Source organism: Emydura macquarii, unplaced genomic scaffold (assembly GCF_026122565.2).
Source record: "Emydura macquarii macquarii isolate MOO-44397 ecotype Brisbane River unplaced genomic scaffold, CSIRO-AGI_Emac_v2 contig_2205, whole genome shotgun sequence".
Lineage (NCBI taxonomy): Eukaryota > Metazoa > Chordata > Testudines > Chelidae > Emydura > Emydura macquarii.
In genome coordinates, this window is record NW_027132342.1 from 17,650,613 (window position 1) to 17,874,193 (window position 223,581).

General features: G+C 42.6%; 1 protein-coding gene across 13 annotated transcripts; it reads left to right on the forward strand.

Annotated features, from left to right (window-relative positions):
* Positions 1-18,897: 18,897 nt before the first annotated feature.
* Positions 18,898-222,358, forward strand: TNRC6B (trinucleotide repeat containing adaptor 6B). Of its 13 annotated transcripts, XM_067559543.1 has the most exons (26): positions 18,898-18,978; positions 41,957-42,029; positions 45,605-45,692; positions 76,734-76,801; positions 151,947-152,034; positions 156,894-156,915; positions 160,481-160,822; positions 166,889-169,207; positions 170,297-170,455; positions 178,597-178,775; positions 180,005-180,079; positions 181,383-181,428; positions 192,887-193,035; positions 194,213-194,383; positions 202,283-202,408; positions 210,326-210,457; positions 211,025-211,132; positions 211,370-211,541; positions 212,748-212,885; positions 213,250-213,426; positions 214,305-214,451; positions 214,711-214,806; positions 216,993-217,217; positions 217,745-217,815; positions 219,496-219,635; positions 221,636-222,358. In XM_067559543.1, exons 1-26 carry the CDS (start codon positions 18,912-18,914, stop codon positions 222,021-222,023), a joined length of 5,766 nt encoding a protein of 1,921 aa, XP_067415644.1. In that variant the 5' UTR covers positions 18,898-18,911; the 3' UTR covers positions 222,024-222,358. The 13 variants fall into 13 exon arrangements, with proteins under 13 accessions (XP_067415644.1, XP_067415633.1, XP_067415635.1 ...); XM_067559532.1 differs by lacking the exon at positions 194,213-194,383 and having other exon boundaries at positions 160,481-160,852; positions 216,993-217,331; XM_067559534.1 differs by lacking the exon at positions 194,213-194,383 and having other exon boundaries at positions 160,481-160,852.
* The last annotated feature ends 1,223 nt before the right edge of the window (positions 222,359-223,581 follow it).

Sequence of the window (223,581 nt, forward strand, 5' to 3'; positions counted from 1 at the left end):
AGGCATGTTCTGCCAGAGGGCTGTATAGTATTACTGAATGCAGATTTAGAGGCAGGGGTGGTAATTACCTATTCTAGACTGAATGGATGTTGCTCTAATTCTTTCCCTATCAAAATTGAGTGCCTATTACAGAAAGGATATAATCTCCTGCAGTCAATTTAATAGCCATGACTGAGGGAGGGCTAACATCATGGTTCTATTTCTCCTTGTCCTGCCAGGGGCCTAGTACCCACTGGTTATAAACTGGTCAGACCAGCACTCCCACTAGCAGGGCAGAATGAGAGACTCAGCTTGGAATAATTCAAGTTACACTAGGCCATATGGATGAATGTTCTTTTGGAACAATCCATATCAGAAAGTCCTCTTATGCTGTGATCCAGAATACATATTGACTGGTTGGGTAATGTGTCCTAGTTAGGATGATCAGATGTCCTGTTTTTATAGGGACAGTCCCAATATTCAAGGACACCTATTACTCCCCACTTCCTGTCCCAATTTTTCAAACTTGCTGTCTGGTCACCCTAGTCCTAGTTCATTTCTTCCCCCAAATACTGCAAATAAATAATGCCTATTTCTCATAGAGCATTTCTCCACAATAGGTCTCACCGTGCTTCACAATCTCTTAATGTAGTTATCCTCCAACAGCCCTATTAGTAGGGAAGCATTATTATCCCCATTTTACAGATGGTGGCACAAAAGCTAATAAATGATTTTGCCAAAAGTCACAAAGGAAGTCCCCAGCAAGCAGGAAATCAAAGCTAGGTCTCCCATGTCCTAGGCCAGTGCATTAACCACTGAACTAGCCTTTCTCCAGAGGAGTGAAAGCTCCAACATACAGGACAGAAGGCAACTTGTCACATGTAGGAGCCAGCCCCAACACTAAGCAAAAATAATTAAGGAGGCAGGTGTACCAAAAAGGGGTGTGGGATAAATACATGAACTGCTTGGGTCAGCAGAGTTGGCAGCATCCTGAGTCAGACACTGTTCATTTAGCAAACTTCAGAAAACAAACCCTATGCAAGGGTGTTATTTGTGGCTGGATTAAGTTGGTGGTATCTGAGATTCCTACAGGACAAGTTAAAAGGTCTAGTATAAATGTCTAAGCTAACTTCAGTAGGGCAGAACCATGGAATCCCCTTTCTATGTTAGGTTGGGTTCTGTTTAAAAAATGCAGACCTAAGTAAACAGTAAGAGCTATTTTCATTATTATACCCTCCTCTTTTTTGCTTCACTGGGAAAGAACGGACTGAGGAGCACCTGTCAGAGCCACATGGAGGACCCTTCCAGAGAGAGAGAGATTTAAAAGGAAAAGCCACCCCCCTAAAGGACAAGACTTTTGGTGAAATGGCTTGAAGTGCATATGTTAGATATCCTTAGGAAAGGGCTTTTACTACTTCAAGCATTTGAGAAGAAAGACTACTTACATTTTTAAAGAACTATTCATTTTACTGTTGCAATATTTGATTTTCTTTATAGAATTCAGATGCAACCATTGCCTTAGTTATCCCTAATCTTCCACCAGAAATCCTCTCTGGCAGCTCCCCCATGCTGACTACTTGCTATAAAGAAGCAGAAAATAAGGCTAAACAAAATGTGATCATTTTTAGCCAGCTTGCTAAGTGCAGAACATTGCTGTAGAAGGATCAGGTGCTGGGATTTAGCATGGTCATTAGTCATAGTGTGCTGCTATCGACAGAAAGGAAATTTAGTGCACTGAGGGATAACTTGTTTGAATGATAGAAATTAGAGATGGAAAAGCTCACTGGGTCATTTTGTCTACCGCCCTAGCTTGCCACAAGATTATCCCCTGCACTACATTTTCTAGTGGTTTATAAATGACTCCACCACTTGCTTTGAGAGTCTATTCCTACAGACTAATGCATCTTGTGGTCAGGAAGTTATAAAATAACACTTCAGTAGAAGTACAATAGGTAGAGGCTCTGATAGGCACTTCAGTGAAATAATGACCTTTCCTCTGACATATTAAAGCATTTGCTGTTGTCATTTCAAGACAGAGATACATTAATAAATACAGAGTAAATAAAGTGAATATCTGAAGAGCATGTTAATAAATCAAAAGATTTCTGAGAGACAAATTCAGTTCAGATGCTGCTAGTTTCTCACTAACTTCTAACCTACTATAAAAGTATTAATTTCTGCTACATGCCCATATCATGCTAATTTACACCAATGTAAATCCAGACTAACTGCACTGCAGCCAGTGGGGCTAGTCTGAATTTACACTGGTGTTACTGAGAGTAGAATCTGACACTCCCCACCCTCCCATTTTCTATTTGCATCCAAGGAGACAGACACACAAAGACAGAGACAGAGATGCAAGTAGGAGCCGGTTGCAGAGGGTATGCCCTGCAGCCAGTCGGAGGGTTCTGGCAGGCTCAATCTTGCTTTGGAATCTCTTACTTGAGGGGAGTTTGATGTAAAATAGGAGGGGAATTTACCCCTGTATACAGCCACTCTGTGATGGCTAAACCCATGTAAAAGGGCTGTTCCTGGGAATATCTCTGCTGCATGAGGTGCTCTGCAGGAGTCACAGAGCTAGTTCTATGCTCCCCTAAGACTAGGCCAGGGCCTGGTGTACTGGTGTTCTACGGCAGGCCTTGCAGCCTGATGATTCTGTGCTCTACCACTGGCCCAGAGAGGCCACTGAAGCAGGGCCACCAGTTAGGGTAGTTGCCAGGGCTGCCCTAGTTTGGTCTGGGGGCCAATCTTTCAGCAGCACAAGTCAGTAGGTGGGCTATGCCCTGACAAAACAGCTGCTGAGGGATGTTGGGAGTGGACATGCTATTTTCTGCAACAACCAATGAGAGCTGCAGGTCCTTATCTATTCCCGTGGCAGCAGCCTTCAGACGAAAAGGACCATCTCCTCCACTGCTGCACTGAAAAAAAAGGATCTGTTGACATTCTTTGAGGACTGTGGAGCAGCTTAGCATAGGATTGGGGGGAAAGCACATTTCCTGTTTCCTCAAAGTGAGAGAGGGAGAGACAACTATATGTAGTTATTAGTGCTGCTCAGAGCCGGAATACACCAACCCTAGGTATAGAAGCTTAAACAGTTACAGTTCATAGTGAGCAACAGTGGTTATTGTTTGGGCTGGGGAGGAGGGAGACAGTCCAATTGACAGTTAGGGCTCTTCAGTCCCAGTCTAGTCTTTATTCTAGCAAATGGGAATGTGCAGGTTTCCAGGCCCGGCTCAGTGGTACCTCTCTCATTGAGGCACCTCTGCTTGGCTATCTACCCTGCTGCTGCTGCTGCTCTCCCATACAGACCTGCACCCAGCTGTAATGTCTGGCATTCACAGCCTGTTCCACATGTGGCTCTGTACACAGTCCCTGGGGATTTGTCATTGCATTCAGCTTCTCTGCAGTTCTAGGCTGGGTCATCATGCAGCTGCTGCTGCCCCAAGGTGCTGAATCACTTCCTGGTTCAGGACCCCTTCTCCTATCTGGCCAGGGGAAAGGGATGTACACTGGGGAGGGGGTTCATCACATGTGATACGAGAAGGGGTATTTGTGCAAGTCTCCCCATCACCCACTGGAAGCTGGGGCACTCCTGGAATAGGGAGAGAGACCTTTTCCCACCTCCAAAAAAAAAAAAGGGCAGCTAGGGGCTCTCTGAGTGGAGTAGTGCATGGGTGAAGTCCACTGGACCAGTTCCTGATCCAGCACCTCAGCACTAAGCTTCCTGCTCCTGCCTGAGATCTGTCAACAGCCTCACAGTGTTTCCCAGTAGGAGGAAGTGGAGAGAAGATGGGACCTTTAAATAGCCCTGTTGTCCCAGGACCTCTGTTTGTGGGCTTCCCCTGCTCTCAGTGAAACCCTGGTTGGGGGGGGAGGAGTCCAACCATCTCCTCTCCTCTGCTTCCTAGCTGTAGGTCAAATGACAGCCAGGAGGGGAGCTGCTGTCAGCTCCCAGTCACGCAGGAAGTGCAGGGAGCTCAGCAATGGAACTGGGCTTGGTTTCACTGCCAACAGTCCCTGGATGCTGGCCAAGACAGCACAATGAGTGAGTCACAAGTTTGTGCATGGTGTGACTCAGGTAAGAAAGAAAAAACAAAGTAAACTCCAAGAGCTTTGCTTTTACTGCTTCCAGTACCATTGTGCCAGTACAAATGGAGGTGTACATCACAGGAACAGCTTCAGTCAGCTACCTCAGGGCTGGCCAACCATCAGGCAGCTTGGCTGATGCCACACACGCGGCAGCTCCATCTTGCTTACTCATATTCCCTGCAACTACTTACACATCCAGTGTGGGGTAGAATCAGGGTTCTCTCTGCAGTTCCCTTTCCTAATGCCGGTAACCCAGTCCCCAATCTGTCTCTTCCTCCTCTGTCTTGTCATGGCTTCTCCTGCGGTCCCCCAGCCAGGAAGTATGAACAGTTAAGAAGAGCTGGGGGGAAGAGTGAGTGAGTCAGCAACAGAGGGGCTGGTGCTGGCCAGGGCACAAGGGACACGTGACAGAAAAAATTATGGCCCCAGGACACTGCAGACATTCCCCCAGGCTGCTCCCTCCCTCTAACACTCCTTGCCCCAGGCTGCCTTTTCTCCCCCCATAACCTCCTCTCTAGGGTTCTCCCACTCCCACTCCTTCCTGGGTCTCTACTGTTTTTGGAAATGCCCCTCAGTCATCACAGGCATTCCCCAAATCCCAGTCCCTTGCTGTCTCCCAATTTGTTTCCCACTCTTTTCTCTCCAGCTGTGAGTGCACACCCATATACACACTCATATCTCACCTCCGTGGGGGATCTGCCCTGACCTTTCTTTTCTACCCACACCCACTCCCTGTGCTATTGTGGGGATAGGGAAAATAAATTGACTAGAAATAGCACATGTGGAACCGCACAAAATTTGACACCTTAGCAAAGCCATAAATGCAGGGGATTGGACTAGATGACCTCTCGAGGTCCCTTCCAGTCCTACAATTTTAGGAAACTCCAGTGTTCATCTGAATCTGCAGTTTTTCTTTTGATGTTTGGTAGAAGGAAAGTATTGTACAGACTAGGCTATGTCTACACTGCAGCACTAATTTGAATTAGCTTAATTTGAATTACAGAAAGCGATTTATAGAAAGTGCTGCAGACTATCCACACTACAGTGTTTGTGCTGGTTTCTTGCGTCCACACTGGCCAGCCTTAATTCGAATTAGAAAGCAGTGCAATGTGGGAAGCTATCCCACAGTGCAACTAACCAAAGAGACTGTTGTGACGAGTGTCATCATCCCAGGATGCAGCGCTGCTTCCCCCACCCTCTTCCCCCACCCCCAAACAAACAGGAAAAGGATTTTCATGCCATTTTTTTTACTCCCCCGATCGCCATTGCTGCAGGCACATGGAGCCAGCTGAACTATGCTCTCATTTTGACCATGACAAATACATCACATCTTATCCTCGATTACTTTAGAACTGTAGCTGTTTGTCTTTTATGCTCCCCTCACCACCCCCTGGATATTGCTTGCCTTTGATTTTTCCCTTCACCAAACAACCCCCCCACCTGTATACTGTTTGCCTTTTATGCTCCCCCCACCACCCCCTGTATATTGCTTGCCTTTGATTTTTCCCTTCACCAAACAACCCCCCCACCTGTATACTGTTTGCCTTTTATGCTCCCCCTATCATCCCCTGTATATTGCTTGCCTTTGATTTTGATTCTACAGGTGTCTGTAGAATGAAAGATAAATAACAACGGAGTCAGTCAGTATATTAATAGTGATACAAATGTTTCCATTTCACTGATGGAAAGCATGATATAATGTATCCACATGTAGCACTGTGAATAAACTCTTAAAGTATCAATTTCCATGATTGGCCACTGAAACAATGTAGCAAAGAATTTCCTCTGGCTGCAGGCAGTTAAAAGGCATTCACCACGTGGGGGGGGAGGGGTGGGTGGGTGGTGAAATCTTTCAAAGGGACAAACTGCAAAGAGCTTGCTGGGCAGTTAAAACGCATTCACCACGCATGGAGTGGGGTGGTGAAATCTTTCAAACCCTTAAAGAGACAAACTGCAAAGGTCTTGTTGCGTGTGTGCGGGGGGGCTCACAGCTTGGATTTTAAACCCATTCACCACAGGAAATGAAGATTTAAATCTTCCCAGGGCTGCTTTGGGGGAGGGTACTGAAATGGGACATCACGGGATACAGTCTGGAGGCCAATTAATTCAAATTAAGTCCCATTGCGTCCACACTCACACTAATGCGAATTAACTGATGCACTTCATGTGCTAATCCACTTGCAGAGGTGGTTTTATTAATTCGATTTTAAAGGCTCCTTAATTCGAATTAACAATGCGCAAGAGTAGACATGGGAGTAATTAATTCAAATTAAGGGACTTTAAGTCAAATTAAGCCACCAGTGTAGAGCAGGCCTGAGCTAGGGTGACTGCTACAGTCACTAACAATGGACTCATAGGAGAGTGGGGAAAGAGAGACTTTTATTTTTATATATCCATTCTTACTAGTCTTCATTTGTACTTAGCTAGGGTTGCTTCAGAAACTGCCATAGTAGATCCAGCTGTTGGTGGTGAGCAGGACTTTGATGGGAGGTGCAGGGCCTGAGGCAAACCACATTGTGTGGGCCCCCCGCCTGGCTCCAGTGGCATACCCTGGGTCTCCGGAGCCCAAGTGCAAAGCCTGCATTTCCCCCTCTCTTCCCCTCAGGCATCATGCGTGCCCCCCTGCACAGGGCAGGAGAGATCCCCAGCTCCCACAAGACAGCGCCACCCTCCAGCTGCCCTGGGGACAGGGAGTCTATACCTGTGGGGGGAAATAGGCTGCTTACCTCCCCCTATGTGGGGCGGCGGATCCCGGCTCTGCCCCATGCCTCCTCCGCCACATGGCGCCTTCCTCTCCCACTCCAGCCCCACAGCCCAGCACAGGCTGACAGGGCAGCCTCACCCCTGGCTCGGGGTGGGGCACTGGGCCGGGCCTTCACAGCATGCAGGGCCCCTCAGAGTCTCCAGTGCCCCCTGCTGCACGTTGTGAAAGTCCGGCCTGGTGCTCCCCCACAGGTCGGTGCTCAGGAGCCTGGCTTCTTCGGTATGCCACTGATCACCAGGTCTGGCACGCAGCCAGGAGGCAGGCTGCAGCCACCCGCCTCCCGCCTGGTCCCAGTCAGGAAGGCTGCAGCTGCCCGCCTCCCGCCCCGTCTGGAGCAGAGACCCACAAAGGGCAGGGCCCAGGGAGGCTGCCCTATCTGCCCTACCCTAGGGATGGCTCTGGGTGGGATTGAGGTATTATAAGGTTAGTAAAAACTTGTACAAGATGTCATCTGTCCTTTAACTCCCTGAAAAACTGCAAAGGACTATTGTTCCAGCTATCCTGCCCCTTGCAAATAAATCCATAGAAATTAACTGATTTATTTTCAGGCCTGAAAGTTCAACATAAATGGCACTCTATTTTAAACATCCCAATAGAAAACAGCAAAGAAAGAGTACTAGGTTAAAGGAATACAAAATTGTTCATAATATTTTCTTAGTTATCCTTTTTCCTTTTAAAAAAACCACACTGATGTTGTTTTGCTGAAAAATTAAATACCATAATGATGGTATGAAATTAAAAATGGCTTAACAATAGCATCTGAATGAAGTATTGTCTTAATTTTGTTTCTGAAAAATTGTCCATTTATATGCTTTTTAAAAGTGTGTGTTTATTTAAGAGTAATTGCTGTCTTAACAGTATTTTTTTTTTCTTTTGGTTATGGGCTGGTAATAACCTTGTGCTTTTCACCCTCGCCTTCTCACTGCATTAAGTGTACACAACAGCTTACTTCTAGTAAAGCCATCACAATGCTCTTCATATCAAACATGTTGTTTGTTTGCAGAGGAAGGTCATGCACTGTTCTTTACTCATATGGCACACTAAAATTGGCAGAATTAAAAAAAACAAAAAAACAAAAAAAAAAAACCTTTTCATATTAGAAATAGCCATACACCTAACATGCTGGGTAGAGACATAAAGCCCAGGTCTGCATAGTTGTGGTTATTAAAAACACTGCACGTTTTTTGAAAGTGTAGAAATATTAACATCAGTGACATGGCAAGTTCCAATTTGAAAAATTAAATTTGACATTATCTCCCTAATTTCCTCCTGTTTCATGTGGATACACTATTCTTCCCTTTTTTCCCCTAAATGGCTATTTTGTGTTGCTTTGTGATCTGAAAAGGAAAAATAATTCGGTATAAGCTTCTTTTTTCTCTTTCTTTATCATGAATAAAGAAGGCCTGAAAGATGTTTTTTTTTTTCTTTAAAGAAAAAAATGTATTTTGCTTTTCCCCCATCCCGATTCTTACAATGCTCAGAGATGATAAATCTTGTCTTCTCTTTTTTTGCTTGAAGTCTTCTTAGCAGACCTAGAGAACCGGTCTGAGAGCTTTCTCAGCCCTTAAGTGAAGACATGAGAGCACTGCTGAATCTTTAACAAAGATATTTTATTTCACCTAATTCTTCAGCTAAACAGATTTTAACAAAAAACCCAAAGTTTTAATTGGCCTCCAAATAATTCCCAATTATTCAGTTTTACTTCCTTGGTACATGTGATGTCATAATCCTACTAGGTCTTCAGTTGTTTATAAAGTCTTCCATGAAAAAGAATGGTAGGTAAGAAGTGAATTTCCATTATTAAGAAGCAAATTTCCAATTTTAAGACAGAATCATGGATAAAGCACATCAGGCTGTCTTTATACATAATAACTGTCATGTTCTTTGCTAGCACTGATGCATTTCAGGAACAAGAACAAGAAGCAATGGGCTAAAATTATAGCAAGGGTGGTTTAGGTTGGCCATTAGGAAAAACTTCCTAATTATCAGGGGGGTTAAGCACTTGAATAAATTGCTTAGGGAGGTTGTGAAATCTCCATCATTGGAGATTTTTAAGTGCAGGTTAGACAAACACCTGTCAGGGATGGTCTAGATAATACTTAATCCTGTCATACGTGCAGGGGACTGGACTAGCTGACCTCTTCAGATCCCTTCCAGTCCTATGATTCTATGAAAGGTGCCATTTATATATAAGACAAAGCATCAGTAAAAGAACAGCAATATAGACTGCATATGGTAGATATGCAAAATGTAATCCGTCCCTACTGGGAATGCGAATACCTAATAGACTAATTTTCAGCTCACACACTAGATTTACTGCTGTTCAGTGCAGCTGGAGTAGGGGAAAGACTCTTTACCCCATGAGAGCAAAGAGTATGTTCAAAGTGAATAGATTGCATTTTACTAATCAACGAGCTCCACTGAGTTTATCCAGGTAAAGTAATAAAAAGCCGAGCAAATCTACAAAAATGATCAATACCTTATAACAACAAGGTCATAAGATAAGATCATATTGCAAATCTAGTAAAAATGACCTTCAACTCCTAAACATCAAGGCTACTCCCAATACTCTGACCCCCCACCCCATCAGAATCCCCATGTGAGAGAAGATGTCCCTGTTTTATGTATATTTCTGTGTATAGCCCTCACTTCGAGGGGCTTGACTTTTGAACCATATATATCTGTCAGCTACTGTGTTATTATTTGTTCATGTGACATTAAAAATAAAATTTAATTAAAAAATCAGAAGCAAACTGGTGAAAGATGAGGATACGTGTATTATATAATAAGGTGAAAAGATACATGGCAGTAGTCAGAATGACACAAAGTGGGTCACAAAGACTAAAGGGTCTCTCTGGATCTATCCTCTGGCTCTGGTCCTTCTGAGGCTTTACTTGATTGGATGTTAAGCTTTGGGGACCTATCCTGCTTCTATAAAAGACAACAGATATTTTGCCTTTGACTTCAGTGAAAATAGGATCAGATCCCTGGTGGTTTCCCATTGGGCGTGTTTCTTCAGTCTTCCTTCAAAAGTTTTGTTCTCATATAAAATCTTGCAGTGAATTCATCAGACTTTAGAGATCCCCAAAGTGTTCACGTGTGAGTTCACCTTCCTTTCAAAATTCTTATTCACCAGGAACAACACCTCCAACTCTCTGACTGACCATATGCCTGAGTGGTGGCATAAGAGTGACACTCTGTGGCTAAAGATGAGAAATGCAGTTTCTTCATCCAACTTGATCCCATTTTTGGGCAGGTGAGTGAAAAAGAGCAGGAATGTTCTGTGTGGAGTTCATGTGATGCAGCAGCTAGTCTGAGGGCTAGCACTCTCAAAATCCACTCGGGAGCCTTTCTGAGAACATGGAGACAACCCAACAAAAAGCCCATTTGTTTTATGTAATTCAAAACTGTCTTACAGAATGGAACTAGAAAGGCAAAACAACTGGGTCTCTTTTACTGTGCCAAAAGGAATGAAATATACAGTCATAGAGTTTAAGGACACAAGGGACCATCAGAACATCTAGTCTGACCTGCTGTATATCACAGGCCATCAATACCACCCAGCACTTGCATACTAAACCCAACAACTGAATTTAGACCAAAGTATACAGGCCACAGGAAAGAAGAATATTATGTGACACATGCAGAAATTAGAAGAGAGTGAGGTGCACTGGTGCCTGAAGCCCACACAGTGTCAGAGAAACAATTATATAAGATATACTCAGATAATCCTGGCAAGTGACCTGCACCCACACGCTGCAGAGCAGAGTGAAAACCCCACCCACACCCCGTCAATCTGACCTGGGGAAATTGCTTCCCAACCCCACATATGGCGATCAGTTAGGACATGACATGTGCCAGAACCAGCCAGTCAAGCACCTTAAACAGAATGCTTGGTACTACCTCAGACCCTTGGCCCACCCCATCCAATGTCCCATCTCCAGCCACAACCATCCCTGATGCTTCAGAGGAAGGAGAGCAAAAGGATTCTAATACATGTGTGATCCCTTCTCATTGCCCCTCCCCTTCCCCCTGATAGCACCCACAAAAAAAACAGAGAAAACCATACAAAGAAAAAACCTGCAAAGATTTATACTAAATTTAATATTGGGACAGAGGGCAGTATAATGGTATCCTCTTTCTCAGGCATAGCAGCTCTGTGGGTAGCTTTGCTTCATCATTTTTCTCTCACACACACTCCCTGCATACAGCCTATTGACACCATATTAGCAACCTTTGGTTATACAGTAAACTGGGTAGAATGCACTGGGGAAAAGAGAGCATGTGCTTCCTGTTCAGTGAATGAACACTGGTAAACAGAGAGAGGGTCTTAATTTTTATGTTCCCCCAACTTATTTTATATATTGATTTATATAGTGTCTTCAGTATGACTGGCAACTTGTTACAGAATTGCAAGTGTATTTACACTCCACTTAATCGGGGTGTCCCTTGGAGACCTGATTTAAGTCTAATCCTTCTATGGCAATGACTGCTGCTTACTGCTGGAGAAATCTCCATATGGGTTAGTGGTGCTTACCGTTTTGTATGTCTAAAGCCATGTCTACAGTACAAACTTTAGTAGATGCAGGCTATATCAGCATAAAGCCACCACAGTTAATATATTGCTTGTGCAACTGCATACTTGGCTCCTTGCATCGGCACTGCATGTACTCACTATGTTGATGCATAGTACAGTGGGAAATCATTTTGGAGTTGGAAAATCCATTGTGGGGACCATAGTCATGCAAGTTTGCAGGGCCATTGTCTCCTGCTGTGCAGGACTGTGCCTCTCATCAATGTGCAGGACATAGTGGCTGGATTTGCAGCAATGGAGTTACCGAATGGCAGTCTGTTGCTCCACTGCAATTTGGGAACCCCATTACTGCCTTATTGAAGGTGCAGGAACAAACCATCCTGATGTGCAGAAAGTATAGCAAATAGGAAGCTGATTGTGAACAGTCAGCATGGATTCACCAAGGGCAAGTCATGCCTGACCAACCTGATTGCCTTCTATGATGAGCTGACTGACTCTGTGGATGTGGGGAAAGTGGTGGACGTGATATATCTTGACTTTAGCAAAGCTTTTGATACGGTCTCCAACAGTATTCTTGCCAGCAAGAAACAAAAGTATGGGTTGGATGAATGGACTATAAGGTGGATAGAAAGCTGGCCAGATCATTGGGCTCAACAGGTAGTGATCAATGGCTCGAAATCTAGTTGGCAGCCAGTCACAAACGGAGTGCCCCAGGGGTCGGTCCTGGGGCCAGTTTTGTTCAACATCTTCATTAATGATCTGGAGCAGGGGTCCCCAAACTTTCAGCTGCCAAGGCCACATCACTCAGTCTTGCTCTTATAGTGGACTGGAGTGGCCCCTCCTGGCCAGGGCACTGGGCCACATCACATGGGAGAGCGGTGGGGAGAAGAGGCAGGGCCGGGAGGTGGGGAGCAGACTCAACGGGCCAAACAAAATGTGTCGGCAGACTGGATGTGGCCTGTGGGCCATAGTTTGGGGACCCCGGATCTGGAGGATGGGGTGGATTGTACCTCAGCAAGTTTACAGATGACACTAAGCTGGGGGGAGTGGTAGATATGCTAGAGTGTAGGGATAGGATACAGAGTGACCTAGACAAATTAGAGGATTGGGTCAAAAGAAATCTGATGAGATTCAACAAGGACAAGTGCAGAGTCCTGCATTTAGGATGAAAGAATCCCATGCACTGCTACAGACTGGGGAGGCAGCAGTTCTGCAGAAAAGGACTTGTGGATTACAGTGAACAAGAAGCTGGATATGAGTCAACAGTGTGTCCTTATTGCCAAGAAAGCTAACGGAATATTGGGCTGCATTCATAGGAGCATTGCCAGCAGATCAAGGAAAGTGATTATTCCCCTCTATTTGGCACTGTTAAGGCCACATTTGAAGTATCGTGTTCAGTTTTGGGCCCCCCACTACAGGAAGAATGTGGACAAATTGGAGAGAGCCCAGCGGAGGGCAATGAAAATGATTAAGGGGCTGGAGCTCATGACTTATGAGGAGAGGTTGAGGGAACTGGAATTGTTTAGTCTGCAGAAGAAAAGGGTGAGGAGGGATTTGATAGTGGCCTTCAACTACCTGAAGGAGGGGTTCCAGGGAGGATGGAGCTAAGCTGTTCTCAGTGGTGGCAGATGACAGAAGGAGCAATGGTCTCAAGCTGCAGTGGGGGGGCGGTTCAAGTTATATATTAGGAAAAGCTTTTTCACTAGGAAGGTGGGGAAGCAATGGAATGGGTTACACAGGGAGGTGGTGGAATCTCCATCCTTAGAGGTTTTTAAGGCCCGGCTTGACAAAACCCTGGCAGGGATGATTTAGTTGGGGTTGGTCCTGCTTTGAGAAGGGGGTTTGTCTAGATGACCTCCTGAGATCCCTTCCATCCCTAAACTGCTATGATTCTCAATCCAGTCACTATGTCTTGCACATCACTGTTCATGCCAGTGGCCTGTGATTCAGAGATATTAACTGTGGTGTGCGGGGTTGAAGAAGGGTTTCCACTAAGTATGACGGTTGGCCTCCCTAGCCTTCTGGTATGCCTGACACACTTCCTTCACTTTCATGCTGCACTGCTGTAGGTCCTTTTTGTACCCTTTTTCCTGCATCCCCCATGCTATCTTCTTGTAGATATCCGTATTTCTACAGCTGGTCCACAGCTGTGCTTGCATAGCCTCTTCTCTCCACAGGCCTAGTGGATCCAATATCTCCTGTCTATTCCAAGCTGGAACATGTCTGGAGCACATCACCAGCATGGTCCACTGGGCAGTTGTACACAGCAATGAAGAACTGCTGGGTGTGCTCGCCAAGCTGGAAAATCAGGAAAAGGCATTTAAAAAATGTACAGAACCTTAAAGGGGATGTGGGGCTTCTGATTTCCATGACCCTGGGCAGTGGAGTACACAACTGTGACCAGAGCTGTCAGTGTCAGGCATTGTGAGCCAGATGCTGGAGGAATATTAGGGTCGACATGAGTAATGCAGGGTCTATACTCATGCAGTGTCAACCTCTGTACATTGCCCAGGGCTCAACACTGGTTGGGGAAGTGGTGTTACTGTGTTGCTGTAATGGGGCACTTACATCAATGTGAGACAAATTTAAGTGTAGACACATACACAATTAGGTTGACACATGGTGGTTTACATCAACCTTATCTTGTAGTGTAGACCAGGCCTAAGCCTCATGCTGCTTCTCTCTGTTTGGCTATGGCTACACTAGAGAGCGCAGCTGTGTCATAGTAAAGTAAACTTCCTGTGTAGCCGCTCTAAGCGGATGGGAGAGCTCTCTTAATTAAGACTTAATTAACACACCCACAATAAGTGGCAGCAACTATGTCGGTGGAAGACATAGCGCTGTCCACACTCAGGGGGCAGCTAATTCACACCCCTGGGCGACAAATTTATGACAATTTAAGCTATACTGTAGCCATAGGCTCAGTTCCACTAATAGCTGTTTTCAGTTCTTTGGTGGTTATGGTGGAGGCAGAATATGCATGAAGCCTATCACCACTGCCTGTTTTTTATGTGCTTTCTCCATGCCAGATACATATGCTGGACCCCTATACTGGGTGTCTGTGAGTGCATTATCAATAGCACCCTGATCATTGACATTGCTGCAGCCTGAAGAAGGCTGCAGCCCAGATGGAGGCATTTAGCTTTTCTATTGGGGGATTATGAGCAACTGGGTGGTAATCACTGGGCTAATGATGTAATTGGGAGGATATAAATGGAACAAACAGGCAGCAACAGCTCAGAAAGAAAGCCCAGTGAGTGAATATGGGCTGAGAAGTGTGGGAGTCTCCTTTTTCTGTAAGTCTACATCACACTGTTACTTTGGAAGAAAAGAATAAATATGCATGTTGGTAAAAGGATAACAAGTTGGTTTGTGTGAGACTATGTGAACTGGCTAGGCAGTGAAGTACCCTGGCTAGTGACAAAGATTCCCTGTGACAGTTGCTCACAGCTATTCCTATTGGGGATGACTGACTGGCAGGCAAAGGGCTCTCTTGTTCTAGCAAGGCAGATAGTGCCTTTTCCTATCTGTGCAGGCTTCTTCAGTAAATATGACAGGCAGTTCATGTTGATGCAGTTCCCTGGCCGGCACTAGAATATTTGTGTCTCTGGCTGACTAGAAATTCCATTCAGTCAGGATGGTAAGGGTCTCTATTGGAGAATCCCAATAAAAGGATTCCACTATATACAGCCCATGGGTTTGGGTAGAAGGTGACTGAGGCTGGGAGCAGGGCTGTGGTAGCTGGGGGACCAAGACTAGGAGTGGGGCCAGGGCAACTGAGACTGTGAGTGGGGGAGCCAGCAGGGAATAATATCTCTGGGCCATAGCTGGAAGCCGAGGCCAGAGCAGAGCTTAGGGCAGAGTGGGGTGGCGCTCTCTCTCTCTCTCTCTCTGCCCCTCCCTCGTTCCCCATGGGGGCTGACCTGGGCCCTGCCACACATCCCCTATCATTTTTTCGCCTCTCCCTAGGAAAGCACACCCCACAGTTTGGGGACCTCTGTCTTAAACGAAAGCTATAGTCACACTGATCTTTAATACCACTGTGAAATATATGTACAGATACAATGTAAGGAGTTATGTCTATATACTGAAAATATGTTTTAAAGTCTGTATCAAGGCAGAGCTGACAAACAGATTTTCTTTCAAATGAGATGCTTATTCCCCTTTCTGTTGAGATGTAAATTAAGCTTGTAAGTTAACATAAAGCATTTACATCACCCATTTAAGTTGAATGCAAATGAAGGACTGTAAGAATTGTAGGAAGGAATTAACAGGTAGACAGAGCAGGGGGAGAGAACCTTATCCTGAGATACAACTTCAAAGGTTGGCTGGACTATATTTGCAGAACAAAGAAGACATCCCATCATCTTGCAGCTAGGAAGTAAAAGGACAGTGTGTTTATATTCATGAAAATGGGATCACAACCAGTGTTGGTTGGAAATGCTGGAGAAGACTAGGTGAAATATGACTTTTTCTGTATGCTGTTCCCTGGGGGACAGCAGACCCGGTATTTGTGTGTTCAGTAGATAAGGGTCTGGATGCTACACTGAATGCTTTAAAGGGGCTAAGGGTCTAGGGTGCACCTGTTTTTAACTGGTGAAGCACAATAAGGGCTAGTGGGCCAGAGGACAGTGCTTGGGTGGGTAAAAGGTTGGTGATGTCAGGGAGCTGACAACCAGCTCAGGACAAGCAAGTCTCTCTCATGCTGGAGAAAGGAGGGTAACATGGTGATTCACAGTTCTGGGTATGCCTAGAACCATCACATTATCCCTGGCCTCTGCATACAATCCCATATATGTCTCAGTTGGTGCCAAGCACCCCTTTAAATGCCCTCTCTCGCTCTCTCTCCCTCCCTATTTCTATAGTCCTCTATGCCACCCCCTCATGCTCCATGAGGCCCCTGTGCCTTTTTGCTCCAGTAGAGTCTGCAGGCCTTCATATATCCCCTTGAAAGAGTTAAGTGTTAAAAGAAATAAAATAGTTGTAGGTATAGAAAAGTAATACTTTTGCTATATGCATATATTAACTTAGAAAGTTATTTAATCAGCTTCAAGCCTAAGAAATGCTTGAGAAAGAAGGGAGAAGGGGGGGGACTAATAGATAAAGAAGAAGTTGAAGGCCAAGCAGACATCAAGTGCCTGGATACAGATAAAGGGCAAACCATAAGATGAAGAAACTAAGGTCTACCCCCTTCCTGCTTTTGCTAAAGTTATGTGCCAACTTAGCTAATTAACGGGCCCAGTAGTTGGGAGTTGCCTTTCTGGAATAAAAACTCCTGATTAGACAATCCTGTTAAAAGGAGGTCAAAAAGGCACCCTAAAAGACGCATGCGTAATAAGGTATTAGAATATTATCGCACACCCTGCATAGAAAATTGGTTCATTAGCATGAACATGTGAAGATGTTTGTATAAAAAAACCCATGTATGTAGTAGGCGGTCGGGAAAGGTGTAAACCTTTTAGTACCCAGCCAATGGGGAACGAAGGGAGGGATTCTTTCGGCCGGGATAGGAAATATATACTGCTGAATAATAATGGAGGGGCGCGCTCCTTTCAGATATTTTTTTTCTGGAGTTGTGCCCAGCTTTGCAAACCTGTTAAAGAAATAAAAAGTACTTTTCTTGTTTTACTCTTTTATTCTTGTTTTGTTCTTTTATTTTAAAACCTTTTTAGTCAAAGGTATTTCTTACACCCTCTTCCTTCTTTCCATTCTGAGACCAGGAAGCACAGCTCTGACACCGCATATGCCTTCCTCTTCCCAGCCCCATATGTTTCCTCTGGTCCTCTGCCCATCACGGCATAATCTCTTCCAGGCAGACTCCTGCCCCTCTGCATTTTGTTTTGATCCTCTACTCTATCTATATACTCCTCCTGGCTCAGCCCAGCAGCTGGAGTCAGAGGATCCATTTTTATTTATAAACTATACTTATAAATTATGCTGATCATACACTTGAAAACCACTCTCTCTATTTTGTCACCCCACTAATAGCTCCTCAAAGACGTTTACCAGCAGGGTTTACAGAACACAACAGAGCTAGAATTTCTGGATCCAGCTGTTCAGAAAATTGTTCAAAAAGTAAATGGCAGCGAAGATTTCAAAACACTGAGGAGGAAATCCGGGCTCCACTGAAGCCCAGGTGAAAACTCCCATTGACTTCAGTGTAGCCAGGATTTCATCCTTTACGTTTTAAAAAAACCGGCTGGCAGGAAGGAAGGGCAGGGCAGGCACAGGCTGCAGCGACACAGAGGACGGGAGAGGTTTGCTACCCTGTTTCCATCCCTAGTTCCTGTTCATATAATAAAGGGCTTGTCTCGAAACCAGGCTCCTGGGCAGCAGGCTACACAACACAGAAGTCTCTGTGACCCGTGGTACGTTGGGACTGCAGGACGCCACCACTGAGAGCTGTGTCAGAGTAACTCGCCTTCGCACCAAGGCTGCACCCACGGCTTTGCCGGGACCGGTAGTTGGCCCGGCCACTGCGATGCGGCCTTGCTGAGACTGGGGTGGAGGCGGGGCCTTGGTACGGCTACACGCCTCTGCCTGGGACTCAGGCCGCAAGCATGGCAACGCCACGTGCAGCCACCAACCGCAGCACTGCGGCTGCGGAGTGCGCCACTCACGTGACGTCACGGGACCTGGGCCGTTGCCCCCCTTTGCTGAGCGGAGGGTGGGTGAGCTAGTGCCGCTCAACGGCGCAGGGCTATTGTCCAGTCAGAGGCGCGGTTAGATGGTAGCCACCCTGTTAAGTCATCAATAGCTATGGTTCATGCGACCAATACCATTGCTTGTTGTTGCCAATGCCAACGGCTGAAGGTGGTGGGCGGAGTATTCCTAACTGCTTCCGCCAATGACTTGCGAGCTTCACTAAGATTGACACCTCCCGTGCCAAATAGCGTCTCAATCTCGCTGGCGTCTGTAGGGGGCGGTGCAAGCGGGAAATAAATAGCATCATCGGGATTCGCGAGCCTTGTGGTGTGCTGAGCCTGGGGGGCGGCGTTGCCCGTCTGACGTTAACTAGTCGAAGGCAGGAGGCGCGCCGCGTCTCTGAGTGTTTACATTGTAGCTCTATTAGTAACAGACACTCGTCACAGTCCCTGCTTCTTGCTGGACCCGCACGGACGGGGGTGGATGTGTCTAAGGGGCATTGACATAGTTTTTCACCTGAGATTGGGAAGACTGGGTGCGCAGCCGTGAAGCACAAGAGCTATAGTTCGGTGGGCGGGACACTTTTGTGATGGGCACAGCATTCATCCAATGGGTCGGAGAGACTAAAAATACGGCCCAATGAACGGTCTGGAAGGCGGGAGAAGTGGGCGTATTCTCATCCAATGGGTTGGGCTTGTAGCCAATGGGGAGGGGGAAGAGGCGGCTCCAGCCAATTAATTATGTGGAGGGGCATGTGTCAACATATGACTGTCAGTGAATTTAGCCAATAGGTGGGGAGGTGAGGTCGACGCAGCCCAATTGGAGATGCGGGAGGATATGATAGGCAAGGCGCTACCTAATTAACATCAGGAAGGAGTGAAAACGGATGATGGGCAGGGAATGAGGCCAATAGGCGGAGCGGTCATCGCAACACTGTCCAATGAGCGGCGCGGGGGGCGGTACGGAGGTGTGTCTCGGTGTGTTTGGGTTCGTGCTCCTCGAGGGAGGGAGACGGCGAGGAAAGTTTTGATTTTTTTAAATTTTATTTTGTTTTTTGGTTCTGGGGTTCGCGCTTCCCCAGTGGGTGAAGCGGGCGGGAAGGGAGGAGCCGCTGAGAAGAAGCGAAAGGGGCTAAGCGCACCACGGCGGTGGCGGCTCATTGGCGGTGAGTGTGGGACAGGCCCCCGGGCACAGGCAGCGCGGCGGGGCCTCCGCCAGTCTCTTCCGCGCACTCCCTCGGGCCTCGCGGTGTCACTTTCCCGCGGGCTGGGCACTGTCTGGGCAGGCCCCGCCCCAGCGGCAGCGGGGATCTGGCTGGAGACCGGCCCCGGCCGGCATGGCCCCCAGCTCGGCCAGGGGTGTCCGTGGGCCGCTCGCTGCTGGTCTCTGACGGGTGGTCCCGCTGGCGGCCAGGCCGGCTGGGGACTGCTGCTGAGGCGCCGCCCTTGGCGTGCGCGGGGACAGGGCAGGGTGAGGAGCCGCTCAGCGCGGGGGAGGGGAGGCGAGGAATCCAGGTCGGGGGTTTAACTGGTGCCCGAGCCCCGCCCCGCGCGGAGGGAGGAGCTGCACCACTCCTGGAGCAGCAGCGCCCGGCTCCGCCAGGGGGAGGGGAAACGGGCTCGGGGCCCGCGCGCGGTCTCTCTCTCTCTCTCTCTCTCTCAGACCGGAGTGGGCGGGAGTCAGGTGTGAGGCCGAGGGCCGCGCTCCTGGCGGGCGGTTGAGGTTGAGGCCCTGTCGGCGCGAGGCCGCCCCCTAAAGCCAGGCGGTGTCTGCAGCGCTGTTGCTTGTCCGCGGCGCGCGAGCCTCAGCAGCCTCCTGGGCAGCGCGTGCGAGGCCAGAAGAGACCCGCAGAGCCTCCCCTCGCGCCTGACCCCCGGGCAAAGCTCAGGCCGCCAGCGTCCAGTTCCGCCTAACAGCGGCAACCAGAGCAGAGCCTGGCAGCCCGCGGGAGGCTAAAGTGTTACGTGCACCCACCGGGGCGAGACGAGACGAGGAGCCTCTCTTAGCGGAAAAGATTTGATTTGGTTCCCTGCCGCCCCCGAAAAGAGCTGCTAAGAAACCCTGGGTGGCTGAGATTAGCCTGCTTCGCTGAGTGTGGTGGATAAACTCCCGAGATTCTTCTGATAGCGCTACAAACCGCCCTGGGCTTGTTTAACATGGTGCGTGCTGCTAGTTAAAATGTGTGCGTGTAGGAGGAGGCGGGAGGAGTGACCGAAATTAAGACGGGGTGTCCCAAGCAAAAGCCAGTTCTGTCTGTTTATAGGAAAATGTGAGAAGACAACTTGCCAGGGCTGTGTAACATTGACTGCAGGATAGTGCCTTGCAAACTCTCAGGTGCCTGTTTTGTGATGCTCTGTATGTTAATATATGTGACTGACTAAGAATAGGATGTAACCGAGGTCATCTAGGTTTATGGATTTTTTTTAACTAAATCAGGCATGAAGGGTCATGCTGAGGCCCCGGGTGCATGGGCAGTCAGACATGCTTAGTATGACCCATTGAATTTACTGTCCCAGTTTAATTCCTATAAAGAGGGTTTTTTAATGTCAAAAGTATATCTTGCTTTTTACATTTTTGGTTTTAATATACAGATTATTTCAAGCAGTCTGCTATTTGCAGAGTATTATCAGCATCAAGTTCCTCTAGTCACATATGTTTATATTTATGAAAGGTGTTTTATCTTTTAATATAAAATCTTGTATGACTAGCTAAGAATCATGAGTATCTTGCCTTTGCATTTAGTAAGACTCTATATTTTCTTGAAAGATGCTGCAAAAATGCTAATGGTTCTTAGTGACTTGTATAATTCCTTGATTTGGAAGATCTGCATGGCATTACAGTTGTAGACTAATGCACAAGAACAGATGGGCATTTTCATGTACCTCAGAATAAGACAGAGCTGTTGAGCTCATAACAGTTTAATTGGATTCTAACATCTGGAATTGGCTGTCTCATCAAGGGAATAGGCCACAGCTCTAGTTAGTGCAACTCATCAACTGGTAAAACACTCATTCTGTGGAGTAATACAATCACTCTGTGCAGCTGGCATGTTGTTTCACAGTGTGCTTTCTCTCACTCGAGCTAGGCAAACTGGAGCAGAATTTACTATGTAGTGAAGACATAGCCTTACAGCAGTGGTTCTCAACCTGTGGCCCAATAAGCACATAGCTGCGGCCCATGAGACATCACACTGGAGTATTGGGAATAATTTGTTGTGCCTAAGGGTAAACCAAAAAGGATGGCACAAAATAGAAAGCTGCAATAAAATCAATTCAAATATATATAAAAGGAACCTGTTTTAACATTCTTGTTCTAGTGAAATTAGAATTGCTGTTCACATTTGTAAAAGGGTTGGGTTTGTAATTAATCTGTGTCAAATCAAGCTCATAAAATAATTCTTTAGCACAGGTCCTCTTCAACGTCTTTATAATAAAGAAAATTCTTTGCATTTTCTAATGAGGTGGTTGAGAGTATTTTAAATGCTAAGGGTTTGTTTACACAGTGGAGTAATGTGCACTAGCACATTAATTGGGCCATGTAGGCCCTGCTCATGTGCACTGAAGTTTTCCTAGGATGCAGCCCTGAGTCTGTTTTTTTTTTTTTTTTTTTTTTTTTTTTTTTAAAACAGTTCAGCTACTTCATTCTCCAATTCCTGTAGAACTCATGGATGCACACCTTCCGAGTGTGATGATTTGTTGCTGTTTAAACTCTTTGTTTCATCAGTACTTGTGTTTATACATCATGCTGATCATACCTACTGTTTTATTACCTGGAAAGTGTAGGTGTTGCTCTGATTTCTTCTGTGATGAAGTCTGATGTAAAGAAATCATTTAACTTCTCTGCAGTGCCTTTTATCCTCAGTTGCTTGTTGTACTCCTTTGTAGACCGACAGATCAGTCAAGACTTCTGCAGGTTTTACAGCTATTTATTTTTGCCTGATTTCTTAACTTTACTCTTTAGCATTTTCTCTACGTTTTTTATTTCTGAGTTCAGAATCAATATTGCTATCTTTATTTGTGGTGCACCCGCATTGTCCATCTTCATAGTGATACTTTAAGAATAATATTACAACAAATGCTGCAGAGGTAATATGAAGTATCTGACACCACCAAATGTCATTTTGTCCCAATGCTGGCTATTTTTAAAAACCTCTAGATTCTAGAACATCTTTTCCTCCACCTTATGACAATTGTTAAGGTCACTTTTTATGCCTAAATGGTCAGTTGACATTCTTTTGTAATGATTCTAGTATTTTCAGAAATATTGGTATAATATACTGTCACGGGAATCACAAGAAAATAAGCATTCTCTAGTTCTAATAGTCTTCTAAACATAAACACATGGGTTATAGGCTGTTTAATAAAACATACATCCAGTGATTGTCCCACTGAAGTACAATGTGATGTGTAATAGAGCCTGCAGCTCAAGATCTCCTGGAAAAAACAGTATCTGTTGTGGGACTTCTGGCTACATTGCTGATAGACTTTGCCAGTCTAACCCGTATTGTATCTCTTCTTCTTTGTTCTGTTCTTTTCCTCTGCTTAAGCTAATAGGAAAAAATATTCTATAGTTCATCTCCTGAGCTGTGTATGTTGGTAAACAAAATGAATACTGCTTTTTGTAGGACTTGACACTAAATCTTTTTGTTACAGCCTGGCTAATAGATATAGGGAAGCTTTTAGTGCTCTAGGCAGCTGTTACTGTCAGACAGATGAAGCTGCCAGTAGATATTTTGGTTTAGGCCTTGATTGGTTCAGTAGAAGTCAGAAATTCTCTGATGTCTCCCCTCCCTTCTATTTCAATGTGTAATAAAAAGTGCTCTCCTGATACCAAAAATAGTAAAGAAGATAACTTTTAGACAGGTCTGTTCTCTGTACCCACCAGACAAATAGTGAAAACATTCTTACATATGTGATCTAGAGAGCAGCAGATATACTTGCAAGTATTTGGTGGCTCATTCCTTTTGTGAGGCAATGGACAGTAATAAGAATATACAGCATTTAGACAATGTTTTGTGTTTTTGAAACAATCTTCACATACCCCTCTTGCAGTAGCATATTGTGTGCAAGGATACTGCTAACTTTGTCCAATTGCTTGAACATTGTGGTATACGGTTCTGAAGCTTTTATGTTTTCATGGGTGCAGGGGTTGTAATCTCATCTTGGATAAACTTTGTTTACAGTGTATTGAACTATGGAGATGACCTTTACTAGTTTCACCAAGTCCATATGGATTGAATTTCTAGGGATTGGTGGGCTCTCTAGTTCAGAAATCAAATAAACCAGGAAATACATTTTAAATTATTTTGTGTAGATGAGTGAAAATGTGATGGATTATTTATGCAAGATGTGGAAAGAATACTTTTTACCTGAGTTTGTTTCACTGTTTAAAATAAATAAACTTTATATATCTAAATGACTACAATTAGAAACTGAAAAAGCCTCTCTTAATCAGTGTCTTTTTTGGACTGTGGGAAAAATATATAATCAGAATTAGAGAAGAGAAACAGGAGGTACTATAAAACATAATGGAAGATGAATGTCATGAGAGGGAGTTGTCAAAAAGAAAGCGTAAAGTGGTAGACACCAACAGAATCAAAATACAGGCAGAGAAGGAGAGGATCAAAGGCCAAAAAGCTAATTAGTGGATCAAAAGATAAGAAGTCAAACAGAAAAATAAAGGTGTGTTTTTTTTGTTTTTGTTTTGTTTTTTTTGTTTTTGTTTTTTAAGGCAGATTTACAGAGGATTAGGAAAGAGGCGATACAATAATAGCATGTTGCTTGAAAGAGCAACTAAATAACAATTATGAAGGAAGGTAAGAGTCACTTACTCTTTTATTTAAATTTACTTTTAAAAATTCCATTTCATAACTCCTCACTGTCAGCATTATTAAGAAGCATGTAATGGGAGGAAAAAAAACCTGAGGAGATTTCTAGTAGAGTCCTGAGCTGCTTGGAGGGTGAAGACTGATCTACTACGGAAGTCCTGATAATGAGAAATCAGTTCCCTGATGCTAGTGGATCCAACAGTACTCTACAAAAAAGATCTTGTAGCTGTAGAGAGATTCATCCTCTGTCTAGCTGACAAATTCCAGGTTCTACCTTCTGTCTTAATAGTCACACATAAGGAAACCCTTGCTAAATGACTGTCTTTCTAGTCTTGCCTTACATATCTTATTTCTACTTCAAGACAGCGAGAACAGAGTGCATGTTAAGTCAGCCTTCTGAGGCCTGGTCTACACTTACGGCAAATTCGGCAGTAATTGGCGGGAGTTATGCAAGCTACATAGAGTAGCTTGTGTAATTTACGTCAACTTCCTAAATTCTGTTCTGCGCCCCGTCTACACTACGCTGCGCTGACGGGAAATGCGTACCCATTGATGCAGCATTACTTTTTCTGGAGGTGGTTTTCTTAAATCAACTTTCAGATTGATTGAGCAGGTCTTCACTTCCGCTCAATTGAACCAGATAAATCGATCTGATGGTGGTGAATTTGCTGCCGACAGTGTAGACATAGCCTGAGATTAGATGCTGTGTCCTGCAGTTCTTGGAATTGAGTGTAGATTTAAACCTTTATGTGAGCAAGTAACTAAAAGCCTGTCTCTAAATCCGTTAAGTTAAACTGGCAGAAAACCTCGTGTGGATGCCCTTGTTTTAAGAGTGGCTTATACTTATTTAGCTTGAATAATAAAATAAAGAGCATCTGTAGTGTTTTGTACAGATTTAACTGAATTGGTTTAAAGACATGCCTTTAAACAGTGAAAGTTTTGGTATAGATGCCCTGAGTTTCATACGATTAGAACATGCTTGCCTAATGCATCTGCATGTGGACTAGTTACTATAAAGCTTTTATTCTAAGCAAAACACTAATGCCTGATCTAGGCACAGGTTTTTGAACCAGTATTACTAATTTGGTTAGGCATGTGATTTTTTTTTTAAACCAATATTATTTGTATTACCATAGTGCCACGGAACCCCAGTCATGGACCAGTATCCCATTATGGTATGTGCTGTACAAACACATAACTAAAAGGCAATGTTTGCCCCAAGGAGTTTACAATCCAAGATTAAGACAAGAGACAACAGATGGATATAGACAGTCGGGGGAATACATGGAAACAGTGAGGTTGGCAAGCTTTGAGAATTATCCGCACCTCAGTGATGATCCAGCATGTTACATTTGTTTTTATTCCTTTGCTAGAAGGTGTCACCAATTGATAGGTGTAGTTGTGTAAACTTCCTTCACAAGATAGTTCACTGAGTGTGTTTGAAAACCTTTTATTTCATTTCTACCCTGGCATTGATCCTAAAACTTTTGCAGTCTGATTGCTCCTGGAGAATCTTGGTTTAACTTAGAGCACTTTTTATTTTCTCATTTCTTCATGCAGCCTTCTGTAGAATCTGCTTCAGTACTCAACAATTTGACACTTCTGTGATTTGGAAGCCTTCATAATGATACTTTACTTAATCCCGTTCTTTGCGATGGAAAGAAAACAGGGATTTGACCTTCTTTAGCTGTACAGTGGAAACATTTCAGATGGCTGGGTTCATACTACTCACAAAACAATTCCATAATAAAGATATCCAAAAGTTAACATAGTAGGTAAAAACACTCACTAGCTATAGCAGAGTCTTGTGTAATCTTTATGATCCTTAACGGAAAATAGTGTAGCTTTGAACTTCTGATTAAGGGCTGAAATTAGCCCTCTCTTTTTCTTCACTCCCAAATGAATCTCAGTGCATTCTTGAATTTTAAGCAACTGAAAATTATTTCTAGTAAGGTAGCCATTATATGTGTCTCATGAGATAGTAGCTTCAGGAAACTGCCCCCTATTCTTTTTTTAATAGTTTTTAATTTATGTTCATTTATAACATTTGAGGGCTTGTCTACACAATACATTTGTTTTTCTCCAGTTATCCTGATACAGTATCAATTATAGTGATTTGGGTGTAACTCTCCCATGTGGACATGCTTATTCTAGAATAAGAGTGGCTTTTTTTCATTTTAGTTTAAACCACTTACAAAATGACATGTTAACTGGAAAAAGGCACCGTTATCCCGGAATGAGTGTGTCTACATGGGGAGTTATACCTGTATACTATAGCAGCTTAAATTCACAGCCCTTCCTGTATAGACAAGCCATTTATCAGAAAATAAAATTCTCTGTCAGTTTTGCCCTTTTCCATTTAGTATATGCTTAATTTTCCACTTGTTTCTTATGGAGCTTGAAATTAACATACCTTTTTATAATGGCTCTTATAGTATTTCCACATGTCTCCTGGTGGGTCCATAAGGTCATTATTTCCATTTCTGATAGCTCACCATTCTGGAGAGGAAATGTTGTAAATAAACATTTTAAAAATTCTCAGTTAAAGTTTGATTATAAAGTGTAAGTCTGGAGTTTTGGATGCAGTCTTCTAGCTATTAGCATATATCCCTTAATGACAAATTATTCCTGCTTGACTGTCTTAAATCTCATTGTTGAGTCATTTAAAAAAACAAACCAAATAACAAACCCTCAAAACAGAGAGCATGCAACAAATGTCTTCACAAACATATCATGTGGCTTTTAGATAAAGTACAATCGGGGGTGATAAAATTAACCATACAACAGAGGAAACAAAAAGAGAAGCTTGAAAAAATAGACCTCTTCTTCTACCATTGGCATAAGCATAGAAACGTCATATGGATTAGCACAAAGGGCCTTTAATTGTGTGTCAAGAATATATTTTTTAATTATCTTTTCAAGATTCACCTGAAAAAAAATCTCCAAAGAAGAATACAAATGTACATAATAGACAGTGATGCTTTGTTTAATGTATATTTACACAGTAGACTGTAATGGCTCAACCACTAGAGAAATGTGTTTTAAAACATAGATTACAGGGACTTGGAAGCTAGCCATGAAAGGCATTCTCCATGTTTTTAGGAATATTTACGTCATCAAAATAAACCTGTAATAAACTTAGTTATATTTTAATCATTATGCAGACTGTCTGCTTTTGGATGGATATGTATGTTTAACTTACTTTGTGTATGTATCAATATTAGTTGCATAAGGTGGTATTTCTTTATGCATTGCGTTTGTGTGCGTGCATGTATGCCTTGTTTGCTGTTTTGGTCAAAGGATAGGCATTGTGCTAAATGTAGATGAATCTTTTTTGTTGTGAGGAGGGTGGGCGCAAAAGAAGTATCTGACGGTATCTGGGAAATCATGTATCAAGGCACATGTGAATTGTCACTGGAGTCACAAATATAAATGAGGAAGAAAATTTTTGTGTTTCAAATCTTTCTGCATTGGAGAAGTCTCTTTCTTTAAAGAAGGTAGCTTTTCCTTTGCTATCTTGCCCATCATACGCCTCTCAATGTTAGGTCCATGTGTTTGGGTTATGATTTTTAAAAAAGTGAGAGTTATAGCTACACTTAACAATACCAGATGTTTGTATGATATTACATAAGCCCTTGAGAACAGGATGTGATGCTGTGATTTAAAAATGAAATTTAGAGGGGAAAAAAAATGGTGCTGTCCTTTAAGGATCAAACTTTGGTATTGGGCCATTTCTTAAGCTGCTCATCCACCTTCTGTTGATGGTATAATGGCAATGTGCAGGATAAGGGCAATTATCTCAGAAATGTCTTTTTTTAAAAGTAAGAGTAAAGAATTTCTTTGTATTTCTCTTGATGGTGATATTTTTTCTGAATGAGACTTGAGTAGAAATTTGTGTTACAAATCCCATCTTTCTCCATATATTAGAAAAATAGATTTCCTCTAGTGCTAGTTGATAATTAGTCACAAGAATGTCTTTAAAAAAGCTTAAACAGAAGTTCATCTTAATATAATAGACTAATTTGGAAGGAGAAATGTGTAAATTTGGTGGAAAAGAAATATACTGAATTTTCTAACATTCTAGCTTCCACCATGTGGAAAATATTGGTAAAAATTATTTTCTTCTGATGTATTAACTCAGTGGTTCTCAACCCGCAGGCCACTTGCAGCCCAGTTAGCACTCAGCTGCGGCCCAGCAATTTAAAAAAAAAAAAAAAGTCAGTTTGCTATTCTTCTTGCAATCTCTGCTAATCCCCCCACCCCTCACCCCCCACCCCCCGCCTTCCCTGCACTTTGCTACAGGTCTCTAATGCCCTCTGCGTCTGTTTCATGCAACTTTCACCTACACACAGTTGCTCATTTTCATACACATGCACACCCACTCAGTCACACCTCTATAGACCAATGTGTTAACAGAAAAAAACTTTTATTTCAATAAACAGATTAGCCCAAAAGAAGCCCAGTTTTTAAGTGACTTACAGTGATATTAAGTGATGTACAGGTAGTATTTATTATATATTGTGTGGATGCATCCCACGTAACGGAGAGCTACATATGTTGCCTACTACAGTAAATAGGTTGAAGACCACTATATTAACTGTATACTGGAGCCTAAGAAGTATTGCCAATTCCAGAAGTTCAACTTTCATGAATGTGGCCCCTCCGAATCATAAGGCTATATTGAAAATCATGAGATTAAAAACAAAAAAACAAACAAAAAAAATTTGAATCTTCTTCTTTGCCTTCTTGTTTTCTGGCATTTAGTGTGTACCCTTGCTTTATATATTAAATCTTTTTTCTTCCCCTCATTGTTGTAGAGAAACCTTTTTTTCTTTTTTTTTTTTTTTTTAAGTGAAAGCTGAGTTTGTCATGCAGTAGCATGATTCTAGCATCTGGCATTTGAGGAAAAAACACATCACAGTGTGTTAGTTGTAGTAATATCCAAAAAGTTGGCAACACTGAATATTCCATATCATGGATTAATTTTTTTTTGTTTCCTCTTAGTTTTCCTTGCATATGATTTAGTGTCTTAGCTCTCTCTCATTGGCTGTGGCTGCCTCCTTTTGTCAACAGCATTTGAAGAGGTTGATGGAAGTGGAAAATATTTTTCTTCCTCCTTTGGTGACTCCTCCTGTTTTTCATCTCCCCCAGTTGGCTGTTGCCCCTTCTAGTCCTTTCTCACCCGTTTGTTGGCTGCCTGATTCCTCTATTCCACCTGCACCCCCCTGATCCCTGGGATAATGGATTGAAATTAAGAAAAGAATTCCTAAGGGTGAGAAAGAAGTTGGTTAGGGTTTGCAGAAGTGTCTCAAGAAAGAGGTGGAAGTCCCATTGTCTGAAACATTTTTAAAATTAGATAACAAAGCTTTGGAAAACATACTATAGGGAACAATCTGATGATAGCCCTAAGACATGAATAAAATGACATAGTAGGTCTCGTCTGTTTCTAAATTCTACCTTGTTGAGTATTGGGTAAGCATTCTGGCTGATTGACAAGGTTAACTATTTCACTGCTAATATTTTAAGCAAAGACAATGTCTAAATTGTTAACACCTCACTGAGATGAATGACATAGATTAAGGCCTTGTCTACACTACAGAGTTTTGTCGTCACAAGTTATGCTGGTATACAGCCACCGCTGTAAAAGTCACTGTTGCATGTCCTCACTATGCTTGTGTCAGTGGAGTGCATTCACAATAGCAGTCTTTGCATCAAAATGGAGCAGTGTACTGTGGGTAGCTATCCCACTCTGCAACTGCATGCAGGGTGCTTTAGGAAAGGTTTGCAGTGCCTCATGGGGAAGGCAGGCACAGCATCACATGATGGTTTCTGAGCCCCATCATTCCATGGGCATCCTACTAGATTGTCAGCCACTTTTCAACTGCCCTATCAGCAAAACTGACATTGCTGAACACAAACACAAGAAGCCCACAGAAGGGTAAGGGGAGGGGGAGGGAGTGTGTGAGACAGGGAGTGAATGTTTGTGTGAGAGGGAGAGACAGCGCCAGAGTGTGGGAGACAATAAGTGTCTCTTCATGCTGTCTCTTTAAGTTCAGACAGCAGCTGGAAGCAACCAATTTTGAGACAGAAGCTGGTGCACGGACAGCTGATATCCCCCTCTTTCCTCACCCCACCTCAGGGAGACTTGTAAACTGGTAGGGGGAGGGGACACCCTGACATTGCTCCATCTCCCTCCCTGCCTGGCTCTGCACCATACAACAGGAGGCTCAACCATGAGATTGACCAGGCTGCCCAACTTCCAGTTGGGAAGCAGGCAGAGAAGTCGCCTGGGTCTTCTCACGTCCCTCCCCGCTGAGAGCTGGGGGAAGCCACCTGGAGTGTTTCACCCTTCTAGCCAGGAGTTGGGGGGAAGCTGCTCAGCTCTCCAGCGAAGTGGGGGGCAGCTGGGCTTTTCTAGATGCCTGGCTTTCTTCAGCTGTGAAATTGACAAGAATGACTGACAGCCAACAGTTGATGTCAGTGTAGACCTGTGTTCCTTACACTGCCTTTTCCTAACTACACCAGCATAAGCCTGTGGCCAACACCTCTCGTTGAGGTGGTTTTATTATGTCGGCATAGCAGGGGAGTTGTTGATGGAAGGAGCATTTCAGTCATACACTTCTGCTATTTTGTCGACAAATGTCAGCTTTTGTTAACAAAACTCTGTAGTGTAGACGAGCCCTAAGTCAAGTCTTTCTCTGGTTTAAACTGGTATAAGCAGGATAGAGCAGTTTAAGTCTTGATGACTTAAATCAGTGTTTCTCAATCTTTTAAGTAGCAAGTACCCCCTAATTTCTGAAAATTTTAATAAGTACCCCAACACTCAATTTTCCACTCTGAGAAATACAATCTTTTTCCCCTTTACCGCTGGATGACTGTATTTCTCGTAAAGCAGGAGAGTTCTGAGTTCTGCAACGCTGTGACAGATCACAAACCCCCCTGCTGTTTCTCCCCTCTTTCTTTCTCCCCTTCCTCCATAAAGAAGCAAAGGTCAACGCCAGCCAATCACTACGGCCTGATGGCAGGGTTATGTGGTGTTCTCCTCACACAGGCAGGAACTTGTGAGGTATAGCAGAGTGGATAGCTACACTCCCCGTGACCATCCCTGGGGGCGGGGGCGGGCTTGGGGCAGTTCACACTGTGTGGGCCCCTCTTAAGATTTTTATGCTGGTAAAATCTAGGGCTGTCAGTTGTCAATTTCATTGCTCAGCTAGAGCAGTGAAATTGATAAGTAAGCTTGCGGGTAGAGCCCAGCTTCAGGACTGGGCAAGCCGCTGGGCTCTCCATGTGGCTTTCTGGGCGCTGGGCTTTGAGCCAGGGAGTGGACCTGCCACCTGGGCAAGTTGAAGGTGGCTGCCACTGCGGCTGCCAGCCCAGGAGGTGGGTGACTGCCACCTGCTCTGAGCTGGGGCGGAGGAGGCTTCTGTGCAGGCTGGGACCCAGGGATGTAGGCAGGCAGCAGCAGCTGCTGCCCATCTTTAAGCCAGGGTGTGGGAGGCTGTCTCTTGGCTCAGAGTCAAGGCACGGGTGGCAGCCATCCAGCTGTGAGCCCAGCTCGCAGGGTGCAGGAGGCTGCCGCCGGGCTCCCAGCTGGGACTGGGCAGGCTGCAGGCGGCTGCCGCCCAGCATACCAAAAAGCTGGTGGCTGCCGCCCAATTTCCCAGGACTGGGGCGCCTGCCATCTACCTATCAGCTAGGAGGTGGGACCAGGGAGGAAACCGGTGCCTGCCGGCAGCTGCCACCTGCCTCCCAGCTGGGACTGGGCAGGAAGCAGGTGGCTGCCGCCTGGCTTCCCCAGAAGTCGGCAGATGCTGCCCGTCTCCCTTCACTGGGTTTTTTGCCGCGTACCCCCTGCCTGTGTCTCATGTACCCATAGGTTGAGAAACTGACTTAAATAATGGTTTTGAAGGACTTGATTCTTAAACAGTGTTAGTTTTACAAAGCCTCAACTTGAAAATTTGTGCTATCTCAGCTTTAGATTAAAATTCATAATGAACTAGGGCCACGGTTTTCAAAAGTGACCAGCAGTTTTGGGTGCCTCAGTTTTTAGGTTCTAATTTTAGATTTCTTAAAGGAGCCTGATTTTTCAGAAAGTACTTAGCACCCACCCTCTGAAAATTCTGACCCCTTTAAAAATATCTCTGTTTAGGTACCCAGAATTTAAGCACTAAAAATAATTATTCATTTTTGAATATCTTGGTCTAAATAATAAATACTGGCTTTTTTACATGCCACTGTTGGTATGGTTTTTACAAAGCTGCTATAGGAAAAAGATAGAAAATTAAGGTTCTGATCCTGCAAGCACTTATGCAGGTATGAAACTTTACACGCACACAAGCCGTTCAATGGGACTGCTTGTGGTTAAAGTTAAGCTTGTGTATCAGTGTTTGCAGTATCAAAGGCTAAAATTGTATTTTTATTAAAAACTTTTCTCTGTGCCACAGTCTGTCACTTCAAAGCAGAGTGGATTGATTTAAATCACCAAGAGAAAATAATTGATTTAAATCAAGTTTCCCACTGATACAACTTCACATATTTCTAAACAGTGGTGCAAGTCATACTTAAAAAGGGGGGAGACCTTCACCCATTCTGGATCTGTGGGTGTTGAACTGATTTATCCAGAAATTCCGAGTCTGCATGGTTACTCTTCCCTGGACAATAGACCTACGTTATGCTTTTCCTCCCATCCCGCTTCTCCTGGAAGTATTCCCCAAGGTGAAGCAGGACCAGGCAACCCTCATACTCATAGCCCCCTTCTGGCCCTGCCAATACTGGTTCACAGAGCTTCTTCGCCTTTCTATCTGCCCACCAGTACGCCTTCCTCCTCTCCTGAATCTTCTCACTCACCAAGGGAGCCAGATCTGCCACCCCATCCCATAGCCTCTTCACTTCATGGCCTGGTATTTGGATGGGGCTCGGTGGTAGAATGGAGGTGCTCTACACGGCTGAGGGACGTACTTAACCACAGTTGCCGCTCCTCCACCAGGCCATGTTACCAAGCCAAATGGCGCTGCTTCGTGGAGTGGACAGCACCCAGCTATCACACCCTGAACACAGTATGCATTCCAACGATCCTAGAATACCTTCTTACCCTGTGCTGTTCTGGCCTCGCTCACTCCTCAGTCCAGACACACCTGGCAGCAATCAGTGATTTCCTTCCAGCAGTGGATGGGGTCTTGGTCTTTGCCCATCCAGCCACGGCTTACTTCCTCCACAGCCTCCTCAACACCTTTCCCTTGATAAGAAAACCTACTCCCCTGTGGGACCTTAATCTTGTCTTCTCAATATTCACCAAGCAGCCCTTTGAGCCTCTAGCCACATGTTCACTCACGGACCTATCAATGAAGGTGATTTTTTTTAATAGCCATCACGTCCGCCAGACGAGTCAGTGAACTGGCAGCCATGATGGCAGACCCACTGTCCACAATATTCCATAGGGGTAAGGTCTCCCTATGATGCCACCCCAATTTCCTCCCCAAGGTGGCTTCACAGTTCCACCTCAATCAAGTCCTCCATCTTCCAACCTTCTACCCTAAGCAACATACTTCCACCAGGGCACATTCGCTCAACATCTGCCATGCACTAGCCTACTACCTACAATGTACCTGCGCTTTCCGAGTCTAACCCAGGCTCTTTATTGCTATAGCAGAACACTGCAGAAGCCGCACTCTGTCTTCCCAGCGCATCTCTAAATGGATCTCCCACTGCATCACAGAGTGTTACTCCCTTTCACGAGCCTCTCCACCACCGGGCATCACTATCCACTCTACAAGGGCACAGGATACCACGTCAGCCTTACTCTCAGACATCCCATGGCAGGACATCTATAAAGCAGCAATGTGGTCCTCCATCCACACATTGACTGCTCATTAGGCCCTCTCCCTCTTGGCAGTGGCAAATGTGGCAGTGGGCTGAGCAATACTACAAACTCTTACTTCTACTGAGCCCTCGCTCCCACCACCAAATTGGATACTGTTTGCTATGCTACCCACGTATGGTATTCACATAGGGGCCAGCACTTGAAGAAAGGGAGGTTGCTTACTGTAACTGATGGTGCTTTGAGAGGTGTGGTCACTATCTGGATTCTAATCCTGCTCTCCCTCCCCCCCCAATCCCTTCTGCTATGGGCTTGCAGCCTGCCAATAAGAGGGAATTGAGGGGGTGGCGACCTGTGTGGCCTCATAAGACCTCAGATGCAACCATGTAGACCACGCACAGTGTGCGGCTCAGCAGAGACTACTACAAACAGTTCCCGCTCTGGTGCATGGTGTGCATACACATCCATGTATGGAATCCAGATAGGGACCATGCCTCTCGAAGAACCATCAGTTACAGTAAGTAACCTCCTTTTTATTGAGCTGGTAGCATTGTAGTTTCTGTTTAGCAAAGTGAGGTTAAAGTCCTCGGCAGTGTTTTTCTCTGTAATATGAACTGGCAGTACCATTTTCATTTTGGCAGTGACTGATGTAAATCGCTCCAAGACACATGATCTGAGGGTCAATATCTTGTGTGTGTGGAGTAATGACACAGTTTTTTATGTAGTCTTTTCCTGCTTTGTGCCTTGAGAGATCTTTCAGTATTATTAATAATACTGAATGTCTGAAGCCCTATCTAGCCTAGAAAATCAATTTCTACATCACCGTTGAAAATAGTTTTGTCTCATCTACATTAGCAGTTAGATCATTTTCAGTACTAGTTCAGGAAGCATGATTGAGAATTGGTGGATGTTCATATTGAATGAAATACACTGTAAACCAGTTTAAAAAAAACAAACCAAATATTTTTCTAGGCTTTTTATTCTGTCAAAATTAAATTTGCTGCAGTGTGTAGTGGTGATGGTTTATAGAAATAAGTAGAATATAATTCTTCTCTCCTGGGTGCTGGGAGGGGTGGTGGATTTTTACCATCCCTTACTCTTTCTTTCTATTTGAAAGGTGGTGCTTCCTTTCCTTCTGGCAGCTGGAGCTGGGAATCCTGCTCCTCTGCCGCTAACTAATGAGAAGAGAGGGAGTTTGCTGTATTGGGTGGAGATGAGGGATTCTAACTCTTCTGGCAACTGGCAGATGTACTTTCCCTCTTCTTCCTTAGTCCTTCTTATTCATCAGAAGTTCCATTTCTCTGTTCAGCCTTGTGAAAGCCAAGCCAAACAAAGCAAAGAAGCACTTCCGTGACCAGGGGATTGATTCTACAGTAAACTCTGTAAATGTTGAATCAGGCCAAACAGGACCTGGACTATAGCTGAGAAAACATAAGGTTTCTTGTGTTATCATTTTAAAATCATAAATGACTTTGTCACCTTTAGAATATCCTAACCATGGAAATGAGATTTTTCTGTGGCTATGATAACAGTTGCTTTCTGTGACATGTCTTTAGGCAGTCTGAGGCCTATTGAGTATAGAGCAAGCTTATAGTTGCTTTGTTGGAATCGTTCCGGCACATGAGTCACGACTGGGATTCAAACTAAACTCCCTGCTGTCAAGCATTTACCCATTTAGCAGTAAGATATTTGAGCCATGATGGCAGCAAAGACCCCTTTTTTTGTCTCCCAATGGAGTGCTCCTAGCCAGAGATTGTTTGTATGAAAACCACATTCAGAATGCTTTTAGTTAATGCCAGAAGCTGAGAAGAAAACATTTCAGTTTGACAGCTAGTTCCATGACAAGAATGGTTTGTCACTTCACCATGTTGCTCATTAACTATAAGCTGTAGCCAGCCAACATAACTGAATTTTAAAAACCTGCGACCTGTTCAATTTTACCTTTTGTAATAAACTTTTTTTTTTTTGTATAGTGCTTGAACTACTGCAACTGGAACAATTTCACTAAATTGTACAGAGCTGTTCAGGTTGCCTGTGTTGCTATTAGCTGCCTGTTTTAGAACACTTTTGCTTAGAGATGGTTCATATTTTCATGCCAGTCATGTGGTGTGCGGTGCCCTGAAATCTGAATTATTTGAAATGGAATTTGACACTGCCCAGCTTAGTGATGATGGTGTAATACTGTTCCTCCTTCAGCTTAGGATAAATACCCAAAATGCAATCCAAGGGTCCATCCTCACCATGGAGGAATAGCTCACATTACGAGTTTTTTAGCCTGTAGAGTTTCCTACTCACTTTTGTGTGTGCATGTGATTTACTGCCCCAGACCCTGTAGAGCAGTGGTTCCGAACCTTTTCGGCTCGAGGACCACAGATATAATTTTTACAACCCTGAAAGGCCGCCAGCCTCTGCCAGCCCCCCCACTTTCCCACCCGCCACCACTGCAGCCAGATGGAAGGATGATTTCCTCCTCACTGATCTCCTGTTCCCCTGGTTGCAGCAGGGAAACTGCACATGTCCTGTAACCCTGTGCGCGCCACCTGGGTCCCTGGGCAGTGGCTCCCTTCTGCTGCCAGGGGGATGGGAGATCAGTGCTCCCCTCCCTCTGGCTCCAGTAGGGACCCCACCGCCTAGGGACCCAGGTGGAGCACTTTTCCATGCTCCTTGCTACAGCCAGGGGGAGGAGAGGTGCTGATCTCCCATCCCCCTGGCTGCAGCAAGGAGGCTGCACTGGTCTTATAGCCCCGTGGCAGTGCTCTGCCTGGGTCTTTAGGCAATGGCTCCCTTCTGCAGCCAGCAGGAGAGGAGTGGTGGGCCACTTTCAAAGACCCCATGGGCCATGACTTGGGAACCACTTCTGTAGAAGAAGCCATTTCTTCTTCTACTTTCACAGAGAAGCTGTACTTTCAGGAGTTGCTGTTGCCATGAAATCCTCTGTAAAGGGTATTCCATAGTCTAGAGAGAAATACAGCCATATGTTGAATAAATCTGTGCTATTTTCCTTGATAGTTTGTTGTTTAGAGGTGGAGGGGAGGAAAGGATCTTAGAGGAACCCAGCTTCCCCTCTAATCATGGACTGCTCCTTTCAGTTCTGCAAGCTGGAAACTCATAGGGTTTCCTGCACAGGGATTTCAGATTACATTATAGAGGCACACATTAGTCCATTGGTACAAGACCTGACTTCTTTATGTCCACTATGAGTTGTTACTGAATGGTTTCTAAATATTAGTGTTAGTTGACACTCTCTGAATCTGATTTTTTGCTTGTGATTGGACATTGAGAGCACTGGGAACGTACTTTTGTTGTGGTTCACTCACATAAATAAAAGAGCAAGTGGCTAGGGCCCATGTATTTTCTGTTTTCCTTTCATTCTATTAAAGAAGTGACATTTGGGTCATTTTGCTTCTTTCTTTCTCTTGCTTGTTTCTGGGATGGTATCAGTAGATTCCAAGGCCAAAGGAGTCCATTGTGATCATCTAGTCTTGCCTTCTGTATAACACAGGCCATAAACGTCCCAAAATAATTCCTAAAACATATCCTTTAGAAAAACATCCAATCTTGATTTAAAAATTGTCAGTGATGGAAAGTCCATCATGACGCTGAGTAAATTGTTCCAGTGGTTAATTACCCTCACTGTAAAAGATTTACACCTTAGAACAAATTCAGACTGGAAATAGCTTCAACTTCCAGTCATTGGATCATGTTATACCTTTCTCTTCCAGATTGAAGGGCCCATTATCAAGTATTTATTCCCCATGTAGATACTTATGGACTATAACCAAGTCACCCCTTCTTTTCTTTAAGTTAAATAGATTGAGGTCCTTGAGTATGTCACTAGATAAGGTAGTGGCTCTCAACCTTTCCAGACTACTGTACTCTTTTCAGGAGTCTGATTTGCCTTGTGTACCCCCAAGTTTCATCTCACTTAAAAACTACTTGATTACAAAATTAAACATAAAAATACAAAAGTGTCACAGCACACTATTACTGAAAAATTGCTTACTTTCTCATATTTGTCATATAATTATAAATCAATTGGAATATAAATATTGTACTTACAGTTCAGTGTATAGTATATAGAGCAGTATAAACAAGTCATTGTATGAAGTTTGTCTATTGACTTTGCTAGTGCTTTTTATGTAACCTGTTGTAAAACTAGGCAAACACCTAGATGAGTTGATGTACCCCCTTGAAGACCTCTGCATACTCCCAAGGTTACATGTACCCCTCGTTGAGAACCACTGATATAAGGCATGTTTTCTAATCCTTTAATCATACTAGTTGCTCTTCTCTGAACCCTCTCCAATTTATAACATCCTTCTTGAATTGTGGACACTAGAACTGGATACACTATTCCAACAGTGGTCTCACTAGTGCGAAATTCAGCGGTGAAATAACCTATCTACTCTTACTTGAGATTCCCCTGTTCATGCCTCCTAGAACTTTTGGCTGCAGCATCACATTGGGAGCTCATGTTCAGCTGATTATCCACCACGACCCCTCCACTTCCAAATCTTTATCCTGGGAAGCAGTGATTCTGAAAGAGTCCCCTGTCCAGTAACTATGGCCTACATTCTTTGTTCCTAGATATATACATTGACATTTAGCTATATTAAAACACACATTATTTGCTTGTGCCCAGCTCACCAAGTAATCTAGATCATGGTCTCAGTTACCCATCCTCTGCATTATTTACCACTCCCCCAGTTTTTGTCATCTACAACCTTTACCAGTGGTGATTTTGTTTTCTTCCAAATCATTCATAAAAATGTTAAATAGCATAGGAGGCCCAGAACTGATCTCTGTGGGACAGCACTGGAAATACACCCACTTGATGATTCCCAATTTACAGTTACATTTTGAGACCTACCAGCAGGCCAGTTTTTCATCCATTAATGTGTGCCATGTTAATTTTATATCATTCTAGTTTTTAATGAAAATGTGTGGTACCAAGTCAAAGTATATTGCATCATCTATTACCTTTATCAATCAAACTTGCAATGTCATTATATAAAAAAAGATATCAAGTTAGTTTGACAGGATCTATTTTCCATAAACCAGTGTTGATCTGCATTTATTACATTACCCTCTTAATTTTTGATTGATCGAGTCCTGTATCAGCTGTTCCATTATCTTGCCTGGGATTGGTGTCAGGTTGATAGGCCTATTATTGCTTGGATCATCCTGTTAACCCTTTTTAAAACTTGGCACAACATTAGCTTTCTTCCAGTCCTCTGGAACTTTCCAAGTGTTCCAGGACTTATTGGAAGTCAACATTAATGGTCCAATGAGCTCCTCAGCCAGTTCTTTTAAAACGCTTGGCTACAAGTTATCTGGGCTTGCTGATTCAAAAATGTATAACTTTAGTTGCTTCTCTTTAATATCCTCCAGATTCAGCAGTCATATCCATTCCACTAGATCTTGGTAAAATTCCTACTTATTCAGGTAGATCTTTTAAGTCCCAATTAGAACATGGTTGGCAGAAATGGATGCTTAATCTGAAGGATTGCATCATAAGGGTGTGTGTTTTTTGTTTTGTTTTTGTTTTTATTCCTAGGTCATAGCTATGATAGAAACTAAGACTTTACTTCTGTGCCATGGTATCTATGAAGTCCATCTCAGCAGAATTGCTCTACTTGGTGGTTTGTCTGATTAATCCAGTCTGCCTTCATTAGGTTTTAGTCTTTTAAACTACTTGACACCATTGGTCACATTCAGGACAGTCTCTAGTTCTGTGTAGCACTATCAAAACAGGAGGGAGCAAATGAATATCCTGTCTTCCCTGATTTTCATTCAATGGTAGATAGTAGATACACTGTTAAAAACCAGCAGGGCATGCAGGGCAGAGTATTGTGGAGATTAATTCATGCATCCATGAGGAGAGCGCTGCTAGCAACCCATAACATGCTGTGGTCTGGCCCTAGCTCAAAACACAATCACTTGACATAGCACGCAGAGCTTATCTACAAGAACTTCTAGTTTGTGGCAAGCTGGGGTGGGAATCTGCCATGTACTAACCTGCTGTGGACTAACTGTCCATGTGGATCCTGTTGCAGTGCAGTAACAGTTCATTAACACGTTTTGATCTAGTCCTCTTTGAAGTAGGACTAGGGTCAACGTGCATTAACAACTGTTAATGCACATCAGCAGGGTCCACATGGATGGTTAGTTCGCAGCAGGATAGCACATGGTAGAGCCACACTCCTGCATGCCACAAACTAATTGTTCTTGTAGACAAGCCCTTAATATCCAGCCTCTAACATTACCATTTTGGGAAGGGCCATTGGAAAGGTGATCTTGGGCGAATTCTGGTAGCATCTGATGTCCTCCAACTTTGGATCCCATTCAATCAAGCTTTTAAACTTAGGTATGACCCTAAAATTGCGTTAGTCTTGTTGGTAGGTTGAAAGCATCATTGGACAGTGAATAGAAGTCAGGCATGCATACCGATGCTTTTAGGTCTATCAGTAGCCTTTAATATTTATCATTGTGTGCTGCTGCCAGTGTTGCTTTGAAGTGCCTCCACATGTTCCTTTCTGTGAAATCCCTGGGAGTTGTGCAATGTGGTGGCTTTATTTTCTGATCACTTTCAGTGGAGGCACTCCAGAAGATTCCGTTTTCACTTGTCCGAAGTGTATGTAAAGTCCCTGGGGGAGATTGTGAAACATGATGGGCTACCGAGTGGATGACCCTCTCGCCTCTATGGATCCTTTTCATTAGGTCCAGATGGAACCATTTCCCTGTTATCCTAATGTCTGGCTGAAACAAAGCGGCCTGGATGAAAGTCACTTGGCTTAGATTTAGTCCAGACACGACGATGGTAGTGTTTGTTGGCAAGGAGAAACATTAAGTAGGAAATACTGACCTTTTTCTCAGCTGAGGGTATTTACTTACTTATTGCAGAGGTGTTTCACGATGTTTTACTAGACTCTGCTCTGGGTTCCCACAGAGTAGCCATAGTTCAAAACTCCTTTTATACTTGGCTAACAAAAGTATTCTGTCTCGGGGTGGACTTTGGTTATTGATGCCTTTGTCCCCTCAGTGTTATAGAACTGGAATGTACTTTACCTGGGTTTACCCCTGGGGACTGCTCAGAAGCTGCAAGGAAGATTGATATAAGCATGTTACACATTTATGCTCTGGTATTTGCCGTGGCTGCTAGTTCACTTCTGGGTGAAAACTGAGATGCTGTTTATGGTCTCTACAACCCTTTGTCAGTCTTGCAAAACTGTCATGAAAATGTGGTTTCACAGACTCAAAATCCACTTTTACTTGCCCTTTGCCTGGGTGATTGATGATAATGAAAAAAAGATATTTTACTCACCTGTTACAAAAAAATTATTCATCCTAGGCAAATGGACAAGTACAAATTTGTGAGACCTGCCCTAAATGGTCCCAGTAATTTCGATCAGCTTTTCCTTATGTACTGTTATGATATCAGCTCTTCACAAAACACAATTAGCTATCTTTCCTAAAGGTGGAGTTTTCAGGAACTGGTTGACTTCTGTGGCAGATCCACACTTCTGAAATATATTGCCTGAAGTGGTTCTGAGTTTGCCTTCTTATGCAGCAGCTGTAAGATGCATAATTGTTCAGGTTTTCCATTAGTGTCAGGCTGTGAAATCCCTGACGTTTATTGTACTGGCCAGTTCTCCTAGTCAAGAGGAGTGGGGTGTATGTAAGTGAGAAAGAAAAGATTAAATGCTGTGGGAGGAGGAGGAGGTCTTAAAAAGTAGGAGTTCTCCAGTTTTGGGGAAGTATTCATGGTTCTTGACCTAAAAATCTATTAAGTCCACCCAGACGCTGTGGTGATGGATGCCTTATAAACGTGTGTAACAGTAAATAATCTAGTATTATAACATCAGTATTTTCTTAAGTCTACCTGCTTTTATAGCCTGCATCTCCAGTCATACTCCAACTCCTGTTCCGTGAAAGTCCATTGTGGTACTCTTACCATCATGAAACATACTTTTTTGTAGCATGCAAAATTATTGGCTTGGAAGAGCAATTTGCTTGGGGTAAAGGAGCATAATGATGAGGGAGCAAAGGGGGGACGAGAGGTTTATTCCATTACTTAGCAGACAAAACTCAGAATAGAGTAAAAAGAGCTCACCCCACCTCCTTTTACAGTCGTGAGTTTTTACCTGTGCAGTTGTTTTCCCTTGTAATGTGAGTAAACTTTTTAAAAATCATTTTGGAAGTGAGGGGTTGCTTATCTTCAGAACGAAGTTTGCCTTTCGCTTGTACGTATTTTGATCTAGTGATAACCACAGCTGATTATATATTTTTCTTTTCTTTCAGGGTTTTGTTTTTGCACTGAATGTAGCCAGGACGGATCCTTGTGGGCTTTAGCAGCCCTAGGAAACTGTCAAAGGTAAAATCATCCAAACAGCAATAGATACTTGGAATTTGAGGGGGGTGGAGAGGAGAATTAACCTATGCTAACCTTTAGTTGACTGGCATATTCCCTCTCTCTTATTTCTTGTGGGTTTGGGTGTAAGACCAATTGTAATTGCTTAATGTTTTTAATTCTTGTTGGAGAAAGATGTGTACTGTGGTATTTTTGGCAGTGAATTCAGTTGCAATAAGAACATCGACCTTTTAGAAATAGTGAATACATAATCCCATCTGATGATGCAGGTATACTTCAGGTTTTTATATTTCCAGGCACTTCTTCCATTTTTCTAAAAAACCATCAACTCCATCTTTAAAATGGAGAAATAGATGTCTTTTTCATATATAAAATAAAGTTTTGAGACTCTGCCCTTCAGAATGGTAAAATTATAGCAGTCTATTATGACACAACAATTTGATCCTATTTACATGGACAAAACCAAATATTAAGGGAATAAAATGGATGAAAAATCAACTTTAACTGTTACAGCGTGATTTGGACACAACTGTGTTGTAACTAGTTAACTACACACAGTTTTATTTATAAAATGACAGGACCATGGACTTGGAACTCACTTCTCTTCTTTGAGTATGTTTCAGTATGGATCCCACTGTAGGTATACACATGCTTTGTATGTGAGATTGGAGTCTTTTGAATAGCAGTATATTTTGGGGTCACGCATGTGCCTTGTACTGCCTTGTGCTTCTGTGCGAGGACATTAAAGGTGAAGTGGCTGTGACCCTCCCTCAGTTCCCTCTTACCACCTGTAGTAGCAAGACAGAACTTGGTGAGCATCTGACCTGCTACTCTTTCAGCTTCACAACCTTTGTATTTTTCCTCAGCTCTCCTGTAAAGAACATTGTTCTTCTCCTTAATCTATATCTAATTGTTGTTGGCATGTGCAGTCAGATTAGTTTTGGGAGGAAAAAATTTAATGCCATTTACTGCCCCTTCTTGGTACAGTGGGATGAGTGTCTTTGTTCCAACAGCTGCCTGCTCAGTGGACACCAAGCTGTCTGGATTAAAAATCTGTCCATTTTATGATGACCACCTCATCCCCTAGACTGATGGGCACATTAGATGCCTCTTCTGCCTGGAGTAAAGTCACAATTCAGACAGATGCTTGGTTTGTTGGTCTTTCTCCTCGAGGACCCATATGTCAGAGAGACCCTTCTCATGATACACCTACTGGACCAATCCACAAGGGTCACTTTGGACTCAGAAGAGACAGTGACCACAAAAACAGAAGTAAAAAAGTCATCTAGCACCACTGCAAGCAGGCAATGTACTCCATGATCTGGCAGTGAAAAGGAGTGAGCAGTCATTGACAAACTTGATGCTGACAGCCTCGACTCTGGTGACCTCTGTACTGACAGCCTCAGTACTGATGACCTCCGCACCAGGAGAGAAGTTACACTTTGTGGATATTTTGGGGGTTTTACTGTATTACATTGGCTGGATCAAGACCATTCATACTATTTTGTTTGTGGCATTATTCCAAAGGTCAGGCCATCTCATCAGAGGATATCAAAGTGCACCATGCAATCATTGCTGCTGGCTGGTGTGTGTCTCCCACTGAACATCAAGGTTTATTATACGAAAGTTCAAGCAAATCCCCTGCCTGCTTCAGAAAGGTACCCATATCTAAAATCTTCAAGGCAGCAACATGGAGTAACCGACTGTATCAAACAGTATGCATTGGACTTCATTACTAGGTCAGATGCCAAGTTCAGAGAGCAATACTGCAGTTTCAGCTCTGTTAGTTGAACAGTAACTCCTTAGTCCCAGAATCCAGAGGATACTTCTTGCCTGTAAACTACACTGAGATGGACACCAACACAGAGCAAAGGAGAAAGGATACTTATTCTATAATAAGGGTGTTTTTGAGCTGTTCTAGTCAGTGTGGATCCCACAACCTGCTCTCCATCTCCTCTTTTTGGAGTCCTCAGCAAACATGGGCTTTCAATTGTGTGGGAACTGAGGGAGAGTCATGATTGCTGTAACCTTTATGCTCTTGTATAGGAGGCATGTGTGCCCCAGCAAATACAGCTGTTCAAAAGACTGATCTTGGGTGCATTAGGTGCATTTGCATCTACAGTGGGACATCTCAAAGAACCACAGTTACTGTAGGTTAAATAACTGGTCTTTTTTTTTTTTTTTTTTTTTCCTATTGTGAAAAAAGTTGCGCCTCCCACTTGTGTGGAACAGTGGCCAGTGAACAGTAGCCTTTGTAGAAGTACATACACTTGCTTAGCATTTGTGGAAATAGGTTCTCAGGCCGTAGAACTAAAGTTTCCTTAACAGTTGTCCCTTTCTTCTTTTCAAATTGTATCATTGCCCATGTTGTGGTGGAGGGAGAAAGGTAGGACAATGTTCTTCCACTTCATCCCTATCCCTTTTTCTCCCAAAAGGGGGAAAAAAAACTATCCCGTAAATCCTAGTAAGAAACAATCTAGTGCATCTGTTGTATGAGTGTGCTAACACTAAACTTTTTGTCAGTTTCTTGGCTGTGAAATTCAGTGAATTGTATGTGACATTTTTCAGCCCCAGGACCTTTTTGTTTTTTTTAATGTGCCTTTAATTTTGTGTGTGATTTTAGAGTTCATGAATGTTGTCGGATATCTACAAACTGCATACACAATTGCTAGTGGCAGTGCAAGCTTCCCAGCACTGCCCTACTAATATACCTCAGCTTGACCTAGGAGGACTGCCTCAAAGGGTCAGAGGGATAGCTCACTCTCCATGCCCATGCAGTCCCTGACCTCTGAGTCTGCTATCAATAGGGCCAGTTTCTGTCAATTATAGAGGGAGGTTTTGTGATGCGGACACTTGTCTGGGGGAACTGCATGGAGACCATCAAACTGATTACAAAAAAATCTATATAGCTGTTGGGTGCTTGAAACATAGGACTCTACTGTCCTAGGCTGGATTTGAAACAGTGACCTAGAGGTGAACGGTTTTGTATCAATCCCCATAGCCATCTAGGCCCTCAAATCTTTTTTTTTTTTTTTTTTAAATATTATTATTATTACAGGGACAAATTCCCTAAGGTAAGAATTTGTAAGGTAAGATGGAAAAGAAACTGATGGGGTTTTTTGTTTAGCCTGGTAACCAGGGTAATATTCCTCTATACTGTATTTGTGAAGCTGGTTTTTGGTATTTGTACTTGGATTATTTTCTAGTGAGAGATTTGTTGACTTACAGTCTGTGTAATTATACCTTGCTGAGCACAGCTTTTTTTATAAATGAGTGAATACAACGATTATGTAAATTCTCAACTGTTTCTTTCTGACACTTTTAAATTGAAAACCAATAGTAATGTGCTCCTGCTGGATATATTGCTCTATTTAGAAAGCAAAATTGGTTATCTTCTTGTCCTGAATGCAAGTCATTGACTGAGGTCTGGCCTGTTGTATATAGTATGTTGTCTGATTAAAGGCCAAGACTTTCAGTATTTGTGGTGTCGTATGAGATTCCAGCAAAAACGTTGAAGATGGCAAACCCTTCTTTTTGTATTTTTTAAAATGTTTTTTCCTTCCTTTTATTTCTTATAGGCACTATTTTGCATTTCTGCAGTTTTGCACAGATTCTGTTCCCATGCAAACCGATGAGGGAGAAATACTGGAGGAAAGCAGTCCCAAGGTCAGTGTGATACTGCAGCTGGACGTTGCTTGAGCAGGAGCTTTCTTGGCTGAGACAGGGAATAGACCTGGTGAACACTAACTTCTGAGTTGATTATATTTAAAAAGTAGACTTGAACAAAACTAGTATTAATACAGTATGTATATGTCATCTGCATGCACAGTATAGGAATGTCTGGTGGGGGAGGGGGAAGAGGACACTCTTTAAAAGAAACACTGAGCTTCTCAATGATCTTATTCCTTTTACTGGAACTGGAAGAATTAGTATGCGGATTCTTTGCCCCTACTCCAGCCTGAAAAACATTAGACAATTGGGCCCTCAGGTCCCAAAGTCATTGTATATGTGTTACAAGCTGATCCATATGCAGGTGTTTGAGTCTTAAATATTCCTTTACTTAACGTCTCTCACCTTTATCTCTGTGGATTTTTTCCACAAAAGTCACACCCTCGCTCCTTGGTAGTAGTTGATTCCAGAGATGCACCATTGCACAAGAAGCCCTTCAGTGAGAATTTGAATGTTGCCAGAACAGTGGTGCGTGTAATGTAGTGTAGTGGTGTAATTGACCCAGGCAGGTGAATACTGTGCTCAGAGGGATTTTGCTAGTTTAGAAAGTGCACTGGGTAGATATGAAGAAAGAGAGGATGGTGCCTTTTCTCTTTAAAGAGCTACGTCCTTTAGCCCAAGATGCAGGTGTTCCAATTTCACAAATGACCTTGGCTTTTCTGTGTAATGGAATGGTACACTGACTATCATACTGTTACATAGGCGTCCAGCTATATTTTATTGTCCTAAAAATTATAATCTGTGCAAGCTAATTTAATATTCACTTTGCTACAAGTATGTGTAAATTGTTTTGCATTCGATTTTAAATGTCAGCCACAACCAAATTCATATTTGCTTGTTTGTGCTAGATTTTTAGATACCTTCTGACTAAGTCTGAATAAGACAACCCTATTGAGGATTGGAAAAACAGTCTAACTTTTGCAGGTTTTATTGTTTCACTGAGATACATTTTTGTTTTTTTTCACATCTGCATACCTTAACAGAATGACAAAAGATCTGAGCTGTACATCTACCTCTAGGTGATTGTCTGTTAGTATAAAGAGAGCTGCTATGGTGATTCTATGGAATTTCTTGGAAAATGCTTGGGACAAAGGGCTTTTAAATGGTTTTGGGAGGAGGGATTGCTAAACTGCAGAGTTAGTCAATGAATACTGTAGCATGTTACAAACTGTGGCCAGAACAGTGGTGCATGTAATTGACCCAGGCAGCTGAATACCTTGCTCAGAGGGATTTTGCTAGTTCAGAAAGTTCATTGGGGAGATGTGAAGGGAAACAGGATGGTGAAATCAGCTACTAATTCTAGAAGCACTCTAGCTTTCTGTTTGAGCACAATCAATGCTTATTTTTCAACAAAGCAAAAGAATGTATCTTTTGTGTACACATGAGGAGGCTGACTGTGAAAGAGCTACCTAGTTTGAAAAGTGTCTTTGCCTACTATGAAATCAAGCTTTTCTGTAGTACATTTAATTGTGGTAGTGGGGTTGGTAATGACTGCTTCCTCTCTGCACCCCCAAATATCTTTTAAAAGCCTCTAAAAATTAAATGGAGTCAGATTTTAAAAGGAGTGTTTGTATTTCTAGAGAGATTCTGTATCGCTGAACATGTACGTTGCTGGCTGAATCAACTGGTTACCATTTAAAGAAACTAGGAGATTTGTTAATGTGCATCTGAAGTCTGATTTTTGTTGTTCAGAGAGCCATTCAGTACTGGCATATATCAGAAATGGGAAAAAGCCCATTAGAACATTTAGACCCTTTTCCCATCACACACAGGGCAGGAGTGTTTACTAAAATAGATTTTTTTCTAGTGCTTTGACTAGTCTCATTTTAAATGATTGTAGGTATGAGGCTTTCTTCCCTTCAATTGGGGGACTATTTTTTTAACCATTCATTTGAATTTGATCTAAATTTTCCTCTTGATTTCAGTCTGTCGTCCTCCCATTTGTATCATCTTTGTATCATATTAAATTTGTCTTTGGTATCTACAAATATTTGAATGCTAGTTATTTTCTCTCACCCCTATTTTGTATTCTAAGTGAGCCCTATGTATTGTTTAGTTACATGTGTTCAGATGTAAAGGAACAGGGTTGTTTATCATAGGAAAAAAATTCCACTTCCAAGAAAAATAAGAGAATCCTTGTGGAACAAAGTGGATTGTATGGCTCTTTGTTCATTATTGCTTCAGTCTTGTGCTAGGCTCATTCTCAGTGTTCTGGAGAAGTGTCTTTGTGGTATGGAAATAACTTCTTCCAAAATCATGACATTTAGAGTATCTATCTATATATTGGTCTACATTTGCTCTGGATTGTCTCTGCCCTCCCTGCCGCCGTTGGCCCCCCCTTCCCCTCCAAGCATTCAGTTTTAAATAAAGGCTAATATTGTAACACTTATGGGGACTTGTAGTTCTGGACAATGGCTTTGAGTACTTTTTTTCTTCTTCACTGCTTTGGTGGGTCCTATGTATCCATGTCTGGAATCTTTAGAATCCTTCCATTTCCCCCCACCATTCTCAAAGTCCCACATTGCAACCATCCTCCTGACGTTAAAAAAAAATCTCTTTTGAGCCCATGAATAAAGGTTCTTAATTTCCAGAGTGGTCACAGTCTCCTGCCACACTCCCTCTCCCATATGCTTGGAGAAAGGATTGTGAGTCATATGTGATAGTGGAGAGCGTGTTTCGTGGATTGATTCTTTCTTTAAAACTACAATACTAACGTATTGTAATGCTCTCTTATCTGAGTTGTTGCTGGGCCTTAGTGTCTCATGGGTCTTCTCTGTTAATTCATTCGGTGATTTAAGACTCTGCTCTTCTCCTTGGTCACACACTATCAGAAAATTATCTTTTTGTTGACTTGATATCCGGATCAGGAGGACAGCCAATATCTGCAGTTTTCCAATGCTAGTGCCATACAGAGAGAAAAAAGCCAATGTACAAATCAAGGTTTCTAAATGAACCCAATACTTGAGAACACTGGAAAACAGCTCTTAGGGTTATAAAACTATTTCTGCTCTAGTTTTAAGGTAATATGTTTATGCCATTAAATGGATACTCAGAAGCTTTCCATTAGAAGCCTCGGTTTATTTAAAAAAGAAAATCAAACAAGTATTGGACTAGATGTTTACAGTTGATCTTTAGACTATTTTTAGTCCAGCTGTTCAGGATTACTGTGTAGACAACACTTCTGTTCTGTAGTTCTCAATTGTTCCTTTGCCATAATGCTTCACAGGAGGAAACTAAAATTTCCAATTCAAATAGTAGTATCTTTAGAGTATTTCCAGCATTGGCAGAAGATTTTTTGTTTGTACTACAAATCTGTTGAGCAACAGAGTTTAAACTGTTTTATGATAACTGCTGTAACCTTTTTCATGCTTATAAATGTTGTTTTTATCATTTAAAACAAATTCATAAGAGTTTGAGATTTCTAAGGGGAGCAGGACACTTTTTGATTTTTATGAGATACAAATAGTCCTGTGATGTGTAGCAGTGCGTTTCTGGATTGCGTTGCTCATTTGGGATTGTGGGAAAAGGGGGGAAAAATGCAAGTTCAACCTACTTGTTGATTCTTTTTGGCTAAAATTGAAGTGCAGGGCCTTCTAGGATCTGTAAACAAAGTGTCAGCTCAGTGTTTGTTATAGTGGTATGATACTTCTGCTGAGGATAGGAAAGGGAGGAGAGAATGGTATGTCTATTGGCAGTTGTATGAATGTCTCATGATTCAGAGTTTTGCCATACGTATTTACAAAATAGCATTTCAGCTGAAGACATAAAGAGAGGTGCTAACTGAAACTGTGATGACTCGGCAGCTTTTCAATGCCCTTTACAGTTGCCATTTCAAGGCAGATGAAAGTGAGTATTAACCAAAAAAAATTAAGCTGGAAATATTGACTTGCCCTTATTCTTCTTTTGTTTTACCCTACAATACTGCACATTAAGTTCTTTTGAGAAACTTTCCTGTAAATCTTTCTGCTGCTGCTTTATTTCCTCTCCAGTTAACCACCTGTTCTCTCATTTGTCACTTTCCTGTCCTTACCCCTTGTTTCACTCCAGTTTTGCTACCCTTCTAGTATCCGGTTGACTGGGTCACCTTGATTTTTTTTTTTTTTTAAAGTACTGGTCAGGATTCTTTTTGATTTAAGTCAAGAACCATTTACATCCCCTTTAATATGTTGGAACTGAAAAAATACATGCACCCATATTTAGATTTTTTTCTCAAATGGCTAAGTCACTGTGGTCAGTTCATGTTAAAGGACATATAGAAGGTTAGCTTGTTAGCAGCTGTAATTTTTTTCATCTGAGAAATTGAAAATTATGACGTTTGTAAGCAAAAGTGTAAACATTTTTTTGGGAAGGGGGTCTAAGAAAACAGAGTTTTGCTACTTGGCTGAGCTGGTGTTTAGGAAGAAGGGGAATGAACTAACAAGATTGAGATATGCTATGGCGTTATCAATAATAAATGCAAAAAAGGCACAAGTATTCAATAAATATTTCTGTTCTGTATTTGGGGAAAAAAACAGATGATGCGGTCTCATCATATGGTGATGAAACACTCTTTCCAGTACACTAGTATCTCTGGAGGATGTTAAACAGAAGCTACTATAGTTAGACCTTTTAAAATCATCAGGTCCCAATAATTTGCATCCAAGAGTTTTAAAAGAGCTTGCTGAACTGTCAGTGTCGATTTTCAATAAGATTTAGAGCACTGGAAAAGTTCCAGAAGATTGGAAGAAAGCTAATCTTGTGCCAAGTTTTAAAAAGGGGAAATGGAATGGCCCAGGTATTACAGGCCTGTCAGTCTGACATTGATTCCAAGGAAGATAATGGAGTGGCTGATACGGCACTCAGTTAATAAAGAATTAAAGGAGGGTAATGTAATTAATGCCAGTCAACACAGATTTATAGAAAATAGATCCTGTCAAGTTAACTTTAATTCTTTTTTTTTAATGAGATGACAAGTTTGATTGATAAGGGTAATATATTTAGACATATGTAAGGCCTTTGACTTGGAGCTGCATGATGTTTTTCATTTAAAAAAAATAGAATGGTGTAAAACAGTGTTTCTCAACCAGGGGTACATGTACTCATCTAGATGTTTGCCTATTTTTACAATAAGCTATATAAAAAGCACTAGCGAAGTCAGTACAAACTAAAATTCTTCTTCGAGTGCTTGCTCATGTCCAGTCCATTAGAGGTGTGTGCACGCCTCCATGCACAATTACCGGAACTTTTTTCCCCATAGCAGACCCCATAGGGCTGGCTTCGGCACCCCCTGGAGGCCCATGCACATGTTGCGGTATATGAGGTACTGCCGGCCCTACACCCCCTCAGTTCCTTCTTTCCACCTGTGATGGTTGCTGGAACTGTTCCTGCTTGCATCGCAAGTGATCAATTCCCCTTAATCTCAACTTTAATCGTTTGTTGTTGTGTTAGTTAGGTAGATAGGACTTTAAGTACTGTTAATAGTGGTAGTTAGCACTTAGGATAGTCCCGGCTGGGATTTTGCCGGGAGTGGGGCATGCCCCGGTCACCGGGCTTCAAACCATGTGCCTCCTGTGGGAAGGCCTTCCTGCTGAGTCATCCCACGATAGCGGCCTGCAGTATCTGGGGGAAACTCATCGAAAGGTTAAGTGCAAGATTTGCAAGACTTTCAGGCCCCAGACTCAAAAAGACAGAGAAATCCGCCTAAAAGCCTTACTCATGGAGGCAGCACTTAGACTGGCCTCCAGACCAGCCTGCTCCGTCTCCGTATCGAGCATGGCATCAGTGCAGAGTACACCGTCGGCACCAGGCCCACCTCGGCACTGGACTGCATCTCTGGTACCAAAGAAGAAGCAGCGCGCGGAACGCGGACACTCCCCCCACACTGTCTAAGCAGGCAGGGTCGAGCACTGAAGCTTGCGTCTCCAGCCAGAAAGCCTCCCCTGACTCCTGGGAGTGGGGGGGCCCCTCTGCACCTACCGGCGCTGTCGACACCGTAGGCCTTTCAGGTGGCAAGAGCCTTGCTGGCCTTGACCCCACCATCCCTGCCCTGTCCTCCGACTAGAGAGAAGGGGCCAGTGTCACAGGGGAAGCCCGCGCTAGGACCCCCTGAGTGGCTCAGGAGATCCCCAGTGGGGGAGGGAAGTCTCCAATGAGCCAGTTGCCTAGGGTGGAGCAGTCGGCACGGCACCGTTCCCCTAGAAATTGCTCCAGGTCCCAGTTGCCGGAGCGCTCTGCATTGACGCAGGGAACGAGGTCGCTCTCCCAACGCCAGTCATGATCCCCGGCACCAGGAGAAGTCCACCCCAGAAGGTGGCGCCTGTCCGGGCACCATTCCCCAGATGGAACTCAACACTATTCCCACTCCCCGGTACTGAAGAGGTCGCCCACACCGAGACGGTGTCAAACCCAGTCACCAGAGACTGACTTGAAAATAAGAGGCAAGCGGCACCGCAAGTCCTTGGTACCCAGACGGTGCTCCAGATGTTCCAGAACATCAGAGTACGATACTGCGCACCGGTCGCGGCACAGGCGCTGGCACCGGATTTCGTCATCTTCGAGCTCATCAACGTTGAGAGGCTGCTTTCCAGAGTGATGGAGCACCCATGGATTGGGTCATTGTTCTGCCCTGCCTTGGTACCGCATAGCGGGAGCCTCCCAGGTACCCCCACTGTGGTCTTCGGATAGTGCTTCGGTGTCCTCCTGGGTGGCAGCCGCCAGGCGAGGCAGCATAGCCCCTGGATCACCTCAAGGGCAGTGGTCTCCCCAATAGCCGTATTGTGGACCCTGGGGATTTCCAGTGGGGCCTGGACTGCAGTCCTTCAAGTACTCAGGTGTGCCGACAATGCCACCAGCATCGGAGAAGGGCCAGCATTTGCCCTCAGAGGACAAATCGAACCCACAGGAAGGGACTTCTCTGGGGACCTCTTGTCGGTGGGAAGGGTTGCCACCTCCCGCCGCGCCCCTCCAGTCCTCCTCCCCCTCCCCAGATGAAGCGGTCTCCCATGGTCACTCGGTGCCCCTGGATGGTTTTAGGGCACACTGGGAGCTGCTCGAAAGGGTGGCCTCCAACTTGGGGCTGGAGGTGGAGGAGCTAAAAGAGGCATCGGACAGTTTGTTTAATGTCCTGGCAGCGGCCGCTCCAGCTTGGGTAGCTCTCCCTGTGCATGAAGGGGTTCTGAAAATAGTGAAGGCCTTGTGGCAGACCCCTTCATCGGTTGCCCCAACATCTAAAGGGGCCGAGGAAAAAATATGTCCCAGCCAGGGGGTTTGAGTACCTGTTTACCCACCTCTCCCCTGGGACCCTGGTGGACAGGGGCAGCCTGGTTCTACACCAAAAAATAAGGATAACAAAAAGCTAGACCTATTTGGGAGAGAGGCTTATTCAATAGCAAGCCTACAGTTAAGGATTGCCAATCAGCAGGCTCTCCTGGGCAGGTACAATTTTAACCTGTGGGATTCACTGAAGCACTTGGCAGACACACTGCCCTAGGACCAGGCACTGGACTTTAACACTATTGTGGAAGAGGGTGTCCTCGGCCGCGGCTGATTCAGTGGGCAGAACCATGGCCTCTGCCATCTGCATGTGCAGGTGCTTGTGGCTTCAATCCTTGGGGGTGTCTCAGGAGGTCCAACAGTCCATCCAGGACCTCCCCATCGATGGGTCAGTCTTGTTCTCAGACCAGATGGATGCGAAGTTGCATGGTCTGAAGGACTCGAGGGCCATGCTCTGCTCCCTAGGCCTGAGACCCCTAGGCATCAATCATGTCCTCAAAGCCAGCAACAACAGAGGTATCAGCCACGGCTGTTCATGCCCTATAGACAGAGGGACAGAAATAGGGGGTCTAGGAGACGCCATCCCCTTCCAGGTTCCGCCTCAGCCCCCCAGGAGGGTCATTTAGGCGGTCAGACAACCAAAGGAGGCCATTTTGATGGTGCGCCCAAGGGTGGAGTCCCAGCCTGTTTTCTGGATCCCTCCTGCCACTTTTTAGACCGCCTAGCCCCTTTCTGCTCTGAATGGGACAAAATTAACTTGGACCGCTGGGTCCTTGGCATAGTCTTGGCAGGCTATGCCTTCCAGTTTACGTCTACTTTTCCCAACAACCCTACCTCCCCGTCCTTCTTCAGGAACCCCTCTCACGAGCAACTCCTCATGCAAGAGGTAGAGACCCTCCTCAGCCTGTGTCCCACTGGATGTGACGGAAAGAGGCTTTTACTCAAGATGCTTCCTCATTCCCAAAGCAAAAGGGGGTTTAAGACCCCTATTAGACCTGCGTCGTCTCAACAAATATCTCAAGAGAGTTATCTTAATCTCACTGGTCTGACCGCGTTAGCACTGGTTCAGCATGCTGCTGGACCTATCTATTGCCCTTCCTCTGGAACTTCCAAGATGGCACAATCTCCTGTCCCAGGATCACGGTTGCCTGCTGCACCCAGACCTGGACTCTCTACATCTCACAGCATGGAGGCTTTGTGGCTGAGCATGGACGAGTGGGCCTGTTTGGCGCAAGTCCAGCAAATCTTGCTAGGTAGCAGGAAGCCTTCCACGCAGGTCGTGCTAGGCTAAATGGAAGTGGTTTACCTGCTGGGCAGAGTCCCAGGGTATCCTGCCTAGTCTCTCGCCAGTACAGGCAATCCTGGAGTATTTGCTACAGCTAAAGCTCCAGGGACTGGCTGTGGCCTTCCTGAAGGTTCACCTAACGGCTATATCAGTTTTCCACCAGCCTTTGGAGAGGAGATCACTTTTCTCCCACCCAATGACGATTAGGTTCCTGAAAGGGGTGGAGAGGCTCTATCTGCAGGTCTGTGACCTGGTGCCTCCCTGGGACCTCAACCTGGTCCTCTCACGATTCATGGGGCACCCTTTTGAATCTATGGCTTCATGCCCTCGGCTCCTGCTTTCTTGGAAGGTGGTCTTCCTGGAGGCCATTACCTCGGCAAGAAAGATCTCTGAGATTAGGGCGCTGACCTTGGAGTCCCCCCTACTGTATTCTATAAAGATAAAATTCAGTTGAGGCCTCACCCGGTCTTCCTGCCCAACATGGTGTCCCAATTTCATTATCACCAAGATATTTTTCTCCCTGTGTTTTTCCCCAAACCGCAGGGGTCGGAGGAGGAGGCACTTGCTAGAGGTAAGATGGGCTCTGGCATTCTACATCAAGTGCACAAGACCATTCCGGAGATTGACACAGTTCTTCATTGTGGTGGCTAATTGGATGAAAGGCTTACCTGTCTCCGTCCAGTGCATCTCATCGTGGATAACTTCCTGCCTCAAGCTCTGCTATGAGCAAGTGAAAGGTGCTGCTTCTGGGAATCATCACAGCACACTCAACCAGAGCTCAAGCTTCATCTACAGCCTTCCTTCCTAGCGAGAGTGCCCATGCAGGACATGTGCAGAGCTGCCACATGATAGTCAGGACATATCTTCACATCCTACTATGCCATCGTCCAGCAGGCTTGGGAAGATGCAGGCTTTGGCAGAGCAGTACTGCAGGCAGCTCATCTGTAACTCTGGCCCACCTCCAAGGTATTGTTTGTGAGGCATCTATAATAGAATGGATATGAGCAAGCACTCGAAGAAGAAAAGACTGTTACTTACCTTGTAACTGCTGCTGTTCGAGATTCATTGCTCATGTCCATTCCATGACACACACATATATACACACACACACATATACCCATCCCCGCTGCCGGAATCAGCGGAAAGGGACTGAGGGGGCGTAGGGCCGGCAGAGCCTCATATACTGCGGCATGTGTGTGAGGCTCTAGGGGGCGCTGAAGCCGGCCCTACAGGATCTGCTAAGGAGAAAAAAGTTCTGGTAACCATGCACGGAGGTGTGCACACACTTATAGTGAAATGGGCATGAGACACACATCTTGAAGAACAGCAGTTACAAGGTAAGTAACTGTCTTTTTCATACAATGACTTGTTTATATTGCTCTATGTACTATACAGTGAAATGTAAATACAATATTTATATTCCAGTTGATTTTATAATTATATAGTAAAAATGAGAAAGTAAGCAATTTTTCAGTAACAGGGTGCTGTGACACTTCTGTACGTTTGTCTGATTTTGTAAGCAAGTAGTTAAGTGAAGCAAAACTTGGGGTACGCAAGACAAATCAGACACCTGAAATGGGTACAGTAGTTCTCTCTTCGAGTGATTGCTCATATGCATTCCAATTTAGGTGTGTGCGTGCCCCGTGCACAGATTCCCGGAACCTTTTTCCCTTAGCCTGCCCGCAGGGCCAGCTCAGGCGCCACCTGGAGTGCCGCGCTCATGTCGCGGTATAAAGGGCGCTGCTGGCCCCGCGGGTCCCCAGTTCCTTCTTTCTGCTCGGAGAGCAGCACCGCAAAGAGAAATGCAAAATCTGCAAGTCCTTCAAGCCCCGCACCCAAAAAGAAAGGGACGCCAGGCTGAAGGTCTTGCTCATGGAGTCTGTGCTCCGTCCAGCCTCCGAGCCATCAAGATCACCGGCACCGAGCGGACACTCGGTGCAGAGCGCACTGCCGGCACCGACAACGGCACCGAAGCCTTCGGTGCCAAAGAAATCAAAGTGGTCCGGTACCGCCTCCATGGACTCCTCCCTGCGACCAACGAAGCAGGGAGAAGCTCAGGAGCTACCCCAGCCACGTGCTGTGGAGGTTCCTCCAGCACCGGTGTCTCCTCGCAGGGAGCCTCCCCCGACTCCTGGAAGTGGGGGAGTGCCCTTGCAAGGGCCGTTGACGCCGGAGGCGTTCGTCGCGGCAAAGGCCCTCTTGGCCTTGCCTACATCTCCGTCCCCCCCTTGGCCGAGGGGCGCGGGACTAGCGTCTCGGGGCAAACCTACGCTGGGTAGCCCTGATGGGTGGAGGAAACATCGCTCCCCATCCTCACCCAGACGGCCAAGGAGGGTGGAGAGCGCATCCCCTCCAAGCTCAGACTCCAAGTCGTCGAGCGCCTCAGCACCGAGGGCGGTCAGGAGGCACCAAGAGCCGGCGCAGAAGTGTCAGCGCCAACTCTGACACCACCCACAGCTTGAGCTCGAGCTCTCCGGTGCAGGGGAGGTCACGGCATCGCTCTCCGAGCAAAACCCGGGCGGCACCGAGTAATGTCGACCCCGAGGTCCCCTCAGCCCCGGCAGCGGCGGCACCATCTCTTCTGGCACCGACTGCGGCACAGACGATGTTGGGACCAATTACGACGCCGGCCCTGTCAGCAGCGTCACACGTCTCCCTGGCGTGGTCCACCTTAATGGGCCAGTCCACGGTACCTCCAGGGCTACCAGCATCGGGGGGTGCGGTACCGCCGGCACCGATGTTTGCGGCTCCGCCATCGGCATGTGCGCCAGCGATGGCACCGACCTACGCGGCACCGCTGACTTCGGCACCGGGAAAACCAGTGCGTTCCCGTTCCGCCTCGACGGCACGCAGCCGAAGGAGCCGTCACTCCCGGTCCCGTAGTGGGAAGCGCCGCTACAAACGGTCGGGACGCAGACGCAGGAGGTCCACCAGTTCCTCCAGCCGATCCTCCTCAAGGAGACACCGTAGGCGTCGGCACCGGTCCTCTTCCTCTTCCCAGAGCCGTTCCCCGCTGAAAGGTCGCAAGAGACGGTCTGGCGGCTCAAGCCACAAGAGACAATATGTGGACACCCAGCAGCCACCTATGTCAGGGTAGCCGCAAAGGCCATGGCAGTGGCCATATTGGGGACCTTGGACTGCTCAGCCTGGTCAGGTTGCTGAGTCGCTGCACTCTGGGGTGGTACAGCCCCAACCTCTCTCGACACAGCTGCCTCCACAACTCCCTTCTGATAGGGAGTCAGACCTGGAGGAAGGTCCCTCCACAGGGCCCGTCCCCCGTTCTCTTCTTCATCCCCGGATGAAGGGACGTCCAGGGACCATAAAGCGCCCCTTTTCGATTTCTGGGCACACCAAGACCTCCTTAAGCGGGTAGCCTCCAATTTGGGGCTACCGCTTAAGGAGATGTCAGAGGAGGATGACCCCCTCTTTGGCCCTTCGGGGTCCTCAGGCCCCTCTCGAGTGTCCCTCCCAGTACATGAGAGGGTAATGAAAATTGTGAAGGCCCTTTGGCAAACACCTTCCTCTGTTCCCCCAACATCGAAGGGAACGGAAAGGAAGTACTATGTGCCGAAGGAAAACTTAGAGTTCCTGTACAATCATCCCCTCCCAGGGACTCTAGTTGTGGATTCGGCAAACCAAAGAGATCACCAGGGAGGTCAGGGAAGTACCCCCAAAGATAAGGAGGGGAAGAAGTTAGATCTCTTCGGCCGCAAGGTTTATTCCACGGCCGCTTTACAACTAAGAGTGGCGAACCATCAGGCCCTCTTGGGAAAATATAATCAGAACCCGTGGGTATCAATGCAGCGTCTGATCTCAGCGCTTCCTGCTGATCAAGCTGCAGACCTGGCCACCCTGGCACAGGAGGGTGAGGCAGTGGCCAAGCAGCTCTGCAATCCGCCAGTGATGCGGCAGATACCGCAGGTAGGGCAATGGCCTCTGCCATAGTAATGTGCCGATGTTCCTGGCTGCAGGCATTAGGGTTGTTGGTAGAGGTCCAGCAAGCCATCCAGGACCTCCCATTTGAAGGTTCCGCCCTCTTCTCAGAGAGGACGGATGATAATTACATGCCTTAAAGATTCTAGGGCTACCCTGAGGTCCTTAGGGCTATACACCCCTCAGGCGTCCAGGCGCCAGTCTCGCCCCCAGCACAAAGGCAATCACCTCCCCCGCCAAGACAAGCCCCCAGGGCTGCTCAGCAGAGACGGGGGCGGGAGCGCTTCAGAGGGCCTAACTGCCGTGGTCGGCAGGGCTCTTCGGCGCGGGCGCAGCATGGCGCAAAAACCGGGAGTGGCAACGGTAATAAACGCTTTTGACAGCGACTATGAGGGTGGCGCTCTTCCTTTTCCCCGGGAGCTTGACCCACCCTTTGAAAATAGGCTTCGGCCTTACTATCAGGCTTGGGAATCGATTACTACGGACCGTTGGGTCCTTGGGGTGGTCCTCAAGGGTTACGCCCTTCAGCTTATGTCTTTTCCCCCGGACTCCCCTCCCATTCTATCCCCTATCAGGGACCCCACTCATAAGCAACTACTCATTCAGGAAGTCCATTCGCTCCTGAGCCTAGGTGCGATTGAGGAGGTCCTGGGGGGGGGCAAAGGGAAAGGGATTTTATTCCAGATACTTCCTGATCCCCAAGGCCAAGGGCGGCCTAACACCGATCCTGGACCTCCGCCATCTGAATAGATATATCAGACGTATCAAGTTCTGTATGGTTTCCCTAGCCTCCATAATTCTGGCATTAGACCCAGGGGATTGGTACACGGCCCTTGATTTAAAGGATGCCTATTTCACATCTCCATTTTGCCAGGGCATAGGAGATTCTTGAGATTCACAATAGAAGGAGGTCACTGTCAATTTGCGGCCCTCCCATTTGGCCTGTCTTCAGCCCCGAGGGTTTTCACAAAGTGTATGGCTGTAGTGGCGGACTACTTACACCGTAGGGGGGTTCAGAATTTCCCCTACCTGGATGACTGGCTCATTAAGGGCAGATCCAGGTCTCACGTGCAAAACAGCCTGGAGATGGTCGGCGCCACATGCACCAGACTGGGGCTTCTCATCAATGAGCAAAAGTCCACACTTACCCCGGTGCAGCGCATTGACTTTATTGGGGCTACTCTGGATGCTGTTCAGGCCAGAGCCTTCCTGCCACGACCGCGTTTCGAGGCAATGGGTTCCATTATCGCAGAGCTGCATAGGTCCCCCATGATGACAGCTAGGCGCTGCCTACAGCTGTTGGGACATATGGCAGCCTCCACCTACGTGGTAAGGCTAGCTCGCCTCAAGCTAAGACCCTTGCAGGTCTGGTTAGCTTCGGTTTATGTTCCCTCTACACATGTACTGACCAAAGTGGTCACAATTCCCCCACAGGTGCTGTCCTTCCTCCGTTGGTGGATGAACCCGAGGGAGGTGCTCAAAGGAGTCCCGTTCAGAGATCTGGCTCCGTCTGTAACCCTTATCACGGATGCCTCGGATGTGGGATGGGGAGCCCATATCAGCGGCAATCTGGGCACCCAAGGGTTATGGTCACCGATGGAGAGAGCCCTACACATCAACAGCCGCGAGCTCAGGGCGGTCCGTTTAGCCTGCAGAACCTTCCTCAGATTCCTGAAGGGCAGGGCGGTACGGGTCCTCACGGACAATACAGCAGCCATGTTCTATATGAACAGGCAGGGGGGAGCACGTTCCTTGGCCCTGTGCCAGGAGGCCACGCGTCTCTGGGAATTCGCAGTGAGGCACAACTTTCATTTGTTTGCCTATCACCTCCCGGGGAACAGGAACGACGAGGCGGACCGCCTCAGTCAGTCGTTCTCACCCAGGCACGAGTGGTCGCTGCACCAGGAGGTGGCAGCTTTAATCTTCCGAGAGTGGGGAGTTCCCCAACTGGACCTGTTCGCGTCGTCTTGGAACAGGAAGTGCCCCACATACTGCTTGCTTCAAGGTCGCGAGCCGGGCTCCCTATCCGACGCGTTCCTAGTGGAATGGGGAGGGGCCCTGATGTATGCATTTCCCCCCATTCCGCTCCTCCCTCAGGTCCTTCTCAAGATCAAGAGGGACAAAGCGCATGTCATACTGATCGCCCCAGCGTGGCCAAGACAGTACTGGTACAGTACACTGCTCCACCTATCTATCGCCACACCGATTACACTCCCCAGGCGATACGACCTGCTCTCCCAGGACCAGGGTCGCCTTCTGCACCCGGACCTGGATTCCCTCCATCTAACAGCCTGGAGACTCTCTGGCTGACGGAGAGTGAAAGGACCTGTTCCTTACAGGTCCAACAGATTCTGCTTGGTAGCAGAAAATCCTCCACACAGGTTACATACCGAGCTAAGTGGAGGCGCTTTACGGGTTGGGCAGAAGCCAGGGGTATCACACCAATCTGCTCACCTATACAGGTGATTCTGGAGTACCTTCTACACCTTAAAACCCAGGGCCTAGCCTTGGCATCCCTGAAGGTACACTTGGCGGCTATTTCGGCTTTTCACCAGCCGCTGCAAGGGCGGTCGCTGTTCTCCCACCCCATGTTGGTTAGATTTATGAAAGGGGTGGAGAGGGTGTTTCCTCAGGTTCGAGATCCAATCCCCCCCTGGGATTTAAACCTGGTCCTCACCATGTTGACAGGACCCCCCTTTGAACCTATGGCTACATGCTCCCTGCTACTTCTCTCTTGGAAGGTAGCATTCCTGGTGGCCATCACTTCGGCCAGGAGGGTCTCTGAGATAAGAGCCTTAACTTCGGAGCCCCCCTACACAGTCTTTTACAAGGATAAGGTCAGGTTGAGGCCCCAGCCGGCCTTCCTTCCCAAGGTGGTGTCCCAATTCCACTGTAACCAAGATATTTTCCTCCCTGTGTTTTTCCCAAAACCCCATGGTTCGGAAGAGGAATGGAGATGGCATTCGCTGGATGTCAGGCGGGCCCTGGCACACTACGTGGAGAGGACCAGGCCCTTCCGTAAATCGTCACAGCTGTTCATAGCAGTGGCAGACAGGATGAAGGGCTCTCCCGTCTCCACCCAGCGGATCTCTTCTTGGATCACGTCTTGCATTAAGGCGTGTTACGAGCAAGCGAAAGTGCCTTTGCCAGGAACGGTGACGGCACATTCGACTAAGGCTCAGGCCTCATCGGCAGCCTTCCTGGAGAACGTGCCACTGCAGGACATCTGCAGGGCAGCCACCTGGTCGTCCGTTCACACTTTCACGACCCATTATGCCATTGTTCAACAGGCGAGAGACGATGCAGCGGTTGGCAGAGCCGTACTGAGTAGAGCTGCTCGTCAGTGACTCCTACCCGCCTCCATGGGTATGGCTACTCAATCACCTAAATTGGAATGCATATGAGCAATCACTCGAAGAGAGAAAACTAGGTTACTTACCAGTAACTGTTGTTCTTCGAGATGTGTTGCTCATATCCATTCCAAACCCACCCCCGTCCCCACTGTCGGAGTCGGCAGAAAGAAGGGACTGGGGACCCGTGGGGCCAGCAGCGCCCTTTATACCGCGACATGAGCGTGGCACTCCAGGGGGCGCCTGAGCTGGCCCTGCGGGCAGGCTAAGGGAAAAAGGTTCCAGGAATCTGTGCACGGGGCGTGCACACACCTAAATTGGAATGGATATGAGCAACACATCTCAAAGAACAACAGTTACTGGTAAGTAACCTTGTTTTTGGAAAGGTAGAGAACTAGTGGTGTAAAATGAACAAGGCACACGCTAAATTAATTAAAAACTGACTGATAGGAACCACCGATTGCCACAACTGCCTTCATAAATCTAGTAACCTCCCCAAATACACCAAGAAATTTGTTATTTACAGCCAGGCACTCAGATACTACAACAGAATATGCTCTGAGGAGAAAGTCTCTGGGAAGTACACCTTAACACATTCAAAAGCGCCTTCACCAAACAAGGACACTCCCTTGGAGAAATAGATTACATCATATTCTGAGAACCTGCTTCAATACAGAAATAAAACCCACTCTAAATGTACACTCCTATTTGTCACCTACCAACCCACATGGGGTATCATCAAATAGTTACAACCCATGCTCTGTGGGGACCCTATTTTGAAAGAAATCTTTCCTGAACCCCTCTTCTAACTTTCAAATAACCCCCCCAACCTCTCCAAGCTCTTTATCATCAGAAGCAAGCTCCCTACAGACCAGGACATACCAACCCAAAGCGGCGCCAAACCCTGCCAGAACAACAGATGGAAAACCTGCAGACATATCTCTACTGCTACAATGATCATCACCCCCCACAACACACTTTTCAAGATCCATGGGTCCTACACATTCCTATTGCAACATATGGTGTACTTCATCCAGTACATTAAATGCCTCAATAGCAACTATGTGGGCGAAATCAGGAACTCACGCAGGAAAATGATAAAGGACAGAAACACCATGTCACCTGTGGGTGAAAACTTTTCACAAAGCAATCCCTGTCTCTATATATCACTCTATATCTATATATATCCTCAAAGGAAACTGCACAACACTTTCAAAAGACAAGCCTGGGAGCTTAAATTCATAACTTTGCTAGATATTAAAAATTATGGATTGAGTAGAAATATGATTTAAGGCTTATTATAACAATTTGGAACCCACTAACATCCCTCTCCTCCTTTCCTCCCCTAGGATTTGGAGGCATGTTAACAGGCCACTTCACCTTGTTTGGTCCCTTGAAATATGTTAACTACTTATGACAAACTATCTGTTTCACTGTATATTTAGCTGTGACACTGAGTACGTTTCCCAGACCTGAAGAAGAGTTCTGGGTAAGCTTGAAAGCTTGTCTCTCTCACCAACAGAAATTGATCCAACAAAAGATACTCTCTCTCCCACCTTGTCTCTCTAATATCCTGGATCCAACACATCTACAACAACACTGCATAGGTCTCAAAATGCAGCTGTAAACTGGGAATTGTCATCAAGTAGGTGTGTTTTCAGTGGAGTCCCTCAAGGATCAGTTCTTGGTCCTATGCTTTATGACATCTTTATCAGCAACGTGGAAGAAAACCTAAAGTCATCAGTGATAACTTTTGCAGATGACAGAAAAATTGGGGGAGTGGTAAATAAGAAATGGACAGGCCACTGATTCAGAATGATCTAGATCACTTGGTAAAATGGGCACAAGGCAACAATATACATTTTTAGTATGGCTAAATGTAAATGTACGCATCTGAGAACAAAGCCATACTTACAGGATGCGGACTATAGCCTGGGAAGCAGTGACTTTGAAAAAGATTTGGTGGTCATAGCTGGTAATCAGCTGAACACGAGCTTCTCAATAGGTTGCTGTGGCCAAAAGATCAGATGTGATCATTAGATGCATAGACAGAGGAATCTCAAGTAGGAGTCGAGAGGTTTTTACCTCTGTATTTCACACCAGTGAGAAATACTGTCTAGTTCTGGTGTCGACAGTTGAAGAATTTTGATTAGTTGGAGAGAGTTCAGAGAAGTCATGAGACTGATTAAAGGATTAGAAAACATGCTTTATGCTGGTAGACTCGGAGGTCCATCTATTTTAATTTAACAAAGACAAGGTTGGGGGTTACTTGATTACAGTCTATAAGTATCTACATCGGAAACAAATATTTAATAATGGACTCTTCGTCTAGTAGAAAAAGGTATAACATGATCCAATAGCTGGTAGTTGAAGCTAGACAAATCCAGACGGGAAATAAAGTATACATTTTTAGTGGTGAGAGTAATTAACCATTGGAACAATTTACTAAGGGTTGTGGTGGGTTCTCCAGCATGGACAATTTTTAAATCAGGATTGGGTATCTTTCTAAAAGATCTGATCTAGGAATTATTTTTGGGAAGTTCTGTGGCCTGTGCTATGCAGGAGGTCAGACTAGATGACTACAACGTTCCCTTCTGGCTTTAGAGTTTATGAATCTGTGCTCAGCACTTGTGAGACTGAATATCATTTGATAAAGAAAATATCAAAATCTGGTGCTTTCATTAATCTAGCCAATCACTAGATAGGGCTTTAAAAAGATAGACTACTGAGGCAGGAAAGGGGAGAGTCTCTGATATTCCTACCATATGAAAAGATTCTTGTGGTTTGAGATGATAAAATTGTTATAAAATGAAGTGGGGTACTGCCAGGATACATTTGAGGAAAAATTTTGAAAGGGCTGCTGTAAATGTCTAGCTTTGTCTAGCAACAACTAAACTGAAATGTAACTTGAAGGGTCTGTAAACAGGTTGCAAAAATTGTTTAGAATGGTAGAAAAGTGCCATAAAAATTAATGGAGTTAAATTAAGCAAACAAAATATAGGCTGAGTATCAGTGGCTGTTTCTTAGTGGTGCCATCTATTAGGCTGGGAAATAGTCTCCCAAGTGGAGTGGTGGAAATCATAAAATGTGGGTCATTTAAAACTGGAGTAGATGGAGCACTAGGAAATATACTGTGGGAAACAATCTTACATTGAGTATATAGGTAGATGTTTCCTAGATGACACAGCAGGGCTTTTCATTTCTAATGTCTGATACTTCCATGTGTGGACATTGCACCAGAGTGCAGTGAAATGGTTGCTTTAGGAGACAGTCATATATGGAGAACCTCTCAATTTGGAGAGGGAGGGTATGTCTATACTGCAGAGTGAAGTTGATTTATGTAAAATTGACTTTCACCTGCCAATTTTTAGAAGTCGCTGGAGCATGTCCACACCACGCTTTTTGTGCCGGGCTCGTGCGTCCACACTCGCCACACTTGTGTTGACATTCAAAGCAGTGCACTGTGGGTTGCTATTCCACAGTGCAACTAGCCACGGTGCAATGCTCCTTCCCCCTCCCTTCTTCCCCCAAACAAACAGGAAACCAGTTTTTGTGCCATTTGTTTGTGCCGTGCACTCACCATTGCTGCAGAGATATGGAGCCAGCTCAACTCTGCGCTATTATTGTGAATGTCACAAATACATCACAGCTTATCCTTGAGTATTTTCAAAGGCGAGCGAAAACCCAAAGCTGCCCTGCTACAAGACCTTGATCGTAACAGTTCATGATTGCTGCAGGCTGCAACACATCTGCAGTCGGTGGAGCACTGGTTCTGGTCCCAGGAAACAAGCACAGACTGATGGGACCGCATCGTTATGCAGCTGTGGGACGATGACCAGTGGCTGTAGAACAGTCATATACGAAAGGCCACTTTCCTTGGACTTTGCACGGAGCTGACCCCTTTCCTGAAGCGCGTGAATACTCACTTGAGACAAGCTCTGACAGTGGAGAAGTGAGTGGCCATGACTCTGTGGAAGCTGGCAACCCCTGACTGTTACCAGGGGAATCAGTTCGGAGTCGGTAAATCTACAACAGGAGCTGCCGTGATTCAAGTGTGCAGGGCCATCAATAGACTTCTGCTACGAAGTGTAGTGACTTTGGGAAATGTGCAGGACATAGTGGACGGGTTTGCCGCGACATGGTTCCCAAACTGTGGGGGCGCCATTGATGGCACGCACATCCCTATCTTAACTCCTGCCCACCTAGCAACAGAGTACATAAACTGCAAGGAGTACTTTTCCATGGTATTGCAGGCCCTTGTGGATCACGGGTCATTTTACTGACATCTGTATGGGGTGGTCTGGAAAGGTGCATGACGTGTGCATATTTAGGAACTTCAGGTTGTTCTCTAACCTGAAGGCGGGCACTTTTTTCCCAGACCAAAAAATTAACATTGGTGATGTGGAAATGCCAACATTGATCCTGGGGGTTTCTGTTTATCCCTTGCTCCCTTAGCTAATGAAGCTTATACACCGGGCACCTTGACAGCGACAAGGAGCATTTTAATAACAGGCTAAGCACTTGCAGAATGGTGGTGGAATGTGCATTTGGGTGTTTAAAGGCCAGATGGAGATGTCTCCTTACTAGACTGGACATGAGTGAAAAGAACATGCCATCAGTTATATCTGTGTGCTGTGGTGTTCATAATGTGTATGAAGCGAAGGGGGAAAGGTTCCCCCACGGTTGGGCTGTGGAGGCAGAAAGACTGGCCACCAATTTTGAGCAGCCAGATGTCAGCAATATGCTCAGAGCTAATGGCGGAGCGCTTCGCCTTTGGGAAGCATTGAAAACCAGGTTTTGCAATGAGATGCAGTAATGATTTCTGTTTATGTATGTTTTGTGCCTTTGCTTACCATCCCCCTACCATTGATATCAGTACCCTCCAAAGCCCTCCCAAAACAAGCAATGAATTAATAGAGACGTATTGAAATGATACAAACTTTTATTTATGAACATTCAAGTCGCTAGTCGTGGGGGGTTGAGTGTTCATTCACAGTCTCAAAGGGTAGCATGGTTGCTTGCAGGACAGCTGTCAGCGTGGCTGCTGCTGCTTTCTGCTTTCCTCGACCAGGGTGGAGTGCACCACGTACTGCAACCTGGCCATCCCTCTCCGAGACTGCTTGGGGTGGTGGAGCGGGAGGGTAGCAAAGCCGGAGGGGGAGGAGCGTTCTGGGGGGGCTGCCACTCCTTCTGAAGCTCCACAAGTCACCTGAGCATGTCTGCCTCATCACACATGATTCACAGCATCTCCTCGGTGGTCCTGCGCTCATGCTCCTGCATTGCTCTTTGATTCTCCCTGTCCACGTCCATGTTCTGGGACGAGGTCAGCCGCCACGCTTGGAGCTCTGTCTCAGCGGTCGCAGAGGCATTCATGAGCTCACCAAACATGTTGTCCTGTGATTTCCCCCCCTCCCCCCCCCATCTTTCTGATCTGCGATAGTCTTTCTGCAGCAGTTCCGGTGGGGGCAAGGCCGAGGTGTCTACAGAACAAAAAGAAATACACAACGTTGCCATTGCTAGCAGACCTAGGAAAATGAAGCAACTGCAACAATGTATAAAATACTTCCCTTAGTATGCACAAGGCTAAGCTAGACCCGCATTCCTCCCAGATTCCTGCCTGGTGCTGCTGTTGCTAATGCAAGTTCATCAGTGGGATAATTTAGATGGTCTGTGTGAATTGTGCAGCTGGAAAAGTCTGTCGTGTCTGACATGAGGCATTATGTTTGACCACACCCTTTCCATGGAAAGCCAAGATTTGTAACCTGACTTCTTATTTCCAAGTGAATGCCTTCAGTAAATAAGCACATGAAGAGAGAACATCCTCCATTGTGAGAGTTTCTTTATCCTCTCGCAAGACTTCTATTTTCTTGAGTTTGAAGATGTGATAGCTCTGACATCCAGCTGGTTTATAGTTCATGCTTATTTATTTAAGTACTTAGTGCCTAAAAAGCATTTCAATATATTACTTAATGGTGGGGGTAATCGACAGTTGTCTCTCCCACAATGTTCATCATCTACATAGATACAGTGCAGGTGAAGGAGAATGCAGAGGTAAGCAACATAAAAATGATCTAGATGATATTTTGCATACATCTAGATAGTTCCACCCTTCTGGGTTTTCTGTTTAATATAAAATTATTTTTCTTCCATTTTGATTCTGACCCTACTGTTCCTCTTTGCTAGTACTACCCTCCTCCTCCTCTGCACTCTCTTTTGCCCCACCTTGCCAAACAGACATAGACCTTTATCTTCAGGAACTAGAATAAAGTGTCAGAATGATAGAAATTATAGTGTTCTAGCCAAGAAACCACAGACATTCAGAAACACGTGGAATAGGATAGATTATTGAGGGATGCTATATATCCAGTCCTTCGGTGATGACAAATAATTATTTGCCACTATCACTGACTTATTATTGTAGTGTAGGTAAGATTTGAACCCTGGAAGGCAGATTCCAGCTACACCAGCTATATCTACTAGTCACCAGAGCAACAATTCATGGTCCATGCTATCAAAAGCAGCTGAAAGGCTCAGCATAACCCATATTGGCCAACTGTCCCCAATCTAAACCAGTAGGAGTTCATGTATAAATTCTAAAAGAGGACTGGAATGTATGCAGAATGATGAATATGTCCGGGCACACCTGGAATTGAGAAGCTACCACATTTTCAATCACCTTTCCCAGGAAGGTTTGATACTCTCAGTAATTGATGATCATTGCATTGTCAGGCAGTGATTTCTTGAGATGACAGCAAGCCGCTGCATGCTGATCCTCTCCACTTTCAATCAAGGCTTTGACAATACACATCATTATGGTGTCTCAGACACTTCACTTGCTTTAAGTAACCAAGATGGCAATGGACAGAAGCACAGTTGGTGGGAACCCAGAAAATCCTGTAGATCTGCATTAGAAACAGTCTTGCGCAAGCCAGCCTATCGGGAATGCTTATTCCTCTGTCCAGAGACCGGGTGACCTCATATGTGGGAAGATTCTTCGTATCTGCAAAGAATTTAACATAAACTCATCAGAGCCATCAACTAAAAGGACTGACAGCTGAGAGAGAGTTACTATTAATTAGAACTTTGAGAACTCCCTCAGGTAAAATAGCGGTTGGCAAATTGGTCATCCTGGTTGGGGGGGGAAGTCTATGGTCATGCAGAAATAGATTCTAATAATGATGTAACTGTGACATCACTCTGCATTAAAATGCACAGAGCAGTGTTTAGACTACCCAAAATGGGTGACTTGAGTATCTGAAATAGTCAAACAAGACTCTCACATTACATTGAAGCATATGATCTACCCTGTGTGATCTCGTCTCTCCTCTTTATGAAATTCTTAATCCATTGCTCACAAGAAAACACATGGCAGTCTATCCAAGCTTGACTTGTACATCCATGTTAAAATGCTAGAGGACAATAATCTATAAAGACTCCAATAGAATGACCAACTCCAGTTTGGAGGAGGATGCTGTGAAATTTCCTTTAGAACCTAATGGTGTGTACACTGGTAGAACTCTCAACTTTGGTCCCACCACAATGGCACATGAAATGGCCATGTTGAATTGACTTAACTCTTCATTTGGTTGTCTTGTAATTACAAGAATGATAAATGATATACACTATTTTATACAACTCTTGGTTTTACACAAGGTTGTTGAATCACTGACTAGCTAATGAGACTCATTCCAAAACTGGCCCTAGAGCATCATCTCACCAGATCTCAGTAAATACATATCTGGTCCAGGTGCCACTTCATGATATAATCGTTAAAAGTGTTGATCTTAGTCACAACAGTTTTGGCATTATCCAAAGAAAAACTCATTCAGGGTGAATCTGAAAGAGCTCTCCCATGTAGGCTGAGTTTGAACAAGGTTTGAAAAATTTGATGCCTACTACTGAGAATTAAACCTATTAACTAAGGTAAAAATACTATTGCTGCCTTTACTCCAGCAGTGTAAAGGGAAAAAAAAAAGATGTTTGCTATATTGAATTGTAACATTCAGTCAAGTTTCTGTTAAATCACTTAAAATAACTTTTTACATCTATCTAGTAGTTATACCTCATTTCTAGACTTAAAAGTATTAGATTTTTATCAGTAATTGCTGGTAAACATCAATTTCACCATACTCTCACAAATTTATGGAAAAATATTTCCATCAATAATACTTGAAACTTACGGATAGGCAAAGTAAGAAAATGCTGCTGGAGAACTTACTACAAATGGATTTAAGGATATTTACTTCGTATATATTTTGACATTTGATGTTCGCAATTTGTTTTTTAATGGTTAAAAAGTTTAAATTTTTAAAATTTCATGGTCATTAAATAACTGTCTGACCTCCCGCATAACTTCCTGCAACTGTAAAAATTTAAATAAAGATAAAAATGCATAAAAATAAACATCAATATTATCCATTGAAAATGTTTTTAATTGAATTCTTTTCTCTTCCTGGCTTCGGTTCACTTTTTTTAATAGAGGATCAATACTTCTTTTCCTGTGTTGTATTCAGTGTCTGTCTCCTCTAATTCTGCTCTCTCATCCACCCTTTGTCTCATTCTCTACCTCTTCCCCTATATTTTCTCTTTCCATTCTTCTCCATTTTCATTTTATTTATATATTTATATATATATATATATATATATATATAACCCCAGATGATTCCATACAAAAATCTACATTAAAAGAACATTGTGTTAAGGTTGCAAAGTCAAGGACTCAGAAATTGGGGAAAGTCAGAGTTAAGATTGCCTATGGAACCTTAAGTCTACCCCCTTTGCTTATTTGGTGCCCAGGTTGGATGGGGAATGAGATAAGGTTTTATAATGAATGAGGCTACAGGAAGAGGAAAAAATTGTCTTGTGATTAAAGAACTGCACTGGGACCTGTGTGAACTGGGTTATAGCCCTGACTTAGTCACAGTCTTCCCATATGATGTTAGTCTGAGTGATTTGCCCAACATTTTTAGATGTGGCCATTGGTTCAGTGTTCCTCATATTCTGGATGTCCACTTGCTGAGATGCCTGAAAATCACAACTGCCCACAGACTACTCAGTAGCATCTATGAAAACTTGGTAAGACTGATCTGCTTTCATTCTCTTGCAGCTTAGTAAAACTGACCAGCAATAGAGGCACTGGAACTGTATCTCTGCAGACTTAAGGATGCAACAGTACATCATTTAACCTTCTAAACATTAATTGACATAACCTTCACAACTTTAAAGCTGAGAAATGTGTGTGTGTTCATTAAAATTTTATTCATTTTTCATCCTCAATGAGAACTAATGAATTTGAATATTTTTAGCAAGTGTAGGGAGTTTAAAGTTTCATATGAAATAACCTTTTGGAAAAACATCATCGGGCTCTAGCAAGCAAGCAAGTAAGTTTTTGTTAAATCTTTAGCTCAGCACTGATAGCTGAACTTTATATTTTAAAAAAAATAGTTTCATCATGACAATATCATTGAAGTAAGCAGGATGCTAGAATTGAAAGCAGGTTATTAATATCTTGCCTCAGCTGCCCGAGGTCTTATCTCCTTGGCTACCAGCATCTTCAAGCCTGCACCCATACCTCTTACCAGGAAGGACAGGTGATGAATGTGCTGTCTTCAGATTCCTGATCTTAGAATCAATGATTCTCACTGCAGACCTGTTAAGAGAAACTCCATGCTTCAGCCAGCTCCTGTGCCTTTCCTGCTTCTCCTCACTCAGCTGGGGGATGGAGTGGATACTGCTCTGCTGTTACATGAGCTGCATTTGCAAAATCTTCAGTTCTATTCTTTCTCCCCTGCTCCTTCCCCCCAATTCCCCCATGCACTCTCCATCTTTGAAAGTGGCACTTGTTACATTAAGGTCAAGAAAGAGAAAAGATAACTGAATCTGTGATTTCTGGAAACTCCAAGACAATTTTCCTTTCTTGTCTATCATGCAAGATGTAAGAGACAGAGGACTTAGAATACCCTATATGTATGGATTCAAATGGTGGGTGTGTTGCTGTCATGAACCACAGAATACCATGGAAGCTCACCAAGGAGGCTGGGCTCTAGCTTCCTTAAAAGGAGAGGGCAAGAGCACTGGTCTTGAGGCATTGCCAGGGCACAGTAAAAGGACATTGAGAGGCTGGCTAGGGAGTAAAAGGAGGCCGAATGAGTGGGGACACTTGGGAGCTTGGGTGGGATTGGGAGGCTTGGAGGGAAGAGTCTCAAAGTCTGCCCCCAGCCACTTGTAACCCAACGAAATGTCCTACCTGTGCATCCATCATTCTCCTTTCCATTCATTCTTGGGTTTACCCTTTTAGTGATAGAAGGCAAGCACCATGTCCACATTCACACCACAGAAGATATAACTATTTGGTGCTAGGATACATGACCCAACTTCCTTCCCTTGATCATGTATAGTCTATGGAATTAAAAAACTTCACCAGCTGAACTAGTTGGGTTGCAGGAATTGTATAGTGAAAACAAAACTTAAAGCTTTCATAGATCTGTATTTCAAAATACTTTGTAAAACAGGAAATTCACTGACAAAGCTTTGTTAAAATAGAATGAATATATCTGTCCTGTGTGTATTGAGAATCCTGTTGGTCTGCTTTAGTGACATATTTTACTACTGTCAGCCCTGCAGAAACAGCCCAGCTATAAGGACATGAACTAGAGTCTCTCTTGGCTTTGTGCATAACTAAAGTTCCAACGTTGTCATCAAATTATGTGCTCAGTTAGCCTTGTGCAAATCCCACTTGAAGGCAGGTATAATGGAGGGCAGCATGTGCCTGCCAGAATTACTAGCAGCCATAAAGATACAGTGAATAGGCTAGAGAAAAACATTTTACTTATTGAATAAATTTTATATGGAATTGTTAGAATACCACAAATTTAGAATCCCATAATGCCTAATTTTTTAACTAAATCACTTTGAGTAGAATCAAATTTCAAGGTTACAAATACATAAAATGTTATTTCAAAAAGCAATTACCAAATGCTAAAAAATTTGGAGCCAAGATTCTGCAAACTATGTAGGAACATAAAATTGCCAGAACAAATCAGACCTGTGGTCTGTCTAGTCCAGTATTTTGTATCCAACAATTGCCGGTACCAAATGCTTTGGAGGAAAATGCAAGAAACCACCTACTAGATAACTCTGAAATGACCAGTTCATAGAACTTTCTTTCTAGCCTCTATCAAAGGTTTGCTTATGCTGTGAAGCATGGGAGATATTTCTTCTATTTTTTTAATCCTCTCTAAAGTATCTGTGATTGTTCTCATCCATATAAATATATAACTTTTAAAAATCCTTCTAAGCAAGTGGCCTCGAAATATTGTGGTAGTAAATGCCACAAATTACTTTTTACACCATGTATAATTTCCTTCTCTATTTTAAATGGGTGTTTTTTCAGTATAATTGAATGTCGCCTTTTGCTGAGAAGTGGTAAAAGGTGGCACCCATTTTAATTCCTCTATGTCATTTATTGTTCTCTATCTCATGTCTGATGTGTTTTGAGAGAAGACAAAACAGACTGAAAACACTAGGACTTTCTTCATCTGGAAGCTTTCACATACTTCTAAACATTTACATTGGGTCTCTAAACCCCAACTACTCCAGCCATGTTTTTTTTTTGTTTTTTTTTTTGTTTGAGTAACCAGAACTAAATATAGTATTCCAGAAGAGGGCATACTGTTGATTTACATAATGTTACAGTAATATCAGTATTACTTTCCAAACTATTCTTTATGCAGCCTAATATTTGTCTTGCTTTTTTGATGATACAGCATGCAGAGTAGATATTTTCACTGAGCTTTTTACATTGAAGTGGAAGTTCTCTTTCTGACCAGTTAATTTAGAATGCAGTAATGTATTCCTTCCTGTGTGTACTACTTTGTATTTGTCAGCATTGCCCACTCACACAGCTTTGTTAGGTCCCTCTGAAGTTCCCCCTAGTTTTCTCTAGTCTTGACTAACCTAAGTAAATGTCTTCTCCAAACTTTATTACCTCATTATTCACTCCCTTTTCCAGATGATTGATATTCAATTTATATCAAAGAAGCCCTATCCTTGTACAGATTTTTCGGTAATACTACTCTTAACCTTTTGTTATATTATTTACCATTTATTCCTATTTTGTTTTGTCTCTTAGCTAGTTTCTCATCTGTGCTGGTACTTTTATCTCTTACTCCATGACTGCTTAATTTCTCTAATTAACTCCTGTGAGAAATTTTGCATAAGGATTTTTTTAAATCCAAATAAATTGTCAGGCACTTCTTCCTCCACTATCGTGTGGATGTTCTCAGAGAATTTTAATGTATCAAAAAGGCCTGAACGTTTTTCCTTTAGAGAAATGGTGCTGACTTCTTCCTATCATATTGTGCTCCTCTAGGTATTTTATAATCCTATTTTAAATTATAATTTCAAATAATTTTCCTGCTACCTGAAGTAAGGCTCACTGGTTGCAAGTCACTCCTAATCTCTTTTAAAGGTTAATGACAACATTTACTACCTTCGACACTTCAGATTTCATTTTTAAATTCTTTCAGGACGTTCAGGTCCTGGTGACTTGTTGCTGTTTAGTTTAAGAATTTGTTTAAATTCCTCTTCTTTTTCTGGAATGTCAGTTTCTGACTGTCATCTTTCTCATCTTTATTACCTGGAAAGAGTAAGTCTGAGAAAGGGATTCCAACATTCCTTTGGTTAAAAACTAATGCAAATAAATCATTTTGCTTCCTTTATCCTTCCTTTAATTGCTCATTTTACTCCTTGTCCTTTCTCAGGCTTCCTGCATCTCATATATTTAAAGAATTTCTTGTTTTGTCTTTATTTGCTCTTCAAATCCCCCCCCCTTTTTTTATTCCTAATTTCAACTTATATTTTACCTGCCATAGTTTGATCCTTTCTGTTGACCTCAATAGAACTAAATTTGTATTTTATGAAATATGTCAGTTTAGCTTCACTCTGACATTGTATAAATAACTGTCCTGTGTATCCAGTCCTTCTCTCTAAACCACTATACACTTATTTCCTAGACAACAAACCCTCCCTTCATTTGCTATACATACAGATCTCAGACTTGCCTCATGTTGGCAACAGACCTGTCCTAGTCCACTGAATAGAATAGCAAAGCATACTAAAATCTCTCCTTTTGTTTCTGTATTGTATATGAATGACCTCTTCTTTCGTGTGCCATTACATTGTGCCAGAGAACTTCACTGCTGCTGTATAAACTAGAAACTCTACTGTATCTATGGCTACATTTACACTGACAGCAGCAAAATCGCCGCCGCCAGATTGATCTTTCAGGATCGATTGAGCGGTCAGTGAGACCCGCTCAATCGATCAGGAAGTCGACTGAGTAAGTCCACCCCCTCAAGTAGCGTAGCGTTGAGTGAATGGGAACGCTGTTCCCGTCGGCTCATCACAGTGTGAACAGCACACAGAAGGGAAGCTGAGCAGTCGATGTCAGTTACGCAAACTACACTACGTAGTTTGCGTAACTCCCGTTGACTGCCGCCGAATCACGGGGTCAGTGTGAACCAGCCCTATGTCCTCCATCCTCCCCATAGGTCTTTTAAGACCCCAAACTCCATAAACAGTCCTGATGGTGCACTTTTACCTTGTCCAGCTTCACAAATTGGTTCAGATGTCAGAGTGCCATTATAGCAAAAATATACTGGGAGAGATTTGAGTAGTGTTTTGTTTTAATTTCTAGCCAATGATATGGGAATACATGGATGGAAATTATGCTTGTTTGCAAACTTGTAGTGCTGCATTTCCTGGTTTTCAAACATTTTTAAAAAAACTGATGTTTTGATAACGTTTTAAATAGTCACTGTTGTAAATATGTATTGATCTTAAACATGTTTCATTTGGGAATATGTTTATTGAACATCAGTGAACTATAAGAAAACAGTGATCTTTTACAGTGCATCTGTGGTCTTGTTCAGGAGTACTTATCTACCCAGATAATGGATTGCATCTCTTGTCCCTGTAAAATGTCACCTTTGAGCATTCAGACAACCTTGCATAAGTGACTTTTTTGGTCACTGCTCAACAGTATTGAGGTACAAATTGGGGGGGTACTTAGTGTTTCTTCAAAAACCACCAAAGTAGGTTCCCCTACCTCCTATATTAATGCTCCTCCTCCCCCTCCTGGTTTCAAAGAGTGGATCACAGGTTTCTTTTCTGAGTATCATTCAGTTGATTTTAACTGTCATCTCTGGCTATGGTGTCTATATCAAGTATTGCAATGTGGCTAGTTCAGTTCATATGGTATGCAGGGTTGCTAAATGTGCATGTTTTGGTGTTACATATGATAAGTTCATGTGTGGTTTTTATATAAAGGGGAAATATTCTCCTACCTGTGCAGGAAATTCTAACTAAGGGAGGTAATTGAATGATGATTGTTTCACTGATAGTGATTAGATGTAGTGTTTGGGTGCTCTGATTTCCTTGCCTAAGAAATGGTTTAAAATAGGAATTGTGGAGATGTGTAAGATAATTAAACAGAAAACTTCCTTACTGCCTCTTGAATCTTCTATCATGAGAGCCAGAGGAAATGCCTGCCTTATGCTATCATTGGAACAGCATTTGTTTAAAGGCTCACTTAGGCTTTTTCTTCTACTAGCTACAGTATGTGGTGCTGTACATATAGGCAAGTGTCATTTTTTTATACAAAATTTATTTTTCACAAAATATATTCTGTGCTTTTACAGCACCTTCCATTTCTGGATCCCAGAGTCCTTTAAAAATGTTAATCCTTAAAGATGTTGTGAGGTAGGTAAGTATTTTTATTTCCAGTTTACATGTAGGGAAGCTGAAGTAGAAAGATGAAGTGCTTGGTCAAGGCAACACAGGAAGTCTGTGACAGAGCCAGGTACAGAATCCAGATCTCCTGACTACTGCTCTTTTGCTTTAGTCATTAAACCATCCTTCCTCTCTTGGAAGCTCTTATTCTTTTATGCACGCAGGCATTCTGGAAATTGTGCTGTAGAATATCACCACAATAAAGAGAATGAAGGTGTGCGTTCATTGTTTAGAAACTACATGGTCTGTTCTGGACTGGTCACTGAAATAAAGTGGCTACATTAGGTTGTGATATGTGGAAAAAGGCCACATTAGGGTCACATGCACTTTGCTCCATCGATTTCTGACCTGCAATGCTTGCCTTTGCAGATGGAACATGAGGATTTTGTAATGGAAGGGCATGGCAAGACTCCACCTCCTGGTGAAGAAAACAAACAGTGAGTCACACGTTTACTTAAAAAGGGCCTTACCATAGTAAATGGTGGGAAGCACTCTTGTTTAAACGTGCTGGAAGCATTGGTTGTTCTTAGGGTGCTCGCCCTTGGTTTCTTAAATACCCATATTTCATAGTGGCTAGTGGCGAAAAGTCCAGTGTGTTGACTTGTCTTAAATTCTGAAGCACAAAACTCTGTTTTGTATGTTCTGCAGTGGGTTAATCAGAATTTGTAGTTAAAGGATTAACGGCTCTAGGAAGTTGGACCTGAGATAGTGAACTCACTTTACCAGTGGAAACATGTACATGAAGCTTCACATGTCCCTTGTTCGGTGAAGCCATTGTAAAATCCACCAAAACCAGAGTTTGCCCATTGTCAACCCTTGGTATGCATCTGGTAGATTGGTGCTCCCTGAAATGTGAACATTTTTTAATTTAAAATAAACTTCCAGAAAGGAACTTGAATTGCAAACAAAATGTTCTTTTCAGGATGGACCATTTAGATTCTGTTTTTTTATGGTTTACGAAAAGAGGAAATGTGATCAAAGAAGAAAGTGATCGAAGAAAATGTGTGTCTAAGTAATTTTTGGTAGAAATCTAGAAACCTTTCATTGGTTGAGGTAGGGCAAAGCCCTCTGCTGATGGTACTGTAATGACAGATGTCTTAGGTATAACCTAGATAATTCCTTTGTTTGAGCCAGTGCCAACACTGTGGTGATTATCCTTTTCTCGACTTACCTCTTTGTAGAGGGTAGGAAGATCTTGGATGTTTGGCAAAGCCAGACCATAAAAACATTTTTTTTAACATACAATTACCATACCATTTTGTCATTTAAAGGAGGTGAGTGATCTTACCCACCCCATTACACCCCCTTCTAGCTAATTCAGGGAACTGTGTTATTTCATTGGTTCTGGTCTTACACTTTTAGTAGGCTAGCAATACAGCTGCTACCTCTGTGACAGAAGTTGTTTCTTAGATAGCTAAGATGAACTCGGGGAGGTTCTAGTGCTGAGCAGATGCATTCTTTTCCATAGTGGAAATGAGCCAAGCTTTTCAAAATAATTATTGCCATTTCTTTCTGTTCATACTGGTATCATAGTAAATTGAAGAAGAGTTGCAAACTTGTGGTGATTGAAACATACAGAAAGTTTCTGAAATGAAGCACATAAAGTTTTTAAAAAAAAAAAAAAAATGGAAGTTAACTTCCTGATTTATTGAAGTTTCTCAGAGACCTAATGGTGAAACTAAGTAGGTGATTGCAGAGAATAACCTGGAGGGATATTATATTGGACTCATCAAAGTAGTGTGGTCTGCCTTTTATTGCTGCCTTTGTTTACTATGAATAAAATCCAGAATTCTTTCATAGTTGATCTGATTTATAGCTGCAGCTTTTCTGGTGACTTACAACATTATATTCCACCTTTCAAGAACAATTTTGACTGGAGAGAACATTCAAAACTTGCAGTGGGTAGATTTCCCCACCAAATTATTTGTATTACAGTACAGTGGTATCCAGAGGTCCCAATCAGGATCCAGGACTCATTGGTAGGTAGTGTACAAATACAGAATAAAATGACAGACCTAAAGCACTTTCAGTCTTAATTAGGTTACTAATAAAATTTGTAGAAGTCTAAAGCTACAATTTTGATACCTCCGCTAAAATACAAGGATATTATTATTCAGCTGTACTATAATCACAGTTATAGTTTGTTGGGGACATTGCTTTTTGTTTCGTTAGTCATCTAGATTTATTTTTCCCTACAATCTTAATTTTTTTATTTAAGTGAATATACTGTAGGTTACAGTAAAAATTTGGCTCTTGTTGCTAATGCTTTGGCGACAACTGGAATTAAAAATTGATAATAGTCGCAAGACATTTTGTTTGTGGGACCAATAGGTTTTATTCTTATAGTAGGTGAAATTGGGACAACATTTTTTTGAACTATGTTCACATCTTGAATGAACATTTTAAACCACTTATTTGGAGTTATTAGTACTAGGATGAGGCATAGGTAGACTTTACTGTGGTCCTCCCAGTTAGTATCAAATGAAATTGGGGCTAGTTACTGAAGAGTAGTAGATTGCGTTTTGGAGTATAAGGGACTCAAATGTGAATGTGTAATAGGTAAATAAGGTTTGTTAGTGGATAAAGGGAGAATGGAAATAGAAACATGCATTTATTTTGAAAGATATCAATAGGTGCAGTAGTTCTTGCATGGTACTGGTTAGCATGTGAAGTTTCCTTCAGTAGAGATTACAGTGTACATAATGGGATACATTAGCAGGTTTCTGTAACTGTCAGTTGACCTGAAGACTTTATTTTTGTAGTGGGCTGGAATCACATAGTTCAGTTTATTTTATCAGTGGATACAAACTCATTGAGAAACACCTTCATTAGAGTGTCTTTGGAGGGTCTAGTATTAAAAGAATACTGTCAAGATTGTTGAGGCATAGGACTGACTTACCTTGGTCTGTGATTCCATCTGAAAGGGTCTTTATTTCAGGAATTAAATGCTCTTGCTCTCTCAAAAATATTTTTTTTTTCTTCTAACCAATCCGTGCTGCATCTGGACATTTCAGAAAACAAAAGGCAATGTTTAGAAAACATCTTATTGGCACTCATGCACAGATTTCGTTACTCTTAGGAAATAGGCTATGATAGTACTTGTTGCCGATGTGCTTTTGAAATATCACACAATAAAAAAAAGACTGAGCCTATCACACAGTTACTGCATTAAAGAAAAGCTGTAATTGCATAGTGTATAATACACAAGTACATTGAAAGGCCATTACAGTTCTTAAGGAGTGTGGGAGGAGGACTTGCTTGTTAAACTGTTTGACCTTGGTTATTGAATATGTATAAAATGTGCCTCTCTTAGAAATCTGCCACTAGCCGTTCAGATAGATGTGACTGATTTTAATTGAAGTAAATGTTTTAAAAAGAAAAACTAGGACTTCATTTATGCCAATGACTTTAGAAATATCTGATTGAGCTCAATATCAACCTCTAATTGCAAACTGACCCCTGGGGTTGGGGGTGGTGATCGTTTTTACTGTTCGTGTTCTGACATCCATTGGTAAGAGGTTGAGCTCGATTGGTGCACTCAAGGAATAGGGAAGAGACCTGTATTCTTCAATAAATGTTTATTTGTATTTTAAATCTGCTAATCACTTTCCATTGCCATTTTTCATCTTTTTCCCTCCCCCGACACACTCTGTACTATAGGGCATTCCTCCTCTTCCTGCTCATTGGGGGCAGAGCAACGATTGTCAGCCAGTCTGGGGCCAGAACAGCCCCTCTTTGGAGAACCCCAGAATTTTCTGCTTCCATTTTTGTGTAGATGGTAGACCAGGAGTCATCTCTTTTTGTAGCAGAGACTTTCTGGATAGGACTAAAAAAATCTGAATTTGACTGATTGGAGACCCCTAAAACTAAATGTAGAAGACTGGAAGGTGCTCACTTCTTTTGGCCAGGGGTTTCTAAGCTAGTTTTGCCTCAGACCCTCTCCTTGGTGGTGTGTAGAGTGATTACTGCCAGAACAGGCCTGTTTCCCCCTTTTCTCTTGGGTCATGAGAGGTAAGGAGAGGGAAAAAGAGTCCCCCAAATCTTGCTCTTTATCTAGGGGCCTTAATACTGAAGTGTCCCAGAAGCAGAGAGGAGCTTGCAGACATACCAAAGGGCAAACTGAAGGTGCTGAGGGAACCAAGTCCCCCTGTAGTCCTCTAGAAATGGGACCTAACTCTTGTGGCTGGTGCAATGGCTTGGGCAGGGAATTGGGCCAGCGAGAACCCCCAACCCAGGGGCATGCAAAAGGTGGGTGTAGGCAGGTTCCATAATGGCACCTCAGCCTCCCAAGGGAGCAGCAATCGCAGTAGCAGTAGCCACCACCACTGCAGCTATGCAGCAGCCTTGTCTCAGTCTCAGCCAATGGGCAGTTTAACTCCTTCATCCCTGGTGCAGACATTTCAGGGGGTAAGTGACCATCGTCCCCCACTAGTAGGTTCATGGGGATCATCACCCCCCCTCAACCTCAGGAATGCCACTGGAAATAATGAAGTGACTCTACTTCAGTGTAGTCAGACAGGTTTGCTCCATGCGTGCGTGACAAAGGAAGCAGAAAAAATCCCTCTTGCACTTCCCAAAGGTCTGTCATGTTGGGAGAAATTCAGTGGGACACTTCTGAAGGTCCCTCCACCTCAGAAACAAGTTTGAGACATGACTTAGCCCCAGCCTTTTGTTCTCTCCTTCCTCTTCTCCCTCCAAAATGTTAAAAGGCTAAAGAGGACCTCAAAAGGAAGAAACCAGCAGCTAACACTAGCATAGATTAAAGGAATATATGTTTAAGAATAAAAAAACCTGCAGATTAAAAGTGCTCTGCAATTCAGACTATGGCCTAGGTTCCACCCTGCCAAGTGAGGGCAAAAGTGCTCCTTCAGGGACAGCAGCATTCAGAAAAAAGGAAATTCAATGAAGAATCTCTTTTACATTCTCTTCTGATTCCTTCGCAGTAAGAAACACTAAGGGTCATAAAGCTAAAAAAGGGAAGAAATCAAAGAATGAGAAAAGTAAACGTCATCTTCATCCAGTTCAATCTCCTTGTTCAGTCTAGTTCAAACTGTGCAGAGCTAGAGAAGTATTTGAGAGAGGTTCTCCCCACCCACCCCCTGCCACCAAGATATAAGATAGTACCTTCCAAAACATACAAACTCATGGAGATGATCCTTGAGACATTTCAGGAGCCACCAACCGAAGAAAGCCTCTCAGAAATATTTTCCAGGTAAAACAAAGAGAATTGTTTCACTACACCCATTGTTTGAAGAAGTAATCAAGGCAGATGATTCTATGATTCTATGATTCTATGATTCAGAGTGGGAGTTCCCTAGCAAAGCCAAGCATCTCAAAAGACAATTCTAGAGGTTCTGCTCCTTACCAAGAACAAGAAAGATTTGGTCACTCTGCAAAAGGTAGATGACGCAACTGCTGCCTTGGTCAAAGACACTCTGATTCCTTCCAAGGTCGAGGCTTTTGCCAAAAGAGCCAATAGACAAAAATCTGACTCATTTCTAGGAAAGAACTTTGAGGCCTTGCCAAATACTCAGAGGACAAACTGTTTGGTGAGGACATGGACAAAGCAGTATCTGAAGCAAGTGAATAGAGAAACTCTTCTATTTTATCAACTTAAAAAAAAAACTATAGACTTCCTTTTTGCTACACTTCATCTTTTCATGGTACCAGCCAACAAGAAATCCACAAAAACTTGAGTTTTGAAAGAGGTAGATGATCCAATTTTGATAGATTGGGAAACTTCAGGGCTCCTCAAGAATACTCCCAAATAAGGAATCATCTACCTGACTTACAGTACCTTATGTCAAAAGACCTCTTATCTCTGGAGAGAGGGACTTTCAGAAATTTGCCCACATATGGGAGACATCTGTCTCAGACAGATGAGTACTAGAGACAGTTCCATGGGCTTATGCCATCAAACTGACCAAATCCCTCAGAAACAAGTTTATAGTCTCCCACAGATCAAATAATCTTATCAAACACCAGAAAGTAAAAAGTGATCAACCACCTTCTCTTCATTGAAGCTGCAGAGCTGATACCAACCAGACAGATTTTGTAGAGCGTACTTGATATTCTTTGTGGCTCCAATGAAGAATGGGGACATAAGAGCCATCTTAGATTGCAAGTCTCTCAACAAATGCACCAGGTCTGTGAGGTTCTGGATGGAAACCTGAATGTCAGTCATCACATCATCACCCTCAGATTTTATGACTTCAGTAGACCTCAGTAAGTCCTACTTTGGCATGCCAGTCTGGGAGAGCCACTGAAAATTTCTGTGCTTATTATGGCAGGAAGTATTTTCAGTACAGGGCTCTCTCATTCAGACTTGTGACAGTCCCATGAGTCTTTCCAAAGATTCTGGTGATCTTAGTGGCCGATCGCAGAGAGGGGGGATATACACTTATCCCTACTTAGGACCTGGGCCTGATGAGGAGATGGTATATCAGATGGCACTTCAGGATCTAGAGGATACTGTAACCTTTCTACAGGATCATAGGTTTCTAGTAAACATAGAGAAGAGTCATCTCCCAGCTGACTCAGTGACTACTGCATTTAGGAATAATCCTAGACATTAAGAAGGACAAGGTGTTCATAACAGAGGAGAAACAACAGAAGATCTCTTTGTTATTCACCAGTTGTTGTCTGATTATCAGACATTCCTAAAAATCCTGGCACAACTCCTCAGCATGCTAGTTTCATGTGTGGACAGTTTACAATGGGCCAGATTTTGGATGAGGATGCCCCAAAACTCCCCTTGATATATTGGGGGAAATTGTAACAAATCTGGATCTAAGAATCACTTCCGCAGTTAGTCACTTCCTCCCTAAAGTGGTAGACTTATCTTTTGAGATTTCAACAGGGGTATCTTATGTTAGAACTGCTGAGACTTGTGATCACCAACTATGATGGCCTTCATGGGTGGGGAGCACACTCCATCTCTAAAGTAACTCGGGACATGTTCCAATTTGGAAGAAAGGAGAATAAACTGGATGAAGGTAAGGACCAACAGACTAGCCCCCCTCCATTTTCAACAATCAGTCGATCAGAATTGTACAAATCTACAGAGACACCACAATCACAATGGTATACATCAGCCAACAAAGGGGAATGAAATCTTCCTTCCTCCACAAGGAAGTGATTCATCTACTGACTTGGTGAGAGCGTCATCTCCTCTCCCTGAAGACCACCCACAAAAGGGGAAGGAGAACACAGTAGTGGACGGGCTCAGCAGGAGGGTCTTGGACCAAAGGAAATAGTCTGAGTCCTTTAATGTTTCAGGAGATGTTGAAAAAGTTCACAGTTACAGTCATATATCCCTTTGCTTCAAGGGAAAATTGAAAGACAGAGGTTATTCACAAGGAGATGAGATCCCAAAGAGGAAGTAGTTGATGTGCGCGTGCGTGCGCGCTCTCTCAAAGGTGGCCTACATGATTTACTTTGCCTTTCCCCATACCTCTACTGGCAAGGCCAGAAAAAAATAATCTTGGGTGAATGGGTCACAGTCATCCGGACTTGCCCCGTGCTGGTCCTGCAGACTGATTCTTGAACTTAGTGAGAGGCAGACCCACTCTGAAATTACTAACCTGGGAAGGAATTCGGACCCAAGGGACTGATTTGCGTTCCAAAGCCAAGTTTGCTAACACTAATCGTATGGAAGTTGAAAGGAGAAAACTGAGATCTCTGGGATATGCTGAGTTATGGACCCTCTTGTGACATGATGAAAAGCTTCTGCTAACAAGATATATGGGATCACTTGAATAAATTCTAGTTCTGGTGCTATGAAAAGTATATTAATACCAAAAATGCTAATGTAAATTATGTTTTAAGAGTTCCTACAAGAAGGGCTAGCCAAGGGTCTAAAGTCCAGTACTTTGGGTAGACAAATTGATTCCATAGCATGTATCTTGAATTATAAGAGACTAAAGAAGATTTTTAGTCATCACACCCAATTCCTTAGAGCAGCAACTCATATTAGTATTCCCATAGTACACATGTTCCTTTTTTGGAGCTTGAATTTGGTGCTAGGAGCCTTAACAAAATAACCACTTGAACCATTACGCTCTGTTGGTCTGCTTTAACTCTCAAAGTGACTTTCTTAATGCCAGTTACCTCAGATAAGAGGGTATCGGAACTTGGACCATTGTTTATGGAGCCTCATCTCTTTATTTTCTGTAAGGAGAAAGTGATTCTTCAGATACACCCGTCATTTATTCCAGACATAAAGATTGTTTTACACAGTTAACAAGAAGTGGCTTTACCTTTTGCTCTAATCCAAAGTATCCCAAGGAGACTGAATGGCATAGATTGGATGCCAATGGAGCACTTAAAATCTTTCTCAATCTCACAGAGCTTTATTGGAAGTCTACAGCTCTTTTCATCTTGTGTATATCCCTTCAGTTAAAGGGAAGAAGGCTTCTAAATCCTCTATTGCAAGATGGATCAAGGCATGTATTGCTAAAAACCTATAGTTTATCTAGAGTAAATCCAGCAGATAGACTGCCATGTTATCTCAGTGGTTCAGGAACCTCTTGGGTAGAGAGATCTTGCACTTTCTATGCAGAAATCTGTAAGACAGATTGGTGGACATCAGTGCGTAATACACTCACAAAGCACTACAAAATTGATATCCTTTCTTCCTCAGATTCAGCTTCAGGACAAGGATACTTCAGAATGTGCATGCCCCAACAGTAATAATGATGTCAGTCCCCATGTATATAGTTTTGAATCCTCCCCCCATTCTAGGAGTGAATACTACTTTGCACATCCCCCAGTATAGACTGTCTGACATGGCTGGGAGATGAGAGAGGAAAATTTCCTTCTCACCTGTGAATTTTTTTTAGTATCCTTGATGTCCAATGTCTCAATCCAAATGATTGGTTCTCTCCTCTCTCTTCACAGATTAGAAGGTAAAACACATGTTCTTCTTCAAGTGCTTGCTCATGTCCATTCCACTATAGGTGAGTGCACGCCTCCGTGCACGGTTCTTGGAACTTTTTCCCCTTAGCAGATCCCTCTGGAGCCCTGCGCACATGCCGCGGTATATCAGGCACTGCCAGCCCTATGCCCCCTCAGTTCCTTCTTTCCATCCGTGATGGTTGCTGGAACTAGTGTTGCTCTCAGCAAGTACTATTCCCCTTCTTTGAACTTGTTTGTTATTCTAAGTAGTTTAGTTAGTTAAGTAGTTAAGTGTTGTTAAAAAGAGTAGTTAGAGATAAGGCAAGTCCCTGTGGGGACTTAGAGCAGTCGGGCTATGCCCCAGTCGCCGGAATTCAAGCCATATGCCTCCTGCGGGAAGGCCTTCCTGCTCAGCAGCCCCCACGACCGCTGCCTTAAATGCTTTGGAGAGGCACACAGAAAAGAAAAGTGCAAGATCTGCAGGGCTTTTAAACCAAGGACTCAGAAGTACCGAGAGATCCGGTTAAAAGCCCTGCTGATGGAGGCAGTGCTCGGCCTGCTGCACCGAGCATGACCTCGGCGCAGAGCGCACAGCCCGCACCGGCCTCGACTTGGCACCGAGCAACATCGCCGATGCTGAAGAGCGCGGACACTGCCCTGCGCCATTGGTACGGGCAGGATGGAGTACAGAGATGCACTGGACCTGGCCCGTTGAGTCTTCCCCAGTGCCTGCATCTCTGATCAGGGAGCCTCCCTGACTTGTGGGAGTGGGGGAGTGCCCCTTCCAACGCCATTGACACTGGAGGCTTTACAGGCGGCAAGAGCCTTGTTGGCCTTGCCTACGCCACCTCTCCCCCTACGTCAAAGGTGTCCGAGAGAAAGTATTCCGTCCCAGCCGAAGGGTTTGAGTATCTGTTCACTCACCCTGCCTGGGAACGCTGGTGGTAGATGCGGCTAACCAGCGTGACAGGCTAGATCAGCCAGGGTCCGCTCCCAAGAACAAAGACAATAAAAAGCTGGATTTGTTTGGGAGAAAGGTTTATTCCACGGCAAGCCTTCAGTTCAGGATTGCCAACCATCAGGCCCTCCTGGGTAGATATAATTTCAACTTGTGGGACTCCCTCAGGCAGTTTGCTGAGGCCCTGACCCAGGACTGGGCTGCAGACTTTAACACCATTGTGGAGGAAGGAACCATGGTGGCTAGGGCAGCGCTCCAGACGTCCTGTGATGCTGCTTACTCGGTGAGCAGAACCATAACCTCCACCATCTCCATGAGAAGGTGCTCGTAGCTGCAATCCTTGGGCTTGTCCCAAAAGGTGCAGCAGTCAATTCAGGACCTCTCCTTTGATGGGTCGGCCCTATTCTCCGTCCAGACCGATGCGAAGCTGCACTGTCTGAAGGACTTCAGAGTCAAGCTTTGCTCCCTGGGCCTGTACACGCACCAAGGTTTCAGGTGTCAGTCACGGCCCCAGGCACAGCAGCAGCCAAGGCCTCCACCTAGGCCCTTTCAGCCCTATAGTAATAGGGACAGGAATAGGGGTTTTAGAAGGAGGAATCAGCCCACCAGCTCATCCTCAGCCCCCCAGCACAGGCCCCCCAAGGGATCGGGCAACCGGAGGAGACAGTTTTGATGGTGCACCTGAAGGTGGCGCCCCGACTGCTCTCCTGGATCCACCCCACCCCTTCCTAAACAGGTTAACACCCTTTTATCCCAAATGGGCAAAGATCACTTTGAACCGTTGGGTCCTTGGGATAGTCTCAGGGGGCTATGCCCTACAGCTTACATCTACTCCCACCCCCAACAACCCTTCCCCTTCAGGGACCCCTTTCACAAGCAACTCCTCTTGCAGGAGGTGGACAACCTCCTCAATATAGGAGCGGTGGAAATGGTCCCTCAAGGCAGAAGGGGGAAGGGATTCTATTCGAGGTACTTCCTCATCCCCAAGGCAAAGGGGAGTCTGAGACCCATATTAGACCTACGTCGTCTCAACAAATATGTCAAATGACTCCGGTTTCGTATGGTCTCCCTAGCTTCCATAATCCCTTCCCTGGATCCAGGAGACTGGCATGCTGCCCTCGACTTCAAGGACGCATACTTCCATGTGTCTATCTTCCCCAACCACAGGCGTTTCCTCTGTTTCATGGTGGCTGGCTCCCACTACCAGTTTACAGCTCTACCCTTTGGCCTGTCTTCGGCTCCAAGGGTGTTCACCAAGTGTGTGGCGGTAGTGGCTGCCCACCTGAGACGAAAGGGTGTGCAAATTTTTCCTTTCCTGGACAATCGGCTGATCAGGGGCAAGTCCAGGTCCCAAGTGCAGTGACCCTCACTTGCTCCATGTGCAGCAGGCTGGAACTGCTCATAAACGAGCAAAAGTCCACACTAACCTCAGTGCAACACATAGAATTCATTGGGGGCCACCCTGGATGCTTCCCAAGCCAGAGCCTTCCTGTCTCAGCCACATTTAGAGGCGATGGTCTCTATCATCTCCCATCTGCACTGATGCCCCATGACAACAGCCAGGCACTGCCTACAGCTGTTGGGCCACAGGGCGGCCTGCACATACGTAGTGAGACTAGCTCGCCTGAGGCTCAGACCGCTTCAGGCATGGTTGGCCTCGGAATATGTGCCAAGCAGACACCCATTGGACTGGGTGGTCACAGTTTCCCTGCCCGTCTTAGCCTCCCTGAACTGGTGGTGGACTCCCAGGGTAGTGATGAAGGGCGTTGCGTTCAGGGAGCTGGTCCCGTCAGTCACCCTAATTTCCGATGCTTCGGATGTAGGATGGGAGCGCACATCAGTGCCAACGTAGGCACTCAGGGGCTCTGGTCGGAGGAGGAGAGGCGCCTGCACATCAACGTAAAGGAGCTGAGGGCCATTTGCCTAGCGTGCAAGGTGTTCCTCCATTTCCTGACAGGCAGAGTGGTAAAGGTGCTGACGGACAACACCACAGCCATGTTTTACATAAGCAGGCAAGGGGGAGCACGTTCCTCAGCCCTCCGCGAGGAAGCTACCCATCTGTGGGACTTTGCTGGGAAGCACGATTTCCACTTGACTGCCTCTCATCTCCCGGGAGTGAGGAACGACAAGGCGGATCGCCTCAGCAGGTCGTTTCTACCCCACCACGACTGGTCGTTGCACCCAGAGGTGCTGGCTATGATCTTCCAGAAATGAGGCATTCCCCAACTGGACCTATTCACGTCGACCTGGAACATGAAATGCCTGAGGTTCTGCTGGCTCTGGGGTCACGAGACTGAGTCGATTTCCGACGCGTTCCTCATCAACTGGACGGGGACCCTCATGTATGCGTTCCCGCCCATCCCAAGGCCCTGCTAAAAATAAAGAGGGACAGGATGGACGTTATACTCATTGCTCCAGCCTGGCCGAGACAGCACTGGTTCAGCATGCTGCTGGACCTCTCAATCGCCCCACCCTTGGAGCTCCCGAGGCGACACGACCTTCTCTCCCAGCACCATGGTCGCCTGTTGCACCTGGACCTGGGCTCCCTGCACCTCATGGCCTGGAGGCTCTGTGGCTGACGGAGGGGGAGAGGACCTGCTCGGTGCAGGTCCAACAAGTACTGCTCGGCACCAGGAAACCCTCCACACAGGTGGTGTATCGGGCTAAGTGGAAACAGTTTACCTCTTGGGCGGAGTCCTGGGGCATTCTGCCCAGCCTCTCACTTGTACAGGCGATCCTAGAGTACCTGCTCCAGCTAAAGCTCCAGGGTCTGGCACTGGCCTCACTGAAGGTTCACCTGGGGGCCATTTTCGCCTTCCATCAGCTGCTGGAGGGGAGATCTCTGTTCTCCCATCCCATGTCAGTCAGGTTCCTCAAGGGGGTGGAGAGGTTTTATCTGCAGGTCCGTGACCCGGTGACTCCCTGAGATCTCAACCTGGTCCTCTCGAGACTCACGGGGCCCCCCTTTGAACCCGTGGCTTCATGCCCTCTGCTCATGCTTTTATGGAAGGTAGCCTTCCTGGTGGCCATTACCTCAGCAAGGAGGGTCTCCGAGATTAGGGCCTTGACCTCGGAGCCCCCTTATACAGTATTCTATGAGAATAAGTAAGGTGCAGTTGAGGCCGCATCCAGCCTTCCTGCCGAAGGTGGCTTCCCAATTTCATTGTAATGAAGATATTTTTCTCCCCATGTTTTTTCCCAAACAGCACGGCTTGTAGGAGGAGAGGAGATGGCATTCGCTGGACATGAGACGAGCCCTGGCCTTCTACATCAAGCGTACAAAGCTGTTCTGGAAATCAACACAGCTCTTCATCGCAGTGGCTGACCGGATGAAAGGCTCACCTGTCTCCACCCAGCGAATCTCCTCATGGATTACATCTTGCAACAAGTTCTGCTACGAGCAGGCGAGGGTGCCGCTTTCGGGAACCATCACAGTGCACTCAACCAGAGCTCAAGCCTCATCTACAGCCTTCCTGGAGAGAGTGCCCCTGTGGGACATCTGCAAAGCTGGCACCTGTTCGTCGGTGCATACTTTCATGTCCCACTACACCATCGTTCAGCAGGCGAGAGAGGATGCGGGATTTGGCAGAGCGGTGCTGAGGGCAGGTCACCGATAACTCCTACCCACCTCCAAGGTATTGCTTGTTAGTCACATATAGTGGAATGGACATGAGTAAGCACTTGAGAAAAAAACAAGGTTACTTACCAGTAACTGCTCTTCTTCGAGATGTGTTACTCATGTCCATTCCACAATCCACCCCCAGTCCCGATTGCCAGAGTTGGCAGAAAGAAGGGACTGAGGGGGCATAGGGCCGGCAGTGCCTCATATACTGCAGCATGTGCATAGGGCTCCAGGGGGCGCCGGAGCTGGCCCTATGGACTCTGCTAAGGGGAAAAAGTTCCGGGAACCATTCACGCCTGCACTCACCTATAGTGAAATGGACATGAGCAACACATCTCGAAGAACATCAGTTACTGGTAAGTAATCTTGTTTTTGTATAAAGGGATGTCTGTTCCCTAAGGGTCTGATACAAGGTTCATTTGTTAGAGTTAGGTGTCTTACATATTCATTTAGTATTTTTCAGCTTTTGAAGCCATCATTCTGTGGGTCTCCCCAGAAGAGCTGTCCTACCCCAGGCTGGCTGTTGATTCCTGCTCTGCCTCCAGCCAGCTGGGAGATGGGGAGTGCTCCACAGTGCAGACGGTTGGACATGCATAGGCATGAAGAGAAGTTTTTCCTTTCTCTAACAAAAGCACTGTATGTCTTCCCTATTCTCTACATTCTTGGTAAATATTAATATTTTTTTATTGTTGAAAAACAGTAACTTTATTTGGTAAAATGTTTATTAAAAGTGAGAGACTGCTCTGCACAGAATTGTTGATTGCAGAAAGTTAATGCATGTCTTTGATCTCTCTAGCTAAGGAGGGTTATGTCCTGCTATTGCATGGAAGTGAGACTGAAGAAGATGCGGCTTTTGATGGCTATGTAGCTGGCTTGGGAGATTTTTATGAAGTTTAGAATTTTAATTCCTGTGTTCTGGACAAATTCCACTTTGCATAATTACTAACCTAAAATTCTTATTGTTTTGTTGGGCAAAGTATTCTTCACTTCCTGTCTTTAAACTGTTAATAATTTTTCTGTGTTCTCTATAATAGCCACTATATTTTACTCCAGAGGAGGCTGCATTTCATTGCTTGGAGGAAAAGATTAGTATACGAATAGTTTATGAAGTACTCTAGGATCATTTTGAATGAAATTGTATTTTTATAATTTCTGAAGTGCTCTAAGGCCCTAACAATAGCTGCTATCTTTACAGAAGTTTAAAGCACGGAAGAAAAACTAAACAGTTGATTAATTCTTTTTTTTAGTCTTGCTATACACTAGACTGGCCGTGGTGGCCTGCTAAAGAGAGTGAATTTCAAAAGTGTGGGGACTCTCAACTGAAAGAGCCCTGCTTCTCAATATATAGCATAGAATTTTCAAAGAAGCCTAAGAGAGTTAAGTGCCCAAATCTCATTGAAATGCAGTGGGAGTTTGATGTCTGATTCTCAAGTGTCTTTAAAAATTCCAGCTGTACGGTGCCCAAATTTAAGGTCTTGGCTGGCTTTTCTGGGCAAAGAGTAATAGATAGCCTTTCAGATAAATGTACCTGACTTTAAGGCTCTAAAGATTATTTCCAACTTCTGTAATTGTACTTGGAAGCAACTAGGAAGTCACTGTAGAGACCTGAGCATAGATGGTGTTCGTGCCTGCCCATCGTGCTGAGGAAGCATTCATCTCTATTCCGAATTGTCTGGAGCTTTTGGCTTGACTTCAGGGCCATAGTAGTAGTTCAGCCTTCAAAGGTGTAGACCACAAAGTCAACATAAAGGAGGAATTGCCACAGTCTTCTAGTCAGCTGTAAATAGTGAAAGGCATTACAAGCCACCAATTCTCCCTGTGAATTCATGAGCAACAATTCAGGATCACAAGGCAATAATTGAGTACATCCCTTCAGTAGATGAAGCCATGGCCTTCTCTCTTACGGGCATCTGTTGCTCTGTGATTCGTTATGACTGGGATCTTCATCCTCATCTTCCCAGCATGGAGGATCCTCTTCTTCTTTTTTTTTTTTTTTTTTCCTCTTCTCTCCTTCTTGATGTCATGCCTGCAGGGGGGAGCCACTCAGAGTGCTGTTTGCACCTCTAATTCCCCATCTTTTGGAGGAGGATGTAGTTTCCCTAAATTTCTCCTTTCTGTCTCCAGGCAGGAGCTTTTTCCAGATAGTTTTTTTCTCCCTCCGTTTAGTGTCCCTCGTGGTAGGGATGAACAAGATTTTTGAGAATAGGAGACTGCTAGAAACTAACTTTTGGCAAAAACAAAAGGTATAGCAAGCCTGGCTCCATAGCCCTTCCCTCATCCTTCTCTCTGCAGCAGTGTGGCAGGCCTTGGGATGCTTGGAAGCAGAATTTCAGCATTAGGACCTGGCATTTTGGAAACTACAAGCCAGTAGTCACTCGCTGCATTTCTTTCCTGGTTGAGGTGAAATACGGTGTCGAAGAGCAGATAAGTCAGAGGGGCAGGAAGAGCACAAGGTGTGGGACCCTCTGCCATGGTAACCAGGTATTTTTTGCTCCAGTTGTTGTGAGGATGACCTTAGTTCCCAAGCTCAGTTCCTGTTGTGCTTGGTATCTCGAACTGTCTGTACTTTTGGGATTCTGTCACCCTCCCTCATACTAATGGTGGCTCTGTAACAATAAAAAACCCTCAAATGATTTAGATTCCCAGTGTTTGGAACAAACTGTGATTCTTCTAGGAAAACCTAAGGATTTTCTGTGCTGATTCTTTTCTCAATAGGGTTCCTTCAAAGTATGTCAGTAAGGCCATTTCTCCGCCACTTAAATACACCTTCCACAAACATTTCTCAGGGATGCAAAAGGGCAGTCTGGTTCATATTGCCAAACTGCCAGTGCCAGTTTGTCCTCTGTATTCCCTTTGGTTTTCTCAATGTGTGTGTCAAGATAGCTATGCCTCTAGCCCACCATTTTACCACTTTTTTCTCTACCTTTTCCCACTTGATTGCAGCAAAATGGCATACTATTACAGCCAATGCCAGTTGGCCTTCAATTTTCTGCCTTGCCCCTCTTAGGATGTATGGTCTAGCTAGCCCTACCTTTTATCACACCTTTTTCAGCAATGCAGCAGAGCAATTGAGCACCTACTGCCATCCTGTCTATAGCAGTAGACCACCAAAATAGTCAGAATCTGTAGGCAGAGGTAATCTTAAATTTCTCTCCTCAGTAGCATACGGTGGGTCTCCAGCACCCGGGGGCCAATATTTGTGTCCCCCATAGGTGGCAGCGGTGGCAGTGCCCCGTGGGAGGAGGGTGTGCAGGCCTGTTTTCCCCCTTCCCCCCACGCTGTGGGGACTGCGGGAGTGGCATACCGAGAGGACCATGCACCCAGGCGCTGGCCTGGGGATGCGCCATCCGGGCCCTCCTCAGAGAAGCTGCCTCCCACTGACATCCTCAGCAGCTGTGCCGACCTGGCCTGCAGCTCCCTTGTTGCGCCCAGCACGGGGGCAGAAGGGCCGGTCGGTGGAGGGGCCAGCCACAAACTCTGCTGGTTAGAGTTTTTGGCACTACACCTGGTTGGCTCAGCTGCCGGGGATGTGAGCGAGTGAACAGTTCCTCTGAAGAGGGCACCCCTGGCGTCTGGGGGCATGGCCTCCTCCCTCCCTTCCTCCCCTTCCCCCTGGTATGTCACTGTCTTTCCTTCCAGTTTTCCTCCAGATGTATCAGAGCAGCCTGGTCTGCCACCTGTCCTCATCAGAATGATATTTTTAAGACTATCCTTCTACTGGACAATTCAAACAGTTGAGATCCTGTAGTAAAATGTCAGTATGAAGGAAAAAGATAATACCATTTTGTCATACAGTTGTGACAAGGCCTTTGTGCTCATAAGATATTTCTTCATGAGTGAGGTGCTTCAAGCACGAGTGCTCCTGCCCAGCATTTTTTCATACCACTCAGTATCATCCCTTGCCTCTGTAAATATATATTTAAAGTCATTTCTGAGTCCTTTCAAAGTGGGTAGTGATGGACAGGGCAGCAGCAAATACTGTAGTTGCAGAAGCAGCCAAGTTTTCATAGTGATAAGTCTATATAGCTCAGTAGCCTAGCCTGGGTGTGTACCATTTCTCTAAGGTGGTTAATTCAAGCCACATTCCATTTTAAAAAAAAAAAAAAAAAAAGCTTTTGTATAGCATAACCAAAAAAGCATGCAAAATCCACGCCCCACAAAAATACCAAGGCTTTCAAAATCCCAAGAATTCAACCATCTTTCCCTGGAAACCATAGAACTGATCAAATAGAAGGTTCTTCCAGTGTCTTTCAAGCCTTCCATATCAGGAGTTGGAGGAGTGTGTTCTCTTAAGGATGACTTCCAGTCTGACTGGCCTAATCCCAATATAATTATTTAAATAATAATTAAATTAAAATCAGATGAGCTCTGAAAATAGTCTGAGGACACATCTCAGGTTTTGATGAACCTCCTACATCCTTCCTGTCATTCCTCCCTTTTCTTGAACCAGAAAATGACCAGCATTTTGAACCTTATTTCACTAGGAATAGTTACTCATTTTCTTTAGGCTTTTGGGGAGTTTCTTCCTCTTCATGATAAGCTCTGGATAAGCTCTGTCCCAGGCTGAGAGGGTGTAATATTTATTTCCACATGGAGTCCCAGGCCCTTCTTAATTAAGAGGTTTCTTCTCAAGATTTTTGTTGTCCTACAAAGAAGCATTTTCCCATATCCAAATTTGATCATGCCATCAATGGACTTACATTTTGACAAAGTGCAAACTCCATTACCAATTCTCAGTGCTTTTCTTTGGCCTCTTTTTTCAGCTTATACTCTAATAGTCTCATAGTAATAGTCTCATACTCTCATAGTAATTCTGATTGTCAGTCTAAGGCAAGAAGGCATTCTGACCACCACTGTTGGGATGGCATATTGTTAGGTTTTGTATGAGAAAGTAATTCTGTATACTGGAGACCTTTCAAATACTCAAATGCCATGAGTGCTTCCTCCATTTTCAGAGGATCTCCCTAGTGTCTTCTTAAGAACTGGTCCATCTACGGGCACTCTGCAAGACAAAATTGATTTTAGTTCAGTTGTCCAAGGAAAGATTTCACAAAATTTGACATGTCATCAAGAACTGCCTCAGGTATCCTCCCTCTGGATTCTCCAGTTAATCAGGATGATTGGAAATTGCAGTCTCTGCAGCAGTTCATTGCTACTTCTCAGACAGTCTGCTGGGTGCCTAGAAGTGATGCAAGGCACTCCCACCATCCCATAAACTGATCGACAGCCCTTTCATAATGAGATTTGAATTCTTAATTAAAATATAGAAATGCCTGGCAGTAAAACTATTAAAACAAATCTGGAATAGTTTGTTCACAAGTTGAACAATTCTGACAATGCCAAGTGGGTAAGATAATGCAATTAACTTTTTTGCAGGACCCAATGTAAGTTTTTAATACAGAAGATTTTGAATCAAAACTATATTTGTATTTCTTGGTGTAACAAACACTTCAAGTACTGACAAACCTCTTTCCCTTCAAACCTTAAATATAAACTACAGCTGTTAGACCACAAGCTTTTGAAACAGAAAGTTATCTTTCACTACCTTTTTCAGATCCTCACTTTTAAAGTATGAGCCTCAGATTAACTAGCTGCAGAGCAGCACAGCCCCCACATTTATAATCCATGTCAAACATTCTATTCATGGTTTGTTTGTTTCTTACTTTTTTCCCTTGAACTAGGGCAAGGCTCAAAGTGGGCTAGATTGCCAGGGGATGAAGACCAATCTGTAAAAAGACTCACTGGGTGGCAAGGTGCTTTGACCAACACCGAAATATTTTTTTCTCCTAATCTGTAAATTGATTAGGGTTGGAAGAGATCTCAGAAGGTCATCTGCTCCAGCCTCTTGCTCAAAGCAGGACCAACCCCAACTAAATCATTCCAGCCAGGGCTTTGTCAAGCCACACCTTAAAACGTCTAAGGATGGATACTCTACTTCTTCCAAATATATTCTCCATATGTAGTCTGTGTTTTTTCAGCACACAATGCTTATTTGCATTGGTACTATAACAAGGTGATGTGCCTTGGAATGTTTTGTGTGTGTCATTTTAGGCTGTAAATTAGTGATGGTTTTACTTTGGCTTGTCTTTAAAAAATAATCAAATGTCTTGTGTTTGCAGTTCTACCACTTGCTTATTAGGGGACCACTGCATCAGGCTCTGCTTCAGTAATACTCAGACCTCAGTGGTTCAGGAGCCAAATCAGCAATCAATATTATCCAAAAGAGCCTCAGGAGTGTGAATTCATTGTTGCATTGACTATAGTACTATATATTCATATTTAAGCAATGTGATGGGGAAAATACTTATTTTATCAACTGCAGTTGGTTAATAATACAGTAAAAGCATCCTGGTTGGTTGTTAATTAAATCACAGTGTTATAATATGTGCTGCAATGAGCTGCATTAGACACATTAAAGAGCCACTTGTGGATCGCAAGCATCAGTCTGAGTTTCCTTGCTTTACTGCATCACTAGACCTGTCCATGGTCAGGTTCTTAGTAGATGATAGTGTAGTCATAAAGTGCACTCAGATTCAGAGGATTTCTGCTCCAATTCTCCTATCTGGTATAAAACCACTTCCCTGATCCTTCACAGAAAGCCATAGGGGCATAAATATATTAGTATAAGCTGCTTTGGCCCTAAAGTTTGTTAAAAATTAATGAAATTCCATCATCAGACAATACGAGGCTTCTCACTTCTTTGAGACTAATTTAAAACCTATTTAAAGGACTCAATACATTTTTCTCAACTTCTGACCCACTCTTAGCAAAAATAAAATCTCCTGGGCTCCCACATCCATTGTATGCAAGCCCAGACAGATGTTTATGGTTCCCCCTTCCACTAGATAGAGAGAGGCTGAGAAAAAGACTGATAGCAATACTCCCCTATTTAAGAGGCTGTTGCTCTCCAGTTGTTTCCTGTCTCCAGGAGGTGGAAGCAACACTTGTGGCTATTAGTCTGTTGTGGCTTAGAGATGCCAAAATATTTTGCTAAGCTTTTTTTCTTCTGTTTTTACTTAACAGTACTATTGAGATGGCTATAAGAGGTAAAGAGGTGCACCACATGCAGGCTTGTGGCTTCCACCTTACCTTTGCTCCAGCAACTCTGTGCTGTGCTAATAGATGCTCTGGTTCTAGTCACCAGTTACCATTCTCTGTTCTTCATTTAGTTAATTCCTTTCAAATAGGTCAGTGCTCAGCACTGCTCCTGTAGGAGACTACTGCACCCAACAAGGTGAGTTGAGGTGAACTGAACTGAGTTATGGCTTTCCAGTTTCACAGATCTGCAGAATTCAAGTGAGGGCATTACCATATGAAGCTCCTCATGCATCCATAGATCTCTGTGCTACCAACTCATACTAGTTGAGAAACTGACTCTAGTAAAGATGATATCACTGTTTTTGTGGTAGTTGGGGGATTTGCAGATTTGACTGCAGATTCTTCCTCCCCCACAAATGAACCAAACTGAGGGAAAAGAGTCTAAAGACCTACAAGTTAGCAAAAGCAGTAGGTGAAACTGAACTCCATTGAGATACATGAATGACCCAGGAGAGGGGTTGTTCTGTATATTTCTCTGTTTTATCCATGATTATTTTCCTCAAAGGGCTACATCCTAGGTTAGCCTCACTCTTAAGGTCTGAATATTTCTTTATGATTACTGGAGATTTGGCTATAGTTAGAGTGAGCTCACATGGAATATGAACAGTCCAGGACGGTGAGTGGTGGAGGTATTATCTTATTCATCCTAGGTTTTATTCACAGAAGATAATCCTCTTTGTTTCCCCCTCTGAAAGGAAGAGATTGTTATAGGAAAGAATCTGAGTCTGAGATTAAATTGTTTACATAGGAAGATCCAGCAGCCTTACTTAAGATTTCTGTTAGCCTCAACTGATGTTTGTTCCTTGACACATGGAGCACAAAGCCCCATCCTAGCCAGTACAAAAAAAATATGCTCTGTTTTTCCACTCCACATTCAAGAACTATTGGAAGCCAAGAATACAACTCCAAATTGAGATTCTCCCTCTGGACTCCTGTACAATTTCCCTAAACAACTTTTGTGTTAACTTTTCAAATGGACAACAGAATTATGGTATAACTAGAAATATCCTCCTCCTAACAGACCATGTGACAACAACTAAGGGTTAGTGGTAATGTTTTTGCAGGTATTGGAGCTCTGAGTTTTCTTCTTCTAATGTGATGTTGAGATAATTGGCATATGGCTCTTCTGTTGACTGTTAGCCAGATAAAGGAGATTTGATGAACTTCATGCCCTTCATGGAGTTAGCAATCTTTTCAGGTGCTGATGCTTTTGATTACATCAGGGGCTGTGCATGGAATCTGCCTGTCTATTACAGCTTGTTGAACCTTCTGCATTTGTAGTTAGTTGATCCCTTTTCTAAGACTTCGAAAAGGAAGGCCAGTTAGTGAAGGGAAGTTATTCAGGGAATGGCTAATACAGATCTTCAAGTCATTTGCAAGGATCTGTCCACAGGTTTCATGCAGGATGGATCACATGGAAATATACAGTGACATTAGTAACAAAATGCTGGGATGAGATCAGAGAGGCCCTCCCTGGGGGCCTCTACTGCCCCTTCAACTTGGCACAGCACTCTGCCAGAAAGGGGAAATCCTCAGAGTCCTCTTCTAAATATCCTAAGAAGAGGAGTGCTAATTACTCTCCTGAGCAGCCCTCCTCAAGCCTGACTCTCTGGTGGTTGATGTGGTTAATGAACGGAGTAAGCAGCATTGTTATAAGTCATTCTGTATGAAAGAGGCCAGAAGTGCCTGGATCTGCTGGGGAGAAAAATCTTATTCATCAGCAACCCTACTTTCTATATTGCAAGTTACCAGGTGCCGATAGCAAAGTACAACTACATAAACTAACACAAAGTTTGGATAGTTTATTGAACGCCTTCCTTTGGAGCAAAGGGAACAATTCCAGGCTACTATTGCTGAGGGACAATTACGAGCCAGAACATCTCTTCAGGCAACTGTGAATGCTGCAGATGCTGTGGCCAATCCCATTTCTACAGCAGTGGTGATGCACAGGGCTTTCTGGTGCTATGTGACTTCCCCAGAGAAATCCAGAATATGGTAGAGGAACTGATGGACTGAAGCTGTTTGTGGAAAATACCAAGGAATCATTGCATATCCTTAATGATTCCAAGGCCTTATTATGCTTGTTAGGTACCTCACTCCTGCAAACAAAAGGAAGTTTAGTAGATAAAAATGGCTGAAAGATCCCATCTAATGCAATTCTCTAGGTTTCAGAGACGTACAGAATCTCCTAGAAAGAGAGACAAATTCTAGAGAAAGAGATCTTCTAACCCACCTGATGGGTCTATACAGCAGCATTCCTCATCACTGCCTCAGTTTTGATGTGATGGCCAAGGGTTCGAACACCCCATTTCCATTAGCTTGCCAATGTTAACGTTTTTCCTACCTCCCCCTCCTTTTGGAGACCAATAAACCCATTTCCAACAAGCATGTCAGAGAATCACCTCAGATAAAAGGGTGACGGAAGTAATATCCGGCTACACCATCCATTTTACCTGCCTGTAGCTACCTTATTCCTCTTCCCCATCCCCCTTCAGGGACCACTTTCATGAGTCCCTGATAAGACAGGAAATAAACTCCCTTCATCATTTAGGAGCAATAGAGCTGGTCCTGCTCAGCACAGGAGGGGAGGCTTCTATTTGAGGTATTTCCTTGTACCAAAGAAAACTGGAGGATGGAGACCAATCTTAGATCTAAGACTCCTAAATAAAGTTGTGAAGCCTCAAAATTTCAGGATGGTAACTCCTGTTGCTATAATTTCTTCTCTAAATTCAGGGTATTGGTTTTCAGCCCTCGACCTTCAAGACACGTACTTCCATATAGCGATAAAACTATCTCATAGAAGGTTCCTGTGTTTTGTCATAGGTCAGGATCATTTTCAGTATCAGGTACTTCTGTTCAGTCTCTCCTTGGCTCTGAGTGTGTTTTCAAAGATTCTATCAGCGGTGGCTCTCTACTATATTTTTAACTGATCATAGTTTTCCCATTCCTTAATGACCAGCTGCTCAAGGGTCAGTTTTACTAAGAGGTGTCATCTGCCACAACAAATGTGCTTTCCCTGTTCTTAGACTTTGGGTCTGCAGCTGAATGTTGAAAAACCCACACTGACTCCCATTCAGAACATACCATTTATAGGGGCATCCCTAGATTCGTTAGTAGCCAGGGCCTTCCTTCTCATGGACAGGTTTGGACATTATCAGACCTTGTCAGAACTATTCAAGGGAGCCCCCAGACTTCAGTCAGAAACTATCTTCAACTCCTTGGTCACATGGCAGCTTGCATCTTTGTGACAGAACATGCAAGGTTATACCTTTGCTGTTTCCAGCAGTGGCTCAGATGAGTTTACTTGCCAAACAAAAACAGCCTAGACAAGCAGGTGTTAGTTCCCCAAAAGGTGAAGCATTCCCTACACTGGTGGAAGGTTCATACAATGTAGGGCAGATAATTGATGCCAATGGTAACCATAACCATGGATGCATCTCTTTTAGGATGGAGGGCATATCTCAATGCTCTCACTGTACAAACCGAGTGGTTACCCCAAGGAACCACCCTCTACCAAACCTGCTGGAGCTCAGAGTGGTCAGAAATGTGTGCCTTCGTTTTCTGCCTCTCATTGTGCACAGATCCGTCAGGGTTGTCATGATGGACTGCGTGTTTTGCATGTTATATGTGAATTGGCAGGAGGAGCGAGATCCCCTTCCCTCTGTGCAGAAGCAATAATGTTATGGAACTGGTGCATAAAACAAGACACAGGAATCTCAGCAATGTACTTTCTGGGCAGACAAAATGTTACGGCCAACGCTCTTAGCAGGGATTTTTCCCAAGACTATGAATGGGAGCTGAATCCCTAAGTCCTGATCAGCATTTTTCAGATTTGGGAATTTCCAGAGATGAACTTTTGTATGAAAAAAAGCTATGAAAAAAAAAAAGCCACCTATTTTGTTCAAGGCACGGGTTTAGGTCACAATTTCTTGGAGGATACCTTCCTGCTCCCTTGGATGGGGAATCTGTTCTCTGCTTTCCCCTGGTGTCCTTGACCCTCGGAATGATGAACAAAATTGGACAGGGCCAGAATCATTCTAATAGCCTCGACGTGGTTGAGGCAAGTGTGGTTGCCTTACCTGTTCCATCTCACTCTCTGTCCACCAATAAATCTCCCAGTCACTCCTCAACTCCTCTCTTAGGATGCTGGTCAACTACCTGCACCTCAATCTGAGCATTCTCTGCCTTGAGGTGTGGCTTCTTGATGTTTCTGGAATACCTGTTGCATCTAAAGAAAAGAGGGCAATTACTTAATTCTCTCAAGGTTCATCTGGCAACTCTAACAGCCTTTCATACCACTATTGAAGTCTTCTCCCTTTTTGCTCACCCCTGCAACCATGAAAGGTCTGGGAAATCTCTTTCAACCAGTGAAAGTCCCTACCCTTGTTTGGGGCCTTCATCTGGTTCTTAAAAGTCTCATGAAGCCTTCCTTTGAACCAATGGTGACCTGTTCCTTATTTAATTTGTCTATGAAAATGGCCTTCCGAGTGGCTTTTACTTCAGGCTGCAGAGTTGGAGTGATTGGGGCCTTAGTGGTGGACTTTCCTTTGTTTTCCACAAGGATAAGGTTTCCTTATGTCCACATCCCAGGTTCCTTTCTATTAGGGATGTAAAAATTAGTTTAATTAAGAATCAGTTTTTAAACGTTCTAAGAACAGTTAAACACTGGGGGGGGGGAAGCCGTGCTGGACTCGGCTCCTCACTGCTAAGTGAGAGCTGCCTAGCTGCGGTGGTAGCTGGACAGCTGTCACTCACAGGGAGCTGAGCTGAGCCCAGCTGCAGCTCTTCTCCCTCCGCTGGGCTCCGCGCCTCCCTGCCGTGGCTCCCCCCCGTGCTGGGCTCCGCGCCTCCCCCCTGCTTGTGGGATACCAAGCCCAGCTGCGGCTACTCCTGAGCTGGGCTCTGCGCTTCCCCGCCAGCAAGAGCTGCCCAGCTGCTCTCACTAGTGGGGAGCCAGCCCAGCTGCTGGGCTCCCCTTCCCCCTACAGTTTAAATGCTAAACCTTTTACATCTCTACTTCCTATAGTGTCTTCTGAGTTTCATCTGAATCAGATAATTTACTTGCCAGTTTTTACTGAAACCGCACAAGTCCAACGTGATCCATACTGTAGATGTCGGAACAGCATTATCCTTCTATCTACATAGGACTATACCATTTTGTAAAACACCTTCACTGTTCGTTTAATTTGCAGAAAGATCAAAAGACTTTGTTTCAACCCAGAGGCTATCTAAATGGATTTCAGGATGTATTACAACTTGTTACACAGGTCAACATCCCACCCCCTGCTGGCATTTCAGCTCGCTTGATGAGGTCACAATCTACATCTATGGCTCTATTTTAAAAATGTCCCAGTTGCTGAGATCTGCAGAGCTGCTATACATGGTCTTCATACATACCTTTTCTGGACACTATGCTTTAGTTGATGCCTCCAGCTCTGATGTAGCAGTTGGCAGTGCAGTTCTTTTGCCTGTGATGGACTCAACTCTGAAGCTCCCTCCTCCTGAAGTGGAGCATCCCTGGGGACACTACTTGAAGAAGACAGAGAAGTTACTAACTGTGTGCAGTAACTATGGTTTTGCGATGTGTGTGTCACTATGGATGCTCCACTAACTGCCCTCTCAGACTTTTAGTGGCAGTGAAGGAACTGAGGGCAGTTCTCCCGTGCAGCCTAATATAACCTCAGTGTGGGACACAAGGATATCAACAGTGCATGCATGGGCCGAATAGACACTGCTAATGAAAATCTCGATCAATGGCGTTTGGGGTGCACATGCTCCTGAAGTGGAGCACCTATTGAGGGGGGGGCACATCTCAAAGAACCACAGTTATTGCATAGCGTGAGTAACCTCTTTTTTTGCCCCTTACTTCTCCAGCTTGGGATAGGTGACAGTTCTAAATATAACAAGAAAAGGGCTAGGTTGTCTAGGAATTTGAAGTCATGGACTATTTACTAATAAGTTAGAGTAGGATGTATATGTTCCTTAGAAAAAATAAGCTTTATTTAAAGTTGGAGGAGTGTGTCTGTATCTTGTTTTTGTGTCCCACATTTCTCTCCAGTCCTCATCTGCTTGCTTGCTGCCTAGTTCTTAGGCTGAAAAATAACTGAGTCTGGAACTGCTGATATGGAAGGGCTCAATCTTGAAGTGATAAAGGTGTGCCTCTTGGTGTTGCTAGCAGTACTTATTACTGGGTAGACTTATATTTGTAAAGCAAGATGGGGCCTTCCTAAAGGGTCACTTCCTCTTGCGGGGAATGGAAAGGGGGGGCGGAGGTGTCAACTGCTAGGGTCATGTGTCCCAGAGTCCACTATAGAAGACCGAATAATACTGTTGTAAACTTAATTTTTGCATTTCATGTCTTATAACTTGTCATCTGTGCAAGCTTAATGTTACATTGACATGAATAGCTGATTTTAATGTATAGCTAGTGCAAAAAAAATCCAGTTATGCTTTTATTTTGTTCCTTTCCCTGATCTACTGGATAAAATCCTTTTTCTGTGTACTACTCTTGCGTGATAAATAGATGAGAAGTAATGCAGATGGAAAGTATGCTACAGCAGCATTACACAATTGAGGGAAAGCAGTGTGGGGCAAAGTAGTCTTTTAGGTGCAAAAAAAGGCTGCTTTCTCTTTAAGATTGTAGCATTTCCCCCCCCCCCTTCCTGATTGACAGCCTGCCCCAAGTCACATGACCTGCCTCTGTTTGAAGGTCACAAAAAGCTTCTTCCTTTAGAGAGGCGGGGGGTGGGGGGGAGAGAGCGCAGGAGGGAGAGAGTGAGTTCATGCCAAAATGGCCGACAGAGTCTCTGCTCGTTTCTGAACATTTACAATTGAAAAACAAATACAGAAACCATTTTTGGATCTCTTTTCATTTCCATTTCTACCTTGTATGCCTCAACTCGCTGGATTTAAGCACTGCTGCACTTTATGAGGTTAGTAGTATATTTCAGCTATTTTTTAACCTACTGATAGATTTTATGTGGATCTTGTCTGACTGTTTCATCTGTGTTGTTTCACAGAGATGTTTGCCTGGCATAAACACTTGCTTCAGACGGTTGTGAATCAGTGTGATCTTACATCTATAATGCACTTTGACAAAATTTTAGGATTTGAAAAGCTGTGGCACAAGTGTTTTGGAAATTTTGAAAGAATTTAATTGCAATTTAAATACATTTATATGAAAATTACATGATGTTTCTGTTTTCTAAACAAGCGACAGTGCTAGGGATTATTGAAAATCTTGCTTTATTTAAACAGGCTTCCTAAAAAAAATCCAGCGATTTTTCTCCCTCCGGCACCTGAAGCTCTTAAATCTGCTGCAAAAATTTGCATAAATATAAATGGGTTTGCATTCTTTCTGCTGCTGGGGCCCACAAGGGGAGAGGGGGAGTGTTTTTATTAGGCCATACTTGCCACAAAGATGTAAAAACCTAAAATGATGCATCAGTACATTTTAAATATTGGGTTTGGGGAGTGAGTACTAGGAGGTTTGGGATTTGGAGGATTCCTGTGCTTGAAACCCTCCTGTGCAAAATGTGTATCAGCATTCACTCTCTTGCGTGGCTCACGTTCCTTTCTTTTTCTCTCTATGGCCCCCCCTTGCAACCAGATGCGTTTTTATTTTGGTCGCAGTTTGTACCAAATGGCACTGCCCCATAAACATGGCATTTAGAGTTCAAACCAGCCAGTCATGTTATCTTAGTGTCAGTTTAGATGTGGTGGCCTGAACACCCTGCTCCCTGGGAGAGCTCCCATTTATCATACATCACAAGTTTTAGTCCAGAAAAATCTGTACTAAACCTTTTTTAAGGTATTTAAATGCACATTTGAAATGTGTGACTAATGCTTTTGTTTTGCAGAATGTTTGTTTTATATCCAGTAGGAAATGATCATTTGCATGCATATTAAAACATGCAGTTAAAGAGCAGTCATCTTCTAGATCGCCTTCAAATTTTGCATTGTTGAAAATTAAATCCTAATTGATTTTACATCTCCCTCCAGAAACCAAGCAGAAAAGTAAAGGGAAATAACTGTAAAGCTTGCTTTCTGGGAATAGTCCCCTCCCCCTGCATTGTAAGAGTGTGATGTAATGCTCCTTTCCATGGAGTGGAAGAAATAAGACAAAGTAGTTTTTGCTGTGGTGGTGTACATTCTCCCCCTCACCCTCCCTTCTTTCTCAGAGGCCTTGTACTCTGTGAGAGAGTTATTTTTGTAGTCTGCTGGCTTGGCAGCAGATTACTGTAGGGACAATCACATCCAATTAATCTGAATCCATTTTCAGACTCTAATTTGAAAAATATATACTCTAATTATATTCAACAAGTCAAGGATGTAAATCTCCTCTAATAGGGGATCACCGTGTATATCTCTTGTGAATAGACAAATCTGAATGTATTTGATAGAAAAACATCTTCAGTTTCTCTGGTTTCATTCCAATATATCATATGAGAATCTTGTCTGGGATCAGAGACCATTCAACATATAACAAAAAGGGCTAGATTGTCTAGGAATTTGGAGGGGCAGGCTGTGAATTAGAGCAGAGTGTGTGTGTTCATTAGAAAATAAGCTTTATTCTAAATTGGAGGTTTATGTTTGCGTCTTGTGGCTGAAAATTGTTTACTTGTTGGATTCATTGGGATGGCTGCTATTGGGTGACCTAGTTCAGTAACAAAGTAACCCGTAGTGGAAGAGAGTATTAATGAGCCAAAGGTGGATTCCATCTTCTGCAGTGTCTGTGTCCGTGTCCTCTAACTGTGACCTGTTGCTAAAAGATAGGGAAATAAGGATTTAAATCTGTTTTTGTCAGTACAGTCTTGTGAACTTAATGAAGATCCTGTTGTAATCAAAATCCAATTAATTCACCTGTTTGTTAGGCCAATTCAACTGGTCTTGAGTGAAAGATATAAAAAGATATTCTGGAAATGTAATGATATTTATTAAGTAAAACACCAACTTGAGTATTTCATATGGTATTTGCTGTGGTCATTGGATGGTTGGCCTTGTGAGGAAGGAAAAACATGGACTTGGTTCTGGTTTGCGAATGGCTCTGGAGTTCGCCTTGTCAGAGTGGACTCTTAAAAGGTAAGGGATTAAATATTGCCACATATTTTTATTTCACTTTGTGTTATGCCATTTGATAATCTATAATATATACATGTTAACACGTGAGTCGACTCTAATTCAGCATGAAAGTACATTGGTTGAAAAACAGCAGGCTATTTTCCAGATTTGACAGCTGTTCAGGACTACGGTAGACTGTCCTGAATAAGACAGAAACAGGAGCAAAGTTTGGAAGTAGCAGTGACCATAGCACATAGTATGTGAACTCATTCCTAGCTAGGTCCATGAGGAGGTATACTGTGAATGATGGATTTAAAAGGGATATTCTTTTTCCTCTGGACAAACAATGAATGTAAGCAATGTAAACCTTTTAAGTGTTTGTTTTGACCCGACAGGCCCTGATATAGGCTACACAGGAGTGATAGAGTCCCATAGGAACTGAGTTCTGGAACAGCTTGGGACTCAGCCAGTCAGAACTCTAGTGCTTCAGAGTCTGCCACTTTGGGTCTCCACACACCAGTACAGCCACCTGCTGACTCTGACCTCAGCGGGTTCAGCAACCCTGCTTCGCCAGGACTCCCCTTGTGGGGCCCCCTGGATGATGGGACTCTTGGGGAGTTCCACACCCCCAAAGAGCCATGCACCCCACCTTGCAGTCACAAGCAATTTACAGCCAGCATGGCATCAGAAAGGTTTATTAGATCTCAGGATCACAGTGTAGAAAGACTTTTCTAGCAGCTTAATTAGTTAGGAGTTAATTAGTTAGGACTTAATTCATTAGGAGTTACAGCAGCGACCACCTGAGGAGCCCCAGAGCCCCCATCCTTGGGCTCTGCTCCTGGCAAACCCCCCCACAGGGCACTGGTTCTTCCTTCCAGGCAGCCTGTCATGTCCCCCCATCTCCCTCCCAAGAGCCATCCCCTTGCCGCTTCCCAGTCCTTTGTCTCCTTCCCGAACAACATGGCCACTCCTCTTGGGCTCCACCTGCCACAACCTGTTGCAACTGGTTGGGCCAGGGCAGGGGGTCCTGGCTAGGTCTCCGTATGTGTGGCTGGGGAAGGCCCCTCCACTCTCTAGTGGTCTCTGCAATGATCACACACCTGGGTCCCATCACCAAAATACTTGAGTAACATATGGGGAAACTGAGGCACACACCCATCATTCAGAGAAAACCCTAAGTCTATCTCCACTTCATCACAACAGGTTACTTTGCAAGCTGCAAAATCCCAGCCACCATGTTGGAGTCTTACTTCCTGAGGAGAGAGTCCTTATGGCATATTTTAAAACATATCAAACTTCTGCTGGGGGAATTGAACTGGACAATTCTCTATATTGTCAGTGTTCAAATACGCTTTTGCAATACAAAAAGAAAATTTAAAATCAATCTGTGGGACTCCCTTCAGGAGATATACATCCAAGGTTTCAGTCACAAGTTTGTGTACTGGATAGTAGCATTTTTTGAAGTTCTAGATTCACCATACATTTTTTTTTTTCAAGTGGTGACAGTGTCTACAAAACTTTTTCTCTGGTTGCTTATTGGTATTTCCTTTTTTAATTATTGCAGGTATCTGCAGCAGTCTGAAAGTCCCTTCCCAAGACTGACTCCCTAATTTAATAATTTAAGATTTTTGGGTGAGGGGGCAGGGTGGAAGGAGATAAGATCGGGTTTTAATTAATTTGGACAGTGGCACTAGTGGTCTTGAACATAACAAAAATACCCTCAGGACACTATTATAGGGTAAACTTACTAAGTTTTCTTGTGGGTGAGGTAATATCTTTTATTGGACCAACTTCTGTTGGTGAGAGAGACAAGCTTTCAAGAATATCAATTTGTGAAGTGTTCTGCTGCTTATTTGCATGTATGCTATGTTATGGCCCTTCATTCGAAAAGAACTAATACCTTGGATACAGGAGTATATAAAGGTGTTTTTAGGTAGCGATGTTCTAAAGCTGATTAACATACACCTTAATATTGTAATTTGTCTGAAGATTTGAAAAGTCATAACTAGAAGGTGATCAGTAAGATGTTTGAGTACAGTGCTATATAGTCCATACAAATCCAAAACATTGAATGGATTCTTGGCAACATGATCCTACTTCAAAATGCTATAGTTATAGATTTGGCTTTAATTAGTAAATATATTAATCATTTGACAGAACATAAAACATTACATGACTAAAATTCACATGATACAGAATGCTGGAGTTATAAGTTACCTAGGGAAATAGACAAATTAATAATATGCAAAGGTCTAGAAAGGAAGAACAAACAAAATCAGCAATTAAATTCAGTCTGGAAAAATGAGAGCTAATATGCCTTGAAGGAAACAACTGCAGGGATTTGATGGTCTTGTGGTCAAGGCCCAGGAGTGAACTGGAAGAGCTGGATTCTAGTTCTGCCTCTACCACAAATTTTGTGTGCTTTTGATCTAGTTAACCTTATGTGCCTCAGTTTTCCCATCTGTAAAATTAGGAGAGTTACAGAATTATTTATCAAGTGCTTTGAGAACCTAGGATGGAAAATGCCATAAGTACAAAGCACTTATTGTAGTTTAAATGGTAATATTAAATTGGGGGTAGATTCTAGAAGATGAATTTGAGCTTGACATGCAGTGTGGTCGTAAAAAGGCCATGTAGTGTTTGGCTTCAAATACATTATTGCATGCCAATGGGGAGGTAGTTCTCTTTTCTAGCTGACACTTGTGAATCTGCCCCTTGAATACTGTAAAGTTCTGACTAACAGAAAGGTGATGATGAACTAGAGGGAGTTCAGAGAAGAGTAACAAAAATGTAGAAGGGACTGATCTTGCAACAAACATTTAAAAGAGCTAAAATATGATATAATTTAAACCTACAAGTGATGGGTATAAACTCCAAAGGAGGAATGAATTGTTTAGCCAAAATAAAAATATCCGGAAACAATTTTTAACAGTATATAGCTGATGACAATGCAGCACACTTTATAGTTAAGGCTGTTAATCTGTTCCCATAACCACCTATTTAAAAATGTATGTTTTATTACAGCAATCTGTAATCCACTAACCCTCCCCCACTTCTGTCCTATGACTACAGGGGTGTTAACGGGTCACTTCACCTTGAATGGTCCCTTATTTGCTAACTACTTATGCTAAACTATCTGTTTGACCTTGGATTAGCTGTGACACTCTGAGTACCTTTCCCCAGACCTGTGGAAGAGTTCTATATAACTCGAAGCTTGTCTCTCTCACCAACAGAAATTGGTCCAATAAAAGATATTACCTCACCCACCTTATCTCTGTAATAGTTCAGCATGCACATTTTGATATGAAATTGTAAGTGCTTTGACTTTCTGAAATAAAGTCCATGTGAAATCCTTTTGTGTGTTTTGAATTATGAAGAGGGGAAAGAAAATCTTTCTCCATTTGTCTTTAGCTAAAATACAATTAGAACTTTTCTTTAGGTACTACTGGAAGAACATTTGAAACTGGAAACTTGGTATAGACATAGTTCTCCAGGAAGACTAGTGCCTTTGTGTGTTGTAGGTGGGTTGGGAAGCAGGAAGGAGTTAAAAATAAAATTGTTGAAAAAATCATTTAATAGGATGTTGAGTAGCGTCTCATAAGATTTTATTAGCAGAGCTTAGTAAGGCACCAGCTCTTTGTTATGTTGCAGTAGACTGTCCTAGGTCCTGCACATGCTTAAGCACGTGCATAACTTTATACACGAATAGTCGCACTGAAAGTCGGTGTATAAAGTTATGCATGTACTTAAGTCTTTGTAGTTTTGGTGCCATATGGTCTACTAAGCCTGACAGAGGCGTGGTCTACATTACAGACCTATATCTGTATATTTATGCCGCTCAGGGGTGTGAAGAATCCGTACCCCGGAGTGACATAATCATACCAACCTAACTCCCCTTTGTAGAAAGTGCTTTGTCAACAGGAGAGCTTCTCCCATCCACATAGCTACTGCCTCTCGGGGAGGTGGATTAACAATGCCACTCTCCTGTCAGTGGAGGAGCATCTTCACTTAAGCAGTATTGGTGCAATTGTGCTGATGCAGCATTTTAAGTGTAGAGCTGCCCAGAGACAGGGACTGCTCCTCTCCCTCAAAAGGGTTAAGGAGTTTAACTGTAATGTTTTACATGAAGAACCTTGCAAAAGTCTCATTATTTGTATATAATGTATGAGTTTATATGCTCTTGTGTTTATACACATGCATTAGTATCCTCTGCATTGCATTAAGTCAAGGATAGCAGAAAACCTCAGGTATCCAAAAAATTTATCCTGCAGTAGTAGTGTCTGCAAATTTTGTTGCTTTCTGAAATTTTTGCTGAATTTTAAACTTTTTTTAAAGTGAAGAAAAAAAGCTTTCTGTAACTAATACGCAGTAATAACATGTATATTGATAGAAAACTACCCATCTAAACAATAACAAGCAGCAAAGGTTAAGATGTACTGTTCTCATTTCAGTAAGGTATGAATTTCACCGCCTAATTTGGACAAATTTAAATGCTAACATTATTATGGATAGACAGTTTATTTACCTCTTTATTAACCCACAAAACTATAAATTAATTTTAAAAACTGTTAATGTACTGTGATGTTTATTCATATTAAAATAACAAATTGTGAAATACAGCAGCATAATTTTCTTCGTCATTTTGCTTATACATAGGTGTAAAACTGTCAATAGTACTAAGTGACTTACTGGCCTAAGTGTCTGGGACATAGGCTCCAAAGTCACAAAGACACTTTTGAAAATATTATCTTCTGTTTTTTATTTAATTTTTTTCCTGTTAAAATATGTAGCTGGTTATATTGCTTTTTATTATAATATAGTATAATATAAATTGTTCTAGATGTGCAACATGACAGAATTATTGTTGCTATTAAGAACCTTAACCTTAGTGTTTGTATTTTTGGTTATGATTTAAAGTGTGCAAAGTGTTATGTTAAATTCAATAGCCTATGTCAATAATACTCTTTAAATCTGTTCAAATATAGAATAGTCTCCTTTGGGAAGTTGGTGGAAGCACTTAAGTTTTGTTACTAACTCAAAATTCGGTATGATTGGTCTACAAAAGCAGAGCACAGACACTTTTGAATGATAGCTCATTTTATCACAACATACAACTGAAGCCCAGTTCTGAATTTTAGCGAAATGTCTAATTCACTGAAGCTGTGCAGTAAGCCTTCCATAGTGCTTCATGCCCTATTGAAGGGAGTGTGATTTTTAAATGGAAATGAAGGCTTTTGCCTTTATTTTCTTCTTTTTAGATGTATAAAGAATGCACAGTTTCCCCTTCCCAGCATACAATTTTTGTGCTTGTTTTTTTAAATATCATTAATGTCATGTATTGCATCAATCCTTCTACAAAAAGGAAGGAAGATGTATGGGTAGATTTTTCAGCCCTTCTATGAATCGTTAAAGATATTTTTTTTCAAGTGTTCTCATTAAAAAAGATGTTAATATCAGATGAACAGTATGAATAAAAAACACTTCTGTTCTCAATTAGATTTCACATCCTTGGTACTTGAGATGTCATAATCTTGCTAGTTCTCCAGTTGATTGTAAAATCTTCCAAGGTAGAGAATATTTAAATGTTAATGTTTTAAAAAAAAAAAAAAAAAAAAAAAAAAGTATAAGAAAAGTTGTATGCATGAGGGGAGAGGGACACATACAGGGCATGTCTAGAATAGGGTATTTTATATATATTTTTTAAATTACATAAATGCTGTAAGTTCAGCTGCAACAGTGGGAATCCTTGTGTAGACAAGACTCAGGCAGCTTATGGCATTCTTGCTGCTGTTTGTTTAAACTCAGGTAAAAACATTGAAAGCTGCCTAAGCTTTGTGTACAGTAGGTTTCCCACTGATGCAGCTGAACTCATGGTAGCATTAGTGGGGAATTTTTAGGTAAAACATAGTCATACAACACAAAGCCAAATAACTCTTCCTTTTTCAGGTTGTTGTTAAGAATGGCTGGAGTACAAGTGTATTTTGCTGTCTTTGAGTACTTTGAATTGTTAGTTTTCTCCACTATTTGCTGGGTGGATCTGCATGAGATTGTGAGAAATAATGCTAATTCTTTAGAAGAAAGCTGGAATTACTTTATTATACTAAGGGTATGTCTACACAGTAAAGAAAAACATGCGGCAGGCCCTTGCCAGTGGAGTCAGGCTCACAGGGCTTGGGCTTGTGGGGCTGTTTCATTGTAGTGTAGACTTCTGAGCTCGGGCTAGAACCCAAGCTTTGGGACCCTCCCATCTCACAGGGTCCTAGAGCCCAGGCTCCAGCCCAACCCTGGAAGTCTACACAGCAAGCAGCCCTGCAGCTCAAGCCCCGTGAGCTGTGTAGACATACCCTAAGAGGATCTCTGACCCCCCACTACAAGACACTAAGCAATATGACACTAGAATATCAAGGGAAAGAGAGAAATGTTTGTCCTACTTATTCTTCCCTCGTCCGCATATATGTGCCATTTCTAAAAGGGAGCTAATTACATTAAATACATCCAGAATTTGAAAATATCTGCTATGGTCTAAGCTTCATCCTCTTCAAGAAGAATGTGGATGGAGCAACAGTGGTTTTGTTTCTGAGGACAGTTTGTCACTCTGCATATGTTTCTGAAGTACTGAAGAGAAACTGTACAGTTGAATATGTATTATTTACTTAAGTATCCACCAGGGATGTTAAATATCATTTAACTAAACAACTGTTTAAATTAACAGATATATTTTACGTCCCTAGTTGCAGGGGGTGCCCGGGAGCTGAATGGGGGGACATCCCGCTACACCTCGGCCACGAGCCCATCCCTTCCGCCACACTCCTGGCCCTGCCTCAGGACCAGAGACACCCCCATGTCTGCCCAACACCCCAGATTCTTCACCTGGGTGCACCTCAGGTGCTGCCACCTAGCTCGCTGCCAACAGTGTTAAACCCCTGAGCCACCAGGGTATTCACATGTGTAAGCGTGTGTCCCAGCCTCCGCAGTCATCCCTCCCTATAGTACCCCATCCCCACTCACCCCCGACGTGCACAGCCCCTTCATCCCCCATGCAGCGAACAGTTAAATGGTTAACACAATTTGTAAGTGATAAGACTAATGCTTATTGCTTAACCGTTTAATATTTTACATCCCTAGTACCTACTCTGTAGTTAAGCCTAAGGGACCTGTGGAGGTGGGAAAACATTTTAATTGTGACTGTAACTGGTACAGCTTTGTTAGGTTATGTGTACACTACGAAAATAAGTTGATCTATGTTAGGTTGATTTGCAGACACCACATTAATTACTGCGGTGGCTGATAGCCACACTACCCTCCTTGGGTTGGTGGTGCACGTCCTCACCAGGAGCCCTTCCACTGACCTAAGAAGGGCAGTATGGGGAACTGAGAGCCTCTCAGCTCTGCTGGCAGCTCCTGCCAGGAGCCAGGCTGCCCCCCTCCTTGTCTTCCCATTTCTTGACGGGGAGCCGCCCAGGGCTTCTTGCCTCCCCAGCATCTAAGCTCTAAGCTGCCCTGGACTTCTCTGCTGGGAGTCAGGCACCTTTGTCAATTTCACGGCTGTAGAGCTAAAGCCAGTGTTCCCAGCTGGGTGGGAGCAGGGGAAGTTGCCCAGTGGAGCCATGAAATTGACAAAAAATGACAGCCAACATGAGGAGCACAGTGTCTACACAGACACTAACTACCCTAACTACACTGACATATGCCTCTCGTTGAGGTAGTTTTATTATGTTGGCATAGCAGGGGAATTACATTGGTGGGAGGAATACTACTGTATGCACCACCACTGTTTTGTCAACCAAACTGTGTAGTGTAGACAAGGCCTAAGAAAGTTTTGTTGATGCAAGTTACTACGATGATCAAAAAGCGCTATAATTACTGCGCTTGCACCTGTACACACAGCACTCACTCTGTTGACAAAGCACGTCGGCACTTGGTGCTCTAGCATCAACTAAGAGCAGTTCATTGTGGGCAGCTATCCCACTGTGCAGTTCTCCATTTTGTACTTGAGGAGTTGTGGGAAGGTGTTTGGGCTGCAATGCATCATGGGTGCAGGCTCTACATCCCATGATGCATTGATTTCTGTCCCATCATTCCATGGGTTCCTGGCTGCTTTTCGTGGCATTTTTCAATGTGTCTCATTTCCTCAGCGCCTGCCATCTCTCTCTGCACTGCTCTCCACTGTTGCTGTCAGTGTTCTGAACATATTGCGGCTGGTCACGCAGTATATCATGACTGCCCAACTGGAACTAGAATCCGAGGAGTGTGCCCTGTTGTGTGCCATGCAAATGAACAGCACCACGTTACTGTTTGCATGCACTGAACATCTGCACATGGTGAACTTCTGCTTTTAGATGTGTGAGACAAGCACTGAGTGGTGTGATCGCATCGTTATGCAAGTGTGGGATATGGAGCAGTGGCTGCAGAATTTTCAAATACACAAAGCCACCTTCATGGAACTCTGTGCAGAGCTTGTCCCTGCCCTGAGGCGCAAGGACACCAGAATGAGAGCCGCCTTCTTGATGGAGAAGCGCATGGTGATCTCCATGTGGAAGGTGGCAACTCCAGACTGCTACCGGTTGGTCACTAATCAGTTTGGTGTGGGGAAGCCCACCATTGATGATATTTTCGCAAGTCTGCAGGGCCATTAATCGTATTCTGCTACAAAGGACTGAGACTTTGGGCAGTGTTTGTGAAATAGTGGATGACTTTGCAGCGATGGGATTCCCAATCTGACAGGGTAATAGAGGGCATGCATATCCCAATTTTGGGCCCGGATCATCTTGCGATGGAGTACATAAACAGAAAGGGGCACTTCTCTGTCTTACTGCAGGTGCTTGTGGATCACCGTGGGCATTTCACCGACATGAACGTGGATTGGTCAGGGAAGGTGCATGATGCACACATCTTCAGAAACACTGCCCTGTACAGAAAGCTGCAAGCAGGGACTTTCTTTCCAGACCAAAAGATTCAGATGGGGAATGTTGAAATGCCCATAGTGATCCTGGTATACCAAGCCAACGCTTTATTGCCATGGCTCATGGAACCTTATATAGGCAACTTGGATATCAGCAAGGAGCGTTTCAATAACAGGTTGAGAAGGTGCCTAGTGACCATTGAATGTGTATTTGGCAGATTAAAGGCTCGCTGGAGGTGCCTTTATTGTAAACCAGACTTCAGTGAGGATTATATTCCCATGGTTATAGCTGTCTGCTGTGTGTTCCATAGTTTATGTGATGCTAAGGGTGAAAAGTTTGACCCCAGCTGGAGTGAAGAGGTGGATCGCCTTGCGGGTGACTATGAGCAGCCTGTTGCCAGGGGCTGTTAGAGAGGCACAACGGGGGTCCATTCAAATCAGCGAGACCATGAGGTACTCTTTTGACAATGAGCACCAGTCAGGTGGTTTTGTTGACAAAATCCTTTAGGGTAGACCAGGCCTTAATGTTAGAGTTTGAACAGTTCTGCTCTGTTTAATACAAGCTACACAGAGTCCTTCTTCCAGTCTGGGCACTGTAGCTCAAAAGCTTGTCTCTCTCACCAACAGAAGTTTGGTCAGGAAAAGGTATTACTTCACCCACCTTGCCTCTCTAATATCCTGGGAGCAACACAGATACAACATCCCTGCATACACAATAATTGAGAGAGTTAAAAATTTTAATTCTCTCTGTTTCATTTCATTAGTCTTGTTTTTGCTATAAGGATTCATATAAATGCTGAATCTTGATAAATATGGATTTTCTTAGTTTTGTTATTCAATGACCAGATGTAATTTTGACGAGCCATTAACACTTACTGGCTATAGTAGGTTGAGCCACAAGACCCAAGCTTGTCATGCTGTGTAAACCACTGTTTAATGTATAAACAAAAGAACGAGGCAATTGCTATGTTAAAGCAAGTTGTGACTTGTAGAACCTCTAAATTGGACTGCATGGCACTTTCTTTTATAGGTGACTGTTAGAAAAATAGGCAGCAAATGAGCATAACAGTTGTCTTAGGTTGTTTCCTCCAGGTATAGAAGAGCCACAGTGAAAAATGTGTTTTCTGAATTCACAGGACTTTATGTATTTGAAGGACCTGTATAAATAATCTGAACACCATACCTTCAAGGTAAGCATTCCCATGTTGAGGAGTGGAGTATTCTGACAGAGATATTAAGTGCTTGCCCAAGGCCACACAGCAAGTCAGTGGCAGAGCCAGGATGGAAACTCAGAAGGTCCTGACTTCCAGTCTGAAACTCTGTGCAGGAGAACACAGCTGCTTTGAATTCGGAGCAGAATGACAGCTTTCTCCTCCTTAAAACCATGCTTGGGAGCAAAGCTTATTAAGAAATTGTAATGGCTGTGAACAGAATAGGCTTGTGTACAGCACCTTTCTCTGGCATGGCCCTTGGAGATCAAATTTTCTGATACTGAAAGAGCTGTTGCAGATTAAACTAGTAGTAGGTGCTGGCTGACAGTTCCAAGGAGTTTGCTTAATGTGGTTGGGTCATAAATTAGAACAATTCATTGCAGAGGTTCAGATCAGGCTAAAGTGCAGTTGCTGAGCATATAAGAATTTGCAATACAAAATTGCCTTATGTTAAGGCCTTGAAAAAACTGAAAAACAATCTTGTACTTGTTAATGTAAATTCAAAAGTGGCTGACTTTCTTTGACTTTCTAAAATACAAGTAAGCAGGCAAAGTAGTACTGAGGTGAACAGTAAATTGACCTATACTTTCATCTCTCACTGTGGTTTCTGAGAGCCTTCCATGTAAAATTGATAGAAATGGTAAAGGTTCCTACTAGATTTCAGGGATCTCTGGTACTTCTTCCTTTCTGGAGCAAAAACTTTGTTTGGGCTAGGTTTTTTTTAACTGTATTGAATTTTTGCAGTTGATTGGAGTGTTTTAGGTAGAAACATTTAGTCTGAAACTTTACAGCAAAATGAAAACAGTATGAGTACATCTCAGTGTTTAAAACCTTGTCAAAGATTAGTCAAGTCATTTTGGCAACCAAAGGGACTTCCTTCCCATGTGAAGCCGCTTTAGTCCCAGGCTCCAGAGGTGAAGCAGGTTTTGGTTTTTAAATAGCCGCTCAGATGCTTTGTGTCATAAAGTGCCCTCTTTCTGAAAGTTGTTAATGTGGTCATGTGCAAATGCATGGTCAAATTCTCCTAAAATATTACCAGACAGTATGCTCTACTGGCTAAAAAATCCCAAAACAAACACTTGACCCATGGAAGTAATTTTCTTTTTAGCAGTGGAAAACAACAGAAATGTCAAGTAGTTCCAAAAAGAAATTCATAGAATCATAGAGTTGGAAGGGACCTCAGGAGTTCATCTAGTCCAACCCCCTGCTCAAAGTAGGACTAACCTCAGCTAAATAATCCCAGCCAGGGCTTTGTCAAGCCGCAGCTTAAAAACCTCTAAAGATGGAGATTCTACTACCTCCCTAGGTAACCCATTCCAGTGCTTCACCACCCTCCTAGTGAAAAACTTTTTCCTAATGTCAAACCTAGACCTCCCCCTGCAACTTGAGACCGTTGCTCCATGTTCTGTCGTCTGCCACCACTGAGAACAGCCTAGCTCCATTCTCCCTGGAACCCCCTTTCAGGTAGTTAAAGGCTGCTATCAAATCCCCCTCATTCTTCTCTTCTGCAGGCTAAACAAGCCTAGTTCCCTCAGCCTCTCCTCATAAGTCTTGTGATCCAGCTCTCTCCAACTTGTCCACACCCTTTTTGTAGTGGGGGGCCCAAAACTGGACACAATACTCCAAATGCGGCCTCACCAATGCCGAATAGAGGGGAATAATCACTTCCCGCGATCTTCTGGCAATGCTCCTACTAATGCTGCCCAATATGCTATTAGCCTTCTTGGCAACCAGTGCACACTGCTGACTCATATCCAGCTTTTTTTCCACTGTTACCCCCAGGTCCTTTTCTGCAGAGCTGCTGCCTAGCTCATCGATCCCCAGTCTGTAGCTGTGCATGGGATTCTTCCGTCCTAAGTGCAGGGCTCTGCACTTGTCCTTGTTGAACCTCATCAGATTTCTTTTGGCCCAATCCTCCAGTTTGTTTAGGTCCTTCTGTATCCTATCCCTACCTTCCAAGGTATCTACCACTCCCCCCATCTTAGTGTCATCTGCAAACTTGCTGGGGGTTTAATCTACCCCATCTTCCAGATCATTAATGAAGATGTTGAACAAAAACGGCCCCAGGACCGACCCCATGGGGCACTCCACTTGTGACCGGCTGCCAGCTGGACATGGAGCCATTGATCACTGCCCGTTGAGCCCTATGCTCTAGCCAGTTCTCGATCCATTTTATAGTCCATTCATCCAACCCATACTTTTTTAACTTGCTGATAAGAATACTGAATACTGTGAGAGGCCGTATCAAAAGCTTTGCTAAAGTCAAATTCAAGCATTGAAGACATTTAAAAATAAATATTTTGCATTCTTGAGGAATGAAGCACTTTGGAGGGGAAAAGAAGTCCAGTGATCACTGAGCACCTATGATTTTGGTATGATGAATAAGTACATCTCACTGACTGTTCAGGAGAAGCTATTATTGAATGACAGTGATAAGCTTTGAAGCCATACATGAAACTTTTCACCACCATTGAAAAAAATGGTTGTGGTATTAAACTGAACAATAAACCTGTCTCCTGCTCCTATGTTTTAGGAGCTGAATTGTACCAAACAGAAAACATTTTGTGCACCAGTTTCCCTTTCAGTTTGTCAGCTGTTTTAATTTTTACAAGTCCCAGTTCTCTTTTGATGTGACTTCAGAAGGCGCTTGAACCAATGTTTGACAGGTTTATTACAGAGGTTTGTACTGTATGTCAGATTAGCAGGAGGCAGCAAGCTTTATATTCGTGGAGAGCTTTTCTGCAAAGGAGGAATTCTCTGCTGACCATCTCTGGTCACTTCAGGTCCACTTTGTGCCTCTTATGTAGCACAAGTAGACTTAGTGTAGGAGTCCAGCCTAGTATCAGGAGTTTCAAATTTAAAATATTGTATCTTGGGGCAACTGATCATAATACCATTATAAAACTGTGCTAAATCTCCCTGTAAAGTGATCGGTGCTTTTGTCTAGTTAATACAATGTTAACCTGACTTACTGAATGGTTTCCTGGAAAGATTGAAGTTTCACACTGAAAACACATGCAGGCATTGGAAGATGACAAATTAGATTCAAGATTTTGGTGTTTGAAGGGCTTTCCTTCTAGCAGGAAATCATCTCCAACACCAGCTTATGCATTTTAACCTTCTGCTCAATATAGTAGTGAAGAATTGACCTGCTTTTTCTCTGAGCCACCTTTCTTAAAGAGGATAGAGGGTTTATCTGAACAGATTAAAGGGGCACATCTCAGAACAGTGGGTATCTCTTTTTTCTGCTGGCAGCTGACGAACACTGTTTTTTCAGTGGTTAAGAAATAAATAAAATTGCTGTCAAAGTTGTACATTTTAGAGTTACTCTAATGATTAATAGAAATGGGTGGAAGTAAATTGGGGGTTGAGGGAAATCTTCAGGCACAAGGTGGACTGTAACCTTGTCAACTAAGACATAGACTGTTTCGTAGTCAAGGATATACATCATCTCCTACATAATGAAAATCTTAATATTTTGATCTAGCTCTGTACTGATATTTAAAAGTGGAGTGTGATCTACTTCCTACTGTTCAGAAAGAGAAACAAGTTGTCTAATTTGGCATGTTGAAAAGTGGTGCATGTCAAGTCTTGTGCATTTCCTTGCATATATTTTATGAAGTGATGACAATTATAATACAATACTGTATACCTAATTTTGGCTTCACTGAAGAAAAGCTGTTCATCCTACATGAGGCAAGTGGTAATGATTACTGAAAAGTATGTAACACTATTTTTTGTTGTGAATTTACTTTAAAAGGGCAAATCTATTTAAAATCTGGAAAGTCTGGGAAATTATTTTTAAACAGTATATTTCATTTCTACTTTGCTATTAGCACTTAGTTCCTCCTGTGTGCCTCATGCATCAGGCAGTCCTGTTTCTCCAATGATTACTGTTGCTTGTTAGTTTTGGTACTTCTTCCCAAGTGATGCCTTCATGTTCAATATCCTCTGTCTTCTGCCAATTCTTCCTTGGCTTTCCATGCTTTCACTTTCAACCTTCCTCTTTCAATACGTCACTGTCGTCCTGACAGATCTCTACAGTTTATTTCTGTAACATTACATTGTTGTTCATACCTCACTGTGTTGTTCTTTTGTATCCCTAGACCTAAATTAGATCAGAGCATTGACAGTTTCCTTCTGCTTCTATCCTGGATTACCTCTTGCTATACAGCATCTGCCTTCCTTAGCTGAGAAGGAAGCAAATGTCTGCCTGGGAACTGAACTGTAGCCATGTTGCAGGTGATTTGCAATGATTCTGCATCACTTTCTGAGCATGTTAAGACACCTTTCTGATTTGAGTTCCCAAATTGTGAATGAAGGTAAATTGGCCAATGAATATAGGTGTGTGTAGCTCTGGCTTGGCTAGGGCAAAAATGTACCCTAGACCTGTCTTTATAGTAAATTTAAAGAAAAAAGTTTTGCCCCCCTTTTCATAGAATCATAGAATTGGAAGGGACCTCAGGAGGTCATCTAGTCCACAGAACTGTATAAATGATATTTAAATAGTAATTATGGAATATTTCCTGCCATAGGATGGAACTTTACCATTCCCTGGAGGTTAGTGGTAACGATTGAATCACTGTTTAGAAGCATGGATTTGGCTATCTTTATCTGAGTAGAGTGAGCAACGAGTAAAATGTACTATTTTAACAAAAAGCTACCCTTCCTGGAAAGAGGAGTCCACAAAATGTTCATTCATCAAAGCTTGAAGAATCTATTCTCAGAATTTTAAGGCAAGTGTGTGCAAAGAGTGGATAAGACATGAATGCTGCAGAAATTAAGACTTGACTTTAAAAAAAAAAAAAAAAATCATCCTTATGATTGCGAAGGTAGTCATCCAAATACACACCAACACTGGTGCTGGTGGGAGCTTCAGCATTATTAAAAACCTAGTTGCCAAACGCTGATATGAAAAATGGAACACCAGAACAGGGTAAGTACCATTCTCAGAAGCTAGGGATGAAGCCAAGCTCCTCAATAGGTTGTTGCTCCTACACTGGTACAAGCCTCCCCTCATTTTTATATCAATTTCAGGCTGATAGGCTTTAGTCCTTTGCAAAGTATGTGTCTGGTAACTCCTCCCCGCCCCCCCCCCCCCCCCCCCAACTTCACTTCAAATCACTGTCTTTCCACAAAAGTATGTGTCAGAAATATAATTTGTATTGTAATTTAATTTGATGGTGTTTGTTTTTTTCTTCTTTTTTAATTGCCTTGAGCAAAAGAAATAGTATAATATGTATATAATAAGGAGGAAACTGAGCTGTGGAAACCCTGAGCTGGCATCTTGTAGTATTGGCAGGATATAATGAATGCTTTTTTTCACTTTCCTTTCCTCTTTAAAGGCTTTGAGAAAGAAGGAAATTGATGTTTGCACATAATAGTAGGTAAGTTTTTCATGACTAGACTAAGCTGGTCTAGTTTGGATTAGTGCCTGGAGGGCATGAAATAAAATGAAGGGGAAAAAATGTAGCTATGGCAATGGTTCTCAAACTTTTTGTATTGGTGACCCCTTTCACACAGCAAGCCTCTGAGTGTGACCCCCTGACTCCTGCGTGTCCTCCCTTCAATCCTGGCCCCCATGGGCTCTCCACCCCCACTTCGTCCTGACCCATGCACCCCCTTTCTGCACCCACATAGGGAAACTGACCTGCATGCAGAGAGTGATTGGTATTGCTGCTTGCTCCCCTCTTGAACGCTGCTTTTCTGTGCACCCCTAGGAGGCTGTGAGGGAAGGGGAGCGTGGAGCAACATCAGGGGTCCCTGCCTCCAGGTCACTTTCCCCATCTGGGCTACAAAAAAGGAGGGCAGAGAGCAGCAGCTCCTGATGCTCGCCTCACAGCACAGCCCAAGTGGGGAAAGTGACCTGGATGCAGGGAACCCTGGCGTTGCTCCTCACTTCCCCCTTCAGAGCCGCTTAGGGGGGTGTGGAGGAACATTGGAGGGGGGGTGAACAGTATCTGTATCACCCCTAGCCTCCCCACATGTTCCTTCACCAGGAGGAAGCAGGGAGGGTCACAGCCCCGCTCCTAGACAGGCACTGGGCTCACAGCTTGTGACCTCCATATAATCACATCACGACCTCCAGTTTGAGAACGAGTGAGCAAAGGAATCCTGTGCAATATCGGGCACTACTAAATTAGTGTTTAAAAACTGCTAATTTCCACTTGATGTCTCACCCATCTTATAAAAGATGTGAACTAGCAGTGGTTTCTTCCTAACAAATTCAGTTGGGTACAAATTGTTTGATCAAAGTTTTATTCTCTCTACAATACTTTATATTGTGGTTTGTATAATTTCAGTACATTGGTAGCTTTTTCAAACTGAATGACCAGTCTACATTTCTGCTTTCTCTGTTTGGTTACAGTGCCTTGTATAGTACCTGTTTTGTTGGAGTTAACAGATGGTTGTTTTACATAGCCTATTGTGCAAGTAGGATTGAATTACTTTCAAGATACTATTTCCTACATTCTCTTCTTTTAATATAAAAGGGGACACTTACATTTTTAGAACAGGTTATTACTGGATGGATTACGATTTTTGAATCACTTGTACAGACCATAGGGAAACTATACCATTTTTAGAAGTTCTTAATCTTCTCCTTTACCATTTGAGTAGAAAAACTTATCCAGATGGGGTTGAAGAGTAATCTTGTATCATTATCTAGTGGCCACTTTCCATAGTAATCTTGTTTAATGGATTTGTGTCTTTTTCATAATTGTTTTGTAGTTAAAACAGCTTAGTAAAGAATAGTAATTTTAGTTCTAGTTTTCACCTGAAAGGAGGTGTCATCTCTCATGCTCTGTTCCCTTTTTATTATCGTATTTATATTGAGACAGTTCTAGATTTACTGTGACTATATAGAGGCCTTTACCATATCCTAATTTTTGTCCTGTTAGCTTTTCCTGTCTGGTGTAGTTTACTAGCCTTTGCACCTTACTGAAACACTGCACAATTGGTTTGTTCAGGTTTGTTCTGAAGAGTAAAAAAGGTATGTATTCGGATCTACCTCCACATTGACATCCACAATTTAATTTGTCAAGAAGAACTTGTAACTAGACGTTTACCTAGAAGTTCCTTTCCCTTCCTGTTACCAGATTTGCCTGTCACCTTGGGGTTCGCTCATTTATTAGGGTTACTTTCCTGGAAGGGGGGGGTGTGTTTCTATTAATGTAATGCTTGTGTTACTTGTGTGTTCATATTGTCACAAGTCTCCTCCCAATAGATCTATCCTGCAGGACTAAGGTTTTCAGGGCTGGGTTCCTCCAGCCCCAGATTCAGATAAACTCCCCACATATATACACACACACACTCCAGATTAACTAAGTGCGTCTGAGCGGACCGGGCTATCAGCACTGTCAGCTGACCCCTTATATGTCCCTAAACTCAGCAGGCTGGGTGACACAGCACTTTCAGTAGCCACCCTTATATGCCTCTTTGCACCACACCAGAATAGAGCACACTTCTGAGCAGGCTGGGTCCAAACAGCACTTTCAGCTGACACACTTATGCCCCTGGACTCCGCAGGCAAGGCAGAGCAGCTCTTCGCAGCTGGCCCGCCTCTCCCCCCCAATATGCCAAAGGTTCAGCACGTTGCTATTCCCATTCTCATTTTACAATTGTTCTAGTAGTAACCCTCTTGATGAGCAAACCCCATAGGATTTTTGGTCACTCCAGGGATCTTTGGCTTAGGTAAAAGAAGTGTTGCTGCAGAGCAAGATAAGGAAGCCAAGAACACAAAGGAGTAAATGAAGTTTGGAGAGAGAGACTGGCAACCAGCATGATTATGAGTTATTTTATTGCCAGGTATATAAAACTTATGATATTCATAGTAATACCATACAAGGAGAGAAAAACAATCAAATGCTTACAATATTACACAATTTCAGTTGGGGTATTGGAGAAAGCTGTCCCAGGTTTGATTACAAAAGTAGAAAGTTATACCTGGACTAAAAGAGAAAGAGAGAGATTAAATTAGGTCTAAGGGGAAGAAGTAGGCTTAACCAGAGAGAGAGTGTGTTGGGGGAAGATTTGAGGGGGGTGGGTTTTACCACTCCGTGCAGCTCAAAGGTTTCCAGGAGACAGGCTGTTCAGCTTAGGGTTCGGAGTGCTTGAGACAGCCAGAGCCCCCCAACACGATCAATCAGGAAAAGGGGAAGTTCCAGTGGAACTGATGCAGCATTTGGATCCAGGCATCAGAACCAGGTTTGAACTTGGGTGGAGTTTTTGTAGGGAAGAAACAATGGTTCAAGGGAGAACACTATGTTTGTTTATGGGTAAACAATGACTCAAGGGAGTATATCAGAGTGGTTTTGTTTATGCTGGACAATAGGAGCTGATCACTCCTGGTTATGGGCAGTGTTCCTTCGAGGAAGCTCACAATGCAATCAGGCAGATTCAGTGTTTTGGATATCAATAACTAGAATGGTCTGATAACTGTGGAGCTGGGTGTGTGCAGTTGTGGGTTCATTAACATCAGGAGCAGAGATCTCCCATCATGCAGTGTGTCCCTGCTTTGCCAATCCCAAAGTTCAGTGCGGTTCCTGCTTTGGAGCTTGGTTCTCCATTCGGTATGCTAATTCTTATTCCATCTTCGATGTAAATGAGGCTTCTGTTCTCCATTTGATGTGCTAATCGAGATGCCTCCTTTTTACACCTTTGATATAGATGAGCTAGTGGAGTTGCCTTAATCCTATCACCCTTGTTTGGAGGGGTTTAGGTGTGTCTCCCACTGCATTTTCATTTCTTTTGGTTTCTGATTCAACCAGAGGCTGGGGTCGGGGGGGGGGGGTGTTCAGGTGATCCAGAGAGAGTAGGGGTTTTGTATCCTGGTTCCCCAAGATCACAGAGCTGACAGGTAACATTCCAAATCATCTAAATGAACAAGCGCCACCAGAGGAGAGAAACAGATCTATTATAGGAATTAAAAATCAGGAGTCTAAGACTGCAAAAATCTTAAGAGAAAAATTCCAAAATATAGGCCAGATTCTAAGCTCTGTTGCACCATTCTGGAAGTACTGAAATTTGCTAATGTGCCACTATGCTCTGCATGCCTACATGGAAGCAAATCTAAAATTGACGTTCCTACTTCACAAGTTTTAAAATGTGTTTGACAGGATTTTATTGGAATTCATGTTTTAAACAAGTTGTATACAAGTTATTCTTTGTACTTTTCAAAGTAAAGCTTAAAAAAATAGAAAAAATGAAGAATTTTTTTTTATTCAGTCTGTACTAAAACATTTCTAGCACTCCATAAAATGTGGGTTGATACTGACCATTAAAATGTACTTAAGAAACTTAATATTGCCCCTTGGACCTTACTATTATGCTCCATAAAAATTAGCACTTATCCCATGAAAATATTGCCCTAACCAGGCTCAATCGCCTCCTGTCTCAACAAATTTGCCTTCTATCAGTGAAGTCTTTTCTTAGAATAAATAAATAAATAAACAACCCCACCTCCTCCTCAGATTAAAAATAAATATGCAATAGCTAGTGAAACTTTCTCAGTTAGAACTTAACTTTTTTGAGGGAAAGAATACCATTGTATATGATAGTGTCCTGGATAAAAAGTAATAAAACAATTGGTTGCTTCCAGAGGATGTAAACATGAAAGTGTTTTAAAAAAACAAACAAAAAAAAAACAAAACCTTCCACTGATGGAGTTCCAGAAAGACCAAACTTCATGTTCCTGGTGGTAAAAGTGTATGTGCGGGGAAGGCGGGCATCCACTGGTGAAGGCAAATTAGGTTCTTACTGCTGTTAAAGGCCTATACTGTCAGATTCTCTTGGAATGTCTGATCACATCTTCACCCTATACTGAAATTTTAAATCATCATCTGAGAAAGCAAGCATAGAGAGGTTTTAGTCTTCAGAGCTAGTTGGAGGCATGAGACACATCAAATAATAAATAAAAGGTAGTCATAGTATCTTGAATAGCAATGTAGCAGCACCACTTTTAAGTTGAAATAGAAGATTTTGATTGGAAGGATATTTGTTTGGCTATAACTTTTTTGCTCACAGAATAACTGAAGTGTGCATGCTTTTCCTGGCTGAGCCATATATTTATAAAATTCCTTTCAAAGTTTTGCATCAGTTACACGTTGTTCAGTCATAGATTTGTAGATTCTAAGGCCAGAAGGGACTATTGTGGTCATCTAGTCTGACCATCGATATAGCACAGACCACAGAACTTCCTCATCCTACCCTTCTGTCCATGTCATTGAAGCCTTGCTCCTTTTAAAATAGAACTTGGAGCCCAATGGATCTCTTTATTTTGAGCAAACTATGCATATTAAGCAATTCTATCCACTTTTTAAAATCCAATGTATTAGCCATATCTATTCAATAAAGTTCTTTTGAACTTTGAATATTTTGACTAGTGTACATTTTTAAATTTATTCTGTTGTAAAGCTTATATTTGAGTCATAAATCAGTTTTATTGGATACATACCAACACTTATAGGTATCTTCAGATCATCTTCCTTTCGCATGATTTGCACTGGAACAACAAGGAGTGCACTTAATTCAGTTGCAAGCAGGGCTATAGTCCCTCACTTACATTAAAGTTCATAGGAGGTAGCGTCCCTTTTTGGTTGCCTGCCTACAACTGTAAATTAAAAATGTCAGTAAATGAATGTTCACTATATTTTTAAAAAGCAGGGCATGATCAGTTGGCAGAATTTTCCAATTTAATGTCACACACACAAAATTCAACTGATTCCATGAAGTGAGAATACACTTGATTTGTAAAAGAGCCATATAAACAGGCGTGGTAGAATTCAATTTTTATTTTTTATGATTTCAGCAGATGGTATTGATTTTTTTATGTTTTAGTATTTTTTTATTTTTAATTATTTTAAATTTTCACAGTAGCAGGAAATTATGCGTGGTGGTCAGTCAATTTAAAAATAGGTGAAACTGAGATTCAAAAAAATAAAGCTTTATAATTATTAAAACACAAATTGCCAATATTACGTCAAAATATTTGAAGTTAATATCCTTAGGTCAAACTCTAATAAGGCCTCAGGCAATGTTTTTCTTTCTTTGCCAACCTGTAAAATTTGATTATTATTGATGGAAATATATTTTTGTGTGTGCTGTGTGTGTGTGTGTGTGTGTGTGTGTGTGCTGTGAAATTAGATTTACTGATAAAAATATAAATCTTCCAAACCTACATATAAACAAAAATAAAGTTTCTGTGCTTAGCCAGTCCTCCACTAAGTGAATTGTCTATCCAGTGTTTGTGTGGTAGATCATCCTGTTTGTCTGGAGTGGAAGTGCTGCTGATCACACATAATCCCAAGCCCCTATGGATGTAAGCAGGTCATTCCTCTCTCCCTCTCAAAATTCTCTAACCAAGAAACAACCCAGTTAAGTACAGTTGAAATTTCTTGGATTCAAGGTTTTTTTTATGACCACTCTCCAACTTAATGCAAATTTTTCTGTTCTTCTCACAGAACCTCTCTATGAAACTTGATCAGATAAAATGGCTTCTCCAGTTTTTCTTGCCCCTTCTAAATCGCTTAAGGAGCATCCATAAAGTTTAGAGCCCATTTAAGTTTCACTCCATAAAGATGATTCCTATTGTAAGGATTATATGACTATCAAGTATTACTTACTCGATGTTGATTTGTTGTGCAGTGAATTCAGAGTTGGTTGGCCTATTTTCAAGCTGAATTGAGTGATCATCTCTACCTTCACCCATACCAATTTTATTTTATTGACAATATTACCCTTTTTAAATTAACTTCAAATGGTGATAATTTCAAATATGTTCCTTATTTATTAAATACTGCATATTACGTGTCCAGGTTCTCCAGTGAAACTTGAGTGTCTTAGGACAGGTCTACATGTAAAATGCTTCAGTGAAGATGCTGCTATGCTGACCTGAGAGCTTCTCCTGTCAGCATAGTTAATCCACCTCTGTGAGAAGGCAGCAGCTTTGTCGATGGGAGAAGCCCTCCTATCAACATAGCACTGTCTACACCAGGGATTGGGTCACTATAACTCAATCACTTATGAGTGTGGTTTTTTTACACCCTGAGAGATGTAGTTATACGATGTCAGTTTATGGTGTAGACCTGACCTTGTGTAACACAGTTCCCTCTGTAATGTGCAGAAGGAAAAAGTAAGCTATTACCTGTGCTTTGTTACCGGGAGCTTTGGGCACCCAGTGGACTGTTTAACACTGGCTGTACTCACCATGAATTCAGATAAGAATCTCTAGTACCCTGAGTTCCTTGAAGCAGATCACTTCTGCTTCCAATCCTTGACTATCTCAGTTGCTTTAAAGGAACTGGTATAGCTGTAATGTCCCAGGTTGCAATGCCTGGAGCAGGGAACCAGGTCTAGTTCCGTGGGGAGGAGCTGCCGCAGCAGGCTGAGTGCAGGGCAGGCTTGCTCTGCAACTCGCCCTCCACCCTGCAGGGTGGGACCTGAACTTCTTGTTTGGATAAAACGGAATAACATGAAATTTCCTGAAAAAAAAATGTTAAAAATAAAAAGAATTTCACGGGGCTCTGCACATGTCCCCAGGAAATCTGATCCCTGTTCAGGAGAAATGCTTGAATGATATTGCCTACTGGATGTATCTGCATTATCTCATTGTCATCCTGCATAAAATGGAAGACTTGCTACTGAGTAGAGCGATAAGAGGCTTGTTTGTTTTCATTTTCCTTGCTTGTTGATGAAGTTAGTTGCAGGGTAGAGAATCTTGGTGTCGGCTTTGTCTAGGCCTGTTCCAGAGAAAGCCATGCATTAGATATGGTTTGAAAGTGTGTTTTCCAGTTGTACGATATGCACAGGCTGTGTTCCTGTTTAACAATACTTTATGCCTTTGTGACCCCAACACTCAATTCTGGTGTAGTGTCTTAGTTGTGGTTTACAACACTGCTTCTCCACAACTTGTTCAGAATTCAGCATCACTTTCTTCACAGGTTGGGGCAATCCTGGCACATCTCCTTTTTTGTTTTGTACATTGGCAGCCTAAAAAGTGCAGCTTAGATTTAAGCTGACACTGTTTTAGTTTTTGAGCTGCTAACACTGTTGGCCTGGCTGAAATATACCTCCTCCATGAGCTTTGACCTGATGAATGTCTACATTTATACTTAATCCACCTTGGAGAGGCTTAGTGGGGCTGACAGTCATGCCTTTGCTCTGTTGAACCCATCTGACTTTTAAACTTGGTTTACTTTTAATGGGGGCATTTTTTTACAATGATGTGTCATACTTTATTAATTAAATGGCTTTGACTGTATTTTTACAGAAAAAGATCTACATTTACTAAAAGATACTCAAGTATTTTTTAGTGTCCAAGCTACTTCACCATGCACTTTTCAGGCTGTCCCTACACTGAGTTAGGGAGAGGGAAAGAGTAAATATTTCAAGCAAAGGGGGTGATTAGAAATGTATTTTGAAGTCGCCAGTACTCAAAATAAATCAATTTTTTAAGACTTCTCTTCTAAAAAACTGGCATATCCAAGTGCAGTTGCAACTTCAGTCTGCCATGAGCATGAGTATTCAAAGGGAAACTATCACTTTGCTCAGCCTATCAATTTAAAAGTTCACAGGGGAAGCACTTGTCACTATGAATAAACTATGTCATGTGTCTAAAAACAGTAGTTACTATTGACATTTCTAAGCCTTATGTAGGATGTGGCCTTGCTACTAAGTTATGTAACTTGTGACAGTGCCTAGTGGTTATCTAGGTTCCAGGCATTGGTTTAATAGACAAAAGTAAATATTAATTTTAGATAATTATTGTTCTGCTTATTACTATTTAATGAATATTATATTCATTTGTTCTTTCACTGGGGAAGAAAAACTTGAATTTGCGCTGTTAAAACCAATAGTAAAGTGGGTTGAAATCTGGATTATGTCTTCTTTTGGGTGCCTTTTTACTGTTAGTGCCACAAATGACATCTTTTTCAGCAAAATATCTTCTTCCAGCATAAGGCTCAGAAAAGCCACTAGTAATTAAAATCTTGAATAAACTATTTAATGGTTTTTAAAAGTTTTTAATTACAATTAGCATTTCTTTGCTTAGTTCTGGAGGCAGCCATCTTACTGAAAAGCTGTCATAGGTAACACTAACAGTCAGATTGTGTTTACATTGAAGAAGAGAGAATGATGCTCTGTTTCTGGAATTAAATGTTTCCAGCATTTCAGTGGGTTGCTTTCTCTAATTAAAATACTGAAAATGCAGTTCTGGTCTGAAAAGTGACTCTCTAAATATGACGACATGGTGTTTGCGTCTGTTTCTCCATATTCAGGTGTCTTCGGTTTACAGGTAAATGATGCTTTTCTGACTGGTTATACCTGCAAACTTAACATGGACCTTGAGACTCAAATAGTTCTTTCCTTTGCAAACCTCGTTGCCATTAATAGAGGTTTGATAGGTCAGGTTAGACTCTTGCAGATGCCTTTAATAGGGTTGTACAGGTAAATGCATAGTTTGATGTACTAGATGTACATAGATGTAATAGAATCAGTTTCCTTCCCTCTTAGCTCTGGTGTCTCTGTAAGGCTAACAGATGTAAAAATAGACTTAAAGTCTGTAGCTATTACTTCACATACAGAGCAGATCTGCTGAGTAATAATGCATTTTATCATGGTTGCTTTTTAGAGTTACTACTTTCAGAGTATTCTGGACTATTGACTCGATTTTTTATTTTAGTGGTCACTGGCAAGTATATATAGTTGTAACTGAGTAATTTTTGTAGCAGGTCAGCTGGGGAAATGAAGGAGTGTGGAAAGCATAGAAGCTCTAACTGCTTGACCAGTAATGGGTGAATGTTTTTGTCTGTAGCTTATTGGAAAATAAGCTTATGTTTTGGTCTCTCTGCTCTTCTTCCTTTTTGATGCAGGTATCAAGTTCTGCCAGGATAAGGATTTAGCAACTGATGAGTTACTAGTTTAATTAGTCTGAAAATGGAGCATGTGATTGAACATGTTAAGAGATGCATCACTTTCACCTTGGAGACCTAGATTCATATTTGGATCATGTCTCAACTTACTATTGTTTGCCAACATCACAACACTACTAAATAACTTGGCATGAATGTCAGTCTCTTCTAAGGAGAGTTCTTGGACAAGAATAGCAGGAATTTTGCAGGTCAAGTTTAAAGTATGTTGGCAGAACTGTGTTCTGTATGTTGAGGAAGCTACAACTTCCATAGTGTCTGTCAGAGAATACTGACTAAAGCCAGACATGCAATCTCATATTGCTGAAGTTTGCCACTCTTCTAAAATTATGTATTGTTAATAAAGAGTACCGCTTATAGCAAACTATTTGGCTCTATACCTAGTTCTGATGCAGTGTTCCCCAGATGCGGACTTGGAATTGCAACATGGTCAGTTAATTCCTTGGTCTTCCACACCACTGATATGTCCTGTGACCTTGAACAGGTCACTTATTCTCTGCTTGGATTTACTCATCTGCAGAATTAATTTTTTAATACTTAATTACTTCACAGAGATGTTGCAATGTTTAATGTTTGTAAAGCTCTTTGACATCCTGTGATGAAAGAAACTATGTAAGTGTTAAGGTAGTCGTAGTGTTTTATTAGAGCAAATGGCAGGAGGAGTCAGGAGGATACTGAGTTCTAATTCAGAATGAGAAATTGTCTCACTCTATAACCTTGGGCAGGTCATTCAGTCTCCTAGCAAGCGTCTCTTTGCAGTTTATTACTCCTGGGAAAGCTCAGATCAGATGCAGCACTTAGTGTTAAATGAGAGTTAGTTTTTATTCAGCTGGAAAACTGCAAGAGACCAGATTTTTCAATAAACAATATATATTGTACATCTAAGCTGAGCTTTCCTTCAGAAATCTAAAAAGGGAGGGTTGCTAGGGCATCTATTAAATTGTCTTTCAGGAAATTCTAAAATTGCTGCAAAAACGTATACTGTACTGAAACATAATATGTACGGTTTGGGCCTAGTCTGAATTTTGTATTTAACCAAAGTTGAATGAGAGAAAATTTTGTGTATATGCACTGACATTGTTATAAAAATATAACTTGAGTGCAAAACATTTATAGTTTTGAGGCCTTAAAGCATAATATAACTCACTTACTGTGGTGTTTATTAAACTTAAAAAAAGAAACCCAGACACTACAACTCAAATTCAGGTATTATGTTTTTGATTATGATGATGAGTTAAGGTTGGAGAGTTAATCTAGCTTTGGTGGCTTTAATCTGACTTCTAATTCTGCTTCATATTTAAGTGTAATATATAAATATTTTGAGTGTATTTCAGGAAAAAGAAATTTTGATATTGCAAAGCATTTTTTTCCTAATTTTTAGGGTCTTTTTGCCTACAAACTTGGTCAGCTTCTAAAATGGCAATTCTTATACTATTACTCAACTTCAGGTTTTCCACCTTCAAAATACTTTATAAACTTCATAACATTAAATTTCTCCTGAAAATGTAGACGGTTAATAATTGTGGTCTCTTACGGCTGTAATTGATCTAAAATAAACAAAAATACATTGTCTTTTTCATAGGTTGGTGTTTCATGCCAATTGTCTGAGCATGAAATCACCTTTGTTCCTCAAGACTATTTTTTCCTCCACAATCAGTTGGCTCCTGTGGTTTAACCTATTACAATCAGAACCTTGACAGCGGCATCTCATGAAACTGGATGTCTGATCTGTGCCTTTTGACAGAAAAGCCAAGCTGAATCTAGGCTCAGATCTTCCTTCAATTCCTATGTGATTGAAGGATAGCTGACTTCTCCTTAGTATGGATTACAGTGAAATATCTTTAAACAATCTAAGAACAAAAAAAGCACTTAAAGAAAAAATTAGAACATGTGGAAAAATACCAAATGAAAAACTAAACAGAATAAATCATATATGGTCTAATTCTAGATAAAGTTCTTCTTGTTACAATGAGAAATGTCATATGAAATTAGATCAGGGTTCCATCTAGTCCAGTAGTCTATCTGTTGGTGGCCAGCACCATTTGCTTAAAAGGAAAGTGCAATAAACCATGTACTGGAATAAACTAGTCATAAAGGGAGTTGGACTGATATATGAGGGTTTACAGCTCTTCTGCATTTTTTATCCTATCTAATAGAACATTGGATGTTTTCATTATTCATATAAGTGCCTAAATCTTTTTTGAATCTGTTGTGTAAATTCAGCGAATAAAAGAATATTGCATTCTGGTTTCCAGTAGGTCTTTTCTTGACTCTCCAGGTCCCTCTCAACATTTAGCTCTCATGAGTCCCAAAATTTATCTTCCTTTCCACCTTCCTTTGATCTCAGTTTCTAATATCCTGACCCTCTCTTGTTATCTGTGGTGATACGCCTATCCCTATCTGTGTGGGTGATTTTCTTTTGGTTATCTTTGGATGGTTCGATTTGGATCATGTGTTCTTCCAACCCCATCTTCCTCATCATTACTTCTTCCTGGACCCAAGGATTCTGAGCTATTGGTTTTAATGACTTCCAGTTACACTTTCAGGCTAGTCTACTGTTATGTCATATTGTCTCACTGCACAATGCTAATAGGTCATAATCAGGGTACCTTTCACTCAGTACCAGTGAGTTATACAGCATTATAATAAAATCCTGAGGTATTTCACACCACAAAATGCCTTATTATTTCTCTTTCAGTATGAGTTTTTTTCTGAAGCTGTTCAATCTATGAAATGGTCATTGCCTACCTCTTAACTTTTGGGTTCCATTTTCTTCTTGTAAAGATATTTTTGTCTTATCTAGCCACTGCTACCAAGGTTGCCTCTTCCTCCTTTCTTGCTTGCTTGCTTGCTTGCTTCCTCCCTTCCCTTCCCTTCCCTTCCCTTCCCTTAACGGTTAATTTTCAAAGTTAAGTATCAGATAATAGGTAAATTGTAGCTTTTTTTTCCAGCCTCCTGATGGAAAGTTCTGTGAAGTTCCAAGTCTTTTTTTCCAAATCTAAATGTTCTCTGGGCAGCAGTGTATGCTGCTAGTAGGGTAGCTGTTAGAAATTTCAGAATGGCTTGGCTAAACCTTTCACAGTCTAACAAAAAGCTACAAAAGTGGATAGGAAAAATGGTGTAAACCAATTTATTTTCAGGGTGGATAAAAATAAAATAAAACAGATTATTTAAAATTCAAACTTTAGCATTAGAATTAACAACCATTTATCTTTCCTACATTGGATGAATTTGGTATACTGGATCGTATCTTTGGTATAATGCATTATCTATGCATCATCACAGTAAGATTGCTTGTACTCATTGTTAGATTATGTCATGATTGTGCACATTCTTGGTGCTTTTAATTTGGCTAAAAAGATTTTGTGAACTCAGCATGTTTCACAGTTGACTGACTAAACAGAAAAGAGGAACAATGAGTGTGAGGGGATTGAAAGAATCCTTGTAATTTAATGGCCCAGGTTTTCTACAGCATGATATATTCATCTGCTGTCCCATTTTTATTCTTTGCTTGAAATAGGAATACTAGCTTTTTGTTTTTTCTGCTTTGTTGATTTCTTCCAAATGAAGAGAATATTCTCTCTTCCTCTTCAAAAGATGTTACTGTAATCAAAATCTGGTTTGCTACGTCATCAGCCTATACCTTTGGTGACTGTCCAGTGACATCTGCTAGTTCATTAGTTTAGATCTCTTTCTAACTTCAGCTTCTAAGATAGTTGTGGTATGGATTGACTCCAGCAGTAATTTTTGTTCTTTGAGTATAGATCCCATTCTGGGGTGTGCATGCATGCAAGGTTGGATTTAGTGTCTTTCTGGGCCATGCATACGTCTTATGTCTCCTGGTGTTCCTGTACAAAGGCATAAAGGATGGGGTGGCCATAACTCTCCCTCAGTTCCCTCTTACTGCCCATGGCAGTGAGTTGGAACCTAGCTGGTGTCTGACCTGCTGGACTTTAGCTTTGGCTAAACTTCTTAAAATTTTCAGACACTTCTCAGAACTGCCTTCATTCTTTGATATTCATCACTGCAGTCAATTCTAGCACTTGTTGAACTAAAAGTTGCTGAATGGACGCTACTGTACAACAGTCCCTGTATAGAGATTGAGCAATAGTCAACTCAAAACCTGCCGGCTTAAGCCTTGGCCATTCTGTGATGGATTAATTCTGCTGAAAGAGAGGTACAGTAGATACCTATTCTACTTGGAAGTGTCCTACATTCCAGGGAGGTACTTGGGCTGCCTTTCCTTCTCTCCAGGAACTCTCAAGTCAGAGATACAAGACTGAAGCTCCATTTTCTGGAGCCGTTTATGAGAGTAGCATTTGATCCACCAGAATCAAGCTCAAAGACCCCTCTAATGGTCAAGCTTGCATTTTCTAGCACTGTATCCAACAGGCAAATGATTCTGAAGACCTTTGAAGAAAGAACCAGCATTGAAGCCAGATGGGCATTAGTGCCTCCGCTAGCACTGAGGCCATCAACAGTCTGTGTTGAAACTGACAACTCAGACATCAAAGCAAGTTGTTGAAAGGAGCTGTCCCAATCACCAGTTAAGGAGCTCAGTGTCCACTCATAGAGATGCAGGAAGACATTGGGAGATACGTTACCCAAGACCTTCATGGCATCGAAGATATGTGACAAGGAGCAGACTGCAGCACAGCAGACCCCACTGGTACTGAGCCAGGTACCAAAAGTATTCCCACTGATGTCAACTCTGAAACAAGAATGTTAAGGCTGCAAAATCAAGCACCTCAATATTAAGAAAAGTCAGAATTAAGATTGTCTGGACAAATTTAATTTGATCTTCATGTGCATATGCATTATGATAGACTTTAATTACATGATCACCTACTATTTTTTCCCCCCATATGACCCTGCCTTCCTTGCTTAGCTAATCCCAGTTCACTGTCTGTCCAGGGTGCTTGTCTCCGTTTCCCCTGGCTGAGTTTCGCTCTTGACTCAAATGTGGAGGGGATGAACATTGAAAGCAAATGAAGAGAGAATCTTCTTGCACTGTTCTGGTGCCCAGCACCACAGTGGCCCCTGGAAAGTCCTGCTCAGCCCTGTAGTTCTGGTTTCTGGAGCATACTCTATGCCAGCAAAATCCTAAGAAAATGTAGCTGCTAACGAGCCATTATTGAGCATGTGCAAACAGAATTTTTAAGTACTTGTAACTGGGCCAAACTTGAGCAGTTTTTCACAGGAATGGCAAAAAGCATATCTGGTACCAGGGTGACCCCCCCACCCTCCATTGTCAAATTTATGTTCCCTGCTCCCAAGTTATGGAGGTACTACAGGGTCTCAATGAAGATTTCAGTCTGAACTGTTTGTCCAGTTTAATTATTCAATGGGAAGTGTCAGGCAATCTTAAGTAATAGGTGGTGCTACCAGCTCTGCCTACACATATGAGTAACAACTTTGTGGGGATGGAACAAGATAAAGATGTAGTTTTCAGCTGATAAAATTCTAACACATTCTGGTTTTAGTGGTTTAGTGTAATTAAAATAAGCAATATAGCCAGTCATATTTTGATAAATTAAATATTATTGCAGCATCTGCAAGCACTGTAAATGTACAATTTTATCATAATGTATTAATCTGAATAAATATGCAAAGCTGTTAGTCTCTTTGAGTAAGATAATGCTTTGATTTTCATAGCAACAAGTGAGTGTAATATTTTAATTTGTAAATCAACTGAAAATAAACAGATTCAGATTAGCTGTAGTAAACCCTTTTCAATAAACATTTATTATGTAGCCATCTTAAGAGAACACGCCAAAATATCCCCAAACATATTGAGTGCTGAGCAACTCCATATTTGGTATAAGGCTGTTTCATTAACTAGCATATTTTTGTCTGATTCTTAAGTATCTTATAAGGAAAATGTTCATTGTATTTAAATAGCTCCACACTGATATATTTTCTGCAAAACATGTTAGGTGTTTTCATATTTCTGGGTTCAATTCCTGTCATTTTAGGCCTTTGCAACTCTTAATTCTTAGCCAGTACAAAATATATTTATCAGATACCACTTACGCTGTATAGGGCAGGGACCTTTTTTATGTCTCTCCTTGCACAGCAGGGCCTCTGGCATCTGGACAATATAATGATATAAATGTCTAAGATCATTTCAAACCAGATTATTTAACTAGTGGTGGTACTGCTTAATAACTCTTTTACAGACCAGTTTTTGACTGGATGATCTGCTCAGAATAATATTTACAGTAGCACCTCAGTTACTGATTAGCAGTTATTTGGTTTAATAAAACTACATTACTCCGTGCCAGTGAACTTTTCTAAATTTAATATCCTACTTTTGAATATGATAGGCATAATACATGGCCTGAATGCCATGTGATAATGACCACAAGTAGCATATTTCATCCCAAAATTTCTGAGCTCAGTAGTAGCATTTTTTATAGGAAGATTCTTGTTGTCCTACATCAGGTATTTAAAACATGCTTAGAAGTACTGTAACAAGTTTGTCATCTAAGGTAATGGCCAGCATTGCTTTTGCTACTGGCGAGTATTATAGTATAGTGAGAAGTTAACGTTTGTTTTTAGCTATTGTCCAAAGATAATATTTAGCAGTTATGTAGTTCTTGATCTATTGATCTTTGAGTGCTTCCCAAAAGTTAATGAGCATTATTGCCGCTTTACAGATGGGAAATCTGAGTCATAGCAAGGTTGTAAGGTCTGAAAGTTACAAGTGAGTCATTGGCAGAGCTGCAAATAGAATTTAGTACTTGACTTTCAGTCGAATACCCTACTTGCCCTTTCTCCCTTTAACTACAGAAATACTTGCTCATTCTACTGGTGCGCTTCATATTAAAGTGCTTGTAGGATTCTTAAATCAGAAGTCTGGTTGGGTAGCATATTAGTTAGGAAAGGTTTCACTTTCTTTGTGTATTCTGAGGCACCTAATGAGTTAGAAATCCCCTAAAATCCTAAGGAAGGGGCCTGTGAAACTGTTTTTCTGATAAGTTTGCAGTTAAAAGCTTTTCTACTGGTATGTGAACCACTTGGAATTGTAAATGTCCTAAAACCCTTCCAGTTTTATAACCTTTTAGTATAAAACAATACTGGCAAATATTTGTGAGTGCTGCACTTGCAGGCTAATAAGAGATCTTTTAACTGACATCTGGCATTCTTCCCAGATAACCTACATTCATTTCAAACCCCATGTTGTGTGGCAAAGTAGGATTCCCAAAGTACTTCTGTATGCACAATGAAGTGGGTAAAATGTTCCTTTTGGTTAACATAGGGGAGAAAAGTCTCAAGTGCGAAAGGGAAAAAGCCGTAGAAGTTTTGTTAAAGGACAGAATTTGAATTTAATAAAACATTGATTTGGAGAACAAAAGAGCCCAGAAAAGCATGTATTCTCTTAAATCATGTCTACATTACAAAAATTACTTATTGGTTGATAGTGGTGTCAATAATGAGTGCAGCCGATCTAGTTCACCTCTTCTCAAAAATGGGTAACTTTCATAGTAAATACAAGGCTGTACAGTGAAGCTTCAGTCTTCCTAGATTAGATTCCATTGTGATAATCTTTTTGAAATAGGGCAGTTATCTCCTACCATATAAGTGTTAAGTCCCCATGGAATACAGAACTTATCACCTTTCATTCTTCCTTTGCTTTTGCTTGAGTGGTGGAAAAAGGGGGGGCAGGGTTGGCAAGTTGCCAGTGATCTTTGGGAAGAGGTGTAAGGCAGAATCCCTGTCTCTTGGGCTCAGTTTAGTAGAGTCCCTCTGAACAGGGCCTGCCTTATGAGTAGGTGACTGCCCAGGTCACTGTGGTAAAGAGGAAAGGAGTGGGGCGGGCTGGGGTGCTAGGCTGAGGAAGGGAGCTCGGGGCAAAGGCATTGGGGCCCCATGGCAGTGTGGGGGGAGGTAGAGAGCCCGGGGAGGCAATGGGAGGTAGGAGGGATGGGTGAGGAACCAAGGGATACAGTGGTGGCCAAGGGGCATGGGTGGGGAGCCTGGGGAGGCAGCAGGGGCCAAGGGCACCAAAATATAAGTTCAACTGGGGGCCATTTTCCCTAAGTCTGTCCCTGCCTCTGAAAGTGAAAATTCAGTCTTCCAAGGCTCACCCCCAATTGCCACTGCAGGGCTGAAGAGAAGACTTCATCCGGAGTACAGGGGGCACATCTTTTGCCATGTAGACCCTCTCCTATTATAGTGGAATTCTGTTTATAGTAAGGTAGGTGGTTGGTTGTGGTGGATTTATTGAAGGAAGGAGACAGCTTGCGGTTTAAAAACCAAAAGATCTTAACCCTTTTACTTTCTCCTCTGAAGGCCACTAGCACTCACCTTTTTTATTTCTAAAACTATCTTGTGACAGACGAGCTTTTTGCCGCCCTGTGTAGGAGACATATTCCCTTTATCAGTCTCAGATTTCAGTTTGTTGTGGTAGATGAGTTATTCCAGGGGTGTCCAAACTGCGGCCCGCGATCCATTTTTAATTGGCCCGCAGCAAATTCCAAAAATATACCAGAATATGGCCCGCACATGAAACCTGGCGGTATTGCACTTCTTGGTTTTAACTCTAGGTGGAGCTACTGAGTTGATCAAGGCAGTTCCTCTACAAAACAAAATTAAGGAAAGAAAAATTTTGCCACAGCGCACTGAAAATGACAACACAAAAGAAACGCAAGATAGAAAGTGAGTGTAGAAAATTTCAGACACGGTGGGAAAATGAATACTTCTTTATGGAAGTCAAGGGGAAGTGTGTGTGTTTGATTTGTAATGAGAGTGTCGCAGTGATGGAGTACAATGTAAGACGACACTACGAAACCAAACATCAGACCTACATGTCCTACACTGGTGTGGAACGAGAACAGAAGGTTAAGCAGATGACAACTATCTTGCTAGCTCAACAACAGTATTTTTCCTGTGCCAAAAAAACTCAAGAAAATGCCACAATAGCCAGCTATGAGGTGGCTCAACTCATTGCCCAGCATGGGAAGGCTTTTTCAGATGGTGAATTCATAAAACAGTGCCTCACTAAAGTCGCAGGAATAATGTGCCCAGAAAAAAGTCAAGAATTCGACAGCGTTAGCCTATCAAGAAACACAGTTGTGCGGTGAATCGAAGACTTGTCAGCCAACATAAAACATCAACTGTCAGACAAAACGTGTGCTTTTGATTTCTACTCCATTGCATGTGATGAGAGCACAGACGCCACAGATACCGCACAGTTATTAATTTTTTTGCGGGGAGTTGACAATAACTTTTGTGTTACGGAGGAGCTGCTTGATCTCAGCAGTCTAAATACCACAACAACAGGTAAAGACATTTTTGAAGCTGTGTCAAATGCAATTGACAAGATAGGACTTAAATGGGACAAGTTGTGTGGAGTTAAAACGGATGGAGCTCCAGCTATGACAGGCGAGCGCAAAGGAATGGCCTCTATGGTGTGTGCCAAGGTGCAGGAGAGCGGAGGTGAGGCAGTTAAAATGCACTGTATCATCCACCAAGAAGCACTCTGTGCCAAGACAGTACAGCTTAGCGATGTGATGAACTCTGTTGTGAAAACGGTAAACATAATTCGAGTACGAGCACTCTACCACAGAGAATTTCAAACTTTCTTAACTGACGTTGATGCTGAATATGGGGACCTGCTCTACCATTCAGAAGTGCGCTGGCTAAGTCGCGGCTCCGTGCTTCGGTGGTTTTATTCTCTGAGATCAGAGATCGACCAGTTTTTGAAAGAAAAGGACTGACCTCTTCACGAGCTGAGTGACCCTCTATGGTTGGCAGACCTGGCGTTTTTAGTTGATCTCACTGAACACCTCAACACACTCAACAAAAACCTACAAGGCAAAGACCAACTCGTACCGCAGCTTCACGCACACATGAAAGCATTCTGTGTGAAGCTCCGACTGTTTGAGGCACAGTTGCGCACCTTCAATGTCGCGCACTTCCCCACATTGTCCGAAATCAGATCTGCGTTTCCAAAGGCCGATCTCACTGATAAAAAGGGCAAATATGTGTCTGTGATCACATCTCTCATGACAGAATTTTCTCAGCGCTTCCAAGATTTTTCTACCATTGAGAACGATATCAAGCTGTTCGCGACTCCCTTCATGATAAATGCAGAAGAAGTGGAAGAGAGTCTGCAATTAGAACTTATAGAAATGCAGTGTGATGATTCTCTGAAGAATCAACATCAGCTTCTCTCCTTACCTGACTTCTACTGGAGCTTGGAAGAAGCCAAGTTTCCTCTGATGAGACGCCACGCAAAAAGAATGATGAGTCTGTTCGGCTCAACATACATATGTGAACAAACATTTTCTCTGATGACGCTGAACAAAAGCAGATTGAGAACCAAAATGACCAACGACCATCTCTGTGACGTCCTTCGCATCTCAACCACAAAACTGACAACGGACATGCCAGCAATCCTGCAGGCCAAAGCGCAACTTCATTGTTCCCACTGAGCGCAACCGTGTTCTCCTGAGTTAAAAATATATTACACGTTCCATGTGTTATTAAGCCCTATTACTTAATAAATGTAATCATTTTATGTTGATAGCATTTTTAAAACAAATATTAGTTGATCTGTTGACAATCCAAACATATTTGCATAACAAGCTTGAAATATAGTATATAATTTATTTTATATCCCCACCCCCTCCAGGTCTGTCAAGAAGGACCACCATCCAGAAGCAATCAGAGGCAGCTGTTTTGAGAATGAACTGCCAACCTTTTTTGTTCTAAAAAAAAAATCCCATTCATGAAAAGCAGTGTTGTAGGCTGATTGATTTAGTTTACTTACTTAAATAAACCAGGTAAGGCAATACGTACTTCATCTCGAGTGAGTGGCCCGGCTGTTTGTGTATTTTATCGCATATGGCCCTTGGTGAAAAAAGTTTGGACACCCCTGAGTTATTCATTCATCACTCTACATATTGCTTGGGGGTTTCATAGCTACAGAAGTTCTTTCTTGGTGAAAACTACCAATAAATTTTAGAGGATGGGGCTTTCACCAACACTAAGACCTCTTAAAAATCAAATCAAATTATTTAGCAGATAGTTTTAGGTGAAATCTTTGAAGACCTGAATAGGTGTATAGTAGTGTTCAACAAATGAAAGTGATCAAGGTTTTAGTTACATAGATTTGTAACTGGATATGTCAGTAAATAAAGTTTCTAAAATTTGTATCACTTTCTAAAAGTCTAACTCATTTTATCAATGTTTTTCTATCATGAATGCACATACATGTTGGTGGCTTCTCCTCCCTGCTTAGTATTTGCTGTTTAGGAGAAATAATGAATTTTATGTGGATTTTACAAACTGACAAGTAGAGGGAGAAGAAAAAGGAGATATTGCTCAGATTTTAGATCCTAGAACTTTGATCATGTCTCTTTAATTGGCTGTACCTTAGCTAATTTAATCTACTGTGGATAACTTCTCCAGGAACTTTAACTTTGTCCACATAATTAAATAGAAATAAGAACAAATGCACTAACTGTTTCCCATGTACTTGTCCTCTCTCTCTTTGACTGAGCATGAAACATCATTATAATCCACATTTTAAAACTATGGCTTGCTCCTCTTCCTTCCAAATACCACTAATGTCCTGGGGGCACATCAGACACCATTCTCTCTCTGAGGACAGTGACCAAAGAAACAGCTCTCCCTTTCAAATCAGTTACGTCTACTCCTTTAATAGGCCATGTGTGTTGAGTAGCTCAAGACACTTTATTATGGATCTGTGACCTTCTCTACACCAGATAAGTTAAACTGGTGCAAACCATTGTGTGGACACTCTTATTTTCAGTGGCTCATTTTGGTTTAGTTTAAACCTGTTCCTCATCGATTTAAGCTAAACCAAAATAAGCCTGGTTTAAATTGAAATAAGAATGTTCACATAGCCATTTGTACAGGTTTAACTCAATTTGTTTAAAATCACACTTTCTAGTTAAGTTGGTGCACCTATGCATATAAACAAGCCTTGAATTTTCTTGCTTTTGTGGTATTCTCAGCCTGGGAAGCAAGAAAACAGAAACTAATATGTAACTTAAGTCTCCCCAGAGGCAGATCAGTACACTTACTGCTAGACAGACGATTCCTCATCCCCATATTGTTTCTAAAGTGAATTCAATGCTCAGAAGCTGGTGAATTTAATCTGTACTTCCTGAATACATTTAAGGCAATGATGTTGCTTTTTTCATACACTGACCCTTATTTTCCTGGCAGGATACTTCAGACCTGACCTGTAGAAAGACTACTTCTTGAAGTGAGAGCAGAGTCCATTCTCTGTGGCCCATTTGCTCACTGACCTTTTTTTTTCCTCCTGCTGAATCTGACAAGAAGGGGGCAGTTGTAAAAGTTGTGTTTTGTGATATGGAAACCACAATTCATTTTGTTTTGGCAAATGAATAGTATTGTAATCCTTTCATATAACCAGGCCAAATTCAAACCAGTAACATAGAATCACCGTTAGCTTTAAAAGATGCTCCTACGATGTTAGGAATGATTTTATTCAGTATTTTGTACTGCTCTGTGGGGCATGCTGTGATAAGCGTGAGATCTGCTCATGATGATGGATCGAGTTATCAATGCTTATGAGAAATTAACCATTTCTTTCCTACGTGATACTTTCATCTGAATAGTGTGATTCGGTGGGAAGGGGAACAGGAAATATGCTGAATTTTAACAATGGCCATTAATTCTTTTGAATTTTTCCTTAAGTAACAGATTAAAAAAATCTATTTTAATTTCTGCTGAGTTATGTTACCTAAATCCCCTTTGGTAACCCATAAATGAAATGAAATTTTGGAGTATTGTGACCAATTTTTGGCCCCCCACTACAGGAAGGATGTGAAGAAATTAGAAAGAGTCCAGCTGAGAGTAATGAAAATGATTAGGGAGCTGGAGCACATTACTTATGAGGAGAGGCTGAGGGAAGTGGGCTTGTTTAGTCTGCAGAAGAGAAGAATGAGGGGGGATTTGATAGCAGGCTTCAACTACCTGAAGGGGGAATCCAGGGAGGATTGAGCTAGGTTGTTCTCAGTGGTGGCAGATGACAGAACAAGGAGCAATGGTCTCAAGTTGCAGCGGGGGAGGTTTAGGTTGTATATTAGGAAAAATATTTTCACTAGGCAGATGGTGAAGCACTGGAATGGGTTATCTAAGGAGGTGGTGGAATCTCCATCCTTAGAGGTTTTTAAGGCCCGGGTTGACAAAGCTCTGACTCGGATGGTTTAGTTGGGGATGGTCCTGCTTTGAGGAGGGGGTTGGACTAGATAACATCCTGAGGTCCCTTTTATCCCTAATCTTCTATGATTCTAAACCTAAACAAAACCAGCTATGCAGCTGTGAGATTGAACTTTCCGATCCCTGGTCATTAGATGTCTTGTGTATTAGTTGTATTTTCTGTCCAGTTTTTTTAAATTATAGGCTTCTTTGGGCAGGGACCACGTCTTCCTCTAGAGTAGATTCTTAAGAATATACATGGTGCTAAACAGAGAATAAATAATACCCTGTTATTTGATAGGGACCTTGAATAAGGTTCCCTGTGAGGAGTCTGCCTTTAAAGAGGAGTACTCTGTTAGTGGTGTAAATAATCTGTAGTCTGATTATTTTCTACAGCAACTTAAAATTCATGATGTTTTACTATGATAAAAGCATATCAGTTGTTCCAGATATGCTCTTTGAAGAAAAGAGACTCCTTATAGTGACGTTGCTTGGCTTTTCAGCCAAGAAAGCAGGCTATGCGGGCTGCCTGCCTGACAAACAACTTTTGCCTTTTGAAAATACCAACAAATATTTTAAACGTTAAAAATATCCAGTAAAAGCAGTACAAATATTGTTTTATTTATGTTGATATAGAAATTTACTTAATAAATGGAGTGTATCAATTTTATGTTACCTAGTACTGAGATTTTTTATATAAATTCATACTCTGCCTCTAACTTCTAAATGTTGTAATCTCCGCTCTATTGTGCTAGTACTGTAGTATGACTTTAACCTTAAGTAACTTTGTAAGTGGCTCACTGTCCATTCAAGGCAAGAATAGTGCAATTGGACCACAGACTTACTTGTTGCTGTTTCAAACTACACAGTTACTCATGTATCTGGAACCTGTTCCCTCAAAGATGCTGTTTCAAACTAACAAAAAGTGATTTGAATGCTTCTCATTCAGTTTTTCTGAAACTTGATATGTTCAAATTGAGTTGGAGGGTTCATTTAAATAGTTTTCATGCTGAAGAATCTCTGATCTATTGTAAACAGAAGATTTCATTTGTCCTAAACAAATTATTTATTACCTATAATGGGTCTGGTCTTTAAATTGCTTCCTTACAAGTCTGTCTGTTATTTGACTTTAATTTCTGTGCAGCTTTTAGTTGTCGTGTTTATTATGAGAGTGCAGCATAACAACACATCTGAAAGAGTCTGCCGTGTTAGGGGATTTAAATATGGTCTTTACACAATTAATGAAGTCTCTTTTGAGCCTCCTGGGGTTCATCTACACAGGGATAAAAGGCCCAAGACAGCTGACTCAGGCTTGAGGGACTCGGGCTGTAGGGCTGAATTCGATGAGTAGACATTCGGGCTTTCTAGGATCCTCCACTCTCTCAGGTCCCAGAGCTTGTGCTGCAGCCTGAGCCTGAACATCTACACAGCTATTTCTCAGCCCTGGAACCCAAGCCTCGTGAGCCCAAGTGAGCTGACATAGGCCAGCTGCGGTTTTTTACCCTGTATAGACATACCCTTTGCTTTGCAAGGCCAAGTTTCTTACATGGGCTGTTTTTCTGCCTAAAGTTTGTTATATTTAAAAAATTGATTTTTTAGAAATGCTGAGGTAGCTGGTACTTGTACTGACAGAATTCAATGGAAGTTCTGGGTGCTTGGCATCTCTGAAATGCAGCCACTTCTAGTTAGGTGCCCAAAAATAGATTGAGTGCCTATTTTTAGGCACTCAGGTTTGAAAATTATGGTTTTTCCAATGGTTGTCTTGCATTTCCCATTGATAGTTTGGAACTGTCAGAGATCACTTGACACTTGTCTTCCCTGCACAGTTAACTCAGATTTTACCCGTAACTCAAGTCCTGTCTGCACACAAAAACATTTAACCTGAGTTGGATGGTAGTTTTATCTCGAGTTGCCTGTCCTGTCCGGGGTATATAGGCTAAAGCTCAAGTTAGCACAGCTCATCAACAGCTAACATGACCACTCTACAGTGTGGATGCAGGTCTGCTCCTCTTGGGTACTCCAGCGCCTTCCTACAATTCCCCTGTGTGTCCAGAAATAACAGACTAGTTCTCCCTCAATTGACTGGAAAAGAAGTCATGAAGTGGCTCAGCTCACTGCCGTGCAAATAACCATGGGGCGTCCTCCTACAAGTCTTAATGCAGAGGTCCCCAAACTGTGGGGTGTGCTCCCCTATGGGAGCATGGAGGAACATTCATGGGGGTGTGGCAGGGGTTGGAGCAGCCCCCACAGGACAGGGAGGGGGAACACCACCCAGTCCCACTCTAACCCAAGCTCTGCTCAGGCCCCACAGCCCTTGGCTCAGCCTCGGCCCCCAGTTGTGGTGCCCAGCCTCAGCTCCTGGCCCACAGCTCTGCTCTCAGTTTTGGCCCCTGGCCCCAGCCACAGCCTCCTGACTGTGGCCCCGCTCCCAGTTGCAGCCCTCTGCCCCAGCTGGGGTGGGCAGACAAAGGTAAGGGGGAGTGCAGGGTAAAAAGTTTGGGGACCACTTCTTAAAACGACACATGAATGCATTCAGCACCAGCATGGACCCAGCAGCTTTGGTGGTGGTTTTGAATTGTATTTACACATGCGCTTGTAGATAACTGAAGTTAAATCTGTAGGGAAGATGTACCATTGGAAAACCTATTTTCTAAGGGAATGCCAGCCTCCAAATTGTTCATCTTTTTTAGGATCTGCAGGGCAAACACACAAAGATTACTTCATACAGTTATTAAAGAGTGTTGCCTAACAGTTGTAGAATGAATCCAGAGTCAGTTAAAGACTGTGCTAAGAGTCTGTTTCTGAACTCTCAGAAATCACCTTTCCTGTATTGTGATGTTTATCTTCCATCTTGTGCATATTTTTACTCCCTGTTTTCACTTTGAAAGTAGACTGTTTAGCTTCTCTTTTATATAGAGACCAATATATAGCATTTTAACTATACATGTTACATACACTCTTCATTGCTCAGAAGCTCTGACATGACGCACTACAATGCACCTCTTTTTCTGCCTTCAGTTAGGGGTCATGAGAACTTCTGAAAGCTTTTGTGATCTTTCTGTGTCAGAGGCAGTGTGGCTTCAACAATAAGTAATCTTTGGTACATACAGATTTCTCACAAATAAAAAAACAAATTTCCTGCTAACTCTAAGCCAGGATTTTTGAAACAGTGAAGTGATTTTGGGTGCCCAACTTGAAACACGCTAATGGAGCCTGAATTTCAGAGGTTGGGTGTTCAGCACTCACTAGTCACTTTTGAAAATCTGCCATTCTTCCTATATTGTTAGATAATGTAAAAGCTTTTAACAAAATAGTATAAAATTGTTGTGGACCAGCTGGAGAGCTCGCCTTCCTTTCTGACAAAATAAATCCTGTTTCTCAGTGCTGTTGTAGGCAAAAGTAGTTGTCCTCAAGGTTTTGATAAGAAATTGTGTATGTATTAAGTCCCTATTATGGTACTTTTAAAAAGCATAAAATGAAGTTGGGGGATTAAAATCCACAAATTCCCTTCCTTTAAAAACTGTCAAGATGCATTACTGCTTATTTCCAAAGATGGAAAATGAATTTCATTGTAGGTTTCCAAAATTATTTTACTTACAATAAAAAGTTATGAATATGAGATTTTGCAGAAATAATACAACATAGCTGTTGAATTGCTAGAACTTTTAAAATTTGCGCAGGTTTTTGTGAGGAAGACAAGTAAAAATGCTAGCTCTTCCTTGCAGTTTAACAAACTTTCTTTTCAGGGATATGATGTGTCAATCTACTGATAACTGAGTTGAAAACAAAAATAGGTACCCCATGTCCTTGTATTACTTTGTTTACTAATTTAGAACTAATAGGTTATCTTCCAGTGTTGAACTTGTCTGTCAAAGCAGTCAGTCACTAGAGATAATACATGTGTACTCTGAACGTGGAGAGAGGACTGGTAGGCAGGATTTCTGGGTTCTGTTTGCAGTTTTTTACAGGCTTCCCATGTGATCCTGATAAGACAGCTTATGGGACTCTGTCAATTTCAAAGTCAGATGTGTCTGAAATTTTGTATCTATTATTGTTATAACAATTAAGATTATGGTAACAGAACACTCTCCAATTTATTTCCTTTTTTTCCACTTGTGTTTGTTTGACAGCACTTGGTGTAATACAGCAGTTTTGGCTGTCTCACTGATCAATTTCCCCTTTTCCTATGGGTCTTGCATACAACAGCAGGGGAGAGTAATATTTTTAAAATGGGAAAATATGATTGTAAAATCACAAAAATTGTCAGTGGCGCTCAGGGGCACGTGTGATATCTGAAACTATGTTTAGCTAATTTTTTCCTAATTGACTAGTTTTCAATTAATGGTGTCTCATTAACCTTACTGTGCCTCAGATTCTCCATCCATTCATTACATGGGGATAATTTCTTACCTCACTGGGATTTGTGAGGTTTAATTAATGTTTGTCAAGAGTTTGGGATCCTCTGTACTCTGACCTCACTTCTGCAAATCACTTTAGCAAGTGCTCATATTGAATTGAATTCAATGAAACTTAAGCACATGATTGCATTTGCTGAATCGTGGCCTAAATAATTACAGAATGTTGTTTTTATTTGTTACATTGCTGCGGTTTTTGCCAGATGTTCTCATAAGCATAGTCCTTGTAAAATATTAAATGAGCATCTTTCAGAGAAGGGAAGAGAGCTTGTAAGTCAGGGGTTGGCAACCTATGGCACGTGTGTCGTCAAAGGTAGCACGCGCAATGATTTTGAGTGGCACACCCCAAGCAGGGCCGCACAGCAGCTGCCCCCCTTCCAGCACTGCCCCTCTCCCACTTGGGAGAGGGGTGGCCGCAGGGGACGTCAGCAGAGTCGGCTCCTCAGAGGGAGGCCCAGCTGGTGCATTCCCCGCCCCCCATCTACGCCACTGCTGCAGTCGGGGAGGGGGAGAGCAGGAAAGGGGCCTGCAGACAAACACCTTGCCTGGCCAGAGGGCTGGGCCCACAGCACATGGGAGGAGGACGTGGGGAAGACTTGGCACCCCTCTTCCAAAAGGTTGCTGACCCCTGTTGTAAGTGATTCAAAGATGGGCTGTTCTGCACACTCTCAGCTCTAATTGTTCATTTTGCTTATCTCTCTATGTACCCCTGAAGGCATCTCCTGTAATCACCTTCCCTACTGTATGTCATCACTAAAGCAAATAACCACAACTAGATCTTCAATTTATGGCTTTAGAGCCACTGTACCTAGCTTTGTTTAGATTACAGCTTGTTGTAAACTGTGTCTTCAGCTTTTCTTGCCAGACTGCACAGAATTCTAGTCCTGATTTTCTTCCCTACACATTTGTCCACTCCCGAAAGGAAGGAAACTACTTTAAAAGAGAAACCTATCCACCTGGCATGATGTTAGACCCACCTGCCCACTATTGCTAAGTTGGGTGTTTTTGACATCACAAGTTGTTGTAACTGAATTATATTTTTAGTGTCTCTTTCAACAGATCCTTTTATACAGCTCTTTAACATCTTGCATATACTATTAGAAATAATTGCTTTTCAATAATGGTACTATTTATAACTGACATTTATAGACCAGAAAGTATGCTTAATGCTACATTAATTTAATATGTCTTTATAGCATCAAAGAACAAACTCTGATTCTGGTTTAATAGTTTAAAATCTGAGTATCATAATAGAGAGTTTGATTTATATTTTGCTTACAAAAACAGGATCAAGCAAAAATGAAAATTTGTTTAGTTTACTCTTAATGCCATGAAAGTATAAAGTAGGCACTTCTCTTCATTCCCCATCATATGCTTGTCAGTACAACTGAAAAAGTGGTATTTTTCATTGCTGTGGCATAGAGCTGGGAAGTGCACTATGACATTTTGTAGAGCATAAGCGAGAGCGAGAACTGAGCTGGTCTATAAACTACTAGACTGTGGCTGTGTAAAACAAGCTGTTCAGCATGACATGGAGTACTTGCTTTGAATTCTGTGAAATGGGGACTTGCCAGTCTGAGTGCACTCCATTTGCTGATAGAGTGAAGGGTAGTGGATCTAGAGAGCCTGTCTCTTTTTTCATCAGGACAGCCTGAGATCAGGAGACCAACCAATTGTTTTATTAATCTCTGAAGAACCCCTCTGAATGGGATGTGCAAAGAGAGCTTCTTAAATTCCTTGTCTATATCAGGCTTCAGAAAACAGTAGCAGACAGATTTTTTTTAAAAAATGGTTTCTAATTTTATACGTGCAAATTACACAAATGCTTTTCTGCACACATTAGTGTGGTAATAGCATGTGAGAGTGCAAATTTAGAAGCCAACTAAAGTAGGATAACCTGTGGGAGGAAATCTCTGGAGTAGCTATCTCTGATGAAGGGGGTAATAATATTTATTCAATTTTCTTGTCCAAACCTGTTCACAAGAGAGGACAATGTATTTTGGATAATTTGTAGTCCCCTGTTAAAGTAACCTTGAGTTTTATTTCTAAAGCCTTATACTTCTGTGGCATAAGCGTTTCAGCCAACAGCAGGCCTATTTCAGTACAATGTTAACACATCTATATATTAACTGTTTTGCATCTCAAAATTTTATGAATCTGACTCTGCTATGCATTAATCTAAATTAAAATAGTTTGAATACTTTGTCTGTGTACATCTGCCACTTTAATCTTCTTCCTCATGAAGGAAAATGGTAAATTATATTTGTAAGCTATTGTCTATCTTCAAAATGTGTGGGATACCTTCCTCCTGCTTCCTTTGCACACACTCCCAAATTCCTCATATTCTGATTAGTCATCAGATTTTTTTTACATTAGTTGTCATAAACTTCACATAGTAGAATGAAATTATTCCAGGCGAGTTGAAATCTTGGTGGTCCAAATTTCCTCGGAATGGATATAGATAGCCAATTGGATGAAAAATGTGACTCACCATAGAAACAGTTCACCCAGTAGCATAAATGTGAATTTAACCAATCACTTTCTGGCACATTCATATTTAATAGAAAGCATAGCAACAAAGATGATAGCATGACAACGGCAGAATCTGCCCAAGAGAATTTTTTTTTAAATGCTTATGAAAAAAGATTCCCTGGAAAGTCATTTTTAATGTACGCTTCATCACAAAAAATACTGTAGGTGGTACAATATCCTAGAAATTAAACTTGTGTATAATAAATGAGGGTTTAGATTTGATATGACACATCTAATAGCTTACAAGTGACATAGCTACAAGCAAGTGAACAATATTCCACATGTGAAGATAAATGTCATATGAGACCAAACCATTAAATATTAGAATTACACTTTCTATGTTTTGTCGGGGGGAAAAATGCACAGGATTTTTCAGGAAATAATAACAGTGCAGCACAATTTAATGGGCATTTAAAAAAAAATGCTCCTAGGGCTTTTGGCAGACATGCACTTAAATTATATAGGGTTTGACTTGACTCAAACTTTTTGTAAACACAGAGGTGCACTACAAGTTGCAGTATTGGGACCATATTGAGCTAGCAAATAAAAAAAATTACAGTCTGGGTTTGATTTAAACCCCCAAGAGCAAATTCTGAGTGGACTAAAATATTTGTCCCATGTTCTCAGCTCTGTCAGATTAGAGATGGAAGAGATCTCAGTCTGTTATTTCAGCTCACTTTCCTTGGCAAAGGAATGGAGAGAGAATGAGTGTGTGCACATCCACACAGTTTGACTGTGTCTTGATAAATTATTTGGTTTTGACAGAGAGAAGGAGCAAGAAAGGGAAGAACAGTTAATGGAAGACAAGAAAAGGAAGAAAGAGGATAAGAAAAAGAAGGAATCTACTCAGAAGGTAGGTTTGATATTTGAAATCTCTCTTTCCCCAGTTGCTAAATATATAGAATCATGTTTAGCAGAGAAGACTTGTAACTGTCGATTAGTGGGGAGGGAGGGTACAAAGGTCATGTGACCACCCTACCTGTCACTTCTGTTGCCCACCCATTGGCCCTTTACATGCTCCCCTCCTCGCTGCCCCCTCCCCCAGCTCCCCTTATCACTGTCCTCACCTCGGTTTGCCCCTTCACCCACACCCCTTAGTCCCGAGAAAACACAAGATTCTACCGCATGGGGCGCTGCCCAGGAGAAGCAGAGACCTGCATGTGCCAAAGCCCCCATGCAGCGCTAGCACAGGGGATCCTCTCCACCCCTCAGCTAAACTCTGGAGTGGAGGGGTAGAGGGGAAAGCGGGAGTGATTTCCAGCCCATTCCCACCCCAAACCTGCAGTCTCTACAGCAACCCCCCAGGCAAGAGCTTAGCACCCTCTTCACGTCCCTGCCCCCTGGATCCTGGCATCAGGGAGCATGGGGCTGCTCTGTTGCCTAGACACCCTCCCTTGCTGATCCACTTCTGGCTGGGCTCCACAGCTGCTGAAGCCCCTGCAGTCAGGTTCCCTGGGGGCCGGTGCTCAGTGTGTTCTTAAGGCTTAATCCCTTCCTACCCACACTGCAGCTGGGGGACAGGAGGTAGCCTGGTTATGTCTGTGGCCAGCAGCAGCCTGGAGGCCTGCACTGTGCAGGCAGAAAGGCACAAGAGCTGCTTCAAGCCACAGGCTGGAGGTGGGGATGATCACTGCAAAGTTATGGGCCAGGTCATCCTCTTTCCCCCCCCCTTCCTCCCTCCCCCCGCGCACGGCTGGAAGCAGCACCAGTTCCTTCCCACCTGCACAGTGTGGAAAGGCTGCTGCTGGCCAGTTCTGGTGTGAACCCTGTCAGAAATCTGGGGGAGCACTTGACCCTGTGTGCCATGCCACCCTCCTCCCCCCGTCATCACCTCTGCTGCTTAGGAAGTGTTTGCTTCTTTGCTTACTGAGTCTTTGTGAAAATGCTTCATTGTCTGAAGTCTGATGCCTCATTGAGGAATCTGGGTTTTGTATTAGTTTGCTTAAAGTTTATTATGTGGTATGGTTGGGGTTTCTTTTGTTATTTTTAGAGGACTGGAGGGAGGAGGATAATAACTGTCTTCATGATGTTACAAAGCACTACTGTGGGGGCACTGAATAGTGGTTCTCCTGATCCTTGCACCTCCAGCTATTATTTTTTTAATATCTCTCTCTCCAATGAAATTGAGTGTCAACTCAAAACTTACATTTGGGAGAGGAAAGATAAAGTAATGGTAATTCTTTATTTTGAGGGGACATAAAAGAGAGAATAAATGGATATTTAATAGTAAAGCCCCCTCCATGATACATCTTTTGCTGAATCTTCAGTCTGAGAGTAATAGGTGGGAGGGAGAAGGGAATTGTAAACTGTTGTTGAAAACTGTCTTTGTGCCCGGCTAGTGATTTTTGAGCAGGCAGTCTGCTACTTAAACAGTGTTACCTGAAATGGCTTTCAAGGAAAAGTCTAGAAAACAGTTTCAGGAACTGACAAAAATTGTAACATGGACAGGGGTCTATCTGAAACATTTCCATCTTTATCTTAGTAAGCATCCATTTAAATCAAAAGCAGAAAGCTTCACTTATGATGATTGCTAACGTCTATCAGTTCCTGTAATGCCAAAAAAACCTATTCAGTCACTCAGTACCTCAGCTGGTACTGTTTCAGTTATGCTGGGCATTCTTACTGAAAGAGGGCTACACTAAAATTCACTCATGCCAGTTTCACTTTGGCCTACTAAAGGCTTGTCTAAATACAATTTAACTATATTGGTTTAGGAACTGATGTAGTTAAACAGTGCAACCTCCAGTGGGAATGCAATCACATTGATATAAAAGTATTAATATCAGTATAAACAACGAGAGTTCTGTGGCACTTTAAAGACTAACAAATTTAATTTTTGTAGGCATAAGCTTTCGTGAGACTCAGCTCAGCTCAGTGTCTCAGAGCCTCACGAAAGCTTATGCCTACAAAAATTAAATTTGTTAGTCTTTAAAGTGCCACAGAACTCTCGTTGTTTTTGCTGTATACAGACTAACACGGCTACCCCTGTGGAAATATCAGTATAGCTTGTTTCAGTTTGATTTATCCCAAAACTGTTACAAGAGAGTTTCTGAATCTGCTGATTGGGGTTTATTTCGTCCATCTGATGACATTTCACTTTCTTTTCACTACTTAACATTGGAGTATAATAAAACAAACTACCTGGCGTATTTTCAACTAATGATGTGCAGAGCCATGACATTCTCCAGTAGTTTGCCATTGTGGTATTCGCCCAAAATCCTGGGGAAGATGATGTGAATATCTGTTTATCTTCTAGAGGCTAGTCCTGTAGTAATGTTTTTAGGGGAAAATATCTGGGGATAAGGGAAGGAAAATCTTTGGTCGACTGAAGAGGCATTGTGTTCAGTAACATGTTTGATGGTGGTAAATAGGTGAGAGGGCATCTATTGTTACACTTTAACACGCTGCTGGTAGAGGCTGGGAGATTGTTTAAAATAGGTGTTGTGTATGAAATTTCTTTTCTCCACGGTGGTGCGCCTTTCTAATGGCATGTTGTGAGACAGGGTAATCTACAAACAAGTCATGTGGAACTCTGCATAGTAAAATGTGTTTTGGTTTCCAATCATAACTAGTGAGGTGTGTGGTTTTTGTAGCCTTGTGTCTTTCATGCTTGTCACTAGATTGTCCAGTGTTGTTAGACTGAGGTAGCTTCTTCCCTCTCTTCAACATAACCCCCCCTCTAAGTGCTCACAATCCAAGTTTCCCCCAGGTAGATGATTGCTTGAGATCTGTGATGCAGTGACATATCTCCTCAGGCTTCTTTATTAAAACTTTAAAGTCATAAGGACAGAGTCTGTCATTGAGATGAAGAATGCAAAGCAGGGTTTGTTGCAAAGGCTAGAAATTTTTTTCCCCCTAAAGCAGACATTGGTTACAACTTAGAATTCTGAACTTTTGAAAGGGTGGACTTTTGAAAGGCTGTTTCAAAGAGGATAGTGATCAGTTGTTCTCCATGTCCACTGAAGATAGGGCAAGAAGTAATGGGCTTAATTTTCGGTAAGGAAGATTTAGGTTAGGTATTAGGAAAAATTTTGTAACTTAAAAGGTAGTTAAGTTCTGGAATTGGCTTCCAAGGGAGGCTGAGGAAATCATTGGAGGTTTTTAAAAACAGGTTGGACAAAGATGGTCTAGGTATACTTGGTCCTGCTTCAGAGCAGTAGTCTGGATCTGTTGACCTCTCGAGGCCCCTTCCAGCCCTACATTTCTATGATTCTATGAACTCTCTCTTTGTTAGATTAAGTTAATTACAAGAAGACTTATTGTCTCCCAGGTTAAATATAGTAAACCTGGCAGCACTACAATATGGCATTCAAGAGTTGTTTTATTTTGGCTTTCCTTGTGTAAAAATGCCATAATTGTGTCCCTGTTTTTGTTTTGTTTTTAAAAGAGGAGATCAGGGTGGAGGAAGGCGGGGCTGTGGAACTTTAGCTGTGTTTTTTAAACAGAACATACTTTCACACGTGTGTAATGTTTTACTGTCCTGGGGAAAATGAAAATCTGGTTTGTTATGAAACACAGTATATTTTTTCCTGCCTTTCATGTAGGCAGACTTTGGGCTTATGTAATTGTGATTGAAGTTTATGGAGTATGGCAGGAGGGATGGCATTTTATATTTTGGGGTATATTCTGTTTCACATACTCCAAAGAGCATCTTTCCAAAGTGGAATGATGCCAGCAGCAGTTGAGTGGTTTGTGTTTCTTTTTATTATTCTTTACCATACAAAAGAGATCTGGCTAGGTTGGTGTAGACAATAAACTGCCTTTTACTTGTAGGGCTTCTATTATTCTATATTGTGACTGTACCATCCAGAATTAGGGACTGGTTCAGCAATTTCTTTAAAGAAGAGGTAGCACAAAGCCTGACACATGATGATCTTGGGGTTTTCCCTTATTATGTAGAGGACCTCATGACAAACAGGTTCAAAACGTGCCACAATAAAAGAATTCCGGGGAACATACCAGTGGCATAATTGGTTCTACTATAGCTGAAAATCTATACTGCTAAAAGAATTTAAAAGTACAGCAAAAGCAAAAATTGTGGGGTTGGCCGTTATGATGGTTCACTTCAGTAGGTCCATTATAGAGAGCCTGTTGCATTCATGGGATTTTGAAATCTGATGATGCTGGAGGTATTGCAGATTCCCATTTGTGATAGTCATAATAAGATTCAATTTGTCTTCTCCTGGGAAAAGAAAATAGCAGGGGAGGAAGGTGAATGGAAAGACGGCAGAGAAATGGGTTGATGCTCTTCACTAACATTGTCCCTGTAGAAAGCATGAGATATGTCATTGTAACAGTGCTCACTTATGGGACAGTATTTGGCATTCTTTAGGTTTGTTTTTATTATGCTTAGTAATTTGTTAAAGTAATGGTTTCCTCTAAAGATATTGAAAAGCCAAATTTGGAGTGAATGCTTATTTGTGCTTTAAAATGCTATAGTGGAAAAATACCTTACAAATTATCATAAATGAAGTAACTTTTGCTCTTGCTTATGTGAGACTATTGGACCAAATATGTCATAAAGGTGATGATAAATAGCCTTTAGTCCTCTTGAAAACTTTATCTCTATGCATTTTTGAGCAAAGAACTTTAGCTTTTGATTTTCAGCTGATTTTTAAACTGAGAGAGGCTGGACTTGTAGTAGTAAATGAAGGCTGTGTTATAGAGTAGCTGTTTCTTGCTTTTATTAACTTCCTTGTTTTTAATTTACAGGTCACAGATCAAAAAACCAAAGGTAAGAGATTTAAATTGTTTAAATCTATAGAGCGTAGTATTGTTTAGGCTCAGAACAGGCCTTTGTCCTTGACTAAAATTCTTGGACAAGGGAAGGATACTAGTGTCCCAAGATGAGGTATTTCTGTATGAGTAGTCATCAGAAACAACTGCTGTAATTGTCAAGAAGAGAACATGTTGTAACATTTCCAGTCAGCCTTCAAAATGTTTGTAGGAGGGGAAAAAAAGCTTTTATTGATAAAATAATATCTTAGCTTTGATGATCTCTCATTAATTAGACTAACGTTGAAAGTCTTAAAAAAGTGTAGCTTTTAAAAAATGCGGCCACCAACTGATGCAGACTAGATGCATGGAATGGAAGAGAGGGAAAGTAGTTCTTAAGGAGGGAGCACCAAAATTAAAAGACTTAATTCAATTCAAACACATGTAGAAAGACATGTTAAAGCATAGAGACTTGAATGTCAAATGGTGGATAAGCATCTTGTTAAGTGTTTAACTGGCTCACCTGATTTAAAATATACTTACGTGAATTTGCATCCCAGCATTCTGAAAGTGGTAGAGGAAACAGGAGCTAAAAAGAGGCAATGAAAGAGAAATATAACAGTAATTTTGCTTAAATTTAAAAAACATTCCTAATAATTTTGGACAATGAAATTTGTATAGAAAAGTCAGAGAACCCATCACCAGTTGTTTACAAAGATAAAAAATGGGATACCACACATTCTATTATTGTAGAGGAATTAATGTTCTGGTTGTGATATTCTGTTGCTTTCATAAAAAAGTATCTATCTATTGATTTTATTCACCTTTTAAATACAAGCAATGTGGTGTTTGGGAGATGCAATGCTACTGATACTGTGGTCCACAAGAGAGACTGGAGTAGTTAAGAACATAAGAATGGCCATACTGGGTCAGTCCAATGGTCCATCCAGCCCAGTGTCCTGTCTTCCAACAGTGGCCAATGCCAAGTGCTTTAGAGGGAATGAACAGAACAAATAATCATCTGTCCCATCACCCATTCCCATTTTCTGGCAAACAGGCTAGGGGCAGTTCAGAGCATTATTTTGAGGATGGACCTATCCTCCATGAACTTATCTAATTCTATTTTGGACCCTCTTATAGTCTTGGCCTTCACAACATCCTCTGGCAAAGAGTTCCACAGGTTGACTGTGCATTGTGTGAAGAAATACTTCCTTTCGTTCATTTTAAACCTTCTGCCTATTAATGTCATTTAGTGATCCCCTTCTTGTGTTATGAGGAGTAAATAATACTTCATTATTTACTTTCTCCACACGAGTGATGATTTTATAGAACTCTATCATATCCCCCCTTAGTCATCTGTTTTCCAAGATGAAAAATCCCAGTCTTATTAATCTTTCCTCATAATCGAAGCTGTTCCATACCCCTAATCATTTTTTTGCCCTTTTCTGTACCTTTTCTAATTCCAATATATCTTTTTTAAGATTTAACAACCACATGTGCATGAAGCACTCAAGATGTGGGTGTACCATGGATTTATAAAGAGGCAATATGATATTTTCTGTCTTATTATCTATCCCTTTCCTAATGATTCCCAACGTTGTTAGCTTTTTTGACTGCTGCTGCACATTGAGTGGATGTTTTCAGAGAACTATCCACAATGACTCCAAGATCTCTTTCTTGAGTGGTAATAGCTAATTTAGACCCTATCATTTTATATATATATATATAATTGGGATTATGTTTTCCAGTGTGCATTTATCAACATTGAATTTCATCTGTCGTTTTGTTGCCCAGTCACCTAGTTTTGTGAGATCCCTTTGTAAGTCTGCAGTCTGTTTTGGACTTAGCTATCTTGAGTAGTTTTGTATCTTTGCAGATTTTGCCACCTCACTGTTTACCCCTTTTTCCAGCTCATTTACGAATGTGTTGAATAGTACTGGCCCCGTTACAGGTCCCTGGGGGACACCGCTATTTACCTCACTCCATTCTGAAAACTGACTATGATTCCTATTCTTTGCTTCCTATATTTTAACCAGATACTGATCCAAGAGAGGACCTTCTCTCTTATCCCATGGCAGCTTACTTTGCTTAAGAGCCTTTGGTGAGGGATCTTGTCAAAGACTTTCTGAAAATCTAAGTACACTATATACACTGGATCATCCTTATCCAAGTGCCTGTTGATCCTCTCAGTGAATTCTAGTAGATTTGTGAGGCATGATTTCCCTTTACAAAATCATGTGAACTCTTCCCCAACAAATTGTGTTCATCTGTGTGTCTCATAATTCTGTTCTTTACCAATATTTTCAACCAATTTGCCTGGTACAGAAGTTAGGCTTAGCAGTCTGAAATTGACGAGGTCGCCCCTGGCTCCTTTTAAAAAAAATTGGCATCACATTAGCTACCCTCCAGTCATCTGGTAGAGAAGCTGATTTAAATGATAGGTTACATGCCACACTTGGTGGTGGTAGTAGTAGTTACAGCACTAAAATATGTCCTTGATTTTGGAGTCTGAGTATGTCTTTGTGAAATATTTTACTTCTAGCAACCTGGTTAGGATATAACAAATTCTACCTTTGTTCCTGAACTGTTTAATGTGGGGCTTACTTTGCTTCATTTCTAGAAACATGGAGAATAGAGGAGCATAGGTGCACTGTTTCTGGAATCTTTCAAGCAGATGAAGATAGTTTCCTGAAGGCACGAGCTCCCCTAGGATTCCCTCATTTTCCCCTCTTTATCGCTTCACCTCTACTCAAAGGTCTTGAGAAAGGCAACCTGTCTTTAGATATGTCAGTTTTGGCTGGATCTTATTACAGAGTTTGTAAACAGCATTCCTTGGTCAGCCAGAGATGGTTGCTTCTGAACGAAAGAAGGCATTTCCTTCTTCTAGCAGCAGTTCATTTTTCTTGTCTTAGGCTATATTGTTACTGCTAAAAATGGTGTTTTTGTTTTATCAGTGAGATAGTTAACCCACATTAACTATCTGCTGTAAAACACTACTGGAGACAAAGCACAGGTAGTCTTTACCTTGAAGTTTGTGAGGTCAATGCTGTGGCCCCTCCCCAGTGGCCTCATTTGGCTACAGTGCAGTAAAAACTACAGATTCTTGTGTCCCCTAGGATTTTATAATGAGATAGCTAACGAGGATTAACTGTCTGTCAAATAAATAAATAAATAAAACAAAACACAACACTGTCTTTTTTGATGGTGACAGCATAGTCTTAATGAGCAAGGAACTTGCTCATGAGCTTGGGAACTGAATTGAGATTTTCCATATGGCAGCACAAAACACTGCGACTAAGTGAACGAAAGACTAGGGAGGAAAAGAATTACAAAATTTGTATTAATCATTGACAGTTTAAATTTAAAACTTCAATTTGGGATTTCACCCATGATGTCTAAATAACTGGTGGTGATAAGCAGAAGCAACATATTTGTCTAATTTGACTGGATCCTTGATGAGATTGAATTTGCACAGTATTCTGAGAGAATTGCCATATCAAAGTTCAATTTCAGTGAGTTCTTATATCCATTTGTTAGGTTTTGTATTTTATAAAATTATAATTTTCCTTCCTCTTATTTCCCAGTGCCCGAAGTGACGAAACCAAGTACTAGCCAGCCAGTGGCCGCTAGCCCAAGTGGCAGCTCTCCATCGCCACCAGTCAATGGTGGCAACAATGCCAAAAGGGTGGCAGTGCCGAACGGACAACCGCCAAGCGCCGCCCGCTACATGCCTCGGGAGGTGCCGCCGCGATTCCGTTGCCAGCAGGACCACAAAGTGTTATTGAAACGTGGGCAGCCCCCTCCACCATCTTGTATGCTGCTTGGGGGTGGGGCAGGGCCACCTCCCTCTTCAGCACCTGGAGCAAACTCAAACGCACAACCAGTGACAGGAGCACTGCTGCAGAGCGACAGTGGGACTGCATCAGGTAAGGAAGTCTTAGCTGAAGAAGGATCAGGTAAAATCGTTCACAAATGTGTTACGTTATGTAATAAAACTTCAAACTTTTAGAAAATTTATTTTACATTACTGTTGTGTTCCTCAGTACTGCTGGTTTTTAACATTTTTAGGATATTGATTGTTTTGAAAAAACAAAAAACCCCCCAATACATTCAGTCATCAGAATTGTGACACTGGAATAGAGCAATGGTCCATCTAGTCCAATATTGTCTCGCTCTTTCTGACAGCGGCCAGTGCCAGATCCTTCATAGGAAGGTTATGTCTCCCCTCTTTCCAACACACAATAATGCACCTCTCTAATTGAGTGGTACTATGTAAGCTAGGATCAAATAGAAATCCCGCCTCCCAAATTATGAGCTGAAATATAAGGTATTTATTCTAAGTTTTGTAATATTTCTATATTGTACAAGATTTCTCTTTTGCTTGTAGCTATTAAGAGTTGTAGTTGTCGTCCAGGCTCGTCTGTCTTGTATTTACGTGTTGTGATATTACGTGCTAAAATACATATGAGTGCTACAGGGAAAGGGAGAAGACAGTGTAGTAGATCACAAACTTGGAATAACAGTTGTTCCTTAGCTAGCTGGTGTGTTGCAGTCTCCAATGGATTCTTTGGGATCTTTGGTTCAATCCACTTCTTTTCCTGCTGTTGTCAGTTTTTTGCCTCTGTCTCTTCTGGCTCAGCTAAGGATAGTTGCAACAGCAGTGCTTTAGTTTTAGTCAGCATAAAATTAAGACCAAATATATCAGTTCTGTAGATAATAGCTGCAGTGAACCATAGCAGATGTGGTTCATTTCTAATCTTGTTGAAGTAGTAAATTAGAACTCCTTCTGATCCTGACTTTGTCTGATGATGAGTCTTCTTGAAGGTAGGACTTAGTTTCTTAAAAATTGTGTGTTAGGAAGCTTTTTAGTAGTTTTTTCTAAAATAAATTTGATTTGTAGGATTTAAGTAATTCGTAGGAACTGGTCACCTATGACCCTTTCCTTGAACTATGGAGACCTCAGGGTATAATGCTTCCACAATCCTGGTAAACAGATCTGGATGGATTTAAAAAAGAGTGGCACTCTGGGGAAGAGATAGTGCTGTCTTTCGTTCTTCTCTTGACCTCTCAATACTGAGAAAGGAGACCCTTTTGCTTCAGTTGAAGCTGTCACTGGCTTCTTGGACCTACCAGCCTTCTCAGAAGGGAGATCTCTCAAATGGAGTTTGATTTGTCCCAGGAACATGACTTTGAAAAAAGAACTATGTAAACCAGCTTGACTCTTCATATGGCCTGGAATCTTACAGAAGAGCTGCTTCCATCATCAGCTGTAGTCAAGACACTTGGTCCTGAGACAAAAAAAATGAAGGCTGATAGAGTTGGGGCATATACCTCTCACTTCAGCATTTTATACACTGAGTACAGCATATGATTGGGTGTCATAGTCCTTTTGTCCCCAAAAGAAGGGCAAGTCCTAAAAACCAACCTTTTATTTTGGAATCCACTATCACAATAGAAAAACAAATGAAAACATCAGCCTTAGGAATGTTTAGTAGCCCAGAACCAACCTAACCTGACAGAGTGGTGGTCATGTCTATCAAAGAGGAGGGCCTTATGGATCCTCTGAAGATGAAGAGGATAATACAAGTTTCTATCCCACGATTGTGTTGGCAGGAGATTAGTTATACCACATTCCTGCTTAAGGGTTTGATTCTTTTTTCCAACACCCAATCTCATTATTTTTTATGGCTTCTGTAAAAATGAGAAAGTTAGGGCCAAGAAAATATTGTAAATTAAAGGTGCCAGGAACATGGGCTCTATATGACTTTATAATGTGGTACATGCTTGTTCCATTGTTGGAACATCTTTCTGAGGATTTGAAGGAGGAGATGAAAGAAGTAGTCATAGAGGGGCCTTACAGTAGCGAAGCATTCTCTAAAAGTTGCCTATGATACTAGAAGCACAGCTTCCTATTCGTTGGCCATATTGCTGTCACTGTGAGAAGAACTGACTATTTGAAGTACTGTGGCCTGTCTTTGGATTTTGTACAATCAGTATAATCTCAGCCTCAAAACCCAGTATTTGTTTTCCTGAGGCTTCTTAAGGCTGATAGTTTCATCTATCCTCATAACTCTGTTTGCAAATTTAACACTATGTTAATTATTCCTCAGGATGTCTGTCTCTTTTTGTATGTTAGACTAACTTGCATAGTATTTGCAAAAGGTGTCCTTTTCAAATCACCAGAGGTCTTAGTGAGGGTTATTTCCAAGATGGGGGAGGTCCAAATCTGAGCTAATTGACAATCTGAAACTTTTGGAGACCAAGTTACACACATGTGCACTGATAGCTGAGTAAATCAGCCTTCATTCAAAATTTCTCCCGTATATTCAAAGAAAGTTAATGTAATGGTGATGAAGGTGAACACCGATGTTATACTCAGCAGATTGCCAAAGAAGGGTTTGGTGAAATCGTCAATGCTGAGAAGTGGTCCATCTTTGGAAATGGGTCCATTCACCAACTCATCACACCTGTGGCAATCCATCTTTCATGCAAGGATAACACACTTGTGAATGAAATAAGCAGAAATAGCCATTTTCAGCGTGAATGGGCATTGAAAATTTTCATGGTCAAGTCCTTTTCTGCAGATAGAGCTGTTTCCTACACTCAAAATCTGCATTTTTCCTCTAGAGGAGGGCAAAGGTCTTGTTAACAGATATCTTCTTATTTAGCAACATTGTCCTGCAAGCAGACATTATGTGATCCCCAGAATAAGTAACACTATCACATAGGACAAAGCTTGAATTTTGCTGATAACCCTGCTCCTGGGCCAGAGTTTTTTGTCATTTGGAGCTCCCAGTGATGCCACCCTTTTTGCCTCTTGTTTCTCTTCTGAATCTTCTCTTATCACCAGTGTTAAATATTTCACCAGTATCTCTGCAACTAGTAAGGCGGACCATACATCTTTTATCTTAGATCAAGTCTTCTCACCAGACGTTGCTGGGGATATTACTGAAAAGTCAGAAGCCTTTGACAGTAAATCCTATGCTGCTGCATGGTAGAGACTTTATAAATGGGCAGCATAAAGAAATATACCATCTGTTAGACATTTAGCCCACAATATCTCAAGAAATAGGACTCTGGATTTTGTTTACAAAAAAAATAACCACTATTGTTAATACCAAGTCATCTGCTCTGTTAGCAAATATGGGAACCCTAATAGACTATTCTCTAGCTCTGGCAGCTGTTTTCAGTATCACAATCTAATCTAATCAATCGACTAGATTTGCACTGAGCAAATTAGTTAATCCAGCGCAGAAAACAGCCGCTGAAGTCAGTAAGCAGACCATATACTGAGGCTCTTATGTTGTTCACACAGGGTAGCTAAAATAATGGCAGCAACAGTAGAAGTTTTTGATAAATAAAATTACTAGTATTGGCAGGACTGTAGAGTGTGCATCTCAGCTTTTCATGTTCCAGTATAAGGCACCTCCTGTGTTTTTACAAGCAGGATGCTTTTGAAGGATTGTTTCAATGCTGGCCCCACTTTTTTGGGAGTACAGTATATTACTACCCAATCTGATGGTTTCTTGATTTAAGCCTGCAGGAGAGTGTTCTGTTGTCACTCCTTGAAGACTGTTGAGGCAGTAACATCAACAGGGGAGTTTTTGAGCTCCAGGCATTAATTACTGACCCTCCTTGTGCACTATTATGTAAGGATAAAAGTGGCACAGCTTTAAATCTTCATTTCAGATTCATCTATAAAATATAAATGGATTTGTCACGTCAGTAAGTTGAGTAACTTGCTTATCTTCTCCACATAATATTTGTTACCAGACAAGGTCAGCTTAGAAGTGGGACATTTAGCTGCAGTCTTAGTAGGACAAAACCATCCTGTAAATCCCCAAGACTATTTGTGAGGATTGACGTGTATGGGGAGAGGTAATTTCCTTTCATCAGTTGTCATAATGCAGCAAAACACATTTTGTGGGTTATCAGGCACCCCAGTGTGGATGTTATTAGAACACATTCTGGTAGATCCAAAGCAGCCTTTAGTGTATTTCTCCAAATTGTTCCTGATGTAAAAATATGTAGAGTTGTTCATGGGAATAGAAACTGTACCTTTGCATGCAGCATTATTCTCTTGTGTTGGTCTCAAGGTCTTGATATGCAGTGTGGGAGAGCAGCCCTGCAATCTTTAGCTAATCTACTCCTCAAATTCTCCCCTCCCTGGAGAGTTCTTACTGATCAGTCTCCCAAGCATGAGGATCTCTGCAGGTACTACCTGAAGAAGAAAGAACAGTTGGTCACCTGCAACTGGAATTCTTGTATAAGATTGTCAGCGTAGTGCCACACTCACTGCTGTGGCAATTGACTATATCCAAACTCCTCCTATGACAGAGTCTGTGGTTGGAGTCTAAGAAAATAGAAAAATGAAGGTGCATTGGAGCCAGATCTCCTTATATACCCTTGCCTGGAACATTTCACAGCTGAAGATGAAGTCTACATTAGCCCTCAGTGGTCCAGGTTAACCAGGAGGTTCCAGGGTTGATGTGGAGTTTAATTCTTGTACTGACAGTCAAAGAGCTTCATTTACAGAGGTTCTGGAGGTCAGCTGAGAGAGAGATCATCAGTTCAACTGGTGAACTGAAAAAGCATAACTTGTATTAACAGTGCTGTTTGTCTTTAATAAAAACATCAGTAACTGCAAATTCCCATTTTCTCACTTTTGAATATATAGTTAAAACATAGGTCATAGAGGTGTGGGGGGGGGGGTTGAGGAGTATGATGTTGTTAGGCAGGTGTGACTTAACTTCACATGACACCAGCCAGTGCTGATGGCGTGGTAGCAGGTACAGACCTGTTGCCTATGATACTGACACAAATATTACTGTGAACTTCTTTCCCTACTGTACTAGCTCAACTGGAGAAGCAGGATTACCAAATAACACAGTGGTACTGGGTCTCACTGTAGAAGAAATGAACATAGAGAGGTGGAGAATACAATCGTCGTCTTGGGGAAATTTTTAGCAGTGCATCTTGAAGGCTGTGAGGTTAGAATTAGACAGGAAAATGATAAGCAGCACCAAACAAAGAACATGGCACTGAATCAGGGAATAAACTTTTTTTCCTTAAACATTAGTCTGATAATATTAGTAGAGCAGTGCAAGGGGAATGGCAGAGGTGTCTGCCAGACCACTGTGATACTAGCAGTATCACGTCTGTGTATGTGTGATAACCATGAAACCAGAATTGACTATCTAATGTTATAGTAGATCAAATTCATAGCTGATATGAGCCATGCAAATCCCCTGGAAGACTCTAAGCTATGTTGAAATCAAGTGTATGTGTCAGTGTAGTATAACATTGCACTGATTTGGCATTCAGTCGCTTTGCAAAATTAGTATTATATGCACAGTGAGGAGGAGAAAGGAGTATGTAGCAAGAAAATCAACTTAGAGTGTTTGATAAAGTGAAGGAATGGAAGGAGGGACTTGTTAAACACTCCTGTCCTCCTGTTAGGTGCTTTTCCTGAAACACTTTCCTTTTCTCCCTTCCTTGTGTAAGTTACACTTGGTTGGCAAGCCCACTGAATGCCAATCCAGTATAAGTTACATTACTTTACAAAACACACACACTCATATTTACACCGTTATTTTATGTCATTGCTGATTTTGTCCAGTACCCACCATAATTATAGACCCAGTCTTAAAAAAAAAATCTGAAATTCACATCAGCAGTGGGCTTTGTTTTGTTTAAAAAATTACTGCTTGAAGTTGAATAACAGGGCTGTTAATAAAAGGAATCAGTTCTCAATGAGGTTTTAAGTGTCTGCAAAATTGAATTGTTTGATGATTTTGTTTCTGGAACATTGAATGTTTTAATAAAAGTGGCTCATACACCATTTTCCACTGTAATATTCTGCTAAAATTTGAGTTTGTAAGTTTTTGAAAAAAAGGGTTTATAAATGGAAATAATAATTGGTGTTGTCTGTAAATGCAATCTTTAAAGAGCTTGTAAATAGTAATGAATAGTAATGACTTTCATCTTTTTAGATTCAACAATTGGAGGTGCTGCTGCTTCAAATTATGCAAATTCCACTTGGGGTTCTGGAGCCTCCTCCAACAATGGCACCAATGCCAACCCAACTCACGTCTGGGACAAGGTGATTGTAGACGGGTCTGACATGGAAGAGTGGCCTTGTATTGCCAGCAAAGACGCTGAGTCTTCTTCCGAAAACACCACCGATAACAACAGTGCCTCGAACCCTGGCTCAGAGAAGAGCACTCTGCCAGGAAGCACCACTAGTAACAAAGGAAAAGGAAGCCAGTGTCAGTCTGGAAGTGCTGGGAACGAATGTAATCTTGGGGCCTGGAAATCTGACCCCAAAGCTAAATCTGTTCAATCTTCCAATTCTGCTGCAGAGAGTAACAATGGACTTGGAAATTGGAGGAACTTGAGTGGGCAGGACAGAATAGGCCCTGGTTCTGGCTTCAGCAACTTTAACCCAAATAGCAACCCATCTGCCTGGCCAGCACTGGTTCAAGAGGGCAATTCTAGGAAAGGGATTTTGGAGTCTGATAATGGTAATGCCAATGCACAGATTAGCACAGTAAATCAGACATCTAGGGAACAACAGTCAAAGATGGAAAACGCGGGTGTTAACTTTGTTGTCTCTGGCAGAGAACAGGCTCAAATACATAACACTGATGGACCAAAAAATGGAAACACTAACTCCTTGAACTTAAGTTCGCCAAACCCTATGGAGAATAAGGGAATGCCCTTTGAAATGGGCTTGGGGAACTCCTCCAGAAGCACTGACACCCCTTCACAAAGCACTGGAGAAAGAAAGACTGGGAGTGTTGGATCTTGGGGTACATCTAGGGGGCCTTCTGGAACTGACACAGCCGCTGGACAAAGCAATTCTGGAAACCATGGGAACAATGGAAAGGATAGAGAGGACTCCTGGAAAGGAGTTTCTGTTCAAAAACCTAATGGGTCAAGAAATGATTCTTGGGATAACAATAACAGGTCTATGGGTGGTGGGTCTTGGAACTTTGGCCCTCAGCACTCAAATGAAAACAAATGGGGTGAAGGGAACAAATTGACATCTGGGGTCTCTCAGGGAGAATGGAAACAGCCGTCTGGGTCTGATGAACTGAAGATTGGAGAATGGAGTGGTCCAAACCAACCAAATTCTAGCACTGGAGCATGGGACAATCAAAAGGGCCAGCCCCTTCCTGAGAACCAAGGCAATTCCCAGGCTCCCTGTTGGGGAAGATCTTCCAGCTCTACAGGAAGTGAGGTTGGAGGTCAAAGCACTGGAAGCAACCACAAAGCAGGAAGTAGTGACAGTCTCAATTCTGGACGCCGATCATACAGGCCTACTCATCCTGATTGCCAAGCAGTCTTGCAGACTTTGCTAAGCAGGACTGATTTGGACCCCCGTGTGCTCTCAAACACAGGCTGGGGCCAAACTCAAATTAAGCAAGATACAGTTTGGGATATTGAAGAGATGCCAAGGCCCGAGGGGAAATCTGATAAAGGAACTGAGGGGTGGGAGAACTCTGCCACACAGACAAAGAACTCAGGGGGCTGGGGAGATGCACCCAGCCAAAGCAATCAAAACAAGTCTGGATGGGGTGAGCTCTCAACCCCCACAGAATGGAAGGACCCCAAAAACACAGGAGGGTGGAATGACTATAAGAACAACAATTCTTCTAGCTGGGGAGGAGGAAGACCGGAAGAAAAGACCTCTTCCTCTTGGAATGACAACTCCAACAAGGATCAAGGGTGGGGTGGACGGCAATCTAATCAAGGATGGTCTTCAGGAAAGAACGGTTGGGGAGAGGAAGTTGACCAAACAAAAAACAGTAATTGGGAAAATGCAGGAAACAAACCAGTGTCAGGTTGGGGTGAAGGTGGGCAAAATGAGATTGGGACTTGGGGTAATGGTGCAAATGCAAATGCTGCTTCAAAGGGTGGATGGGATGATTGTAAAAGAACGCCATCATGGAATGAGACTGGTCGACAGCCCAGTTCCTGGAATAAGCAGCACCAGCAGCAACAGGAGACTTCTGGCTCCTGGGGTCAACCACCACAACCTCCAGGTAATGGGCGACCTCCAAATCCAAACTGGAACAGTGGGCCACAGCCAGCTGCCCCCAAGGACGAGGAACCCAGTGGCTGGGAAGAACCTTCTCCCCAATCGATCAGTCGGAAAATGGATATTGATGATGGCACTTCAGCATGGGGAGACCCTAGCAGTTATAACTACAAGAATGTGAATTTGTGGGACAAGAACTCGCAAGGGGGACAGGCTCCACGGGAACAGAGCCTGCCTACTCCAATGACTAGCAAATCAACAGCATCAGGTACCATTTTGCTTTCTTCCCTTCTCTTGAGTATATGAAATTATATATCTAAACAAATGTTAAGTATGCAACATACAAATATATAGTTAGTTTTACCCATTAGCAAAATTTAACTCTCATTTGAGTATTTGGCTTATACATGTGTTAATAACTTATTAAAGTGTGGTTCTGTTCAGAAAAATGGCTGTAAAAATGGAACCACTGAGTTTCACAATTACTGTACTTTAATGACTTCCATCTGCATATTGCTCAGTTTTACAAGTAAAAGGGTGTTTTCTTTAGCTGCCTAGCCTGCAAACTTCATCTGAGATCTGAAAGATGTTATGTTCTTATTAGTTTGTGTATCCTTATCAGTAAAAGATTTTGCAGGCCAAATTCTGCCTTCACTTATATCTGTAAAACCCCATTGTTTTCAGAGAAATAGCATATATTCAACTTAAAACAGAATTTTGCTCTACATTTGGAATTTAGTTAACAATCATGATCATATATGAGCCATATTATAACCTATACTCTCCCATAGCTGTCCTGTGCCATCAGGAATAAAAAATAGTAATTCTTTTTTTTTTTTTTTTTTTTCCACTTCTAAGGTAAGAAGCGAAGAATTAGAATACACAGAGTAGAATGATATGGTGCCATTTTTACATAGTCACTTTTCTGACCATGTCATACTTTAAAGGTTATTATTTATTTATCAATGTGCACTGAAATCTATCCTTGTTCTTCAGTATATTAAACTTCTGTAGTCTGGCACTAAAAACTTGCATGGGAAAGTTATCTGAGTAAGCTAGCATCAGGGATAGGCTTCATAATCTAATACTATTAATGCAATAGTAATATTGTTTCTCATAGCATTTCTAAAGTGAAGGTCCTCTTCCTTTTCATTCCTAGAACTGAGGGTCAGGTCCCTGCCCTGGTTATAGTGTTTGCAATTAAGTGCCAGCTTACACTTTTTAATAGCATGATCTACACCAGAATGGAGTCAGCTGCACAAAGAGAAGGAAGCAGTAGGTTTTTTGGTGATGCTGTGCTGAATGGCAATGAACAGTTTGTAAACTGTCCATAATGAAAACTCTCTTCTTTGTGCAGTCTGGAGCAAAAGCACACCACCTGCTCCAGATAATGGTACGTCTGCCTGGGGTGAGCCAAATGAAACCAGTCCCGGGTGGGGTGAAGTAGATGATACAGGAGCATCGACAACAGGCTGGGGGAATGCACCCTCCAACGCCCCGAATGCCATGAAACCTAGTGAGTATAGGCCAGTAATCAGCCATTTCTATAATGATGCTATAGATTTTAGTATCTGACTTTTGGATGTGATTCACCTGGAGAGGTAGTGCATCCCCTCTCAGTGAAGACCAGAAGGGACACTAAATGTTTTGTAAGGTGCTGATGGTGGTGTTTGAGTAAAAGTCCTTACAAACAACTAAAAGCTACCGAAAGCAAAAGGGAATATTAGTTTACAGTCTAGGTATATGAATAGCTGTGATCTTATTAGTGATACATTTTGGGCTTCTCAGTGAGGTGAATTAGTTGCTTTTTCTTTCTTAGCAGCATCTTCTCTTCTAGCTACACACCCAAATACTTCATAGTAGGAAAATAGCTTCCAAGATAAATCCCCTTCTTCTGTCATATCAGAATTATGAACTTGCAGTTTATCCTTGGCCAAAAACTATATTATAGATCATAATGGTTATGCAGGCAGAAGTCTACATACAGTGCAGCAGCAAGCCTTTTCTCATTCTAGCTTTATGGCTAATAAAAGCTAGAATTTGAAGGCTGAGAAGGCTGCTTTATTTTAACCCTTTCTTTTCAGTTGCTTGTAACTTTCTGGGAATTATTTTTGGGACTCAGTCGTCACATGCCTGGTCTTAACCCGAAGATGAATTTTCTTGGAAAACGAGAGCCTTTTTTGTTATGCAGGCATGGAAAAAACCATTTGCATCTGTTAAGATAATTGTTCAAACCTTTTTTTCACTCAATTCAAATGACTGAACTTTTCAGCTATTTACTTAGAAGTATGTCTATTATTCACCAGTGGACGAGACCTGCTGAACTTCTGAAAAACATGGATTTGGTAACTTGGAAATTAGAATGACTATATTATATGATTACACATGCAATTTCATTTTTGTGGAAGTCATTTCTGCCAACATAGGTAGTCTTTTTTTTTTTTTTTTTTTTAAATGTGTGTTTGTGTGTGTCTGTGGGTGGGGGGGGGGACAGGGGCAGGGAGGGGAGTTACAAGCCAAAAAAGTGAATACTGCATTGCAAAATTCTGTTCATTTAAAGCAAGCAACCCTTATTTGATGGGTGAGTAAAGGGTGTGTTTGTGTACACACTTTTTTCATGTTTGCATAATAAGCTATATATATTTAATACACACACATGCACATAAAATTAAAATCAGCGCCATGATTAAAGATGTTGGGAAGTAAATTTTGTGCCTGGGCTGGTACATTGACTGCGTACTTCTGTAAGGCTGTGTTAAAGCATCATTTAGGCTATGAGTTCAGATACACAGATCAAGACGTTTAGAAGTAAAGGTTCCCACAGCAGTGATGTCTCACACAGTAAATTATTCAGGTATGTTAAGTTACCTGTTTAACTTTCTACACAGGAATAAAAAATATTGTTGTACATCTTTTCAATATGACAGTTATTCTTGCTATGGTAACTTTGCTTTTTGAGTTTCTTAATTTGTTGTATTCAAATTTTCAACTACACCGTGCAGTAAACCCCCTTATTCCTGATTCCTCCTTCCCAGGATAATTCAAGGCTTAAGTAAGAGAAAGATGATGGAAAACCAGTTTTGGAAAGATAGGTAGGTGGATCAGCAAGGCAAGGAGGAGCAGCATAATGAGTGGAGTAGTAGTGGGAAGGAGTGTTGGTCAGCAAACAAGGTAGGGGTTGAGAGATGTTGGCTGGTTAGGAGAAGCTGAAGTTGTAATGTACTGTAAGGTGGGCCAGCTGGCATAGGAGGAAGTAGGTGGTAGGAAGAGAGCCCAGCAGGGGAAGGAACATTCCTTAGCTGGTTTTGTAAGATGAAATGGTCACAGCATTCTAGTAGCAATGCAACCCTTCGTTTAAATGGCAACATCAACATGCAGCTAGAGTGATCAGAGACATTAACATTTTGTTCTTTGAGTGCTTGCACCATTGCCACATGCACTATTGCCAGAGATTTTTCCCTCAGTAGTATCCATTGAGCTGGTTTTATCACCCTCTGCACGTGCTTATGCACTGGTTCCTTCTTACTGCCTGTGATGATTGCTGGAACATTTTCTCTTGGTTTGTTTGGCTAGGCGTTTTTCCAGTGGTTTTTCTCTTCAAACTCAGTTTATTAGTCTTAGTGTTGTTGTACTGTAAATGGTGCTAATGTAGATAGTTAGTCCCCCTCCTTTAGTGTAGAGGGGCTCCCTTTGCCCCTGGGGCCATGCACTCCCTGGTCCCGGGCTTCAAATCTTGTGCCTCCTGCATCAAGCCTGTGCCGGTGAGCAACCTACACTCCAATTATCTGAAGTGTCTGGGAGAGGCCTACGTAAGAGAGCGCTGCCAGATTTGTTGGTACTTTAAACCTTGTACAAAGAAAGACAAAGAGGCTAGATTGATGGTTATCCTACTGGAAGCTGCTCTTAGACTGGCTTCAGAGACAAGCCCATCAGATTCGGCACTGAGCATTTCAGCTTTGGTGCGAAGCGCCCCTTGGCATTGCCTGTCTATCAGCACCATTCTCCATTTCTGGTGCTGAGGAAAACACATAAGAAGCAATGCTCCAGTAGAGGATGCTTCCTGTTGCAGAGGAAAGGCAAACAGAATGAAGGCAGTGTATGACCCTCACTTGGCCACTCCTCCAGCCCTGGTCCTGGGGTGGCACTGTCAACTCCATCCCGAGTTCTCTTGAGTCCAGTGTGGGACCTGCCGATGCCAGGAATTCATTGCGGCACCTGCGGGATCACAGTGCCGTCTGTCCTGGTGGCCTTTGCAGCAGCCAGGGATTTGTTACCTCTCCCGATACCACCGACCCCAGTGGGACAACTGCTGGCTCCAATGAGCACGAACAGAAGAGAGCATGTGGCTCTAAGCTCTTTCCTGGAACTGGTACCCTCAGCATCTTCCAGAGGTAAGCCAGCCCTTCTCTTGTCTCTGAGGTCAGCACCAGGCCCCGGACCCTTGGCACCAACCGGGGGAAGCGAGGGGTACCCCTCCAGCTGTCATCTCAGGAAGACTCTTTGTTGGAGTCTGAGATGGAGCCCTACACCCATACCAAGAGCTGCCGCCAGTACCCAGTCTACATCCTGTCAGATCTTGGGGCAGATCTCCCCACTGGCAGCTGCTAGGTGGACAGTGGCCGATGCAGTGGCCATTCTGGAACCCATGGGAACCCCCAGTACTGGGGCTGTCGTCCCACTGGTCTTTCTTGGTTATGTCTGAGAGGTGGTCCCCTACACCACTCCATTCGGCCCCAGCCCCCGACTCCGGTACTGAGCCCAGTACTGATACGCAAGATATGGGCCTGATGGAAGTAATAGAGGCTGAAGAAGAGGAGGAAGCTCCCTCATTGTGTAGGTCTCTTCCTCACCATATGAAGCCATCTCGGGGCTCACCAGCTCTCTGCTACAGATAACTTAGAGCCTACCAGGAGCTTCTGAAGAGAACAACTGCTAATCTGGGGCTAGAGGTTGAGAATTCTTTCCAGGTGTCTGGCTGGTGAGTCTTGACCACATGTTCAGGGTTTAGCTGATTGCCATATTTGGGGTCATGAAGTAGTTTTCCCCCAAGGCAGATTAGCATAGGGCCTGGGGGGGTTTCGCCTTTCTCTGCAACAAGGGGCATGAGTCACTTCTGGTGGATTCTCTGTACCTTGAAGTCTTTAAACTATTATTTGAGGACTTCAATAACTCAGTCATAGGTTAGGGGTCTATTACAGGAGTTGGGTGGGTGAGGTTCTGTGGCCTGCGTTGTGCAGGAGCTCAGACTAGATGATCATGATGGTACCTTCTGACCTTAAACTCTATGAATCTCAGGTATTCAAGGAGTTGTCCCATAGCCTCATTGAAACTTTGGCTGCAGCAATACCATCTAAAGTGGCCCCTGGCATCAACTAGGCTGTTATGGGACTGGTCAAAGTCCTGTGGCAGACCCCATCTTCTCTCACTCCCACTTTGAAGAGGGCAGAGAAGAAGTACTACGTGCCAGCCAAAGGGTACGAATACCTAGATTCTCACCCGCCTTCTTGGTCCCTAGGAGTAAGAATGGCTAATGAGAGGGACAGGCAAGGCCAGCAAGCATTACCTCCAACCAGAAAGACTCAAAGAAATTAGATCTGTATGGCAGAAAAAATTATTCAACTGGAGGATTGCATCTTCATATCTCCAACCAGCAAGCCCTACTGGGGAGGTATGATTACAATATGTGGGAGTCTGAGAAAATTTAAAGATTCCCTGCCTCAGGACTCCAGGCAAGAGTTTTCCGCCCTCCTAGAGGAGGGAAAGAACATAGCTAGAGCCTCACTCCAGGCAGCTCTGGATGCAGCTGACATGGCAGCCAGAATGACGGCTTCCACGGTGGCTATGAGATGATGCTCTTGGCTACAGTCCTTGGGGATGCCACAGAAGTTCCAACAGTCAATTCAAGACCTTCCATTTGAAGGTACCTTGCTATTTTCACAAAGCTCCATGGCCTGAAGGACTCAAGGGCCTCCCTCAGGTCCCTGCGTCTATATGCTCCCACTCCTTTGAGGAAACATTTCAGGCCTCAGCAACTGGCTTGCTTCTTAGATCCGCCACAGCAACAGGACTTAGTCAGAAGAAGGATCGGGGTTACAAGCACTGTCAACCTCAGCCTCGCTACCAGGATCGCATAAATACTCAGGAGTCTCAAATGGAACTTTTGAAGGTGCGCTTTAGGGCACAATACCAGTTCCCATTTTGGATTCTGCCCCCCCTTTTGTTTTTGGACCGAATACAGTTTTTGACAGTTATACACTTCAATTTTCATCCTTCCCTCCCTCTCATACCCCATCTCTGTTCCTCTTCAGGGACCTTTCTCACAAGCAACTTCTAGTCCAAGAGATGCAAGCCTTCCTACGGGTGGGGGCCATTGAAAAAGGTACCCCAAGACTTGAAAGGGAAGGGGTTTTACTTCCTTCCTAATATTTCCTAATCTCAAAGTCCAAGGGTGATCTTCGACCCATCTTGGACCTGAGCTACCTCAACAGTTATCTCAAGAAACTGAGGTTCCACATGGTCTTTGTGGCCTCCATCATTCCCTCCTTAGATCCAGGAGGACTGGTATGCTGCCTTCCATTTGAAAGATGCTTATTTCCCTTTTTCCAAAGCCACAGAAGATTTCTCAGGTTTATAGTAAGCCAGTCCCATTTTCAATTCACCATCCACCATTAGTGGAAGAACCACGATCAGCAGTGGTAGGCATTCCCGTTGTCATCCCGCAAGCTTTCAGTGTCCCTAGTTTTGGATGCTTCAGATCTAGGTTGGGGAGCCCACCTTGATCACCTCAGGACACAGGACCTGTGGTCCCAGGAACAGCTCTCCTTACATATAAACATCAGAGAACTCAGAGTCGTCCACTTAGCTTGCCAAGTGTTTCTTCCCCAGATCACGGACAAGGTAATACGAGTACTTACGGACAACATGGCGGTTGTGTTCTACATCAGCAAGCAGAGGGACGAGCATGCTCCTCCGCCGTCCATCTGTGGGACTTCTGCATGAAGCACTCCATTCACTTTGAAGCTGCCCATTTTCTGGTATTCTGGAACACTCTGGCAGATCACCTCAACAGATCTTTCTCCTCTCATTACAAGTGGTCCCTTCACCCAGAGGTCTCCAGGTTCATCTTCCAAAGGTGGGGATCTCCCCAGATAGATATGTTCACAACCAGGCAGAACAGGAAATGCTATCAGTTTTGCTTGTTTCGCGATCTCAGCCTAGTTCTCTTTCAGACGCCTTCCTGCTTCAATGTATAGAGCTCCTATTCTACGCATTTCCTCCAATTCCTCTAGTGCACAAAGTCCTTCTGAATATTAAGTGGGGCAAGGCGAGCATTGTTGTTATAGTTCTGGTGTGGCACTGCCAACACTAGTTCGGCATGCCACTATATTTGTCATTAGTGCCCCCACTACCTCTCCCACTGTGATCTCACAAGACCACAGTCACTTACTCCACCTGAACCTCGGAGCCCTTTACCTGACTATGTGGAAGCTCCATGGTTGAACCCAGAAGAGCAAACCTGTTCAGAGCAAGTCTGCCAGGTCTTGCTGGGTAGTAGTACTAGGGCCACTTACCTGGCCAAGTGAAAACGTTTCTCGATATAGTCTTCCCAATAACATCTTTCTCCTACTTGATCTTCCTTTCAGTCTATACTGGATTACCTACTCCACCTAAAACAGCAAGGTTTGGCCCTTGCATCTATCAAGGCACACCTAGCAGTGATCTTGGCCTTCCACCCATCAGTGAGCGATAGGTCAGTTTTCTCACATGAGATGTCCATCCGCTTTCTGAAAGGGTTAGAGAGAATTTACCCTGAGATTCGTATGCTGATTTTCCCATGGGATTTAAACCTGGTCCTATCAAGACTCACAGGCCCTTCCTTTGAGTAGCTAGCATCATGCCCTCTGCTCTTTCTTTCCTGGTAGCTGTTGCCTCAGCCAGAAGAGTCTCGGAAATCAGGGCCCTTATGCTGTACATGGTGTTCTTCAAGGACAAGGTTCAACTGCACCCCTACCCAGCCTTCCTTCCAAAGGTGGTCTCACAGTTCCACAGTAACCAAACCATTTTCCCTGCCAGTTTTCTTCCCGAAACCACACAAAAATTCAGAAGAGCAGCGGCTTCACTCATTGGATGTCAGACGTGCCTCAGAAGTTCCATAGATCTATGCAACTCTTTGTGGCAGTAGTAGAGAGAATGAAAGGCCTGCCAGTTTCAGCCCAGAGAATCTCACCCTGGATAATCTTCTGTATTCAGGCGTGCTATGAACAGATGAATATTCCACCTCCTGCTATCTTGACTGCCCATTCGACAAGAGCTCAGGCCTCTTCAGTGGCATTTCTGGCCCAGGTCCTGATTCAAGACATCTGCAGAGCTGAGACTTGGTCGTTAGTACATACATTCTCGTCCCACTATGCCATCACAAAGCACACCAGAGATGATTCCAAGTTCAGGAGAGCGGTCTTGTAGTCTGCTTGTCCATGAACATGGAGCCCACCTCCTTGGGTACTGCTTGTGAGTCTTCTGATGTGGAATAGACACGAGCAAGCACTTGAAAAAGAGAAAACAATGACTAACCTTTCCATAACTGTTCTTAGAGATGTTGCTCATGTCCATTCCGTCACCCACCCTCCTACCCCTCTGTTGGAGTTAGCTGGCAAAAATGAACTGAAGGGGTGCAAGGTCCCTTATGCTAGTTCATAAGCACATGGCACCAGAGGACACTAGAGCTGGCCTGATGGATACCAGTGAGGGAAAAATCTCCAGCAACGGTGCCTGCACACACCTAATGGGGAATGGATGTGAGCAACACATCTCGAAGAACAACAGTTACGGAAAGGTTAGTAACCATTTTTTTCACTTTTTTATTACTTTGGCATGCATATGTTGAAACACGAGCAGTACACAAAGTATCTTTCCCAGGTTACTCTGCTCACTTTTTAATCTGAACAGAAAGTGATTTTGCATTTCTAAGAGTTCCTAAGTAGAATGCCAGTAGTTTTATATCCGATTCTAGTAAAAATACAAACAGTGTGAAGATGAATGGAGTATTTCTGTATGGCAAGCTTTCCACACTTCAGATTTCTGACCAGTGTCTGAGAATTAAATCTGAATTCTATAGAGCAGTTTTATCATCAACCATGCTTAAAGGTCAACATACTAGCAGTTTTGATAGAGAAATGTGGTGAAGGTTTTAATATTGGCAGGTTTTTTCTAACAATGTTGAGGATTTTGAAGGAACAAAATTTGCACTGAAGAACAGATTTTGATATAGGTTAATCACCTGAACTAAATTCCTCAACTACAGTAATTTAAGAGAGCCTTTGGAACCCTTTCCTCCACACTGGAAATTGAGCTCTTTTAGGAGGTCAGGTTTTTTTTTTACTGAGGGGAGGGAAGTTTCACATTTGATATGTTTGAAGCTAAAGTGATTTTAAAATACAGAACGCTTGAAAAATATATCACTAACATCTTTTAGGTTTTGTGCTGTGTGGTAGTTTTATGCATGAGAATAAAATGAAGAAAAGTTTTGCGGTTTTTTTTTAGACTGACAACCGCAGTTGTGTACTAAGCATCCCACTGATCTTGCCATAGAATGTCATAAAATCTCTCTTTTAGGAGTTGTAGTGACTCACTTTTGAATATTATTTTTTCTCTTTGAAGGTTCCAAATCTATGCAAGATGGCTGGGGGGAGAATGATGGGCCAGTAACAGGAACACGTCATTCCAGCTGGGAAGAGGAGGAGGAAGGAGGAGTCTGGAACACAGCAGGCTCTCAAGGAAGTAGTTCCTCTCACAACTCAACAAGCTGGGGGCAAGGAGGAAAGAAACCACAAATTAAGGTAAGAAACAGAATGCTTGAATGATTCATAACTGCCATATACTCTGAAAGCAGATGTAACTAATATGTTATGCACTTCCCTTTTATAAACAAGAACTGTTGTAGTGGAGAATTCATCTGTAGAGGTGGCTGTATTGCAGTGGTGTGTGAAGCGACACGCTTGTTTTTGTTGTTTGAATGTAATATGGATATTGTGACTTGTAACTCCAAGAGAGATTGCCAGAAGAGTTTTGGCATGCGGGCTGGAAAGCCATTACAGAATGTGACTGAGCAACAACTGTCCCGGGGTTATTGCTCTTTTCTTGCTGACGATCTGCATTAGGTTGCTGCTGTCTCTCCTTTCACAGCCTGTTGAAGTTCTGATCCCATTCTCACTTCTGATAGTAACACACTGTTATTTCTCCTTGATGTTAGCATGGCTCCTGCCTTTGTTCTTATTAACTTGTGGCAACAACCAGAGCAAACAGAAGTAAATGACTGTTCACTTGGCTGCAACATTATGATCTAACTGCTCTGCAGAAGGTAGAGCATGTTAGACTTTCTGCTAGTGTTGAGTACTGTGTTAAGAAGACTATCTATACCCAAGGACTGCACTTTGGCTGCTCCTGAGCTCTAAGATAAGGTGCAAACCAAAAAGAATAGTGCACAACAGTTTTTTAAAACTTTTAATCAGTCTTATTGCAGTGTTGTATGAGGTTTATCAGTTCCTGCTTTGGAGAAATTGATTCTTTAATTTCTTTTTTTTCCCTCTTGCTTGTCTTTTTAAAAGACATTTTATTTTTATCCTAACCACAAAACCAATTGTCTGAAAACTTTCCTTTTCAGCTTTTTTTTTTTTTTTTTGTAGTGTTATATTGCCAATTTTTGCTTTCAGTTTTGTTTTTGGTCATTCGCAACTCACAGTAGGACCAAATAGAAAGCCAATTGAATTCAGCCAGTGTTGATTGAGAGGAAGCTGCTGAAAGAAAAAGACAGCAGAGACCTCTACATATAACAGACCAGAAGGCATCAGTTTAAACAAATAAGCAAATTACTGTGGTTTTAGTCTTATATTTTGTATAGTATCTGGCAAGTGTCACTAATAGAACCAAAGTTTAATGAGTAACTGTCGTGTTTGAGAGATGGATTTCAATGACAATATTTTCAGTTGATACTTCTGCAGCTCTGAGATAGAATAATGGAGGAAAGATCAGGAAACTGTTTAATTACATGCCTGTTCCTGTTTTTTAGTGTTCATTAAAAGGAGGAAATAGTGATTCGTGGATGAACCCTTTATCCAAACAGTTTTCAAATATGGGATTGCTAGTAAGTGACATTTTAATATCTCATAATCCAACTGTACAGAGTAGCAGTAGTATTTGTGTAGTAAGCAAAATTCTAAATTTAGATATTTATCTAAAGCCAGTGTTTATTAACTAATTGTATTTGTCATTCCCATTTTCTTTCCTGCCATACTCATTCCAATACTGATAGTTGGTAGCTATTTCAAACTCCACTTACTAGTCAGAACATTTCTTTCTGGAAAAGAAAATACTTTTATAATCAGAGTGGGTTTTGTGAATCGCTACTGTTATGGGGTTGCAATCCATTTGCAAACAATGGATGGTCTTGTGCTTAAGATGCTGTACTAGAATTCGGGACATGTGGACTTAATTCTTGGCTCTGCCACTGACTTGTGTGAACTTGGGCAAGACACTATCACTGTACCTCAGTTCCCTGTCTGTAAAAAGTGGCTATTCCCTTTATCCCACTCTTTGTCTTGTCTATTTAGATCGTAAGCTATTTGGAGCAGGAACTTTTGTGTAGTACAGCACCCAGCATAGATAGAGCCACAGTAACAGCTGCGGCCTCTAGGTGTAGCTGTAAGACAAATGCTACATTACTGTCAATGGGAAGACAGAGGTCTACGATGCCTTCTTTTCAGTGAAAATATGGTTCACATATGAAAGTATTCAAGAACCATGCCACTTAATGGAGAGCTTTGCATTTTTCAAATGCTGTACGCCATTAACTAATTTATTCTGTGAAGTAACTATTAACCACATCTTAGAATTGGGGAACTTGTGGTGCAAAGTTGAGGTGACATGTCTGAGGCCAAGCAAAATGTTGCTGCCAGAGCTGGGATTAGAGTCGAGGAGCTCTTGGCTCCCAGTCTCAAATTCAGTCCACTAGATCACGCTGCCTTTCAGAGTTATGGGAACACCCTGTCCTAGGCTGCCAACAGAAGAATAATTTGGCAGCACATTTTAAGATTTGATGACTTGACAAGTCACAAGGAAGAGCTGTCATTCTGGCTGCGACTCACGTAATTTGATCCCTGGACCACTGGAACATGAGGACAAGAGGTTCATTTTCAGAGCAGCTGTTCAGCCATCTCTCTCTGTCTATCGCATGAGTTCATGTGGCTAGTTGCATTTTAGTAAACTTAACACCAAATATAGCTGGATGAGGTGTGTTCAAGGTACATCAGGATTATTTTTCTTTGATACAGTTTAAGACATGACTTTCACATTTCCAATAGACGTCTTTAATTTTGAAAGTTGTTTTCTGCAATGTTCTTCAGTTTTGCTCAGGAGTCAGACCAGTGTCTTTTTTGCTCTTTTTTCAGAGTCAAACTGAGGACACTCAAGGCAGTAAGATGGACTTGTCTGTAGGTGCGTATAACTTCCTTAAAATGCATTTGGCATGATGGGGACCTGGCATGATGGCTTATATTATGTGGGTGACATGCTCATCTTTGGGTAGAGGCACATTTCATTATTTTTGAGCTCCTGTTCTTTAATAGCAGGATAGGGCAGCAGCATTCAGCCTGTTGGCTGCAGGATTAATACAGATGTGCAACGGCTGCTGACACACGCTGGGCTAGGGAAGAGAGAAATTGCTGCATGAAATGGAGGGGTGCTTTAAAAAAAATTGATATAGTATTCAGTTTTGTTGCTTCAAGAAGGTGAAGCGTCCCTTGTCACATGCCTTTGCTGAATGGAAAAGGGAAGTCTACTAGCTATTGGCATTCGGACATCCCAATTACCAGCTCCTTGGGACTAATATGTGGGAAAAGGAAAGTCTATCTAATGTGGTTTCTTTAACTGCTTGACTCAGGCAATTGAGCTGCTGCTGAGTAGACTAGATTTATCGTCTTTGACGGTCTGACCACAAGCATCAGGGAGCTTAAGTTGATCATGCTATGTGTGAGGTGTTATCATAAACGATAGTCGGACGTGATCTCTTGGATTGTCTGGTCTAGGTTTCGGTATCAGTTTTACCTAATTTCAGTTAATTGCCTCTTAATAGGCCATAACTTTCTTGTTAGGCAGACTGTTTCACTAGATCAGCGGTTCTCAACCAGGGGCTCAGGGCTGCAAGCCTCCAGCATGAATGGAGACAGAGGAGGGCATGGGGGGAGCCGGGCAGTGCAGAGCAGCTGCTGCTCTAGCTGGTGTCACAGAGTGGGTAGTCGTGGTGCTCCCCTGTCTCTTATTCCCAGCTCAGCTCACAGCCCCAGCTACTCCTCTCCCTGAACTACTCCTCTCACTGCACACAGCCCATAGCTACCCCCCCTTCCTGCACCCTGAGCAGTTTTCACACTTTTTGAGCTGAACCTCCCCTCCCCCTTTGAGTTATAATTTTTGGTTGTGCCCTTCCCAACAGGCTGGGTGGCCTACTGAGATAAGTCAGGATGGAGGTGGTGATCCCTCCTGGGCCCTGCCGTGCGGAGCTGGCCCAAGCCCCACCAGGCCCTGCCCACCCAAAATAAAGTCAAACTATGCCTGTGGAGAATCCCGCCTGATGCCCCACAGGGACTCTCCAATGTGTGTGTCCCTCCCCGCCCAGCAGCTGAAGTCCAGAGCCTCGAGTCCCTCCCACCTGCTGGGCCCTGAAGTGTTTCTAGCATGTTGGGGGAACCTCAGAAAGAAAAAGGTTGAGAAACCCCTGCACTAGATGATTGGCTTTGTCATCAGAAATGTTTCCCTAATTTCCAAGTAGAATTTTTACTGAAATGCATTGTTCTCCAAATGGCCTCTGCATATTCACACTTGCGGGATTGAGGTGCCTGCACCACAAGCTTCTGGAATCTTCTGGTGACTCGTGTCCATTAAGGCCACTCTCATCCCTCTTGCTCCCATTCTCAAAGATTCCAAAGATATAGAAAAGGGAGTGGCACATTAAGTTCCTTCTAACCACCTAACTTACAGCAAACTTGGATAGCACATGATGTTCTCAGCACTTTCCTTCATATTTTTTTTTTTTGTCCTTTGGAGTGTGTTTGTTTCTAGTTAGATTGTAGTAAGTTAGTCAGCTTTTCCTAAGGGGTGGGGGTAAGAGGATGAGGGAGATGCAGATAGCATCGGCATCCTCTGAACCCACAAAAGCAGAAGGCCCGCCTCATATCCCTACTGACAAAGAAGGCTCTTCAGAGTCAGTTGATTAAAGCTGGCATTGTACAAGTCCAGTGTTGATACTGGAGATCAGCTAACCATAGTGGATCGATACCTATCAGAAATGGCACCAAGCTCCTTGCATCCATCCTGGTCAACCAAATCCAGTGCCAGGGACGCAGCATCCTTTGACTGTGCCAAAGTAGTTCTGGTCACTGGATCCATACAGATGAGCAGATTCCAATGTGACAACTTGATACCATTGACTGAAGAACCATTTACCAAAGTGGTTCTGTGCCCAGCTTGAGCAGTACTGAGTTCCCCAGATCACCATCAATGGTGCATGAATCCCCATTTCAACACTGAATACGTGAGATATTGTAGCTCGGGTCATTCAAGATGCTTTACAGTGAAAGGCAAAGGAAAAACATGCCTATCAAAAGTCCCAGATGGTTTACTGGGGTACTCATCTTCATCTCCAACCTCTTAAACTCTTCAGTGAATGAGCTCCACATCAGTGTACTGGAGTGGAGAGTTATTTGTCTGACCTACAAAGTTTTCTCCCTTTGATCAAATCCAAACCTGTCCAAATTGTAGTAGACAACACCATATTTTTGTATTATGCTGATTGCCATGGAGAGGTTTGATCTAGCTTACTGTGTCCGCGAATCTTCCTTTTCTAAGAGTGCAGTATCCACCACTGGCTCACTCCATCTCATGAAAGAAGGACCATCTCCTGTAAGTCTCTCTTGATCAGAGTGTACATTCAACAGCACAAGTGCTCATGAAGATCTTTATCTTGCATTATCTGTTATGCTAGTGCGGTAAACCCCAGCTCAGTCTCTTTCCACCAACAAGTATTCTGTTTTCTCAAGTTCTACATTAAGAATGAGTAGGACCTAACTTCACTGACACACTCCTTTCTTTTTACTGAACTGGGATCAGGGGTTTCTCTGAGTTCTCTCTGAATCTGTTGAATCAACAAGTCTTTCTGGAAGTCAGGAAGGAAGGATCCAAGTTTCTATCAATAGCCTTGCTAGGGCGAGGCAGTTTTGTTGTCTGACATCCTGGGTTGTTGTTGACTTCTGCAAGTCCTGCTTTTCAAACTGCTGCATTTCCTGTTCCAGGGTTGAGTTGAGTCTCCACACAGGTCAAAAGTTTCTCAAGTTGCTGCCTTGACTTCTGGGTAGTCAGGACATTTAATGTAAGGTGTTCTGTTGAGGTTCAAAAGATCCTTTTGGAAAACAGAAGACTTTGACCACACAAAGTTACTCCAGTGAATTGGAAGAGGTTTCCCATCTGAGCAGTTGAAAAGGGAATGGACCTGAGAGGCTCCTCCTTTTCTGTAAACTTGGGGACTTATTTGTTTCACTTAGTTAAAACTTTTGTGTTCTGTCAGGATGCATTTGGCTGTCATCACAGCTTTTTTCCCCTCTGATGCCTGGATTGACGGTCTTTGCTCATCCTGCAGAAACTGAAACATTTGATCCATGTATAACTAGGGCTGGTTGAGCTAGCTGCTTTGCTGTGCTGGTCAAGGGAAACAAGACTAGGTACTCGATTGCAATAGATAAGTTGTGCCCTGGTTACTGTGATGAGACAGATTCATTTTTCCCACCTTAGGGAGTATTTGGTTTGGTGCGTGGACCTCTTTTGCAATGAGATTATACTCTTGTTCCCACAAATTTGATGGGGCCTCTGTTCAAACACTGGTCAAACGACTCTCTGTTCCATATCTCTGTGAAGGTGATTATTATAATCATAACTTTAGCCAAGAGAATTAGCCTACATACAGGCCTAATTACTTAAGCCTCCATAAAGCATATTCAATACAGAAGGCGTGCTTTTATCTGCATCCTTTCCATAATTTCGGTCCAAAGAGTTCCTCTGATTTCCATCTCTTCCAGGCCGCTAGCCTGTCTGAATTCCCCTCGTACCTTTCATATCCAGGAATGTAGGCCCCATATTTTCGACGTCCCAAGGGCAGTAAGTTTATATGGGACCAGACCTGTCCACGAGTTCCCAGACCTTTGGGGGGGTGAGACCAGGGGTTCTGTCTGTGCTGCCTGCCCTAAGGCTATCCAACAGGTCCCAATGGACACTGGTGATCAGAGGATTCTAGAAGCTCGCAGCACAGTTGCTGTGATCTCACAAGTGTGAATATTCAGAGGCTTTTTGCAAAGAAGCCCAATTACTGGTAAGTAACCTAAGTAACCTTCATCTTCTGTTATTTTTAGATTCACGATTGGATTTTTGCTTTCCTTTACATTTGTCCTTTCTGTATTGAATTATCTTGTCAGTTATTCAGTGAACATTAGCAATTCGTTTGATACTCTTAAAACCTGAAAGGAGACACAATTCCTGCCACATGCAGTTTACATTCTAGTACAGACACAGATTAAACTGCGCAAGCATGTGTGTTTGATGTATATATTAAAGTATAGGGTATACATTGGGTATTCGTATGAATTTGAGGTGGTGTTAAGTGTGTTTATAGAGTAATTTTTCAGATGTAGTGGAAGAAGAAAAGTGTTTTGAGGAGACATTGGAGAACAGGCAGCATGGAAGAAGGTCCAAAAAGGAAATTTGAGGAAGGTTACAAAGAGCTGTTATGCAGGAGGCTTAAGATGAATTAAAGGGATGAGTTGAGGCTATGTCTACACTGCAGCACTAATTCGAATTAGCTTAATTCGGATTACAGAAAACGATTTATAGAAAGCGCTGCAGACTGTCCACACCACAGTGTTTGTGCTGGTTTCTTGCGTCCACACTGGCCAGCCTTAATTCGAATTAGAAAGCAGTGCAATGTGGGAAGCTATCCCACAGTGCAACTAACCATAGAGGCTGTTGTGACGAATGTCATCATCCCAGGATGCAGCGCTGCTTCCCCCACCCCCAAACAAACAGGAAAAGGATTTTCATGCTGTTTTTTTACTCCCCCAATCGCCATTGCTGCAGGCACATGGAGCCAGCTGAACTATGTTCTCATTTTGACCATGACAAATACATCGCAGCTTATCCTGGATTACTTTAGAACTGCATGCTGTTTGTCTTTTATGCTCCCCCCACCACCTCCTGTATATTGCTTGCCTTTGATTTTGATTCTACAGGTGTCTGTAGAATGTAAGATAAATAACGACAGAGTCAGTTAGTATATTAATACAGTGATACAAATGTTTCCATTTCATTGATGGAAAGCATGATATAATGTACCCACATATAGCACTGTGAATAAACTCTTAAGAAAGTATCAATTTCCATGACTGGCCACTGAAACAATGTAGCAAAGAATTTCCTCTCACTGCAGACATTTAAAACGCATTCACCACACGGGGAGGGGCATGGGGGGTGAAATCTTTCAAAGGGACAAACTTTAAAGGGCTAAACTTTCAAAGGGACAAATCTTAAAGGGACAAACTGCAAAGGGCTTGCTGGGCAGTTAAAACGCATTCACCACATGGGGAGAGGGGTGGGTGGTGAAATCTTTCAAAGGGACAAATCTTAAAGGGACAAACTGCAAAAGGCTTGCTGGGCAGTTAAAACGCATTCACCATGCGGGGAGGGGGGCTGGGTGGTGAAATCTTTCAAACCACTAAAGAGACAAACTGCAAAGAGCTTGTTGTGTGTGTGGGGGGTGGGGTGATCGCAGCTTGGATTTTAAACCCATTCACCGCAGGAAATGAAGATTTAAATCTTCCCGGGGCTGCTTTTGGGGAGGATACAGAAATGGGGCATCATGGGATACAGTCTGGAGGCCAATTAATTCGAATTAAGTCCCATTGCGTCCACACTCACACTAATGCGAATTAACTGATGCGCTTCAAGCGCTAATCCACTTGCAGATGTGGTTTTATTAATTCGATTTTAAAGGCTCCTTAATTCGAATTAACAATGCGCAAGTGTAGATGCGGGAGTAATTAATTCAATTAAGGGACTTTAATTCGAATTAAGCCACCAGTGTAGACCAGGCCTGACAGACATGAGAATGGGATTTGTGGAGGAGAAGCTGAGGATGAGATGCTTGAAGTGGAAGAGTGAAAGGTAGTTAAGGGATTCAAATAGGGAATAACACAGTCATGAAGAGGAAATTTCAGGAGCAGTATTTGAAATGGAGGGGAATGAAGTCTGATTCAGAGGGGCCAGAGATTGCAATAGCTGAGGGAAGAAATAATTATGATGTGGATAAGAGTTCTAGTGGTAGGAATAGAGAAGAAAATACATATTTAGAGAATTTGTAGAAATGAGAGGATTTGAATGGAGCTTGGACATGTGTGAGGAGGGTAGAATGTCTACTACTTCAGAAATTTGCAAGTCTTGGGTGACCAGACAATAATGGGGAGTAGTTGTCTGTGGTAGAGATGGGAAAGAGCAAAAGGGATTTGTTACCCTGTAAATGTAGCTTCTTTAAGCTAAAGAGAGAAATTTAATTCAGCTTTTCTTCATGAGTCATAAACTCACGTTCCTGTATCATTTTATCTCCTTATGTTTAAATATTTTCTATTTAATGTTTGTTTGTTTTTTAAATGCGGGTTCCAGAACTCTGCATTGATAAAACTTTTTGGAATATTGCTGTGTAAAGTTCCACTTTATAGCTTCACCCTCATTAAATTCCCTTTATAAATCTACTTTAAAATGGTTTTGTGATTCCTAAACCGTTCTAAGGTAGTTTAACTCCTATGTGGCATGTGCAAGTTGACTGCAAATCTGGCTCCTCTTTCTCCCTGAACAACTCTCTGACTAGTGCAAGTAGTTTCAGAACCACCCTCTTCTCTTCCATTGTGCAGTTAGTTCAGTTAGAACCTGTGGAGGGAGGTAGTAATTAGTTTTGTTCATAGAGTATGTGTGCATGGACATGTTCGTGTTTGTGAGTTACCATGTAATGTTACATTAAGTACTAAAATTAATCTAAGATTCATTGATGGAAGATCTGGAGAAATCTGTTAAGTACTTTAATACTTGGGGAAAGGTTATTCTCTGAGAGGTTCTTGGTCTTTGCAGCCTTTATTCTCAGAGCAAGACAGAAGCAGGAGAGAGGTGTCAAAGCCTTCCTTTCTGTAATCATCCAAAAGGGCTATGTGGTTCAATCTCAGTCCCTGCCTGCCCCTCACCCTCCAACCCCTTCCCACTTCTGGAACATGCAGGAGGCTGACTCCCTTTCAGCTAGGTGTAATAGAGAGGATGTCTTTAGTCCTGGCCAACAGCTTCTTATTCCCACTACTTCCTCATTCCAAAGAAGGGTGGATGACATCCTATACTGGACCTCAGGTCTTTAAACAAGTTCTTTCATCATTTTCAGTCCAGAATACTTACCCTTAACTCTGTAATCCCCTCCCTACATTGATTTGTGACTCTCGACTTGCAGGATGCATACTTCCATATTTCTGCAATTCATAGTGAAAGAGAGAGACTACCAATTAATAGTGTTACCATTTGGCCTTTCTACAATTCCAGAGGTGCGTTCACCAGTCAGTTGTGGTCGCTCACCTGTGCATACATAGCCTATACATTTATCTTTACCACAGCGATTGTTACGAGGAAGATTGCCACAGCAAGTCACCAAAGCTGTGATGATGGTGCTTCATCTCTTCTCCCTTGGACTCTAAATTAATTAAGCCAAATCAGTCCTTACTTTCTGCTCATTCAGAAGAATTCATAGGAGCACTTATAGATTTGAGTTCATCGAGGGCACACTTTACTCATAACAGATTTGATACCATGAATCATCTTTCAGGACTTCAGACTCAACAAAGGGCATCAGTCTGTCATTCTGTTGGGACATATGGTCAGTTGCACTTACATGATGCCACATGCCAGATTGCATCTTTGTCCTCTCCAAAGTTGGGTGAAGTCAATCTGCCAACCAACAGATGCAGCATTAATCAGCCAGTGCTTATTCACAGGAATGTTTTTATCATTTCTCTAGTGAAAAGATCCTCAGAATGTCTGGTGGGGGTGATATCTGTATCTTTGACTCCCACAGACACTCTAGACATGGGTTCATCTACAGACCCAAAATTTATTGTCTCCAATGGAATCCCAGCTACCTATAAACATAGTAGAATTCTGGGCTGTTTGTCTGGCTTGAAAGCTGTTTCTACCTCTAATTCAGGGTACCACTGTGCAAATTCAACAGACACACTATAGCAGTACACCATGTAAACAGGCAAGGAGGCGCAAAATCATCGCCCCCCCATCAAGAAGCAAGTCTACAATGGGAATGGCGTGTTCAGCATCACATCAATATTGTAGTCTTACACTTACCTGAGGTCCAAAACAATTTAGCAGATCAACTTTGCAAAAGGTGGGCCCTGCCACAATAGACTGTTCATTACCAACTAACTAACAAATGTTTCACGTTTTGCTCAAGAGCAAAAAGTTTGGGCTCACTCTCGGGAGCATTTCTGATTAGCTGAGACAAGAATCTGCTCTGCATGTTTTCCCGAATTCCCGGGGTTCTCAGGAAAATAAGAGAGGACAGGACTTGAGTAATCTTAATAGCCCCAATGTGGACACAGCAATTTTGGTACTCAAAGGTGGTACACCTGTTTGTTCAGCCATAGTTCAAACTGTTGGTCAGTCCAGACATATCATCTCATGACCAAGATCTGATTTGGCAGCTGGACCCAGTGTGTCTATGTTTCACAGCTTGGATGCTAGTTGGCTGAGTTTGGAAAATGAACAACATTCTGCTGAGGTACGAATGTTCTTATTCAGAGACGAAAACATTCAACAAGTCTTACTTACAGAACCAAGTGGAAATGTGTTTCAGTATGGGCTTTTTACCATAACTTTCACCCTGTGGAGGTGTCTATCACTGTCATCTGGATTATGTGTTGTCATTGAAACATTCAGGTTTCTCTAATAGATACTGCTACTATGTGTCTTTAATAGAACTATCTACCATTCTCCAGTACAGGGACATGAGTTTTTTTTGTCCCCCAGCCTACAGTCACCAGATTTTTTTTAAGGAGCCAAAGCACATTTTTCCACTTGTTAAGGATTTTTTCTCTTCCCTGAGACTTAAATATAGTCCTCATATCTCTAATGGAGTGTCCATTTGAACCTGTATCCTTTCTGCCCTGTGTATCATTTATCAAGAGGGCATTATTGGTGGCTATTATCTCTGCTCAAAGAGTGAGAGAAATCCAATCACAGATGGCAGGCTCACTTTATAACGCCTTCCATAAAGATAGTTACTCTTCATCATCATCCTAAATTTCTGCATAAAATGGTCCTTGACTTCTACTTAAATCAGTTTATTCACTTACGAGTGTTCTTTCCAAGATCTCACTTGTCCCCTTCAGAGGCTTAGCTCCACACTTCGGATGTTTTTAAGAACAATCTTGTGTTGCCTCAGTATGATACAACCATTCTGCAAATAACCAAGATTTTTTCTATGGTTTGGTAGTTTTATCCAGATGACAGGCTGTTTCAAAATAGAGACTCAAAATGGTTGTTAGACTGCATTGGAATTTTGTAAGTTAACATCACCATCTTATCAAGATATGTTCTACGAGAGCTGAGGCATGTCAATATTAAAATCTTCAGAGCTGCTACTTGGAGCTCTGTACATATCTTTATAAGCCATTATTCTCTAATGTCAGCTTCTAGATCTGACGCACAGTTTGCCAATGCAGTCTTACAGTACTTAATTAAATAGGATTCCTGGCATCCTCCACCTGAGAGAGACAACTGTTTGCCAGTTCTGGGATCCATGTGGACAATACTTAAAGAGTAATTACTTTACCTATAGTAACTGTGATTCCTCAGGATGTCTTATCAACAGGGATCCCACAACCCACTCTCCTTCCCCACTAATGCGAATTCCTTTAGCCTTGGGAATTCTGTATTGATGAAGGAACTGAATGGTGGTTGGGGCCACACTGCCCTTCATGTCCTTGCAAGTGGAGCTCAAGGGCATATTACGTGCATGTGCAGTCCCAGTGGAGACTGTTAACCAAAAGAATCTGATCTGGTATGCCTGAGGTGCACCTACAGTGAGATCCATCTGAACAAAACATCTTGAAGAACCACAGTTACTGTAAGGTAAAGCAATCATTCTTTTTCTGATCTTCTGGGACAGGAATGACATCCTGAATGAGGAGCCTGTTTGGCTTGTTGTCAATCTGTAGTCAACCCACTCTAAAGTACCATTGGCAGCTTCTGTGAATTTCTTATCTAATCCTAAACAGAATAAACTACAGTATTCCAGACTGGAGGTATCAAACAGAAATACAGTGTCTACTATACCTAGGTCACTGTCAGAGGAGGGACTGATTGAATCATCTTGATAGTCAAAGACAGATAAAGTCATTTTTCGTGATTAACCATCTGGTTGTCCAGGATGAATGATGCTAGTTCCTTGATTAGTGGTAATATGATGGGTTTTGTCAGGTCCTCAAATTGCTTCCTTTTCACATTTTCCAGGATTTAACTTTGTCCAGACTCCAGTTTCCTCCCAGATGGCTGAGGGACAGGGCTATCTGTTGTGGATGAGAAACACACACAGGTAGATGTCATTGATGTACTGCTGGCATTATAGCCTATGATGTCTAACAGTTAAATTTAGGTGTTGAGTAAGAGAGAGGTGACTGGATTGAGTTCTTCAGGATTCCATGTGTGATTACTCTTGGGGAGGAAGAGCAGCTGACAATTGTGACTCTTTGAGATCTGTTTGAAAAGAGAGAATGTAGGCAGGTCGGCATGATTCCACCAACTTCTTCCAGGACACACAGGTGGGTCGGCAGTACCTTATGATCAGAGGTGTTGAAGACATTTGAGAGGTTGAGTGATGTCAATTTTGACATTTCACCTCTGTCGTTGCCATGAGGAGCCAGAGCCATGACAAGACCTTAGATCAGATTGGGATGCATCTAAAATGCCAGCAGAGGCCACATGTAACAGGACAGTTCATTATTATCTTCTCAGCAACTTTGCTTATGAATGAGTGGTTAGTGACTGGACAGCAGTGAGTGAGGCTGGCACTGAATGTGGCTTTTTTGAGGACAGGTTAGACAATATCATGTTTCAGAATGGCTATTAGAGTGCCCTCTCTGAGTAAGGTATTAACAATTTTTCAGCTATGAGGCAGTGGATTTCCCATTAGAACTGGCCACGAGGGGCATGGATCCAGATTGCTTAAGTTTCCAGATAATGGTTTTGGAAGCTCCAGCTATGCTGCTAAGCACAATTGTGACAGAGTGGTTAAGTTTATGCTACTTTGTGCTGTGGTGTGTGTGTATCCTTGAAGATCAAGAGATGTATCAGATTTACTTTATTTTGTCATAAAGTAGGTGGAGAGTTCCTCTCAGCAGGTTGTGTCTAGATCTATGATTGAGAGAAAGCAATTTAAGTGTTATAATTTAGTTGATTTTATGAGCTGGAAAACTGCACTAATGCTATACTTGTAGAGGTGGATCTCTTTGCCTTGTTCACTACCATTGCTTATGTTTGTGTAAAACTTCCATGTATTTTGTACAAAATATTTCTTTTATTAATGTTTTTAAAGCAAATTGTCTTCTTTAATCTTACAATAAATCTTAATCCCTGATTTTTTTTTCAGCGTCTTTTAACAGGAGCTGTAATTATACTAAATTATAAAATAAATCCCTGGCCGTTCTATTCTTCAGCCTTAGAGGTATTTTCAAGCCATTTTTAGCTGTGAATCTATTGGAAAGAACAGGTATGATTGTGGTTGTTGGCACTGATGTTACACCTTCTTCCTTCCCTTTTACAGGTGGTCTCCCAGATAAGAAATTTGAGGTGGACAAACGAGCCATGAATCTTGGGGATTTTAATGATATAATGAGAAAGGATCGATCTGGATTCCGTCCACCTAATTCCAAAGACATGGGAACCACAGATAGTGGGCCTTATTTTGAGAAGGTGAGATAAAATCCCTGTGGTTAAACAAAATCCACCACTGCATTCACATAAGGTCCCAGTTTCTATCTTCTCCTTTGAGAGTAGTAAAAATTCAAAATCATTGAACATGGAAGAAACATGTTAAATAAGATAAGAAAAATATACATATGTTGAGTGAACGTAGATGAAGAATTGAGGTGGGTTAAAGAGGTGCATGAATAAATTAGAGTAGTCCTGGAAGGAGTAGGTACACCTCTGAAGAAAGATTATTTCTGAATACTCCTTTAATCTTTTGCTGGGGAGAGAGAAGTCCATTTTGAACAGGTGCTAACAAATTTCAGCAAAGAAGGCATCTTAATGGTTCTTGTTCTGTTTGGCTGCTGACTATACTCTTACACTCTAAAACTAAGTTTAGATTTAAACATACAGACAAAAGCACAATCTTCCAAGACTTTTTCAAATATTAACTAAATTACATTAAATGTATATATTAAATATATATTATATATATTAAATTTAAATGTTTAATTTATAATTATATTTAATATAATTAATAATTAATTTAAATAAATAAATAAATACATTATTATAATAAATTATGATTTGGAGAGTGTCCCCTGGATTCAATATGTTTATTTTAAACGCAGTTTGATTCAATAAAATATATAACAATCTTTTACCTATTTTACAGATTTTGTGGGTGTTCTCTGTCCAATAAACATTTTTTTTAAAATGCATATTTTTAAACTACTCCATTTTGGGGTAACAGGCCAAACAACAGGATTATGAACTCCCGCTGCTGGTCTAATTAACAAACACATTTGCAAAGGTGCATACTGTGGACAGAAATCAGTGTATGGAAAGAGAAATAAATACTAGGAACTCATTCTAGCAGTATCTGCCGCTGTAATGGAAATAATCACTGTCAGAGAAGGACTAAATTAGTAAAGGAAGGATTTTTTTTATGTATCTGAGATTTAAAAAAAAAAAAATACCCCCATCTCTGCAGAAGTTGACTGTGACTCGTTAACCAAAAATCTCCAAATGCTGGCAGTTCAGATGAGTCATGTTTGCCCTTGTAGTTACTATTACAAACTAATTTTGCTTATTCCTAATCACTCACAGTCCTTCTTTCTCTCCTTTTGCATTCTGTTGCTTCACTAACCAACTCCTGCTGATTGACTAACTATTGCTTCAGCTGACTTTGCCTTTCTCCAATCAAGATGGGTGCCTTGGGGATGAGGCTCCCTGCTCTCCCTTCTCCCCTTCTCCCAACTACAAGCTGTCTCCCTCTGGTTCCACACTACCCACCGTCGGCCTTGGGGCAATCGGCTCAGGGCTCAACCCCCAAAACTTCGCTGCTAGACAAGTAAGGAGGCCACCTTCTCAGATTTATTACTACGTCACTGCAACGTAGGCTTAATTCTGGTCAGCTGGTTTTCTTACAAGATGTATTGATCACTGAATATACAGTATAATATATATTAACATAGGTTTCAGATATGCTAATCCATCAAAAATCCTTCCTATTATCCAGTATATATTTTGTCCATTTTTTTTTTTGGCCTCTTATTGTCTGCAACACAGTGTAACAGACTGATGGATTTACTTTTCAAGATAATGTTTATCTGCTGTTGAGGTCATTAACTACTGTTTATTGGAGGACTTTCAGTGGATAATCTTTCATTTTAAGAGTGGTTTACTCCAAATTTGTCTTGAACTTTTTTTACCTAGGTTCCATACAGTGACTTATATGCAGAAAAATATTTAAGAGTGTTAAATTTATTTTTCTAAAAAGACTCGGCAAGAATAAACGTATAGAAGAAGGGTGATTCCTAGTTAGTAACTATTAGTAATGTCCAGGGAAGTAACAACATATATTTGCTGTAACTGGGTAAAATAATTGTAGCCAGTTCATTTGTGGTGTTGAATTATGGTCAGCAAAGTAGTTTGGATTATTGTTCCAGGAGAGCTTGCAGGCGTGCTATAAAATGGAAGAATGAGAACTATGATATTTTAATGTATCGAGAGAGTTTGTGTGTGTTCAGGGACTTTAGAAAAGGATGTCACCCAGAGAATGTGGGTGAATCTCCAGGTATCTGCTTAAAAATGGAATTAGACATAATTTTGAATTCTTTTGATTACATTTGATGTTTACTAATAATGAATAGTACAAGCTGGTCAGGGAATGGTAAGTATTTTCCATGAAAAATGAAAAATATTCTTTAAAAAAAATCACAGAATTATTCTTCTTTGAGTGTTGGTGCCTGTGTGAATTCCATACATAGGTGCACATGTGCTCAATGCCTCTGTAGCAAATATTGTCCATCGGTCCATGGATGCACAGTTGTCCTTCTCATTCTCCAAATTGAGGGCATAAAGGGTGGTGTGACTTAATGCCTCTTCAGTTCCATTTCCTTTTACTGCCAGATGGTCAGAGTTGGAATTCTCTCTGTCTGCTATGATTTTCCTGTACTTAAGTACCTGAAAATACATATTGTAAATAGTTTTTAGTAAGTTTAGACTTAACATTTTAGTGTTTTTATAATTTGTTGTTCTTGCAGAGAAGGACTATGCCAAGAGTCCCAGAGTTTAAAGAACTCTGTCTCCTTCCCCGTTCCTTCTCCATCAGCAATGAACACCAGGCCTGCCTTTACTGTGTTGAGGCAGTTTACATTCCCATCAAGTGCAGGATCTGCCACTCCTTCCCTCCTCAAACTTGTCAGGTTTGGGAGCTCTGTCTGTGGAATCACCTCATGGAGTAGGCCATGAGGCCCCAGTCAGAGATCATCATCTCCCTCCCTCCCCACCCCCGTATAGTAGTCTCGGATTGCAAGCATTGTTCTTCCGGGTACAAGTTCTGGAGTAGAGACCAAAACACTTAAGCCCCTCTCACAAGAATAGGGACATGATCATAAGCATAAGGACAGATCCCTGTCCAGATCTACCTTTAAGAAAAGAGATCCCTTCCCATCTTAGTCAGTCAGGTGTGTCCTCATGTGCATGTCTTAAGGAATTAGGTCCTCACAAACCTTCTCTTGAAGAAGGAAAGGCATATAGGAAGAATGATCCATCAGTATCAGTTCTGGTTCCATCCCACAAACCAAAAGATTGGAACCTGTCGCCCCTTATGGGATCCTCTGAGTACCAGACTATTGGACACCACTTATCCATCAGTACCCACCTTAGGGACTCCTCAAACTCCAGGAAGGATGTCCATCTTTATGTTACTAGAGGATATTTTCATTCCACCCTGTTCACAATTTCCTCTTCTATTGAGCCCATTCCTCCTTACAGACATTTCTATACCCAAAGACGTCACCTTGAGGGGAAGAGGATCCTCCCATGCTATGTCCACAAATAGGAGTATCTTCCCAGTGGTGCTGCCGGTTAGAGCAGGACCCTACTTTTTCATAGAGTAAATGCACCGTATGAGCCTCCCTCCAACCTCCCTCACAAGGGAAACATGCCCATACAGAGCCCACAGGCGGTCTTGGAGCCATCTTGGATACAGTTACCCAGGGGACTGTTGATACTATATGCCTTGTCGTCTTCTTCTTCTCTCCTCCTCCCTCCCCTCCCTCCCCCCCAGTTGACCTTCCTTCTGGCCTTACTGTACCCTGTGGGATCCATAAAAGATATCCTGAATTTGTGCAGAATTTCACTGACCCTTCTTTCCCAGCTGATACCAACTGGCTCCTTTGGAGTTTGCAAAAGGAAGAAGTCAAGCTGGATCTGCTGGTCCCAATGGATGTCTCATCATCCTCACCTGATTGAGGCATCATCCTTTTTCCCACCTGATGACCACAGGCAGTAACAGGAGCTGTTACATAGGGTAGCATCCGAGCTCCAGATATCTTAGGGAGGTCCAGGACACACAGCATGATCTAGTCAGACATCTTTCAACCCTCTGACTCTAATAGGTGGCCCTCCCAGTCAATGAGGCCATTTTGGAGCCTGCCAGATCTGTGTCTCGTATCCCTGCCACCTGTGCCCTTACCCTGAAGAGGGCTGAAAAACAATATTTTGTGCCAGCTAAATGGGCAGAGTTCTTTATTTACCCACCCACAACCCAACTCATTAGTGGTGCAGGCAGCTATGGAGAGGCTAGGTCACAGTACCCCAAGTTTACCCTAACTGACAAGGGTGCTAAATGCCTTGATCTCTTGAGGAAAGGATTTTCACCAACTAGTTTTTAATAATCAAAGTTGCTAACTACCAGGCCCTCATTGATGAAGGCAGGCTGATGGCTAAGACATCACTTCAAGCGGTAATGTACTCAGCTGACACTGTTTAGAGCCGTTATCACAGCTGTAGTCATGAGTCATGAATCGTAGCTGCACACTTCGAGGTTCCCCAGGGTGGTCAAGAATACCATTGAGGACTTTACCTTTGGTGAGTCTAATCTCTTCAGTGAGACTACTGACAAGTCACTATTCTCCTCTTAAGGACTCTAGGAAAACTCTCCACTCCCTGGACATTTACACCCCAGTCCTAAAGAGGAAACACCACAAGCAAACCTATAGGCCCAAATTCTCCTTTCCCCCCTCCCCGCAGCATTTTATGAACCACCATGCAAACAACAGAGGGTTCAAAGACTCGGATACGCTGCTTCCTCCATCTCTACGACTGGTGCCAACCCCCACCTGCCATCCAAGAGTTTCTCGAGATGGGAAGTTCAAGGTCTGCATACCGATATTGATGCCATGTCATATTGCCCCCCAGACCTTTGGTGGCTGCCTTACCTTCTTCACATGCAACTGGAAGCAATAACAGACAAGTGGATACTAGAAATCATCCACTCTGACTACACAGTTGAGTTTATCTCACCTCCCTACCACAAACCCCCTTCTCAGGGACTACTCTCACGAGGAGATGCTTCACCAGGAGGTGAATTCTCTCCTCCAGAAAGGGGTTATGGAGCAGATGCCACTTCAGCATCGAGGGGGGATTCTAGTCCCCATATTTAATAATTTCCAAGAAAAATGGTGGATGGAGACCAATTCTTGATATTCGCCAACTAAACACCTTTATTCACAAATGAAAATTTCACCTGCTAACCCTGGGATTGATAAATCCCTCCTTGGAGAACACACAGTTTGTGGCCTTTGACATGAAAGATGCTTGCGTTTATGTAGATATTCACCAGTCCCACAGAAGATGTCTTCAGTTCATTGTAGGACAAGAGAAATAGCAAATCAGAGTACTTCCACTCAGGGTGGGGACAGCTCTCAGAGCCTTCACAAAAGTCTTCAATGTGGTGGAAGCCCAGATGAGACCTGATGGTTACACCATCTTCCTGTATCTGGATGACTGGTTGGTAACAGGCAGATCAAGCCAGAAGGTCCAGTCGGTGACCTTATTCTTACTCCACTTTCTGACGCTGCTGGCGGGGGGAGGCAGTGTCTGTGTAAACAAAGAAAAGAACACTTTGACTCCCACAAGGACTATAGATTTCATAGGAGCAACCCTGGATTCATCATGGAAAAAGCCAACCTCCCTATAGACAGATTTCAGGCTATGAATAGCTTGATAAACCAAGTCACCCTCAGACCTCACACCACAAGCATGGTTTGCCTTTCCCTTCTAAGGCACATAGCTGCATTCACATACGTAATGCCATTCTTTGCCTGCAGGCCTGGCTTCAGTCTTTATGTTCATCAGACAAGGACAACATGAATACCAGGGTAACAATCACACCAAAAGGCACATGGTGCCCTTGGGAGGCCAGAATGCACATCAATCTGCTGGAGATTAAAGCAGTTCATTTAGCCTGCAACACATACTCCCCCCCCACCCCTCCCATGGTTCTACCGTGTCCATGATGACCATCTCTTATATAAACAAACATGGTGGAGATCTCTTCCTTCATGAATAGAGATAGTGGACCTATGAAACTGGTGCATCAAGAACTCCATCACACTCTTGGCCACATATATACTAGGTGTGCAGAATGCTCTGGCAGACAATCTGAGCAGGCACTTTGCTGTAAACCACAAATGGGTAATAAGCAATTCTGTCATGACCAAAATCTTCACCCCCTGGGCAATACTATCTTGTGGCCTGTTCGCTTCCCAAGCAAAGAAGAAATTCAGTCTCTATGCTCCAGAGCAGCATTAAACTGAAACTCCAGGGGCGATAACAGAAAGACATCTTGTGTGGACCATCTGAGGTGCACCTTCCTCCCAACACTGAGCTACCTTAGGTTATCTGCAAAATTTATCTTGACAGACCAGGGTTATTCTTATCACACACAGTTGGCCCAGATTTGATTTCCAGACCTAGTACAATATCATCCTGTTCTCCCATCTCTGTTTGATCGTTTCTGGATCTGTTAACTTAAGACAAGGAGGATCAGACATCCCAACCCAAGACCCTCTTCCTCTCACAGCTTGGTATTTGGATGAGCATCAGACCTGGAACATTCATGTTCAGAGGCCATCTGGACTATCCTCAGTCACAGCAGAAAAACCTCCTCTAGAAAATGCTATCTAGCTAAATGGAGGCATCTCTCTACCTGGTCACAATAGAATCACCAGAATCACAGTTATCCCTAGAATCAGCAGGTGTGCTTGTCATTTTAGACTATCTCCTGTCCCTTCTAGCCTGTTAAAAGTCAGCAGTCAGTGTCTTTCATCCTCTGGTGGAAGGCTGCTCTATCTTTACTCACCGTACCACCATTTGATTCTTGAAAGGCTTCATTAGGACCTTCCTGCCGGTGATGAAACACATACCACATGGGACCTCAACTTGGTACTCTCATTTCTTACCAGACCACCTTTCAAACCAATGGCTATACGTTTCATGTCACATCTCTCCATGAAAGTTACCTTCTTAGTTGCTATCACACTGAGAGCACTTGTGATGCTGTATACCATGTTTCATAGAGAAAAAGGTCTCCTTTCAACTCCACCAGAAATTCATCCCCAAGGTAATTTCAGAGTTTCACATGACCCAACCTATTCACTTACCAGTGTTATTCCCTAAGTCTCACGTTTTCAGAGAGGAAGGGAGGCTGCAGTCCCTCGATGTCGGATAGGCCTTGGCCTTTTATCCGCAAAGAACAAAACCAATTAGGAAAACACAGACACTATTTGTTGCTGTAGCAGAGTGATCACGAGGGCAAGCATTGTCGGCCCAGAGACTTGCTAAGTAGATCTCTGAATGCATCATTCTGTGTTATCAGCTGAGACATACTCCTCCCCTGGACGGGGTGAGGGATTACTTTACCGGAGCACAGACAACCTTTACAGCATCACTTCAAAAAATACCAGTAAGTGGACATTTTTAAGGTGCATACCTGGATCTCCATCCACATCTTTATGAAGCATTATGCCCTGGTCCAGGCTTCCTTAGCAGATGCATCTGTTGAGACAGCAGTGTTACAGACATCTATACCAACCGCATCCTCACATCTTCCCCTTATTTGACTGCTGCTTATTAATCACCCACATGTAGAATATACATAGAGACCAGCACTTGAAAAAATGGAGGTTACTTATCTGTAACAGGAGGTTCTTCAAGGTGTATGCCCCCTATCTGTATTTCACTACCCACCTTCCTTCCCCTCTGCTTTGGATTCTATATGATTCGCAGTAAGAGAAGGAAGTGGAGAGGCATCGGTCCGTGCCCCCCTTTATGCCCTCAGTTCAGAGCATGACGAGAACAACTGTGCATCTGTGGACCAACGGGCCTGGTCTACACTAGACTGTTTTGTCAACTAAAGTCAGCTTTCTTTCAACAAAACAGTGCTAGTGTACACACTGCAATTGCTCCCCCCTGTATTCCCGCCGACAAAACTGCCCTGTTTATTCGACAGAATAAAACCATCTTTACAGGGTGATGCAATGTGTCAATGTAGACACTGTGTCCCTTTATAGGCTGTGGGGCTGTCATTCATGTCAGTTTCACCATTCCACTGAGAGAGTCCCCCCTTAAGAGCTGAGCAGCTGATCTCCATTCCTGCCTGGGAGCTGGGCTGCTGAACCTGGCTCCCAGCCTTGTCAATTTCATGGCTCAGGCATGAAATTGACATGGCTGCTCTGTTCCCAGCCCAGAGTGGGGAACAGAGATGCCCTGGGCAGCTTCCCCCAGCTCCTAATGGGGAACAAGAAAGGGAGAAACCCTGGACTGCTCCCCGCTGGGAGCCAGGGCAGCCTTGTCGTGAAATTGGGAACAGGGAGTGGGGAAGCCCCGTGTGACTTTCTGCGGCTCCTAATGGGGAATGAGAAGGGGAGAAGCCTGGGGCTGGCTTCCAGTGGGGGGGAAACAAGGGCAGCCACCAGGAGCCTGTGGGGCTCCTGGCAGGGAACTGAGATCCCAGTCTCTCAGCTCCCCACACTGCCTCTCAGTGCTTCTAGTGAGGACTCATTCCACCAACCCAAGGAAGATAGTGTGGACATCAGCCACTGCAGTAATTACTGTGGTGGCTGTAATTCAACCTATGTTAGATCGACTTATTTTTCTAGTGTAGACAAGGCCAGAGATACTATTTGCTACAAATCTTCAGTCTCAGACACATGGAGTGCATGTGTACCCATATGTGGAATACAGATAGGGACCACGCATCTTGAAGAACCTCCAGTTACAGGTAATTAACATCAGGTTTTTAATTTAAAAAACCCCCCACAAACACATCACAGAAAAATTCAAAAGAAACTAATTTTCCTTGAAATTTTTTAAAGACAAAAAAAAGGCCTGTTTTGTCTAAGTAATTTTTCAGATGAAAAATTTGAGCAGCTCTAATTATTATTTTAAGGCAATGGTAACAAGCTAAAGGCCTGCAGGTTACATAAACAATCGAAATATTTGTTTTAGTGACACCTGGCTCTTGAATCTTCAACCACCTCCTGTTTCAGACCCTCATAATGTAATAGCTAGGGTGACTTAGTGATAAAATACTGCTTAATAACTTTTAAGTAGGAAACTGTTCTAGGACATATTTGTTTTCGCTGAGCCTCACTTTCCAGATCTGTTAAATGGGATAATCAACTTTAACCAACTGTGGAAAGTGTATTGAGATCCTTGGATGAAATGTACAATTTAATTGAGGAGGAAGAGGCTGTATTTCAAAAACTTCAATTTATAGAGACATATATGGGGGAATAAAGCCAATTGAGTTTGGTAATTTCTGAATAATCAGGCTTGAGGGTATTCTCTGTAGTGAAATATTCTTGCAGTACTCTTGGCAAACAGCTAATAGCACAAAAATCCATTAGCATAAGGGATTAAAACTTCAACAGACTCACCATTTTTTTTAATTTTATAGGCTGGCAATCATGGTTTATTTGGAAACAGCACAGCACAATCGAGGGGCATGCACACACCAGTGCAGCCCCTAAACCCTTCCCCCAATCTCCGGGCACAAGTGCCTCCCCAGTTTCTTTCCCCCCAGGTAAGCAGTTTAACATTTCTGGTTTCTTACAAGGAATGAAGCTTGCAGCTGTTGCAGTACATGTTTTAAGGCTTTTCACATGCCAGCTTGGTGTGGACCTGACATATTTTACAAATGGAACCCTTAGATTTTGCTTGAAATTTCTCCACTGTGCTTCAGGATTTCAGTGCCTTGCAGACTGGTATCTTTTTTTCTTACATTCCAAGAGGAGCTTGTTGTGAGAATGTTCGCTGCCCATTTTTCTTAATCTTCAGTGTAAGCTTATAAATCCTGAGTTCCGTGCTGGTTCTTTGCAAGTGGGGTGTTTTTTCCAATTACTACTAGAGGGCTGCACACTTCATAGTTCATATAAACTGAGCTTATTGCACGAACTAAGGGCTCCTTGCATATCTCCTTATCCCCGCTCCCCCAACAAGCTGCTTATTTGCCATCTTCCCCTCTATTTCAGGAGTCCCTCAAATTCCTCCCAGTCTTTCCCTCAGGGGGTTTACATGTCCCCCATGTCCCCATTTCCCTTCCTACCATGCCAGGGTCCCCCATGCTTTTCCCATGCCAGCAGCTTTGTGTGAACTTCATTTCCATCATGCTCTCTATGGCATGAGTTCTGTGTGCTCCCTGTGCCAGGTTCCCCCAATCTTCCCTCTCTCCTCTGCCAGGGGATCTTTGTGCCCCCCATATCTGAGTCTGTCATTCTCCCTCCACTGGCATGGGCTCAGTATGACCCTCACTACGCACTTCCCACCTTCCTCTGCATGCCAGGAGCTCTGTCTGCCCCGTATTATCACCTTCTCTCTATACTAAAGTGCCCCCAGTCTTCCCTCACTAGATGTGTGTGCCCCCTTTTTCTCTTCCCTCATACCATTCTCCCCCTCCCCATGTCTGGGCTGGGTTCATGCCCCCATTCCTTCTATGCCACCCATCATCTTCCTAACTGATAGATAAGTCACTGAGGGTATCGACATGCTAAAATCTAGTGGGAAGATAGGCAGAGATGAGATGGGGTATAATGCTGGGAGGGTTTAATAGGTGCCATCAATCAGCTTGAAGTATAAGAGTTGCATGAAACTGTGGCTGTGCTAAAGTACTGGTAAGGAGCTTCATGTATTACCCATTTTTGCCTCATTGAGTTTTCTAATTTTTCTCAAAATCAATAGGGTTCTGGCCATTTGTGCCAAGAATAGTCCATGAAAATTTGGAATTGATCAAATGTGACATTCAAAAGTTCTCGTTACAGCCACACTGAGAAATGCCACTGAGTTAATTGTAAGGCCTTCTTAAGCTTGGCCAGTTAATGTGAGAGACAAGGCCAGCTGAACTTTTTTTACCTAAGTATGAAAGGTTTCTCTTTACTTCAACCATATTTGCTTTCCAGCTTCCTTTGTGTATGGCTCAGTTAAGGACTGGACTTGAGGAAGAAAAGCAGACTGCCCAGTTATAGCCCGGGGTTTTCAGGGTTGAAGCTCACCAAACATACACATCTCCTTTGTTCTCCCTTTGCTTTGGGCTGTGTTATGACTTTTTGGAAACTTAATGTTATGGAGATGGAGATCTCCCATGTGTAGGGAAGTGAACTTTTGGCACCAGGCGCAAAGTTATTTGCCCTCATGCCAACCTGAACTCCTTTTCCTTTCGGCATGTCAAAAAAAACCCAAAACCCAGACTTACTCTGTTATTGGAGTTCACTGTGATGATATAGTGTCATGGTTCCTGGTTGGTTACACATATGCAAAAGTTTCCAGTTTAATGCAGTCTTCAAAACATACCTTCGTATTGGGTGTATGTAATGTTACATATTGTCAGTTATCTGAATTATGTATTCTATTCAAGCCAGAAGTTGACTTCTACTTCAAGTAATATCCCTATTGGTGCTTCTCGTCAGGTGTGCATGTGCCTCTCAAGTCGTTGATCGGAGATTTTCTGTTAGCAGTAGCCGTTAGCCCACACGTGCCCTGTGCCTCCTCATACTGGATACCAAGGCTAAATAGGTTTGCACAGGCGAACTACCTTCAGTTCTTTCTCAGCCTCCTCACCCTGAGACAGAACCCTAGCATGTCTTCCTTGAGTGTGTCTCAGCTTGTCTAATATTTCTTTAGTGATTAAAATAATTTTTATAGTTGTTAATATAGTAAGTTAGATAAGTAGTGAGAGGATTGTTTTACTCCTTTCTTCTCTCAGGGAGAATTATTTTTTCCTGGCAGGGTATGCCTGGCTCTCCAGGTTTCAAATGTTGCCTCTCCTGCTGATGGCCACGCTAAGTGTGTCCATTGCTTGGGGAAGTCCCACATCTCCCAGAATTGCAAATTCTTCTGGCCCTGAAATCCAGGGCAAATAAAAACCGGGAGGTTAAACTCAGACTGCTAATGATGCAATGCTCCCTTTAACCAGCTTCTGAGTCAGGTCAGGGAGGGTCCCCCTTTACATCTGTCTCTGGACAGATCCAGTGCCCCTTGTACCTTGATGCAAGCTTCCCTTAAGAAAGGGAAGCCTTCACGGGCTTCAGGGAAGGCTTCCAAAAAGAGGAATGAGGACTTCTCACCTTAACAAGCCAGCTATGAAAAATTCCAGACCCCCAGCAAGATCTACCGTTTTCAAAGCCTTGACCTCTGCACTCTGTACTGTTGAGTCGAAGGACTACTCCTCCCATACTGGCGGGACAATAGTGTCCTGGAGCATGAAGAAGAGAGAGAGCTCCTACAGTATAGTACTTTCTATCCAGCTTGGAGGACAAGCACATACACTCACAAATGGCACTGTTGAGTTCAGCCCAACTATTAGTACCCACACACACAGCACCCTCAGCACTGAGCAAGCAGTGGCACCAGATACCATTGGGCTCTACTTCGATGTGCCTACCATTGGCGGTACTGTCTACTTTGATGACCTTGGCCTTGGTTACCACTTCAGTACTGATCCTGTATTTGGTGGCACAGGAGTTCAGATATACTAAAGACCTCTCAATAGCTGATGAACCAGAGTCCCCACTCTTCACGGATACTGAGTGTCTCTTGGTACCAAGACTCTGATCTCTGGACTCCAGTACTGCAGGACTCTCCACAGTTTTCTGTGGGTGCTCCTCCTTCAGATGAGATGGAGGAGAATGAAGGAGACTTCCAGTTGGTCTCCTCTGTTTCTGTTTGGGGTTCTCCAACATCTCTCTTCAGGAACTCATTCTCTGAAAATCGTAGGGAAGATCAGGTTCACTATCAAGGGTGGTGGAATCAACCCTGCATACTACCCCCACTTCTGTATGGGCCCTCCCAGTGGCCACACTGGGACTCCTGGGCTGCCTGTTGATAGCAATTTGCCAGACCCCTGGTACTGTCTCACAAGGAGGCCAGAGTTGTACAGCCCTCTCATCCACAACCAGCCCCGCCACACGAGATGTTGGAGGAGCAGGAAGCTAGGGTGTATAAGGAGGCCACCCTTCAAACACATATTTCATCTTCATCTCTGGACAAGATGTTATGCCTCCACCACCATCCATGGCTGATGATTTAGGCAATTTCAAGACCTCATAAAGAGGGTAGCTGACATTCTTCAGATTCCTCTTGAGGTCAAGGTTTCACAACACATACTGTTGGATATCTTGTAGTCAGCTAAAACACCACCACCACCATCCTCCTCCTCTCTCTCCTCCTCCGCCCCCCCCCCCCCCATGAGGCATTCCTAGATCTTACTAACGTGGTGTGGCAGACATCTGCTGCTATTTCACCCATGTGTAAATGAGCAGGTAAGAAGTATTGTGTTCCCTCTAATGATTCTAATGTTTTGTTCTCTGACCCTCTGTCTAATTCCCTGTCATAGATGCGATAAATACACGGGATAGGCAGCACTTTTCTAAGTCTACACCATATGACAAGGACCAGAAAAGGCTGGATCTTTTGGGGGCAAAAGGCCTATTCGTCAGCAACCTTGCAATTCAGAATCGTGAATTATCAGGTGACCATGGCCAAATTATTTTACAAATTATAACAGATTCATGGCTTTCATTGAACATCTAGCACAGACATCGGGAGCAACTCCAGTCCATCATCTGAGGGCCAGCTGGTAGCCAGAACCACTTTTCAAGCATCCTTAGATGCTGCAGATACTGATGCCAGGTACATCTCCATGATAGTGGTTCTGCGCAGAGAATCATATCTCCATCTCACAGGATTTCTGACAGAAGTACAGAACACCATAGAGGATTTGTTTGGCTGCAAAGTTTATTCGTTGCAGCCTCGCAGATTAGAGTGGCCAATTACAATGCTCTTCTGGAAAAATATGATCATGACAATTATATCAAACTGAACAAATTTGCTAGCGACTTACCAGAAGACAAATGTGAACAATTTAAGTCTTTAGTAACTGACGGCCACTTGTTCGCTCAAACATCTCTACAGGCATCCCTCAATGTTGCGGACACAACAGCCCGAACAACAGCAACAGCTGTGGTTGTGCGCCAGGCATCCTGGGTGCAGTTGTCAGACATTGCAATGGACCTGCAAGTAAAGATAGAAGACCTACCATTTGACAGAGAGAAACTATTTTCCAAGAAAACAGACGAGGTACTCCATTCCATGAAGCATTTGAGAGTAATTCTGAGACCCCTTGGGATTTACACACCTTCACGTAAGCGTAAGAGATACCAACTTTACCAACGCAGGGAACCCTCATTCACTCACCAACAAAGTCCATTCAAGTAATGCGGGCAGAAGCAGAGACCTCAAAAAAGGAAACAGACTCAGACCCAAGCATCATTCTCATAACCACTGTAGATGAAAGTCATTTTAAAATTTTGGTCAAAGGTCTGAGAAACCTCCCCATCATTTCAGCGCCAACAGCTATCACTAGTGAATCTTTGTACACCGATTACACCCATTTTACAACACTTGAGTGACAGTTACCACAGACAGAAGGGCCCTAGAGATCAGCTGAGTGAGCTACTTCATCCCTTTCATATCCATACCACCCACCCAACCTCCCTCCCCATCCCTCTTCAAGGATCCCTCTGACGAGCAGCTCCTATAAGAGCTGAGTCACCTCCTATAACTAGGGGCAATAGAACAGGTCCCACCACAATACAGGGGGAAGGGATTCTACTCCCACTATTTTTTAACACAGAAAAAAGGCAGAGCTTGGAGGCCCATCCTGGATCTCAGGAAACTCAACAGATTCGTTCATGTCCAATGATCACTTTGGCCACAATAATCCCAGTGCTGGAACAAGCTGACTGGTTCACAGCCCTGGATTTCCAAGATGCATATTTTCATATCACAATACACCCTGCACTCCTGACAGGTCTGTTGTTTCACAGTGGGATCAGAACACTATCAATACAGGGTACTGCCATTCGGCTTCTCCACTGTGCCACTTGACTTCTTCAAGACCCTTGTAATCATGGCGGCCCACCTATGCAGATGGGAGAGTCATATTCCCATACTTGGACAGCTTGTCTCTTGAGAAGTCCCACACGATCAGAGGCATTACACAACACAGAGAGGACCATCGACCTCTTTCAAAGCCTAGAATTGCAAATAAGCAAGCAGAAATCAACCACAATACCCGTACAACACCTGAAATTCATTGGGACACACATCGACTTCATAGAGTCCATAGTGTCATTATCATCACACAGATTCCATACACTAACATATCTCTCATTATGACTAGCTCATCATAGCTCGTACCTACCTTCAACTGTTGGGGCATATGGCAGCCACTACATTCAAAGTACAGCGTGCGGTTACACATGTGCTGCCTTCAAGGATGGCTGTGTTTGGTCTACACATCGAGCAAGCAAAGCCTAAATAAATGAGTGGTACTATCTCTCAAAATGAAAGATTCACTAGGCTGGTGGATAAACCAAAAAATATCTGCAGTGGGATACCATTCCACAAGAACAACCATCAGTGATAATCTCAACATACACCTCGCTCCCCATATGCAACGTCGCACTGTTCAGGGGCAGTGGTCTCCTACGGAAGCTCGTCTGCACATCAGTCTACTCAAGTTACGGGGAGTGTGCAACATGTGCTTACACTTTCTTCCGCAAGTAGCAAACAGGTCAGTGCAAGTGATGACCGACCACATAGCTTGCATGTTCTATAGAAACAGGCAGGGTGGTGCCCGATCCCATTCCCTATGCATGGAAGCCATAAGACTGTGGAATTGGTGTTTAGGCCACAACATAACCATCTCAGCCTCATATCTCCCTGGTTGTATGAACACAACGGCAGACATGCTGAACAAAAATTGGAAGAGGGCTCTGTACTATGCGTTTCCTCCAATGCTGCTGGTACAGAGAGGGTGATGATGATGAACAAGGTCAGACAGGACAGAGCCAGAGTTATCCTTATAGTGTCAATCTGGCTGAGACAAGCTTGGTACCTGAACCTGCTTCACCTGTGTCCAGTCATTGTCATTCAAGCTCCTGACCATTCCTTATCTCCTGTCACAGGATGCAGGTTGTGTGCTTCATCTCATCCTAGTAGTTCTCTCAACCTCCTTGCTGATTCATAGGGTTAGATTTCTCCTGCTCTATGGAAGTACAACAGGTGTTGCCAAATAGCAGAAGGAGATCAACCCAGACTACTTACCTGCAGAAACGGAAGAGATTGTTCCATTGGTCTTGTCATTGCTGCCTCCTGCCTGATTTGGTGCTACTTTCAATCATCCTGGATTACCTGTTGGATCTAAAGAAATCGGGGTTGTCAGTTCAATTAAGATTCATTTGGCCGGAATATCAGCTTTTCATCCTCTGGTAGAAGGATTCTCCCATTATAGGTTTGGTTTAAGATGCCAGAAATGGCAGGTCCTTCACTGGCAAGCATAAATCTGGAGACAGCATAATATAATTTTATATTCAAGGTAACTAAATATATCACTGGCATCCCAGCCCATGTGACACTTACTAAATGCTAATGCTAATAAACAGAACTATTTAGATGAATTGTTGCTTGGAAATTCCAGAAGGGTAGCCCCGTTAGTCTGTTTTTAGCAAAACAATGAGCGTCCTGTGGCACCTTAAAGATTAACAAATTTATTTGGGAATAAGCTTTCGTGGGCAGAAACCCACTTCACAAAAGCTTATGCCCAAATAAATTTTTTAGCCTTTAAGATGCCACAGGACTCTTGTTGTGTTGCTGGGAAGTTTCTCTTTCCTTTTATTTAAAAAAAAAAAAAAAAAGGAGGGAGGTGCGGGGGGGAGGGGAGCAAACACCTGTACCATAGAAAATGTTCTTTTTTGATTTCTCTACAGTTAATGAACTCTCAAGGAAGCTGTTTTTTCAGAGAGGTTCAGGTAATGTTACCAAACTGCATCGGATGTTTTAATTTCTGTCAAAAGCTACACCCATCAGAAGATAACTAGGGCAGAAGGATTGCATGGCCTTCAAAGCAGGGTGAATAATAATATATTAGCATTTTGAACTCTCACTTCACCAATTATGTATAGTTGAAGAGCTCACTAGGGAGGCAATATTGAGCACAGTACCATGAAAACCCTGCCTTCTCAAATCAGCCTTTTCTTCTGGAGGAATCACGAATTTACTAGCTATAAATCTAGCATCTTTGTCTGGCATGAGGAGGCATAGGGTACATGCGCAGGCCGAACAGATGCTGTTAACTGAAAATCTCTGATCAAGGGCTCGAGAAGTGCATGCACACCTGAAGTGGAGCAACCATTGGTGGGGACATCTCGAAGAAGTGTAGTTACTGCACAAAGTGAGTAACTTCTTCATTTGAGAATGTGTAAGGTGTCAGTTAAAGTGAAATATTGTAGCTTTCCTAAAATATCATGCAAACTTTCACATGTGCCATGTGTGTTCCTCTTCACAAATACCTCCTCACCAACTATCTTTAACATAACAATGCATTTTTTTGTTGAGCCATTTTGTACATGTTGAATCTTAGCTGTTTGAATTGATTTCTGCACAGGTTTCTGCCTCTGTGCTCAAGCAGTTTCCCAACGGTGGCTTGAACCCAGGTCTTTTCAATGTGGGGCCCCAGCTGTCTCCTCAACAGATTGCTATGCTGAGCCAGCTTCCAAATATTCCTCAGTTTCAACTAGTAAGTAGCTGGTCCTCTTGCAGTGATAGACTGGATTTCCTACAATCCTGTCCCTGTCTACAAACTCTGCTAAGATATAAATGGAACAAACCTAAAGAGAAAACACTCTAAGACTTGTTCTGCTGATTTTTGCATTATTTGTGTACAAGCACTCCCTCTCTTTTGTGCAGGAAAACACATGGTTGTTAGGGGTTAACAATCTAAACTGATCTGTGTAATTATTGTGAAGTTGGAGCTCTATTTTATGTTGTAGTAAGTTGGTAATTAATCTTAGCAACAACTTTGCATAGAAAGCAGTTGTATGCCAATATTTCAGTGATTTTACTATTCATGCTTGTAATTTTAATGACTTGAATAAAGCAGCTACTGGGAATACTGTTTCTAATTTCAGTAAGTCTAACAGGAAAGCCAGATCATATTCCTCTAATTCTTTCTCACTGATTTTATTTCTTTTTGAAGAGTGAGGAACTATTTGTCTTTACCAAAAGCTATTAATAAAGCATTTTCAGTGATCAGTTAATTTTTCCCCAAATGAGCCCATATCTTTCTTCTTTACTTGTGTTGTAGGCATGTCAGCTTCTTCTTCAACAACAGCAGCAGCAGCAGCAGCAGCAACAGCTCTTACAGAACCAGAGGAAGATTTCTCAAGCTGTGCGACAGCAACAAGAGCAACAGGTATGGTTGGCACTGTTCAGGCATGTGGGGTGCAGGGTGTTTGAGGAAACCTGTCAGTCTACAACAAAGATCTTGCTGGGGCCTGGATGTCAGACTCCTTTCATCAGCAGGTGTCACTTAAACTGCCTCTAAATTCACTCACATGCACTCTTTCAGAACTAACCACTACTGCATGATTACTCAATCAGCCAGTTTTAGTTGAGAGTAAATTCCCTCATTTGTTTCCTTTATTTGCAGCTTGCTCGTATGGTGAATGCCCTCCAGCAACAGCAAAGGCAGCCTGGCATGAAGCATTCTCCATCCCATCCAGTTGGGCCTAAGCCACATTTAGACAGCATGGTACCAAATGCTCTGAATGTGGGTCTCTCAGATATACAGACCAAAGGGCAAATACCTGGATACAGTTCTGGTAAGTACTGCTATGAGCTAGGGTTATTCGTTGTGTTGCCAGTGGTATTATTCTATTAGTTTGATCTGTGGTCCAGCCAGGAGTGCACTAATTCTCTAGTATTGTAATTTCTGTATAGGCATCGGATTTAGGGTTTGTATCACAGTGTTAACTCTATTGCTAATACTGCATTTTCTTGCAAGTCTTCTAGGTTTGGCTTTTTTCCATACAGAGTGCAGCTCAATGGCATGCTGATTTATCGAGCTTAATTTAAGGCTGGCTGGTAGAGCAGTGTTATGTAAAAGATAGGCCTTGCCCCCAAAGAACTTTACTGTCTAAATAGACAAGGTAGACAGATTGGGAGAGGAAACAGTGGCACAGAGAGGTGCAGTGCTTTATGAAAGGTCACAGAGCAGATTTGTGGTAGAGTTGGGAATAAAACCCTAGTTTATTGATTCTTAGTACAATATCTTATCCACTAGCCCACACTGCCTCTCAGTTACTTTTTTTAGGCTTCCCCTTCAGTGCAAACAGATGTTATCCCTTTTCTTCCCTAACACCTCCACTCTTTCTACACACACACGTGCTATGTTAAAATAGGGACTGAAGCTGTGAGGATGCAAAGGCATTTATCACTTGTGATTTTAAAAAAGAAGTCAAGAAAACTTGGGACACCTGCAGCAACAGAAAATAGTAATATAATAGGAAAAAGAGGACAGACAAAAGGTATTGGACCATTGTGTGTGGTACTATGTGTGATCTGCCCTTTTGAAAATATAGCAGTATTTTTGCATCTTAAAAATATAGCTGGACTACCTTGATTTAGTTTGTCAGCAGTACCTAGAAGCAGTTAGTCTGTTGGTTCCTTCATCACCATGTTTCAGTACCCTCACAGCCTTCTTGAGTCATTCTAGTTTAATTCAGTCTAGCCACAGACTTCTGCTAAAATACCTGTGAGATTTCTGAGTATCAGAGCTGACAGCATGGTAACAGAGGAAAATCTGCTTGGCAGATGGTAAGCGTTTAGTGAGAATGACACAATGATGTGTCCTGCACAGATATGGGATTGGGAGTCAGACAAATTACTTTTCTACCATATAGAGTGTAGCTGTTCAAAAGGATTTCAGTTGCTACCATTGCATTTTATTTATCTTTATGATCACAAGTATCCATTTGGAAGGCAATTCAAACAAAAGAGACAACATGGTATTGTTTTCTGTTTCACAGGCTTTGGTTCAAGTGGCATGGATTATGGCATGGTGGGAGGGAAAGAAGCTGGATCAGAATCTCGCTTTAAACAGTGGACTTCTATGATGGAAGGGCTGCCCTCCGTAGCTTCGCAAGATGCCAATATGCACAAAAATGGTGAGAGAGATTTTAGGTTATACAACCTGAAATAGGAACATTTTTATACCACCTCTTTTCACCCATACATAAAAAGATATTGGTAGAGAAATCTTCATTCCAGTTGCTCTCTCTTGGACATGTTTTTGAACAAATTTTCCTTTGCTAGTTTTTTACCCTTCTTTATCAGCTGCTGATAGGTAACATTTATTCCCCACACATCAGTAGTTCTGAAACTACAATGAAACTGGTGTAATGTGCTTTAACTTAACCAATATCTTCTTCTTTCTGTTGTGGTTTTAAATTCTCTTGGTTCCAGTTTTTCAGCCCCTCCCCAAAAACTCATATTTTCCTCATGTAAATATATCTTTCTCCCATTTCTCAGGCGCAATAATGCCCCCTGGAAAAGCCCGTGGAGGATCGCCCTACAATCAGTTTGACATAATCCCAGGTGACCCACTGGGTGGCCATGCAGGTCCTGCTGGCGATAGTTGGTTACCTGCCAAATCTCCTCCAACAAATAAGATTGGAAGCAAATCCAGCAATGCCAGCTGGCCTCCAGGTATTGCACAGGGAAGGGTGTCACCTTAACTCTGCAGTAAACTTAACAAGGGCATTTCTCTTCAATCTACTTGTTCAGCTATCTCAAGAGAGTTATTTCTTGGACCTTCCTATCCAGTCTATTAAATCTGTTGGTTTTGCATATTAAATAGAACTCAGGTGTTAAACTGACCGTATAAATTTAATATGAATTAAGAACAGACTAGCTAACTGCAGAGTGCCTACATGATACTTGATTTCTGTCAAGTGAACTGTGACCTCTATGTTTGTGCTGGGCATAGATCTGTGACTTGAATGTACTTGGTTAAATCTGCTCTGAAAACACCTAACCACAGAATGCACACAAATCAATTTCCCTCTTCTGTACTGCTTGCTATTTCATTCTGTTTGCATGGAGGCTAAAAAAAATCCCATTGAAAGCCCAGCTGTCAGTGAAAGGTGTGGATGTTTGGTTTTCCAGATGGTTTTGGGATGAGGAAGGGCAGGATTTTTCTGTCCGGATCTTATTGCATTGGTGATCTGCGATGTAGCATGAACTTCTTTGGGAAAGGCTCTTGTGTGCAAAAAAATATCCTGAAAAGAAACCACTGAAGTCTAGCACAGTCTGAAATGAGGAAAGTGTAAGATAGTCCAGAGGGAGCTCCATGAATTCAAAACAGTTTTGGAGTAAACTCCCAAGGACGTGAACTATGGAGAGCAATGTGATAAGAGGAGTGAGTAGTACAAAGCATATTCTATACAGAAAAGTCACCTGATGATCCACTGAGGAATCATATAAAAGATACAATTGTGGGCCCTTTAAAAACATCCTCAAATTGTTAATTTCTTTTAAATGGCCTTCCTGTCTCTGCATCTTACTTTTATTCCTTCCCATCCCAGAGTTCCAGCCGGGAGTGCCATGGAAAGGTATTCAAAACATTGACCCTGAATCTGACCCCTATGTGACCCCTGGAAGTGTGCTGGGGGGTACAGCCACATCTCCCATTGTAGATACTGACCACCAACTTCTGCGGGACAACACCACAGGTAAAACAGCAGGCACCTGGTATGTGGTTGTTGCATTCATTCCAATATCTCAACCTTTTACAGAAGTAATTTTAAAAAAATGTAATTCTCCTCCCCACCTCCACCCCCAAAAAGGTGAGAACATGAAAAAAGCTTAGGCTGCATTGACATGTCTGTTGTGTGTCACTGACATTTAGTGGAAATGGGACTAATGGGGTCAGTTGGTATTACAGAAACTCTGTAATTTACCATTTACCTTTCTTCCTCCCCCCTTTGATAGGGTCTAATTCTTCCCTCAACACCTCGCTGCCTTCACCTGGTGCCTGGCCCTACAGTGCCTCTGACAATTCCTTCACTAATGTTCATAGCACTTCAGGTAAGGGGGTTCCAGAAATCTTGAAAAACAATCACCAGCCAATCAGTAGTCTCTATTTGTCCCACCTTTTCTCTCTACTTTGGGTATAGTCTTTTAACATTTACTGAAAGCTGGGGAATTGAGAGATTTGATTGGCTGGTATGCTAGTTTTCCTCCTCATAAAATGTTCCATTACAATTGCTTTAAAAATAACCCTGTATTTTCAATGAAGTTCCCTTTAAGGTCCAAAATACAAAGGTCTGGCACATGGGTCAGAGGATGGAGTAGATGAGGAAGCAGAGGATATAAGGAACATCAAAAAAAATAAAGGCATTTCTCATACAGAATCTATTAGGATAACTAGTGGGAGTTTCATTTCTTTAATTTGTTTTTAAATGTACCTTCTCCATAATTGTAAGCCAAGCAATCTGAGATGTTAAGGGAGGGGAAGACTATGTGCAGTCACCTTGAAACCTTTTAAGAGGAAAAGCACTGTTGGGACATTTTCACTTCCACTGTTTCCTTCATTTCCCTTCAGGACTTGAGAGGAGTTCTAGTTCTAGTGATTCTGGCAGTTTAACATGTAGACAGAAGCTTAGACTTTTGCCTGACATCTTTCCTAGGTGATACACACACCAAGCATTCCTATTAATCAATGGGATCTATACTCTCTGCTAACAGTTTGAAAATCCAGTTGGATTTCTAATTTTTCATAAATCCCAAAGTTTTCCCTTGAGCAGCATTGTCCTGGCCCAGTTCTTATAATTGAATAGGTGTGGGCCTATAGGATGGCTTTGATTGAAGCAGTGTCTGAACATGTAGTTTTGTTCCACGAGGACATGTACAGTTTCTGTTTCAAAGTCAGTCAGCTGCTGGTTAATCTGAGTCTGGGAAGAGGGACACCAAACCTAGGTTTATCTCCTTTTAACTGTGTCTAGCATATAGGAAAGACACAGCAAGGATTTAAAGAAGTAGAAATTAATATGATTAACACCTGTTCTCTGCGTTCCACATGTTACTCAACTGCAGAGCATTTCCCTAGTACAGGAAAGTGGTTCCTTGAAGTGGACCTTCTAAAATAGGAAGATTAGAATTCACTCATCCCTAAATAAAATTTCCAGCTCTGTTGATATTTAGATTTTTTTGTACAGTTTAGATTTACATGTGTAAAGTTAATGCAAGCCATTGGTGCTTACAGATTCCTGGACTTCAAGAACTATGGAAGGTAGTGATCCAAATATGTTGTATTATAAATCCAATCATTACCTTTTTGCTAACAAATCTGCATTCTTAATTTGCACTTATTGTGCTACCTTGGGGAACTGGGAACCCTGATTGTTTTTCTTTATTTCAAATCTACACTAATTTAATAAGAGTTAGGACTTAACATGCACATACCAGATGTGAGCCAGATGATTGACTAGACAAGTGCATTTTTCCCAGACAGCCCTGCCTGGAGGTGCAAGTACTTCTTCAGGATTTTTGGATATTACTGCTTTATTGTTCATTTGCTATGTCCAGTCTGAAGCAATCCACTCTATGCTCACCCAGTATAGGCATGCTAGGCAGTGTGTCCAGTAACTTCAAGAAGCACTGAAGAATTTATTACTGTCTTCTTCCTGGAGAATGGGAGGAGATAAACTGAATTCTTGCCATCAGGCATCTCATAATTCTGGATTACACACAATAGCTCAGCCTCTTGCTTTGCACCGCATAATGAAACTCTTATAAAATGGAAGCCATCCTATAAAAATGTACACATCTTTAGGAAGCAACATAAACCTATTATGTAGAGGAGCAATGAGACTTGGTTTTGAGTCCCCACTTTGCAAGCATCTTATCTGTGCCTCAATTTTAAGTTTGTTAAATAAAGATAAAACTTACCCACCCTTGTACAGAGCTTTGAGATCCTCAGATCTCAATTATATCTCTAAATTAGCTCTCAGATTAGATTAATATGTATAATAGGTTACTATATGAATGATGAGTTTCTCTATCAGAGTATATTCAGCAAGCAGGGATTAACAGGTCTGACTTTGCTTGTTTTTTAGTGTGGCACATGTTAACAGCTGCATGGGTTTAGACATTGTGTTCCTGCATCTGATATAAGTGGTCTTAGCCTGCTACAATAGCTGCACAGTTACATAAACTCTTTTCTGGGCCTTAAATACCACTAATCCCTGCCCTTTACTTATCTTTATTTACAGCAAAATTCAATGATTACAAATCAACATGGTCCCCAGATCCCATAGGACACAATCCCACTCATCTCTCCAACAAGATGTGGAAAAACCATATTTCCTCACGGAACACTACAGGGCTGCCCCGCCCACCTCCTGGCCTGACCAATCCAAAACCATCATCTCCGTGGAGCAGCACAGCACCCCGATCAGTCAGGGGGTGGGGGGCACAGGACTCAAGGCTTGCCTCTGGTGAGAAGGATCTCCTGATAGCATCATTGCTCGGCCGTGAGGGGTGTATGTTATACAGCGCTAATGGTGTGGATATGATGCGGCCTTCACAAGAGAGGAAGTTGCGGTTGCCCGGTAAAGGAAAAAATATCCCTTTTTAAAATGGAAACTTACTGTCATTGTGAGGGAAAGTTCCGGGAGCTGCCTGGGGAGGAGTAAGAAGAGGGATGGGAACTACCAGGAGAGGATTTCTGCAGCATAGGGTTTTTGAAGAGTAATTAATGGGCGGTGGAGAAGTGAATTATGTGGTTGGGGAAATCCCTAGAAGACATGAAGTGGCAAATATTAATCCTGATGTTAAATGTGAGAATTGCTTTATGTACAGTACTGTAAAGCATAGAATCCACTCAGTGTGTTTGATATGGATGAAATTGTCTGAGAGACAGAAAAACCTGAGCAAAGTGCAGAGAAGGTATTTGTTTGTCAAAACTTTGTATCCTCAGTTTCTTCTGACTTTTTTATCTCTTCCTCTGTTTAAATGTTTTCAGCCTCTACCTGGAGTGATGGTGGCTCAGTTCGTCCTAGCTACTGGCTGGTTCTTCACAATCTCACTCCACAGGTATTATTTTCCTTTTTACTCCTCCTTTGGGAGGCAGGAGTGCTAAGCTATAGAGAGCAGGATTTGTGGGCTGTTTTTCTATTCCCATTTTAATGAAGTTTCACGACGCTGAATTGGCTTGATGATTCTGACTAAATACCAGTAATCAGAGTAGCCTGCTTGACTACAGAAATCACATCAGCTAACAGAGAGATCTTTATTGCTTTGGTAGGATGTTTAATATTTGGTATTAGACCATCATAACTCTCCCTACCATTACCCAGAGTTTTTTGTGGATGAATGACTCTCAAGTTTGTTTCATTCAGAAATGTGGATAAATTGCGTTGAGTTGTTTATAATAGCTCAAGGCTCCAGTTTCTCTGTGACATTGTCAGTAACAGAGCTAGGCAGAACTGCCAGGTTTTACCCTGGGGTTTCCATAGCTAAATCTCGGAATGTTTCCATTGACACTGTTGCCAACAGCACAGCCTAGTTAGGCCACTCCAGCAGTCGTCATTCTCAGAGCTGATTTCCATTCAAAATAAATTCTACAGAGATCCTGGTTTCAATAACCCTAATTAGCCTGTATCGGAGCCTTGGAAATGCCTGTATGATTATCAGCAGCACTTTGGGAGCTAGACAACCAACCCGCTATCCAATAGGCTAATTTATCACATAGCACAGCTTAGGAACTAAGACCATGGGAAGGAGGGTTGGGATCTTCTCAGATCATCCAAAATGGGCAAACTGCATCACCCACATTAGAAAGAACCATTTCCCTTGACATAGAGGGCAGGAGCAGTGGTAAGGGAAAAGTTTTCCCAGGCACATTTCTATTTTTCTCTAGCAGTCATTAAATGGCAAGGAATAGATTTGGGAGAAATTTAAATTACTGAAAAAGGAAATAAACGGAACTGATTGTGATCAGAAAGGGGAAATGGTATAGTGATGTTTGCTGCTCTAGAAAGAACAGAGGCAGCTGCTGCTGAAAGTGTTCAAGATGAGAGAATGAATTCTGTTAATCTGGCAGATCAGCAACAGTTTTAATTGTTGATTATTTCACAAACCACCAACATTAAAAACAAATCCTTTGAGCCATTCAAAAACTGAGATTCCCAATTTTTCAGATAGTATAAAGTAGTAATCTCTAGCATTTTAAAATTACGGTCTGATTTAAAATCCTTCTGAAATTGAATCATTGGGGATGGGGAGAAGCAAATCAAGCAATCAAAATGACAGGGTGTTTCTGGAGCAACATCTCATACCCTAATAGGGTTAGAAATACAGTTTGTACCCCAATGGAAAGCTGGGAAACAGAGAGAATCAAAATTTAGTAATCTCAACAAGATGAAGGGAGAGGGAATTAGGCAGGGGCCTCTAGAATGTGCTAAAATTAAGATCAGTATCTAATTCTACAAAGTGAAGTCACTGGTGTGTGAAGATCTGTAAGATGCATAAAAGCCTAATGAAAAGAACCTGCTTGAAAATAACACCCCATCCCTCTCACTGATCTTCTCAAGCTCCCACTGTTTTCCCAGTGACATGTAGTACAATACTAATTGATGCTTTTAAATTTTATTTTTAAGTACCTAATTTATTAAACATACCTCAAATTCTTCACATATATTCACATCCTAAACAAAAAGTTCAGTGGCCCTTTCTTTCAGTAAACCTTTGTTTTTCCTGGCTATTCTTCCTCAGATTGATGGGTCAACCTTGAGGACGATCTGCATGCAGCATGGCCCACTGCTGACATTCCATCTGAACCTGACCCAGGGCACCGCCCTAATCCGATACAACACCAAACAGGAGGCAGCCAAGGCCCAGACTGCACTGCACATGTGAGTTAACCCAACAGCATGCATATACCCCATTTCCCCTGCCACACAGAGCTGTGTCTCTTGATAAAAGTCCTACATGCATGAGGTGATTCAATAAGACTTGTTGTTTGTCCACTTCTATGTTTTAGAAACTCTCAGGTAGTAAGTCAGTCCTCCAAGGTAGTAGTCTCTTCCTTTAGCAGCAGAAGATGGGGAATGAGCTCTTTTTCTGAATGAGATTGCTAGAACTGCTACCGCAAACTGACAGTAGCACAACAAGGATTTTGCCATGAGTGGGGTGGACTGTTGGGATCACTATGCAAATTAGTATTAAAATTTGGCTGTGTTTATGAAAATTAATAAACTACTTCAGATGAGCATTACTCTGCAAGAGTTTTGCAAAGTGGTCAATTGCATTTTCAGTCTGAAACAAAGTCCATGCCAGTACCAAAGCTAAATCCCCCCAACACCCTCCCCCTTTTTTTAAAAAAAAGGGAAAGTGCTTTGTAAAGGAAAGTTTGTTTCCTAGAGCAGGGATTTTCAAACACTTTCATGGTGTGGACCACATTTTAGTAGAGGTTCTCACAGTCAACCTGTCCTCTTGTTCTTGGTTGTGTGTACCACTGCCTCCCAGTCACGATGGTGTTAAGACCCTTGTGGCAGCAACAAGAGTTGCTTACATAGGAGAATAATAGTAGGAAAGTATCTAATGTGTTTTAATAAAATTTAGTAGCTGGAAATGAGGAGTGGAAATGCAGCACTGTATGACAGCCAGCTCCCCTCGGGCCCCCAGCAAGTTCAACGGGGGTTACAGTTTGAGAACCTTTGTAGTAGAGGACAAGAAATAAAAATAATTTAACCCAGATAAAACTAACTTTCTCTGCAAAGATTTTTGAAAACTTTTTAAATGAAAAAAATCTATTTTTTCTTAAGTTTAGAACCTTTAATTAACCTTTTAATTAAAATGTCTCAACATATTCTTCATTTTTCCCCCGTTGCTAGTTTTTACTCATGTGTATTGATTCTTTAGTTCTGTTCTCTTCTGAGTAAACTTTACTCCTTGGGGCAATGCTATGCAGACAAATAGCATCAGGAAAAGATAAAATAGACCATGGTCTTAATTGAGGGTCACGTAAAATAAGCTCTCTGGGAGTTTGCAAATCCCAGAATTGGTTTCCTGTTCTCAGGCGTCTTGAGATTTGAAGAGAGAGGCTCACATTAGTTTTCTTAAATTTGAGTGAGACTCTGGCTTGCTTTGGCAATGCATGGGATCTTGGGAGCAAAGACTCTCTCCCTTACTCCCTGTTACCTTTAAAAAAAGTTAAGGGTCCAGAAGGTTGGAAACCCAGGAAATTCCTTTCCTTTCATTCTGAAGTTCCTTGGTTTCTAACCTTGTTTTAAGCTTTTATCTTTTGGAAAGATAATATGCTCTCTACCTATTCATGTGTGCCTGGACACTTATTTTTTCTGGGGTAATTATCTTTTGCACATGCACATTTATGGTGCTGTTAATGTTTCATACTCTGTTTCGTTAGTTCATGGAGGATAGGTCCATCAGTGGCTATTAGTCAGATGGGCAGGAATTGCTGTTTGCCAGAAGCTGGGAATGGGCGACAGGATGGATCACTTGATGATTACCTGTTCTGTTCGTTCCCTCCGAAGCACCTGGCATTGGCCGCTGTCGGAAGACAGGATGCTGGGCTAGATGGACCATTGTTCTGACCCCAGTATGGCCATTCTTATGTTCTCTGTGGACTAGGTTTCCTATGCAGACATAAGAACTGTAAAATTACTTTCATTTTTTTTAAAACAGAAAATTTGGGTTCTGAAAAGTAGGATTAAACTAGTAAAGTGGAGATGGCTGCACCCACCTCTCTTGCTTAGTTCTACCATTGATTTTCTTACTGGTCTGGGCAGTCTTTGCCATTTCATGTCCAGGGTTTTGAATCCTGTGCATGTACCCTGGGTTTTATATGGGCTTTGTTTCTCATTCACCCTTTTTTCCCCCCCCCCCCTCCCAGGTGTGTGTTGGGAAACACTACCATCCTGGCTGAGTTTGCCACAGATGAGGAGGTGAGCCGCTTTCTGGCACAAGCTCAGCCCCCTGCACCTGCAGCAACCCCAAGTGCACCCGCAGCAGGCTGGCAATCCCTGGAGACAGGACAGAACCAGACAGATGCAGTTGGACCTCCTTTGAATCTCTTTGGTGGGTCAGCAGGGCTTGGGCAGTGGAGCAGCAGTGGTGGCGGCAGCAGTGGGGGCGATCTCTCTGGCGCTTCATTGTGGGGGCCCCCAAACTATTCTTCAAGCCTGTGGGGGGTCCCAAGTGTAGAGGATCCCCACAGAATGGGCAGCCCTGCTCCATTACTACCTGGAGACCTTCTGGGAGGAGGGTCGGATTCAATCTGAACTTAGAACTTTCAACTCTGACCTCGTGACCTTTTTTGGAACAGCAGCAGCACTAACTTGACCTTTTCGTTTTTTTTCAACTTGCAATAAATACATTTTTAAAAGGAAAAAGGAAAACGGAGAGAGAAAAAAAGGTGGGTCATTGACAGACTGTCTGAGCACATAGTTGCCTCCCTTATATAACTTCAGTTTTTTCGTTTGGAATATGAATCCAAAAAGAGAACATATCACTCTTGAAATACTTGAATCATGAACGCCAACTTAGAAAGACAATGTGAAGCAAGTACACATACCATTTAAATTTAAACACAAAAAATTAAAAAAATTAGTTTCTAGTTTTTCACTTTTTCATGTTATACGGAAGTTGTTGCTAAGAAACATATATACTGAAAAAATAGCTTTTTAACTTTGTTTGCACTGGGTGTGTTTCCGTCCTTAGGTCTACTATGTTGGGTGGGGTTGGGGGGGGTCAAAAGAATTACAGGGGAGGGGGGAGGAGAAGACTTGACGGAGCCTCACTTTAAAAACAAAAAAAATTGAAAAAAAACAAAAACAAAAAAAAAACCCAACACTTTGTGATTGGCTGGTTGATAAATACCAGTATGTTCTGGCACATGTAACTGCCCATGTGTGCTTATTTCTGGGTGAGTGCGCATTTTCTCTCTCTCCCTCTCTCTCTTTCGCTGTCTCAGAATGCTGCATTGCCGATGGGTTTATGGACTGACTGGCCATATGTGTGTCTTGATTCTGGAAGCAAGACAAGTATGGCAGAGTCCCATGGCAGAAACAAATTTTCTTGGGCTGGATTAAAATTTGTCAATAGTGTTTTTGGTTTTTTAATTCATTTTAGTAGAGTGCTAATTCAAGTTTGCAGATCATACTGAATGTAGGTAGTTGCTTCCTAGCCCTTCTTCTGACCCTGTGGTAGAGCAGAACACTGCCATGTCCAAAGGATTTGGTGAGAAGGGGAGCCAGTGTTGTCTTTTGAGTAGCAGTGTATTTATTTATTTATGTCTGCATGGGAGGGTTTTATGAGTAAACCCTAGAATGTTTGTTTTATAATGCAAGCCATTCTTTTTTTTTTTCTGTGGAGGGTAAAACAGGATAGAATACATCACGTTTATATATGGCTAAGACCAATGTTCCTATCTAGTCCCTTGTAGTCTTCAGTATCTTTAGAAGTCTCTCACCCCTCTCCCAAACATGTATATATGTATCAATGTTCATTCACGAAGTGTCCATCAAAACCCTGAAATTCCAGCCCAACCAAATTATTCTCTTAATTGATTTACTGCTTATATTAGAACTGACAAAACTCGGTTGTGTCAGCAGTTTGCTGGCCTGCCTGCCTCATCTCCTGAAAGCACATGCAGCGAACTCCTTTCTGCGTCCCTCCTGATGAGTGTTACCTGTGCCAGTCCTTGGTGTATTACAGCACCAGACCATCACTGACAGAAACGTTTACTTACGAATGTTCTTAAACCAGTGTGTACTTCAGATGTTTCCTTTTGTTTCTCTGTGTTGTGTTTTTTCCTGTGTACGTGGTTTTGCTTAGGCA

Bases quoted from the DNA above. Each gene is read 5' to 3' on its own strand.
- TNRC6B (XM_067559543.1), top strand. From the start codon at position 18,912: ATGAGGCCAATAGGCGGAGCGGTCATCGCAACACTGTCCAATGAGCGG. The intron at 170,456-178,596 runs GTGAGTATAGGC...TTCTCTTTGAAG, and splicing joins CCCGAATGCCATGAAACCTA to GTTCCAAATCTATGCAAGAT. The intron at 180,080-181,382 runs GTAAGTGACATT...CTCTTTTTTCAG, and splicing joins TTTCAAATATGGGATTGCTA to AGTCAAACTGAGGACACTCA.